Source organism: Grus americana, chromosome 3 (assembly GCF_028858705.1).
Source record: "Grus americana isolate bGruAme1 chromosome 3, bGruAme1.mat, whole genome shotgun sequence".
Classification (NCBI taxonomy): domain Eukaryota; kingdom Metazoa; phylum Chordata; class Aves; order Gruiformes; family Gruidae; genus Grus; species Grus americana.
This window is the reverse complement of record NC_072854.1, coordinates 6,591,674-6,870,106: the sequence shown is the minus strand read 5'-3', so window position 1 is coordinate 6,870,106 and position 278,433 is coordinate 6,591,674. Positions and strand designations below refer to the sequence as shown.

At 42.8% G+C, this 278,433-nt stretch overlaps 11 protein-coding genes across 22 annotated transcripts; 5 read left to right on the top strand and 6 right to left on the bottom strand.

Moving 5' to 3' along the window:
* Nucleotides 1–7,375: 7,375 nt before the first annotated feature.
* Nucleotides 7,376–22,263, bottom strand: MEP1A (meprin A subunit alpha). Of its 2 annotated transcripts, none has more exons than XM_054821556.1 (14): nucleotides 22,195–22,263; nucleotides 22,085–22,109; nucleotides 21,934–21,987; nucleotides 21,042–21,082; nucleotides 20,855–20,933; nucleotides 20,421–20,538; nucleotides 18,660–18,835; nucleotides 15,416–15,637; nucleotides 14,270–14,419; nucleotides 11,365–11,580; nucleotides 10,000–10,458; nucleotides 8,658–8,831; nucleotides 7,864–8,071; nucleotides 7,376–7,523 (listed from the first exon to the last, which is right to left on the bottom strand). In XM_054821556.1, exons 1-14 carry the CDS (start codon nucleotides 22,261–22,263, stop codon nucleotides 7,376–7,378), a joined length of 2,139 nt encoding a protein of 712 aa, XP_054677531.1. The 2 variants fall into 2 exon arrangements, with proteins under 2 accessions (XP_054677531.1, XP_054677533.1); XM_054821558.1 differs by having other exon boundaries at nucleotides 21,934–21,981.
* Nucleotides 22,264–39,427: 17,164 nt separating this feature from the next.
* LOC129204849 (taste receptor type 2 member 9-like) lies at nucleotides 39,428–40,381 on the top strand. The gene has a single exon (XM_054821554.1). The coding sequence runs from the start codon at nucleotides 39,428–39,430 to the stop codon at nucleotides 40,379–40,381; it is 954 nt and encodes a 317-aa protein (XP_054677529.1).
* Nucleotides 40,382–43,705: 3,324 nt separating this feature from the next.
* On the bottom strand, nucleotides 43,706–54,226 carry ANKRD66 (ankyrin repeat domain 66). 2 transcript variants are annotated; one of them, XM_054819767.1, is made up of 4 exons: nucleotides 54,090–54,206; nucleotides 53,740–53,985; nucleotides 52,102–52,330; nucleotides 43,706–45,375 (listed from the first exon to the last, which is right to left on the bottom strand). In XM_054819767.1, exons 2-4 carry the CDS (start codon nucleotides 53,876–53,878, stop codon nucleotides 45,195–45,197), a joined length of 549 nt encoding a protein of 182 aa, XP_054675742.1. In that variant the 5' UTR covers nucleotides 53,879–53,985; nucleotides 54,090–54,206; the 3' UTR covers nucleotides 43,706–45,194. The 2 variants fall into 2 exon arrangements, with proteins under 2 accessions (XP_054675742.1, XP_054675741.1); XM_054819766.1 differs by having other exon boundaries at nucleotides 53,740–54,226.
* A 1,994-nt stretch (nucleotides 54,227–56,220) lies between these two features.
* On the top strand, nucleotides 56,221–73,117 carry PLA2G7 (phospholipase A2 group VII). Of its 2 annotated transcripts, none has more exons than XM_054819763.1 (11): nucleotides 56,221–56,610; nucleotides 63,603–63,727; nucleotides 65,981–66,131; nucleotides 66,780–66,873; nucleotides 67,392–67,460; nucleotides 67,931–68,078; nucleotides 69,504–69,617; nucleotides 69,893–69,984; nucleotides 70,419–70,592; nucleotides 71,230–71,378; nucleotides 71,736–73,117. In XM_054819763.1, the coding sequence occupies exons 1-11, from the start codon at nucleotides 56,349–56,351 to the stop codon at nucleotides 71,837–71,839; spliced, it is 1,482 nt and encodes a 493-aa protein (XP_054675738.1). In that variant the 5' UTR covers nucleotides 56,221–56,348; the 3' UTR covers nucleotides 71,840–73,117. The 2 variants fall into 2 exon arrangements, with proteins under 2 accessions (XP_054675738.1, XP_054675739.1); XM_054819764.1 differs by lacking the exon at nucleotides 56,221–56,610 and adding an exon at nucleotides 62,795–62,965.
* Nucleotides 61,043–62,574, bottom strand: IMP3 (IMP U3 small nucleolar ribonucleoprotein 3). The gene has a single exon (XM_054819765.1). It carries the CDS (start codon nucleotides 62,555–62,557, stop codon nucleotides 62,000–62,002), a length of 558 nt encoding a protein of 185 aa, XP_054675740.1. The 5' UTR covers nucleotides 62,558–62,574; the 3' UTR covers nucleotides 61,043–61,999.
* Nucleotides 73,118–73,564: 447 nt separating the features above from the next.
* Nucleotides 73,565–85,055, bottom strand: TDRD6 (tudor domain containing 6). Its single transcript, XM_054819762.1, has 5 exons — nucleotides 78,398–85,055; nucleotides 77,843–77,961; nucleotides 76,683–76,772; nucleotides 75,819–75,876; nucleotides 73,565–74,228 (listed from the first exon to the last, which is right to left on the bottom strand). Exons 1-5 carry the CDS (start codon nucleotides 85,053–85,055, stop codon nucleotides 74,131–74,133), a joined length of 7,023 nt encoding a protein of 2,340 aa, XP_054675737.1. The 3' UTR covers nucleotides 73,565–74,130.
* A 1,354-nt stretch (nucleotides 85,056–86,409) lies between these two features.
* SLC25A27 (solute carrier family 25 member 27) lies at nucleotides 86,410–98,255 on the bottom strand. 3 transcript variants are annotated; one of them, XM_054822623.1, is made up of 9 exons: nucleotides 97,997–98,255; nucleotides 96,158–96,349; nucleotides 95,314–95,398; nucleotides 93,323–93,445; nucleotides 92,448–92,560; nucleotides 90,660–90,744; nucleotides 89,893–89,985; nucleotides 89,452–89,554; nucleotides 86,410–88,084 (listed from the first exon to the last, which is right to left on the bottom strand). In XM_054822623.1, exons 1-9 carry the CDS (start codon nucleotides 98,097–98,099, stop codon nucleotides 88,013–88,015), a joined length of 969 nt encoding a protein of 322 aa, XP_054678598.1. In that variant the 5' UTR covers nucleotides 98,100–98,255; the 3' UTR covers nucleotides 86,410–88,012. The 3 variants fall into 3 exon arrangements, with proteins under 3 accessions (XP_054678598.1, XP_054678599.1, XP_054678600.1); XM_054822624.1 differs by lacking the exon at nucleotides 86,410–88,084 and adding an exon at nucleotides 88,106–89,030 and having other exon boundaries at nucleotides 97,997–98,249; XM_054822625.1 differs by lacking the exon at nucleotides 86,410–88,084 and having other exon boundaries at nucleotides 89,456–89,554; nucleotides 90,647–90,744; nucleotides 97,997–98,249.
* Nucleotides 98,256–102,132: 3,877 nt separating this feature from the next.
* Nucleotides 102,133–128,104, top strand: LOC129205277 (24-hydroxycholesterol 7-alpha-hydroxylase). 4 transcript variants are annotated; one of them, XM_054822549.1, is made up of 13 exons: nucleotides 102,147–102,537; nucleotides 110,900–111,035; nucleotides 112,335–112,509; nucleotides 113,907–114,056; nucleotides 114,850–114,943; nucleotides 116,433–116,531; nucleotides 118,420–118,510; nucleotides 119,600–119,733; nucleotides 120,757–120,906; nucleotides 121,021–121,075; nucleotides 122,394–122,482; nucleotides 126,132–126,219; nucleotides 127,340–128,104. In XM_054822549.1, exons 1-12 carry the CDS (start codon nucleotides 102,361–102,363, stop codon nucleotides 126,186–126,188), a joined length of 1,407 nt encoding a protein of 468 aa, XP_054678524.1. In that variant the 5' UTR covers nucleotides 102,147–102,360; the 3' UTR covers nucleotides 126,189–126,219; nucleotides 127,340–128,104. The 4 variants fall into 4 exon arrangements, with proteins under 4 accessions (XP_054678525.1, XP_054678524.1, XP_054678526.1 ...); XM_054822550.1 differs by lacking the exons at nucleotides 120,757–120,906; nucleotides 121,021–121,075 and adding an exon at nucleotides 120,601–120,696 and having other exon boundaries at nucleotides 102,133–102,537; XM_054822551.1 differs by lacking the exons at nucleotides 120,757–120,906; nucleotides 121,021–121,075; nucleotides 122,394–122,482 and adding an exon at nucleotides 120,601–120,696.
* Nucleotides 128,105–143,461: 15,357 nt separating this feature from the next.
* RCAN2 (regulator of calcineurin 2) lies at nucleotides 143,462–235,192 on the top strand. 2 transcript variants are annotated; one of them, XM_054821458.1, is made up of 5 exons: nucleotides 143,462–143,601; nucleotides 154,180–154,406; nucleotides 220,448–220,621; nucleotides 222,630–222,801; nucleotides 230,709–235,192. In XM_054821458.1, exons 2-5 carry the CDS (start codon nucleotides 154,182–154,184, stop codon nucleotides 230,867–230,869), a joined length of 732 nt encoding a protein of 243 aa, XP_054677433.1. In that variant the 5' UTR covers nucleotides 143,462–143,601; nucleotides 154,180–154,181; the 3' UTR covers nucleotides 230,870–235,192. The 2 variants fall into 2 exon arrangements, with proteins under 2 accessions (XP_054677433.1, XP_054677434.1); XM_054821459.1 differs by lacking the exons at nucleotides 143,462–143,601; nucleotides 154,180–154,406 and adding an exon at nucleotides 195,003–195,315.
* Nucleotides 235,193–239,587: 4,395 nt separating this feature from the next.
* ENPP5 (ectonucleotide pyrophosphatase/phosphodiesterase family member 5) lies at nucleotides 239,588–258,105 on the top strand. Its single transcript, XM_054819223.1, is given in 7 exon segments — nucleotides 239,588–239,733; nucleotides 247,059–247,223; nucleotides 247,226–247,700; nucleotides 247,702–247,798; nucleotides 248,494–248,589; nucleotides 252,196–252,376; nucleotides 253,948–258,105. Coding segments are annotated over 6 exon segments (1,380 nt in total). The 5' UTR covers nucleotides 239,588–239,733; nucleotides 247,059–247,063; the 3' UTR covers nucleotides 254,319–258,105.
* Nucleotides 258,106–260,856: 2,751 nt separating this feature from the next.
* Nucleotides 260,857–269,582, bottom strand: ENPP4 (ectonucleotide pyrophosphatase/phosphodiesterase 4). 3 transcript variants are annotated; one of them, XM_054819216.1, is made up of 4 exons: nucleotides 269,457–269,582; nucleotides 266,619–267,483; nucleotides 265,504–265,674; nucleotides 260,857–262,465 (listed from the first exon to the last, which is right to left on the bottom strand). In XM_054819216.1, the coding sequence occupies exons 2-4, from the start codon at nucleotides 267,481–267,483 to the stop codon at nucleotides 262,101–262,103; spliced, it is 1,401 nt and encodes a 466-aa protein (XP_054675191.1). In that variant the 5' UTR covers nucleotides 269,457–269,582; the 3' UTR covers nucleotides 260,857–262,100. The 3 variants fall into 3 exon arrangements, with proteins under 3 accessions (XP_054675191.1, XP_054675193.1, XP_054675192.1); XM_054819218.1 differs by lacking the exon at nucleotides 269,457–269,582 and adding an exon at nucleotides 269,058–269,412 and having other exon boundaries at nucleotides 260,857–262,462; XM_054819217.1 differs by lacking the exon at nucleotides 269,457–269,582 and adding an exon at nucleotides 269,058–269,408.
* Nucleotides 269,583–278,433: the final 8,851 nt, after the last annotated feature.

Sequence of the window (278,433 nt, the reverse complement as noted above, 5' to 3'; positions counted from 1 at the left end):
CTGGCACTGGGACCCATCTTTGGGTGGATCTTCCAAGGCAAGGTTCTTGCTAGTGTTACAAAAGCCATGACAGTTCATGAAAGAGAAGCAGATAAGAAGTTAACTGTGCCAGTCTTAATGATGTGGGGCCAAGGCTTCACTTGTATTTATACATTGATCAAGATAAAAGGAGAAGGGAGAGCTGAACGGAGGAGGAATGGCAAACACATGGCAGCAACCACCCTATAGCCCTCCCACCCACTCTCAGCAGCAAGAACTAAGTCTTTGGCACACGCAACGTGGGCCGTGGACTCACCAACAGGTTGCTCTCCTCAGGAGTCTGGCATTTTGGGCAGCTGGCCCAATCCTTCATCCTGACTTCTCTTTGTCCTGATCAAAGCCCAAATCCCTCCACTCACCTGCCTCCCTGAAGTGAGGGCTGTCACAAGGCTTGTTTCCTGATGATTGCAGTCACTGCCTTGGCACCTTCCTCTGATTTATTCCAGCTCACGAAAAATAGTGAAGGAGGGAATTGTGACATACAGGTGTCTGAAGCACAGACTTGCTTTCTCTCACACTCCCTGCTTAGAGTTTTTGGGTCGTGACAGTTGCTGAACAACTCTTACATGTGCTCAAGCCTAGATTTCACCTTCATTCATTAAAGAGTTTGGGAACCTTCGATATGAACAATGCAAAGAGCCCAGGACCATTTTATCCACACTACAGTGGCCAGTGAAAATCAATGTGTCCCAGAACTGGGGTTTATAGCTGTGCAGTTCTGATACCTCTTCTTTGGACCATGAAGCCAATTATGCCATTTTCACAGTTCAGCAGTCTGGCCAGCATGTTTGCTTCCCACCCTGCCCCAGGAAACATGATCAGTAAACCGCTGCATTTTGGAAAAGTTAGGCAAGAATAAAAAGTTACCCCAGCTCATGTACAAAGTGCCCAGTATGTAAGGTATTGTAAGGCATATTACCTTATAGCACCTGTGACCTCAGGTGCATTTGTTAATCCCATGAGCAGCAGCAATGAGGTTCATTTCTTACAGGCTTGTGTCCTGTACCCACCAACTCTCTTCCCTTTCCAATCATCTGAGTTTTCATGGTCTTCCTCACATACCCAGTCCTCACATATCTCTGCCCCTAAGCTTAGGGCCTTCCCTAAGCCTCCCCCCATACACACAGTGCCTTCTACTGATGTATCCTCACTAGGAAACTGGATGTGCTGTGGGGAGGGCAGAGCCACAGAGGAGATGAAGGTCTGGCTGGGGGTTGCCAGGGGCTGGGATGGTTGCGTTCTGCCCATTCCTCCCTCAGTGCAGCTCTAACAAGCTCTACCAACAGTCAGTATTTCTGAACTCACAACAAGAACTTCTCTGAGGCTTTTGCTCCTCAGCAGCTAACAGGATTCAATGTCGTTGAGAATACACGGGGCTGACAGGCAGATTCACACAGGCACCGTCATTTCTTGAGTACTTTCCTGTTAGAAAACAAGGCTAAAGCATACAATACAATCTACACAAAATCTAAGATCACTTCTTCTAATTTACAATGTTTCTGCATTCTTTCTAGCTTTTTTGTTGGATTAAGTACTGCCAATCCTCCCACAGCCTCTTCTTGGATCACTCCTCCCTTTTTCCACTCTCTTTGCAGGATAACGCACAATGTAAATCAGAGCACGTCAGGTTTTTTTTTAATCGAGCAGGAAGGAGCCTTTCCCCTCCGACCCACGCCGACGTCTCGGCTGTGGCGCTGAGCCCTCCGGCCGGGCTGCATGGCCGGAGGCCCACGGCCGCGGCCCTCACACAGCCACGCCGCCGCAACAGCCGACCGCATCGCCGGGCAACGGCTACCGCCGCGCATGCGCACAAGGAGGCGCTGCCCACCGGACTGTTGGGGCGCGCTTCGGTACCGCGGCAACGGCACGACCCCCCCCCCAGGGCGGGCGGGTAACGGCGGCCTGGGGCTGGGCGTTGGGGTATCCCTGGCCCCGGCCTAGTGCTCCGCTTCGCTAATTAAACGGGGCAGTGAAAGTCTGCCCCCAGCCCTCAGGGAAGGGGATGGAGCCCCCGCACCCGGGAAAGAAGTGCTGTGCGTGAACGGCAGTGCTGGCACAGCGCATGGCAGGCCTCTGCTCGCCTGCTGCCTGCGTCAGGCAGCCTGCCCTGCCCGCAGGCGGCTGTGTCCTGCGCTTTACCCTGGCTTTCTAACAGGAAAGTGCACAAGAATCAAGTGGTCTGGGTGTATGTCTGCCTGCCTGTCAGCCCCTTGAAAAAGTGGGTGTGCACTGCACGGGGTAACACTGCTGGCTTCATGTAGGCATCATCCGCTGTGCCGCGGGCTGGCCCAGGCAGCTCCGTCCCTTCCCTGGGTGGCAGTCCCCCCTCCCACGGCTGCAGCCTTTCCCAATGGTAAATACACCTGCATGTGGGCCAAATGAGAGCCTGCAAGATTTTCTCCACTTGCTGCCTGGCAGGAGCACTCGCTCAAAGCAATGCTCTCAGGAGAGGGTCCTGTTGTTCCTGGCCCAGCGCTGCTGTGTCACCCAAACTGTTTGGCCTGTGCTGCCCCAAGGCCAGGTGAGCCAGGGTAGCAAAGAAGGAGTGTGTCTGCGGCCCTCCCTGCAGCAGTGATGGCCAGCCAGCCCTGCAGTGAGAGCCCCTGTTTAACTGCAGGTCTGCAGCAGCCAGCCATGCTGGGAAGGTGAGGTGTCTTGTTAACAACAAAGAAAATACGTGTCCATGAGAACCATCTAGTTCCAGTCCCAGCCTTGGATGAGGGAACAACCACACAGGAGCCGACCTGCTGTGGTCTCTGAAGTGTTAGAGGCTCCATTTCTTACACCAGGAGAAGGTCTGGCAGTGGGGTGGGGGAGCAAAGATACATGGGGTTGTTTGTGAGCACCCGAGTTGTTTAGGTGGAGTCTGAAATGCCCCAGCAATCACTGTGGAAGTATTTTCTACCCTATGGAGCCTGGGCTGCAGATCCTGTTTTACCCTGGCTAAGTGAATAAGGCAGGTTCACATGCTTGAATGATGCCGTTGCTGATTAGAAAACCCACAAGAGATAGGACAGACACCTTGCTTGAGAATAACTGCCATGACAGCTCTTCCCAGGGGACATCCTAAGCTTGGGGTTGGGAGCTAGAAAGCTACACTTTTTGCTTCTCTGCTCAGGCAGTCTGAGCTGTGCCGTTCACATCTCTTCCCTGCAGCCAAGAGCTACAAGCAATGCTGACAACACTTGGTGGCACCAAAGGTAGGTTACATGGATCTTTTGCAGAAGCTAAGAGGTGTGGTGTCTCCCTGTGATCCAGGTCTCTGATCTCCATTACCTTGGACCACTGTTTCTTCCAGTTCAATGTTGTGAGATAAAACGGGTGGTAAGGCAAGCAAAGTACCAGCAGCTGCAAACCCATGCCAGGGTTACAGGTCTGTAACCTGGCTCCACCACCTGTACATGCTTGGGGCACAGAAGCAAGACTGATGTTCTGCACTGAAAGCCTGTGGGTGGAGGTTAGAGAGAAAGGGATTTCTCATCTCACAATGGAATTCCCATTTCTCATGCAAGTGGTGCAAGTTAAGCACAGGACAACTGGAAACACAGTTCTTGGCTTTTGGGAAAATTAACACCCTAAATGCAAGTTTGAACACGAAACAAAGACCTACACATGCTTTGGCCACAAGCAAAAATCACCAACACTTCAGCTAATGTTTGCATTTGTACACAAAGCAATTTTTTTCCTTCATACAACACAGGTTAAAAAAAAAAAATCTGATCCGCAGATTCCCAAAAGCACTTCTCTAGAGAAATTCCAGATGGCAGGTCAGGCTTATTCTAGTCCTTTTCCTTATGGGTCAGAGTTAGGGGCCTTTCCTAGAACTGACCTGGTACAGAGGTACAGATCAAACAAGATCTCAGGCTAGAAACTACAGTTAGTCACTGCTTCTGGGCAACTTCAGTACAGGTCTATTTAAGGAGCCTAAATATAGATGTTAAGAACCTTAGAAACTCATGCTTCCAATATTCTGCTCCAATGACTCTGGCAAAGCTGCCTTTATTAGACATGATTTTTAAGAGAGCACGGAGGGGCTGTCAGCTACATCCTATAGTGACTGAACACAAAGCATATGAGTTAATACCAGTGCAGGCACACTGGAGAGAAGAACTACCTAAAACTTCTGCTTCTGACTTCTGACCTTGCCTGAGCTTGTAGCTCATGGGCTGAGTGCAGCATTTGCGCTTGGGAAACAATTTACACCGTGATGATTATTTTTATTTGAACTCCAGGAGTTCCAGAAAAGTGCATTTCACCTGTGGCCATGGCACCTTTCGTCCATTCCCACGCTGCTTTCCTGGATCAGCAGGAAAAGCCAAGGATAGGAACTGCAAGCCTACGTTAAAACTGGTTGAGTTAACCCAGCCTGGAAGCCAACACAGGCAAGACCAAGCTGCTGTCTGAGGCTGTCCTACTTTTGTGAGATGATTTTCATCAAAAGCAGTGAAACAAGTGGTTGGCCCAGCAACAACTGCTGTTGATGGTGCTGCTCTATTCAGAGCATTATCCAACATTGATCAGTATCGTGTTTTGCCCATAATAACCTTCCTCTTTTGCTAGTAACCAAGTGTCCACTTGTAAGCAACAGCAACTGCCCAACATGAATTTTGCTACTAGTACAGAGAAATCCTGTATCCTGGAGACATAGGCTTCTAGGAAATGAAGGAATGAGCAGTGATGCTGACCTGCAAAGATCCTGGAAACTGTCTGTGAAATTAAGTTGAACAATGTTGAGGGGATATTGGAAGCACTTGTTGCAGATAATAGAGCATCCTAGTGTACTCAGTACAAAGGCCAATGGGTAGTAAAATAAAGCACCTTGATTGGGAACCGAGGAAGAGCAAGGAAGTGAGCAGACTCCGAATATAGGGCTTCTCCTTTGGGGCATCTTTTGGGAAGACTGACACTATCAGTCTTCAGATCCCAAGGAAAATGAACTGCATGTACAGTTCCCAGAAAAGGGGCAGGTACTGGAATGTTTGTGGAGAGTGACACTTGAGGTGTTCTTTCTGCTCCGATGAGATGCTCTGAACTCTGTTACTCTCAGGATAAGGAGCTAGTGGAGCTGGTGTCTAGCCAAGGGGCAGCTAGGATATGTTCCTCCCCCAGTGCAAAGGCTTAAAGTAACATCATCCAAAGGGAGCAGGGCCTGTCATCTTTCCCAACCATCACATTCTGCAGCCAGCAGGCTTTGAAGATGAATGAGAGTAAGGCAAATCCAGCTTTCTGATGTGAGGAGAGGAAATCCCTGGACCCAGTCACCAGCAGTGCTGGCAAGCCCAACAGGCCCCCAGAAGGCCCCAGACCCAGCAGGACATGAAACAGCAACCAGTAGATCCCAGCCAGGCCCTGCAAGGGGGCAGGACATGTCCCGGACATGGACCAGGCACGGGTTTCCTCTTTGCTGGAGGAGAGCAGCTCCATCTCCTTCCCTTGGGGCTGGGGACAGACTTTTATTCCTGGGTTTCAACAGGGAGCCAGAGCATCAAGCAGGGCCCAAGTGTACCCAGTATCACCTGCCGGGACATCCTCTGCGACAGGACGCCCTCACAAGTTCCCCCGGCAGAGAGGAGTCACTGTGTGGTTTGACGGGGGGTAAAGACATGGGCTCTGTCTACTCAAGTAAAATGAAGAGTGTCAGAGCCTACGCATGCTTTTGGAGTGAGTGGTGACAACTTGCAGTGTTATTCTTGGTGTCTCTTTAGGGACACCAAAATTATATGCAGGATATGACTTAACTAGGACTTACCTGGATCATCTCTGTCTCTTGTTTCTCTGTCTCACACATTAACTAGCAAGCTGTACCCTCTAATTTTATTCATTTTTATAGATCTCTCATCTTTCATTCCATAACCCTGGGCAATTTATGAGCTTGTCAACTTGGGTGGGGGAGTCCCTTAACCCAAGGAAGAGTCCCCTAATCCAGCTGGCAGAAGGTAATTGGACCTGTAACTATCTCTCACCTGTGGTGAGGTCCAGCCAGATAGTCAGACATGTTGCAGGAAAAGCTGATATAAGTGGGGTTTTTTATTTTTTTCCAAATGCAGAGAATAAGAGGGACTGAGTATTTACTTGTTCAAAATGCCTTAATTAAATACACCATTATTTGGATGATTTGTCCTTACGTAGGGGACTGGTGTGAGCACCAGGATGAATCCAAGTGTAAAAACAAGCAGACAACAGCTCCGTGTGTACAACCTACTGCCATGAGAATGTGTTTTACCTTGGCTGCCATCCCTTGTGACAGGTATGTAATAAATACAAGGGTAGCCTCACCCTCTGTGACTATGTACCATTGGCATTCTGAACTCCTTCTGTTCTGATGCGCAGGCAAAAAAACCCTGATTTTGGAGGAAACCTGGGTAACAAAGTTTGACATGTGGAAACTGTTAGAGCCCTTGAAAGCAGGGATCTTGGGACATACCAGATCAGTTGTTTCCTGCCATCTGCAATAAGCTCTAGGGTGTTAACACTTTATCCAGCACCCACCAATGTCACAGACCCAGTCTTCCTTTTCCTACACTCCCACCACTCTCCTTGATTTGTGATTTCCAATGGGATATGAATTTAATGGTAACCGCTACAGATCCAATCCTATGATAACTGATGATCTGCTCCAAGTTCATCCACTGCCTGCTGAAATCAAGGACCTTTATAGCTGTTTAAACAAACTTTGGATTATGCCCAGAGAATATATTTACACTTGAATATTTGAAAACCTTTGTAGTGAAGTCTCCTAGAAAAACAACTAGCTTTAATATGAAATTATTTCCCTGCTAGAAAATTGACCCAAAATACGTAGTAATAGTAGTAGTAGTTTACTATGAATTCAATGTGATAGCTACTCAGCTTTTGTAAACCAGCACAGCTCCATGGAAAATGAGTGTAGATGTACTGATTCACATACTTATGGATATGTACCCTTTAGATTTCTTAATTTCTGTAGGAACATTTCTGGAATCTTATATGTGCTTTGATGTGACTTTTTCTAGTGTTTTGAGAGGTTCTACCTGTCATTTAATCTAAGTTTGAACTGTGGTTGAGAGTAAATGCATGGACTCCCAGCACTACCGCTTGCTATTGGATGAAGCAATGAAACATTCAAAGAATACACAAGAGAGGCAGGGCATGAACTTTCATTAAACAACAGTTCTACATGATGTTCTTCAACTGCCAAGTCCTACAGAGTAAACAGATTGCTACCAAGATGTTGATAAAGCATTTAATCCATGTGCTGACTGGTCTTCTACAAATTGTATTCATCATTTTTCACTGAAAACTGATGTCTTATGAACTTGAAAAAATACCAGGCTGAGATTTATCCCCCTGCAGCTCTTTATCTTCTAACCATCATGGAAATGAGGACGATGGTTAAGACAATGGCTCCAGCAATTCCACCAACTGTCATTCCCAGGATGTTCCCATGGACCTGCCTTGACTGACACCTCTCACCTGTAAAGAAGAAGGCTTGTCCTGATGGGCACCTGGGAAAAATAAAATGCAGATTCACATGGATCAGGAGTTTTGTCCTGCCCTATTGGCCCACCTCAAGGTCCTGACAATCACTATGCTGGATGGGCAGTTCCCATTAGAGGGGTTCATACCACAACATCCACACCTTGTTTGGAGGTTATTTACATCCCCTGGAAGCACTACAGAATGGGGTCTCTTTGCCTCCCCTTATGCTAGTGAAGTGTTTTGTTCCTACTGTTCCTTGAAGACCTAGTGGCTCAGACCTCTGAGGTCTGTAGCTCTGAATACTTATTAGCTGCATCATTTGGTTCAGAAGAAAGTCGAAGCAATCAGGGCAGAGATCCATGATACCTGCAGCTTGCTTTCCCTTTCACATTCACACATATTCCGTCATTCTGGCAGGGGTTTGGGTCACACGGGTCTTGCAGATAAGGCAGCCGGTCTTTAACAGGCTCCATATCCTGGGCTGCTCTCTTCTTCCTTTCAAGAACGAGGCCTTCCATGAAGGCAGATTGTTCAGGTTCAACAGGGACTTCAGTGTTATTGAGGTGACTTAGATCTTTTAAAAAAGGAAAGAGAGGAGAAAGACATCAAGTAACAGTGAGCGATGCTATATGTAGTATTCTTCATGCCAGGGGCTCACAGGGTGCTTTGTGGAACAGAATGTACTCCTTGTCCATTTGCCCTTTACAGAGCTCTTGCCATACCACAGCAAGTTCTGCATATTTAAAGCACAAGATAATAATGCTGAAATTATGGTAACTAGTTGGGTAAATCAGTGATATTCTGTACTTTGAAAAATTATGCGAAGTGTAGCTGTTCTGTTTGAAAATAAACAGAATGAGGAAGGCCTTTTAGTATGTTCTACACTTAGAAATGGACATAGCTACAGGTTAGGGTGCTGAAAGGTGTCTAAGAAGTTAACCTTCAGTAAATCATTGCTATTTAGATTCCTCTGAACTCTCAGTCACTTCAGCCAACATCACCCACCTGAAACTAAGATACAAAAATGTTTTTAAAAGTTGGTCCCCATTAGAAAAGAAGATGACTCAGAGACAGGTGGCAATAGTTGTTGAATGTGTGAAAAGAGATAGAAAGGATCACTTTTTTGGTTTTGTAAGGACAATCAAGAAGAGGGCCTTTACCATTAAATTCTGCAAAAATAATCAGGTCATCATTTTTCAGGAAGCTTCTCCGTTTCATCTGGCTGTGGGATATGAAGTTAGTCCACCCCCAGGATGTACTTCTATAGCAATTGCATGAGGCATCAAATTTTCCAACAATTGATGGCTTCTCCCATATTAAGGTACCGTTATTACCTACAAAGAGAGTATGAGTGACAAGTAAGAACCATGTAGTTCTGCAGCTGGAAATATGACATGACTGACTTGTGCATTACAGTGTTAAATGGGATTTATGCTGTAAAATCAAGTTCAGAGCTGAAATGCCCAAATAAATCATAGAGGACTGACAAATTATGAGTGCCAGCAGATCCTTAGATATGGTCTGCATGAGGACTCGGTCTATGTGAGGGCATTGAAATTCCACAACTACTCCTTCACTGAGCACTAACCAAACACAAGTTACCTCCTCATTGTCACTGGCTAAGAGCTCCCTCCTGTGTAAGGACACTTCCTCATCACTTTTTAAGTACCTCTGGTTTAGAGTCTAACAGATTTTGTTCATAGCTATGGTTCAGTTAAACATATTCCTACGTAAGGTTTAAAACCTCCTGCTGAAAAAGCATGTACTAAACTTCCACTGGAAAAAGTGAAGACGGATGGAGATTCATCTCTAGTATTTTATTCTGTACCAAACTCAATATTTTCCTGTTGTTCTTATTTCTTTGAATTAACACATTCATGGGGAATCCTAGGGGTGGATGTGGAACTATGGTCTTACACGATATATAAACCTCTAGTTCAAAGGTAGCCCCTGTGTGAAAGAGTTCATAATCTGCAGTTCACACCAAGCCGAGCAAGACAGGCTTCAAATGCTGCAGACTGATCTCACAGGTGTTTTCAGGTATTTTTTTTCTTAAATACAGCTACAATGTGAACCCTGTGCATTCAAACCATGAATGTTCAAGTTAACAAAGCCTCCAAAATGTAGTTTTAACTTAAATTGTTGTTGATTGAGTAACAGTATACAACACCCTGCTGGCATTGCATCATCCTGTGGTGATATGTCACCTATCATAATGGGCAAACCACAGGTAGAACGGCAATTGCCAGCTCTTAAGAGAACTCTGTATTTAGAGTCAAAGTCAGGTATCCCATGGATTGTTTATAATAACATCAACCTTCTATGTGTCACTTTTCACACTAGATGATCTTTTGCAGACAGGAATTCGGAGTCACACAGAGGAAAGTGTCCTGAATTGGGAAATGCAGCCAAAGTTGCCCAACTCTGAGTCCTACACCCAGTCCTCTCACTCAGATTCTTTGGCTTTCATTTTCATCATTCCTCCAGGCAGACACCACTTACTTGAGCTAACATGGTCTTTGCTTGTAGTGAAGCTTTTGCTTGAGGACATCCTTTTCAAGACGTCAGGGTCCTGGTCCAGCACTGTGAGTGTAGCTTGGCGGTTTAAAGCTGGCCACTCCAGAACACCATCATTCTCTCCACTGCACAAGTGAAAGGCAATGCGAGAGTAGCCACTGATTGTGGAGTGCGGAGACAAACTTATGCCAAAACCATAACCCTCAGGGCTGTAAAACCGAGGGCTTTGAATAACATCACTTGATGCTGTTTCGAGGATTTGGCTGAAACTCCGAATGACCCACACAGCTGTAGGACAGGGGGTCTCTGTCAGTGTGACGTCATCGATAGCAATCCCACCAGATGAAGAGCTGAGGTTGCCCTTTAGTCCTTGGAAGAGGTAACGGAACTTCTTCTGAGCATTGAGGGTTACGTGGGCAATTTTCCAGTTATAGTCATTATCCGCTTTGGCAAAAAGAAAGCAAAACATTGCCATCAGCATGATATTATGAAGCAGCTTCTTCCTAGCCACCCATTCCAGCTGCATTTTTAGACAACTGAACTTCTCACAGAGTCCTGAAGGCTGGAGATCTTAAGTTGATATTGTGATTATAATGTACTGACATTACCTTATCTTCTAAATGCTTTGGACACATTGTATTAGGAACTTTTCACACATTAGTGAAAGGCAGTCTCCAGTATAAAGGGCAACAGGCTAAAGGCCAAGACATAACAAGTGGATGGGAGTCAATGACCCAACATCTTAGAATTAACCATTGCTGCCACTGTTCCAGGGACTTATACATCCCTGGAAAGCGCTGCAGCTTGATATAGGCAGGTTATCATAGATCTTGGGGTCTGACAACATAAACGCATAAGGCCACCGTGGCTGAATTTGTCCTATTTAGCAAAATCACCCAAAGTGGGAACTCAGTTCACATGTCTAAAATATATATGTTTTTGTATTTCCAACTGTATAAAAATCAGGCTGGGATTCTTACAGACTGCAGGTGAGCACCAGTATTTACACCTGAACAGCTCACTGCTAGATCATATAGCAGCCAGTGGAGATCTAGTCAATGGATCTTCAGCAGATTTTGGGGTCCCTCTCAATCACCGAGTGTAACATAACATTATAGGGAACATTGTGGCTTCTGCTGTGGAGCACCTAAATTATTACATTATTACAACCCACAGATCCACTGCTAAATGCAGTTGTGTAATACCAAAATTCTTAGCTGGATTGCAAGACATTCTGGTAGCTTCAGGAAAATCTTTCGATTTCTGAGCCAATCCACTGCATTCATGGACTCAGTAAGACAACTTTTCCTCCCTCAATATTCTATATATTCCTCATATTTCCAGAATTACCTTGAAAGGTTTGAATTTTCCTCATCTTGCGAACATTTCCAGTGCCATCATCCTCTTTAAGCCAGATGATCAGTTTGTCAGAAAGGCTTCCTGTGATCTTATAGAAGAATTGGAGGCACTGCTGAGTTCTCTTTGGATAAAGGATTCGAGACTCTAGTACTGCCACATCATCTGCCTCGCCAGAGCTGGTGTTGAAATACATGAAATAGCCAGCATCTGTGAAGGAAGTGTAGAGCGTCACTGACTCTTCCTAGATTTCCTGCTACCTGCGTGGGTTACATTTATCATTTCAACTCCACTCTCTTAGTAGGCATAAGTGTAGTACTTAACATAAATAGCGCAGGAAACGGTATAGGATAACCATCCAAGATATCTAGAATAAGAACAGGACTAGTAGTTTAGCATATATATGGAACTCGTTGCTGGCAGCTTATGTCAATTTTGTATTAGTTGGTCTAGTTGGAAGTTGGATGCCTCGAGGATGTTAGAGGTATGAGACAGAGGATTCAGTGCTGACTGCAAGCAGCTAGTAAACATATTTTTTAATTGATTTATACTGAAGATAATCTGAAGAGGTGATCTTAGGGATCATATGCTACATTACCTGGCAAATAGTAAGATAATTTCTTATCAGTGATGAAGATAATAAAAAGAGTTGGACACAGAACTAGCACTCTCCTGACCTTGAACATGAAGAAGCTCTTTTTTACAGCTTGCCCAGACTTTTGAAACTCAGCTTCTCCATCTGGGGAAATTAGTTAAGAATTCCTGCCCCTCTAGCTTAATTTGCCATTAACATTTTCTGAAGTGCTCTTTCCTTTAGATTTGAAATGTCTACTTTTATCCTTATATTTACAAAGGATTTACCATTTACACACATATCTTATCTTGGTATCACATGGACTTGTCACATTTTTTCTGTATTGCATTGCTCTTTAGATATCCATTATAGCCTATGATTAAATTAACAAGTGAAATTCTTTTAGCTATTGTGTGAAAGCTTCCTCTGTTGGGGGCTCCTTCCTTGGACTCTTGTCCAAGCTAACATCTGGGGCATCATCAGTTAAACCTGTAGCTGCATAAACGCAATACAGCCTCCTGCATGATTAGTGAAGCTGTTTGAGCTGTTCATCATGTTTGCTTCATTGTAAGTCTAATTTATGTTAAATTTAAGTATGTTAAATGATCACTGTTGCTCCAAGTAGGAAACAGAGCTGTGAGACTCATTTGGGTGCCTAACTTTTTTGTTGAGCTTATTGTGGTATCAAAGCCCCAGATGATCTATACTCTACCTCCTTTTTGATAAGAAAGTCAAATAATGGCAACATTCACCATCTGTGGCAGTTAGGATATGGCCTTAGTGTGGGGATACAGGGATCAAATCCAGAGCCAGGCTGCCATCTTCCCTCTTTCAATTTAGCCAGTAATAAGTCAAAAAGCAAAGAAGACTAACCGTTTGGGCAATATACAATCCATCTATGCTAGAAACCTAAAATTAACCCCCACTTGAGACGGCTGCAGAAGCAATTCTCCAAAAAAATGTCTAAATTTCTAATGGAGTCAATGCGCCTTTGAAGTTCTCCAAAAGGAGAGGCACTCCTACTCATGCAATGCATATAGACACTCTGTTGATCCTCAGAGGCACCTACCCTTCTCCAGACGGGTACTATTCAGAGAATGTCAATTTGGATTTTGCATCAAGTCAGTAGATGCTAAACCATAAGGGCAAGTTAAGTGCTTACTTCAGACAGATTGGATTTTGCACGATAATCTCAAACAACTCAGCTGAATTCTTTTTCAGTTACAATTGTAGTATATGGAGAAAAAATAGGAGAGAAATAATGAAAAAAGTCAGGTGAGGGTTAGGAGCATGTACTTATAGAAGCTGTCAGATGGTTTTATTGAGTTATATTGCATTCTCAGACCTGATTGACAAGTACCAGCATTATAAAAGGTTGAGGATCTGTTCTTCTTTCTGGTGTGTGGCTCACATAAGGGGAAAAGTCTACTCCTGAGCGCAACAAGTCAAATTTCTCCCTTATCAAAGAGTAACAAAGCCCAACTGAATGTGCTGTAGGCCAGGATTCCTTCACTCCATACTTGGGTAAAATTTGCAACCAAAGTAACTTTTTCTTTTAAAGTCTGTAGTAGCTTTCCCTGTCTAAATAATGACAAATCAGGCCCTTGCTTTTTCAGAACCGCCTGTTGGGATTTAATCTTTATTCTCACTTGCAAGCTAGCACCTTGTGACTGTGGCTGCAGCTGACTCCACCCTTTTTGAGATTTTCTTCCTTTAAAAAATGGCAAAATTACCATGTGAAAAACAAAATTATCCCTAAATGCCTATACCATAAAATACTTTGCAACTTTCTTCTACCTTCAGAACCAGCACTCCTCAAGCTTAACTTATCATTCACTTTGCAAACACAACATTTATGAGTGGCTGTGAGTGCTGTTTCATTCTTATCGTGGGGTAACATAACTCTTACTGAGACTTTGGAAGCTGCAGTAAGTCCTTTCCCAGGTTATTTTTAAAAGGCCTCTAGTTAGGATTGTTCTTTGCCCCCTTTTATCTTGCTGGCACTATGCTGAAAAAGCTTAATGAGCGCAACCATAAACTCACACTCACAGGGCCAAGACACGTGAAAAGAAAAAGGGCTTTTTGCTTGACTAAAAACATTACAACTCAGCTGTTTGCTGGGTAATGTCTTAAACATGGTCATTTAATCCTGTGTTTTCAGAGTAGCCAGTGCTGGGTTTTCTCAAGGGTTAACTACAATAACAGGTTCAGAGAAGTTGTTAAAGACACTGTATTTAAAGCCCACAGACCGGTGCAGATGCACAATTGACTATTACTCCAGCTAACCCCTTTTCCATAGGATAGTGTTCTGTTACTTCATTTTACCTCTACAGCGCCCAGAAAGTGTGTGGTCTTCCTGCCCTGTAGCACCGCTCTTTTGATGGACCCAGTCTAGATCGTCTCTGGTGCCCTGAATCATGCCGCAGATGTTTTCAAACTCAAAAGAACACTGGTCCAAAAAAGTGTGAGTTGAAGCTGAAAAAAAATGCACAATGGTTACTTACAAAGTAGTATCTCATTAAAATTTCTGCTCTAATTTTAAGGGGGTTTGTTTACACTGGTATAGAAATAATGTAGAGAAGACTTAACCCACAGCAGATGTGAGCCCAAAGACTCAAAAGAGGAAAGGTTTGATTCCTGGAGGGATTCCCTGCATAAAGATACCAACATTTGACCACTTTGCAGAAGGTTAACAAACTCCCACACCGCAGCTGAAGCCTGGTGACTGGTGGTGGCTGTCTCTGTGCCCGCTTCTAAGCCTTGGAGAGACAAGTCACTTTGTGAACAGCAGTGGTGTTACATTTAACCATTCCTCTGCTGGAGGTTATTGTTCTCCAAGGCTCACTTGTCTGCTTGATGAGCATGAGCACTGTTTAATCCATTTCGAGCAAAGTCCACCGAGTCATCTTAGTTCAGCTGAGTTTGCCTGCAAGTTGATGCTTCTGTTGACAGATCCATGGGGACAATAACTTCTCGCTAACAATCACACATGGTGATAACATTTTCAACCAGCTTAGACAGTGCAACCAACTAGGCAGCGTCAGACTCTAGACTTAGCCAATCTCAGATGCAAAATAATCTGATTAAGACCAAATGTCAGGAAAAGAGAACAAAGTACAGTTGCATTCACCTCACAAAAGCACAATGAAGCTGCCCACATGCCAGCAGAACACAACCACATGTCTAAACCCCTAAGAGCAACATGGAAGAAAAAATGTGAATGGAATGACTTTCATTGACTAATTGTGTAAAATGTAATTACATTTTACAAAAGTAATGACAGTAGCAGAGCCAAAGAGATGGATGAGGAGGAAATAAACACTCTGGGTCTCTGCACCACAGGCCCTCTCCCATACCACCTCAAGAGCCCCTGAGAAGAGTTTTTGTGGTTTTAGAGACACAAGGGTGGTAAACCAGCCAGGCTCAAGTCTAAACAAAGAAACATTTTGCCATGGTTAAATTATGACTTACTGCAGTTATACATGCGATTCAATCTTTCCAGGTCAATGGCACTGAAGTCTAGACGTTGTCCGATTATATTATCAAATTCTGGTATCTTCGCTGTGATTGTGGGGATGCTTTCATTTTTGTTAAATGAAAATGGTGCATAGTGCATCAATGATTCGTAGTCATAGGGGGTGTTCAGATCGGTGATGAAGCTGTCATCGTACTTCAGAAAATTATGCTCTTTGTCTGGTAAAAGAACAAAAAAGTGCTTCATTTTTAGAGAAATTGGAAAGGAAATGGCTTTAGCATGGCCCCTTGGGTACAGTTTTCTGAGGCAAAATTGATATACCTGAAAGCAATTACTTTATTATAAAATATTCAAATTTAGCAAGATCTGTTTATGAAGTAATTTGGACAACAGAGCAGTGTCTTTAGATTGCAGTTCTGTGCTTTCACATGTGACTTCAATAAGTTCAAGATCAAATATCAATGAGCTGTAAATAATGGGATATATAGGAGGTCAGATTACATGGTCAAATAGTAAGCATCCTGAAGGATTAATCTTAAGGATTAATGTACTCCACTGCAGAGCTTGTGAATATTGATGCAAACATTTCCCAGGATATTAGATCACCTATGGACAAGGAGAGGCCCTGGAGCCCTCTTCTCATTAAGGGGACAGGTATGACAGTCCTGGAGTGCCTCCAGGGTCTGTTCTTTTTTGAAGCAAAGAATACATTAGGAATCTGGGGGAAAAAAATAGATGTTTTTACCCTAGATTGACAATATTGCTATGATATTTCTGTTGAAATGACTTTTGAAAACATGTTCCTCAGGGTTTCTTAGAGAAAGTTTTTCATTATGAAGGTGTCTGCTGGGGCAGAGAGAGGGAGCCATTTCACATACTTTGGTATAGAAGTAAAGAGAGATTGCCAGCATTTCCAACTGCAAATATTTTAAGAATATTTGACATTCTCTCTCCAAGAAGCAGCAGCACATGATTGTGCTCAGTGCATAATTACAGCTTCTCTGTGCAAAGGCTGCCCTTCCCTTCTGCAAGGCCATTCTGGGCACAAAGGTCTTCAGTCCAGGGCTTGAGATTGGATAAAAGCTTGGGATTGTTTTCTTACAGATACTTGAATTGCATCATTTATCAAAAAGGGTGAGAATCTTGCCAATTAAGTGCTATCACTCTTTATAGCTGGGGCCAAAATCTTGGCAGGACACAGGCATGTGTAACGATACTAGTTTTTAAGATCATTACCAGGCAAAGGGTAACTTCTATGTGTTTTTAAAAGAAATAAACCATACAGTGAGGAGGCTATTTCATTAGGCTGTCTTTTGTGTTTTCTCTGAAGTCTAATAGGCTTTTTATCTTTTCTGTCAACAGCAACGTGAATAGGGAATCTCTTCTCTCACCAGCCAGCTACCTGCATTGCAGTCTATGAAAATGCATTAGGGTAAAAACTGCTACCATGCTATTAAATCAGATCACTAATGCAGGAATGGATGTGTGCGCGCACACACACACACAAACACACAGAGCACAATCATATCAGTCTTGCTTCCCTTTAGAGGGGCAGACATCTTTCAAATGGCTTCAGTAGAAGTTTTCTACTTAATGAATTTGCCTAACTGGAAAATGACATTTTCTAGTATGGATAGAAAAATACAGAATATAGGAATAGATTGTAATGATATCAGATCAGCCCCAGCACTCCATTCAGAATAATGTCACACTAAAGTCCATCATCTGTAACAATTTTGATGTTCCAGATTTGTGCCTGTTGAATACACCATGAATAAGTTGAGAGGATTCAATGGTATTTTTTTTTCTTTTTGAGGGAAAAAGAAAAAGCACAGAGAATTGGCACTGTTTTGTCAAGCTTTTCAATACCTGTGTACAGCATGGAGCTCGCAATAGTGCATTATAAGTATACTGTAAGTCTTCCTACTTTGGAGGTGGTTAGTTACAGTGCATGGCAAAAAGGGGCCCAAAAGTCGGAGTCTAGATAATATTAACATCATCATCATCTTCATTACTGTGATTCAAGATAAGACCAAGTCAGTAATAAGGGGAATTGTTTTTAGTGCTGTTCCTAACAATTAAAATAATAGTCTGCAAAATCAATATCTGCATCCCATCTACTGCTCAGCCACCCCAAAAGACACTGTAATCACAGGGTAGAGGCAAGTGGTAGTGCCCATGGCCATTCAACTTGGAGCAATTCAAGATAGAAGATACTGCTCTTAGAGGTCAGCAGAAATTGCTTGTACCAGCAGTTCTTATCTATCCAAAAGAGAACACAACATTCCCTGAATCTTGTTCCTTTCTGATGACTATTTTGCACATGTTTTTCACTTATTTATAAACATAGTGACTACATAACCCTGGAGACTGAAGTGATCAGTTTGTCCGCACAGAGCATGAGCAATGGCAGGACAACTTTGCTGCACTGGCACCATTGCTGGCATCGCAAAGCACCGCCACTGGGAACAAGAGATTAGTCTTTGCTAGCAAGCCTTTCAGAACCTGTTATAGACTCCCATTCACTCCTTTTCAAATATATGATCATTAAGTAGTATGGAAGCAGACCTGACAGGAGACAGCAGAAACTGTCTAGGGACCAGCGGGAGTGTGGAGAGTTTGCTGAAACTCATAAAGCCACTGGATCTGGTGAAACTAAACATGAAGGCAAGAACTTGCAGAGACACACTAGAAAGGGGAGAGCAGGGCAGAGACATTTTATATGTCCTGTCTGATCTAATCACTTTAAGACTTCTTTATGTACAAAGTAAATCTTTCCAGTTCCAGGAAAACCTGATTCCCTGAAGATAAAAACCTTTCAGATCTTGAGAGAACCTTTCATTAAAGAAGAACTGCCTCAAAGCTCAGGACAAGTTGGGATCCCAACACACCATGCCAGTAAATTTGCAATTTGCATTACATGGCAAGAGAAAACAATATCTTAGAGAGGGGAAGTGATTTGTTCAAAATCAGAGAGCAGACCAGTCCTGGGGACAAGGGGAAATAAAGTTTTCTGACTTCAAAGCAGGGCCTCTCTCTTCTGGCCTTAGACAGTCTCTGGTCTTTGACTAGAGAAGTTGTATCAAAATCCCACTTCGTCTACAGATTAATGTACAGTTGTCTCAGGTGTGGCCCAGTGTTTCTAAAATCATCTCTTTGAGAAGGTCTTAAACTAGGAGGGAAAATAAGATACTGATGAGTCTGCACTTTACAAAATCTGACTTGAAGGTCAAAACCCACCTGTAATAATTTGGTCCCACCAGATGGTCACATAGTCATCCCGGTCCATCCTTGACTGCTCATGGTAAAATCCCAGAGCATGCAGGATCTCATGTTCCACAATTGCTCTGTAGTCACACCTTTCCCCAATAGAGAGGGTCTGTCCAGTCTGCAGGTCCCCCACCATGGACCAACACCTGAGAAAGAGAGACATCTTACTGTCTGTTAAGTAGAATTTTCTTCTCTGTATTTAAGTTCTCAGTCTGATCACTGGATTTAAAGTAATTTCAAAACAGGTGCAAATACAAAAGGAATAACATAAATCATTATTTAGGTGCTGACCAAGTGCCTTGATACTCTACAGATACTCAGCTCTGAAAGCAGACTAGGCCTCGAAAACATACTCGCTGTCACTTGCATGAGGCCAGCTCTTTACATATCCTCTGTGTTAGACAATCTCACCTCTGATTTTTGAGATCCACAGAAGTTTAGTCCTATAACAGCTGCCATTTTGCCAAGAAATATGCCAAGAAACATAATACATATATAGAAACAGTACACTTGTCAAGACAGACTGAGCTTTTTTGCAATCACTTGGGCTAGAGAAAGGATCTAGTAGGATTTAGAATAGCAGCATTTGGTCCTTTTTAACAGCAGCTATGCAATGCATTGGCCATGGGTGTGAAATTATATATTTCTGTGAGGGCCCAGCCCCTCATCCGTGACTCAACAGAAGCTAATCATGACTGAGGAGGAAAGGAGCTCCTCAGCCAATTCACTGGGAACTTTCTAGGGTAACCTGAGGGTGATGTGAGAGGCAACTGCTAAAGAGCATCTGCTTGGACTGTAGCTTCTTTTGCACATCACAAAGCAGTATTGGGTCAAGTTTGTTGAAGGAGCTGTGAACAAAGTAATGTGGGTACTGAAAAAATAGAGATTGATCCTATGATCTCTTGAATAGCTGCTACCAGGGAGTTTCCCGTACCAGGCTCTTCAGCACCAACTTGTCAAAAATAATGGTGCTTGCAGTCTTGTAAGAGAAGTGTCATAGGACATATTGCCCAGGGAAGAGCTGAGGGCAAAAAAATCAGTGCCTATAGGCCTTTATGAAGTTCTAGGAGAACAAGAAATATTCACAGCTGATATAGTGAGAAAATTTTTATGCTTTTCTAGATGTTCTTTCAAAACCTGTTTAGATGTAGGAAATAAAATAAATCTTTCCAGTTCCTGAAATCCTGAATCTCTGAGTAAAAAAACCCTTTCAGATTTTGAGAGAACCTTTCATTAAAAAAGACCCACATAAAAACAATAGCAATATTACAATAAACTGGCTTTCCACAGCTTTTTTTTTTTTTTTTTTTTACCTGTCTTCCAAAGATTTTGAAACCTAAATTCTGGCTATTTGCATTCTTGGTAAGATAAGAGGATCTACGTGGGGATCGTTTCACCCACCACTGAAATGGCAAACAACTCTAAGTAGGAAAGTGGAATCAGTTGATGAAAACCCAGTGATGCTGGGATTCACCTCCTCAAAGAGTAACCATCCAAATGTCAGATGCCATTCCAAGTTCATCACCTGAACATCCTCTGCCATCAGCAGAGGGAGACAGCTGCTTCCAAACTCTGTGTCTAAGAAAGTAACATGGGTTGCTTTCTCCATGGCCTCTTTTTCTCTGCTGACAACAAACTTAGACTAAACTTTTAGACTCCTGAAATCAGATTGAATGAATTCCCAGCTGATTCTACATGGCAAAACTAAACAGAAATTGCTATAACCCTTACCCGTTTTCTTTTCTAAAGGATATGTAGGTTCTCTCTCCTTCATATGGCTTGAAATCAATGCAAGACTTAAGACGGAACATTTCAAATGCCTGGAGAATGACTCCTTTGGCATTTAGATCTGGAAAACACATCAGAAAAGCACGTTTACCACACTGCAGACTATTCATCCTGGAGAGGTAAGACATGCACATGGATATATGCATGGGATCAAAAGAAAAATGATTGAAAAGAAAAATGATTGCATTTGATTAAATTGTGTTTTGCTGTGATAGCTGTAGAAGAAGAAAAAAAAGGTTTTCATATAAAGGAACAATCTAGTTATTAGTGAATTTTAATGTAAGAGAGCCAGTTCTGAAAAAGGCAAATTTTTTATCACAGTGACTCCAGTGGAAGTAAGGATTGGAACTAAAATCTGAATAAAATATCTGCATTACCTAGGTCATCACCCAGAATATAGGGAATGGGGAACTTCCATCTGTAGGTCTCATTTCTTAGGGCATTTCGCTGATTTTGCTGGAAAGGGAATTAACAGCTGCTGATGCATCTGTTGTGGGGAGATGGGCTGATTTGTACCAAATTACAATTGGACAAGTGAGAGAGACAAAGTTTAGAATTACTTACAGGGAGCAAGATATCACCCTGAAAGAGATCCAGTCCAGCAGCTGAAAAATAATTTTATGAAAGATAATGTAAATGAAATATCAAATGTATTTCACCTTGTAAACCATATTGAGCCTGCTTATAGAAGGTTAATAGCCTCAGGCATTTACAGAAAAATACGGACAGACCAGCCTCTTTACACTGAAATATGGGGACAGACCTAAAAATAACAGTAGCTTCTACTCAATATTTACTACTCAACAATGTCTGTATTTTGGTGGTGGAAGTCTGGTGGCCACCATCATCCATGTCTAGTTTGATAATCTCTTGCTTGCTATAAGGCAGCGACAACAATCACACAATGAGACAAAGCTCTAGAGAATATAGTAATATTGAGTAATGCATCAGGAATAATATTGTACAGTGCAAGATCAAAGGATATATGGAAATCTACCTTACAAGAAATAAAAAAAAGTAATAGAGGAAGACAGTACAGTGTGTGGTGTCTTTTCCATTTGATTTCCTTACCACTTATATAAAAGCTCAATAAACATCTCAGCTATTTTCCACTTTGTAAAACTTTATAAAAATCATATAGAAATGGGGACAAAATGCTGGTGGGACTCCAGAGCCTTTCCAATTGGTACAGTGTGTTACTGTCCTAACACCCTGGGTCTGTCCAGACTTCACAAGTGAAAGATGTCTGCATCCCTTGTTTGCATTGGGTTACAGTCCTAGGGTAGATTCATGTGTCATAGCCAGAGGAAGGTAATTCAGAGCTCACTTAATTATATTTCTCCTGTTACCATGAACTTCCTGACCATCAGTCACCCCTGTCTTTTTTACAATAATGAAAATTCAGCATTTTGCTCACAATTTTTCAGGTCTTATGAGAATTTAGACATGAACTCACCTAAGTTTATGTCTGGAATGTCTTTGATTATCTCACCAACTTCAGCATCTGCTGCTGCAAGACAGGCAAAACATTATGTGTTCAGATGTGGTGGCACACAGCAAGCAAAAGAAAATGCTTCAGAACTCAAAAGAGTTCACAGAACACTTACCAGCTTTATTGGAGAGATGCTCAACCTGAAAGAGAATAAAATACAACCAGTATAAGGTATGAGATTTCTCCGGACTGAGAGAAGCCTGTAGAAATCAAGTTTCTACTTACAGAGACTGGAGTACCATACACACAACATAACAGAAGTGCTAGGCAGAGTGGGAAGATGCTGGAGCCCATTTTTGCAATGGGAGAAGCAGCTGATCCCTCTTCTCTCTTGCAATATATAGGGCATGCTGCCGAGCTTTCTGTGGAACATCAGCCAATCAGCTTTGAACTTTCCACCTTCATAACATTATTATAACAGCAAGATTTACCTCCTAAATGACACATGATGGCATTGTTGTTATCAATTACCTAAGTCTACTTTGGAGAAATGTTACAGAGAGGAATGTGATAACTTCATCTGTTCAGTGCAGCTAGTGGAAGGCCCACCCAGACTTCATGTAAGAAGATCTCAATCTGGCCCAAAGTTGCTGACTCTTTCCATTGTGCTTGTTATCTGTCAGCATTACTATCTCAACTGCACCAGAGGAAAGCCACATGCTTAAGCAGAATTATTCTGGGTTTATAGCACTCCAGTGACATTAAAATTTGGCCCAGTGCTGTTCTCAATTAATAAGTAACATCACATTGTAAAGATTAGAGATAAAAAAGGTATGATTATGAATGCCCTGACAGTGTTTTCCCACAGCTGATCCCATCCTAGGACTGATGCCCCGGTGCGCAACATGCCACCCTTTGCCTCCAGAGATGGTCACATACTTCAGTAGATCCTTGGCCTCCCAGACTGAGGCTCTTTTCTTTTCTGGTGGGTTTCAGAGATGACAAACTCTTGTCTTGCACTTTGCTGTCTTGTTTCTCAGGGGAAACAGGAGGGCACATGGGCTAACTGAGCCAAGGCTCCAGAAAGCTCTAGATCTCATAGGTCCTGCATCATACCTGTTATCTCCTTGCAAATGTCCTATGTGCCCTGGAGTGCTACAGTGCCTTAAACTTCGGCAATTGAATCCTGCTCCCTCATTTCACATCTGAAATGACAAATGATGAAGGTGAGGTCATCCACCTCTATGTTCAGCAATTAGGTAGGAAAAGGCACCACCACGCACAGCACAACACAGAAGGCTTGAGTAGGAAGAGAAGAAAAAGTGCTCTGGAGGTGCTTCACACACTGCTTCCCAGTGGTATGGGGGGAGACACTGAGCACTGGAGTGTGAAGAAGCCTCAGGTGCAAGTAGGTTTTCAGTAGGAAATGTGCCTGTGACTACCCTGTCCTAGAAAGGAGTCAGTCCTCCAGCCTAAGCAACATATTTTCCTGTAAACAAATCAAAGTAGGAAGCTATTTGTATGAGATCACATTGCAGAGGAATAAATACAGAGATCTTTTCTTTTTTTGAGAAGAAGGGCCCCAGAGGACTGATCTTTCACCTAGCATACATGGGTCTTCTTCAACACTTGCTTTTATGAACTATTATTTCAAAGGACACTGATACCTAAGCAGAACAGGACACGCTACTAGTAAAAGAGAAGTATGCCTCAAGATAGATCATGTAAAGGCTGTTCTGACAGAGGAGCAGAGAAGGTCGAAACACAGAATGAAGGCCATGATTTTCAGATCTGTAGCAGTGGATGTGAGAAAGGAACAGAAATCTAAAGCAAAATCAGTCTGAGAAACACTTGGATTTTAGTCCCCTTAACTTAAAAATTACCCAAGAAACCAAAAAGGATGTCTAAAGATAAGTCATTCTGGAGGCATATGTTTGAGTTTGTAGAGGACAATGGCTATGCAGCCATCTCATGTTATACTAATGCAATTTAATATATTCATTTAGCACCTTGCACAATGTATACATCCCCAAATGCATCCTGTATTCAGTTCATGTAGCAAGGTTTTGGTAGCAGGGGGCCTACAGGGGTGGCTTCTGTGAGAAGACACCAGAAATTGCCCCCAAGAGCCTGTGATGAAAAACTGCTGTGTAACAGCAGCTGGGAGAGGGGAGCGAGAATATGCGAGAGGAACAACTCTGCAGACACCAACGGCAGTTAAGAAGGAGGGGGAGGAGGTGCTCCAGGTGCCAGAGCAGAGATTCCAGAGATTCCCCTGCAGGCCACGGTGAAGACCATGGTGATGTAGGTCATCCCCCTGTATCCCATGGAGATCCATGGTGGAGCAGATATCCACCTGCAGCCCATGAAGGACCCCACACCAGAGCAGGTGGATGTGCCCTGAAGTCATGACCCCATGCAGAGACAGTGCTGGAGCAGGCTCCTGGCAGGACCTATGGACCCATGGAGAGGAGCCCATGTCTTCTGGCAGTTTGTGAAGAACTGCAGCCTGTGGGAAGGACTCATGTTGGAGTTCATGGAGGACTGTCTCCTGTGGGAGGGACCCCACACTGGAGCAAGGGAAGAGTGTGAGGAGTCCTCCCCCTGAGGAGGAAGGAGCAGCAGAGACAACATGTGATGAACTGACCACAACCCCCATTCCCTGTCCCTCTGTGCCGCTGGAGGGGAGGAGGGAGGGAAATTGGGAGTGAAGTTGAGCCCTGGAAGAAGGGACGGGTAAGGGGAGGTGTTTTAAGATTTGTTCTTATTTCTCATTATCCTAGTCTGTTTGAATGGCAATAAATTAAAATAATTTCCCTAAGCCGAGGCTGTTTTGCCCATGACGGTAATTGGTGAGTGATCTCCCTGTCCTGATCTCAATCGATGAGCTTTTCATCGTATTTTTCTCCCTCTCCCTTCTTGATGGAGGGGGAGTGATAGACCATCTTGGTGGGCACCTGGTGGCCAGCCAAGGTCAACCCATTACCAGATCCAAACAAATTCCCATTCTGCTTTCATGAAAACTTTTACATAACGTTGAATCGGGTCCAGACACAGATGAAGGTAGGGAAACATCCTATTCTTTTAGCAGTGACGTATCGAGCTGCATACTTGGGAGTGAGCGTTATCAAAAGCTGGGCTAGAGGGAGTGCTAATGGCCATGGGGAGAAAAGGGAAATCCTGGAACAGGATTTTGGAAAGTCAAGCAGTGGTGCTTCTGGCTAAGGAGGGCTGGACAGAGAGACTTCAGACACAAGAGCTGGGAAGCACGCATTGCCATCAGTAAAGATAAACAAAAAGAATGAAACATGGGAAGAAAAAAGATGGTATAACTAAGAGAAGCACTTTGTTGCTTGGACCAAAATAATCTTTGGGGAGTCTATGGGTTTATTCTCTTAAAACTAACAGGGGAGTTTAGTTCAAATTCTTAAAATACAGAAATGACAGAACAGAGTTTCTTTAGTGAAGTAATATATTTTATCTGTCATAGATGACTGTTTGCATTTGTAGTGAAGAGGCTGAGGGCATTTCAAGGACAAACTGGGACTTCAGATGTAACCAAAGGGGTGAGATCTGCAACAGAAGAAAAAAAAAAAGTAATTAATTTAATACATGGAGAATATAGTACAGTTCTATTGTGTATTCTGGGATGATTTTTGGGCTGATTCCAGGGACAAGAAATGAAGGAACAATAATTCATCCAAATGTCTCTAGAAGCTGAAGCAGTACCTGGTGAAGGAGGTGGGAGGGGAAACTGGAATGGCAGAAATCTGCAGGCGCACATGGAGCTCCAGCTTGTGTCTTTCTCAACCCCAGCAGGAGATCCTGGGATTATTGAGCTGGAGGGAGACTGGAGAAAGAGAGAAAAGGGGTTGGGTTGGGATGGGGGGTGGGGGGGTGGGATCTGAAACAGGGCTGGGAGGTGCAGAGAAAGGGTGGAAAGGCTTGTGGAGAAGTGGGAGGCATGGGGCAGACCCTCAGTGGTTATACAGAGACAACCTCCAACTTTCATCAGCAGGCAATGTAAAACTGCCCCTGAGATTTTAGGCACCCTGGTATCAAACTGAATATTCAAATGCAGAGACTGGAACCTTATAAATGTGACTATATTAGATTTCATGTCTAGAAATGAAGCTGAACCAGTCTACAGCTGGAGACTAAATGCAGTCTCCTAACAAGTCTTTCAGTCTCTTGGCTACAACTTCACCTAGCAACTGCAAATGCTTTTGAGACCACTAGCACCCATATCACCCAGCAGGACTGAATTTCCCCCAGTACAAAAGCGCTGGTACAAAGCGCTGTCAGGGAAAGCACAAAGAGGCCTGAGCTGCTTTTCTTATTGCTAAAGGGGACTTGGAAGCGCTGCCGAATGTGCTACATGACCTACAGAAAAGCAGGGCCATTCTGTATGCCAGAAATGTAGACTGCTCTTTGCATTTTTATTAGGCAGCACCCGTTCCTGGTTAAGCAATCATGGGAAGCAGCTTTCCTGCCTTGCAAAAGTTCTTGCTCTTTCCAAAGTGCTTCCATTCTCTGCTGGAATGAAAACAAGAACTTTGGTTTGGTGGGGTGCAAGTGCATCAGCTTCACCTAATAATCTCAATACATCTCCCTCCACAGGAAGTGTCTCTCGTGACAGCAAAGACATTTTCAAGCTGCATCACACTGGGATTTTCCAAATACCCTGTGGCTGCATCTATGGGTTTGCACTTTTCTGTCTGTCTGGGAGCCGACTGATGCAAGTAGAAGAGACTCTGTAGAGAACAACTCTGAATTGCCACCTGATGCCACCCTGAGCTCCGCTGCTGCCTCCAGCTGCATGCCTGTGCTTGGATGCATTGCTGGCCTTCTGCAGTAAGTTCCCCTACACATACCCAATAAAGCTGCTTATTTGCCAATAGCTGCTGACCCGTTTACCCTCAGGAAACTTATGAAGGCTGACTGCTTAGGTTTTAAACATTTTTCTTCCCCTTCCTCGAAGAAGAGCTGTTAATTGTCTGTCACTGGCTGTGAGAGGCAGGAAGCTGCTGTCAGCTCCCTGGCCACATGCTCTGTCACACATCCAGAGCCTTTACGGTGTCAGCAAACCGCACACCCTGCGAACCGCAAGCAAACAGTCTGTCGAACAACAGCCAGACAGACTTGTTCCTCTAGAAATAAGAAATTTCTCTTTTCTTGCCAATGATGGGACCTAAACAACCCCCCTATTTGTTTTGCTCCCCGCTTGATGGGTCTTCCAAGAGCTGGCTTTTGCATCGTGCCTTTCACCAGTCGCACACCTGCCCTCTCGAACCCCATGTGTGATGAGTACAGGAGCATCCCCTCACCCTGCCCGCCACGCGCCGGCTCTCCTCCTCACTGCCTGCAAATTTGGTATAACCGCGGGATCTCCAAACTGTAACCAAATGCAGTGTTAGGCAACAAACACGATCTGCTACTGCCAAAAGCCATCTCTCGCTCTCTCCTCCCTGGGAACAAGTTCCACAGAAATGGCTTTCTTTTCTATTCAGTATTTTTCTCCTCTCCTGCACCCTGAGACACTGTTGTGACTAACCACCACTTGTGTTTTGGGAAGGAGATGTGCCTGTGACCCCTTGTACGCAGACCAGCTGCATTTCTTTTGACTTTCAAAAGAAACCTTTTTGCTCAAGGATTTTTGGACTATGTGATACTCCTCTGCAGTGTTTAATTTTCTCCCCACTGCCTTTGAAAACAACAGACCTTACTCAATTCCTGTGCCCTGGCGGCAACTGAAATACTGCACAACTCAATACAGTCATATTTGTTCACTATATATTTAAATTGTCCAGTTGGAGCCAAACCCTCGATCAAAAGGATCCCATGCAACACTCTCATCAGAAGAGGGGAAATCACTGCTGGTTTGCTTCTCAGATAGTCCTTCAGCCTCCCTATGTGATGCAGCTCAAACAAACGTTGAATTAGCAGCAGCTACGCTCTCCTGATACGGCTCTGTGTCACACAGCATCCCCTCCCTTGAAGAAGTCTTGTGAGGGTGGTTTCACCCTGCTCCATGACACATTGCTGAAGCTCAGCTTCCTATTTTGATGATCCTGGATTGGTTTCAATGTCAGAAGTTGTCTACAAACAACATATGTGTATTGTGATATTTGCTTATGTGTGTACTTCTGTAGAGATGCCTGAACTCCTGTACAAAGGGAAAGTGTCTTTCAGCTTTAAACAAAAACTAGAAAATTACTCAAAATCCTGTAACATATGCATAAAAGGCTGAGATGAGTCACTCAACTCATTTCTGTGGAGTTTCACCAAAGTTAGTTATGGCAATCTGGTGGAGATCCCTTCATTTTAATGGAGCTACCACCAATTTACAGCAGCAAAGTCTCAAACCGTCATTTCTTCATGAGATGTTACAATGTAGGGAAAAGATTTAAGGAAGGATTAAACATTTCATATGAAAATTATTAGCCTTTCCATCTGAAAATTCAAGAGTCATGTTTAGCATCAGGTATACACTGATTAACATTAATGCAAGGGTATTCCTAATGACTTATTTATTTCTGTATATCTTCATTCTCGCGTCTCATAAAAGCATGGTAAAGTCTAATGACCATCTAAAACTACATCTGTTACCTGCACAGTTTCCCACCAAAGTATGGTCTTCATCTCCTGGTTTGCCCCATGTGTGGTCCCAATGAGCACTATCTTGGTCCACTTAGCACCGTCCCATAGATACTGATGTAATCAAAAGAGCACTGGTCCAAGAAGGTGATGCTTGAAGCTGCCGGGAATAGAGTAACATATCTCACCATGTCCATTAAGAGGGCTGGAGCATGTCTCCTGTGAAGAGAGAGTTGGGGTTGCTCAGCCTGGAGAAGAGAAGGCTCCAGGGAGACTTTATAGCACCTTCCAGTACCTAAAAGGGCCTACAGGAAAGCTGGAGAGGGACTGTTTATCAGGGAGTGTAGTGACAGGACAAGGGGTAATGGCTTTAAAATAAAAAAGGGTAGATTAAATTAGAAATTAGGAAGAAATTCTTTACTGTTAGAGTGGTGAGACACTGGAACAGATTGCCCAGAGAGGTTGTGGAGGCCCCATCCTTGGAAGTGTTCAAGGCCAGGTTGGATGGGGCTTTGGGCAACCTGGTCTAGTGGAGGGTGTCCCTGCCCATGGCAGGGGGGTTGGAACTAGATGGGCTTTGAAGTCCCTTCCAACCCAAACCATTCTATGATTCTATGTTTAATATCAAATAAGACTCTCACTGTTAACCCCATACTGGAGTGTTTACATACAGCACGTAACATCAGGAAATATGTTCTTAATACAACTGAAGACTTTCACATCTATGTCTCAGTTACCACACGTGCATCATGTTTCCTCCTGAAAGAAACACATTATCTCTTTCTCCCACTCAGGCTGAATATTTCCTTGTGGGAACCATCTTGGCCCCTGCGTGCTAGTTTTCCCTTTCCATCATTTTCTCTAAGCCTGCCTGCGATAGGCTCAGCGGCCCATTTATCTCTTCAGGGTGTAAATCAGAAGTACTTCTGCTGAACCTAGTGGAAATATTCAGGTATATGTTAACACAATATGTCGGTACTGTACAGCATGTGGAGTATTTACTTTCATAGCTTTGCCAGTGGAGCTGGAAAGCACGATGATCGCCCTACTGACCCCAATCGTCTTACCAAACATCACATAGGCAGAAAAAGGAACTTGAAATACTCTGAGTCGAGAGGCCTCAATTCCAGACTAGTATTACTTGAAGATTTTATCATCATCAACAGCATGATGATCATAATCCGTGAAGGAGACTGTAACTCTTACAACTAATATTACAGGAAAGTCTGTGTGTGAAAGGTGTTAGACTCTTGATTCACTCTATAAAGCAATGGGGATCTGGCCACTATGGAGCTTGCTGCTGCATAAGAACTATAGTTTCTTTTAGCATTGCGAGAGGATCCCAAGGGTGAAGTCTTCTTGCTCCTCTCATGTGACTCCATCCATGTTATCATGAAGCTTGAGTAAGGATTTTCAAAAACATATGTCAGAAGAAGGACTTAGTGCAGTTGTACATGCGATTCAACCTCAGTAAATCAATCCTGCTGTAATCCAACCTCTGCCCATGATCTCATTAAACTCAGGAATTTTTGTTGTAATGGAAGGAACGTTGCTATTGATGTTGAAAGAATATGGTCCATACTGCAAGACTGACTCATAATCATATGGGGTATTGAGGTCATTAAGGAAACTGTCACTGTGTTTGTCAAAGGCATATGCAAAACCTAGACAAAATCATACACATCTGATTAGGCAAGACCAGAAATAAAACTTGGCACATAACATATTTTCAGAATGCTTTACCACTGACTGAATAGTGGTCCAGTTGTCAACATGTAGGCAGCCATTCTCAAGCAGACACATTTTAGCATTGTAAAAAAGGGACATGCATCTACAGATGATTCTCAAGCATTTCAGACCTGCATCATACCTTCAATAATTTCAGCTCACCATATCTTAACATAGTCATCGTGATCCATCCTGGATTGCTCATGATAAAATCCCAGGACATGCAGGAGCTCATGTTTCACTGTGACTTTATAGCCACACCCCTCTCCTATAGACACTGTCTGGCCACTCTGAAGGTCCCTCTCATAAGACCAGCACCCGTAAGTCAAAGACTCAGATATTGCACCCATTTTGCTTAATACCATCTATGATTTTTATCTACAGATTAACTCAACTGCAAGATCAAGGTAAAAGTAAAAGAAATATCAGTATTTTTTTAGAATTTCGCACCTGAGTTTTGCAGTCTTGCCAAGACTGTAGATTTACTATGCCAGAATAGAGAGCAATGTGTACCTTCAGCATCCTTCCACAGCCTAGAGATGCATCCCTGTCCCAGACGTCATTGGCCTTCTTGTTTCATTTCGCCCCCCCTAGGACAGGAGTGCACGCATGTTCTTCAGCTGGCTGCAGTTCTTGTAAAGGAGGTGGTGATGGCAAAGGTTATTGCTCTTCAACTCTGGGTAGCCCCAGCTCAACCGGTATAGGAAGGGGAGCAGCAGCAGCAGAGCAGCACAGGAAAGTACAGCAGGTGCTTTATAATCTCATACACTGCATTGGCTGCTGTTTATGCGTATGTTTACTGAAGTATTTGAATAACTGGCCTGATTTTCAAAGGTGCTGAGCGGCCCTCAGGTTTGGTTCCTAAATACAGATTGAAATCCTAGCTTTTCATGTCCATTCAGAAACAATTGTGTGTATTTAAAAAATTAAAAAAGCTTCCCAAAAATGCTGTGCAACCGTCTCCCCACACCTGAGGGCAGACCTACACTGGATTCCTAGACACAGACACTAGCTGGTGTCACCAGCTTCCTGATGGTCCTTCCCAGCCGGTGGGGAAGTCCCTGACCTAACTTTAGACAGTCACAGTGTTGGCATCTGCCGCTGACTTCGCTTCCCTGGCACCTTTACGGTCCCAGGGCAGTAACAGGCATTTGGGATGTGAGTCACCAGACTTATTTTAGACTTCTATTTTAGGTGAGATGGTTTGTGGCCTGGAAGAGTCACCTCCTCCCCACTGACTGCAAAGGCAACCTGTGGTGACCTGCACAGCAATAGGGGTTGCTGCCTTCAATATTTGGTCGGGTAAACCCAACCCTGCATCTGAAAGCGAAGAGGAAGGTACATGCTAATGCCAAAACACTAGCGACATACCCTGCCCCTAACCAACACCAGGAGGAAGTTATTTGCTTGCTTTCCCTGAAAGAGTGCCAGGAAAGGGATTCACTTCAGTAGCTAGGATGCAAATGGAAATAAAATATTGTTTTCTTATATTAAGAGAACATCAAATGCAGATAATACCAATGCAAACCTGTTTGCATTGGGTTTATCTCCAGTGTAATACAAACAAGGTCTGGGACAGAAATGTGGCTCAGGTATTTATGTCCTTTGTACAAGCAAGAATGCAAACAAATGTCTCCTGAGTTGGAAAAATTATCATATCAAACAAGGTGGTACAAAGCAGATTGCTAATACAAAATTACCCGTTCGGCTTCTCATACTTCAAGTAAGTGTGCTCCCCTTCGTAGGGCTTAAAATCAGCACAAGGTTTCAGCCTGAACATGTCAAACCCCTGCAGGATAACACCTTTAGCACTCAGATCTGAAACACATAGCAGAGCATAACAATAGCAGCCATTCTGCTTTTATAATATTATAAATATCTATAATTCTAGATAGAAAGTATGAAGAGAGTGCATTAAAAATATGAACACATATAAAAAATATCTACCTGGATGAAAGAGCAGGAGGCCGTTTGAAAAATTCCCAACTGGAGTAATTTTGGCAGAGGCCATATGGAGAGATAATATATTTTATTAGATAAACTGATAGTCCTGAGACAAACAAGCAGGCTTTTGGACATACGGGGCATTGCTCAGGTTTTTCTGGATAATTTTATTGCACGTTATTATATAATTTCAAGTATTGTAAACTTTGAGCTCGGGGCTAGTAAACACAGGACAGATCCATAGGATTTTAACAGTGATTTACTGTTAGTTTTTGCTCCTAAATTGTTCACAATTTGAAATAGTGCCTAAAATTAGATGAAAACAAGAAGGCAGAATGCTCTGAACCTTTTTACTTATAAAATATCTGCATTTCCTTTCTGCCTGTACTGAGCTGGGACTGTCAAGAAGGAGTAAGGCGTGAAGGGTGCAGTAGATGAACATGCATGTTCTTGAGATTAGGATTTCCTGCCTTCATTATCTGGAGATCTCAGCCAGATACACTGAAACTACTTAAATTGGGCTGCTCATCAGCATCCGGCTGGTCACTGGGGCTGTTACACCGAAAACAACATTTTCTGGGGCAAAGTTGCGTCGCTCTGCCTGGCCAGCAGTAACAAGGGCATTAACGCAGCATAACTCAATAGCAAATGAAACAAAAGCAGCTCAGAGAGCTGGACAAAACCAGAGTATATTTAATGCAAGTAATACAATGCTACCGCAATAAAAAGTCTTATTCCTCAGGCTGTCAGCTAGGATATAGGGGATGGGAAATTTCCATCTGTAGGAGTCGTTCCCCAGAGCATTCTTCTCCAGTTGTTAATGAGATCAACATGCTTGTGTTAAAATTTTAAGCCCAATCTACACTCTTGCTGATTCTGGATTAGATCAGCAGCACGTACTGGTAAGATAATGACATCTTTGAATAGCTTCCTTCCTGTTTCTGAAAAGAGATAAACAACTATTTGGGCCAGAGTAACGTATCAAGAACCACAATTTTTTTTTTCTTTTTTTTTTCAAAGACCACAAAAGCTATCAGGCTGTCTCATCTACCAACCCATCTCTCTTTAAACAGCAACTGCTCAGAAACAAGCAAACAAATAACCATTGCTGCACTATAACCTGCCAATCCTCTGTCTGCAGCTAACGAGGATTTGGGGTTGAATGAGGATTTCCATAAAAATTTCATAACAGCTGCCCAGAGGAGATTTTATTATTTTTCCCAGGCTTGTATTCTGAAACTGTGAACTTCTGAACACTGAAGTTGATATATATGGTGGAATGGATTTGTCCAGATGTTAGGCATCTAATAGCCTAACTAGATAGCTAACCTAGGCTAATCATCTTGGATTCCCCATATGATCAAAGGAGAAAGACAAGGATTCTGGAGAGGCGAGAGGTTCAGTCCACCTTTTCAACCACCTGAGCCTGAACCAAGCTCAGATTGAAGCAATTAAAAGTATGTGCTATGTGTCTCAGATCCCATTACAGCTGTGTGTCCATCCAGTTGCCTAAACATTTAGGTGTCTGATGCCATTTGAGATGCGCAAGGGTATCCAAAATATCCACATAAGCTGGTAGATTTGGAAGTTTGGGAGTTTTGGGGAGTTTTGGGAGGCTCCTTCCCCTTCTAGAGTGGTGCTGGAAAGGGTGGATTTGAACTGGCAACAAACACCTGTGTTTTAAGCAGCTGATCCACAGCTTCCATGCTTTAAAAATACAGCATTTGAGACTAATTTTATACCTTTTTTTTTTTTTTTTTTTTAAGGTGCCAGAATCCCCATGCAGAGCTGAGCCCAAGCCCCAGCCACTGTATGGTCTCGCTAGTGTAACATTTTCATTTAATGCCTTCATATAAGCGTAAATCCCAGCATGGACAGTTCATCTTCAGACCTTTTGTTGTAGAAATAACTTATATTCTCCTCACAGAAACAAAAACTCTCTCGAGGCAATGCTCTGAAACCCTGCGGCAGGGATGAAGGTATTTAAGTTTCATACCTTGGTCATTGATCATGTGAAACCAACCAACTCACTTAAGATGAATGCACATCAATGAAGCAGAAGTTGAATTAGAGCCACTGCCAAGGTTTCTCCGGCAGTTGTGTGGCAGAAGATGGGGAGGGATGCAGGTTTGGTCCAGGGGTTGCTAAGCCTTCCCCAGGAACAGTTAAGCCTGTTTCTAAATTTAAGATTAAGATCATGGGCTCCCTACAAAATTATCCTTGTGGAAATTTCCTGGCCTTTCCATCTTCCCTTTCCAACACCAACCTTTTATGGACCTTTCTGGCCTCTGCCCAATGCCCTGCTCCTGCCCTTCCATCTTCTCTGACTGCTACCAGACTGCAAAGCAGAGATCTTCTTCCTTCTTTCCAGAAATAGTTGGGGTTCATCCCACACATTTTTAATTGCCCTGCAATACTCACCGTATCCATGATACGTTTGGGATTTTTCTCACATAGGAAGGAGCTTTCAGTCCACTCTGGTGCCATCACATCTGCCAGACTTGTGGTCACACAATCACAAAATCCCAGAATAGTACGGGTTGAAAGGGACCTCTGGAGATCATCTAGTCCAACCCTCCTGCTAAAGCAGGATCACCTAGAGCAGGTTGCACAGGATGGCGTCCAGGGTGGTTTTGAATATCTCCAGAGAAGAAGACTCCACAACCTCTCTGGGCAGCCTCTTCCAGTGCTCGGTCACCCTCAGAGTCAAGTTTTTCCTTATATTTAAGATGGACCTTCCTGTGTTCCAGTTTGTGCCCATTGCCCCTTGTCCTGTCACTGGGCACCACTGAGAAGAGTCTGGCCCCATCCTCTTGAGACCCACCCTTTAGATATTGATAAGCATTGATGAGATCCCCTCTCAGTCTTTTCTTCTCCAGGCTCCACAGCCCCAGCTCTCTCAGTCTTTCCTCATACCAGAGATGCTCCAGTCCCCTCATCATCCTCATAGCCCTCTGCTGGACTCTCTCCAGTAGTTCCCTGTCTGTCTTGAACTGGTCCCCAAAGGCTACCTCAGATCTCTGTAATAATTCAACACTTTGCTTGCTTACTGTCCTGACTTACCTGAGTTTATTTCTGGAATGTCCTTTCTAAGCTGCCCTCTATCAACACCATCAACTATCAAAAGAAATAATACACCTAGGTTAGTGACTAAATGACATGAGTTGATATAATTCCCCACTTGATGACTGATAGGCTTCCACTAACATAAAAGTATTGCATCCTTATCTTTGCCTTCAGCAGACTTTTGGATCTGAAACATAAAAAGTACAATTGCAAAATCATAGACAAATGTAATGAAATCTCACCCTGATCCCAAACCAGAAAATGGAGGAGCAGGTGGGAATACCAGAAAGGCTTAGGAGCAGGTAACCAGTGCTGGAAACAGCATATCCTCCAGGAATCCATTTCAGAAGATCATCTGGTGCCACCTGCCAGTGTAGATACAGCGTCCTGCAGGTGAATAGCCCTCAGAAGTACTGATAAGTAAGCCATCAAAAAGGTTAAACTTTAAAAGGAAGAGCAGATTTTAATCTTATCAGATATAGCCGTAAGCCAATCTGATAAGCAATCTGCCTCCCCATTTTATAACTATTCTTAGCATATTAACCTTTGTAGTAATCAGGAGCTATTGAACTATTTAATATTTCTGTGACTTCTTCAGACACAATCTCACTTTTTTTTTTTCTGCTTTATGAACCATCCTGGCCCCATCCTGATATGAGGCCAACAAAGCTGCTGAGTATGGAAATAAAACCCTGTTCAAAAGAACAGGCTTATAGGCTGCAACCTGAATAAATCACTTTAAGAGAAGGTTTGCTTCGTGGTTTTTTGTATTCCCGGAAACATCTTGGTAGATGCGAACAAATTTTTGTTTTCATTTGATTCTATGGGCAAAGCATCATCTTTATTTAAAAAAAAAAAAAAAGTTATTTTTGTAATCCACAGAATGCCAGCCATCAACTTCCAGCAAAATGTGCTGGTTTGGGTTTCATCAGGAGATCTCGAAGACTTTGTCTCTCAGAGTAGGAGTACAGCAAGGGGTCCTGGCTTGGTCCTGCTCACGTGCCTATGCAGCCCTGTGCTCCCAGTGTTTTGCGTGGGAATCCCACCCAGGGCTTTTCCTGTGGACACGAATCAGGTGGGCCAGGGCGAAGCAGGGCAGGAGGACGGCTCCTTTGTGAGAAGGGAGGAGCAGAGCTGAGCTTTGCCTCTGACTGCTCAGAGGTTTTCTCCTCCCAGCAACCTCCTGTACGCTCCTGTAGCTCTCTCGCTCCCACACGCTTCCTGCACTTCCTCCTCCTCTCATCTTCACAGCGCTGCTGCTACCTTTGCCTGCCCTTTGCTCACTCGCCCAGCATCACGCTGCACCCCCATCTTTCAGGGGAAGGACTGTCCCGGTCTGGCTGCGGAGGGGGGAAACAGGAGATCTTCAGCAGGGAGCTCCCCAGCCATGGTTTGCAGCCTGTCAGCAGTCTTTGCTCGGGCACTGTGAGAAGTAGGAGGGTTGTTACGGGACAGGAAGGGGCAGTTGCACCAGGCTGTGATATGGGGGGGGGTCAGGACTGGCCACCTTCAGAGCCAGGGGGTGATGGGGTCTTGATGGGATGCACACTCAGTACTGCTACCTGCATGGGGCATCCACCTGGGCGATCGGAGAGGGGAGGGAGGTACCAGAGAGTGCAACGCAGGAATTAATCCACGTGCCTTATCAGCATCTGTCTCCCAGAGGCATGAGCACAAGCGTCCATCCCACAAAACCAAGGCCAGAGGAAACAGAAACTGAATTCACCAAAAAGCATCCACCAGCTGACACTTCCCAGCCCACCTGTCACAGGAGCAGCAGAGTGGGCATTACAGGGAGAGAAATTGCCAAATCAGCCTCCTGAAACACAACTTGCAGGGGAAGAAAATCCACTAATGGCACAAGCCAGCCCTGACTCCTGAGCTCAAGGGCATAATCCAAAAAGAAAGAATGGATTTGCCTCCTTGCCACCCAGTCTGTAAAACTTCCACCATCTTTAGACATGAAAATGGTGGCAAATGAGATACAGAGAAGTGGGTGATTCATTAAATGCTGCTTCCTACTGATACTGCAGGCCAGCAGTGTTGTGTCCAGTGCCCTTACGGTTGCTCTTCACACACATGGAAGAGTCTGATCACCATCACAGTTTGATGACTTCATTCCTGACTTTTTGCAGGTCTAAAGGACATGGAGATCATCTGGCTTCACATTAATCCTTGCATTTTTAGCCTCAGATAGGTGGGTTGTTTTCCTTAAGCACTCAGACAATATCCATCCATAAGTGCAGTGGCTATCTCTAACATCATCTCAGTCAAACATGACTGGTTTTAAATGATCCATAATATTGTTGAATGACTGCATCCAAACCTAGCTATGACATTGATGTTTTCTAGCCAATATGAAAAATAAAGGGTGGTGAAGATCTCACTAGGACTTTTATTAAAAGCTACTGGACTATCTGAATGGATTTCATGGGAACACATGGTAGGGTACCATGTTTTGTTGTTGAGATGAACTCCAGGCCTTCTGTAAAAACATGTCAATGCGTTAATGCTGTAGCAAGGTCCTTAGCAAAAAAAAAAATGCAAATAGGAACATGTGATAATAATAGTCAAAGAGTAGTACTGGTATTTATATCCCCCAGAAAAAAAGTGCATCATTCTGAAGACAGAAAATGCTGGTGGTTTATTTCTTGTAGCTACAAAGCTTTTTGTTGTGATTTACATTTTTCCTAATTACACCACAACATCAGCCACGATGATCTAGTTGATAACTGCATTGTGGTTTAACCCGGCAGGCAGCAAAACAACCACGCAGCCATTTGCTCACTCCCCACCTACCCATTGGGATGGAGGAGAGAACTGGAAAAAAGGAAAACTTGTGGGTTGAGATAAGAACAGTTTAATAGGACAGAAAAGGGAGATGATGATGATGATGATGATGATGATGATGATGATATACAAACCAGTGATGAACAGCACAATTGCTCACCACCCGTTGACCAATGCCCAGCTAGTTCCCGAGCTGCAGCATTCCCTGGCCAACTCCCCCCCCAGTTTATATGCTAAGCATGACATCATACAGTATGGAATATCTCTTTGGCCAGTTGAGGTCAGTTGGCCTGGCTGTGCCCCCTCCCAGCTTCTTGTGCACCTCCTGCAGAACGCTTGTGCCTCCTCACTGGTAGGGCCTAGGAAGCTGAAAAGTCGTTGACTTAATTGGAAGTGCTGCTTAGCAACGACTAAGAACATCAGTGTGTTATCAACATTATTTTCATACTAAATCCAAAACACAGCACTATACCAGCTACTAGGCAGAAAATTTACTCTATCCCAGCCGAAACCAGGATATTGTGGTTCCAACGTGCAATGTCCTGTACAAACCCAAAGTCTATAGGCAGTCCATGCCCTACAGAACTTAACACACCTTGCCTGTTAGAAACCCCAACGTTTTCAGTCATTTGGAAGCTTGAGGGTATTTCAGTGTGGAAGGAACCCAGCATGGTCCCATCCCTAAAAACTCTTCATGTTGCTAGCAGATGACTTTTGAACCCTGGCACAGGGACTCACGCTTATGTTTGCCCTTTTCCTCTATATACTTCAATTTAAACCTTTCAAAGAAAATCCTGCTTATCCTTCAATGCCTTCCCCCTACCACGTAGCTGTTCACTTATGGTTAAGGCATTACCACTGGGAAAACTAACATGGATTTCAGTGCCCTCAGAGAGTAAAAATGAACTCCAGTTGCCAGCACCTTGGCTGAATTTTGCAGCTCCTGGACTTGCGGGTGAAAAAGGACAGCGGCTCCCCTGATTATGCTTTGCGGAGCACACCCCTCTGCGTGAGCATCGTAGGTGATGAAGGGACAGGAGAGCCCAGATCACGAATCCTGACAGCGATCAGACACGGGACAGTCACTAAATCACAACGTTGTCCACTGCAGAAAAACATCTACATTATTTGTGTCACCCAACACAGCTCTTCTGAACTGAAATTCAAATACTGAAGACTGACACTGATACCAGGTCAGGCAATACCCAGCACATTTACATTCCTGCACCTGCCCCGCTCTGAACAGGAGCAGCACCAAGATCCCCCCCTCCACCAGCTCTATAAAGCTCCTGTTCCCATACATGACGCTCAGGGAACAGCAGCTGCCAACCTGCGTTAAGCATCGGTGCAATAACCTACTTTTCCAGCACAGCACCGCTACCCATCTTGGAGGATGGAAGCTTGTTACTCTCAACATAAATTTAATGCCACTTCATACGATACCATGGCTATGATCATCATCACACTTCAGGCATTTGCTGGCATGTGGATAAACGCTTTCATTGTTTGTGTGCTTTGTATTACTTGGGTCAAAAAGAAAAGCTTTAACTCTACTGAGAAGATCTTGTTGTTTCTGGGATGCTCCAGGTTTTGGTATTTATGCATCACATGGGTTTATACCATTTTTTCAATAATTTACCCCTGGTGCTTTTATGTTCGCCCCATACCCCAAATATTTGTAGCTATTCAAAGCTTTTTAAATTGTTCCAACTTGTGGGTTTCTGCCTGTCTTTGTGTTTTTTATTGTATAAAAATTGCAAATTTCAGGCACAACTTCTTCATCTACCTGAAAGTAAGAATTGACAGGATGGTGCCATGGCTGTTGTTGGCTTCAGTGCTTTTATCCCTGATCATCTGCATCCTTGTCTTCGACATCACTAATGAGCTGCACAGTAACATCCTCAATTCTACCACCCCAGGAGATTTCTGGAAACTGAGTGTGAAAATGGATGACCATTTTTTCGCTATTTTTTTTATCAGCGGCTTTGGATTTACCATGGCATTCTTGACAGTAATCTGTTCTGCCCTTCTACTCCTCTTTTCTCTCTGGAGACACAAACGCAAGATGCAGACAAACTCAGCGAAGAACCTCAGCATGGATGCCCATATGAAAGCCATGAAATCTATTCTGTCCTTTTCCTTCATTTACAGCATTAACTTTATGTGTTTGGTCTTGATACTGATTTATTCCACGAAGAAGGAAAATCCTGTGTTGTTTCTCATTTTAGTATTTCAGTATGCTTTTCCAGTTGTTCATTCCCTTGCTCTGATTTTCAGCAATCCCAAACTGGAAAAGACCCTGCTAAGGACTCTATCTTGTGTGAAGTGCAAGGTTTGCATGAGGTAAGAAATGTAATAAAAGCTGGAGCCCATGAAAAATGTTGATCTTTATTATAAAAAACCAAGTAATTTCATAATGCAACTCTCCAGCCAATCTAGATGATACAGATGTTCTATCTTCACCATCAAAGTTAAGAAAACTTCATTAAAATTCTTTGAACTAAATTATTAAGAGATAAATAAATTATTATTATATTTTGATTTAGATAATTCTTTGAGTTAAATTATCGTCAATAGCAAAGTCATTTAGACCTGGTACGTGGGCTAGTTGCAAAAGGGGAATAACAATACTGCAAACCTCGAAATGCTTTGGTATTTGCTGACTGAAACTACTTCACTAAACACGTTTGTATCTGTTTTGGCTTGCATTTATTTCTCCTGTGGCTGTGTACTTTGTAATATTATGAGTTGTCTTGCATTGCTTTATAAATTATGCATGAATATGTTGAGCACTATTATTCACCAGAGGTGTTTACTGACTTCTGAACAACAATGTAGAAATGGCCTCGGGGCAGACAGGTGGGGTGGAGAGCCCACTTCCCATGCCAGCCTTACATGTCCTCTCCCTGCCCTGCTTCATGCAAAAACATGATTCCCCTGTTCTGTGCAACTGCTCTCCTGGTCTGCTTTTAGTTTTTTGAGATCTGCTTTTATCAATGGACTCTGGCTCAGTAAAACACCGAGGAAGGTGGGTTTTGCGCTAAATACGGTGTGGAATAAAGTCACATTTCATCTCACAGTGACCCATGGGCAGATGTACGTGGTGTCCCTGCCAGGTGCTGGCAGCTGGGGGGTCCAGGGAAGTCTCTGTGAGGCAAGGTCAAGGCTGCCCCATGCCAGGGAAAGCCAGCTCCACCCGACTCCAATGTACCCACCACAGGACACAGCTCAGTCCATCAGTGATGCTGGTGGCTCCTCTGGGAAAATATATTTAAGAAAGAGCAAAACCACTGCCTGGCAGTGAGGAGTGAGGAAAATTGTGAGAAACAGTCCTGCAAAAAACAGGGTCAGAGAAGGAAGGGGAGGAGGTTTTTGCAGCCTGCAGAAAGGACCATGGTGATGTAGGTTGTCCCCTTGCAGCCCATGGAGGTCCATGGTGGAGCAGATATCCACCTGCAGTCCATGGAGAACCCCATGCCAGAGTACGTGGACATGCCCCGATGCATGCTGATGGAGAGCCAACACTGCAGCAGGCTGAAAGACTGCAGCCCATGGGAGGGAACCATGCTGGAGCAGGGGAAGAGCATGAGGAGGAAGCAGTGGGAGAGACAACACACAATGAACTGACCGCAACCCCCATTCCTCGTCCCCCTGTGCCACTCAGGAGGAGGAGGTAGAGGAGTTGGGAATGAAGGAGTGAAGTTGAGCCTGGGAAGAAGGGGCGGTGGACATAAGGTGGTTTAGTTTTGTCTTTGTTCCTCAACATCCTACTCTATTTTGGCAATAAATTAAATTGAGTTTCCTCAAGTTGAGTCTGTTTTGCCTGTTTTACTCACGGTAACTGGTGAGTGATGTCCTTGTCTTTATCTCTACCCACGAGATTTTCCATCTTATTTTCCATTTCTGTCCTGTTGAGGAGCAAGAGTGAAGGAGTGGCTGGGTGGGGGTTGGGCAGCTGGCCAAGGCCAACCCACCACAGCAGATTATCTGAACATGAAATAGTTCCAGCATGAACAGAGCAGAACCTGAATTGTTCATTTCTTTCACCAGCTCAGGCCCAGGCGAATGTCTTACCTCATGCCAAGTGTCAAGTGAGCATTTTTCATGCATCTCGGCCGGTTTTGTTTCTGCTTTTGTTTTAAAACACTCACTCAGGAGGAGTACATTTGCCAGGTGTGGAGCCTCAAACCTCAGAGGCCTCCTGAAGTTCTGCAGAGTTCGGATATACCCAAAATGCTCTCCAGGGAGTCATCTCAGGTGTAGCATCAGACCTGCTGGGCATGGATTCAGTCTATAAGAAGCCCTTGAGCTTTCTCTCTGCTGTGTTTTTGAGAACGACCTTTAATGTATTTCTACAAGCAGAAGGCTTCTCAGACCTTCTTTTCCCCGATAAAGGAGATATAGTTGTCTTCTAGGATAACAGGTGAACTAATTTCTATGTACTCTCTATGACAAATCAACACAGAGGAAGAATTTCTGCTCAGAGAACATGAGCGGTCCTGGGATGCTAATTTGAAAAGTTGAAGTGAAGGTGAAAAAGCTTAGTTTGTAACCTTTTTATTTTAAGAGCTGCCTTTTCCGTGGGCAAAAGAGCACTCCCTTCCCTCTTTCTCTCCATCCCTGCAAAAGTGAAAGGGGAAGAGGTTAATAAGAAAGAATGAGAAAGTGTTTTCAAACCATTAGCTTTTACTCTTTTCTGGCTTTTCCTGCAGTAGTAAAGCAAAAAAAAATTACATTCATGTTGCTCTGCTAAAGAAAAAGGGGTTGAGTCATCTGATTGAAGCCGGACACTCAGAACAGGTTGCCTTTAGCTGTTTGCCTTTAGCTGCAATTGAACTTCTTAAATTGCATGCCAAACTCCACTGAGTCCCACTTCCACAGGGCCCTCTGTGCCATCCCATGTCCCAACGGAGCCAGATCTTAAACATCTCAATGGACACATCTGCCCCGCTGAAAGGCCTTTAAAGGACAGGCACCACCACACCTCCCTTCTTTCCCTGCTGTTGCTCAGTGCAGTCAATCCTTCAGCATGACAGTCCCAATCCCTCTCACAAAAAGACCATAGAAAATCCTTCTTACTCCCTACATCCCATGCAACATCATCCCTCAAAACTCACATACCACAAGACTCAGCAGGAAAAACCAACATCTTACAGATGTCCTCACACAAAAGAACGCAGCCCCAGCAAACCACGTTGAAGATACTTTCTTCCATCTCCACGAAACCCCCGTGAATGTGATGCCAAACACAACATCACCCCCTGATGCACCAGCCCCATCCAGCTGGCACCGGAGGAGACAGGTTATAAACCAGCATGGCCACAGTGCACAGACCATATGCTAAAGTTGCTCGCTGGAGAGATGCAATGGTGTGCCCAGCCCTGGGGAAAATGGTCCTCAACTAGAGGACACTCCACCAGCTGGCCTCGGGGCTAGAAACAGGCCTGTTTAGTTTATCAGCATGGCAATAGGCACTCTGTCCCACATGTCTCCACTTGCACCATCAATTCCACAGCCAGGCCAACTGTGAATGGAGCTGAGATGGCTTGGGAAGTGCAAACGACCATCGAGGTTTAGCCCCAGCCAGTGGCTGAGCTGCTCGCTCACTCCTTCCCCCACCCCAGTGCGATGGGCAGGAGAATCGGAAGAAAATGGTAAAACTTGTGGGTTGGGATAAATACAGTTTACTAGGACAGCAAAGGAAGAGGAAATTAACAACAATAATACTTGTAAAAGAACACACACTGCAATTTGCTCACCGCCCAGAACCGGATGCCTAGCCCGTCCCTGAGCAGGCACTCCTCCCCGGCCAGCTTCCCCCCGTGTATACTGAGCATGATGTCATATGTATGGGACACCCTTTGGCTAGTTTGGGTCAGCTGTCCTGGCTGTGTCCCCTCCCAGCGTCTTGTGAAAATTAACTCTATCCCAGCTGAAAACCAGGACAATGACAAAAGACAAAGCGGGAGCTTGACTCGTTTGTCCCCACACAGGCATCTCAAGTCAGGGTATCTGAGGCATCTGCACGGGGTCAGGAGCTACATCTCTGATCTTCTGGAGACCTACAGGGTCAGCCTGGATACTCAAGAGCATCTCAAGAGGCATTAGACACTTCTGTGTAGACAGATGAATTAGTCCCTGGAAATCTAGAAGAGGGAGATGAATCAGAGAGTTGTGGGTTGTGATTGCGATGCCTGAGTGTTGTGGCTGGGTGCGAAGGACATCTGTAACCCAGGCACTCCAGGAGGAGCAGGTTTGGGTAGTGGAGGGAAAGCAGAGGGAAAAGGAGGCAAACACATAAGGGGAAGGGAAGCAGACATGTAAAAGATGTCGGAAGTCAATACAAATGGCTGCCCACTGCTGACATGGTGTGGAAAACTGCTTTGGGTCAAATTCAAATTTTTTATGATTGAGAGGTGAGAGTTAAAAATGTCTTTTTGCCATGGAAAGTGTTGATGAGCAGAGGGACGCTCAGGACTCGTTCCACAGCATTCCTATGAGCATAGACATGAAAATGGCTGGGGGCACTGAAGGCAGCGCTCTGTCTTTGCAGTCACGGATGTCTGAAAGTTGCAACGAGGGAGCATGTTTTCCCTTCTGCTGGGCCAGGAATGGTAGATACAGGCTGTTAGACCCATGTGTCCTGTAAAAGGACAACATTAACATCTCCCCTTCAGCCAGAAGAAGCAACTACACCCCACTCCCAAAGAGAGAGGCACCGCCAGAGGCTACGAGCCTCTATAGAGCTCCATGGTTGACTCAGAACCAAAAGCAAACAAGCAAAAGCCACAGACATCACCAGAGTGAGCAGAACCACAGTCCCAGATGCTTTCATGAATCAATTAGGAACAAAACCATTTCCCTCTCAGACAATATGGGTAACTGCTGTCATTTCTGTATATTTATACATTTCAGTGAATTAGATTATTAGTATATTTAAACAACTTCTGCAGTTTCCTGATATTTGAGATCTGACACATGCAGACAGACAGAAGCACTTCCACCTGCTCCCTATTAACGACAGTATTTTCAGTACATCACAAGATGCATTCCTGTGCCCATCTGCTTCTCCTGCTCATCCATATTTCACCCTGCAGATGCTCCTGAGGTCTGCCAGTGTCTTTGCTCTGCACTGCAAATTCTCAAATAGTCAGGGCACACTACTGCTTCCTCCTTATTCTTTTATTTTTCTTTTGAGCAGAGGATGTGTAGTTCTCCCAAGAACACGGTGGATTTCTCTTAAGCTCTTCTTTCTTGAGTTCCCAGTCTTCATCTCTCTGGTCTAAGGGGATTCCTTTTATTGCGGCTGTCCTGCGATAGTTTCTGCTCTCCTCCTCTGCTCTGGGGAAGAAAGCAAGAGTGCATCTTTAGATACTGAGCACAGCACATTCATACCACCGTTCACGAGTGGCCCATCTACAGGATTGGGGGATCGTGTCTTCGTACAGTCAAAGCACTGTTGCCAGCAAGACATGAGAAAACCCTGAGGCTCATCCCAAATCCGACAGCATTCATCACCCCAAGCGACCAGGTACTCACTGAGAGTTGGGCTGAAGTGGGAAACCTTCAATAAGGATCTACAGTGAGATCAGACTTTTGCCACTGGAATCAAAATTTTAAGCATAAAAAGCTCGCAAAGACTGACCTTGTGAATGTGTGTGCTATTCAGTAGAATTAAGCAGATATAATGCAATTGTACATCGTACATTAACTCACTGCAACATTTCCATTTTCTTTTATTTTTTGTAGTGCTCATTCATAAGTACTAGAAATTCTTAATGCCAAAACATCAGATCTGAAGACAACTGGAATTTGGGAGGGTTTGTACGTAGTTCTTCTTTATAGGTGACCTTTTAACCTCAGAAATTATCTAATCCTAATCCAATTCAGCCCTGAAATTTTGCTAAACTTTGCATTCAGATCCAGAACTGAACTTGACAATTCATCCCCATTTCTGTTTTTTAAATAATAACTTGAATTAAGCAATGTCATAGAAAGAAGGCTGTGCTGCAGAGGTTCAGATTTTGCAAGGGAAAATATTACGTAGAAGATACCATTTTCCCCAGCCTGGTATCACCATATACAAATCATTCACAACTCTCTTCTGATTTCAGGGTCTTTTAGCTGCGTTATCTTCATCATTTCAAGTTTGTGAAACCTCTGGATGTCAGACACTGAACCATCATCCATCCAGACCCTGAGATTTCCAAGTCAGCAGTGAGTTTGCTCTTGGCATCTGTTATTTACCAAATCCTAATTTTTTTTTGGTGACATATTTTCTATATTTTCTATATATTTTTGGTCATATATTTTCTATGAAACAAACACAGTCCCAAATCTTCAGTGAAGGACGCTGTACAAGCTAACCTGAAAACAAACATACTTCACTGTAGTTTTCCTTATAGCCTTGAAATATCAATGTTTTTTCATTACATTTCCCAACAACCAAAAGCAAATCAAAAAACACTTTCGTCATGACCAAACTGCTCCTTTGAGCAGTAGAATTTATTTTTTTTTATCATCTCAATTATGGTTTTGTTAATCACAGCTCTTAAATATTTTTCCTATTAAGTGTTGCTAACTTTCTCTTTACAATCTTTACACGTGCCTGGCACTGACACAGCCAATTATTTTGGAAAAAAGTGACTCCAAAATAAAAAATAGATGGCTCCTTTATGCATTTGGTAGGCACTGAGGAATTTTAAAAGAATGAATACGTCTATCATTCACACCCAAGTCACAGAACATAGAATCATGGAATGGTTTGGGTTGGAAGGGACCTTTGAAGAACATCTAGTCCAACCCCCAAGTTTCAAGTCACTGAAAGTTTCTTTCAGTTCTCTTTCAAAAAAAAGCAAAAGCAAAAACTCAGGCCTTCTTTTTCTTTCTCACGTCAGTGGTAAGCAGGAGAAAGTACTGAAAAAACAGGAGCCACTGTGGTGGGTTGACCTTGGCCATCTGCCATATGCCCACCCAGCCGCTCTCTCACTGCCCCTCCTCAACAGGATGGGGGGGCAAAGACGGAAAAGCTTTTGGGTCAAAATAAAGACATGGAGATCACTTACCAATTACTGTGATGGGCAAAACAGACTTGGGGAAACTCAATTTAATTTATTGTCAATTGAAAATAGCGTAGGATGACGAGGAAAAATGACAAAATTTAATGATCTCCCCCTCACCCCCTCTTCCTCCCAGGCTCAACTTCACTCCTTCATTCCCAACTCCTCTACCTCCTCCCCCCAAGTGGTGCAGGGGGATGGGGAATGGGGGTTGTGGTCAGTTCATAACGCTTCATCTCTGCCACTCCCTCCTCACACTCTTCCCCTGCTCCAGTGTGGGTCCTTCCCATGGGCTGCAGTCCTTCAGGATAAGCCAGCTACAGCATAGGCTCTCATTGGGCCACAGCTCCTTCAGGGCATGTCCACCTGCTCCACCATGGCCGTCCATGGTCTGCAGTGTGGATATCTGCTCCACCATGGCCCTCCATGGGCTGCAGAGGAATCCCTGCCCTGAAACCTGGAGCACCTCCTCTTCGTCCTCCTGCTCTAACCCTTGTCTGTTTCTCACACTTCTTCCCTCACTCCTCACTGCCGGGCAGCATTTTTGCCCTTTCTTAAATATGTTTTCCCAGAGGAGCCACCAGCATCGCTGATGGGCTGAGCTGTGCCCCGCAGTGTGTCCAGCGTGCTGCAGCTCCAATCTCTTTTCACAAAGACTCCCCCTGCACCCTCCCACTGCCAGCACCCAGGCACAGACACCCCAATTGTACATCTTGTCCAAGAGAAGACAAACCATTTTCTCCTACTGCAGATTTTGTAGGTACTCGGTATTTATGGAGCTCTGTCAAAAATACCACCAAATATTGGGAAAAATCTTTTCTTTTCTTCCCTGTAATACAGCAGCACTGTCACATCAGTGCAATGCTGTCCTGGCTGAGACCATGGAGCAAAGCCAGCAGCTCCACACAGATGTTCTGCATAGCATGGGCTTACTATATATGTGTGCATATATACATATATATGTATATGCCAGATTCTGCACCTGGGAAGGGGCAACCCTGGCTATACATACAGACTGGGTGATGAGACGCTGGAGACCAGCCATGCTGAAAGGGACTTGGGGGTCTTGGTCGACAGCAAGTTGAACATGAGTCAACAGTGTGCCCAGGCTGCCAGGAAGGCCAACTGTATCCTGGGGTGCATCAAGCACGGCATTGCTAGCCGGTCTAGGGAAGTGATTGTCCCACTCTACACTGCGCTGGTGCAGCCTCACCTCGAGTACTGTGTGCAGTTTTGGGTGCCACAGTACAAAAAGGACATAAAACTATTGGAGAGTGTCCAAAGGAGGGCAACAAAGATGGTGAAGGGTCTAGAGGGGAAGACATATGAGGAGAGGCTGAAGTCAGGTTTGTTCAGCCTAGAGAAGAGGAGACTGAGGGGAGACCTCACTGCAGCCTACAGCTTCCTCACGAGGGGGAGTGAGGGGGCAGGTGCTGATCTCCTCCCTCTGGTGACCAGTGATAGAACCCGAGGGAACGGAATGAAGCTGCAATGGGGGAGGTTTAGGTTGGGTATCAGGAAAAGGTTCTTCACTGAGAGGGTGGTTGGGCACTGGAACAGGCTCCCCAGGGAAGTGGTCACAGCACCGAGCTTGACTGAGTTCAGGAAGCATCTGGACAACACTCTCAGTCATACGCTCTGATTCGGCTGGTCCTGTGTGGAGCCAGGAGTTGGACTCGATGATCCTTATGGGTCCCTTCCAACTCAGGATATTCTATGATTCCACATACAGACAGACAAACATATTTATAGATGTGCGTTTGTGTGTACATATGTAGATATATATACGCCCTGGGCTTAGACAGCAGGAGCCTTTAGCGCAGTTTCAATGCTGGGCACTTTGCAGAGAGGCTGGCAGCAGCCATGAGCCGCGGGTCCCTGTGTCGCCTCGGTGCCATTCCTGGCAGCTCTCACAGCATCCAGGGTAAAGCTCTTCTCATGCAAAAAAAAATCTAATGCAAATTATATGTTTGTTAATCAGAAGCTGCTGTGTTTTGAAGGCCGTTTCCTGTTCTTTGCATGTCCATGCAAATCTCGGTGAGTGGTACAGCTATTCTGTAGCAGAATATTCCTAATATTTACATGTTAATTATATATACATGTCGACACATGTAATATTTCCGTGTCGATGCAAGCAGTGCCAGCACAGAGCAATTGCTCAGCCCAGGTTCATGCAGCCAGCAGCACCTGGGGTCAGGCACACAGCGTGCAAGGATCACGGTGGTGCTAGAGGGGGCCAAACTGGAAAGGATTTGGATGCTCATAGCCCTGTCTAGATATGCATGTCAGCCCTGCATTTGGCATAGGCTGTTATTTTTAAAATTGCCTTTTCGCTCTTTTTGCATGACAGGCAAATATCCAAAACTGACAGTGATGCTCTGTAACAAAATACCCCTCATATTTACATACCAATACCACAGACACTGCGAGCAGAGGGCAGACCTACTCTGTGCTGCGCAGCATTAGCACGCAGACACACACATTTATTGTCTGCCTGCAGCACACATCAGTACTGCCCAGCTCCCGCCGGAGCCACGGAGCACTGCCTGACCATGGACATCGCCTGTGGGACCTTCTGCACACCTGAAGGAGCAGAAAGTAATCGTGATTATACTACAAATGCCCATAATTTCCCCTAGTTACCGCCAAGTTTGCTGATGTGAGGAGGTAAAACTGTTGCATGAGGGTGAAGGCATCCACTGTGGCTGTAAATTATAGTGGCTGAGCTTAAAGAAGGGGTTCCTGAGCCCCGGTGATAAACTCTTGGCTGCCCACAGACTGCATTATGGCTGCGAGGTGATCATATAGGCTTTATGTGTCTTATAAAATGTCCTAGGCATGGCCATTCAAAGTGTCTTCCCAGTTACTAAGTTCTCTGAGCCACACTCCTGGCTGAGCCGTGCAGCCACCTGTGGCTCTGAAAGACCTTTTCCACCTTAAATTAGTCATTGACCTCAGAAAACCCTCCATCAGCTACATGAGTTGCCCTAGGCTGTTGCCTAGGTGGCTCAGACAGGGGTGTCAATCATCCTGTCAATCATCCTGTCAATCATTCTCCCAGCCACCTCCACCAGCACAGGCGCCTCCGCCTGCGGCGGGCATTGCCTGTTGGCATCATCCAGGCAATTGCCCATCTTTGCCATCACCTCACCACCACAGCTCTGGTGCACAGCCAAGAACCCAGAAAATGCTACAGCTTTGGCAGGACTCGATAAGCAGGATTTAACGGTGAGATTAGTGCAAAAATGGCAGCACTGAATAGGTAAACAATTGCTATAAATGATTAATCAAGGACAACGAGCCTGCAGACCTTTCACTCTCTAGGACAGACAATATTTACCTGTTCTGATGCAGAAACTAAGCAAGTCAAGAACTGAGGGGAGCATAAAGAGGAGAAAGTGCCCCATTGCCAAAGAACTGGCAAACCTGAGCTTATCTCAGCTAGGGTCTAGGTAGTAAAAAAACTAATTAGCAAAACTTAGGTATCATCTGCTTGTTGTTTAAATTTCTTTAAACTGAAGGTCTGAGGGCAATAAGAGCCAATTCTTCTGTGTGGAAGGAAGGTGGTGAATAGTGAGGGTTTGCAGCATGTCAACTGCATAAACAGCCAGGCTTTAGCTGTGAGGTCTCCTGGATGTGGGGTGGGCAAGGAAAAAAAGGTTCCATCAGCTGCCATGGTAGCCAGAGCTTAGAAACGGGAACGTGTGGCTCCCCTAGCACGGTTTGGGGGTGTCTTCCTATGGAAGGACTCTGATGCTGTGTCAAGATTAAAGGTGGGCATGGAGCATTTCAGCAGGAACCAACAAGCTGTAGAAGTACAGCAAAAGGACAACAGTACCTACAGCAAGGTTTGCGTGGATTAATGAAAGGTGGTATTTGGTAAGCACTGGCCACCTCAGGTGTTTGCCCAGCCACCGTGACTGATTTTGAACTTGGCAGCTCATGTGCTGAACTGGCAAGCGGGAGACTTTGAGTTGGATACGTGTCTGTGAAAAAAAAAAAAATCCATGGTTTCTATGGTGCCAAAGCAGTCTTGAGAATGTGGCAGCGGTAAAAAAGATGTCAGTTAAGGAGTATGGTGGGACTGTAAGTTCACAGAAGAACCCAGGGGAGGAAAAGCCATTGGGTGCTCTCAGCATCTCAGGGTCCGGCGCGTGCAGGTTTCACAAGCGATGTATTTAAATACCAGGTAACGTGTGGGACTACAGTTTGCACTGAACAAAGTGGTTGGCCTCTGGTGATCTGTCCCACTGCCTTAGAGAGATGAAGGTATGGGACACAGCTCAGCCCTCTGGAGGACAGTATCCTGACCCAGGGAAACATCTTTGCAAGGATGAAAATATCTGTGAGCCAAATCAGCGGCTGAAAAACAGGAATGGTAATTGGGAACCCTTTAAAAGCATATAACTTGTTGCATACGGTGCCACAGTGATAACCATAAACAATTAGGACAAGAAGGAGTTTTCCAAAATTTGGGAGAAATATGTGGCCATCCTGTTAACAGATCAAATGGTATAATTTTCAATAATTATGTAAAATAAAAAAAAAGGATGGCTCTGTTCTTTACTCCAAGAAAAGCCAAATGATATATATACACTAACACCAACTGCTAAAGGGCTGTCCTTAAACAATTCAACCGTGTATTCAGTATTGACCACTCTAAGGGGTTAATACTTGTTAGTTCTTGCTCTCATTTCCATTGCTTAATAATTACTCTGTAATATCCTTAGAGAAAACAATGATGTCATGACGTGGTAGCGATTTTGAAAACGTACCAAGGCAAACCATAGAAGGCAGGGGAATAAATGAATGGCTTCCCAATGGCTTCCCCGTGACAAAAAACCTTATTTGCTTATCTGCTACTCGTGCTTGATGGCTTTAATAGGCTTTAGGTGGCAAGATAAGTAACCCACTCGTATTCGTTCTGGTCCTCTGTACAGCAGACAATGTAATTTTCATTGCTGGAGCCCCATCAGCTGCCGCAGTGGGACCGGCCGTCGCTACTCACGTTTCTAAGAACCTGGAGCAGTCTTGGTGACCGTAGATTTCCGCAAGCCTCTTGGGAGTGTCGCCAAAGAGGTCGGCCGCGTCCATGGCAGCATGCAGGGAATGAAGGGTGCGAAGTACCCCCAGTCTCCCCGACTTGGCAGCAAAGTGAGCCGGCGTCCAGCCCACGTTGCTCCGCAGGCAATGCCGGGCGCCGTGATCCACAAGGAGCTTTACCAGCTCCGATTTCCCTTGCGTTGGGCAGCAAAACAGGGAGAGAAAATGCACCTGCATTAGACTTTATGCCTTCAGGATGCAGAAGATGGTCACACACAGTTGATCATAGCTCCCTCAATCATGTAACGATGGATTTTACCCATGACCTGGCCATTTGATTTATCAAATAAATGATACTCATTAGAAAATGATTTTTTTTTTCCAAACAAAACTGCTTCCGTAAGCATTTTACAACAAAACGAACAATAAAATCAAAAAGCTTTCTACTAATTTCTGAACAGCACATCTCAATTAGTCATTGACCAATTGGCTATTGACTGTTTCATTGTTTTATTTTGGTTTTTAGTTCAACTCAAAAGAAAATTTAAACATTAAAAACCTGGAAAACCTGTGAACAGCTTTACTAACACAAAGGTTTCTGCGATAGGAGATGGAGAAATTACTTGTTTTCATTCACCTTCATATTTTTCTAACTTGTGAAATTGCTTGAAGAAGCAAAAAAAGTTATTTCTACCCCACTTCACACTGCCTTGCCTGAGCTAGATCATTCCCAACAGCACCTAGGCCATGCCACTCTCTCATCATCATTTTCTTAAACAGCTCAGTTCCCTTTGCTGCTCCCCAAATGAGCAACAATCCATCAGGGCAAAAGCAAAACATGGTGTCACGTGTAAACCAGCAAATCACGCACTCGATTTCTGAGCAAAGACGGGTGCCATGACGTGAGATCCCAACGTGTAACAAACACCCTAGCACGGAGGAGTACAGGTCCAGTTTCCCATTTTACACTGTGGATAATTACACATTATATATTGTTGCATTCATCTCTTTTCTGGGCTGCGAAGGGATATTTGACTTTAACAGACATTTCTGATGGCGAAGGACCAAATGGAAGCTGCAAACAACTCTGGTCCTGTGTCGTTCATTCAACCAGGTGGGATAAAGGGAGGGCAGTGTAAAACACACTGTAATTATTTTGTTCTATTGGGTTTGATATCTGGTATAAATACAGCAGGTTTGGCTTTCTGCTCATTTGTGCAGGTGTACATGAGAAATAACTCCTCTGCACTGTATGAAGTCACCTCTTAGGAAAGTAATGTGGGAGACAAGCAGACATGCTATATGTACATACCATGTAAATTGTAAATTTTCATGTGATGGGAAAAAAAACCATAAAAAATCACTTTGATGGTAATCCCACAAATTATTTTGAAGGCAAAGTTCCCATTTAAATTGGTATTTTTCTCTTTTTTGCTCATTAAATATGAGCATCATGATCAGATACAAGCTGCAACTATCGCCAGCATTAATTGCCAGCATTAATTGCCAGCATTAATTGCCATCAGAGCAAGATGCAATTACAACCAGCATCACCTTTCATGATGCCGATTCGCAGAGGTAACAGAGCAGGAGGTGCCCTTACCTTTTGCAGCAGCCCAGTGCAGCGGGGTCCTGTCATGCCAGTCGACATCCTTGTGATTCGGGTCACAGCGCCCTGTCCTCAGTATCCGATCCACCAGGTCATAGTCCCCCAAAGCCGCGGCTTCGTGGAGCTCTGTCATGCTGCACGCTTCAGAAAGGTGCCTCGTAAAAGAACGATGGTCGTTTAGTGGGTGTTCACTGATGTATCAGCTCCTCTGGAGAGCAATTTTAACAGATCAAGCAGCATCTGGATTAAAAATGAGACATGCACTGTGAGAAACCAGAATTTATCCAAAAAAAGGAATGAGAGAAAAAAAAATTTAAAAATAATATTATAATTTATCTTCAAACCAGTGATCACAGACTGATGGTGACGTTTGGTTTGCAGTCATGGAAATCTGGAGCAAAGTGCAGCCCTTTATGTAAAGGACTCGTAGACAAATCCACGTTGCATTTCTCAAGGATGTTGCTAACAAACAGCCAGCTCAGGTCAAACGTTTGCCACGGGTCTGTTGGTACTCACTTACCATGGAAACTGGCTCCTCCCTTGCCAATGCTGCAGATCCATTATCGGTGGTGTTTTATTGCAATGAAAGAAATGTCTGTGCAAGTATCTTCTGATGTTCTTTGGTGCAAATAATCGAGCGATGGCATGTTGCTTAAAAATTTTGTCTCCGTAGCCGTGTTTTGCGCTTTCCAGTCGCATACAACAGACCCTCCTCAAGAAACACAAGCAGATCTTCAGCCCCTGCAAGGCTGTGGATTACAATAATTAAACCTGTGCTAGGGGACATTTCCTACCTGCTTTGCTGGCAGGGAATTTGAGCAGCTTGCGAGGATCACTACGCTGCCCCGTCATCCTGAGGATGGACACACTGCAATATTTTCTCCAGTCTGACCAAATCAATGGGGAGAAAACTTTTACATTCCCGTATCGACAGCTGGTTTTGAGCTAATCAGTCCCGTCCCCCCACATAAACCACAGCAGTTTTAGGATTTGCTCCAGCTTTTGCATTGCATTTATTTCATGGAATAATGTTCACAGATTGAAAAGAGTGTGATGTCCATGTTCAGCATGTTGGAAAGGACCAACATTGGAGCTCGCAGAGGCTGATGTGGTGAGAGAAGGTTTGCAATCCCAGGGACTACGTTCTGGGAGCCAGAGGTGGACGGAGCCATTTCCCTGCTCCCAACTCCCATAAACATCCCAACCACATCCCAAATCCAGGCTGGAAGGACACATCACCATCTCTATCCTGCTTTCCTGTAAGAAAAAGATGAGATATAAAGGCCAGAGGGAATCACTGCCTGCTTCAGTAGGTCCCCTGACTTAAGTGGTTAAACTATGCATACCAGAGCCAAGAGAAAGACCCACACATGACTTCTACTGAGTTCGACTCCTTCAGATCTGGGAATATCTGAATATATTAAAAAATATAATAAATTCTGGAGGTCCTCAGAGGGCCACAAACATATCATCGGCTTTGGCATGTCTCTGTTACTTTAACCACTCACGCACAGCCGCCTCCTCCTCATTGCCTCTCTCTAACCTTGAAGAACCTGTTCCTTTAGATTAGAGGTCTTAAGAGTTGTCCTCCAACACGTTTCATCAGCATTAAATCTGTCCTGAAAATTACATTTTAATGCATCCAGCCCATCACTGATATGAGTGCTGGACAAAAGTACAGGAAAAAAAAAAAATCTTGGACCTTTTCATAGCCTAAATGATTCTGTGATTCTATGATTCTATACAACTTTCTTATTTTTTTCAAAGGAAACGCCAACAAAATTCAAAGTTTAAAAATATAACTTAAATTTCAAGCACCTTTGTGCTCTGCTAGCTTCAGATCAAACCCACACACATACATGCTGAGGGATAGGAAGAGAATCCAATGATCCCATGCAGGACCTCACCTGCTCTCCAAGGAGACAGTCCACGGGTGCAGCTTCATAAGCAATTTTGGCCAAGCCAAATTTTACCTTCCCTCCCTCCCCTGCTGCTTCCCTTTGCCAGCCTCAAGCCTCATACAGCTGTGTCAACCTCTTGCTCTCTCTGAAAACTCATCTTTTATTATTGGGGCTGGTTTTAGGGTTAATTCCCTAAACTCAGCGTTATCGAGGGGGCAAACGCCAGGGCTGTGCAAAGCGGGGGGGGGGGTGGGGGGGGTGTGCAGAGCCCCTCCGTCAGTAGGGACCTGCGCTTGATCCACCTTAAACCTCCAGAAGCTGCACCCAAAAGTGGGATCAGCTTCTTTAGGGTGTTGTTATCCCCTTCTCACAAGGCCAGAGGAAAAAATTTGGATTTTTATGGGGGGGACCTTGACACAAAGCGCAGAGCTCCCCCGCTGCAGGTCTCCCCTCCTCGCCCAGCCGTAAGCTTTGCAGCTCCTCTGCGGGATGTTGCAACCCGGCCGGGGGAATTTTCTCACACGGATCCCGGTGCTTGAGCCATTCCCACGCCGCCACGCTCGGCAGCGCTGCGAGGAAAGCCAGAAATTCACAGCCCCGTGTAAACAAGCCCGTATCTAAACCCATCCCTGCCATACAAAGGCACAGCCCGGTATCTATAGCAGCCGCAGGGTCCTCTGGGGCGTGCGGTGGTTTTTTGGGATGGCTCCATGTCAGAAACTTGTTTTCCAGGCCCGGGGAGGATCTCTCCCAGAAAGATTGTCTCATTTGAAAACTAAGGCAAAGTTTGGTCCCTCCCCTTCGGGGAGAGCCCAGCAGTCGCTCTGCCCGCCGGAGAGACGTCCTCCTGCGAGAGCAGCTGCCTCTCGCCTGGCTCCCGAGGGCCGTGGGCGGCCAAAGGGTCCATCCCGCTCCTCTGGCCAGCGGGACGGGAGCGAAGGGCGGCCGGGACACCGCACACCAGGTACGTGGAGCGCCGGGCGCTGCTGAAGGGGAGCAAAAGGGTCTGGGGAGAGCACGGGGAAGAGCGACGGTGGCACGAGGGGGATTTTAAGGAACCGGCTAGTTTCTGCACAGCCCCTCGCATCGCTTGCTGGTGCTCCCGCTCCCTGGCTTCAGCCTGCTCTTCCCAGAGCCTGTCCCCAATCCTCAAGGGCTTGTGCTTCTCCGCTTCCTCCCTCCCAGCCCCTTATCTGGCCCTAAATCCCTGCGTGTCGCTGCGAAGGGGTGGGATTTGGTCCGGATAAGGTGGACATGCCCCTTTTCCGCTGCGTGCATGGCCAGCGTTCAGGGAAAAGGTGAATCGAGTTTTCCCATGGGGAAAAGTAACCCCCCTCCTGACACGGAGGTGCCCAGCGTGGGGTTGGGAAGTAGCAGTCCCGGGCTGCGGCAGGGGAAACTCAGAGTACATGGAAGGGGAAAAAAATATTCACGGTGAGGGTAATTAAACTCTGAGACATGCAAAACTGAGGCAGCCCGACGCGTGCCCTGCTTTGAGCAGGGCTTTGGACTGGGTGATCTCCAGCGGTCCTTCGCAATCTAAATTCTCCTGGGAGGCTGAGGGGGACACAGAGCAGGAGGTTTTGGGTGCTCTGCCAGCACGGTATTCATCTCCCCTAAAGCTGGCATCTGCCACATGGGACACCTGCGTGGGACCCTGTGCCCTGGCTGCCGTTAGAGCTGGTGGGGAAAGAGATGGTGGGTTTAGGACGTGGCTCCCTGGTTGTGTTTTAAGCCCGATGAGCTCAGATCTAAGGTGACAAGGAGGTAGGCTGTAATGTCAGTCAGATGAACCCGCCAGGAGAGCCTGCCTGTACTTTACCCCGTGACACAACCATCGGAGCCTCTCCAGGAGCAGCAGGTGGTGGCTCTTTGGGGTAGGAACCAAGGGCAGTAATGGCGTCTGCACTTGCACGTATCAACCCTGCTGACATGATTTACAGCAGCCAAGAAGCTGTTGTGACTTACTGCTGGGGACACATGGGATCCTCTAGCGGGCAGCTCTAGGAGAAAACTGGAAATGCTCAAATCTCCACCTCTGGCTGTCATTAGCGGTTGGCCTCCCATTTTTCTCTACCTGCTGGAAGTGAAACACTTTATTTCTTTGAAATTAGCTAATATTAGAGGAGGTGGGACCTTTCTGCAGTGGAGTCGTGCTTGCAGAAAAGTGAGAGGGGACGTTCCCACTGCGGGAGGTACACTTGGATTTAGCCCTTGGATCCAGAAGCTCCACGGTTTATGGGAAGACTGAACCCAAGTACCTCCTCCTGCTGACTCCAAAGCTGCTGCCTGCTGCTTCTACTCAAGGTCAGGACGCTGGTCCCCACGTCCTGACCAAACAGCAGACAGGTTTTCCAGATCCTGTTTCAGGCCCAAACCAGCAAGCAAAGGGTGAGAAAAGGGGCATTTAAAAGCAGGGACCAGAACTGGTGCTCTCAGGTAAATGCTGTCATAACACTTAGGGGTGCTTTTTCCTTTGGACTCAGTAAATGTTGAAATGTTTTGGTGTATGGGGTAGGGACTAAGAGGCCATCCCATGCCCCAGTGATGAGAAATGGCTCTTTGGTTTAACATCCAGTGCCAGATCAGGCAGGGGATGTACTTAAAACAGAGTACGCAGAGCTCAGGAAGGGGACAGTGACACCTCCATCTGCTGGGGAACGTCTCACTGGGGAGTGCTACTGAGATGAGCACATGGAAATGCCCTGAGACCTGGCTGGGAGGCTCTGGACTAACCCAGGATGCAGGAGCATCACCTGAAAGGCTAGGAGTCACCCAGCTCCACTTTTGCTTCTCTCGGTCTCCATTTCCCACCTTGAGAAGGGTGATGTACTGTCCTTCCCCAGCCTCACGTGCCGTCTGTGCTCGTGGTGATGTGCTATCACCAAATCACTGAGGTCAGCATCACCTCTGCACTAAGCCACACCAAGATGTCGGATAGAAGCAGCCTTTAAAACGTGCAGTATGCTTGTTTACTGGGAGAGAGGGGAAAAAAAAAAAAAAGTGGCTCAGATCAGCAGAAAAATACACATTTGCATTTCGGTGACAGCCTCAGCCATTTACACCCTGCAACACAAAAGGCGTCAGCGTGAAGGACTCTTTCCTTCAGCTCCCCCGCATTCCCCAAGCACAGCTCCCCCGCTTTGGCAGCCTTCAAATAGAGAACAAGCCAAGGTCAGGGGGGAAAAAAAAAAAAGAGGAAAAAAAAAAAAAAACCAAGGGGAAAAAACCCCCAAAACTAAACCCATAGGCCCTGGTAAAACTTCCCTTACCGCTGCCCACTATCCAAGCGAGAGCTCCTGCGTGGGAACTGCCTGCTGTTTGCTCCGACGGCTCCTGCACTGCCCAGACCCCTGCAGCCCCTTCCTCCCTTGCTGGAGAAGCTGGCGCCTCTCCAGCCCCCAGCTGCTGGTTTGGAGACAGAAATCAGGTTTTGTCAGGCACGGGGACAGCTCGCCCCGACACCAGCACCACCATCTTCTGTCCTCCTCCACCAGTAACTTCCCACAAGCTTCATGGAGATGCTGAGCCACCTGAGGAACAGCAAACCCACTTTGGAAAGTGCTGGGAAGAAGCACAGTGACACCCACGACCCCGTCCTGCCGCTCTCATGTGCATAAGCTGTCCTGCTGCGAGCCCCCGGAGCACCGGAGAGGGGAGTTTGAAGGATCTGGCCCAAAAAAGCACGATGCCGGATTGCCTCCTCGTGCCAGCTCACACGGACCCACGGAAGCTGGTGCCGATTTATACCGACGTTAGATCTAGCCTTGGAATTTAAAAAAAGCCTCCGTGTTTATCCAAGTGCTGGGAAAGGCTGTCGGAGCTGCTTCCTGCGCCCTTTCAATCCCCGGCTCCAGAGCCGCTGCGGGAACCACCCAGCAGCAGCCGCAGCATGTCAGCTCTGGCAAACAGACTCAAACCCATGAACCAAAGGCAAAATGACCATTAAACATGAGGGAGCCATCATCGGCATGATTGCATTCATGAGCAAGAACAGTGGGCGTGCTGCTGTTCGATGTAACTTCCATTTTCAGACGGAGACAACACTGTTTATCGCACTTGAAGTGGACCCAGCTCTCCTCCAAGGCGTGCGTGGACTCCGGCCATTAAAAATTTAGGAGCAGGACACTCATCTCAGGTCTCAGCCGCTGCAAAACCAGCAGGGCCGCAGACTTAAGACACGTAAGACATATAAACGCACAGCCTGATGCATTTCTTAAGAACATAAGAATTTGATTTCCAATACCGTAAGAGGAGAGCAGGGGTGATGGATGCTGTTATCCCACAGTACCTGTAGGGAAATCAATTCCCACTGCTTAATTTAACAGCCTACAGGGTTCTGAGTTGTTTCTCTTCTGCTACAAGATGCTGGAGGTGCACAGATGAATGATGAAAAGTTGGTTTAGGACAAAAAGAACAGGCTGATGATGTAAACTACAGAGGCTAACAGGCTGGAGGTTTGAGATTTCCTTTTCTGCTGTTCCTTCAAGGGCTGGACAAACCAGGCAGAGCAGCAGTTTAGCATCTGAGCAGCAGAATGCCCTGCACAGGGCATGTCACTGTGCTGTTATTTAAATCCCCCCAAAAGAGTAAAACAGAGCAAATGCACCATTTTTACCTGCACCTGAATTAGGCACCTTCTGAATTTCCCAAGAAATGATGACATTGTTTTAGACAAAAGCTGGAAAGGTGTTTAAGAAAAGTCGCCCTTAAGTGCAAAACGTCTTTTCAATTTGTATTTCTTACCATAAGCAAGGTGCATGCCCTGAGAAAAAAGTTGTTGAGGTGTTACAGGGGATGTTTTACCAAAATAAATTCAAGTATAAAAGAGGAGTAGTTCAGAGGATAAGCAAAGGGGTTTCCCCACCTCTTCTGTGTCTTAATATATATTATTGCTTTAGAAGTTAATGCTCTGCTTAATACATTTGGCTTATGAGATTAGAAGGAATTTTAACATTTAGCTTGTTTTCCAAAAACCAGCCATAATATTTCGATGACAGTTTCTGGTCATTTGATACCCCCAAAACACCCCTCACCTAAACACCTTTCCTGTTCAGAAAAGCCACAGTACAGTGTCGAGACCCCGAGCGGTGGCTGCAGCTGAACCCCAGCCCTTCGGACTTGGGATGGGCAGTCACAGCTCCGCTCCTAAACCTACTGCCAAATCCTTTCCTAGCCCTGGGTAAGGGGAAGAAAGCATTTCTAGTAAAAAAAAAAACAAAACACTTTAGAACTCAGTAATAGCCTTGTAGCTATCAAAAAAAAAAAGTTACATAAAAGAGTTACATAAAAGTTACATAAAAAAAAGTTTTGCACAATGATAAACAGGGCTTACTGGAATATTTAAAATCAGAATAAACTTTCAGAGAAACTACATCATAAAATACCACACACAGTTCTTCAGCAACTTAAAACAACTGGTTTATTTTTGCTTTTCTGCTCTTTACTTCGAAGGGCAATAAAGTTCGCAACAGCCCCAGAAGGCCTGAGGCTCCCCTTGGGTACCAATTTTTGTTTGGATTACGTGCTAAACGCACAAGTTCCCCCCAGATTTGCAGTTACGGTTAGGACAGCTTTTACTCCAATGCCTCCCCGGTTAGATCCCGCTCCGTAAATGATGCCCAGTTGTCAGCTGGAACCCCACACAGCAAAGATACTGAACTCAGAGTATCAAACTTCCCTTTACGACTTCACATGAAAATAAAAGTTGGCTTTTTTTTTCCTGCCCTTTTTTTTTTTTTAAATTCCGTTTTTGGCTGAAACTTTTACAGTTCCAGAAATGCAGTACTTGGCCTCCTTGTTTACCCAAACAACCCCTGCATTTCCCCCACATACATGTTCCTCAGTATCAAGAGAAAACCCTTCCAGAAGCAGCTCCTCCAGATACTGCACGCTCATCAGCTGAAGGAGGAACTGGCAGGGCAACCTCTTAGCAAAGCTGCCAAACTCAGTCCTAAACCAGCTGCTCGGCCAGGCTTAAAACCCCTCCCAGCAGCTATTACTGGCAGCCAAGCACTTACACCCGATCGCATCCTCTCCTGCGATCTGGCCTTTCAAAGCACTTTCGCTTTACGGGATGTAAGTGTGATGAGGCCACGTTATCGGATGTTTTCTTGGGGCGATGCATGTGGAAGGGACGTTTCTCCGCACAGATGAACGGAGCCGTTAGCTGTGAAGGGGAACTAGGGGCAGAGCCATACTTTACTAGAAGTGAGTACGTTTCCTCCCTGCTCCCCTTTCAGGGGTGTTTTAGGGGAGGGGGAAATATCCGATAGTGGCACGGCCGTGGTTTGTCCGTCCGAGGGGCAGAGCAGAAGAGCGCGGGCAGCAGAGGCAGGGCAGGCGGCGCATCCCTAGGCGGCCAGGTCGAAGTCATCGCGCTCCTGGTTGTAGTCGAGCACCTTCTGTCTGAGGCGAGAGGCGTCCACCCAGGTGATGAAGTCCTCCACGGCGCGGGGGACGAGCAGAGCGGGGTCGGTCACCACCTCGGGGCCCACACGGACGTGTCCCTGCTCCACGAAGGTGACGGCGTGGCGCAGGTTCTGGGCCATCCGCAGCTTCACCAGCAGGCAGGGCAGGCGCCGGCGGCAGAAGGCGGCGGCCGAGAGGCTCTCGCAGACGGCCAGTGACCGCCGGCAGTTCACCAGCCCCAGCCCGTACAGCTTCTCCAGCAGCGCGGCGGCGCAGCGGGCGCGGAAGGCGGCGCTGGCCGGTCCCAGGTCACGGAGGCGGCGGGCTAAGGCGCGGACGGTGCGGGCCAGCGCCTTGTACTGCACGTAATCCTCCCGCCGACCCAGCCGGTAACGCCGCAGCGCCTTCACCTCGGCCAAGCTCCCCTTCGCCGCCTCCCAGCTCACCAGCTCCAGCCGCCGGAGCAGCTTCTGCTCGTGGTACTTCAGCTTCCGCACCATCTTGGGGCCACACGCAGCTCCGTCACGCCGGCAGCGACGGCCCTTTCCGGGGAGGAGCGGCCGCACTCCGCCCCGCCGCTTCCCCGGCGAGGGAGTCACGGCCCGGCGCTGTGCGGCTTCCTTTCACACCCCCCCCCCCCCCGGAGGCTCCCGGGCCTGGCTGGGAGGCTGCGGGAGGAACGGACCCGCCGAGCTTCTCTTGCGGTGTTAGGATGGCCCCGGGTCTGCTCCGCGCTGTGCCGGGGCCGCTGCCGGGAGAGGAAGACGCGGGAGATAGAACCCACCCCGGGTGCCGGAGCCAGGGGCGCGGGATGCCGCTCACGCCTGCCGCCTAGTCAGGGATGCGGCTGCCGGCCCCTTCGCTCGGGTCGTCCCCAGGGCGGGCCTGGCGCGGAGGTGTCACCCCAGGTACGGGCCGGGGCGGTGGGACCTTCGCAGCAACCTCTCCTGCACGGGCAGCCCTTCCTGTGCTCCCCAGGCCTCTTCGTGCCTCTCGGGAAAATGGCTACAGCGTTGGTTTTCTCTGTGACAGCCCTCTTCCCCCAGATGCGTAGGATAGTTTTGTTTAGCGAGGAGCTGTGAAAACTTCCCTCTCTGCCGTTCGTACGAGGAGGAGCAGCTCTAGGTCGTAGCCCGGTGGGAACGGAACTGCCTTCACGTCGAAACTCGCCGCTTTTGGGCTTGCGCTTCCCTCTGTGCCCAAGGAGCGAGACTGCTGCCGCTCTGCTCTGCAGCACCTCGACCTCCCAAGTGCCACCACGGCATCGCCAGCCAAATGTTTTCTCCCTGCCTTTCTGTTTAGCTCACAGTGTTGTCTGATCCTTGGGATTCAGGACACTCTGCTCCAAGGAAATTCCCCAACAGAGCAGGTCAGGTTGGTGACTCGGGATTTCAGGTCTCTGATTCTCATAAGCAGAATCTTGTATCAACTCAGCCTTGAATTTCGACTCCTGGACCTTCAACACACTGACTTTTTTTCAGGGTAAGGTGATCTGCCCACATGGGCCATGGAAGTCTCTTGATTTGCTTTGGTTTTTTTCCCCAGGTTTGTCGGTGAAGGCACCAATGGAAATGGGGAGCAACAGCACCGAGAAGTTTTACAGGATCCCGAAAGGAAAGGGACCGCACTCAGTTGGATGTACAGACCTCATGACAGAAAATGCAGTTGAGGTAAAGCCCTCGGTTCTTCCTCCTTCGGATTTATGCCACAATGTTAGTAAAACAACTTGCTGCAGTTTTATGGATGAATCAAACAGAAGGTCTTGTCTGCGTGCAGGGATGCTCCACAGCTGATTCTCAGAGCTGACCTTTCTATCCTTTCCATCCCAATGTAGGATGTGTACTGGGCACAGTTCAGGAAATGTCAGATGTCTCCAGGAACTGGTTCAATTTACCAGATGCATGTAACCTGCAACTCTTCCCCATGGTTACTTCCTGCCTCCTCCTAATATCCTTGCCTTCCTGACTCCCCTACGCAAGATACTGCAGAGAAACTGTGTCCTGCTGGGACCCACAGAGTTCTTCCTGTCCACCCCACCACTCCCTTCTGCGTTGGGCTCCTGGGGAGACCACACGCAGTCCCCGTGACTGTAGCTTTTCTAATCACAAATATCTCAGTGGGATTTGGCAGGGTTGGGTGATGAGGCTAGGTAGCATTTCAGCTGCAGGGTAAAGCATGAGATGTCTTCTCAAAATTTTATCTGTCTGAAAAAGAAGAGGATGTCGATTCTGCAAGTGGTTAGTACAGCGAGAAGCCACGATAAGAAGATGGGGACAGTAAAAAGCCAGCTAATGAGCTCCCTTATGGGTTTCCCTTTCAAATCCTCTTGCTTTTTAATTTTTCTGTGAGAATATGCCTGCATTTGCACTGTGGTTTTACTCCTCAGACTAGCCAGGTGTAGTGGAACTTGTGATCAGTTTGTAGTGGTTATTCATGTTTTCCTTTACTGGGCTCACTTTGCATTAGCACAAAGAAGCGATTAGTTTCTCTTTGCAATCAGGCCATGTGTTTTTCTTAGATAAGCAATCTGTATAATTACAGTTCTCTCAGGCATAGATAATGAACCTCTTTCCCTTTCTGGTAAGCAGTTAGCTGGGAAAGTTCACTGGGACTATTCTGAGATCAAGTTAATATCATTACCAGTATGGATGAAGGTTTGATGATTTCTTCCTTAATGAGCTTTGTATCAAAGGTTGATTTAAGTTTGATAAGTAAATAGAAACAAGCTTCATTAAACAAGCTCTTGGTCCACACTGTGTATGAAACTGAAAAATTCGTGTTCAAGAAACCAGACTTTATTCCAAAGCTCACATTCTTTTTGGCCCTAGACTTAACTTGTTAAAACAAAAGTACAGTTGGAGCGAGCCAGTGAATTTGAATAGTGTGTTGCAAATTCCCTTGCAAAGCAGGAAGTAAGAATGCAAGTTATACACAGTTCGTCTGCCAGGAGGTCTGCTTTAAGGTGTGCCGTTGGTACACTGCTGCTGTCTGCGTAGGGAAAGTACTGGCAAGGGGGTATGGAGGGTCCGTGTGAATGTGGAAAGCTTGGGTGGTTTCCTGGAAGACCTGGAGTGCAGACAGTAAAAGAAGATTCAAACCAGTGGTAAGAAATGGAGATAGATAAAACACAGGTTAACAAAATTGTGTTTAGAAAGATAGACCACTACAGACTTGCGAACATTTTGAGGAGGAGGAAGAAGAATATATTGCACTCCTTTGCTGTGCAGCTGTCCAAGAGCTTTACTGACAGCCTCAGGTTAGCCAGGAACACTACAGCCACGTTGAGACCCTGACTCTACCTGCATCTCCTCTGCTGGACTTCCAGAAACTGGTCTCAGGGTAAAATTTGTCTAGTGGAAAAATATATTTCTAGGAGGGTCCTTTTTTCCCCCCAGTTTAGCAAGCTGAATTGGGTCAGTAACAGCTCCATGAGACTCACTGGTGCAAGGAAAGCAATGACAAGTCTCAGCTGGAAGGGTGAAGCAGACACAGTCACCCCTGTTAAACTGAGCAAACTGCATCATCGTGCCATTCCCTGAAGGGAGGCATAGTGAAGAAGATAGAATAAAAGATCCAGCAAGATGCAGAAATGGAGCAAATCGAGTGTTTGTAATGATTAAGTTAATTAAATGGAGCATTTTGAATCAGCCATAAGCTAACCTAGAGACGGTGATGTGTATCGCTACCTGGATGCAAACAGTCATGCTACTTTGAATTCATTTCAGGGATAAAAAGATAGTGACGTAGGGTTGGCATCGAAGTCTGTATAAGATAATAATTTTCTTGTGAGGATCTTTTAATTCTCTTGAGCTGTCATTCTTGCATCTGAAGCCCTTGACATAAATGTTTTTATCTTCCTCTTTCTCTGCAATATATAAATAAATATCAATCTTCCTTTTTTTTTTTTCCCTTCCTAATCCCAGGGAAGCTTCTTGCGCCTGTATTATCCATCGTGCGTTGCCACAGATAACGAAGAAGCACCATGGATTCCAGATAAAGAGTACTATCAGGGACTCTCTGACTTCCTTAATATGTACCGTGTTGTAGGAGAAAGGCTTTTCCAGTACTATGTTGGTAAGACTGGATTTGATTTTATTCTTCGACTGGTTGCAAGGGCATGAGCTCTGTATGCAGGTCATTGCCTCACTGCTCCGTGAGCAGTGTTTTATTGGTGCAGGACTAAAACAATAGTTTTTCCCGCAGAAGTATGTTTGTTTGGGATGGGTTTGTGTAGCAAGGCTTAATGCGGAACATGACCTATTTCTCGGGCAGACCCACAGTCCCTGGCTGCTATGAATAGGAGTGTCTGGGCAGTTTGCTGTAGGAAGAGCTTGGGTAAGCTGCACCTCTGTGTTGGGATTTAAATCCCACAGGGAAATGTGCAAATGTAAAAAGGTCAGAGATACTAAGGTCTGAATACCAAGGAGACATGGATGCTTGACTGTTCTTGAAAATCTGTTCTCGTAGGGTTTAAGAGATACGTAGGTCTTGTGCTAGGCTGTGGATGAGAGGACAAGAAGGAAAGTATCTTCTGCCAAGTAGAAAGTATCCTCAGAATCAGATCCACATTTGTCTTCTGTATTTCAAGGATGAGATTTGCTACCTTACCTTCAGATGACCGCTCTGGTATCAGTGGTCACCAGATTCTTGGGATCTCTCCCACAGAAACAAATGCTTTCTCTTATTTCAGTAATAATGACATAAGCTTTGATTTTTATCTAGGTTCAGTGACGTGTCCTGCGAAGTCAAATGCCGCTTTTAAGCCGGGAGAGAAATACCCACTCCTCATCTTTTCCCACGGACTTGGAGCTTTTCGGTAAGTCTGCAGTTTGTTGTCCAACTATTTTTATTGTCTTTGGAGACAGCAGTCTAAACAGATTTTCAGTAGTTGAAACAGTTTTGAAGAACAGGCTGCTGTGTATCAGTATGCCTCCACTGAAATCAACAGCAGTAAATAAAAGCAGGCTTGACATATTTATTTCTGTTTCCTCTTTGTATTTGAGGGGTGAAGGTATTTACCGATCAATAGGTATGTTGTGAAGATTAGCTAGTTGATTTTTGGACAGGTCTTTGAAGATGGAGAGTATCTATGTGCTACCTTTTTTTAAATCATTAGCATTTTTCCTTCTGAATAAGACAGTAAAACAGTAACGAGATTTTGTGAACAGGCTTTGATGACTGACACGTACATTTGCTAGCCTTCGCTACTGCTTAGCAAATTCGAACAGAAGAATGGGGGCTAGCACATATGTAGTGTGGTCAATGTTTAAAGAGCAGTATAACTGAAATAATTATGTATTCATGTGTATCACCAGAATGTGGTTTTGATTGCAGGACGATCTATTCTGCTATTTGCATAGAGATGGCTTCCCAGGGCTTTATAGTGGCTGCTGTGGAGCACAGGTGTGTATACTGCATGTTTTTGAGTTCTGATAGAAAGAAACTTGCTCACATTGAATAGAATGTTATTTATTCTAAAGAAGAACTTAGGATATTTTTTTTTTAAAGAAAAACTAACATATCTTCTTCAGTCCTGCCAACACCCCCATTTCTTTACCTCAACTCTTATCTGAATAAAGGGAATTTGCTTAGATAAGCCCTTGAATGAAAAGTCCCAGAGTAGGTATTGTTTGTCATTCTTTAGGCTTGCTGTTTTTCTCTCTCTTATTGTTAGAACCTGGGGAATATTAAAGAGATGGGAATTTTGGTGGGGTTATTGCATTATTTAGAAAGTCTGTCTACACTCAGTTGACTGCAGCAGCACTGGTTGGTAGCTGGATCTCTTGAGATAAATGAAATCTGAAATTTCTGCTCACTTCCTCTCAAACCGAACAGAACACATCCCCAGAAATAACCTTTTGTTGATATTACAGAGATGAATCTGCTTCAGCAACATATTATTGTAAAAAAAAGTCCATTTCTGAACCACAGGAAGAGTCTACATCAAACATGGAGAAGGAGTGGATCTACTACAGGAAACTAAAAACTGGAGAGGAAGAGCGTTGTTTGCGCCATAAGCAGGTACTCCTCCTAGGTCTGTGCTCTAGGAAGTGAGGCAGGAGTGGTGTGTTTAGGACTAACTAGCAGACTCTTTCCCTTTGGCCATGTCTGCAGTCCGCTGCATCAAAGATTATGTTCCTGAAGGTGGGAAAGCCAACAGCAGTTTTCTTCAGAGGAGAAATTACTTCTTCAACAAAGCTTTCTCATGAAGTTGCACTGTTGAGCTTAGTCAGCTGTTTCTCCTCTGGTTCCACTCAACTTTCTTTTCTGTGTCTTCACACTTCTGCTGCCCAGCCTGGTCTTTAAGTGACACAGAGCTGAACTCAAATGTTTGTGTGGCGTTAGGCTCGCTTTAGCTTTTGTTTACTGTTGGATAGGAAGATGAATCATGGCTGCTCTAAGGGGGATGTTTGCTTTGTCATCATCAACACACTTGAACATGGTTTATAGCAACGTGAACAATGCAGACTTCCTGATTATAAGCAGAATCTATGCTAGATGTGATATGGCCATACTGATGAGCTTCTCCAAGCATAGATTGACCTTTAAAATATGGGAGTGTTTTCATCCAGCTACTGTACTGAGCCAGGGAGGTGTTTATCTCCCTGGGCCATACAGACAGCAGTACAAGTGTCATTTCCTGTGTGCATACAACCACCTACTTATGAGCCTAAATATGTAATGCCTGAGCTTGCAAATAACTTCCAGAAGCCATTGCCTGGAAATTTCACTAGTAGAGAAGTCAGGAGATTGAGGTTTATTTAAAATTCAGTGATGAACAGATACCTTGCTGGCTGCCTACAATCTGCAGTTCCTGAGGACGCTACTGTTGTTTGGTTCTTTTTGAAGCTTTTCTCTTACTAAAATACCAAAACCACGTCATATACCGAACAGTGAAACCTTTGTTTGGAACAGCTTTACTACAGTTTTCAAGAATGTGTATGTATATAAAATGGGAAGGGCTTCTTGGCTGTATCTTATTTTGGGTTTATTCAGTGTAAAGACAGTTTCAAAGCTATTGTGCAGAGGGGCAAATGATGTAATGACATTTGCTCATCAAAGTGAGCATAGGAAGAGCCATGAGTCAGCCTTCCTTGTAGTTAACAAGCCTTTGCACATCTCAACAACCCCTTCTCCGAGTAGTGACAGTATGAAGGAGTTGAAGGTCTTTGGTGCATGTTATAGGGATAAATTCCTCTGTGTGCAGAGGATTTACACAAGAACTTCAACTCTGGACTTCCAAAAGTCAGTTTTGATGTTGGTCAGACTTTGTCAGAGTTCCATTTTGCAGTTCCATTCTGCAGTTCAGAATAGTCGTTACCGTATCAGACACTTGGGAGGGAAAAAAAAAAATCAGACTAAGTCTTGTGTCCAAAGGGCTGGCAAGCCTAGCAGTTGTCTGATAATTCCCTCCACTGCTCTGCACCAACTTCTCTTTCTCCCCAGGTGCAGCAAAGAGCACAGGAGTGTATCAAAGCTCTCAATCTCATTCTTAAAATCAATTCTGGAGAGGAAGTAATGAATGTACTAAATTCAAACTTTGACTGGAATAGCCTGAAGGTGAGTGAAAGGCGGTGACTGCATTTTGTTAAACAAAGGCTTCTGGTTTCCCTCTTCCATTTCTAAACTGGTTCCTGTAAACTATTCTGAAGATCACACCGTAGATCTATGAACATATTCTCAGGTCATCCCAAGCTGGATAGATAATAATGGAGCTGAAATGATGCTCTTCTTACTTCAGTAGGATCTATTGCCTCAAAAATTATTCCCTTTTTAAAAAAAAAAAAAAAGTTTGGGAAAGAAAGTCTCTTACAGCACCTGGATTTTTTTGACAGGATTCTGTTGATACTAGCAGAATAGCTGTGATGGGACACTCTTTTGGTGGTGCTACAGTTATTGAGAGTCTCAGCAAAGAAATAAGATTCAGGTAAGTATGCAAAACAAGGCAAGAGACATTTGGCACTTGAGAGGTCTGGAGCGGGGGACCTTACCTGAGATCCCCCAACTACTACTTAGTTCTTGAAGAAAAGTTTTGTTTGGCATGTCTTGTTTTCTCAAGTCATGCTTCTTTCAACTGTGGGGATGTGATGGAACAGAATAGCTGTATCATATTGTAGCATGATATTGTGGGACCCTGCAGAAGCTCCTGTGCCCAGTTGCACCTGGTAATGGAGACCAACAAATGCAATAGTGGATCAATTCTCTTCCCCCACAGTAGAAATAATTTTGAAACAAAATGATTCATTAACCTGTTAAGTATCATAGAGCTTCTCTTTCCCCTGTCTCCTGCAAATCAAAGCATACTGCGAACTTCCGTACAAAGCTTTCTGCTTTGTGACAATATCCAGTTGTTTTTGACAGGTGCGGCATTGCCCTCGATGCGTGGATGCTTCCAGTAGGTGATGACATTTACCAAAACAGCGTCGAGCAACCGCTGCTTTTTATCAACTCTGAAAAATTCCAGTGGGCTGATAATATCTTAAAGATGAAGAAGCTCAGCTCCAATGACACAAACAAGAAAATGATCACTATCAAGTAAGTGCCCAAGATGCATCATTTCTGTGGTTGAAGATGAATCTTGACTCTCTTGTTGGAGCTGCTCAGTTACACATAACTGCAGAAAGACAGACAGTCCCTACTTCCTCATGGCCCAGGCTTTCACTGCATGTTTACATTAGACAGCAATATGTCCCCCATAGTGGAGACGGAGACCTCTCTCAAAGCAGCCAGTAACCTGAAGTTTAAGATACTCCAAGGTATGCGTTCCTGCCTTGGGGCACAGGTTTTGCTCTGGGCCTCATGCATCACTTTAAATAGCATTCTGGGTGCAGTTATGCACTCACCTAGTGAAAGTACTGCGTTCAGGGGAGTGACAGCTGTATAATCCAGCTCAGAGCAGAGAGACAACCTGAAGTTTTGCCAAGCCTTCTCTTTATTGCTGTTGCAGTTACAGTGACTTACAGTAAGCATGTACAAAACTTCCTCCATTCTGTGGTTAGGACAGAATTTACTGCTAATCTTGCATGCTCATGAGATTAACCTGTTTTATCTTCTGCTAAAGAAGACAGCATAAGACGTGTAACTGTCTTGGAAGAAGCCTGGGCAACTCATGGCATCTTTTAATGAGACGACTGCATTCTTATAAGCCTGTTGATCATTGGTCTATTTGCAGGGGGTCAGTACATCAGAGCTTTCCTGACTTCACTTTTGTGAGCGGAGAAATCATTGGAAGATTTTTCAAATTAAAAGGAGAAATAGATCCAAATGAAGCTATTGATATAAGTAATCATGCTTCATTAGCCTTCCTGCAGAAACATTTGAGTAAGTATCTGCTTACATCAAAGTATGAAGTTAGTTAATACTTAATTCCTCTGAAGCTTTTTATATAACCATTCTGTTTAGAACAAGATCAAAAGTAAATGTGTCAGAAAAGTTTGAGGGGAAAAAACAAGTCAGACTTTTTCTAGAGGTGTGTTAGTTACTTTTGTAATCTAAACAGCTCAGAAGAATATCATTGGAGTTGGTTCTGATACATAAAAACCTAGAGTGTCATTTTTCCCTCCTTAAAACATCACACCTCCTTACTTTGCCCACTTGATTTAGTTTTTCAGCATAGCTTTACAAAAAGCCAATTTCTTAACTCATTACTTCTTGGGTTTTCTTTCCCCCATTTTCTAGGTCTTAAGAAAGATTTTGATAAGTGGGATTCTCTTGTGGATGGCATAGGACCCAATGTTATTCCTGGTACCAATATTGCCTTATCTCCAGCTGAACCTGAATAAGGAATACAAAGAAGTACTGAAAACACCATGGACATCAGGACACTAATGTTGGCCAGACATTGCTCAGACATGTGACAGCATTGGCCACCTACACAGCTTTTGGGGTGTGGAACAAAAAAAGAGGATAAGGCACTAAGTTCCATTATTGTGAAAATGTAGAGAGGTTTTAGTTCAAATGAGTTAGTGGGATGCTCTGAAATACTGGAACAGGGGTAACTGCTTCATAGGCAGCTGGGGGAAAAATCACTTGATGGTAATTTAAAGATGCTTTTAATTTTTGACTTAGAATCAAGTTTGTAGAGAGAGATTAAGCTCTAAGAGTTCAACTAAAGTTCTGCCTCCCAAGCTTTAAGTCAGTTGCACCCAGCAAGCCTCTGTTGCAGTATAAGAAAAAAATAATCTTAAATTTGTATTAAACTACATAGTATTTCAGCTGTGCTCTGACAACAGTTAAGAATTGGAGCAGGTTTTTGCTCCTTCTAGTCAGAGAGGTGCCACCGGAAGGAGGTCTTCAAAACTCTTATTTTACTAAGAGTCACAGTAAAAGCTACAGGAAATAGTTTAAGATAACAGCAAAGAATGGTGTTTGTTCAGACACAGGACTTCTCATATGAACTTAATCCACTTACATTTAAGATCTGTGTTTACTGCCATACTCAGAGGATGTTTCCATTCCAGAAGCTACTGAAATGGTCACTCTTGTTGTAGCAATTGTAATCCCCTTTAGGCAAGGCTCCAAGCAGTGCCTGTCTTGTTAATCTCTATTACCACTGTCGCTCAGTCATGCTGTTGTAGGTAAAAATACAGAAGAGATGTGTCATTTCAACTACTATCTTTAAAAAGGAGTATGTAAGCATTGCTTGATGATCTTGATGTCTCATGGTTGTAATAGCTCTCCAGACACTAGCATTGCTGTCTGTATCTGCCAGTAGAAGTAGTTGACTATGTGGTTAGCTAAAGAAGGCTTGTTTTTTTAAGAACAAAATTCTTTGAAGCGGCCCCATAGAAGGGTGACTTCTAAATGAGTATGCCTTGTAAGAGGGGGACTACTAACTGTAGCCTGTTTGTTTCAAAATCAAGTTACAGACAGAACACAACTGAAGCAAGCAGAGCAAGCAATGCAGTTAACAGTGTAATTAAATGTGTATATAATCTGTGATCTTAACATGAGATTGCAACAACATCTAAGATGACTTGTCAGAATTTAATTAAATTCTCTCCAGCCTACCACCATGTATTGTCTCTATTAAGGGAATAAACATGCAAGTGTTTCTCTTACTGAGTGAGCGCTAGCACTTGAGATCTACTGCCAGACAATTACATTGGTTCTTAAATCACTATGGCAGCACAGAAAATCCATAGCCTCAGAAGAGGAGAAAGCAGTTATAGTATACAGGAACATAAGATAGAACCCCCTTTTCAACACATGAGGAGGAGAATAAAAGGTGAGATATGCAGCAACTGCTTTAAGGAGAAGTCCTTACCTCACTACACATGCAGCAGCAAAACCATTCTAGGTCTGCTTCATGTTTAGAGGAAAAGCTTCTTTAATTAGTGCTATTAAGGCTATGTCATAAATACAAGTTCTATTTTGTACATGACTGTGTGGTGTTTCAAAGCATTCGGCATAGCTCTAGAGATCTGTTTAGGGTCAAACCAGAACCAGTAACGGCAGGATGTGCATAGCTACATCTAACTGCAGCGGTACAGTTGAAGCAAGATACCTGATATGCCCACAGCATTTAGCTTATGCACAGGGAAAGAACACAAGTCATTAACAAAACACTGATCAGCATATGCCAGCCAAAGCTTTATTCCAGCTTCTTCCATTGTTTTGTAACACCAAATGCAAAACTTCAACCCACAACAACTATGTTCCCCTACAGAGAAAAAAAATCATCCTCCCACAAAAAAAAAAGATACCCTCAACTTTCCTCAGAAAAAAAAAAAGCACTTAATAGAAATTTTCAAAATGCAAACATCAGAGCAGTGTTGTGCAACACAGTAGCCTATACAGCAATTCACAAGAAACCTTTGTTTAAGAACCACCCACCAACAGCTAGATACAAGTTATGCATACTCAGTACAGAATGCCACTCGAGGCAAATTCTTAAGTAAAGAGCACAGCTCTAATAAGCCAGGCTGACAGTAAGAGCTCTACCCATAAGCACTACTTGACAGAAAAGTATGGTAGTGAGAGGTATCTGCTCAGGTAGAAGAAACACGCAATGCTTTGCTTGTATTCTTGTTCCCATGAAAACACATTGTCATGGGAATGTGTACACAGCTACTTATTCAGCTTCATGTGGTGAACGTGTCACTTGGTTTTGGGAATGCTGGAGGACATGAGGATCTTCAGCTAAATCTGAATTGCAGCCCATTTGATTTTCTACAGGGAATAAAAACAGATTAGACTCATCAAGATGTTTCTCTAAACACATATAAATGCATTAGTATCTAAAGTCATAGCTCTACAAGGCTTCAGGCTAAGTGTCATCAACATATTGGACCCTATTAAGAAACTACACGGATACAAAGTTATTGTATAAGGACAAGACAGTTGAAAGAATGGAGCAGGCCAAGCAGATGAAGTAAGCAGTGCTCCCAGATTTCATTTACGAGTTAAGCCACTCCATCCCTCAGTGGGTTTAGCCTAAGCCACTGCAGGCTTTTTTGCATCCTGTGAACCAGGTACCTTCTACTCAAACTTCCTTTCCAGGCAGCAGCCCACGTGTGCAGCAAGATACAGTTCTGTGCCACGTGGCTGCATGAACATAGCTCATGTTTTCTGTGCTGTTGCTGACAGGGTGCAGGCACTAATACTGTGCAAAGTATCTATGAACACAGACAGCAGGTAGATTTAGATAATAATTAGCAACCAAAGAAGGGAAAAACCTAAAATGAAGTGGTATAAATTAAAAAGTATCAAAACCAGAAACAGCAAGATGAAGAATAATCCTACATTTGAGTGATGCAATTGAGGGAGGATTTGTAGATTTAACATTTTCATCAAATTATTTTAACTACTTTTTTTTTGCCCAGCAGGTAACTAGATGTCTGCTGCAGGCTTCATTCTTTGTTACCCATAAACCAGTCAGCTTTCAGTACAGTTGCGCTGAAATACAATTACCAATTCAATCACTGAAAACACAAATACAGTCTCTACCTAAGCTTAGTTCAGTCTCCATCAGGCAGCCACTGGTCGCACACCGGAACAAGCTGCCCAGATTGGTTCTGGATTTTCCATCCTTGGATAGATTCCAGAAAGGAAGGCCCTAAGCAACCTGATCTAGCTGACACTGCTTTGAGCACCTCCAAAGGTCCCTTTCAGCCAGAACTACTCCATGATTCCATTGATTATGAAACCAGTATATAATCAGAAAGAACCTGTACTATTTTCTTTGGTACACAGAATAGATGTTCACTGGTAATGCTTCAAAATTTTTCATTAACAATGCAGATTTACATGCACTATTCACAAGCTATCCTTGCAACAACTAAGATGGTATTATTATGGGTTTAGATTCATAGACCAAGATCTATTAAGGGACTGGGGCATTCAAATCCCAAACTACAGTGCTTAGTAGAGTCTACCTAGCAGTCGCTCACCTTGCATTAGAAACGTGAGCAAGAATAGCATGCTGGTGGCCAATGCTCAAAACCCTGCCAAAAATCTGTAACTTAGGTGTACCACACCAGCTTCTCCAAGAGGCTCAATCCACTAGGTTGAATAAATAAATACTAAACTGATTTCTAATCAAGACAGAGTAGCAGCTTTCATTGCATGTATTCACCGTTAAACTGACAAAAAGTAAGCTAATGCTACTAAGAAAATGACAAGAACAGTATTACAGTAAATACATAAGCTAAAAAAAAGTGTTTCAACTGTTATTTTCTAAAATAAAGCATTTTCTAGAAAACTAGAAAGCATCCAAACAGCACGTACACAACCTCTTTGAGATGTTTAAGGTAGTCTTACCTTGAAGTAAGGACTCCTCTGGTAAGGACTGCAAGTTTTCTGTTGCAGGGGTTATTGCCTAAACAAAAGGGGATTCTGTTAAGAAGCCGGCACTATTGCCAGGATAGTTTTCCATTGAGGTGCTTCCTTTAATACTAGACTAACTTTTTACATCAGCTCTGCTGGACTCTTATTTACCACAGGTTTCCCCCCTTATAACTCACTACAAATGTCTTCTGCCCACTTTTTGCTTTGATGCAAAAACTGTATGTGAAGAATGAACTGGAAATTCATTGTTATCATCCTCAGTAGCACAGCTGATGACCTGAATTTTGGGTTCCAAACCATTTGTTGGTACTTCATGAAGAACACTAGTGAAAACCTTACTACCATTTCCTAATTACTTTGTAATACAAGTATTTTTCATGATTTACCAGTTAGTTACGTGCTCTACAAGCATGATCTGTCAAAAGCCACATATCAGCATTGTTCTACAGTTCTTGATTAATCTTAGTCTTCCAGTAATGTTTCTTCCTTCAAGCTGTTTTCATTAATCTATTCCCAGACTGAATTCACAGTCCTCAGGCCAAATGGCTGACAGTTTATATAAATCTATATAAATGGTTTACATAAATTGTATCAGTTACATAATAGATTTATACAAATTTCTATAGTCTCCATAGAGATCTATTAGAGAAGGAAGGATAATATGATGTCTTAAAGAAAAATACTGTGCTTCTAGCAGTTGGCGTGAATGCCCAGATTTAGATTAATGCTACTTTGCCTTTCTAGTCTCACAGTGATACAGGAAGAATCACAACTAATCTCAGAGGACCCTTTCTAAAAACAGGTACTGTCTTCCCCAGTCCACTAACACAGCCATACCTCAGATGATCTGCAAGCCCAGTCAGGAATACCATTCCAGACATTCTCAGGATCCACAATCTCCTCATCACCACTGGAGAGATTCAAGACCTGTACAGACAGAGCCAAATCGTATCTAGCACAGTGGTGGATCCTGAGAATACACTCAGCAAATAAGACATAGTAGTAGGAAAACACGACTGAAGACTCCCTGCCTTTGAGAAGGCTTTCAGTATGGATCCTGCAAGGAAGAGCAAGTTAACCTCTAATAAAGCTGAATGTCACTACTGAATCTGCTCAAGGCTCTCCTGGGCTTCTAAACCAAGCATGGTGAGAGAGGAAGGCTGGAAAACACCTACTAGATCAGAACCAGTAAGAAATTGATGAATAAGTGTATGACTACATCACTGATGCTCATCTGAATACAGCTGAGGTCAGCTTTAGATACTTAAGGAATCTACTAGCAAAAGAACTAGCTTCCATGATCTCAGGCATTCAATCCTCCAAAAAGTTATTTTTATGAATTTTTTTTTTTTATTTGCAACCTTAAATTACAACTTACTGGCCCTTTTATGTAAGTATAATGTCTGTGCCTATGTGTGTACACACACAGTCCCCCTGAACTGGAGGAAGACTTCCCATTTATCCCATAGGTTAAACAGCAGTAGAACAAGGTAACCCATAAGATTATAATCTATTGTTAACGCCCACCAATCATTAATGCAAAACACATTTCACTGAAGTAGGAATAGCTGTGTATTGATTCTTAATTACAGTATAATTTAAGTTTCTTTCCAAGTTTCTACTGTTCTACCTCTAATTCCTCAAAACATTGATGAAATAATGATAACTTTTATGACTGTTTAATAGTAACATAGCTCCATAGCAGAACATTAACCTGCAGGCTGGCTAGAACCACACACATATGAGTATGTATCTTGAACTGGAGCCAGATCCTTCAGTCTTCCCAGTCAACAAAGGGAATATCAGGTGTTGACATACAGCATCCACTTGCTTTGAGACACTGCTGTTTCTATGTAGTCTATAAGCCCAGAATCAGCCTTTGCAATACTAAGTCTTAAATTCTGTAACAGACTTCTGTAACATATTCAAAGTTTGGAGGAAGAACAAAGAAGGACCACATCTTAACAATACAGGAAGAGTATTAAAACCATACTTACCCTGGTACCTTTTTCAGATACCTCCAAAATGCAAGCCTCGCACCATTTTAGAGAGGTCCACACCACACATTTGGAACCAACAGCAAAGCCCTTCAGATTACAAGTATACTCATTGTGTTCTACAAAAATGATGACATATCAATGAAGGAGGAAGAAAAAAACCAAAACCAAAACCCACACACGAACTACCCCTCCAAAAAACTCAAGTGTCTCAACTCCCATACTCCCCTGCCCTCTCCAAACTACTTTTACTTAATAAATATTAGAAAATTAAAAGTTTGTCATCCTGAATAGCCTTGAAAATTAATTTCATGTTCAGAAAGATATTTCCAATCATAAAATCATTAACCTCTCAAAGTAAGACTAGACCCTGTTAGATTGTCACATTATCCATGAGACAGTCTGATTTGTTAACCCATCAAAGCATACTGACGTTAACACTAGTATAGTAACTTATTAGAGAATAAAAATTAGATTTCTACGAGAAAGCTATTCTCATGTTTGAATGTGCACAACATTTTGACTGTTTAACTCCTTAAAATAAAGATACTTTACCTGCACTGCAGTCAGCCAAGTTCTCGTTTTGCTTTTTTTCTACTTCTTCATCCCCAGGCTTACAGTCTGAAGACTGCACATGTGTATTTCCACATTCCTTAAATGAGTCAGTCAAGTCTTGTTTCATCCACTCTTCCACATAACAGTCATCTTTCTTCTTCTGCCACTCCTTATGTTTCTCAACTTTGAAGTCACATGATTTTACAGTGCAAACAGGCCTCTGATTCGTTAAGTCTTTTGTAAGAAATGAAAATTGACTTCCACTATTTGCAGAACACTGCAGTGCAGCATGTTCCAACTGTAACGAGACCTCCTCCCTATCTTCCTGAGATGACTGCACAGCAGGCAGCACCAGTTCCAGAAGCTGCTCGATTTCAGCACCTAGCATCGACAGCATGTCATGGGTCTTCAGGTCCAGTTGTTTCTCAGGTCTATCACTAGATAAAGAAAGCCTTAGGGAAGGAGGCTCAACTTCTATCCAATCTTCTTGTATAGCTTCTGCTTTATGAATTTCAGACAGATTCAGTTCCAGGTTCTTTGCCTTCTCTCCCAAAGCAAGCTGAACATCAGATGGAATCAGCTCTACTGTGTTCTCTCCATTGCTAACTGAAGGCACCAAGTTCTCATCATTAAGTGATGGTAACATTTCAAGAAATTTCAGAGCTGCCCACTCCCCTGTCTCCTCACTCACAACTGGCAGCTCAAACGATTCCTGTTCCAACACTTTCTCCCTTGTTTCACTGCCTGAAGCTGTCTGCATTTCAAGTGACACTGTTTCCAGAGCTTCCTTTGTTTCTTCACCAAAGGACGACTGGACTGAAAGTGCCTCTAGCTCCAGTATGAGCTCTTTTAGATCATCATACAAAGAGTTCGTTTGTAACTGATCCAGGTCTACTAATGTCCCCGTTTCATCACTGAAAGATGACTGTACCTGGAGCACTGGCAGTATTTGCAGTTCTTCTTGTTTGTTTCCTAGGAAAAGACTGGCTGCTGAAGCACTGCCTGTCAGTTCTGCTTTCAGCTCAGCACCCTCTTGAAACGGTACTTCAGATAATTCTTGTTCTGTAGCTTTCATTTCACTCCCCAAAATACGAAGACTGCAGCTTCTCGTTGGTTCTAGTAATACAGTGTTATCGCTCTCTCTTTCAGATAGGGTTATCTCTTTATCAAAGTTGCTTTGACACTCAGCTGTTTCACATCCATCATCAGCCTTCCCAGACATATACTCAACAGCTTCCATTGACACATTCACTACTACAGTATTTAAACACTCAGAAGTTACACCCAGGAAAGGCTCAGAACAAAGTAAAGCACTTTCACTTTCTTCTTGAGCTAATCCACAAACAGCAGTAATTTCTCTTTCAAGACAAAGATCCATATCATCATTTGAACATCTGTTTTCCTTTAAGGGGTTCTCAAGATTTGAGCAAGCACTGTCACCAGTTCCTTTATTAGCCTTCCAAAAAGGCTTCATCTCTTCATTAATGTTCTTGCCAGAAGCTTCCAGCTTGACAACAGACAGAGGGACTTCAGAAGCTTTATCTTCCTGAGTTTCTGTTACTTCAGCTTCTAATAAGAGGTCTTTGGTCATATCATAAAACTTCTCTTTTGCTTCACTAAGCCATGAGCCCTCTGAGGATTTGAAACCTGACAGACAGCAAGCAAATGCTTGATTAGGTACTTTGAGCAATTCACATGGAATTTGTCTGACCATCTCCAAGCTAACAGCTTCCTCGCTTCCATAATCCACATGTCTAACAACTACGTGGTCACCTTTTACGCTGCTGACTTTAGCTCTGTAGAACTTTCCATCTTGACTATATTTGGCTAGACAAATATCACAGCTTTTAATACAAGATCTGCAATCTTTCAAAGAGTTAAGTCCAAGGTTTTCAGCTTCCTGTATTTTTTCCTCTATGTAGTTCATGTCTTCTGTATCAGCAGTGCGACTCCAAAAATATTCTGGACCATTTACCACCGTGACATAAATTTTTATAGTTTGACCTGCCTCTGGAAACTTCCAGATAAATGATTCACAAACACTTACACTAGAAATTTCATTTTGTGCCTGAGGAGGCAAAGGCTCACACACAGTTATCACGTCCCTGTTCTCTTTTCTATCATGCATTTCTGTTGAACAAGATCTTTCCCTACTTGCAAGATTTTCATCAGCTAAATCCACTGTTATTATACCTTGATGGTCACTGAGAATAACTTCCCATTTATCCTCAACCTTCTCTACAAATTCACACGTTAGTAGAACTTCGCTTGTTCTCTTGGTGAAGTAAAGCACTGCTTGCTCTGCCCAGTCTGTATTTTTCTTGCATTTAAGTCCACCTAGGAAGCAGTGAATGCTTATTGCTGGAATAGACAACAAGTCTTCAGGGAGTCTGTGTACTTGATCAACATTGATTACTGAAGTATTACCATAATCAATATATTGTATACTTATCAAATTTGCAGAAGTCTTTTCTTTTACTACAGCTCGATACCACAAGCTGTCTTCTGAATAAACAGCACTGATTAAGTCTCCTGCTTGGAAGAGTTGTCCACAAGGGTTCTTCACTTGCGTCCTATTGTTTAAGCTTTCTGAAATGCTGTTAAGCTGAGCCTCGTCACTTTCTAATTGAACATAAAAATCCGACGGATCATTTACATGAGACACATACACTGATACTTTAAGAGCTGGCACTATCTTTTGTTGCAGTAGATCAGATACATTTTTAAGCATTATACACCCACCTTCAGCATCAGATTTAATATCTGACCGTGTATCCACCTGGACAGAGAGCAGAGACTCCTCCCCCGTTTTATTTAACAAAAACCCATCCTTCTTACTGCTAAGCATTTCATCAGATTCTAGTAATCCAGCTGCCAGATCTCCCTTTGTAGCAGGCTGGAAAAGGTTTACATCATCTTTTTTGAAGTGCTTTTTGCTACTCCCCCCCCTTCCCTGGGCTTCAGATCTGCATTTTTTTCTTTCAAGAGGCCTACCTACATTTAAAGGGGACTCTGCAGTCTCATTCCTCTCATTCACATCTGTATTTCTAGAGCACAAAGTTTCATTTTCTACATGCCTACACAGTCCTGTATTGTTTATTAAACTGAACTCCTCCTTCAGTTTTGCATTAATCTGAGTATTACCATCAAACATCTCAATCAACAGTTTACCATCAGATTCCTTTGCTACTACTACCACTTTTAATTGCCTTTCTAGGACAGCTTGCTTAAACCACGTTGTAGCTTCTTCGGGAACATTAGGTATATCAGATAAGGAACACTTTATGGCCTGCATTGGCAAAAGCAAGATATCATAAGCATCACTGGGTAAAGGAAGCAGATGATCTTTCTCTATTGTCTCTGTGTTCCCAAAATCCACAAAGAAGACTTTCATATTCGGTTTTGTTTGCATAATTACTCCCCTGTACCAGTGATTGTCAGTATATTTTGCTAGACACAAGCTCCCAGACTTTTGCAAGGTTTCTAAGCTGGGCATTGTTTCACTTAGGCGACTGATGTTATCGGTAAGCTGTGCTAAGACATCTGCACATCTTTCAAGTTGGCAGTAAAATGTCCATGGATCATCAACGTGCGTAATATAAACATGTTCCTCACTCCCAATCTTAATATCATGCATAGAATAATAGTAAGAATGAAGCTGAACCGAGGATACCAGAGGCTTTTGAGGAAATAAAGGTCTGGCCACACACCTCTCCGTCAGAAACTGGCAAGCACTCTGAAAAGGTGTCATTAAGTCTACAATGTTAAATAGCTCCATATTGTTTATCGAAGCCAAGGCAAATATTGTACACTTCAGTTCAAAGTGCGATGATGAAGTATCAAGAAACTCCTGAAAAACCTGAATTGCTTCTTCATCCCAAGAAAAAGGATCCTGACCATTTGGTTGGATTAAGTTGTAAAGGCTGCACCTGAAAGCCTGAGCCTCTAACCTAAGAAAGCGTTCATTAGTTGAGCGGAGGTTTGTTAGAGAGACCAGCTCTCTGTTGCCATAGTCCACATATATGACTTCTACTTTTTCTGCAGAAGGAACTTCACTAACAATTAAAGCTCTGTACCATTTTTCATCCTCTGAGTACTGGGCTAAACATACAGAATTTGGCCAAGCATGTGGGTGGGATGAATTTTTACAATACTCCTGAATTTCAGTCATTAAAACCTTAAGGTCATGGCAATTTCTACTTAACTGACACCAAAAATAACTAGGATTTTCAACATATGACACAACAACGTTAACTGTACTTCCCACTTCTAACTGACCTCTGTAAGAGGAATATGGCTTCATTTCCACATACTTCTGTCTCCAAGAGACAGGCAGGTTTTCCTTGCCCTCACACTTCTGAGCAGGAAAAGATTCACTACTTTTAGAATTGTGAATGGCTGCAACAGGACTCGCTCTGACCATCACAGCTGTGCAAGGATTAAGTACTCTATCACTTCTCTTTAGATCAAATTCTTCTCTGAGCCTCTTCTCTGCATTTATTTGGTTGTCCTCCCCAGCTAGGGAAGAGGCCTGGCTCACACCCTTATCAGATGATTTCTGGAGAGTCTCAGTTAGTTCACACCTCTGGTATTCAGCATACCCTCCCTGGGCCATGAGTTTACTTACACTTTTCTCTCCTAATTGGGACTGGTCAAAAATTTCAACCATGTATCTGTCACCCTGCACACTCAAAAAATGAACCTTTAGTCCCTTGTTGAGTACAATCTCTCTGAAGGCAGACACAGATGATTCACTCCAACTCCCTCTCAGAGGGGAAACACCCACCAAACAACACTTCAGAGCTAACGCAGGTAGTTCCCTGAACCGAGGGAGCAGCTCCTTTACCGCACACCGATCTACAGTTTCTGTATTGCCTCTGTCCACCAGGTGTATTTCTACCCTGCTCTCCAGTACCCTGGTGATCACTGCACGATAAAAGACACCCTCTTTCCCACTGGCACAACAAAGGGATCCAGGCTGTAGGTCCCAGCCAGCACCATCCAGCTTCGTGGCATGGGAGTAGAAATTCCACATGCTCTGCCTCAGCTGCCTGAAGAGCCGGCGATGCTCATGGAGCTGCAGCCAGAACTCGAATGGGTCTCGGAGGTGGGAGACCTGCGCATCACGGAACGCACCCAACTTCAGATGCACACCAACTACAGGAGCAGAGGCCAAATCTCTGTGTGTTAAAGCAACAGGAGGTGCTCCTGGTGGCAATTCCAGTTCTTCAGCTGTGGATTCTTCTACTTCCAGCTGCCCCTGAGCCTCAGTTTGGCTGACCTGTGTACGGCTGCTCACAAGGCAGCAAGCCTGCACCCCAAAAAGATGGTTCAAGTTGATGCTGTTTTCCCCATACAGGGTCACATAATAGAGATGCTCGAAGGAGTTAAAGGCTTCGATGTGAGCACTCACTGCTTTGCCTAGCACCAACGCTTTCAGCTCATCAATCTGCGCTGGGGACCAGCCACAACCCCCATCTGAGATACCCTGAAGGGCACACGGGTAAGTCACCACAGGCATACGAAAGCACTCAACAGGCAAATGGCGCAGGTTAGCTCTGGTCACAGTTTCCTTCCTGCCATAGTCCACAAAGATCACTAGAGCCGCTTGCTGCTCCTGCTTCCCAGCAATAAGCTCCAGCAGGAGCGCACGGTACCACTGGCCATCTATGCCACGGGCAGCACAGGGTGAGCCCACTCTGAGTAACAAATCCTGCTCCCACCAGTCATAAGCATGGCGCATGGTATCAGAAAGGCAACAGATCTCGTGGGACAAGCTCTGCAACTGGCAGTAGATGTGGTGTGGGTCAGACACATGGGTCACTAAGACAGGCTCTGTCACACCCAACTGAAGCTGTGGGTAGAAGTAATCCAAGACAGGTGACACAGGCTGGTATGACAGCAAAACATGGAGAAGCTGTGGCACTGCAGACGTTACAAGGGAACACGCTGGAGGCTGCGGCTTGAGCTGGTTCCTGAAGTGGCCATAAGTTAGGCAGCGTCTGAGCACCTGGTAGAACCAACTGGGAGTGACCTGCTTGGCCAGACCCAGGTGATGCATCTGGGCCACAAGCTGGGGCAGCTCAAGCACTATGAGCTGTGGTGTCATCACCTCCTGCACCAAGCCAGACACCTCCTTGCCATGTAGGTGGCTGAGGAACTCCATAGCCTCCACTGTCCAGGTGGAGACTGGTGCATCCCCACAGCCTGCCACCCTGGGGCCTCCAGAGGGCATGACATCAGCCACAATACAGCCCAGCACCTCAGGAGGAAGGTGGAAAAGCTCTTTGCAGCCCCGTGCTAGGTAATAGGCAGACGTGACCACCGTGCAGCCCTCATCAAGCAGGAAGACACGGTAGTCCTGGCCACGGCGACTCACCACACAGCAGCGGTACCAGAGCCCAACCATCTCCACCAGGGCCAGATCTCCAGTGCACAGCTCAGCCCCACCAGCCACCAGCCCGGTGGGGCCTGGGGCAGCTGCCAGGCGCGGCCCCACCGCCACCTGGATCTCACGGCGGAGGCAGATATAGTCATCACTGCGCTCACCCAGCCGCCCCCACAGTCGCACAACAGGCACTTCGGGACGCAGGCCCACCACACAGACCCGCAGGACCACGGTGGCGCCGGGGCTGAGCGCCCCCGGCCCGGAACTCATCCCTACACCTCTGCCTTCGCCGCCCGCACGAAGCCAAATGGCCGCCTCCACCCCGGCCTCATACGGCACGCGCCGCCCACGTGACCCGCGGGGAACCGTTAGGCGGCTGCCCCAGTGGTAGAGTCCATTTTGATCCCTGCGGGGGGGGGGGGAGTGAAGGGGAAGGGAGGAGCTGGCTACTACATCGGGCCGCTCCTGCTAAACGGAGAAGGCTCGGAGGTGCCACAAAGAGGAGGGTGATCGCCGAGGCACGCTGGAACCGTAGAGCTCAGCCCAGACCCCGCTGGAGCTGCCCTCACCCGGGGAGGAGCGCTCCCCGCCGGCTGTGTGGTAGCAGAACGGCCGAGGAGGAGGTGAGAGGAGAGCCCTCCGAGCCCGCTTAACCTCCATTGGCCAGAGCGGGCACTCGGGGCGGGGCGTGCGTGCAGGAGTTGGCGACTATTGGCCAGCGCAGTGTGAGGGCGGGGTGGGGCGGTCGGGGCGGTGGCAGTCCGTGAGGTGCCGAGCGGGGTGCGAGGCCGTGTGCTGCCGGCAGCCGGGGTAGGGCGCGGATCGGGGGCAGGCCCTGCCCGATGGCTCTGCCCGGCTTCGCCGCAGCCAACCTCCCAGTGGGCCGGAGGCACCTGAGGCGCGGGCTGGGCACGCAGGACCGCCCCTCCGCCGGCAGCGAGGCCCTACCGCAAGACTGCCTCAGGCTTCTTCAGCGCCTGAGGTGGAGGCCGCCCTCCGCCTGTCCCCACCCGATTTGCGCCCGCCCCGTGGCACGGAACACCTGCCTCCGCCAGGTCGTGGCCGGCTCGGCCATCTGCAGCACGGGGAGGGTGACACCGGACTGAGGGACAGCGGCGTCTGCATCTGTGTTGCCTAGGGATGAAGGAAGCGCTTCCCCTGAGGGCCTCGGGAAGCAGCGAACGTGGGTGCTCTGCTTGGTGCCCCCCTCGACATAACCTGGACTGTCACACTGCTCAATCTCATCTATTCAGCTCTGCAGTAGTGATTTCTCCGTGGTTTTGCCATCCTTTTCCCAGGCAGACCTTTGAAGTTTTGATGAGGCTGCCTTCCAGCCTTGAGGGACAGTGGTCAGAAGTGGAGGTGTGAGGGAGAGGAAGGCCCAGAACTTCAGCAAGCCCTTCTTAGGCCACAGGAGAGTCCAGTTCCGCAGAAGGAACCTCAGTGCCATCCTTGGGCTAATTCTTGGCTTCTGAAACTGAAGCTGGTAGGTAAAATAAATATGGCCAAGTGCTTCACAGGGTAGAAACTTAAGCTTGAGAAAACTTGAATTACAAAACATTAAGAAGTAATGCAGAAAGTGGCAAGTTTTCATACTCAAATTATTTATTTTTAATACAAAATATGAGGAATCAACATTGTTACAAATCTCTTTAGTGTTTCATGCTCAAAAAAACCCAAAACAAAACACTTTATTAAAACAGTTTTTCACTACAAGACTTTTAAAATTACATTTTTAAAGTCAATAGAGCAGGTACTTCTGCATATCCATCATCAGGGTTATCTGAGTAATGGGATTGCAGGCAGGACCACTCATGATGTAACTAAAGAAGCAGCTTTGACTGCTGGTTTATAATCACTGCCAATGGCGTGTGAGAAGGAAAGAACTCAGATTAGTTTCTCAGGCTGGCAACTAGAAAAATAACAGTATTTCTCAACAAAAACTTCTGACCCCCTAATAATGGTGAGATTAATTTCTTCCAGGCTGGAATCACAGACCCAAATGTGTGCAGCCACGACAGATCTACAGTACAATAAAAAGGTACAAGTGCAAGCAAAGAAGACACCCAAACTGTATTTAATCAGATATTGGCACATTGAAGATACTAGTTGCAAAGTCTAGTCTAGAAGAGATGCTGAGTATTTACTCGGAGAACTAAGTCTTGTACAGTCATTTCATTACTAGATATTGCTAAATCAAAGCCAGCTTCGTTCTGTCTCCATTATGATTGCTTTTATACTGCTTTTTTGCCTCCTGATTGCCAAAGATAAACCCAGTAACAAACAGCAGCAGTCCCCTTTCCTATGAAATCTGGAAAGCTTTAGATTAAAAAAAAATATAAATCATTCATATTCAAACATTGTGTTTTTGAAGAGAACATTATATTTTCACTGAGATGTAAAATGGGCAGAGTGTGTATTTCCATGGAAGAGTGGTACCTTAATGACCCTGTCTACCACATCAGCACTGGGACCCTCAGAGGACCAGTGGTTCAACTCAGTGTGTGTATTATGAGTCCTTCAAGAGGAACAGAGTGAACTAGGCTTTTGATTTCCTGGGTACAGGACTTCATTTCAACTCAAGTGGTTGAGTGAAGGGGTCAGGCGGTCTCTGGGAAGTAAGAGGAACGCAACCCCTTCAACCTTTTGTGCAAAGCAGATTGGAAATCAGGTGAACTGCTTTAATCTTTTTCAGTTCCTAGCACTACAGGCTTGGTTTGCCAAGGCATCAAACTAACGAGAGGTAGTTCTTTATGTGTGTGCAAATGTAATAATAACAAAAATTCCCAAATAATTTTATAGACTGTTTAGCCACAGAAGATGTTCAGTGCTGCATTGTTCAACCCACTCTTGTCCTTAACAACAGGAACCATCTCTATTATCAAACAAGCAAACAGTATTAGATTCTACTTGCTTGGTAGATTTTTTTTTTTACCTCTGTTTACTGTTTCAGAAAGCTGATGTTGGCTGCCAGATGAAGGATTATTATGATGATTTTATCTTGTGGATAACTTAAATTTGATATAGCAGTCTGACAAGCAAATAGTATCCTTAAGTCATGGCTACGCCTAACCAGTAAGGACTGGATTTGGGGCAGCAACCCATACATGTGACCCTAATGCCAATCTCCTAAATTAGTTCCCTGTGGGGTCAGGATGCCTTGTGGAATGAGAGTTCAGCTTTCTGATCCCTTTTTGTTTTGTGAATATTGAAGTGGTTTCATGATTTTAAAAAGAACTAACTCCACAGATCCTTCTGATTTGTTCATACGTAAGCCAGAATACCAGTGACCAAGGAGCCTGTGAAAGCAAACACTGAAGTTAGAGGCTTAAAACAGAAGGGACCCAATAAATAAACCCATTAGATTAAACTGTCTCCTCTTAAAAATCATACTCTTAAGCTCAATCTCATGTTATGTCTTTAATACAAAAATCGTAGTGTTGCATGCGGTTAGGGCTACCCAGTCCTAAAGACACCTAAAACTTTTTTTTTTCAGCTTGCCAACCCATAAATGTTTGATCTGAAATGTTTCAGACTTGGGGACTACTTCAGGCTGAATGCTTTTTAAAAATTTTTAAAGGGTTTACTTGTTCTAAAACCTTAATCAGAAAATGACACAGTTCTCCTTGCATAAAATTTATATCCTGCACCCCTTTAGTTGAGATGCTTTTTTGTTTTGGTTTGGTTTTTGTTAGAACAATAGATTGGTATTTGGCAAAAGGCTGCCTTGTGCACAGGAAATACTTTTTCCTGCTCCTCTGAAACACCCATTAAACATTCCCAAAATTACCAGCCGTTGGGAAATCTAGGTTGGCACATGCACCACAGAAACTGCAAGTAGTAAACTCGCAAAGACCTCATCAACACTGAGTGTGCTCTGGCTCAGGGGACTAAGCAGAACCTTCCTGTGACTGCTGTTACCAGAGGCTGCTGGCCATTGTTGTGGTCAGTTAAATTAGACGGGAGGCTTTTGCCTTTGATTGTAGCACTCAATCTGGTACGTTAGACAGTGTCAAGACCTTGAAGCCAGCTGGCAGAGTCTACGTGTAGCCATACTGTTAAATTCTTATAGACTTAAAAAAAAAAAAAGGTAGTCACATGTAAATTTGCTATTGTGAATTGTCCCTTGCCCAGAATAACAGTATAGACTGATGAGTTCCAGTTCCCAGGGTCCAGCTGCTGCTTGGCTCAATTGTACAGATGTAGCTTTAACAGCCCAGCAGTACGCAGGAGAAAGCTGCCAGCCTGAATACAAGAGGGGCAACAGTGAGATCTGGGATGGAGGAGTAATAAAGCTCCTGGGATCGACAAAAGGAAGCATGACAGTACAAGGGATGCAAAGGGAATCCAGGGCTGAGAGTAAGAAGGGAACAACGGAGAGTTTGGGGAAGGAAGAAAGGAGGGAGCCTGAAATTCTAAAAAAACCACAAGGAAAATCACTAGTAATGAAGCAGAAGAGCATTTTTCAAATCAAAGAAGTGCAAGAGGCAACATGGGGGAAGTGACACTACATGCAGTTCTGTCATCCACTACATTCACTTATGCTAACTTCAGTTAAATAAATACACACAAATAGTTTAGAGAAAATGTTAACACAGAAAGAACCCCTTACATTTTAATGCCACATTGTTCAGCTGTCTTGTAAAGAGAGTTAAAAGGCACTTACCATTCGCATCCAGGTTGGTACAAAGCCTTTGTACAGAGACATAAACCCTTCACCCTGTACAGTTTGAACCAGACAGTCCATGGAAGACTTATACAGCAGACCTCTACCAATGTGCAAGGAGAATAAATAGTGTTAGGATTACAAATACGCAATTAAGAAAAATCACATCCCCCTTGAAAAATAATCTATATCTCATAAATTTGTACAAGAGCTCTTTTGTAAGCTCACTGGAGTTTAATCAGAACTGAAATCCACTGGAGTAACTGGGTATGCTTGGGTGGCTGTCACAACACAACTTCCCCCAGACATTTACTAAATCAGTAAAATGATTATCAAAAATATGAAAAGCAAATTTGAAACTTAGCACTTCACTCCCAGTGAAATCAGTGAGACTCAAGGTCCAATTTTCTACTGAAAAGTCGGTTTCCGAAGTGTCCATACCTTCCCTGCTTATCTCTCGGCTGGTTCATTATCCGGGTTTTGACCACGTCAGCAGGAGTTCCCAGAACAGCAGCTACCACGCCAGAACAGCAACTGTCAACAGCAACAGATACTTAAAGAAACTAATATTTATCACGACAATTTAAGCATTATGATTCCAGTTCTATTAATATATATTAAAACAGTTATCCTAAAATCATGAGTAATACCTCATAACATAAACTTGATTTGGGAGGAGGCTTGCTAGTATTGCTCTTGCTCAGGTGTCCTCCCAGTGCCAGCTGCCATCACCTCTGTATGCACTTCTGAGGCAGGGATAAAGGACCCACAATAGGCAATTTATGATATTGCTTATATAAAGCAAATTTCTTCATAATTTAAAGGAGTAAAAGAGGCTGTTCTGTAGGGGTTTTATTGCTCATTCTTACTGTTTGCTAAAATTAAAACTAAATTAGATAAAATAGCAATTCTAGTAAAGTGAAAATTCCTGCCATCTCACAGATGAGAGCTAAGGTGTTTTAAATGCATCAGTGAGGCACTTCCAGTGAGGACAGTTTTATAGCAATGGTTGCATCCTTTCTCTTGTGTCTTTTGTACAATGATGTCCTCTCGGGGAAAAAGGAAAAGTATACAGGTGCATTTTATCAGCAATATCACGACCAAAGACTAGAAGCTTCTGCTGGCACAGAGAGGTCATGCAGATCAAGACAGCAAGGCTGGAAATGCTCCACAGCAGAAAAGGGATAATCAGCACCTGAATACGGCACCTGGCAATACTGTGAGTCACGCTATTGTCCACAAGTGGCGTGTTCAGAAGCAAAAAGTGTTTCACTGAGTCGTAAGTGGTCAGATCTGTGAAGAGGATAATGAGAAAAAAACAGCATTGTCAGAAGTAAATGGTGTCTGACAAAGGATGGAGGCTTGGCAAGACAAGTGCAGCTCCTCCCATTGCACAGCTAGCACTCTGCCCCCAGTTTCCAACGGTGGTTGTGGCACCTAAGTCCTGTCATTAGACATGTGAGTACATGTTCCCATCTAATACCGTCTGATTTACCCTACAAATGATAAAATTGATCCCAAATGGAAAATTATACAAAATAACTCATTAACGAAACCCAGAAATGTCATGATGAGGATGGTTCTACCTCTCCCACTTCTGTGCAAGTGTTACAAAAATGTTAGAAATGTTAGGCAAAAATGTAGATGATGTCATGGAAGTTGTATCGTGTTCTGAAAGCAGATATGAGTAATGGCATCTGGGCATCTGAATGAAAGACAGTGATCTGAAAGTTAACAGGAGATCTGAGTTTCATTTCCAGTGTCCTGACCTTGGAACTTAAGAGCCCACCCTACTAACCAGGATGACCTTCCCAGCTCTTTGTAGTGCTTTACAACTACTCAGTGGAGATCATTTCCCACTTGTAAAAGAGTTTGCTTGTTTAAGTTTACACGCTGAGACTGGATGTTACATTGTGTATGGAGAGGCATACCTTAGTTAATAGTCATCCTATAGCCCTCATTTAACAGCTCCTGCTGCAAACACTATACATCCAGTGATTCCTTTACAGCTGCTTAGCAAGGTGTAAGCTTACACCACTTCTGATTTTCTATCTTCAAAGACATTTTTCAGTCATACTGCTAGCATATCCCTGTGCTGAATGACGTAGAAATTAGTAGCCGTCATCCCAAAGGAATTTAATCGTGCAAAATTAAAAATTGCTAAGGCCATTCTATAATATGTGCCATCAAGCACAGAGCAAGTGTTAATGGTGGGCACCCACAGATGGTGTCTTTTGGTCCCAAAGACCTCTCCCTCCGTACTTTATAAACAGAACCTCCAGAAGGAGAGCAAAGACCATCCAACATATCCTAGCAGTTCTGGAGAGCCACAGGAAAGCTCTATCTATATGTGGAAGGAGTGAGTGCTTCTTGGATCTCAGGCAGCCACTTCACCTTACAACCCTCAGTCCCTGCCTGAACTACTCTGTAAGTGTACCTGTCTGCAGATCCATCACACCATGCATGGCTGTGGACCTTGTCGATCTGGACACTGACCCATGGACCGTCTCCGTAGCTCAACCTTGGACCTTTCTTATCACCATGGACCTGCTGGTGATCACTGAGCTGTGTCTGACCCTGGTGACCCTCACCAGACCTGATGCCGGTTCCGCTTCCTGGCTTGGCCTCAGACCTGCCTCATCACCACACGCTTTCCTGAGGATCTGGATCTCGGTGGAACCTGGCTGCTTTCGCTGCTCTGCCCTGCTCACCTTGCTTGGGCATGAGGGAGCTGGGTTGTGGCTGGTGAGGTCCCTGCTCTGCTGGTCCCCTCAGCTCCCAGCTCACCATCCCTCAGGCTCAGGCACAAACTGTTATTTTTAAGCAACTTGATTTCCACAGGAACAAAACACTCAAGGCAGAAGTCACCTGCAGTGCGCTTCAAACAAGTCCCTGGTGTAGAAACCAAAAGACAAAGACCAGGGGAGTAGCTGACCTCTCCTGTCTTAAAGTGTAGATGCAACCTTAAGCTCTGCAGACCAAGTTATGAAATTTACCTCCCATGTTCACCAGGGCAGCTCTCTGGACATTGGGCACCCATCCAGCCCAAAGCCCCCGTATTCCTCCTTCGGACAGGATCTTCATAAATGCGTGGTGCACTCCTCGAAACCTGAAATCAATATGCAACTAATAAGGAGAGAACCCAGCTATGGGGAAATCTTTGCATATTCCATTGCTTTGCTGCACCAGGTCCTCAGATAGGAAGGGCAATTTATACCTACAAGGATCTGACCCTCTGGATCCTTTTTTTGATCCATTTTCTGATCCATCTTTTGATTTTCATACTGTGATATTTTACCAAACATACTGGTTGCCCTGCTAAGCAGCAATGTGGTTGCCAACAACAGACAACCCTTTGGTCCTACAGCTGGGTTGCAGTACTAAATGTACGAGACACCAAAGGTTGCCAGCCATTTTGGATGCAAAGAGCAGCATGTCCCAGTATCTGCAGGAGGGTTTCAAGCCCTGCTGTCTGCAGGCAACCCAGCCCTTCCCTGCGCCTGTGCATCCTGCACAAGCCATTTTCCCCATCCTTTCTTCCAGCTTCCCTTCCTCAGAAAGCATCCTTCCCTCCCCCCTGCAGAGCACTGGCATGGATATGCTGCATGTGTAGGATGGGCGAGGGCTTGTGGTCTCTGGGACCAATACATCAGAATAAGGAAGGCGAGTACAAATGGCATAAGGAGGAAGTCTCGGATCCCCCACCCTCTCTGCTGCCCAGAGCCATCAAGTGCCTCCCAGGCACTGCTCTTCCCCCAAAAGGGCTCAGAGCAACTGGGGAGAGGGGGTGGCAGAAAACAGAGAGAACCACACCCTTGGCCAAAGAGTAATTGTGAAGAGGAAAAAAGTGCCAGCTTCGAGAGGAACTGACCGTAACGGCTTTCCTTCCAACTTCCTTTTTCCTTCCATCTGCATCTGCACCTTCACCAGATCAGTCGGGCTGGCAAAAAACTGTCCGATGGCACCTGCGGACATGCCTCCAACTACAGCTTTCCTGCCAAACAGGGAAAGAAAATGTGCTCCAGAATACACTGAAAATCTTTACAAATCGCAGTGCTCCAGCTGGAGAGTTCAGCAGCATGACCCAAGTGAAACAAGTGTAAATGGTTATTCCTTATATTAACAGCCAAAGTTAAGGTAATAATTGTGGCGGGTGCAAGTAGTTAAGGTAGCCAGTAATATTTCTGTCAATTTTAAGAAAGAGTTAAAACTAATCTGGAAAAAAATCAAGTTATTATACATCACCAAGATGCTCTGCTTCCTCTGCAGGTTACGTTATGCTCCTTGCTTAAGGTTTAAAGGCAGGATGGCAAGGTACACAAGTAAGGGATGGTGCTCCATTTATTATAGTAGCTGAATGCCAATCTGAAACTCTAAACTGATGGCTGATATATAAAACTTTATCTCCCATTGCTACTAGATGAGTTGTGTTAATTTTCTGGTTCTATTTATTTTAGTAGAAACAGACATTTCAGTATTATCCCTAGTTCCCCCTTCCCGTAGCATCAGGCATAACAAGTATATTATCTGTATTAGATTTTATAAATCCCATCTTAAAAACGGTTACATTTTGGTCTCAAGATTTGATTTTGGAGTACAGTACTTGATTGGATATGATATTGTATGTGATTATAAAAGTACATGGCAGACATTTTAACCATAAGGATTTGACGATTAGAAATTACCAAATTTTGCAAAACTTACAGAAAAATCTGCTTCATTCCCCACAGGCAGAGTTAGTTCTGTGGCTATATACTGCTTGCATTGTCAAAAAAGGGACTGAGAGATTCAACTGTTGCTGAGTTGAACTTGCAAAACAAAGACTTTGGGTTTGCTGTTTATAGGGATCACTTGTCTCCTCAGGAAGGATGCACATGTCAACTTAGGTTGACATCTGCCATACACACAGGAACAAAATAGTCTTTTCCTTCACAATATGCCTCTTCAGTAGCCAGGAAATTTCCATCTCTTGGGCTAAAATACTCCACCAGAATCAGCAAACCTGCCTATTCTTATGCTCCCCGTTAATAACCCAATGGCATAATAATTTCTTACCAAGGCAGTACAGCAAGCAGCAAAGCGTTGCCGTACTGCTGCTGTACAACACATAGCAGGACCCGTCCCTCCAGCAGCTGGAAATCTGAGATGTACCACCCCACACTTCTTTTCTGCAAAGCTCCAGAGGGTATTTGACACATCCATCATACCTTTGGAAATGTGTCCTCACCCTGCGTGGAGCTCATCGAGCTCTTGGGTGACCTCAGAGCTGAGTAGAGGACAGTGCAGCATGGCTCAGCTGAACCTCTGGTTTGCATTACGCAGGCAGCTGTAGTTAGTCATGGTTACTCATGCTGGTGTTGGGTTTGTGCAATTGCTCACGGCTTCTCCAGCAGCTGTCTGACACAGCTGTACGGTCAGCCACAACTTGCCTATACTTCCCAACATCCCCCGGCCCATGCAGAAATGAAAGTACTGCCGCTACATCACAGACCTTGAGTCATGATAAAGCTGCCCTGCCTCCACTCTCACCCAGGCTCATTCCTGCCAGCCAAGGACAGCTGCTCCTATCGATGTGGTTTATTGTGTTTCTCCACCTCTTTAGCAGAGTATCTCGATTAGAGTAATCATGGTCCTAGTTAAACCTCTGAGAAACTTACTTCAATATTCCTTAGTCCTGTTCCCAGCTTAATGAAAAGCTACTGCCCTGAAACTAAAATCAGAAGGTCCATATCAGTGCTTAAACCCCTACTTTACCTTCTTTAGGGTAGGCGAGCCATGAGGAAAAAACAGCTTTTAGGGCTGCAGGACTCCTACAGTAAGGACAATCCCCAAACAGGCAAAAGCATAAATATGCAACATTACCAGAAAGGAAAGCTTTCATCCTCAGCCCTGCCAAGGACGGAGTCACGGAGATGTTCATACGCAACCATCCGAACGCCAGAGTACACTGTGGAAGACAAAAGCAGGAGATGATTTTTGGGTCTGCAATTTCTGGAGGTCACGTTGTGATAGAGAGGTCAAGAGATTGGTTGTAAACCACTCCAGAGCTCACCTGAGTGAGCTGGTCACTGCTCTCACATTTGTGATCAAACTGGGGAGAGCGAGGGGGCTGCCTGGTAGCCATACTAGATACAGAACTTTTTAGCATCAGAGAATCTCTCCGGCTGAGCCAGAGAGGCAGCATGGCTTATGCCCACGTGCTAAGGAGATGCGACCACATTGCTTCCCTCTCAGCTGGTGCCCAGCACAAAACCTCCCACAAGTGCTTTTGAGGTTTGTTGCTGTCACAGCATTTCCAAGTAAAACACAGAAAGTTGTTACCTGTGGCCAAACAGCCAATGCATTTCTTCATCCTAGCGCTTGCAACCTTATCTTTTTTTCCCAGCCCATCCCCACTTCCCTCAAATAAAAGATTTTTATTGCTGTAAGGACTCTGAGTGCCTGCTTGCACTGAAGACCTTCCTGCAAAGATGACAGGGAAATTATATTTTATTTTCCCAGAAGCCAGAATAAGGCTGTGAATGAATGGGCAGAGAGGGAAAGACAATATTGAGCCAGAATCCTGTATATTTGGAAGTGGGATTGCAGGGTAGACTGAAGAAGTCCTCTCAGATATATTTAAAGTACAAGAAGACATAGCATGTCCGAAAGGCGGCTGGCCACAGAAGGCCATACCAAATTTGTCCCATCCCATGCAGCTAATCACCTATGTGGCGGTAGACGGCCGGTGTGGCTCCTTGCCAGAGCTTTCGTAAGCCCTCCTCTCGCACGATGCCAGCCGCCGTGCGCAGCATGCCACGGTAAGGGACTGCCTGGCCGGCAGCAGCTCCATTGCGATGAATGGCAGCTTCACCTTGGACCTGCAGTCGAGTTTTTGTGAGATCCAGGGGAAATGTCACTAAAGAGAAAGAGCAGGGAACAAATGTGACTCGGAGTGCAGCTGCGGGGAGACCTACCATGCCGGTAACATCTGTGCCACAAAGCCCCCGGCCAGGTGGCCAAGGGGACTGTGCAAGCACCAGCAGGCAGCAGGGACCGTACCCAACAGGGGTGCAGGTGATTTGTGGAGAACAAGAGATTAATGTCCAGATCTTTTAAAAGTGGCTCTGGGCATGAGTAACCAAAATACATTTCCATCAAACACCAAGTCTTTCTCCCTTTTTTTTTTTTTGCAGATTTGTTGTGCATTACATGTACTTTCCAAGAGACTCTGGATTGAAAATCCTGTTCCAGTTACTCCCCTAAATAAAGATCAGTCAAATCTCTTACTGAGCGTGTGGTCTCTCCAGTTCTGCCCAGCATAGTGGCAGCACACGTTACAGTCAGGAACAACCCCACAGTGGCCATCATAATGCAGACATACATGCATGTGAGCATCTATAGAATCATAGAATCATTAATGTTGGAAAAGGCCTCTAAGATCATCGAGTCCAACCGTCAACCCAACACCACCATGCCTACTAAACCAAGTCCCAAAGTGCCACATCTACACGTTTTTTGAACACCTCCGGGGATGGTGACTCCACCACCTCTCTGAGCAGCCTGTTCCAATGCTTGAATCCATCCTACAAACCACCCTAAAACACGCTGCTTTTCTGATGCAGATGCACAAATCATGTTCAGCCTGTTATTTCTCTCACTGAAATAACTGGTGGCCGGGGAAGGTGGTCCACCTCCATCTCAGCTTTCCAGGACTGCTCCTGAAACAGTATGGGTACATATTTGCTGCCCCTAATTTCAGTTCCGGGCCAGGAGTGTCTCACTGGGCGAGGGACCTTCCCAGCCTGACCCAGGCGGCGAGTGCCCAGGAGCTGGGGTTGTCTTTGGTTTGATACCTCAGCGACACACCACGCGACAGGGTCCTTCCAGAGCAGGACTCAGAGGTACTAAGGGAATGCTCAAAGCCTCAGCAGATTATCTGTGCATTAAGTTTCATATTCATGTTTAAGGATTAGCAAAGATTGAGAAGTTACAAATCATTAGAGCAATGCAACAGATTACCCTGTAAGAGCTTGTAGAAATTATATATAATATGACGAGAAATATTCCAAATAAGTTACTGATCACAAAGAAGCGCTACGCAGATGCCTGGGTGCTGCTTTGCCGCATTTCAGCAAGCAGCTTACTCCATTTTTACAGACATCTCCACAGTAACCAGAAATGTAAGATTCAATTTCTTTGATTAACCTTCATTACCTATGAAAAGCAAATTCTTGAAGAAGGCAGCCCCTTGCTACTAACTTAGGCAACAGATCGTCCTGCCTCTTTAGTCTTCTTCCAGCAAGCGCAAAGCTTAAATTGGTCTGGGAGGCAAAGATTTTGACCTGAAAAACCCCTCCCTCCAGCCACAGTCAGGTGGCATAAAACACTTGCAAGGCTTAAATTATTGAAAAGTCACAACGAGCAGAGTGAAACAAACAGATTTGCTGGAGCAAAAAAGCCAGAGCAAACACCGAGCAATGAGGTGTCCAGGGACTGAAGTTTCCCCTGCCCCCTGTAAGTAAATTTTGACCCCCTTCCCTCGGAAAATCACGGTGAGTTGTACCTAGTTCTGCCACAGCCGCTGCACAGGCTGACAGAGCGAATTTGCTGGCTCGGGGCCATCTCTCTGGCAGAGGCAAGCTCTTCTCGTCTTCTGCAGGTGACATCTAGTGTCTAACATGAAACAAGGCTAACCAGCCACCCTGCGAGGGTCTGGAGCAAAAGCAGACCCTAGCTCAGCTCCGTTCTGGGTTGTTTTGGAGATAAATTGCTGAAGGTCATGTTTCTCCAGCGCCAGCACCAGGAACCGCAGCAGCTCAAGTGCCTCCTGCAGAGCTGCAAGGTCCTTGTGCGGTGACACAAGAGACTCCGGTGCAACAGGCTCCTGGGAAATGTAGTCTGTCACCAACGCTACCCTCTGCCAGGAAACCGGCAGTGCAGGTGCAGTCACACGCACGATTTTGCCCATTATCTACATTAAAAAATATATATTAACGACACCTCAAGATTATGAGAACACGTGTGGGGTCTGTTTGCTTTATGTCATTGACAGCAGCGCCTCGGGAGCCCCAAACCGCGTCCCCGTGTCAAACAGCTGCACAGGCGTCCGAAACAGATGAATTGATCCAGATCTGGTTTAACGAAAGCTGCAGCAGCAACAGCTCCGTGCCGAGCTGGAGCGCTTGTAGCAATCCACGTCTCCTGGGGATTAGGCACAGAGCAGTGCAGTTTGAGCAAGGGGCATGCAAACCTGGGCAGACACAAAGCGATCTCTGCCCAAAGCCCCGTATGTGAAAAGTTTAAAGCTTTTCCTGGCTGTGTGCTGAAGCCCTGTTAATTGTGTGCCAGTCCTAATTTCTCTTAAATTAATGCAGGCGTATTTAGGTTCTCATCATGAAAAAAAGGGTAAGGCATGTGCTGTTAAAGAGAAGCTTTTCATTTATCATTAAGGCTCAGCTGAATCACTAAGTTAATCATTAGCCATTAATCACTAATCCTCATGCTGAGGATCTGAGGATTTTTTAGGTCACAGAAACTTATCCCAGAATACCTCCCCACACCCCTGTCTGACTGCCTCACATTTTGGTGTGCGGTCCTGGTCACAACAATTCAGACAAATGAAGGGAGCATTGCACGTGAAATATTCAGTTAAAGTCAGATGAATTTATCTTGTCGGTCACCAGTAATTGATGGTAAACTGGATCCTTCTTTGGATTAGAATTCATGCAGCGATAAACTACTGACACACCCCTGATTAAAATGGGGAGGAGGCATATTGCAATTTAACGCAAACACGCCTGGCTGCACTAAGGGTACGAGTGGCTCAGAGCCTTATTGTAGATAATTTATGCAATCTGCGGTTGGCATTTTTGTGCCTCCCTCCATAGCTTTTCTCCAGGCTTGGGTGAATTTGTGCCACTGGATATCAGCCTGTATATCATGGATTCATAATATAGGTTGGAGAGCACCTCTAGAGGTCATCTAGTACCATCCTCTGCTCAGAGCAGGGATAGCTTCAGAGCTGCATCTGGTTGTCCAGGATCTTGTTTGGTCATTTTCTGAAAACCTCCAAGGATGGGGATTTCACAACCACAGCCTGCTCCGGTGCTTAACCACTTCGTGAACATTTTTTCCTTGTATTCAGTCAGAATTTCCCACGTTGCACCTCTTGTCCATTGCCTCTCATCCCTTAGATGTACATCTCTGGGGACAGTCTCTGGCTTCTCTATAACCATGCTTTAGGGGGTGGAAAACAACAAGCAGATCCCTCCTTAAAATAAACCCTGTAACATTGCAGCATCCTATGGTCATTTTTAGTCTGGGGAAATAAGTTCTTTTTTAAACCAGACTGACTTGGGGATGGCAGTGAAGAAGAATTTTCTCTTCCCACAGGATATTTGAAATAAGCCTGACCTGGAGATGGACACTTGCGTGGGTATCTCTGTGATTCATGGAGCGGCGAAAGGCCACTGCTCATGGAAGTCCCGCAGACAGCTGGAGTTTATTTATCCCCTAATCCTGAGGGAAACGGTTCCAGCAGAGAGGACCCTTCCTATTTATTTATTTCAGTTTTCAGTGAGACAGCATTTTCTGGTTTCTGTCCAAAGCCAGTTTGATCAAAGGCTGCATATGCAGGGAGGGAGCGTGGACTTCAGATGTGATGGAAACACAGCAGCAGGGGCTGGGAGGGCTGCGTGCTGCCCCGGTCCCCTCACCTGCTTCCATCAGTGATGACTGCATCAGTTTACACTGGAAAGACCATTAACTATTACCTGCCCAGGACTAGGACCTAGGCTGAGGAAAAGCTTGTTAGTGACCATCGTACTGGTTGTGTCCTCCTCACAGTAGGGTCTCTCAGTAGTCTCATGTCCTTCACCAAATCGTGCCCCAGAAGCAGAAGCTAAAAAAAAAAATAAAAATCTAAAACAATCACAAAAGCCTTTAACGAATGCCTTCACAGGGTTGAGGGCTCGTCTTACCTGTACACCTAGATTACTTTAAACTCACTACTCAGGCTGTGCGTATAATGAAAATATACTCCAATATTAAAAGGCCTTTAGCTCTTTTATCACTTTACCTCTTTGTAGGAAAAGAAAGAATTTAATGGATAAAATAAAACCAGGAAATAAACATACAAAGAGCTGTGATAGTTAAACACAGAAGTGTAGTAATATCACAGTTAAAAGTGATTTATCTGTTTCTTCCAGACAGTTTGCAAAATGGAGATCCACATCCTACTTGTCACAGTTGACATATCTGGGCTTGTTCTTCTGCACCTATGACCAACATAGTAACATCTCAATATATTTCAGCATGAATGCTTAATGAAGGCCATGGATCTGTTTTTCACAGCTCTTAACTTCCTACTATCAAGTGTATTTCTGCTGTGCTACTCTTACTGTACTGCCTGTCTGCACAGGTACAAAGGTTCCTGTCTGTGCACCTATTTCTGTACAGGAAGGGAATTAAACTTTTATTGAAATATTATAAAAATACACATGAGGACAAGTTCAAGCACAGTCCACGTCCCCTCTTACACAGACACCAGTGTGGTTTTGTTCTGCTAAGATTTTTGAGCGCAGATATGAAGAGAATGGGACAGAACTAGGTAGGATCTGGGGTTCAGAAGGAAGGACATGGGTAAACACGAGCCTGAACCTTCTCTTTTCCAGGCTGAACGGTCCTAGTTCTCTCAGCATCTCCTCAAACGACATGCTCCAGCGCCTTTATGAACTTCGTGGCACTTCACTGTGCTCACTCCAGTCTGTCCATGTCTCTCTTGCCCTGGGGAGCCTAAAGCTGGACCCAGCTCTCCGGATGGATCTCTCCAGCACTGAGCGGAGGGGGAGGATCGTCTCCCTTGTCCTGCAGGCAATACTTTTCCTAATGCAGCCCAGGGTGCTCTTGAATGCAAAGGCACATTTCTGACTCATCTTCAACTTGGTGTCCACCAGGACCGCCAGATCTGCAAAGCTGCTTTCCACCCAGGTGGTCCCCAGCCTGGACTGGTGCATGGGGCTGTTCCTCCCGAGGGGCAGGACTTGCCATTTCCCTTTGCTGAACTTCGTAAGTGGCCCATTTCTCCAGCCTGTTGAGGTTCCTCTGAATGGCAGCACACTCATCTGGTCTACCTACTCCTTCTAGCTTTGTATTGTCTTCAAACTTGCTGAGGGCATGTGGGTTTAGGCTGTGAGAGCACTTACTAGGGGTTTTTTTATACTTAACAAATTCCGTAGATAATTTTGGTGTGCCACTTCCGCACACACAAAGAAACCAGTCTGAGCTCTCTGAAATCTTGTCTTCTGACATTGCAGTGATATCATGGTGGCCACCAGCAGGTTTTGAATTGTCAGTTCAACCTCCAAACCCTTTCTCTGCTCCTCAGACACTGGAGACACTTCTAGCCTTTAATGAGGTGATCTGAGACAGGTGAGAGATACCTTTCATAAGGCTTACTGCTTCAGGTGATGCCTGTAAGAGCCTTGCTGAAAGCTAAATGTCTGCAAATCACAGCCTCTCTGCTTTGTAATCCTGATATTGCCAAAAAAAAATTTTTTTTTTTTTTTAACTGAAGAAAGTCACGCACTGCTTTGCCACAGCACCCCTGGCTGTGTCCCTGGCCGCTTTGGTAGCCTTCCAGCAACAGGTACAGAGTTCAAGGATTTATCACAGCAACATCTCAGTTTTGCAAGCAGTGGAGTTGGTCTGTTGTCCCAGAGCAGAGGAGAATTGGCTCTGCCTTGTCTAAAACAAGGGCTTGTCCTCTGGGCTGCTTGGTGCTTTGACATCTTGTCTCCATAGCAGTGGTCAGCTGGAAAGAGTGATTAAAGAGGCCCTGTTCATTGACTCGGGTAATCCCGGCCAGCGCGGCCGCGCCGGGTGCTGCGGCAGGCAGAGCAGCTGCTGCAGCAGCAGCGAAGAGGCAAAATGGCTCTTGCTCTCCTCTTGGCAGCAATCCTGGGACTTCTTATTGTCAAGGCTGTTTTGTTTCAGCTGAGGAACCCGAGCTCCCCTCCTTGCATCAGGAGCTGGATCCCTTGGTTTGGAGCTGCGTTTCAGTTTGGGAAAGCTCCTCTGGAGTTTATAGAGGAAGCTAGAAGCAAGGTAATGGCTGTGGCAGCGTGCCTGCCCGTGGGTGCGTGCTCAGGGTGGCTGCCTGTGAGGGGAAAGGCAAGGAGAAACTTCTGCATTAACTTTGCTCCTTTCCGGTCCCGTTTTGTAACATCAGGAGTGTTTAGCTGGTGAAGGACTAGCTTTGTAATGTTACAAAGTTGTGGATCCGATCCAGGCGTGATCTCTGTGCTGTGATTATCCTGCTGGGACCCCGCGCCTCTGCTGTTTTGCTTGTGCAGTCTGGCTACGTGTTAATCTTGGTTTCAGATAATGTGGAAAGCCCTGTGCCAGGCACTGGGACTAGGAGACTAATTATTTGTGTGCCTAAAGTTAGGCGAGATTTCTGAGTACCAGCTGGTGTCCCTCAACATTCAAGAGAGACACAGGCATGCTTGGCAGGCAACTTCATCCTAAAAAACTTATCAAAGATGGGTGTGAAAATTTACCCTCTGGACATGCCTTTCCTTCTCTATGTCTGTCTGCTAGAGCCTAAGTGATTAATTTAGATTCGATGCTTAATACTAACTGGCAGCTAATACTAACTGATATAAACCCCCATCTTCCCATTTTCATTCAGTGATGATTTCGCCTGCTACCAATGCAATATAGTCAGCTTCGAGTGTTCAATACTGCCCAGTACTTGCAAAATCAGCTAAAAACAAAAGCACTGTAACATCCTGAAATTTGAAACAAAATATGTTTAAAATTTTTTTTCTCATTTTGAACTATTAGATTTTAAAATTTTCTTTCTCATTTTGAACTATTAGATTTCATATTTGTAAGTACGTCTTTGCAGCCATGGTTGTTAAACTCGTGGTGTTAAGTGAAAATGTGTTCAGGTATAATCAGCTAGAGGTATGAGGTGTAAGAACATCAAGAGCTGTTGGTCTTGTATTAAAGCCCATTGGGTGCACTGTAGAGTAAGCTCATGTGTATGATCTGGAGTTCCTGGGCTTCTTTGAGCTTAACAGGCCGGTTTCAACCTTACCTTGCTATGTCTTTCCTGTGTCTTTCATCCGTGCATCCCACGGTCAGTTATTTGTTCATTCATCTTAAGGCACAAATGTAGGACTGGAAGAAAACTCATCCCAGTCCGTTCTCCTCCTATTTCAGAAACCATGCCATATAGTCCTTGAAATAAACTGATCAAGCTTCACTTAAAAACAATCATAATATTTCTTTGTCTCTTCTGATACGAGGCTGTGAGACAACCTCCTCGTTCTGTTGAAAAGATATCCTGGTGGCAACCAGGTTAAAGCAGCCTGCCAAACTGTCCTCTCCCGGCAGTCCCTTTTGGGGACAGATGTTCCACAGTGACTTAAGCTTACTTTAGTTGCCTTTTTTCCCAGGAAGCTTTTAGCAAAACCTCTTCGACAAAATTTTAAACTAAACCTGACAGATGAGTCCTTTTTGTGGGTTCATTCATAGATTGAATGAGAAAAACTTTAACATACTGCAGAATGTATTGAAGTATAAACACAAACTTAGTAGCTCTGGGTCTGTTCATTTTGATAGTCCTTTGCCTGGAGACCCTTCAGGCTGCTTGCGGTGCTATGGCAGCTGCTGCCACATTGGAACATACCAGAAACACCTGAAGGACTTTATAAACCCCAGGTTTTGTTGGGACAGAAACTAGAACAAGAAACACTTTCAACAGGAGAAAACTTGAAATAAAGCAAACCGGTCAGCGAAGGCTTTCTTATGTATCTCCTCTCTACCATGTGTTTGCAGATAGGATCCTTCCTTTGACTTTTTTCTTAGTCCAGCAACTCAGCAACGTTATGAGTTGCGTCCTCTCCCCGCAATGCCCCCAGGCCAAGAGGGACCTTTCCATCCATCACCCCAGGCTGGCTGGCTGCCTGCAACGCAATCGTCCCGGCAGCCTCCATCTCCCTGGGGAGGGCTCCTCTCTTGCTCTCCCCTTCCTCTCCTTAAACACCCCAGACACATCCTTTTTTTTTTTTTTTTCCCCCCACCTCCCCCAGGACAGATAAACCTTTTCCTGCCTGCTCCCTTTTAAAGCAGCAGGCAGTGCAGCGTCGCGCAGCCAAACAGATGCTGCTGCCAAAGGGGTCATTAATAGGCGCAACAAGGGTTGCAAAAGGCCCCTGCTGTAATTCCAAGCTCCTTAACAGTGCCACAACAGGGTTAAGTGGTGTTAGTACCAGCAAGCTGCCCTCGTAAAAGTCAGTGCAGAAAGAGCCTCTGGGCAGTGTGAAACTTTGCCAGCTAGGAAGGGTCGTTACCTTCGGGGAGACGATTCACGATTAGAAAATTCCTCCCCTGGACTAATCCTTCAGTCTGTCAAAGTGACACTCGTTTCTTTTTCTCTCTTATAGAGTTAGATTATTATTGTCCCTTTTGTGTATATCCCTCACTGCTTTTTCTCTCAAGCCCCTGGAGTAACACACCAGACTTCCACTGCTTCCAACCTGCACTTGGCTTGAAGTTCGCTGGTTCTGTTTTCCTCCTACAGAAGATGACGTGGGCTGGAAGAATTGTCTGTTTTTCCCCTTGTGTCATCAGTGGGTCTAAGAAAAGAAAGATCCTCTGTTCTAATAAAATATTTAATCTCTGGTCCAGTAGCAGATACCGCCTCTCCCTCCTAAAGCTGCCTGGCTAGTTAAAGCAGTTCTGCAGGCGGTCTGGGATGAGCAGGGTGGGTAACTGGAGCCACCATGCAACATAAAATACAGATAGAGCTGCCTGACGAGGAGTTCAAAGGATAGGATGTGGTTCCCCACCTTGTCTGGCAAACCCGATAAGAGTTAATAAGGAATTTCAAGTGCTTCTTATCGGTTTGCTAATTACGCTAACAAGAAAAGTTCAGTTAAGCCCATGAGATTGTTCTGCACTGTTGTATGGACTTGTGGATCCATATATTGCTCTCAGTGTGTTGATTGCACTTGGGACATGGTGCCATGTCTCAGGACTCAGCTAGATGCCTCTCAACCTTATTCTCTGTGTGTGGTTGCGTGAGAGGTGGCTCGCTGGGTTCCGTGGCGAGGGACACGCATCCTGCACGAGGTTTAGTGGAGGGGAAACGGGCTGCAGAGAAGGACAAGGCTTCTGGTGGGGCATTTCTGAAGACAGTGTCCACAGCTGAATGGTCTGTGACCCTGGTCCTGTAGCCAAAAAGAAAGGCCTGTCACGAAGGCCTACTTGTATTAGATGTGATAAGAAACTATTAATTATTACTTTAGGTAGAAGGCTAACGATTCTTAGAATGAGCACCTGCTACACATCATGAGAAAAAGGAGCTACAAGACACTTCAAGGTCCTTACGTACATACGTTGCAGAAAGGGAGGACATTAATTGCCTCCAGCAACATCCTTATCTTCCTGAGGTGTATAGCAAACAATTACCAACACCAAAATATTGAGAAACTAGGGGAAAGGTAATTTGGGCCAGGGTCCCCACGACCACTGACCCGTAAGCCCCCTACCCAAATTATCCCACCTCCTCAAAAGGTAGAGGCGGAGAAAGGAACTGAGCATGCGTTCTAGTTTGCATACTAGGCGAAGAAATATGAACCAATTATTGTAACGGGGAGTGTACCATTTTGTAATCTTTGTAACATTTGTGTATAAATATGACAAGAGAACCAGCATGAGGTGTGCCTGATTAGAGGAACTATCCTCCTGACACCCAGCGCTGCAATAAAGGAAATGCCTGCTTCTTAATGCTAAATTGGTGTTAAGGAGTTTTCTTTCATTCCCGAATTTCGGTGACAGTCCCATGCACAGAAGACCAAAATGCTAACGTCCCTGAGACAGAGAGGGAACATGGCATTGAACCCATGTGTGCATGGATGCCAAGGGAGAGAAAGCCAGCCCGGTGCGCCTAGCTCCCAGCACGCGTCTTGGCACAACTGCAGCTCTCAACCGATAGTGGTTGCTCCCTGCCTGGCAGTGCCCCTGGGAAAAAATGGCTCTTTCCCTGATTTCCTTCCTTTGGGATTTTGGAGAATGTCCTTCTGAAGGTTTAATTCCCTGGAGTGTTACTTTCACGTAGGCTAAGATGTGCCTCGTCATGGCACTGCTGTTTTGGGTGGAGTTTCGCAGTCTTCAGAAAAAACAGAGCTTTCATGAGTGAAAGCAACATCAGAGGCCCTAAATCCTAACAGGATTTTTATTTTGCTTTCTGTATCTCTCTATATTATCAGGTCTCCTTCATCACTGTTTCAGAGAGCAGTGAACTGGGACGCAGTGTTGGCAGGCAATGCCCACGCTTCGTTGGTACCTGCCCATAACACGACGACGGTAAATGCAGAACTGCGCGACAGCTTGTGCTCATGACATTAGAACATCAGCATAATTATACCAGGACAGATGAAAACTCTCTTTATTCAGGTGTTTGTCTGGAATAGCAGCTATTAGTGGATGCTCAGTCGCAGGGTGTAAGGAGCACGCCCAGATGAGAATATGCTGCCTTTTGCTTTTCCTTCCAAGCTCCCGGCCATCAACAGTTTAGGAACTTCCTAGGCTGGAATTTGCATCCAGATGATCTGACTAGGATAACCTAATCGCTTTTGTTACCCTGTGTATAATTCTGGCTTCACAGCATCCCACAGCAATCAATCCGTAATTTAACCGTGAACCATATGAAGAAAGCATTCTGTCTGGTTTTAAACCAGCTTCTAATAGGTGCCCGTTAGCTTTTACATTATGGGAAACTGGGAATAATTGTCCTCTTTTCACCTCTCCAGGATCGGGGATCTAAGTCCACTCAGTCTCCTTTTATTGAAACTTTCGTTCATGCTTGCTGTCCACCCCTTTGCCTTTCCTAGCTCCTGCGGAGATGGAATGGGCAGAGACGCGCATCACATTGAAGGTGTGAGCACAGGATGGGTTTAGATATTTGCTGTCCTTTCTCTGCTCCTTTCCTAGCAAGATGAGAGCTCTAAATTAGGTATTAGCACTTGTATAATAGATCTTGGGGTCATTTCAGAATGTTATTCTTCTAGGCCTTCTTCATCTGTGGTGTTTCTAGGTGTCCTCATAGTTTAGACTCCCAAACGACTCCAGATTATGAGCAAACTTTTAATTCTTTGTTCTAAGGAATGAATTAGGAATACGTTTAACGCCACACATCCTTATGTCTTCCTAAAAGCTGTACAGGGCTCTTCTCCAGTGCGTCCTGTTTAATAACTACTAGCGCTGGTCTTTACTAACACTTGTAAAAATTTGCTGAGTACTAGGATGACTCTTTGAGGCTTCCCAAGTCCTCCTTCAGGAGGCTTTTAGAAAGGCATCGTGACTGCCTGTCAGTCCTCCTGTCCCTGAGGGTGATTTAACAGATCACAGTAGGCAGTTCTGTGACTTCATATTTTAATTCCTGTAGAATTTTGAAGTGAAATATTTATTGCTGATTTACCTGGCACTTGTTTAAGTCTATTCTACTTAATACTTCCTTTGAAACAAGGTCTCAGTCCATCACTTGCAGCCTGAAAGGCTCCAGGGTGGGACTTGTCTATACCTGATGGAATCGATAACTCACATTCCTTCCCCACTTGGTTTCTTTACACCTTGAGCATTTATAGAATTATAGAATCACAGACTGGTTTGGGTTGGAAGGGACCTTAAAGATCATGCAGTTCCAACTCCCCTGCCATGGCCAGGCCCCAACCCTCCGCTAGACCAGGTTGCCCAAAGCCCCATCCAACCTGGCCTTGAACACTTCCAGGGAGGGGGCCTCCACAGCTTCTCTGGGCAACCTGTGCCAGTGTCTCACCACCCAAACAGGGAAGAATTTCTTCCTAATTTCTAATCTAAATTTACCCTCTTTTAGTTTAAATCCATTACCCCTCATCCTGTCACTCCCTGCCCTTGTAAACAGTCCCTCTCCAGTCCCCTGGAGGCCCCTTTAGGTACTGGAAGGTGCTATGAGGTCTCCCTGGAGCCTTCTCTTTTCCAGGCTGAACAATCCCAACTCTCTCAGCTGTCTTCATAGGAGAGGTGCTCCAGCCCTCTCATCATCTTCGTGGCCTCCTCTGGACTCTCTCCAACAGCTCCATGTCTCTCCTGTACTGGGGCCCCCAGAGCTGGACGCAGTACTGCAGGGGGGTCTCACAAGAGCGGAGTAGAGGGGTAGAATCACATCCCTCGACCTGCTGGCCACACTGTTGGCTTTCTGGGCTGCAAGCACACATTGCTGGCTCATGTTGAGCTTTTTGTCAACCAATACCCCCAAGTCCTTCTCCTCAGGGCTGTTCTCAATCCATTCTCCACCCAGACTGTAGTTGTGCTTGGGACTGTGCCAACCCATGTGCAGGACCTCGCACTTGGCCTTGTTGAACTATCAGGCTCAGCAACACACTGGAGACTTCTGTTATGTTTGGAAAAGTCTTTATTATCGGAGCTGGGGATTACCATTAGCAGTTTGATCCTCAAACCTTTTTTTGTATTGTAATTTTACATTTAATTTATCAGATATAATGTTTACTTGTAATTTTCTGTTTGGACACAAAATTCTGCTTTCTGAATCTCCACCGTCACTGTGCTGTTCAACTAACCTGACTTGTTTCGGAGGTCCTCTATGGAGCTTTTTTACTTTAATACTGGTTTAATTTTAATTATTTTAAATAGATGGCGGTAAATTGGATGATATTCAAAACCAGGTTGTTTGCATAGGTGTTTACAGGGAAGTAAGACATCCAAGCTTTACAGATTGACGGTCAGTGGACACAGTGTCAGTCCTGTCCGTGGCGTCTGAGGACAGTTCAGCCCACCTTCACAAACAGAGGTGTGCGGTAGCTGGTCAGATTAATTGGTTTTTTTGCTCCCCAGATCACATAGACTCAATCTCAATTGTCTATAACGGGAGCTTAGGCATCTTGCTCCCATGTAATCATTGAAAAGAAAGTGTTCCAATCTTTAATTGAGTGCGACCTTAATTGAATAATTGTTATTGCAGGTTACTATTAGTTCATATTTAATTTTATTTTAAAATTAGTTTAAGTACATTTTAATGTTAATTTAAAATTTTAAAAATCTGATTTAAAAACAAACACAGTACAAATTCATTGATTTTTATCCAGCCTGATGATGAGGACATGCTGTTATCCATAAAAAAGCAACCGTAGCAATTTAGCTATCATTAAAACAATATTTTATTTATTATCACCCAGGGAGTTTAAACAGTCACTCTTTCTTTAATAATTTACGGTTGAAGGACACAATCAAACTGCAACTGATGTCAAAAGGAGTCTTTTCCTTGGCTTCAAAGGGATTTTGATGAAGCAGGCTTTACAATACAGACAACAAAAGAAATGGTTAAAGTCAGTGGCATAAACCATGTGAGCAAGGTGGATTCAAGGCTGTTTAGTACTCCAAGCAGATCCACAGAAAACTTTTTCTCACCCTTGGCAGCAATGTAACCTGGAAAAGAAAATCAAGTTCCTTAATGTGTCTAGAGACTTTATGAAAGCCCCAAACCTTTCCATATGTACAATAACTTTGCCAAAAAACGGTGGTGTGCATGTAACTAGCTGCTGGGCTTCTGATTTCCGAGGCTTTTGCCTGTAAGCAGAAATCGCCTTCACTAAGAAAAAGATGCTAAAGATGCTTCGTTTCCTGATTTTGATTTTTATGCTTAAATCTGACAGCCAGTAGATACTACATGTTCATTTGCTAGTTTACAGTATCTACAAATATCAGTGATCTTTTTCATAAGGTAGGAATTCAGAAGTGAATACTTACTACTGAAAGTTTTGAGAGGGCTCTAGGATATTGGATTAAGAGAAAACAAAAGAATGATTTATGGCTTCAAAACCCTTCCCTGAATGTGTCTCAACAAACTCCATCCATTCTGCTAAAAGTTTGTTAGCTATTTCGATATTCATCTTTCAAAACCTGTACAAGAAAGAAATTGTTGGTATTAGCACAACCTTTAAACTAGAAAATTAAAAAAAAATATTAAAAAGGTGGAGTGGAGAGTTTTTGTTTAAAAATGTAGATTGAAATAGGTAGGATTATGGATTTTTCCAATGTGGGTACTTTGCTATGGCAGCCAAGGGACGCAGTAGATAATCCATCACTTGGGTTCTTGAAATCCAGGTGGGTTGTATTGTTTGAACTGTATTGTAATCCAAATATAAAATATTAATCTCAGAGAAGGAATCTTTTCTACTCTGCAAGAGGTCAGGCAGGCCCCTGTGATGTTCCCTTCTGGTCTGTACATCTACAAATTTTGGTCTGATTCATGTTCATCTTTGTGGACTTCTGAGCCAGGGTGTACAGAGCGCAGGAAGGACCAGGTGTCCCCCCAACCTCTGGGCAGCACTGGAGTGCTGGGGGGGCCCCCGTCAAACGTGTTGACACTACAGTAACGTGAAATCTTTATTTGTTCCAGCATGGGCCCGTATTCACAATATTCGCTCTGGGAAAACGGTTTACTTTTGTGACTGAGGAAGAAGGAGCTGAAGCATTTTTTAATTCTAAAGACTTAAATTTTGAACAGGCAGTACAACAAGCTGTTGAGAATGCAGGTAAGTAAGAGCTAGCTCTTTTTTAATGTAAATCAAATCTAGTTACCCCAAAACATTAAAGCCCAATCCAAAGCCCATTGGCTTTTTCATCATGTCTTAAATGCTTATCTTACCCCATGACCGTGCTACAAAATTAAGGGGAAATGAAATTCCTTCCTGTGGATCCAGCACTGTAAGCCTGCTGAGTGATTTGGATTCAGTCTCAAGGGATCAAAGGTTTCTCAACCAGGGACTGTTATTGCTTTTATCATCGAGCAACCCCAGTTTGGGATCAGGTCCTTTTCTGCGGCTTGACACTCCGACTATGTTCAACAGGTTTGGAGCAATAGTATGTTGTCCTATCACTTAATTTGAAAATTAGCTTGTAGCAATAATCAGTTGTTACCCTGTAGTACAACAGTCATTAGAAAGGGAAGAGGTATCTCTCCCATCGCCAGTGGCGTGCTCCATCAGCTCATATGCTGATACGCACGTGGAATTGCACCGACAAGAATTACTTTGAGCAGTTTGGCAATTTTGGACTGTGAAATGAGAGATGCAAGTTGGCAGAGAGATTAAATCACAGACTCACCAAATCCCCATGGCTGGAAGGCGCCACTCGTCCAAGCCCCTGCTCAGAGCTCTGTCAGTGACAGCGGGTTGCCCAGAGCTGTGTCCAGTTGGGTTTTGAGTATCTCCAAGGATGGAGACTCCACAACCTCTCTGGGCAACCTGCTCCTGTGTTTGACCACCCTCACAATACTAACTTTCCTGTGTCTCAGTGGAATCTCCCGTACTCCCATTTGTGGCCATGGCCTCCTGACCTGAGAGGAGCCTCACCCTATCTTCTTTACTCCCACCACCAGATATTTACCCACACTGCTAAGATCCCCCTGAGCCTTCTCTTCTCCAGGCTGAACAGTTCCAGCTCTCCCAGCCTCTCCTGGTATGGCTGAGAGGATGTACTGTAGCATGAAGAACCAAACTGTTTTTTCTTGGATTATTTATTTTTCATTTCAGTCAGTTTTGTGCACATCTCTGTACACCTGCACTGAAGTTGGGGGGAAATCTGTGGATTGTTGATTCTGGCGCTGAAGTTTCATGAGGCAGGAAGATGTTACACAGACTGGTAGAAGCAAAGGGCTCACCAAATTCTTTACAGGATGAGAAGGAAGCTTTCTGGGAATTTCATTCTAGGAAAATGAGGGTTAAGGCATTTAAATCAGAGTCACGAGTTAGGTATAAAAGTTTTCACTCTGTCTTTCACTGAAAATCTACTTCATCTACTTTCCATATGTTTCTGTTTCTTTTTGTACTTAGTTTCCGTCCCTGCAGAAGCATTTTATCAGAACCATGGTAACCTTTACAGCATGATGAAGGGAAAAATGGGTCCTTCTAACCTGCACATGTTCACAGGCCCTTTGTGCAAGGAACTACATGAGCACATGGCACACCTGGGCACAGAGGGCACAGGGGACCTCAATGACCTGGTAAGGTAAGGGAGTTTTGCAGCACATCTCTAACGCGTGGGTATCCTATATGGGAGCAGAGATGGAGCTCAGGCTCACAAGTCATAGAAAAGCTGTGTCAGGATCCTCATCACTGCTTCACAGCTTCAGGTGGCTCACAGGGTTTCGTCTAAAGGTGTTTCTCCCAGCTAGGAGAAACATCTGAATTACCTATTATGGAAGAAAAAAGAAAACACCGCATTTTCCAACAACCCTGTTTCCCAAAAGATGGGATAAAAGCTTCACGTGTTTATAAAGAACTTACAAACAGTCAAAATGTTTGTTCTTCAGTAGGATGAAAACTTTCCCTGGATGTTTTGGACCAAGCCTGGCCTAAAACTTAAATAAGACTTCTGCAACTCATTTTGCTGCCAGAAATTTATCTTTCATGTAAAAATAATCCCTTAACTGACAGTCTCATGTGACAACAACAGAGCTTTTAATTCCTCCTCCTCCTTCCTGATCACCCCTCGATCTTGCCTGCCCATCAGGACTACAGTTGCCTTTGCCTTGCACCTATTTCTACGATCTCACATCCAGGTTGTCTTTTGCTGACATTTCCTGCATAATACATCTAAAATACAACTTTTTACTGCAGCTAAACCACTGAGCACCTGCCATTGCTGTAATTTGGATTAGCTGGGGAATTTTGCCAAACAAGGCAGGGTAAAAAGATTGGAACGCAGTGCCCTGCATAATTATTTAGCTGCCAAAAAATTAAATCTGTAAAGCCAGCAGGTGGCTCCATCTTCCTTATGATCTTTTGAAAAGCAAGAAAGTGAAAGAGCCATTGCTTGAAATGTATATTTAGCAGTAGCTGGAACCCAGCAAAGACTGCCTAAGGGTTTCTCGGAGCTGAAGAGCTCAGGAGATTTGGCCTGGAAAAGGAGCTCAGAGTTTGCAGGATAATGGAGGAGCAAACAAGGAAGGAGTGAGACAAAAAGAAAACAAAAAAAAGCATTGTTCAGTCCAGCAAAGCTGCAGGCAGAGGAAGGATTTCTCAGGGTGTCTGGTTTCAGAAGGGTTTGTGCCATGCCCGGAAGGTCCACGTGGGCTAACCTGAAATAAGAGGGATGGTTAACGGGGAGAAGGGGACCTCAGCGCCCAGAGCCTTTCTGCCACTGCTCAAGTGACCAAACACTAACTGATGAAGTTCAGCCATAGGCAGAGGACTAGCCTGAGGTCCATGTATCTCCCAGCCTCTGCTTAAAATCTGGGATAAGGGTGTGAGTGAGGTAGGAGCCTTGTGCCAGCCCTTCCAGACTGGTGTGGGGCTTGAGTCCTGCACTTCTAGTGTTGGCAATTCAACGCGCCACATCCTGACCTAAAACTGCTGCAACAGCTTCACTATGGCCTGTAAGTTGTGGGGATCTTGTCCTTGCAGGCACATCATGTATCCAGCAGTGGTGAACACTTTGTTTGGAAAAGGCATCTGCCCGACAAGTCAGAGTGAAATCAAGGAGTTTGAAGAACATTTTCAGAAGTACGATGAGGACTTCGAATATGCTTCTCAGATACCCGAGTGCTTCCTGAGGTAATGGAGTGGAGATGATGCACATGGTGGTGTACCCATTACAGGCATTTTGCTTGCTGAGATATCAACCGCGAGAGACATTTGCCCTGGAGGATGATACGCTTTGTCTATTGATGGTGGGCCCTTGGGTCAGGCAGGCTTTCAGCTAGGTGCTTCAGAACAGTTCTGACCTCATCTCATGCATATTCCTGGCATAAAGCAGAAACAACCTTGCTTAGGTAGACAGGGTCCAGCTTGGACCTGTCAGGAGCAGCAGAACTGGGCAAAGGCCTGAGCCTAAATATGATCCCCAAGCCGAGGGGGTCCCCAGCGAGGCATCTCCACTCTTCCCCACACCTTAGCTGTTTTCCCAGCAGACCAATCCCAGGTTACACAGCTGCACTGTCACAGAGTTGGCCTTGGGTAGAGGCAACCAAACCCTGAAGAGAACTGACGATGCTCTAAAAATGTGGCCTTTATTTTCTTAGCAAGGGATAATTCTTGAAAAGATTGACTTAAGCAATCTGTCAAAATCCACACTGAAATCCTGTAGTGGAAAGACATGAAAATTTAGGAGTCTTGCAGTCATGGGTCCTGGCTGCAAGATGAGGTCTGGCCAAGGTGAAGGTCTGAGATGTGCTGCTCTTCACGCCAGTCAACACTACTGTCAGTCAGACTGACGCTTGACTATTCATCAACTGACTGCTGCCCAGGGGCTTTTGGAAAGAAACCAGTGAGTCCTTCTCATGGAAAAGGAAATGTTGGTTTGTGCTGCCTCAGTTAAGTGCTTCATGTTTGCTGCTTTTCTTTACAGGAACTGGTCTAAATCCAAAAAATGGCTTCTAAAATTATTTGAGAAAGTAGTGTCAGACGCCGAAAGGACCAACCCTTCAGAGACCGCATCCAAGGTAAACATCCGAGGCTATGAAATAAGATGACTTTGTTGTATATTCTGACAAATGATGGAGCGCAGGAATTATTTCAATGCTGGAAGAAATAAGCCAGATATGTCAGCTTTGATAGCTGTACCTTCATTGTCCAGTATTGCTGTCACCTACGTTAGAACAGACCCATAATTTTGGGTCTTACACCTCAATGTAGTTTATTTCCTACAATTCTGAGAATTGATGTCTTCCTCTGTGGAATTTTAAGCCAAGGGTTCAGAGCTATGACCCATCGCCAGCCTCCGGTATCGCGGTTGCAGTAAGCAGTTGGAAGAGGTGAGAGAAAGACCTCTTCAGTTTTTTCTCTGAGGGCACTGCACTGTGAAATTTCAAAACCTTACATGTACTATTTTTAAACCCTGGTGTAGAGTGAGTAAATCCTCGAGCAGCCAGACTAGTAGAAAATAGCAGATTACTGGATTAGAAGCCAAGTACCCTAAATATTGATTGTGTCAAAGCTGTGATAAGTTGTCCCCCTGGTTATTCTCCTTAGCTATGGCAGGAATTCTGTCTATACGGCTGACAAACGAGAGGGCAGACTGGCCTGGGAATTTTGATCTACTGAATGATTATAGAACAGATCATTAAACAAACCAGGTTTTATTTAGACCCTAAAAGCTTTACATACCACAATTTCTTTCATAAAATAAACCAGAATAATGGAAAGAAAGAGAGGGCTGGAGAGGGGATAGTGGGAGCTAAGAAGGCGGAGGAACTCGGTGTCTTAGATTGGGTGGGAATTTGGAAAAAAGAGCCGTCATTTTTATTCAAGGTCAGCCGTTTCCCCTCTGAAAAGTGGACAGGAAGCTTTGCCTTGAATGAGTGGTTGTCCTGTATTTAAGGAAATACTATAAACAAAAGCTGATCCTAAAACATGACACAGTTGCTATAGTTTCAAAGAATATCAAGCCACTGAAGTCACTGGTTAGGTCACTAACAAAGCACCTGAAACAAGGGAGTTCGCTGATATAGCAGACCACCTCTTCATAACAAGCATCTTTTTGGCAAGAACAGGGAGAACATTTTTTTCATATCCATTCATTCAACTTGTTCAGTCCCATTTTCAGGTTCTTTAAAGTAGAGAAGTAGAGCAGGAATTAAAAAAGAATAGAGATTTCTTTTTTTCTTTTTTCCACATCTGAGCAAAAATGGGGAGTGAGGGAACCAAATCCCCTAAAAACTTTAAGAAAATGGAGGGCAGTGCAAGTATTAAGTAGGGATTCACGTGGTGCATTGACTTCTGGCCCTCTGCCTGTGAGTGAGTCTCACTTTCTCTGAACAGCTGTCACCTCTACTTTGCGACTGCAAAAAACCATAACTAACATTACTTCATTACAAGCAAACTTTGAGAAACTAGTCTTACGTTGTATCCTTGAATTCTAGTAAGCCCTACCCTAAACTAGATTTTAATATATTTTTGGAAATACACATTATTATCTTTTATTTATAACAGACACTACTGCAACATCTCCTGGATAACTTGCAAGGAAAACATCTAGCTCCTAATTATGGTCTCCTAATGCTCTGGGCTTCCCAAGCAAATGCTGTCCCTGTAAGTACATCAGAAACACCTTCTCTCTACCCTGTTCAGAAGCCTGTATTTGGGAAGCAAGGACTTTGAACCAGAGGTCACACACACTGCGTGGATTCCAAAGAAGGGATTATCACGCCCACACGCATCACTACAAATATACCGAGGCTGCAATGTCACAGAAGCAATGACAAGAAAAGCTCTTCTTGTATTTTTCCTAAATTATGATGTCCCCTATCATAACATTTTGGGAACGTATGTCTCATAGCTATTAAGATCCCAGCCTTAAGCTGTGAAGAGCATTTAACTCTATTTTGAAGCACTGTGGCTGTATTAGAGTAGAGACTATTTTAAATAGCCTGGTGTTAGCAATTGTAAAGAATATAAAAAACATAATGTAGAGTAACTTCATCTGTGTGTAAATCCTTGAGTGAATTTGGCTTTTTCACTTTGGGCAATCTGCTGTACAAATGCCAGTGTTGCTTCAGGAGAAGAAAAACAATAGTTTGATTCTAGTGCCGCTCAAGTTTTGTCTATGTTAGAAATGGATTTGACAGATTAATGATATAGATATATGTATGCTAATAAGCCCAATATATGTAACACGGCTTAGGCTGACCAAAGACATTTATAGGAATTTCTCAGATGAAAAATCCATAGCAGCAAAAACATCCTTTATTTACCATGACTACTAAGCTCTTTCCAGCACAGCTATGTCCGTTACAGATGTGATTTAGAAAAAAATGATAGTGAGTTATTTTTATATGTACTCCTAATGGATATATCTATGGGTTTTGTAGATTGGATATTACTACAATTTACCCTAAAGGATTTTCATCCATTTCAGTGAGGTTTCTGTGGATTCACATGTTGGTATAAGTGAGAGGCACAGCTTGCTGTCTGTTATCAGGATAACTGACATTCCTTCCACAACACTATCATTACTTACTTCTGTAATATTCAGCTGTAAATAGACATACAGATATTTCATGGTTTCTCAGAATAGTCACAACCACTGTTCTGGTGACTGGAATGATGAAAAAAGGCCTTTCACCTTCCAAGGGGATTTTTTACAAGCGCATTAAACCCTTTTATCTGAAACAATTCAGTTATCCCTCCACAGCCCATGGAGCAAAGCCACAGTGTCCAAGTGCCATACGAGAAAACTAAGCTACCAGATTTGTTTTGCAGAAGGAGGGCTGCATCCACGTGGGGCTATTTGGGAAAGAACAGTAAGAGTTCTCATCCCTCACCAGCACAGATGGCCCACGACCAGATCCGCATGCAGACTGCATCTCCTGCTAGCTCAGCAAGAGGAGAGAGACTCCTGGCAGTGCTGCGAGTCCTTCTGGCTTCATCCTACTTAAGAGGATTTTCTCCTTTCCTAAATTTCTTGATTTTCAACTTCATTGCATAATCAGTTAGCAAATTATTTCTAAAGGGGATATACTACTGCTTGTTTTGCTGTTAATTAAAACTTTTCCTGCCCATTTTAGTGTGATTCATTGTGACAATGCCCTGCAAATTATTTAACCTCATTTCTGCTAATATTAGTAGGAATTTACTATTTAATTTTTCTTCCATTCATGCAGCTAAATCTAATCACGCACAATGATTTAGTAATTCATTTTAACACCTAGTTATTTGAAATTAAAGAAAGGACTCTGTGTTTCAAACTCAAAGCCAAAGCCATATAATGTTCACTGAAGATAAGTACACAGCCCTAATCTCCCCGGATCTGAGCCCTTAGATCTGGATTTAGCCTGGAAGCACAGCTCCCCGTGCATCCCAACTACAACTGGCACATCCAAAAAAGTACAAATGTCTTCACCTGCCTCTGTGATTTGCTACAAAGATACTGTAATTCTGTTCCATATTCCTGAGTTAAAGTACTTTCATCTCTGTTTAGGTTGCATTTTGGACCCTTGTTTTCATACTCTCTTATCCTTCCATTTACAAGAAAATCATGGAAGACCTGGCTTCTGTGTTTGGCAAAGCAGGTAATAAATCCGATCGCGTCCTTCTGGAACCTGGAAATGATTTATTCTGTGTTGGCCCAGCACATGGCACACTTGGTCAATGGCTGGGAACAATGGATGTTGCTGCTAAGGGTACAACTGATAACACGGAGTCCAGCTTTGAGTTCTTTACTCAGCATGTGCTCAAGACGTATTTTCAAGCAAACACACCTTTGATGTTAGCAAAAGGAGCTAGAAAAAGAACTGTATGTATCTGTCTCTTCCTTCCACACCTATCATTTAGACCTAGATTTGTATTAAGCAGTCTTGTGCCTTTTTCATGCTTCTGTGATAGGGTCAGATGAGCACTTTCAATTCAGCTGCTATTCATGGTGAGATGTTCACCAGAGTTACAGCTATTCTGTGGAAAACTAGGCCAGGAACTGTTCTCTTTTCTCTCATCTGAGGCCAGTTTGTCCGGCATGATTCACCCCCACATGACTAATCTCTTTCCCTCAAAAAACAATCACCTACTGGGAGCACTCACATCTGCAGTCCCCTGAACAATGCTTAGACTTTCATGGAAGACTCTTAGTTGACATGGGTCAAAACCACATCAAGGAACATGTCAATAATTAACCAGTAAGGATAATCACGAACCAGTGCTTAAGCCTTTCTCCTGGCCCTGTTTTATTTGGTAGTCTTAACACAGCCCAAGAGCTCAACCTTGACTCCCCATCTTGGTGCCTTCAGTCCCTGAGATTCCCATGCAGTGTCCTACCAAAGTCCTGAAAAAGTACAGGGACTCCTAACTTCCAAGATGGCCTTTGTTTGGCCTCTTCTGAAGAATGCCATATCCACAGCTGCCTTAGAGTTATTAAATTATCTTCAGTGGCTTTTCTTAAATTGTACTGATTTTGGTCTGTTTATTTACTTTGAAATATAAAAATTTCTGGGTGTAAACAAGGTCTTAAAATCTTGAGGTAGACCTCAAAGTCTTGAGATAGGTAGACCTTAAAGTCTTGAGATAGACCTTCTATCAGAAGGTCTAAAGCAAGACATGTCAGCATGTATCAAAACAAGTGTGAAATCTATTTTTTACATGGCATCTTCTTTCTCATGCCACAACAGGTAGAGATAAAATAGAAGTCTCTGAAGAGGACCTTAAGAAGCTCCCTTTTATTAAATGGTGCATTTTGGAAGCCATACGGCTGAGGTCACCAGGTGCAATCACCAAGAAAGTAGTAAACCCAATAAGAATTCAGGTGAGGGGGGTTTTTTTTCCCCAAAAGGATGGTGTATGATTTGTCTGGAAAATGGCCTCCCAATAGATCTAGATAAAATTAAAATAGTAGAGGTATTTTGCAATCTCACATATAACTTTTGTTTAATTTAACAGATTTATTCATCATCATTATATTAATCTTCATTAATTCAAGTGTGGTTTTGCTTCTGTTGCCCATAGTCTTACCTTCATTTTTGAACTGAATTTAAATTAAATTGCATTGAGCTGGAGATACTGTGTTGGTGGTATATGAAATAGCAATCAGACACAACAAATAAGAGTAAAAGGCACCACGATTTAGTAACTGATAAAATTCCACTGTTTCTGTTTGTTCTCTTCAGTGCCATTTAGAGGGGAAGTGCCAGTGTTCAGAAGTCTAACAAATAAATGTTTGGGAGAAAACCACTCTGTCCCAAGGAATCAGCACTCACGCCCATTTAAGAAATTACTAAAGTCCCATAAAGGTCTATTGTCATATAAATCTTTCTTATGAATTTCTTTGGGTTTTGAAGGAAGTTCTTAACAAAAGATTTAGAAAAAAGTATCATTCACGTGGTACATGAAGAAGTGGGAAAGACGGAAATAATGTTTCTATTATTTCTATACCTGAAAAACAAAATGAGAACAAAAATAGTCTTTCCACATTCTCCACTGTTTAGGTCTTTCTTACGGGAAAAAAGGCAACAGTAAGAAGCTTCAAACATGTAATAAGCCCACTGTGGCCTCACCACCCTCACTTGTCCTCTGTTAGGACCTTCTGCTGATGGAAGAGAAGTACTAAGGAGGGGCTGTTTTGTGAGTTGAACCCACAATATTCTCTTTTCTTAGAGTTTTTTCTCCTTTGCAGAATTTCACCGTCCCTGCAGGTGACATGCTGATGTTGTCGCCGTATTGGTTGCACAGGAATCCAAAATATTTTCCTGACCCAGAAATGTTCAAACCTGTAAGTTGTCACTTTTAGCATGGGTATTTTGCTGTCTTTTCTCCTCTTCGCTTATTTCAGAACAAAAGCACATGGACAAATTGGCTTAAAGTTGGGTATTCCCCATTGTCCGGAGGATGGCCTTGTATACAGAGAAGATGTACACAAAAAGGAGGAGCCCGTAGGAATAAGCAAGACTTTAAAGTTCAGCTATATATTCCAAATAATATGGTACTACTTTATATCACTTTGATCTTGATTCAAAGCCCACCGTGGAAAGACCCCACTGATTTCGCTGTTGAACCTAATTCCAAGTACTCTCCTCTCCCTGGCATCTGTCTGTAGCTCGTCTCCACATATTTACACAGGCTCATCGGTCTTTCCAGTCAGATGATTTCTGGTAGGTATTAGCTCTGCTAATTCAGTAGCTCATCTAGAGTTTCTTCATTATTATTTCACTCCAGGTGGCTGTGTGGGCAGGCTTGTAACTTGCTCTTTTTAGCACCACCCTCTATGGAATGGTTTGCCTTTTTTATAGAAATTAATTTATATTACAAGGAGTAATTTAAACAAAACTCCCCTTTTAGCAAACTCTTCACCAATTTGAAATCTCTCATAACAATTCCTGCCTGTTTGAAACCCTAAGCAGAAACGTTGACGCAGCAGCTTATTTCTTTAGTAAGTTTTTTCCTAAAAAGCAAGCTAGCTTGCTTCCTTTTTCCATGAGGAATAGGTGACTACCTCTTGGACATTGCCATTCCAAATGGTATTGCCTTGCTTCATCACTGCTGAGATTTTTTCTCCTTGCTTTTATTAGATTTTGATGCTAACAGGTTTCTTCTTCAGAAAGCTCTAAACAGCCCGAGCTGGAAAAAATCCAAAATAAACAAACACAAGATTACATCTTCTCTAAGACAGCTTCATCAGAGGAGTTAGGCACTGTAAACTTGACAGAGTGTCACTTGAAGGCCTTGGTAGAGTTGCACTGAGTTTCTGGAGGCTGGTATAGTTTGTCACCCAAATTCAAGAGACTTACTTCTGTCAGTGTCACCCACCCAAACTTTAGCCCAAATTGCCTTGTTCCTTGTGTTGTTCCTTTTCTCTGAAAGCTCAGGATGGAGCAAGGAGTCCTCTGGGTACAGACAGGCTGGTTTTGTTGAGAAGAGTTCATTTTCTCACACTCCGGCTTGTGCCTGAGAATGGGGCTGTGCAGTCCTTGCCTTTCTCTCATATGACAGCTGATATACCTTGCATTTGTCTGTGCGCAGCATCTTAGAAATAGTTTGTGTGCAAGGTGTGCATGAGCCGTCTGTGTGCTGTGATATGATTTTGTGTCTGAGGGAAGGTACTGGTTGAACATTTGCTTTGAACATGTGTATATTTAAACGGAGAAGGTCGTATTTTTATAGGGATTTTGACAGGTCAAGACGCCGGATTTAGAAAAATGGGGAGGTAAAGGAAGATTGCTTTAGGGGTGATTTTGAAAACCCCTCCAGCATTTTGAGGCACCTAAGTACATTTCAAATGGGACCCTCATTTCTTTCCCTGAGTCAGTGCTGACTTTTGAATCCAGACTCTAACAGGTTGAATGCAAAAAAATGGCATTAGTGCAACTTTGTATTGAGGATTAGCTGTCCAAGGTCATTTTTAGCTCGGAGAAATAAAGTTAAGCTTTATTTATATAAGGCTGATTTGGAAAAAAAAATTTCTTCCCACAGGATCGTTGGAAAGAGGCAAATTTAGAGAAGAATGCTTTCTTGGACAGCTTTGTGGCATTCGGAGGAGGGAAGCATCAGTGTCCAGGAAGGTCAGTGAAACAGCTGGGGTTTATTTATTCCCAAACCCTGCAGAGAACAACTCTCTTGAACTGGGCTCCTCTTACACTTGGAGATAAAGCATTTTCACTGCTTTGCTCTTTGTCAGTCCCCTAATGTTCAGTATTATCTGGACCTTGTTTAAACTGATTTGAAAGTGGTTTCATTCCTGGAAAAGACAGGTTAAGTCATGATGTAAAAGCAGAATCTGAGACTACTGTATCAAGGGATATCCCCCAGGGAGGAAAGTCAGCCCAGCTCTGCTGCTGCTGAGGCATCTTCTCATCAAGGGAGAGTTGTTCCACTTACAAACATGCCAGTTTACAGACATAGGCATTTAGGTTGCCATAAACCAGTTCTAAACTAACCTAAAGAACATTTCTCTGGTCTGAGACTCTCTTCCCATACTCTGTGATGCCACTGACATCTTTGCTAACCTTCAGATGTCTTAACTGGCTCCTCTCTGTTTGAATCTTGTCTTTGCATTAAGGCCCCCGCAATTGTATGGTGGCTTAAATTGCAAATCCTGTCTTTCTTCACTCCTCCAGCAATGCCAGCCTCAATGCTTCCTGCATTCCTTCTGCTGTTTTCTCTGCTGTCCCTCTTCCTGGAACAAGTCCCAGGGAGCCAGCTGCTCCTTGTTTCTGTGTTCAAACATCTCTATGCTCAGTTCCCTGCCTTCAATCCTGGTCTCCTCTAGGAAGCAAAGAACCGAAAATCCTTAAAACTGGTCAGTTTAACTCGAGAGTCCCATGTGGACTAAGGCATCTAAAGGTGTTGCAGAGGATCTGCATTCTTGGATCTGCACCCTATAGCAGGCTGGATATGAGTGTCAGATAAACTTTGTGAAAGCATTACAGACATAAACAAAATGAACAAAACTGCATTCACCATTTAGGCCTGCCAGAGAAAAGTGCTCACTCACTGCTGTACCTCCATGGCTTGTACCAATTTCCTGAGCTAAATATGAGCACAGCCTCATTCCCAGCAAGGGTGACAGCAGAATTCACAAGAGGCATCCACAGGTATGGGACAAGCTGCAAAACGATGTTTCCAAAAGCTGCTTGTTTATATGTACTGACCTATTTCTTTGTTTGGGCTGTTCTCTGGGCTCTGATAATACATTTAAAATAAGTTTGTGGTTAGAAAGGAAATGGTAACATTTCTACATAGACAATGGATGGAGAATCTTTTTCTTGCTGACTGACATAAAGTCCTTTCAAACCCTTTGGCAGTCCACATGGTAACACATACCTTCATGCTTTTCAGCAATAGTTCTAAGAGAATAATGTGGTGGTCTTGGAAGAAAGGACATTAAATCAAGGGATGTATCTAGATCCTAGGTTGCAGATTTCCTTGGTACCACTGAATGAAACAATGATATTTCAAGTTTAAGATGTGTTTTCATTTAATTCAGTACTGGGATTTATAAATGAAATGTATTAAACATGTAATTTCTCCATTAAAAAAGTTCATCATGCAATTAAAACTAATTTAATCAAACTGAAAGCTAGAAAATAACTTACTTGTCAAATATTTTAGCAAACTGACATGGGAAGAGCTCCCACACAGCCACTTCTGTGCCATCTTTTTTACCTAGAGGAAAAATTTGATGGCGGTGAAGTCTAACCAGGTGACCATTGCCTGTGCGACTGTGCTTATCTTGCATGGCTCCATCTGTTGTCTCCTGCCTTATGCTGACATTGTAAACCCTTCAGCACAATGGCCGTGATTTCATTCTCAGACTCCATTTACTGCAGGACCTCAACCCACAGCTGGGCTCCTAGGTTACAGCACAACACCAGTACACAGCAGTGCACTGAGGGCAAGATTTCAGAAGGCACATCTTTGTCAAACCCACTTGTCACTAAATAAAACAGGAAGGCATCAGTGACTCAGAGTTTTTACAGGAAAACCGCTCTAGGACTCAGTCGTGAATATGAAAGACAGGTGGGAACTCAGGGGCATTTAGCTACAAGAAAGTGCATGATTTCTGCACAGTACAATGTGCTGTGGGAGAGAGGGACGCACTGCAACTCTGCAGTCCTGCCTTTCACTTCCGAACTGTCCCTCTGCCCACCCTCAGATGTGTGCATTGCTTATCATCCATGTGCCTCAGCATCTCTGTTTGCAGAGCAGAATAACAACAGCAGCCTGTTTGGAAAAGCACTCTGAGATTTTACGGTGGGCAGTGCTGCAATCAGTTATTGGTTATATCCGTTGCCGCTCGGACAGATTGCAGATGAACCCCACTGTGGGTACGGAGGTGTCACAGCTGGTCAGCCCGCATCCGGCTGTGCTTGTGTTTAACGGACAGCCCTCTTGTAAAGGCAGCGCTTCCACTTTCAGGGCCATCTAGAGGCATTTTGGCATTTGTCCCCATTGTGGTACATCCGTGCCAAACCAGCGAGGATGGCTCAGAGGCAGGACCTCGAGCACCAGGGGTACAGGGCCACACTGTGCAAATAGCACAGTGACTGTACGGAGCCCACCTTTGTACGGTGCTGCCAGCACGGAGTTTGGGCTAGCAAGTTCTGCATGACCTGAGATAACTTCCATTGAAATATCTCTGTACTGCATTCCCCCCTGAGCTCAAGGTCACCAAAAGCTCCCTATCTCAAGGTAATTCCAATGTGAAATCACAGAGATAATTTGGATCTGAAGCTACGCCAGAACAAACAAGTGTCCTCCCATTCCGGAGCACAGGGTGGCTCAGATCTGGATGGCTCTGCAGGAGTTTTAGCTTGGGTCTCGTGGGGCTTATTAGCTTCCTCTTCACACATGCCAGGCCAAATCCAGGCTGACGCCATGGCAGTCATGTGGCCTTCTCCCCAGTGAATTCCCCAATAGCTGATTTAGCCAAGTTTTCCAGCATCTCTCAGATAATGGAAAATAAACTGTGTAGGAGAGCAAGGTAGTATTACTATTTTAACTAGGTATTTAAGACTTACGTCTAAATTCTGCAAGTGAGTAATCCCATGACCTAGCATAGGTGCACGCTAGTGCCCAAACGCAAAAAGCTCTTGTGCATATCAACATTAAACAATAACAGTCTAGAAGAGTTCATCTGCAGTTATCTGAAATCTTCTCTGGACTGACTAAGACAGACCTTTCTGAGAGTGTTACAGAAAAAAAAAATCATGCCCTTGGGTCTCATACTGCATTCTAATGCTGACGCATTAAATAATAACTCCCGCTGTCACAGCTACTCTGATGTCATCAGGCTCCCAGCTGTATTATATAACTTTATATAGCACAATTAGTCATATAGCCTTTTCTATATTTGACTGTCTTCTCACTCCTATGAAGTTATTTCAAGTCAGCAAGCGTTAGAAGAACATAAATGTTTACACAGTGGAAAAAAACGTAATGATAAGGGGCTGTTTTAAAATAGGGTGTCAGAGGCATACTGTCGGTCTAAAGTTTCACCGGAAAGAAGGAGCAGCCACTACATTCGTGTTCTTCGCTGGGTAATGAAGCTGAACAAAGCCACAGCAGATTTTCCTACTGAAGATAAACTTTGAGGCAGAACAAAAGCATTGGAATGTGAAATGTGTCAAAGACACCCTGTTTTTTATCTGATGATAACAGATGTGTGATGGTCAGGCTGGACAGCCAACATTTTCCTCCTTTTTCTTGCAGGTGGTTTGCCATCATGGAAATCCAGTTGTTTGTTGTGCTATTCCTATACAAATATGAATTTGTGCTTTTGGATGCAGTACCAAAGGAGGTAAAAGATCCATGCATTTATATAGCATTCCACGTCTTTATCTTCTTCATTCATCACACTCAGCTGAACAGCCATGCTCAACTGTGGTTATGTATAATGAAGGAAAATTTTGAGAGGAGTGTTAATAAAACATGTAATGAAGAACTCGATTTTCGTTTTAGCTCAGAAAACCCAGAGTAACTCCAGCAATGTTAGTGGGGCTGCACTGTCTATACAAGAAAATGCCTACAGGAGTATTTTGTCTCCTCATTGCTTAAGCATTACAAGAGATTTTATAATTGCTTTCTGCCACTCACAAAAACAATGAATACAGAACTGGATTATTAATACTTTAAGGATATGAAGTCAGATGCAGCACTGGCAGTGCCCTTCCACTACATATTCAGTGGTGGAACAGAAATGATTAGGGTAAGACTGAAGGAGCAATGGTGACACAGAAAGGTTTTACCATTAAGGGAGAGTGGCACAGTTTCCACTCTCGGCAATAATTTCCTTCTTCATTTGCACTGTGTCCTTTCCACTTTTCAAAAATCATTGTTCCTTACAAACACGGACTGCTGCAAAATCAGCATGTTGGTCTGTCACAACCTAAACGTGACACACATGCCCTATAGCTAAACTCCCAAGGAGAAGAGGGAGAAGTTTAGAGTGGCAAGGACTTTGTATGATGGCTGGAATTTGGCAGCTGGGAGAACTTAATTCCTCTGCTCTCCTTGAAGAATGTGAGATGTTGATCTCAAGTAGTGGTAGGCAGCCCACCCAGAACAGGGGGGAAGGTTGCCTCTTCCTGACTGATGGTGTATTGCCATGCCAGCTCTCACTGGAGTTGATTGTAACTTGGGTCTGCACCCACCAGAAATTATGCTGGTGAAAATATTCAAAGCCATTAGTTTCTTAAGATCTCATGTGTCATCCTGTGTCAGAGTGAGTGGAATAAAAAGTAATCATGAAGGCCCTACTCAATGGCTTCAGCAAAGCCAAGAAACACTCTCAGTATTTGGTCTTGGCTCTCTAAGACTAAAGCTCCAAGAATATGTTTATATCTTAATATTAAAGCACAATGATGATTCTATTAACTGAACTAACTTAAATGTTTCTACTGATTTTCTTCTTTTTGCAGAGCCCTTTACATTTGGTGGGGACACAGCAGCCCATGGCACCATTCCGGGTCCACTATAAATGCCGGGAATGAAAGATGCCCAGCACTAACTCACCTTCCTTTGCCAGCCACCCCTGGATGGACGGACCACTGAGCTGCTTCTCTATCCTACACCTTCAGATAGGTTCTCTGCCTTAACAGGTCTTAATTTCAACTTTAAATGCTGTACATACTCTGAGTTGTGGTATGTCATACCAGTATAGTCGTATCTGTGTTCCTCACCTGATTGCCTACCTCCTAGTATTTAAAAATCAGCTCTCCAGGTGTGTTACTGAAAAACTGGTAAAAGAATTTCTCAACAGCTGCATTGATAATTTGTGGGCCAAATTACTCACTGATTTTGCAAATAACTGATATACTAAACTCACCAACCAGACATTCAGGACAAAAAAGCTGCTACATTTGGAAATCCTGCATGGAAGTTGTGCTAGAATCAGCGGAAAAGCAGGTCCCTCGGGCCAGGTCACGGCTTCCTGCAGGTCTCTTCGAACCAAGGCCAAAGTGGTGCTTCGTGCTAAGGAATCAGATTGGTAATGCCATACAGCTCTCTGGTGCTGGTGTGCACAAAATACAGTGCTGAGCAGAGACCTCCAGATCAGATCCACAGCCACGACAAACTAGCAGGACTTATGTATCACTGCCCGCGTAGGTAGGTGAAGATCTGGCCTGCTCTGCCTACAGTCGGTGCCAACTTTTTGCAAATAAAATGCATTTGTAATGGAAAAATTGCAAGTGTGGGAAACACTGGGGTCTTGTTCCACTGCAGCACCTAAAATTTCTACTGAGCTTTATTTGCTCCACAGAATTCAGAATTGGTCCTTGCATGAATATGTAAGTAAAGTTTTGATCATGGGGTTTGGCTTCTAATGAAAAGTGATTGCAAGAAAAGCTGTTGTCATTCATTCTAGAACATTTTTGCTTTCCCTTTAACATGACTTACTTATTGAACAAATTGCACAAATCTAAAAATATGAAATCCTATAAAGAATACCTAGCAAAAGTTGTTCAAAGAAGCTGTCAAATGAGTTCAGATACCAACACTTCAACTGCTGTCAGATTTCATATACGATAATAGCTGGCATGTATTTTTAGTCTCTTAAGTGAAGATTATTCATCATTTTAGAAGTATTTGCAAAAAAATACAAGTGGACTTTCAACAACAGTAAAAACTATGGGAATAACATCCATAGGAAAATAACACATTATATAATTCATTAAATGGTTGGCTTACCTCAGTTATTGATAGAACAATTTAACAAACTTTAGTGATTTATATGGCTGGAAAATGATTCGTCCTACTTCTAATTTAGCTCATAATAGTTAACTCCACAAGAGTTGCACTCTTAACTGCTGTGTCAGAATCTCTTCCATAACTGAAACCTACTACCTTGGTTTTCATGTATGGTCATTACCCAAAAGTGTATATTTTAATTTTAAAATTTGGGAATGTCCACAATATCCATTCAGGTATCTTGTCATTTTACAAAGGTAATTTTTGTTTCCCAATGTGCATTTCTTTTTATTTTTCTGTTTAATTGATTTTGGATTTGGGTTTTGTTGCGTGTGGTTTTGTTTTGGTTGGGGTTTTTTTTTGTTTGTTTGTTTTTTTCCCAAGAGGTAACTCAAAAAAGCAAAATTCTGTAATGGCAAACGACTTTAAACTAAAAAGGTCCCTAAAGGAAAGTATAAGCTGAAGGTCAGCATCAATTTGGTTAGAATGAATAAAAAGTGATGCCAGCTAAAACTGTGAATATTTATTAATGCACCATGCACATGGCTTCCGATCTGTCCTAAACACAAGCACAATTCTGGTGTAGTTTCTGCATATTGCTGAGTTTTTCAGACTTGGTGTGTTCTTGTGCCTGATGAGAACTATGTTCTGCCTCCTCCCACATCCTGCAAGAAGGGCCTGTGGACTATGTTAGGGTACGTGACATAAACCACGTTCCCCAACACGCAGAGGAGAAGAGGAACAGAAGCAGGCAGGGACTGTGAGCAGCACCTTGCCTGACACCTCCCAGGGCTGGCCATGTCCAGGGGTGACACCTGGCAGTGGGAGCAGCTCCCGCCTTTTGGGCTGAGGGGGCAACACTGCCTGCAGGTATGGGACATGCTGTGGGATGCAAGGGAGGAGCTGCTTGCTGTTGCACAAGACTTCTTATGGGATGTTTAGGGGAGGAACTGAAAGTAGGGAAAGGGAGGGATCAAGGTGGGTTGGGGAGGAACAAATGTGGAAAAATACAGGGATAAAGGGAAAAAAGAGGTCAGTTGCATGTAAACAGGCCCTGTGCCTGATCTGTGCAGTCTGTCCTGTCTTCTTACTCTCCATTTTCAAATCTTTTCCTGGGTGATGGTCTCTCTTGTGTGTGCACGTGTGGCTATGGGGGTTTGAGTGCAGCAGCTGGGGTGGGACCACAGGTTAGAGGACCCATGGGTCCATGCTGCCAGCAGCTGGAGGGAGTGTGGGTGTGCATACTGTGTGGGTGCATTATGTCAGTGTGTGATCGCTAGTGAAAACCACGCCAGCTGGTGAGTAGGTGAAGTGTGTGTGTGTCTCACGGAGAAGCTGGCTGCCGGAGGGACCAGGGAGTTCAGGCCAGCTGCCGGAGAGCCCCTGGGGTCTGGGGGTTGACTGAGACCCATTTGTGAGTGTGTGTGAGTGCGTGCGTGTTTCTCTGGGCAGGAGGCAGTTGGGAAGAGCAAGGATTCAGGACCAGCTACTGAAGGGATCCACATTGTACACGTGTATTTTTATATGTATTTCGCACTCTCAGACCTTCACCCTGATTTGCACAGAGGGGGGTGGGATGAGGCTGTTGGTGCTGCTTGTGTGAGCGCTGAGTGTTTCTGTCTGTTGTGATCAGTGAGGCCATCAGTGCATACACATGCCATATGTGTGTGTGTGTGTGCATGAGCCTGCTGGGAATCCACGCTCAGCCTCGCTGCGGGCTGGACCCAGGGGCGTGGAGCTGCAGCAGCCTCACCTCTGTCAGGCTACCAGATTTAGCAACTCCCTAGCAGGCTATAATCAATCATGAAAATATTTGTCCTGAAAGGCAGGACATAGTTTTATGAAAGTGTAGGCTTTTGGCAAGAAAGAAGTACCTGTTCGTGACGGAGAGATGCCAAACAAGCAGGTGAAGAAAAGTGGGCTTGGCTCTGGGATTCCATGGCTGTGTGACTGCCCTGTGGTGGATGACAGCTCTGTGCGCTTGCCATACTTTCCTAGGTAGGAAAAAACAAGGGAGGTGGATTAGTAAAGCAATGTGGTGGTCAAGTGATAGAGCTAAATGGGGTCTTCTACCTGGAAATAATTCAGAAGCTTCTGGGGGAGGGAAAGACAGCACTTTCCCACTGGGACAGGGTTAAATGGGTATTAAAAGGTCATCAAGCTACCCTACTCAGGACTGGATTAACACTATCTAAATTATTCTTCTTCAAGTGTTTGTCCAGTCTGCTTTTAAGTACAGCAATGCTGAATTTCCATGGGGCATTTGTCCTCTTACCCAACTCTCCCTACTGTTAGAAAGCTTTTCTGCATCTCAGGAGGAGTCAGAGTGAGGTTTTTATTCACACTACCACTGCAAAGGTAGTATCTCCTCTCCACAAGTAGGAGATTTTTAACTCAAAAAGAAAAAAAATTAATGTATTGTGACCTATCTTTGTATTTCTACCTTCTGGATGAAGTATGGATGTTAAAGAGAATGCAGCAGGGCAGGCCTCAAAAAATGTCTACGAAAATGCAGTTGTTCCTTCTCCACACATGCCATAAGCCAGATGTATCTAAGCAAAACTGGGCTGGCCAGGACTATATGTTGGTACTCATTTATATTGGGATAAGTAACTCCCATGTCTAAGCCAGTGAAACAAATGGTAGGAGTCTTCTTAATGAGAGAGAGGAAATCTAGAGTTAGGAGAAATGAGCAATAAACTCTTTTAAATCAAATTTCCTTTAATAATTCGTGAACTTAGTTGTATATTAAGAGTTTCAGGAAAAGAAAACAAAACACAGAAACTATCACATTGCAGCCAAACCTTTTCTGATACTTTTGAGGAAAGTATAAATGTTTTCCCTGAAATCATAAATTTCCAGTGGAAATATAATATTTGTCAGAAAAGTCATGAAAACATTTTGAGTTAAAATTGTTGACCTACTGCAAGTGAATCTTCTCCAGTCAGCACAGTGAAAAGATAACCTGTCGTATCAACAGCCACCTCCCAGAATAACTGCAACTTCTTTTATGTCTTCCCTCTAATAAGCCTCAGTGAAGGCCCCTCTCATCTGTACTTAGCAGTCAAGTATTTCAAGTGGTCTCTTTCTTTACGCTAGTAATGGTATTCGATATCTTTTCTGTGCCACTGATTGTCACAGAAACCAGAAGTTTAGGCTTAGCACGTATACCTCCTGAAAATAGATATCTGGGGACTAAAAGATACGGCTGTAGCCATTCAGAGGTAAGCTAAAAATAATTACTTCCTTTTGAAAAGAAATTAATTCTAAGGCCCTAGCTCTGTGCTGTCCCTAAGCACTGTGCCAAGCAAAACTTGACTTAAGCTTGTGTTTTGCTTTAAGCAAACACTTAAAATGGATTTGCAGACTAAGAATGGATTTCAATTTAAGCACACGCTTAAGTGCTTTGCTGAACCAGGGACTGAATACCTCAGTTGCTAACCCGCTGTGTATAGTGAGTCTTGGCATCTGTGTTGTAATTTTAAAGATATACAAGGGTTAGTGGAAATACTGAGGTAGCTTTGCTCATTTTAGGTGAAACTGGCAAATGTTAAGGGCTTTTAGGAAAAATATTTTTTTAAATGGTCACATTTATAGCATAAACCAGTAGGCTTTATTGGCAGCAAGCATCTTTCCCAGTTATTTGGTACATTCTAAATGTGTGGCTCATCACATGGCAAAAAATATTTCCTCTCCACTGGTATGCAGTGGAAGGGGAATTAGACACAAGAAAGGCATTCAAAAGATAGCAAACGTTTAGTTGAAACAACCAAGGAGAAGCTTTCATCATGTAGCCATTCTGAATGACATTGGACATGCGACTGATTGGCACAGCATTATTTATTTTTTTCACTTTGATCATAAAATTACTAGGAAAGGCTTAATGGAGTTATAAATATCTTGTTTCCATGAGAGTCCTGGGAAGATAATTATAGCACTGAAGTCTTTACAAAGATAGAGCATTTATAAAATGATATTATCTGAGGACTCCAATGGATAACGCAGGGAATTCTGTGATCTATTCCCAGCTCTCCTATTGACTCACTGTGCTCTTTGGGCGAATCACTTCATCCCTCAGTGACTCAGTTTTCTCATCTATACGTTGGGGTAATAATGATAATTACCCACTGCTGCAAAGTCTATATGGATTAACAGTTGTAAGTATTTAATACTCACCAGAGCACTCAAGCCTGCTTATTGATAGTAATGGAAGTCTGTAAGACTTTGGATAAGCTACGTGCTTTCCTGAATTGGAGCTGTCATATTTGTGTTACTGGTAAATTACAGTATTTGTAGAGTTACAGTCAAAATATTCAGAAGAATATTTTAAATCTCTTAGTTCACAATTTTTAAGATGTTGATGAAACATCTGTACCCCAGACTCTTCAGAAATACTTTGGTTTTAATGCAAAGCTTGATATTTAAAGACTGTGGACAAGTTTCTTGTTGAGTAAAAATACAATGTCCTTCCATAAAACCAACCACGACAGAGGACCATTACCTAGAAAGTTGTCCAGCAGTTACCTGTGAGATAGAAACTACATCTATACCCTAACTTTCATAAGTTGTATCAGGCTTTTTGACTCGTGTACTGCTTTTACTGCATTAGAAATTTGATATATCATCTTTCCCAAGTACCAAGCAGAGTATTGGAGTAACAGTCATCGAAAGAGCTTAATGTACAAGTACAGTGCAACTATTACTGTTAAATCTTTGTGGCTTTGAAGAAGACAAGTGGAAGGATGGAGTCATGGCAAATGAGCAAACAACTGGGCCCATGCTCTAGTGGGATACGATGCCTGAAGGGGATAACATGGATTTTGGATATGAAACCAAGAACTTCTGTGCTGGAAAGCAGATACTACAATGGAGAGGAGATACTACATCTCCCATTGATAGCACTGTTACCGCCCTGACTGTGATTCCAAAAGACTGCTGATAAATTTGAGAGAGATCAGAGCTGAATCAGAAAGTTGATGAAAACGTTGCTAAGCCTGCCAAGCCTTGGAGTCAATCTGGTTAGCTTCAGAAAGGGAATGCTCAGAAGGGAATGCTGCACCTTTCTGCAGCAGACTGAAGTGAAAACGAGCAGATTTCCCCCATGAAATGAGGTAAAAATGCAGATTGCAAAATGGAATTGTTTTACCAAGGACTGAAATTACATTTCTCTATTAATAGTCCTGAAAACAAAATTGCACATTTTTCTGAAATAGAAGCTTTTGATCAGATGTATGTGCACATGCTCTCCTGGGGTGGAGAGAGGAGGAAAAGAACACCTGATTACTTTTCAGGAATCTGCAAAACATAAATCAGAAAAGGCTGAAGACCTAAATTCCCTATACAGGCATTCCACTTCCATAAAACAACTTTTAGGTAGTCTACAAAGGCAGAAAACATCTTTTCTGAGGCTATATAAGCCCACACAAGGCAGACATCAGATTAGGTAATCACAGCTGGGCAGAGAAGCCTAAAGCTAAGGAGGATCATGTCCTTTACAAAGTGTAATTAGGGAATGGCAAGATTTGGCATTCCCTTTTTCCTGGGTCCTTGCTCAGAGACAATTACCAGTGATATCTGTGAACATCTGACCCAAACAAGCACAGCATTTCCAGATTCCTCTAGCTGTGGGGTCTTGCACTGGTCAAGTGTGCTCACAGAATCACAGAATCCCAGAATGGTAGGGGTTGGAAGGGACCTCTGGAGATCATCTAGTCCAACCCTCCTGCTAAAGCAGGATCACCTAGAGCAGGTTGCACAGGATGGCATCCAGGGTGGTTTTGAATATCTCCAGAGGAGAAGAAAACTCCACAACCTCTCTGGGCAGCCTCTTCCAGTGCTCGGTCACCCTCAGAGTCAAGAAGTTTTTCCTCATATTGAGATGGACCTTCCCGTGTTCCAGTTTGTGCCCGTTGCCCCTTTTCCTGTCGCTGGGCACCACTGAGAAGAGTCTGACCCCTCCTCTAGACACCCACCCTTTAGATATTGATAAGCATTGATGAGATCCCCTCTCAGTCTTAACTTCTCCAGGCTAACCAGCCCCAGCTCTCTCAGCCTTTCCTCATACCAGAGATGCTCCAGTCCCCTCATCACCCTCGTAGCCCTCTGCTGGACTCTCTCCAGTAGTTCCCTGTCTTTCTTGAACTGGGGTGCCCAAAACTGGACACTATATTCCAGATGTGGCCTCACCAGGGCAGAGTAGAGGGGGAAGATAACCTCCCTCGACCCGCTGGCCACGCTGTTCTTAAGGCACCTCAGGACACCATTGGCGTTCTTGGCCATGAGTGCACACTGCTGGCTCGTGGTTAACTTGTCCACCAGGACTCCCGGGTCTTTCTCCACAGAAAGGAGAAGTGCTCCAAGGTGAAGACAGGGCTCTGTCACTCTCATGAGAAAGGGCTTAATTGTAGCTAGACTTGACTCTTTTGAATTAAACACAAAATTTTCAGTGAGTTCAGAGTGTTGGTCTTTGTTACTGCTGACACAAATCCAGAGGCAATTTCAAGGCATTGGCCTTTTATCTGGCCTTTATTCTGAAAACCATCTTTGCTCAGAAAAAATTGTGTGTCCTTCTGCTTGCTTGATATCAAAAGAAAATCAAGTGCTTTCCAGTATCGTGACATGGCTGCCTGAGTGTGATTCCCTGATTAAAATGAATAGATGAGCAGTAGAGATACACAAAGAGTTCTACTCTTAAGTAATTCATTACAGCTCAAGATACTGCCTTTGACTCTCTTCTTCTGTCCAAATCTTGGCATTATCATTTTCTATTTCAAGCTTGTTTATAAAACTAGAATAATACACAGATAAAACAGGATTACAAGGGTGTTTTCAGGCATTAAACTTGAGGTTTGAAGTTCCTTTTTCTGAAAAAATAAACCAAAGAATGTTTTACTATCTGAAAACCTGGCAACTGGTCTTTGCTTACCATGAACTAAAATCAAGCACCGCTTTGTTAAAAGCCAGCGTCATCACAATGATCTGGTTGTTCCTTAAAATAATGAAAAGACTCGAATCGGCAGGAGATGGTTATATTCTGTCCTTTGGGTATTAATCGACATATTCAGCCTTGCTAAATTTTTCTTGCAGAGTCTGGCCTTACAGTCTGGTTCAGAGGTTTTGTGGACATGCACGGTTTGCACGGGTCTGTAGGAACAAATTGGGTAATGAGTTCTCTACGTACCCACAAGCCAGGCCAAATCCAAGTGACAGAACATAGCAAAAGTTGCAATCACTAAAGCATCTGCCCTGAGCTACCACACCTGCCAGCACTGATCTGCACATGACAAGACACATTTATCCCTCCTCCACACAGAGACATGCCAGTGTTGGCATCTTTGTGCAGGGGTTGAAGATGGAAGCTGGACAAAGGGTGGGAGCTGGGGCTGTCCTACCTTCTGGACTCTGAGCATCTAACAACCTGGGAGCATGCCATGCCACTGGATGTCTTGATGGGCTGGCTGTCTGGATGGGACATCTCTAGCACAGGCTCTTTCTGCAAATGGATTTACATAATGAATTCACAGCACAGCTGGCTTCTGGAAGAAGTGGCATTGGAGCAGCCCAAGGACAGAATCTAGACCAGAGGCCCTGTTTCTTCTCTCCTTTCCCTTTTAACTTCCCTTTACTGTTCCCATCCTCCCTGGGAACTTCACTAGCGGCCTTTTTCCCCTTCCCAGCTCAACTGTAAACCCAGCTTACTCTTTCCTTCAGGATTTTCAGATATCCAGGTTGCCAATATCTGAAAAGCTTAAAGTTGGAGTACAACACTGCAAGGGTAAGACTCGCAGATCAGTGCCTTGGTAGGACATAATGCCTGGATGGACTGGCTATCTCTTTTGGAGCTCTGCCACACTGCTGGGAGACCAGGAGGAAGGGGTAGAGACTTCCCTCTGGCTGATGTGGAAGAAGGACACTCTTCAGAGGTTGCTCTGCCGCAGTGACTTAGTGTTGTGGAATATATATAAGCATACACCAACATAATGTGTCTAAACAAAACATGTCTTAGTAGAAGTGTTGAAAAAGACCATGTGTGTAAGTTTTTACTTCTAGGCACAATTCAGGCACAAAAATACAGTCTCAGTTGTTACTTACCTGCTTGAGCTGCTTATTTTCTATTCTAATGTGTACATGGTGTCATGTGCCGACTAATAACTCATCATTCCCACTCTTCTGCTTCCAATGATATTCCAATTATGCCTTCAACAGTCGCCTAAAAGTGTCAGAATAATGAATGAAGATTTCAGAAAGAAAAGAAAAACACAAAAGCCTTAAGACTATGATCACACTTTAAGACAATGAAACATAAATAATTTTTTATGATCTCTCAATCTAAACAAAACTCCTTAATCTGACATTTTTGAAAGCCTGTGTCAATCTCTATAATTGCGGATAAAGATTAATAAAAGGCAAAGAAATCTAGTAAAATGGACTTCTGTCTAGCACTGCTTCAGAACTAGGGCTCCTAAATTCTACTTCTCAATAATTAATAAATAATAATTACCATACTATTCGCTTCATAGGAGTAAATTGTGTCTTGCAGTTCATTACACTCTGTGGCCTTCTAATTAGCACATGTGAAAATAGTATTTGTCGTACCTTTGTTTTCTTAGTTGTTTACATTCTGAAGCAGATTAAATAATATATTCAGAAGCTGAGTCTGTATTTAGATATCTAAATAAGCATCATGATTTTTCAGAGCACCTACAAGTCTCAGAGTTGCACAGTGCTTCTGAAAATCAGGCCATTTATTTAGGTATCTATATTTAGGTACATGAGTTTGAAGCGTTTGGCTTGAGGTCACATAGCTATGGCTCATTGCATTTTTTTTATTTCCATTTGGGTCACAATGGGCAAGTCACTTCTAATAATTCTCATCACAAATCTAAGAAATAGCAGGAGAGGTGGTAAGAATTACTTACTAAATACCATCATGATGCTTAGCACGTCCTCAAATACAAGAAGTTTCCTTCCTGGAGAATTTCAGTCTAAAAAAAGATAGAAATCAGTGCATCAGAAAGGTAAGTCAGTATGTTTAGAGCCTGAACTTATGTCCTGGTTAAACTGTGCTCGTTTCCTGGATTTTATTTGTCTGGCATCTTTGTCATTCCTTCTATAAGCTTATGATCATTTTGACAAGCCAGATGTTTTAGCTTCCCATGTTTTGATTGGGTAAACCCTAGAAATAAAGTGCTTCTACTTGTTAACACATGGCAGCAAACCACAGTTTATTCTTGAGGAATTTGAGCTGACATTATCAGTCATGCTGTTGAATTGAGGCTTTACCTCCAAGACTGCTTTTGGATTTGCATGGTAGCTTGCACAGGCCTTAACCTTAGTGAACCAGTTATGAAATAAACAGTGTAAGACTCTGCAGAGAGATGATCACTGGGAAAAGGACAACAAGGGGAAAAGACAATCTTTTAAAGAAACAAGGAAATCAGTTTCCTTAACATCCTACCTCTGCAGTTTGACATGCCTCTACTTCACAACGTGAGCTGCTTGTAGCTTTGGTAGCATGTACACACACGACTGGCGATTCACACACCGCTGCCTTCATTTTGCATAAGGATGACACTGAGAAGAAACGGGCAGCCCATAGGTGAAAACAGTCATCTTAAATACCTCATGTATTTTGGCAAAATGAAATCTTCCTCTTTCAAATGGGAGAATTTAAATCTGGCCATAATATTTCAGATTTGAGACTACTGTACTTGTACTTTAAGGATGGTATTTGTTAAAGAACAAAAGGGTTTTTTTTTTCTGTCTTGAAATTGAGATTGTTTTAAAAGTCAGTGAAACCCACTTTTCCCCTTGATCTATCATGCATCTAGGCTAAAAAAACATCTCTTGGTTAAAAATATTCCTTAACCAGAAATTGGGACATGGCATTTTTGTTTTCTTGAAAACTGAGGGTTAGCTGTAAGATAATAAAGCTCTGTTTTGTGGGACTTTGTGTTAGATACAGAATTTTTAGAATGTCAAATCAAAAAGACCTTTTTTCAGGCAACTCTCACTCTCAGAAGTGGATGGAAAATGTGAAGACTCTCTGTTCTTCTTCTCATTGCCTTAAAAGACACGAGTCTCCTGCCTGACCTCTGTCTGTCCCTGAAGATGCTCAGAAACACCCTGGATATACTACAGAGAGGGGTTAGGGAGCAACAGAGCCAAATGCAGCGGCTGTCCCTCTGCAAGGCTGGGAGCTCAGGGGCTCCCAGAGCAGTGCCACAGGTTGTCCCCACTTGCCTGAACCCCCGCATACCAGATTTGGAGAGAACTGGCATCCCTGTGCCCAGCTGAAGCACGCGCTTCTCTGCATTTCCAAATCCCCAAGGAAGGAAACAGCCCTGCTCCATGATCAACCTGGAGTATCATGTGCAAGGGCACTACAGGCATTGAAATTTTACAGCAAGCGAAGGATACTCCCCTTTCCTGCAGCAGTTTTTCATTGGTGCACTTACTAATCTTGCACTCAGAATTGTACAAAATGCTTTGTAGATAAATGGGAAAAAAAAAAAAAAAGAGATGGTCTTTCCTTTGCACATTTTTATTTAAACATCTGCAACACGTATCTAAGCTGCTTTGCAGTTGCTATACACATACAGGATGGAACTGAAGAGGTGTCGAGGCTATGTTGTCTCACTGTACTGAGTGACTAGGTGATAAAATAGCAGATGAAATTCAGCAGTGATAAGTGCAAAGTAATGTACATGGGAAAAAATAACCCTAACTATACATACATAGACACTGGTTCGAGCTATCACTTTTGCTGCAGGAGATCTGGAGGTTGAAGTGGAAAACTCTCTGAAAATGTTAGTGTGGGGCTAGGAAGCGGTTCCCCCAAAGTCAAGGGACTCTATCATTCATATCCTCAGAGTTCTTCTGAGTCCCTTGGCCATACAGCTCTTGCGTATTCCAGATCATAGAATCATAGAGGTTGGAAAAGTCCTTTAAGATCATCAAGTCCAACCATTAACCTAGCACTGCCAAGTCCAACCACTAAACCATGTCCCTAAGCACCACATCTACATGTCTTTTCAATACCTCCAGGGATGATGACTCAACCACTGCCTTGGGCAGCCTGTTCCAATGACTGACAACCCTTTCGGTGAAGAAATTTTTCCTAATATCCAATCTAAACCTCCCCTGGCACAACTTGAGGCCATTTCCTCTTGTTCTATCACTTGTTACTTGGGAGAAGAGACCAATCCCCACCTGGCTACAACCTCTTTCAGGTAGTTGTAGAGAGTGATAAGGTCTCCCCTCAGCCTCCTCTTCTCCAGGCTAAACAACCCCAGTTCCCTCAGCTGCTCCTCATCGACTTGCAAAATTCTTCCAGCAAAATTCAATAGTCATTTTAGTAGAATCAAAGTTTTAAAGAAAGTAGTGTTTTCTAGTAAAATTAGAAAGGATATAGAGAATGGTGATAAGGTTTCACAATGGAAACAGAAAAAAACCCCACATCAGGTTGAAAGAGGGATAGCTGAAGGGAAATCCAATTAAAGTCTGGAAAATAATGATGGTGAGAAGGTCAAAAAAGAAATTTCATTTACTGCCTCTCATAACAAAGGAACACTTAATAAAATAATCAGAAGAAGACTTGAAATTGTTTTTATACAGCAAAGAATTATCATGGCATGGCATATTGTGGAAAGCAACACCACAAATAGGCTCAAAAAGAGTTAAGACGTGCTCACAGAGAACTTGACCACAGGTAGCTACTAAGCATAGTAGCTTGGATGCAACCCTGAGTTCCAGAAGTCCCTACCTCACTAGTTGCTGGAAAATTATAACGTAAATAAGAGAAGAATAAATGGTCTATTTTTACACTGTTTTACTAAGCATCCAGTCTTGGCTGCTGGAGACAAGATACAGAGCTAGATGGATCCAACTGTGTTTTTATATTCTAAAAAAGTAACAGAAATAATCAAGGGTATGCTAATGCTGATAGAGTCAACATTAATTTCACTTTCTTTATCCACTCTAATCTCCAGACTCAGCCATTTGCAAGAAATCATAATCCACATGTGGCCAAAGAGTTTGGGATTATCCCAGCGAGCAGAAATGCAAAAGAAGCAGCATTCATTTCTTGAGAATCTACAGATTTTGAGGCATTACTTACTCATTTCTTCTGAAAAGAGAAAACTTTGTCAAAGCTCCTGTGAAGGCTACAGAAGTGAGTCTCTGTGTGTATTTAGATGATCATAAATCAGCATAACATAAGGGAGCAAAGTCTTTTGGTTACAGCGCTTTATTTGTGTTGAAATTCGGTACATTTGAGAGGCCACTTTTGCTCACAGATTAAATCTGTAGATAAGAAGCAGGTGCAGACTGAAGATAATGAGCAGATCAGGATTTGGATGAAATGGGCTAAGCCTGTGCTCTGAGATATCAGTAACAAAACTCCCACTCAGTTCTGTGGGAGCAGGACTACAGCACTGCTTGCAAATCTTGCAAGTAGCAGCTGTTTTATCACCTCCTTTGGTATACTTTCCAGAATTTTGGCTTCCTCCAGATTTTGGCACTCTACAGCTCCTTGGGTTGTGGGAAGATGCCCACAGCATTTAAGAAGCACAGGGTGTCTACTCAGGCTGCACGGCCTGAATAGCACTGGGGCCTAAGTGGGTAAGTGGTGCGACTCCAAGAAGGACATTCTATCAATTGCTCTTACTCCCTTATTTTTGCAGCACCACTTTTCCATGCCTAAATAATATATTATTTTATGACCTTTCCTAATAGAAATCTTTAATGCTTACAACAGGGGATATTAAAATCCCTGCAATTGTTGCCATTCTTATTGTTATCTAATTTGAAGGACATTTTTACTGCAAACAGTGGAATTTGAGTCCCCCCCACCCCTTTCATCTTAGCAATAATATCTGGATGCATATAAAAGCCAAAGTACTGACTTAGGCATTCCTGATTTTTCCTGAACATGGATTAGCTTGCTTTCACAACTGTAGAGAGTCTTATTTTACTACAAGGAAAACATACACTCGGGCAACTTAATCACAATGAAAATATTCTTCCCAATATGAAAAAGAATAAAACTTCAGACTGGTTACTATGAACAAGACACAGTTAAGAGGTATGGACATAAGAAGACACAAGGAAATTGTATAACAAAATGTGGGACAGAAAGAGCATGGTGGATGTTCTTCCTACTCAGGATATTAAAATAAGAAATCATGCAAAGGGAACAGGTGTAAATGGAGACAAAGGAAGATATCCTACCAGGTTTGATTCTTAAAACAAACCCCCAAAACAACAAGTATATAATTTGATTTAAAACCTGATTAGTTTATATTGTGACATCTTTGGTTCCATAGCTTGCTTTCTCTTCTGCATAGTGCGTAAAGCAGTAAGATCATGATTAAGGATTCATATTTTAGGCACAAGGATAAAAGAACAAGAAATAATAATTACTACTATCAGTTACCTGTTATATATTAAAAAATAAAAGTAGAACCAAAGAAGAAAGACTGGAAGGTGTCTAAACCAGATATGCATCAAGGCATAAGTCAGTCCTTAGTTAATGGGACCAGGAAGAAACTCTTCTGTTGCAAGTACAACAATCTACAATGCATTGCTCGTAGGTATTTGCAGAGATGAGGTGGGAGACACTATTGATCTTATTCATTACAACTGTTTTTTTCTGCTATTATTGGAAAGTGCTGCTATAAATGGCATACATCTTTTTATATATTTGTAACTAATGGAGAATTATTCCTTTCATGGATTTTTTATAGGGTATTTAATAATTATATGGGAGTCTTCTAGTTCTCCATTATATTCTATAGATTTTCAAAGCCATCTTTACAGAAACCTATTTACATTTCTTTATCACCCTATTGATTAAATCCCTCTGTATTACATTCAAAAGCAAAGACACTGCAGAAAATCAGCATTAGCCTCTGACACGCAGCTGGAAGAGAGAAAATGGCCCTTTCTTTAATAATGTGTGCCTTGGGGGCACCTGAACACTTGCTCTTTTTAAAATCATGACCATGATCAGCCTTTTTCCTCTGTAACCCTGACGTTCCTTTAGAGTCCTACAAATGCACCTTCTGGCCTCGTCTGTAATGAGGAGATACACCTTATTCACCTGCTAGACTGAAGAAGAGACAAATGACAACTGGATCTGTTCCAGATGGAGCTTACTTCAAGGGCCAGTTTGCTTATCGGTGATGAGAGGTGGGAATGGTGGTTGGGAGCTCCATTTAGGCACGGGGAAGGGGGATATCAGGAGGTTTGTCACTGAACCCATGGAGAGGTGTGTTGGCACTGTGTGGGTGTCCATTCCACCCCTTCTCTCTGCATGCTGCCCCAGCTCTCTCCATCCCATCCCATCTGTCTCCTAACCCATCCCACCTGACTTCACCTCATCCCATCCCTCCTCACCCCCATCCCATCTCGCATCTCCTTACCCCATCCCACTTCACCTCACCTCTCTTCGTCTCCTCTCACCTCAGGGCAGGAGGGCCAACACCCTGAGGGAGGGAAGCTTTGCCACGCACTAGTAACGCGGACACAAACCGCTGCCTGGTTCCTACCGCTCCCTAGGTGCCGGGAGCGAAGTAAGACACATACCCCCCCCGGTTCACCTGTCCCCACACAGAGCACGGAACCAGGGAACGCTGCTGCCTCTGTCCCACCCGCCCGCCACCGCCGCCCACGCTGCCCACGCTGGTAACGGAGACCGGGCGCGAAGCGGTGGGAGGTGAGGGGCGTGGCCAGGGGATGGAGGAGGCGGGGCCAGTTTGCTCCTCGCATTTTTATTGGTGGCTCCCGCCTGTTTGTTTGGATGGAGGGGTTTGCTGATTGGGTTGCGGCGTCCCTTTACCCCTCCCGCCTTATCCTCCACCTTCGCCTCAGCGGCGCGGGCAGGCGAGAGGTGCGCGGTGCTCGCTGAGGAGACGGCGGCGCGGTCCTCGGGGCTCGGCGGCGACGACAGGGGAGGAGGGCGGGAAGGCGAAGGACAAGCGAGCTGCAGCAGGTAGAGGCAGGGCCGCTGCCGCGAGGGGCTCCTTCCCCGGCGGGGCTGCCCGGTTGCAGCTCTGCCCCGCCGACCTGGCGCCGTGCTCCCGTCGTGACGGGGTTATGTAACCGCCCCGCCGGCTCTCCCGGCGGTTCCCGCCGTCCTGCCCCCTCCCTGGGCTCCTCTCTGACTTCGGGGCTCCTTTCACCGGTGGCTTTTCGGGCGCGGGGCGGTGCGGGACAGGCTGCCGGGCGAGCCCGGCGCTTCCCCGCGGGCGCCCGCCCTCCGGCGGGGCTCGGTTCTCGCCGTGCAGCCCCGCGCGGGCGGCTGGAAATGGCCGGTGGGCGGAGGTGGAGGCGTGCGGCGTGGGAGAACGTCGTGGCGGTTCGTCCTCCGGGGCAGGTGGGGATGGAGAGGTGGGTGAGGTGAGGGAGCATCCCTGCGTGTGGGGCAGGCAGAGGGGAGGTGGGTGCAGGAGGTGGGGTGGATTGGGGTCTTCGCAGCCGTGCGGGAAGTGCTGGGTGTCGGCTCAAAGCAGGTGGAGGTTTGCAGTGGTGCAGTCCTGTCCCAGCTACTTGTACAACTTCAGGCTAAGGCTGGTGTGCAGGGCTGCGGTGAAGCCCGTATCCCTGAGGGAGAGTCTTCTTGGGCTGCTTTAAAGTTAGCTGCAGCATCATGCACTGATGTTATTTGATGTTTGTATAGTGGGTACCTCTCCAACGTTGTTGGTTTGGTTTTTCCCCACTTCTCCTAGATTCTTTTGTATCTCTTGAAAATATTTTGGTCTCTTTGCTGCTTGAGTTTGGATTTTAATTCAGTTTCCTGAAAGGAAAATGTGTGATAGGTTTATACAGCTGAAAAAAATCATACAAATGAGAATTGTAGTTTAATCAAGGGTTATGCCTTACATGAGCTTCTGTGTTAGGCTTTCAAGTTCTGCACTTAGAAATAGGTTTGCTCTTTGTTTACCTAGTTAGAATGGTTGTCCTGTAGAAAAGGAAAACTCCTTTTCTATGAAAATACATAATTACTGCAAAGAAACTCTGCTGCATTTATTCTTACAGTAAAGCTAAATTATAGGGTTACACATAATTCCTGAGCAGATAGAATTCTCAATACTGTGAGAATATAAAACAATCAGAAAAACTAAAAATGTATCACAGTAAACCTGGACAGAAGATGATTTTCTGTAGATTGTCAGCTTTGTTAACTAGTACCTTTTTTTAACAGCAGAAACTGTCCCATTCTTCTTAAACTTCTGAGAAGTTGTCAGCTATGTGATCTAGTTTGTCTGTCCTTTTCCAAATATTGTAGTGTGTATTCAGATCAAGTGGCTTGGTTTGTCACTGTTTGTATTGAAAATGTTTGTCATTGCATTGGTGTCCTTAATGTTTTTAAGTTATAAATTACTTGTGTTTACCAGCAGAAAATACTTTTCAAGGTAACTTTGAAATTTTATTCCAGGTCATCGTGGTGTCTTGAGTATCTTCTAGGAGTTAAACACTGAACAGCTCCTCTTGCATGTAGTTCTGACATACGTGGCTTCTTCCTTTTTTTCCTCCCAACAGGGAATGGGAAAGTAGGTCTTGGAAAGAATTGGGGTACAGTTATAAATTTTATGTGACAAGTTAGAAGGCTATTAAATGAGTGTTCCACTGACCCCTGTGTGAGGTGACAGATCTGGCTGAAGGCCAGGGATGTAATACTGTGTGGCCCTTATAAAACTGGCTAGCTCTAAATAGAGTAGTGTTGAGGCCAAGTGAAGGTAATCAGAAAGCTTGTTCTGGTTTCTTTGGGTTTGGGGAGGGTTGTCTTTTCTTTGAATACCTTCATGTTACCATGGTAACTTTAGTGGTTGATTCATTGTAGCCTAGCTTCTTGACCTTAAGAATAGCACATAAAATCTTCACGCCTGGCATTGGTCAAAGTGTCGTCTTTCTATTGTAGAATGGGACTGGAGTCTTGACTTGATAGGGTTGAGCACCAGTGTCTGCTGGCTTGTTTTCTCCAGGGCTGGAGATACAGATTGCTTAGCAAGCCAATGCCACCTGAGTTTCTTTACTGGTCACAGGATGCATCCCTGGCATGGGAGGCACAGCTGCCCTTCTGAGCAATATGCAGGTCTTGAACTGCTTGAGCTGGCCAGCCCTGCTTTCGATGAATAAAAGTGAATAGTCCCTTTAGATGTTAAAAGCTTCCAAAAATAGTTACCAAGTCTCAGCTAAATTTAATATGGCTAGAATGTCAATGGAAAGGATTAGAATGTTTGGGATTTGCACCAGTTAGCATTTAAAAAAAATAAAATCCTCTTCCTCATATCTGCCAGTTCTGTAAGAGATTGATGCTATTTTTGTGTGGTGCTAACCAAATTGGAGTTAAAATATGAGTGAACTTCACTGTACCAGTAATTTTTATTAGTGTAAGGGCAATGGTCATTGCCCAGGTGGGAGATGCAGAGGTGAAGGTTGAGGGAAGGGGTGACTATAGTCTATATTGCTTTTGAGACTGCAACAGTTCACTAATCCTGTCACATGAGGTCCTGTTCTGCTCTTTCTAATTAAGTAAAATGTCTCCATTTAAGTCCATGGGAGCTTTCCATACTGAAGAATTAGCACCATATAAAAATAATACTAATCTCCAGTGTTCATTTTGCAGAATGGAATGAAATTTCAGTAGGTTACTATTATCTGAATCTTCCCTGTTATACTTGTGCCTTCTGCCAAAGTCTTTGCTGTAGGTCCAGTTGACTTCAGCAGGAGTTGCATCCTTGGGTTAAGACTGGTGACTCTGCTCTCATTAGGTCAGTGAATGTTTTAAGTAAAATCTTACTTGGTGGGCTTGATTTTCCCCCCCACCCCCTTGAATTATGATAAAACTTGCTATTTGGGTTTTTTTTTTTAGTAGGAGCAGAGGTGGAATCCCTACACTTATTCTGGACCCTTCTAGAAAAACAACTGCAACTTCTTGCTTTGTTTTCCCAAATTTTCTTAATTCCTGTAGATTATGGTTTCCAGGTTTACACTCAGGACTCAATAATGCTTTAAATATAATCACTATAAACTAAAAGTTTCTATTTGTAACATTTTGTTTGCTTTATTCTATTTTTAGTTGTGTTGTTTGTTATGGCAAGCACTGTTTAAAAAAAAAAAGTAAAGTTTCCTAGCAATTTCAAGAGATATGTGCCTGTTTCTTGATGTCCCTCAGGGACTCTTCTTAAAAACTCTTAAGACAGGAAAATGGTCACCAAGGAAATGCCTTATTAGTTTTCAGAAAAACAGTGGATCAATCTATATGTGCTTGGTGATAGATAAGGCATTGGTCCATTCAAATGCTTCATGTGCTCAAGTTGTTTTCATTCAGCAAAATTTCAGCTGAAGTTATTTGCTCTGTAGGGGTTTAACTTCATAAGAAAATGTACATCTTTACCCCTTCAGTTTTACACTAAAAAAACCATTACTTTTTGATAGGAATTTTTCAAATAGAAACTTCAGGAAGCTATTGCTGTTTGCCAGTCAATATAATTTTCTGCTGGTCTCTGTCAATTTTAAGTAGAGGTGTACCATGTCTAAAAATAGTGAGGTAACAGAATGAATACTTAGCTCCCACTTGGAATCTCAACAGAGCTTTTGGTTACGTATCTATTGGGTTAACACTGACACGATCTGATCTGTTCCAGTAGTAAGGGTATTTGCTTTGTGTTTTGAAGAACTATCACAAATTACAAGCTCTTGCACCCCTTAATTACAGGAGAAGTTTGAAATAACTTGTGTCAGTGTAAAGTGATGCAAATTGTGCATATGATTTGCACAAAAGAAGTGACAAGGAGATTCCATATAGGGTCTGGAAGCATAGGGGCTGCTATGGTTTTCCAAGGGTTAATAGTACTGCACTCTTGGGGTTCTCTGTTCTGCGTAATGTAATTTCTGACTTGAAAGTTTGGGGTCAAATTCAGAAATAACATAGGAACACAGATTACACGTGGGTGAACATTATGTAAAGAGGATAAATGAACGTGGCAAGGAATTGGTGTTAGCTGGAGGTTGCATGGACTTGGGCTCAGGTTTGTTTGTCTCGGTATCTCAGCCTTCTAAAGAGAACAATCCTGCTCTAGAGTTTATTAGTGTGGTCCCTTTTTAAGATCTTGGTGAATGAATTTAGCATCAATATTGGTGCTGGATGATGCCTTAGTGATACTGCATTATTTTTATTGTGTTGCAACTTCTTTAGAAATTATGCATGACAACTTCTGGTATCTTAAGTATTTGAAAAATTTCCTGATTTTTGGGGAGTGAGAAGCAAAGGCACAACTCGATTTGAACTCTTTACCTTTTAAAAGTAAGATGAGTATGGTTTACCCTTATGTGGATGTATTTCTGTTTGTTTTTTTTTTTTCTAATATAAAAGGGACCATAACAGGGGGGAAGCTAACTTATTTTGTCAGAAGCTGTGGTAAGGAGCTTTAATATAAAAGGGAATGTGATCCAGTGATTGTAATATAGTTACATAAAGGATAACTTCTAATTGTGTTTATTTTATATGGCAATCCAGTTCATGGATTATACGTGATTTAGAATTAATTGTTTTAAGGGATTTGAAGTGTAAATTATTTTGTTCTAATTTAGTAGAAGAGTTGGAAAGAGAACATTTTTTGAGAGGACTGCCTGAAGTGGCTAAGTAAATTCAAAGAAGCCACAAGACGCCACTACCACAGCCTTAAGGTGTTTAATGGACATAATAAAGGATATGTAATTATGATTTTTTTATATAAGTAATGCAGAAAACAGTAAGAATTCCAGCTTGTGACTGGCTGAAAATGTCTGATATGGTGACTTACAAAGTTCATCCAGAACTGTGAAAACTCAGACTATGGTTTCATGAATGCTTTAAGTAGATCAGTTGCTGAAACGTAAAATCCTAATGTTTGCTGTTGCCTGTCCATTCCCAAAAAGCTTTGCCCACTCTTTTTTTTTTCCTTGTGGTTGCTACAAACATTTATCTACCTAATGGAGTTAAACCCAAACGTTTTTCCTTAGGCCTGGTCTTTTCCTTTAACTGAATCAGTTTGTGCACTTGTGCCATGAATTGGAGCAGGAGATGTTTTCTCCACTACAAAAGGTAGCATGGGACCTGTCTCTGTGTAGGGAGGTGACTGGTGTTGGAAGTGAGAAGCCTGAGGTGATTATGTTGCATCTTTTGGCAGAAGTGCTAGTCTGTCCAGTCAGAGTATGAACTTAGAGCCCAAGGGTTTGAAGTGTGCTAACAAATGTTCTTGATTCAAGTATGTTTGTCCCCTCTGATTATCACTGAGCTCAGGCTCACAGGCAGTTTGTCTCTTGGGCAGCATGTATATCTTCTATGGCTGACACTTCTATTTAATTGTGCTGTGCATTGTGCAGTACATGGCCCTTGTTTCACAGATCTTACTTTGCTATACAGTAGTTATTCCATACAGAGGTTCTTAACTGTGCATGTCCCATCTTAAATTGGGCAGAGGATTTAATAATGAGGGTATTGCAAGTTGACTTACTAGTGGTGGGAACACTGACCAGAATTCCTACAGTCACAGAATGGTTTGGGTTAGAAGGGACCTTTTAAAGATCATCCAGTTCAACCCCCCTGCCATGGCCAGGCCTCAACCCTCCACTAGACCAGGGTGCCCAAAGCCCCATCCAACCTGGCCTTGAACACTTCCAGGGAGGGGGCATCCACAGCTTCTCTGGGCAACCTGTGCTAATGCCTCACTACCCTCACAGTGAAGAATTTCTTCCCAATATCTAATCTAAATCTACCCTCTTTTCGTTTAAACCCATTACACCTTGTTCTATCCCTTCATGCCCTTGTAAACAGTCCCTCTCCAGCTTTCCCGTAGGCCCCTTCAGTTACTGGAAGGTGCTGTAAGGTCTCCCCAGAGCCTTCTCTCCTCCAGGCTGAACAACCCCAACTCTCTCATCCTGTCCTCGTAGTAGAGGTGCTCCAGCCCTCTGATCATCTCCCTGGCCCTCCTCTGGACTCACTCCAACAGCTCCATGTCTGCAACCCCAGAGCTGGATGCAGTACTGCAGGTGGGGTTTCATGAGAGCAGAGGGGCAGAATCCCCTCCTTCGACCTGCTGATCATACTGTTTTTGATGCAGCCCAGGATACGGTTGGCTTTCTGGGCTGCAAGTGCACATTGCAAGGTCATGTCGAGCTACTCATCCACCAACACCCCCAAGTCCTTTTCAGGGCTGCTTTCAATCCATTCTCTGCCCAGCCTGTATTTGTGCTTGGGATTGCCCCAATCCATGTGCAGGACCTTGCACTTGGCCTTGTTGAACTTCATGTGGTTCACACGGGCCCACCTCTCAAGCCTGTCCAGGTCCCTCTGGATGGCATCCCTTCCCTCCAGCGTGTTGACCACACCACACAGCTTGGTGTCGTCAGCAAACTTGCTGAGGGTGCACTCGATCCCACTGTCCATGTCACTGACAAAGATGTTGAACAGTGCTGGTCCCAATACTGAACCCTGAGGAATGCCACTTGTCACTGGTCTCCACTTGGACATTGAGCTGTTGACTGCAATTCTTTGAGTGCGGCCATCCAGCCAATTCCTTATCCACCAAATAGTCCATCCGTCAAATCCCTGTGTCTCCAATTTAGAAACATGGATGTTGCATGGGACAGTATCAAATGCTTTGCACAAGTCCAGGAAGATGATGTCTGTCACTCTTCCTTATCCACCAATGCTGTAACCATGTCGTGGAAGGCCACCAAGTTTGTCAGGCACAATTTGCCCTTAGTGAAGCCATGTTGGCTGTCAGCAATCATGTCCTTATTTTCCATGTGCCTGAGCATAGTTTCCAGGAGGATCTGCTCCATGATCTTGCTGGGTACAGAAGTGAGACTGACTGGTCTGTAGTTCCCTGGGTCTTCCTTTTTTCCCTTTTTAAAAATGGAGGTTATGTTTCCCCTTTTCCAGTCAGTGGGAACTTCACTGGACTGCCAGACTTCTCAAATATGACGGAGAGTGGCCTGGCCACTTCATCTGCCAGTTCCCTCCAGACCTGCACATGCATCTTATCAGGTTCCATGGACTTGTGTGCCATCAGGTTCCTGCCACAACTTCTCAAGTGGGATGTGGTATATTCTGAGTATATCTTAAGTGTAGAAGAGGTGTGCGTGTATGCGCACCCACCTACCACTTAAAAGTTTTGAAAAAGAGATGGTCAGAAGGTGTGCAAGACCAATACCCAAATCCCACTGAACAAATTTGTCTCAAATTGACTGAAAAAAGGAGCAAGCTTTCCTCTTTAAGAGCTCTAGGAGAGCAAAACTATTGCCACATAATCTAACAGTATTTATTAATTTCTAATCTCACATGGAACTTTGAAGCCTATATATTTTAGAATTGCCTGCTATAGCACATGCTAATTTCCTTATTGCCAACTAATACGGTTAAATAACCTGAACTTCATGGTTGTAACTTAATCCTGTTCTGTTTTGTTGCTTGTCATAGTGGTTTTGCTTGATTCTTAACTTAAAAGTTTCCTTTCCTATTTAGCACCTTATAATATGGCTCTCCCTGGAGGAAAAAAAAAACAAAACACAAAACCCAACAGTTTAGCAAAGAAACCTGTAGATTTTTCTGACTTCTATTGATAATATTGAGATTCTTGACTTCTCCGCATAGTCTAGTAGTTCTGTTATGCGTTGGGGAACAGGATGTATGAAACTTGTTGCTGCCATGAAGTTATCTTTAACATTACTGTCATACTTTACAGTGAAAGTGAAGCTTATCTATTAGACTAAAAAGTAAAGCTTAAGAAATCAGCTCCTATAATTGGAAATATGTATGGAAAGCAAATAAATGTACTGTATTGCCTCTCTTGCTCTACTTTGGCTGTAAGTACCATTCAGCCAGCAGATTCCTGTTTCGTTATATCCTTAGGACATTCTTGTACATCTTTAAACTTCATTACTCTTAGTTCTGTCCAATCTCCCCTTTTCTCACTAGAATGCCTACTGAGTTTTAATTCATAATCCAAATTCCTATGAGTTTTGAATATCAGTTTGTCATCTTTATCCTCTCATGTAAAGTTGGCTTTGAAACATCCCTCTCTGCTGACTGGACTCTTCCAGCTTAATGCCTGTGGGGGAAGAAGGATTTTACCCACTGTGACTATAAAATACTCAGTGTCTTCACTGGCTGCAAGTAGTTTGTTATGAATGAAATAATTTATACTCACAAAAGTCTGCTCTGCTGGGTAAGTTATATTTTGTTACATACCAGGCTTGAGGTTTATTTTCATAAACCTAAAAGCAATGAATCTAATCTTGATACAGGCTAGACATAATGGCAAACACATTTAGAGATGTTCGCACTTGGAGCAGATAATCTGTTCATGTTTTTTGCTAGAGTGGTGATGCATTCTGAACTTAAGTTTCTTCCTCAGTAGTCGCTGCTGTGAAGATTTCTTTATAGTACTTACCTGGGTATGTTTACACAGAAACATATGGTAATACTAGGCTTGAGTGAGTTGGTTAAAATACCAGAGGCAATATTACTGTCAAACTGAGTTCATATACAATAATGTATACTGTTCTAGCCACCTCCTCTGTCATTTGTTCAGGCTTTTTTTTCCTGCACTTAGAATTAAATTACTAAACTGAAATTAGCTGGAGATAGTTGTGCTAATGAGTCAGACTGAGTTGGTGAAAATACTAGTGTGTATTTGATAGTCTAGAAACCTGTCCTCGGGTTGACATAGTAAAAAGAGGTAATTGGCCTGAGGCTTTCACATTACACCCGCTTCCTTACAGTGCTGCATCTTTGTTTGTTTTAAACCCCTCCCTGACAAATTACAAGCATAGAATAAAGGACTAGGGAAGTATTCTGTTTTTAGCTGTGTAATGTATTTTCGTACCTGGAAAAGGAGGACAGCTAAGATCCTGTGACCTACCAGCTCTCTGGAGATCATTATATGCACTGTGAGTGGTATTGCTGTACAACACTTACCTCTGGACAAGGTCCTGAATAACCTGATCTGACCTTGGGGTTTGGACTAGATGACCTTTGCAGGCCCCTTCCAAACTCAGTTGTTCTGATTAATACTGCCTAATAGAGATCTGTCTCTATCAAGTGATTTGAGAGTGTGGTAAGTGTGGACTCAAGTGTCCTGAACTGATATTTTTGAGCATGACTTCAGTTTATTTTCTTGAGGACTTCTGTTGTTAGCACTGAGACTTCAGCAATAACAATTACTGACATTTCCTAACATAAGGTTACAGAATGATGTGCTCTGTCATTGGCCAAATGTCATTTCAGAGCTGCAGCAGAAATGAGGTTATATGAAAGGCACAGGCATGGCAAATTAGCTCCATAGTTTAGCTTTGCTTTACTGAGATTAAGTCTAAATAAGCCCATAGGGTTTAATTTTGGACACTAGTTCTAAATAGTGTATTTGAACTAATATTTACAACTATTTATAGAGAATAACAAGTACACATAGAGCAAGGACAAATCTGAAACAGATGAGCATACTGTGTTTATGTAACTCTCTTAACTCCCTATGTTATGAGGAGAAAAAGCAGCCAATGATTGCATCTTCTCATTGAAAGAAACAAAAATATAAGAGAATTATTCTTCTGCATAGCTTCTAGTCAGCTTACTGGAGCTCTATAGAGGTTATAGGTTGATGTCTAATACACCTGTACTAAGGACTGTTTATACTAGCCATGATAAATACATGAATTTATACCAATGAACACACTGGACCTTTATTTACTCTGCTTGGTATAAAGTTTACTCTTGTATCAGCAATAAGGATACTGTTTGTATGGGCTTGTTACTTCTGTGTCCTTCAGTGTGTCTCAAAATTATCTTACTCTGATGGATTTGGGGTAAAGACTCCAAAGTCAGGAGGATTTTCCTAAAAGGTGCTAAGAATCATCTCTTGAGTCCATTCTTCCTTTCACTTTTTTATTTGCTTCCTAATGCGATTAAGATGCAAACAAAGAAATTGCTTATGGACATGAAGAACAGGGTGAGTTCTGTCCTTAAACTATAGAAAAAAATTGGCTTTATTCTTTGTAATAGTGAGATGTCTTAGTTACACTGTTTTTTGATGTTTCTGTGTTCATGCTACTTTCCAACACGGTCTATTTTTTTCATTTTTTTCCTCTTGAGTTAATGCCTGGTATAATTTTCAAAGTCATTTTCATTTTCTTACCTAGTGCATCACACTTTCTCTCCAAGCCCACTGCAAGCTCAGAAATACCAGCCTGCCTTCCCAGTAACACACATGACTCTCTTAAATCCAAATACAACACAGTATTTTCTTTTAGAACAAGGGGCACTTAATAATGCCTTGCTTCTGGTTGTGTTCAACAGCTTGTCCTGATGTGGTTAGGTCTTTTCTGTGCTAATAAACTAAACTAAAGCAAAGTCCCTGTTTGAGCCTTGATGAAACCAGCCTTAGTGCCCTGTTTCAGAGGTCAATTGTTGCCTTAAAATAGCATGACACGTACTTCCTACAAGCTAAGAATTTCTGGGTTAACTTGTGTATGCAATATTTATAAAAGTGTAGTGTAACTGTGTGTCTCTTGTCCATGCTGCCAGGGATGAGGGGAGATTCATACTTCTTTGGAATGCGAGGCCTTGGTCACTATGGCTGCACCCCGGAGGATGGAGGACAGTTCTTACTCTACTCTGTAAATGGAGACAACGATTTAAAGAGGTGTTTTGCAGAGGAAGATTTTAATGAAATAATTGACTTCAACGATCTCCCGCATTCTCTCTTTGCTTGTAATGTTCACCAGTCTGTGTTTGAAGATGAGGACAGTAAGGTACAGTGTCAGTTTCCATATTTTCAATGTAAGTGAAACATACGCATTATGTTTGTGTTTAAACTGTTTCATTGAAACTGCAATAATCTGTCTTGTACAAAGAAACTGGATCACACATATGAGTTTTCTAAGGTGGCAACAACACTCTGCCATAATGTTTATTTCAAAAAAGCCATTTTGTCAACTATGGTGAACACAAATGTTTTTCTTTTTGTTCAGATCTGTGGAATACTGAAATGTGGTTATGTGTCTTTGTAGCAACCATAGTTGTGGTCATGATGGAGGTGGTGAAGTTAACATGTCGAAGTTTTTCCGCCTTGATGATCACATACTACTGTGATGGGAGGCTGCCTTATTTTCTTAAATGTTTTAAGTTATCTGAAATACTATTTTATCTGGATAAGCTAAAATGAATGATAGTGAGAACAAAGACAAGAGGAACTGTGTGAGAATATTTTTAACTCTATAACTAGTTTAAAACAGAATGGCTGAAAACAATACCCTCTTAAAATTAAAAAAAAAAAATCAACTTTTGCAGGAAGTGTTCAGTTCCTGTTTCTTAGCCTAGTATATTTCTCCTGATGGAGATGTCAGGAATATAAAACTGATAGCTTGGGGCTTTATTGTCTGATGAAATTAGGCTAAGTTAATTGTTACAGGCACATTGGAGGCTACTTGAGTATCTTGACCAGAATTTTCAATTCAGAAACAAGCTGGTTGTGGTAAAGTGGGTTTTGGCTGGAACTGACTGATGAGGTATCCAGATAAAACTGCAGATCAGATTGTCCATCCTGGCCTGTTTTGGTCCTAGTCAAAGGGTCTTTAGTGGGGAAATTACCAGATGAAAGGGAAATAAAACAAGACTTCTAAGGATACAGGCTTCCTGTTAAAGGTACTGAAAGGGGTATCTGAGGCTGTACAAGTGGAGTTGTTTGTGTTTAATCTTTTAGACATCTTTGTCTTCCATAATGATGTCTTATGTATGTTTGAGTAATACAGATTAAAATAAAAATTCATCCCACAGCACTAAACAAAACGAATATATTTATGTATAAATAAAAAATCCTAAATTGCAATCTTGGAAAACAGTGCAGTATTTTATTGTATTTAAGTCCTTTTGCTAATAAGCATCTTGCATTTATGTTGTGCCACTTTGTGGAATTCTATAACCATCTGGTAAAGAACTTCACTAAAGTTGAGTGGGTCTGAAAGTCCAGTTTTAAAGGAAGAAAACAGAAGCCTGCCTGGAACTAGAGAATTTTTCTTCATTCTGCAGAGATTCTATCCCCACTTGCTCCTGAGCTTTCCCTTTTGAGAGCTGGATTCTAGTATTTAGCTGATGGCTTAGTTAGCAAATGGAATGGGTGATTACATAAGTATGTGGGATAGCAATCCCCAAAGACTTTCAGGACTTAAGGATGTCTCTTAAGAATAGCAGCGGGGTTGTGGAGGTGGATAGTCTGTTCCATGTGCATGTCTGTAAACTGTGAGTGACATGGTTTGAACAGCTCTGTTTGCAGGTAAGTAGTTACTCCCATAAGTCTATATTTAAGTAGATGGGATTACCTTCAGATTTCTCATTAAATCCAAGGACCTGGGGAGCTGATTATGATTTTTATTATTCCTGTAGAACATGTACTTGTGTTCCCAGTTGATTAATACCCGTAATCCTTTCTATTATTAACTGGTGCTGCAGGATGAGAGCACACATGAATTCAATATAAAATATTGTCAGGTTACAAAACTAAAGTTTAAAATCTCACACAATCACAACTAATAAATGCTGCTAACAATCATGTCTTCAATAATGTGTTGATCCAATGTATATGTAGTGGTACGCTAAACTTTTTTCAAAGAATGTACTTCAGTAATGGTTATACCTACAGCAGTTTCATTGTGTTATCCATTCTGCAGAAAGTAAAGGTTTTGCAATGTATCTTTGACTTTTACTCCTGACCTACACTTTTAGGAGGAAAATGGAAGTATAATTGATTTGGAACTTAAAGTTAGCTGGTAAAGAAAGCCAGAGAAACCTGTCGTTGTAAATGATTGTTTTGATTTGGTGTGTGGACTTGCTGCATAAATAATATTTAAATAAACAAACTTGAGTGGCTTTGGCATGCACCAATATTAATGTAAAGAAGTTCACGCTGACATTGTTAAAGTTATATTACCTGGAATGTCTTAAGAGGCTGAACTGTCAAGTTCAAACTTTTAACAGACAAATATCTAAGCAATATACTCACTAAAGATAGATTTTAAAATGCCTTCAAATTAAAACAAAAATATTTAAGGCATTTGCTTTTAACTACTTTGTATCAGATATAGGGTAAGTTCCAGTTTGTGCTTGAGTACAGGCCTGCAGCAGCCTTGAGGGAACACTTAGCTGCGCGTATACCTGTACCGTGGAGAAGCTGATTCACTTTATTCTTACTGCATCCTGTATCAGATATACCCTTTTGCAATATCATGTGGCTGTACGGTGCTTCCCAGAAAGAATTCTGTGTAGTCTACCAAGAGCGATGATGGCATCTGTAGGGAGCCTGAGTTTGGACCCTCATTTTCGGAAGATGAAGAATTCTTGCAGCTGAAGTCTGTCCTTTACAGATGAAGAAACTATATCAGGCCAGGCTTGAGTTTTTTCCTGGCTGGCACCCTAAGGTCATAGACACAGTGAGTCTGAAGAGTTGTGGGCCCTGGGGTCTGAAGATAAGAGGTGCCATCTGGCTTAAAAGAAGCTGCTCAGGAGTGACTGCCCAATCTTAAACACCGGCAGAAGTTAAACACCAGCAGAAGAAGGGGAGAATATAGATTAGTACTAGCTACACATACCCGATTTTACCACAGTAACAGAGCACCTAGTTAAAAAAAATTTCCCTACCTTTCAGACCTGTGTTCTTGGAAAGAAATGTCTACTTAGATCAGAGAATGCCCTGGATAGCTGGGTCGATAAGATGGGTGTTTAAGGATTTGCACAGGATGGCTTAGCAGCCTCAATGCAATAACAGCTTGCTACAACTGAAGGGAGGTGCTTTTGCTTATCTCCACTCCCATCATGGACAGCCTGCTCCTTGGTACTGAAAACAAAATTGTACCTTCTTTACAATGTGACTAGAAAATATTGACCTCTTTAGTTTTTAAGGAAGAACAAGGGTGTGGAAGAGTATATTATCCAACAGGCCTGTTGCAAAGCTGGGATCACGTTCAGCTGTGCCCCCACCACTGTCCTATGTTCTGATCATTTGTTTTGGCATATAACTTGTTAATGGTAGGGACAGATTTCTTTGAGGGTTTTTTGGAGTGTACAGCACTGACTGGGTTGGGTCATGGAAGTCTTACTGTGAAGAAGCTAAAAATAAAATTACTCCTAAACCCTGGGTTTTGCCACATCTCTTGGAAAAACTGATGGGACTACTTATGTGAGCAAGATACAGCAAAATTGAGACTGTTATTTTTGGCTGATAGTGTGACTGAATGGGAGGTGCTGCTCCTTTTATCTTTCCCGATAAAGTAATTGTGGTGGAGAGCCAAAGGGCATGACTCTCATTACTCCCAAGGGTGGGTATGTGTGTGTCTTAACAGTTAGTTGCTACACATAGCCCTCGGGCTTTCTGGATAGTAACCCTTTTGTTGTGCTTTTGTTATGCATATATCACTGTTTTGTAAAACCATCTTTTCTGTAATGCGACTGTGTAGTTTCCTTCAGTCTGAAACTGGTAAGCACACTGTCAAAGTGAAGCATCTTTGTCTCTTAATGTGGTTTCTTCAGATGCTGTAATGCCTCGGGAGATGCTTACACAAAACTGTCACTATTAGAATATGCTTATGTGAGGGAAGGATGTGTTTCCTCAAGCTGTTTAGGGGCTGTATGCTCTTCTTTTTCCACTATTTTGACTCAAATTGGAAGGAGCACCTATGAAATTTGATAGTTATATTTCAGATGAAGAACTATCAGTTTTTGAGCTTTTTAGTTATGGTGGAGCTCCCTAGGAAATGATAGCCCAAGTCCAGTAAGTAATGTAATTCAAACCAATAGGGGATAGTATTATTATTTTTGCATGAGAAAATACAGTGACCAAACACGTGTCCAGTTCTGGACTTCCCAGTACAGGGAACACATGAACATACTGGAGAGAGTCCAGTGAAGGGCCACTAAGACATTGAAGGGACTGGAACATCTTGCCTATGAAGAAAGGCTGAGAGAGCTGGGACTGTTGAGCCTGGAGAAGAGAAGGCTCGGGGGATCTTATCAGTGTCTGTTAACACCTGAAGGGAGGGTGCAAAGAAGATAGAGCCAGACTCCTTTCAGCGGTGCCCAGTGACAGGACCAGAGGCAACGGGCACAAACTGAAACACAGAAGGCTTCCTCTGAACTTCAGGAAACACTTTTTTTTTTACTGTGAGAGGTGACTGAGCACTGGCACAGGTTGCCCAGGGAGGTGGTGCAGTCTCCCTCCACGGAGGTATTCAAAAGCTGTCTGGACATGGTCCTGGGCAGCTGGCTCTAAGTGGCCTTGCTTGAGTGGGGAAGTTGGACAAGATGACCTCCAGAGGTCCCTTCCAACCTCAACTAGTCTGTGATCCTGTGAACATGTGTTAAAGTGTATCCTAATTCTTCTGATGAGGGTCAGCATGTGAATGCAAGATTGGGGAATGAAGATGATTAAAAAATGCATTTCTTGAATGGAGAGCTTAACAGAGGTGAGGTGGGGAAGGGAGGAGAAAAGTCAAACTAACAAGTCAATGGAAAAGATAATCCTACTTTAATGGAAGGACTTTATTATAAAAACAATTACTATTTTCATGTGGGATTCCTTCACATTACATATATTGGATGACTACTTGCTTTTACTGCAGAAGTCTGCATTAGATTTCCTTTGACTTTTTTTTCTAAAGATGTATTATTGAGTTTGGGCCTTGAAAAGGATTTAAAGCTACCTCAAGTAAGTGCTAGAATACTTGTTCAAGGATGATGCTTTAAGAGAACTCTGTAGCCTTACTTGGAAAGGCTTTTTTTCTTTGTACTTGTGTTCAGCTTTCACAACAAAGCACATCTTCATGCTGCTATTTTTATTTTTAAGGTGCAGTAAAAGACACTGGACTGTTCAGTGGTCTGCTGTGTTGTCTTTAACTTTTATATGTTAATTCTGGAACTGAAACTTTATACTGATGCTTTGACTCTGAAGCATATAATTGAAATGTGTCTGTTCAGTGCTCCTTTTAAACAAAGTGGAGCCGGTGTGTCTGCTGCCATGTGTGAAATGTTTCTTTGGTTCCCATTTCCTACAGGCTAATTCAAGAAGATGCTCTAGGAGGCAGGCTTTGTTTCTGCAGGGGAAGATCTGTTTCTTTTGCCTTCATTTTAAAAAAAAATCTAGATTGTGAAGTCAGAATCTCTTTGGTCGTATTACATCACTGAAGCCTCTAGGTGTTGAGTCATCATTATATTTAGAGGGTGGCACACTTCTTTTTAGTCTAATATTAGTATTCAAGCCTGGATTCAGTGGAAGGTCACCCTAGCAAAGATGAAGTCACCGCTCCAAGGCTGGAAAGGAATGCAGGCTTCATTCTGCCTTCCTGGTACACTTGCTGTTGCTTTGTTTTACTTTCAGTTTTTCTACCTTTTAAGGTTGTTGTCCGTTGGTACGATAACATTATCAGAAACTGCCACTTGAAGCAGACTGTGCCGTGTGCTATGGAATCTCTACCTACTTTGTTTTGTTCTCCTTTATAAACGGGATGAATGTTAGTCCCTGTCACTCTGTAAAAATTGAAGTGTTTCTTTACTATACACTGTACATGCATCCAATAAAATAAAAATACAGAGGGTTTGCAAAGAAAGGCTGTAGGAGCTGTGTCCTTCAGCACTTCATGAATCATGGCTGCCCTCTGGGAATTCTATCTTGGGCTCTTCCCTGGGTGGTGGTTTACAGGCATCTAAGAACTACTTTGTATGATTATGAAAGCACTAAAATAAAGCTATAGGAAGCTGTTCTTGCTCTGAGAAGTATGCAATCTAAAAAATTCATTTTCTATAGCATTTATGTATTGTTTTGTAACTAATTTCAATTACTTTCCCTAGGAACTGTATCTGTGCAATACAGTATTTCAGCTGAAAACACCTATGAACTTTCATGCTCTGTGTCTGAGATCCATCTGACTGCTGGAGTGATAATCCCAACTTTTTCAGCTCCTTTATATAAGTCCTCTCTATGACCTGACTGAGCTGTTGATATTTGTCATTCATAAACCTACCTGGATTTACTTTCTGTGGTACAGCTGCTGGACCTTGATAGTCATAGAATGTTTTGGGTTGGAAGGGACCTCAATGACCATCTAGTTCTGCCCCCATGCCATGGGCAGGGACACCCTCCACTAGACCAGGTTGCCCAAAGCCCCATCCAACCTGGTCTTGAACACTTCCAGGGAGGGAACTGTCAACCATGTATTGACACATGGTATAGGATGCTGGTGTAACAGCTCCTCTGTATAGCTGTTGTTTCTGTGCTTTACTCACAGGTTAGTTGTGAGTTATGTTGAGGAGCTCAGATAACAAAAGCAGTCGCTTCATGAAGTCGGGCATACTGTATCATGAACTACCTAAACATGACTGGCACCAAGAGCCCCAAAGCATATGAATGTCTGGAACTCCCTAGGACTAGAACCATGTAACAGTAATGTGCTGCAGTTTAGGTGGAGAAGGGGCAGTAGTGAAGTTAATCTTCATTGATATTTGGGATCTATTGAGTGTTCATTCTGGTTCAGGGGAAGAAAAGGAATTAATTTTCATGTGGTTTGTGTTTTCAGATTTTCAATATATATTTATACAGAGATTATTTAAGGTTGCTCTTGTTGCTGCTCACAAGACAACTTGTTGAGGGTACTAAAGGCAGCTCATGTATTTATGTATGCATATAGGGCCTGACACTAATTTCCTCTGAGGTGATCTGCATAATTTCTAATGGAACTGCAAGGAGTTATTAGTCTAGCCTGGTTTAGGCATTCCTTCTGTCTTTCATCTGAGGTGGGTCTGGCTGTTACTGAAAGGCTTCAGCATTTCTACAGTTTCTCTGGAAAAATGCATAAGTTTTATGACTTGATAGCCTTTGAAGAAACACAAAGGGCCTACTGAGATTGCGCAGTTGTAACAGTATGACCAAGTTGAATCTGTGCGTGTGTCCACTTCATCCCATGCAAGCAGAAGTTATACTTGGCCATGATTATCCTGTTGGCATCCAGGAATTACCAAGCTCCAAATATTTCTCAATTCAGTCAATGTTCGATTCCTGCTCTGAAAATGTAGTGTTGTGTTGTGTGTTGGTCTTGTTTTTGTTTTTTACTTTTTTTAAACAATAAAAATCCACAACCAACCAAAAAAAAGTAACAAGTATTTCTGGGCCTGAAATGCCACTGTTTGTAATGCAGATGCTGTCCAATAATTTATGTGGTACTTGGGGGTTATTTTCCCATCCATGCACGGGGTGCTTAGTAGCACAAACGCCCTTGTTTTCATGGGAGAACGTGCTTGGCAAAAGACCAACTGGGTTAAAAGTACGCCTGCAATTGTTGCAGCTGAAATTTGGAGTAGTGCTTCAAAGCATTAACTATACTAGTTGTTTGTAAATCACAAAAATAAACTGATTAATGTTCTTTCCAGAACACACAAGACAGCAGTTACTTGTCTGCTTTTTAAATTTGGAAACATAGTTTTTTTCCTTGCAACTATGGAAAAATTCTTCTAGTATTGGCTTTCTGTGGTCATGCTCTACTCTGCAGTCTAGAGGGAACACATTATCTCAAGAAACTAGGGTGGGTGGGAAATATTTCCTGGAAAAGGATAATTCAGAGTAAGTACTTCAATTTTTTTTTTTTTTTTGTACAGGAATATAATTTCGTATCAGTTCTACTAAAATATACAGAGCTTTGAATAATGAGACGTTTTAACAAAGGTGTTGGTAAGTCCATGCCAAGGCTTATGAGGACTTTCTGTTGCGGCGTGAGAAAACATAGGCTCTGGGAGCCAGAGAGAGTTGCAAGGTCTTATCTGTAAGTCAGTAAAGAATCATTCTGTTAATTACTCCTTTCTCTAGCACAATGGACATTGTAGGATAAGCTGTGGGTAGGTCTGTTTCAGATATCCCTAAACACTGTACAAATTTAGATTCCACTTTGCAGTTGTCTGTCTCCTGTAATAGGTTGAACTAAATTCCTGGACTCAGATGCCTTTTGATCTTTGAGGAAGTCGAGATCGGGCCTGGAACACTGAAGCTAGTATGCCTTTCCTCTGAACTCCCTACCAGTGTTAGCTGGGGCATGGAGTTCAACCAAGGACTTCTGCTGACAGAGAAGTTTTGTTGGTGGTTTTTTCCTTCTGATTATTCTGCTTGAAAATATTTGAGAGCTTGACTGCGTGTACACGGAATACTGAACCTTTTTTCCAGGATGGTAGCAGGATATGTTGCTTCCTAGGATAAAAGAACCTAGTAGCAATCTCTCCATGCAATTTTATTCTATTTCCTACTTCCCAAGTTGGAGAGGGTTTCATTTATTGTAACTGGTGATATTTACTATTCTTCACCAGTGTTACCCTGAGGTGGGTGGTTTTGCTTTTTTTTTTCTCCTGTCTGGTAATATAAGGTGTAGCATGGTTTTGTAAGGCAATATAAAGCCAATGAGATAGATACCAGGTCACACTTGGAATAAACCACAGCAATGATTTCTGCAGGAACTTTTTTGCATCCAATTAACATGTGCTGTGCCAACATAAAAGTTTCACAGCAAGAAGTCAACCCTTCTGGTATCTGCTGACACAAGGGAGAGCTACATCTTTCAAAGAAAAAAGTTGCCTTTATGTAGTCTATAGAAAAGTCTCTGGTTTGTTCCACTAAGTAGTTCTTACCAGATAATATCTGCTAATAATCAAACACAGTTCTGCCCTTCTCCCTCCAGCAAACTGTCATTCGGAAGTCAACAAAACCACTGTTTTTCTAGCTGATAGTAATCAAAAAGTGCAGTAAAGCCATTCTAATGTGGTTAGGGCAGCAGCTGTTCCTTATTTTAATATCATCAGAGGTCCTATTCCAGCCACAAGTTCTGATATCAGTTTTCTGGCCCAAGGAAAAGGCTTCTAAATGAAGGTCAGCCTTCGTTACCAATGCATAAAGACATTGCATTTACGGAGGCTGCATTCTGGCTTAATCACATTCAAACCAGTAAATTTACAACTCTAATTACCAGTTATTTAAGGGAATTTCTCAAATGTGTCATACAAAATATACGTTAAGAACTCTGCACCAGAATTTAATATAATTAATAAATAAAATAATGCTTGATAGAGATAGGAAAAAAAAGTAGCACTTGAAAAAGAATGTAGTCTTAAAAAAATTAGGGGTACTAGAAGGTGTTTTGAAGTAGTACAGAGTGGAGAAGGGAGAGACAGCAGCTTTAAGATTGTGTCATTGGTTAAGACAAATTCCACAACAGATTTGAGCGCAAAGTTGAGAGATCATATTCAGAGTTGAATCAAGGTGAAATGAATTATCAATTACTTCTGCACATTTGAAAACATGTTTTCTTCTGTGCCACATAAATTTATGTTTCTTTGTGGTTGATGGAAGTTTTAGCATTGGATTCCTCTACGGCTGTGTTCTCAGATCCAATCCTCAGGCAACGGATCTGCTGATAAACTATATCAGTTTGTTCAAATTCTTAGTTTCCTGTGTAGTATGAGTACATGAATGGTTTTAAAAAATAATGTATCTCATACTTTTTTTATTGTCTGCTTTAATGTCATTACTTTTAAATATAGGTTCTTTTGCTCTAATTTGCTTGCATTTTATGGAACCTTTGCCCTGCTTAAATTACATGACTTTCGTACTGGGCTTTGAAACTTAATACAGAAGCAGAGGCATTGCAAATATGGTAGATATAATGTGTATGTCGCAGAGGGATAAGAGAAACTTTTTCTGTGTGATAGAGACTAATGAGCTGGAAGTTAAGATGACGGTAGGATGGGAAAAAAATTACAGTATCTCTGGCAAGAGAGTAATGAAGGGATCTATTACACTGCAGCCGGGTGATTTCAGGTCAGTGTGTGTTGCCTTAAATTGGTTTTGCAGTTAGTCTAAAAAGCATAAAGACATTGTAAGACTGCTGCATGCAATCATTTAGAAATTTTGCATTTAGTGCTACTGGACCTCTAGTACTGGCGAGAAATCTGATAGTTTCATCCCCGTATTTCTGGTGTGTGGGTGGCTTACAAGGGAAGAACAAAAGTGAAACTTCAGAAGATGCTGAGGAAATGAGGTACCAGTCCCTGACTAAGTGGGAGTGGGCCACTGTCTTAAGGCCTCAGTCGCACACTGCCGTGCTCCGTGAGGCTGCCAGCTAAAAGCCCTGATAAGTCTGTTTTCATTCTTTGAGTTGTCTGAATGGTGATTGTTTATCTGTTTCTCAAGATGTTTCTTGTTGTTCAAAGCTTTGACTTTTTTTGTTGGGTTTTCTTCTTCTTGTTCGTTAACAGCTGGAGTCTATGGTATCCCTGACAGAAAATAGTCAGTTCACTCAGGCTGAAATACCACCAGTGTTCAGGTGAAGGGAATGGGTGTTTCATATAGCTGAGATTGTGTTGCATCAAGCCACAGGGCTATCTAGATCAGCCTTCTGCAGGTTTGGGAAGTGGTGTTATTTTTATTTGGGTTTCCTTCTGTTCCTGGGACAGGGCCATGTACAGACTGAGAGCACTAACAGTGCAGGCCCTGATCCAGGGGCTGGCTCCTGTGCCGTATCAAACATATTTAATATACATTAGCAAGGTTTACTGTCTTTTGACACTGGTTGCTTTTGCTTTCTTGCCTTTGCCAAGCCTTTGGGGGGATTCTCCCAAGAATCTGTATTTAACCAGCAAAGAAAAACTTCAGCTTATATAATGGTTTATGCTTACTTTAATAGCTTCTTAGACCCATTCTGTTCTTATCTGCTAGTGATCCTATTCCTCTGAATAACTGTGCATGGCTGCTTCTCACCATCTGACTTAAAGGTTTTGGTCATGGACAGTACCAGATCCCTTTAAAGTCTGCTGCTGTCAGCAGAAACTGCAGAAATATATCACAGAATGGTGTAATGCTGTCCTTCCTTCATATGTCTTTCTGTAAATCCCCTTGTCTCTGGTATCTATAACTACAAATCATCTTTGTTACTACCACTAGTTTATTTCAGGTGTTTCTTTAAACATAGTGTCCATTATATCTGCTGTGTGGTCTGTAATACAGCTGCTTCTGATATGAGCATTCTAATTGCTCCTGTTTGTCTTGCAGTTAGAGGGAGAAACATAGCACAAATAGTACAGGGGTGTTTCTTAGGAAAATCTACCCTAATCTATCTTCCTCTTTTATATTCCAGTTTCAAATGACTGAAATAATAAAGCTTATAACTTTTAATAAGGATTTCCCTAATAAGTAGTTTTATTCATTTCTGATTGTCTTAATCTATCACTCTTACAGTTTTGAAACTGAAGTTTTTCTGACTCCCTGCAGTTTGACCTACATATTGCAGATGCAGCATGTCCTGTGTATGTATTTAAATTTTGAGAATTTTTTGTGGAGGTACCTGTCACTTACTGAAGCATAGTTCAGTTTATCTCTGTGGTTGGATTTTTTTATTTTTTTCCTGAGGTCAAATATTAGGTGTGTGTAGGGTGGGGTGAAGGAAGTTATTTGAATCCAGGATTCTCACACAGATTCATCACTTCTGAAAACTGTGGGAAAAACCTCAATATTGTGGAATTTAAGATTAAAATTATGAAAGTGAAAAGCACTGTTTCAATTCTTTCTGATCTCTCCTTGCAACTAATAATCATGCAGCAAGTCACCTTGACAGTGAAGGTAAACTTAATTTATACCCACTTAGACTATTTACACTGTCTAAAGGAAAATCCTGGCTGGTACAGAAAAAACCCCACACTTTCTGTGGATACTCCACTGCGTGCGAACTAAAGGGCATCAGAATGTTTGTGCTCTGGTTTTATCAAGTGCCGTGGGTGCCATCTGCTGACTCCTTCATGTACCACATAGCTCTTCAGCTGTGGGAAGAAGGAAAGATAACATATGTTGAAGAAAGTAGTTTTAAATACCTTGCCCCTCAAATATATAATACAAAATATAATTTTTAATCCTTTCTGGCTTTGTGCAATATGAACAACAGTGTTTACCCTAAATGATTTGAGTTTTATTTCAGCCCTGGAAAATAATTTTACAGAGTAATTATTATTACCACCAGTGTTCTTTTGCAGTGTGTTTGCTTACAGTGAACCTAGATCTTAACTTTTGCAGTGTACTGCCACTCATTGTCTGAACTCGGCTTCTATCCATGCACTTGTTAATCTTTTCTTTTTTTACATTTCTGAACTCTTTGCTTATTTTACTGACTACATTCCATCTATCGTATCCTATATATAGCTAGGAAGTGAGACTGAAATAAGTTCTTTATTGTGTTTGCCTGCAAACCTGGTAAAATAGATTCTGTTGTCCTCAGAACGTACCAGCAGCGCTACCAGGTAAGGTGGTATAAATAGTTGGCTATACCTGATTTAGTAACAAAGCTGAGAAAAGGGGCAAACTGGAGTAGTACAGTTTAGCTAGACCTTAGAGTAGTTTATAGCCTATTTATTAAATCAGTTTGAAAAGGAAACTTCTGTCTTATCTTTCTTGTTATAGTTTTCTTTAAAACCTAAATTGATGTATTGCTTTGGGTCACTCAGCTGTATGTCACTAAATATCTACTGAGAAGTAGTTCAATCCTAATAACCATGAAAGTGTATTATCTAATGCTATAGTCCTAGGCTGTGTTGCTGCTGTAAATCAAATCATGTTCTGGCAAGGGTTCCAGCGCTATAGTGTGAGATAATGTTTTCAACTGAATTTGTTAAAATGGTCCATGACGTGCTGTTGGCTGAGGACAAATAGTACTTTCCCTAACAACTTCCAGGCATAGTTTGGGAGTCTGTGTGGTCCCAGCGATCATTCCCAATAGTCATTTCAGACGCTAAGAACAGTTTTTCCTTAAAATAATTTAATTATCACTTAATAGCATAGATGTGGCCAGAACATGGTGTATTGTGTCAGGGTCCCAAGTGTACCAACAATTACTGTGACCAGTCTTACCTTCTGCTTATTGGTCCAGGAGCTCCATTTAAGCTCAGGATGGGGCCTTCATTCCTGGCCTGAACAATTACATAGGTCTACCTGTCTCAAGTCCTGTCCTTGGACACACATGGTAGCCTTGGACCTATGTTGCAGCCTTTCTAGTTTTCGCTCTGGTCCCATCTCTTTCTCCTGACTCCCTGGTTAGACCTGGACCTGTTTCCTCATTCATGGGGCAGTTTTGCTACTCCCTGACAGTTGGCCTCAAGACTTGCGAATGGGCCTTGACACCACTTAACTTTTGTCATGTAGAAGTAGCTCTAGTGTCCTGATACCAGCCTAAGCCTGCTGGATTAACTGGAGATTTTTCATGTGATATCTTACGATCACATGATTGAACATATGGTCAGGGTTTAGGCTAGTTACTCATGGAAGTATTGCTTATGAAACAGGGACAATAATTCTAGAAACATCTAGTGGGGGACCAAGAACACATTTTAGAGTTGTGCAAAATCAAAAGTTGGGGTGCACCTTCTTTGAGACCCTAGTGTAAATCAGGCAGTGCTCCAGAGACTCTCAACATGGCTGAAAGCAGCATGAAGGCAGATCCTGATGGAAAGTGCGTGACTTCAGTCTTGACGAACATCAATGTGATGTGTTTGAGGGCGCTTTGCTAGTGTCTGAACCCACATGTGGCTAGCAGTAATGCATTGAACTTGAAAGTTAGGTTAGTTAGAAATGAGTGTTCAGAGAAGTTTTTAAATATTTTTTCTTCCTCTTGCCTGATCTTCCAAACCACAGTAGAAAATACAGCATCTAGAGGAAAATAATAGTTGAAAACCTTAGAATGATACCATCAAGACTTCCTACCCAGCTTTATTTGCATCTAGCAAAACACTTAATATTCTGGTGGCTTTTGTCCTTCCTTGTAAGGACAAAAGCAAAACATTTGGAAGCCTTTAATCAAAAATGGGGTCACTGAAACCCTAATATGAAAGTGCTGTGAAGGTATGTGCTTGGGGTGCAAGAACAAAAGTTCATTTTCCAGCTTTTTTGGTTCTTTTGCAGAACTTGAGGCTGTTTTTCCGGCTTTGAGTTCAATTCAAAGCAGCATGTAGTCTGTCTTTAAAATTTCATTTGAGTCTTCTATGGTTGAATGATAATGAAACTAGTATTTTTTTCCCCCAGCGAATTTGGTTCTTGATTACCTGAGGTTTTCTACTGAAACCCGTTTTGACTAAACAAAAAAAAAATCCTGTAGAGTTCTCATCATGGCCTCCTGAATACTTGAGATAGATGCCTGCCTACTTTGTCAGAAAGATTAGAGAAAACATCTGAAATGGGAATTCATACAGTTCCTTTACCTTTGTTTTTTTTCCTCTTGCTTCTTGCTTTCCTCTAGATCACGCTCTTGCTTCTTACAGCTTACAAAATCAGAGGGTGCTGCTGCGTGCATATTCTCACTGTCATTTCATGATGTATGTTCTAATTTTCAAATTACTTTCTCTTTAACTAGAAGATACTTCTAGAAAAGAATCTGTTTTTTAAAATCTTGTGTGTAGTATTGATGTGTGTTACCATGATGTGTTGGATGGATATATGAAACATGAGTTCACATAAAATTTCAGACAATTTATACAGTAACTCAAACTCTGAATTAAAACACTGCCAACTTGTACGTTGCAGTTGAACTGAAGCTGGGTGAGAATTATGTGCAAGGTTTGAGCAGTACACTTTATGCAACTGAAATGTAAGTGCTCTGCAGTGCTGAAGGCAGCTTTCCAAAAGCAAGTATTGATATAAGCACCACAGGAGCGGATTGCTTCTCACTGCTTTACATTAATAAATTGCTTTAAATACTTCTTAATTGTCTGCTGGGCTCAGAATCCTAATGTGTTTTTTAAATATCCAGTGTTTCATCTCTGTGTGTATATGCATATATACACATACCTTGCACTTTTGTATTTGTTCAAGATTTTATGGGTCTCCTACTGTGCTAGCTACCTTTTGATGAAATAGCTTCACTGCTGTGCCGATAACAGTAAACTGAATCTAGAAGTGTGAGAGTTTAGACAAGTACTTTGTACTGGGTTACCTAGTTGGACTTTATGAAGTTAACATTTTTTCAGTGCTTAGAAAAAGATCTTGTTCTTCTAACTCAAGATGAATGGGGGGGTATTTTGTAGCTGATTCCTTTTAAACACGTGGGACAATGCCTGGAAAAAGATGTCTAGAATATGTTGGAACGGTTCAGAATTTGGCCCATGGGGAGTGATGGTGGAAATCAGTGCATGAAACCTTGAATTATAAAAAAGAGGCCTGAGGCACAAAAAAGCACTTGGAACAAATGCAAATCCTGTTCCTGGAGATTTAGTTTTGCAGTCTTCCTGTACTCCTAAAAGTGTCATAACAGGCATGTTATTTACAACAAGAAAGGTCAACCCTCCACCCCTCTTGAAACTGGAAGCTTAAATTTCTTTTGCTTTCGTGCCCCATGAACGTGGCTGCACTGTTGTGTTTACAGTAGTTTCAGTTTACTGCTTACCTTAGGTACTTAGGCTGTGCAGAACCTACCACTTAACTAAGAAAAAGATAGTAGCTTATTTTTTTGTGAGGGAAGCTATCTGCTTCTTGCTGTTGATACTGTAAGTGTGAGCTATCTAACTTCTAGGATGTTTTCATGGTTGGAATCTCTCGTCTGTCTAAATAGACTTACCAGAAGGTGGGGATAAGGACCTTTTTAAAAGCTTGGAAAGGAAATAGGGGAGCCTATTCTTTACACTTCTGCTTCTTACTGGTACTTTAAGTTCTCCACTTGATATATGCCAGTAATTCAAATCGTAATATTGTATTTGGATATGATTCTGCTTATGCTTGTTATCTGTGTTCTTACTTTCAACTACCCTCACCATTATTTGAAAAAAACCCAAGACTACATAGGTAAAATAGCTTTCAAATATCTCTTCCTGTTCTTGGTTGTTTTTTTTCTAACCCCATCTATTCCCTGTCAGTGTTTGCCTCCATCAACCCATTTAGCTGCGGGTTGTACAAGTTCTGTCCTTCATACCAGCTGCCACAAGGATATTGTGTCCTCCACCTACAAAGGAAATGATCCAAGATACGTATTAGGTGGAAAAGCCTTAGTGGTTAGTTTGGTGTCCATGCTGTGGAGAGGAAGCATAACTGACTGATTAGACCTGTTTGGGACTTGGGACCCAAATTGTGTTCACAGATTTATCTTTCTGTCCTGACCGGGCTGCTTTCCATGTGTATTGGAGCACTCCATTACAATCACACCTACTGTAGCAGGGATGCTGTTAGGATAAATGTTTCATGAGAATTATTTAAGGCACTTAACATACCTTGCTGTTACAGGTAGCCCCTGACCATTTTATTTTAAAGAAAAGGAGGGGAGGGGAAGTACTGTTGCATTAAGGTGCTTGAAGTCTGACCATGTTTATGCATGTCTGTTGTCTTATTTGGCAAAGCCCTACTGAATATATAGGATTACTTGGGAAGCAAGGTAACGCATGAGATGGATAAAGTTTCAGCCTGGCTTAGATGAATGGGATCAGCTAAAATATGCGGTAGTAAATTATTTAAATAAATTTTCAATATGTTTTGAACAAAATGGGAAGATTGAGTACGTGTGCTGTTTATAGCCCAGCCTTGGTAAGGAGACTGTTTTTGTTAAAAATAACTTGATAAAATACTCTAGTTATATCTTTGTATCTTCTAATTTAAGAATATATTGCTTGTGTCCTCCACTTGACTGCTTAGTGGGGTGGGGAGAAATCTTTGGTATTCTGATCTTTTTAGAGGTGGGGGGATGTCCTCCAGATATACAAGAAATACTTAGCAGAGCTAACTGGTAACTAATGGATACAGTTGCTATCTAATGCCTAAAGATAGTTAAGTAAATGAATGGACTGAAGAGAACGCGTCCTGAAATGTTTGAATACATCAGTAGTCTTAAATGTGTTGAACACAAAAAAGTATATTTTTTCAAGCCTAGCAAACAGAAGGATTGATCTCTTTGACCAATGGTGTGATTATTGAATTTTACTTATCTGTATGAGAAGATGGTAAGTTCTGCCATTTTTAATTCTTTCCATTGCATGCTCATTTAACTCTAGTGCTGAGTGACATAAAAGATCTCTAGATGAGCATGCAGTTTGAGATATATTTACTTTACAAATGCTGTAGAGAAATTGTTTTCATAAACTTACTCCCTTTTGTACATGGGCCTTGGAAGAAAAAAAAATTAATTTGGGGTTATCACTAATCCCTTGACACTGCACTATTTCCTACGTGAGAGCGTTTGCTTAAAGAAGGATGTAAGTTCTTGATATCAAATTCTGTCTTTTGCAGTTCATTTGATATGAATTGTAGTTACTTGGGGAAAAAAATTTTTGCTTTTGTAACTCTCTACTGGGAACTAAATTTGATTCCCATATTCGTACTGAATGACAGTTTTCCTCCAGTAGCAGTAGACTGCTGCATGAAGCTTTTAGAAGTTTATGCCCTCTTAGCATATTAAATAAAAGCTTTACCAACAGAAAAAACTTTCTCATAATTTATCAGCTAGAAAGTTACAAATGCCAAGCTCATGTCTTATTTTTATTTTTGGATTATTTAATTGTTTCTCATAATGATTCACACTGCAGGTTACAGATAAGGAATCTTAAGTGCTTTCGGACTGTGATGCCTGTTAGTACAGCATCTAATACAGTGCACTAGACCCTAGAGGAATAAATACAACCAAAACGAATAATAAAGCCCAAGCAATGCGAGGAACGCTTTCTTGAGTAGATATGAGTCATATCCCTCTGTAATATCTTAAGTGATCTTGGTGATGATATTTCGTATTTATACAACTTTGACTTTTCAATGAATGCGAAGCCAGACAATTTAATTACAAACTTCCTGCTCTAAGGTAGTATTTAAAAATGGTTTTACTGTGTGTAGGAGGAATTAGTTTAAAATATTTACGTAAACTGTGTGGTGATTTTTTTTCTGTATTCTGAGTATGTAAGGGCAGATAATAAATCTTCATACCAGTTTCATTTTTTATTCTGCTTTTTTCTGTGACATGTACATATGCATGTAGTGTGTGTGTGCATACTTCAGAAAAATAATTCTGATATGGAAGTTAACTGTGCTTTTCTTGGGCTAGAAGAAAAGTCAGGTAATTTTAAGCATGTCAGTAGAAAGTTTGCTTGCCAGACCTCAAACAAATGAGTTACTGGAACAGTCTAGGCAACTAAAATTAAGTACAAGAAACTTGGACAAGTATAGAGGAGATGTCACTGAATATTTTTTAGGTAGAGAGACAACTTGTTACTGCAAAAGTTACTGTTTTATTTGCAAAACAATTTGCTCTAACTGGAATTCAATCCTGTATACATCTTATTTCTGTTGGCAATAGTGGAATAGGCTATAAGGCCAACTATGTAAAAAGATGGCTTTGTATACTCAAAAGCCACTGTAATTAATTACATTATAATTCAAAGTTTGGGTAAATGTAGTGAGGTATTTAAATATACTTACAATGATATTTAAGTGGCAGTCAGTGAGTCAGCTTGACAGAGAATTGTCAGACAAAAGCAAGGGAGTCTTTTGTAAGCTCTTGGCAATGGAAAAAGTATATTGTATTTTTACCATATTGAGAATTTGACTTCTCTCTAATTGAGGGTTTTTTGAGACTATAAGCAAGCAGACCTCCCTGCTTTTCCTCATGCAAATAATAATTAAGAACCTGTAATAAGGTGGTCTGAAACTAACAAATTCCTTTTTGAGGTCGAGAGTGGTAACAAGTGTCTGTTCACCTGAGCAGAATGGCAAGGGCTTTATTTCGTACATCCACTTTGTTTAATATATACTTTGTTCTCTCTAAGAGTGTTCCCCAAATTATCATTGCTGTCCTGAGCATTAAGTTCCTGTATTGTACCTTCACAGAAATGTTGGTTGGAAGGGATCTCTGGAGACTATCTGGTCAAACTCTTGCTGAAAGTGGGGCTGCTGCCAACACTAGACAAGGTCAGCTGTGACTTTTTCATCTGCTCTTGAAAACCTCCCTGAAACTCCACAACCTCCTTGGGTATATGGCATCTGTGCCGCATTACCCTTCAAGTGAAGAAATTTTTCTCTGATGTCCAATCAGGACCTCCCAAGCTGCATCTTAAAGCTTTACCCCTTATTTTACAATCTATTTTATTATCATTTGCACTTTCAGCAAACTCACAATTTGTCTTGTCCAGAGTGCTTAGGAAGATACTGAACAGTTTCTGCCCTGATACTGACCCTTATGATATCCTGCTTGTAACTGGTTGCCAAGTAGATGTTGAGCGCTTGATTATTAGTGTTTCTGCCTGTCAGTTCAGCAAGTTTTCAACCAATTTTAAGTCTGTTCATGCAGGCCACACATCCTCAGCTTAAAAATAAGATCATTGGGTAAGGATTTTGATAAGTCAGTCTTTCTCAAAGCTCTTTAAAGTACTTTTGAATCAGGTGATATTTGCATTATATTTGAATGCTTAGTATTAGCATGCTATTTGTATGTGTGGTGGGCTTTTTTTTTATTTTAATGGCTGGGACTGGCCTACAGGGAAAGCTCAGTTTGCCTTCTGTGAGCTACTGGACCCTGAAACCTGAGCTGCTGGACAGTCAAAGAGGTGTTATTTCTTCCTTGGAGGCAACTGAGCACTAGGAAAGACAGGCTTCCAGAATGCAAAGTAGGAGAAAGGTTGAGAGGAAGAAACCTGCATTGCAATGAAGTTTTGGGAGGCACTGGGAGCAGAAACAGACTACAGGGATATTGGAAAGAGACTTCCCAGGGAACCAGGGGGCAATGTGTTGAGTTTCCTGCACTGCAGGATGGCTGCACTGAAAAGCCACCATGGATGGATGGAAAACCACTCAAATGGTAACCTATCTGTGAAGATGCAGTAGACACTGGTAAATTTGCTTCCAGCTGTGGTTCACTTCTATTTTCTCACTGTGAGACTTCTGTATCTTAAAATGTTCAAATTCTAGTCTTCAGTCTCAGCTAACTGCATAATGTGCTACATCAGCAAGAGCAGACCCAGCAGGCCGAAGGACGTGATTTATTTTATTTACTTGTGAAGCAACATGTGGAATAGTGTGTCCTGTTTTGGGCTCCCTGATATAAAAAAAAAAAATCATAGAATCATAGAATGCTTTGGGTTGGAAGGGACCTCAAAGATCATCTAGTTCTAACCCCCCTGCCATGGGCAGGGACACCCTCCACTAGACCAGATTGCCCAAAGCCGCATCCAGCCTGGCCTTGAACACTTCCAGGGATCCAGGGGCATCCACAGCTTCTCTGGGCAACCTGTTCCAGTGCCTCACCACCCTCACAGGGAAGAATTTCTTCCTAATCTCTAATCTACCCTCTTATAGTTTAAAGCCATTCCCGTTGTCTTAGCATTCCATGCCCTTGTAAACAGCCCCTCTCCAGCTTTCCTGTAGGCCCCTTTAGGTACTGGAAGGCTGCTAGGAGGTCTCTTCAGAGCCTTCTCTTCTCCAGGCTGAACAACGCCAACTTTCTCAGCCTGTCTTCATAGGAGAGGTGCTCCAGCCCTCTCATCATCTTCATGGCCTCCTCTTGAGTTGGAGGAGCTGCTCCACAGCTTGGTGTCATCGGCAAACTTGCTGAGGGTGCACTCAATCCCACTGTCCCTGTCACTGACAAAGGTGTTGAACAGTGCTGGTCCCAATACCGACCCCTGAGGAATGCCACTTGTCACTGGTCTCCACTTGGATATTGAGCTGTTGACTGCAATTCTTTGAGTGCGGCCATGCAGCGAATTCCTTATCCACTGAGTGGCCCATCCATCAAATCCATGTTTCTCCAATTTAGAAACACAGATGTTGCATGGGACAGTATCAAATGCTTTGCACAAGTGCAGGAAGAAGACATCAGCTGGTCTTATCTACCAACACTGTAACGTTGTCGTGGAAGGCCACCAAATTTGTCAGGCATGATTTGCTGTTAGTGAAGCCATGTTGGCTGTCAGCAATCATGTCCTTATTTTCCATGTGCCTGAGCATAGTTTCCAGGAGGATCTGCTCCGTGATCTTGCTGGGCACAGAGGTGAAACTGACTGGTCTGTAGTTCCCTGGGTCTTCCTTTTTTCCCTTTTTAAAAATGGAGGTTATGTTTCCCCTTTTCCAGTCAGTGGGAACTTCACTGGACTGCCAGACTTCTCAAATATGTTGGAGAGTGTCTCCATCTGCCAGTTCCCTCAGGACCAGCAGATGAATCTCATCAGGTCCCATGGACTTGTGCACCTTCAGGTTTCTTAAATATTCTGAACCTGATCTTCTCCTACAGTGGGTGATTCTTCATTCTCCCAGTCCCTGCCTTTGCCTTCTGCAACTTGGGTGGTGTTGCTAGAGCACTAGCTGGTGAAGACTGAGGCAAAAAAATTGTTGAGTACCTCAGCCTTCTCCTATCCTGGGTAACCAGGTCTCCTGTTTCCTTCTGGAGTGGGCCCACATTTTCCCTAGTCTTCCTTTTATCACTGATGTACTTGTAGAAGCTTTTATTGTTGCTCCTGATGTCCCTGGCTAGACTTAAATCTATCAGGGCCTTAGCTTTCCTAACCTGATCCCTGGCTGCTCAGACAATTTCTCTGTATTCCTCCCAGGCAACCTGCCCTTGCTCCTAAAAGATGTAGACTAGCTGGAGAGGCTGTCAACGGGGGCAATGAAGGAGCATGTAACATGTGGAGAGGCTGTCTGTGGGGATGGTATCAGTCTTTTTGTTGTCTAATTGGCAAATGCAGAGCTTCCTCACATGTAAACTGCCATAGATGGAGCATGCTTGGTTACAAGCCTCTTAAAATCATGCTTGTATTTGGACTGCTTCCTGGCCCTTCTGTGCATTGTTGTTGTTACAGATCAGAAGATCTCATTCTTCACATTCCTTCCTGCATGACTGTGAAGAGATGGAAAATGGTTAGCATCGTTCAGACACCAACCTAATCTTTTTGCATTGTTGATAAAATTTTATTATTTTCCATGGCTAAGTACTGTGTGCTTAAGTTCTTGCTTTCTGACACCCTTTGCTAATTGAAGCTGTCTCTGGACTGAGATCTTGCAGGTATTCATTGGCTCCGTCTGCATTAGAGAGCTGGACAGCAAAGCTGAGGAAAATAGTTGTATGTATGTTATGTGTGGGTGGATGTGGTATTTCAGACTACTTTTTAATCCAGTGGCCTGATCACTGGTGTAAACCAAAGTGTGATAGGTGGGGGTCGTCAGGAGCACAACCCTGATCTGAACTAAATGCAAATATGGATGCACCCCTAAAATACCGTTGTGTATGTGAAATGTATTGAATTTGAGATTTTTCTTACCTGCTTGGGGAGACTTAAAACAGAATAATAAAGAATGTCTGAAGCTATATTAGCATGAGTCTTAGTCACGTAAACTTTCTCAAACATTTTAAAAGAAAAATAAATTTTTGGCACACAAGTGAATATCCCATTACTATGGATTTTATTCTGATCTGTGCATATGTATTTGGAGTGACCGAACAGCCATCGGCAAAGAAGTTATTGTGCTAGGGTATCCTTAGTTGAATTTCCGACATGGAGAGACAGAATAAAAAGCAGAGGGGACAGAAAGGCAACTAATGGGGAAGAAAAAAGGGTTAAAAATGTGTTTTGGTTCACTCCTTAAATTATAGTGTAAAATGTTAAACACGGGGCAAGTCACGCTTGACCAACCTGATGGTGGTCTGCAATGAAGTGACTAGCTCAGTGGATGAGTGGAGAGCAGTAGATATTGTTTATCTAGACTTTAATGAGGCTTTTGACACTGTCCCCTGTAATATCCTCATACACAAACTAATGAAGTAGGTGCTAGATGAGTAGACAGTGAATTGAAAAGTGGCTCAACTGCTGGGCTAAAAGGGCTCAGCACAAAGCCCAGCTGGAGGCCAGTCATTGGTGGTGCACCCCAGGGGTTGCTACAAGAGCAGTGTAGCAGAAGTGTAGCGTCTTCATTAATGACTTGGATGATGGGAGCAAGTGCACCCTCAGCAAGTTTTGAAGACAATACAAAATCAGGAGGAGTGGCTGACAGACCAAATGAGTGTGCTGCCATTCAGAGGGACCACAACAGGCTGGAGAAATGGGCCAATGGGACCCTCATGAAGTTCAGCAAAGGGAAGTATCAAGTCCTGTCCCTGGGGAGAAACAGCCTCGTGCACCAGGCTATGTTGGGGACTGACTAGCTGGAAAGCAGCTTGGCAGAAATGGTCCTGATGTCCTGGTGGCCATGGAGTTGAACATGGGCCAGCAGTGCATGCTGGTGGTGAGGAAGGTCAAAGACATTCCGGGAGGTGTTCAGAAGAGTGGTGGCAGCAGGTAAAGGGAGGTGATTCTTTCCCTCTGCTCAGCCCTGGTGAGACCCATCTGAGTTCTGTGTTCTAGAACTAGAGTTCTGGGCTCCCCAGAATCAGAGACACATACTGGACAGAGTCCAGCAAAGGACCATGATGGTGATTCAGAGACTTGAGCATCATATAAGGAGAGGCTGGGACAGTTCAGCCTGGAGAAGAAAAGGCTCAGGGGGATTTTATCAGTGTGTATAAAATCTGATGGGGGAGGGAGAAGAAGATGAAGCCAGACTCTTCTCAGTGGTGTTCAGTGAAAAGAAGTGGTGGGCACAAATTGGAGAGGGGAAAAAAAAAAGAAGAAAATTTCATTTAAATATTAATAAAAGTTTATATTAATAGAAAAAAGTTTTTTATTGTAAGATGGTCAAGTGCTAGCACAGCTTGCCTAGAGAGACTGTGGACTCTCAATCTTCGGAAATATTCAAAACCTGACTGGGCATGATTCTGAGCAACCTGCTGTAGTTTGACCCTGCCCAGGGGGTTGGACTAAATGATCTCCAGATTTGCCTTCCACTGCAACTATTCCCTGATCCTTACTTGTCTTTTTCCCCTTATTAAAAAAAGTCACAACTTAAGACTGTTCTTATAACGCATTCTATAAAAGCTCTGTATGAAGTAGAATTTTCTCGGTAGATTCAGGAGTGTTGGTATGCTAGTACTGGACTTGTGGTTCCTGTTTGCCCACACTTAAATCAATCATTGTAGACCAGTTAATTTTAAATGATCAATTGCTTGTACTGATTTAACACTCATTAAAATAATTTTATTGCACAAATTTGAGCACTTCTTCAAATAGCACTTCTTGAAGTTTTTACCCAAATTAAAATCAAGCTCTGTGGAAGTAGAAGATCTTCCTGTATGTTCTTAGTTTAGGTTATTAATGAGCTCCTGTTAGGCTTGGATTTGATACTGTATTCCCAATTTACTGATGAGACACGACCTATTGTTGCTCTGCACTTCATTGTCTCTTTTGGTAGGAACCCTCTTTGAGTTGCTTGGATAATTCCTTTTTTTTCACTCTGACTTCAGTCATCAGCACAAAGCTTGAGTTGGTTCAGCTTCCCAATTTTCACCTGGCTCCTTAAATCCAGCTGGCCTGTTCTAATGGAACACTTAGATGTGCTTTGCTGACAATGTAAAAACTGGAATAACTGAAACCAAACTCTTGTTCCTTTTCTGTACATCTTTTTTTGTTCTTTTATGCCGAATATGTCACTATCTTTGCCCTGATTCCAGGTGACAGACCCAGACAATCAATCTAATTTTATCTATGGTCAGCAAACTTTACCTTCAAGAAATATTCTTTCCCTCTGCTTCTATGGCTGAAGGAATGTATTGGCCATAATAATGTCTTAGCTAAGCTGTGTGCTTGGGTTTCACGGCTCCTGCACTTTCTCGCATGCTATTTCACTACTCAACATTGCTATTAAGTGTCTTCCTTGTGAATCATTGTGACCATGATTCTGATGCAAAATAGTATGAAATAGGAGTGTGCTCAGACTTCTTTTTTTCCCTCTCCAGCACTGACACTCTTACATATTCATACCACAATTTTACAGTTCCATTTCAAGTTTATTGCCACCTTTGCTCTGCATTTCTTCCCTCCCATGCCTAACTTATAAATCTTTCAAATTACTCTTGTCCTTATCTTTCCAACAGCAATGCCAATCATGCCATCCTGTTATAATTGTCACAGACATCTTGGAGCTTGTTATTTAATAAGTGTGTATTTGTTTGCTATGCTGCCATCATCTTTTATCTCTCTCTTCTTTAAACTGTACCAAGTATTGAGCTGAGGTGTTGTGAAGCAACATAATTTGTCTTTCTTTACCAGGAAGTATTCTGCTGCTGAAACCTGGGATTATCATAGAATCACAGAATGATTTGGGTTGGAAGGGACCTCAAAGCCCTTCTAGCTCCAACCACCTGCCATGGGCAGGGACACCCTCCACTAGACCAGGGTGCCCAAAGCCCCATCCAACCTGGCCTTGAACACTTCCAGGGAGGGGGCATCCACAGCTTCTCTGGGCAACCTGTGCCAGTGCCTCACCACCCTCACAGGGAAGAATTTCTTCCTTACATCTCATCTAAATCTACCTTCTTTTAGCCATTCCCCCTTGTCTTGTCACTACTTGCCCTTGTAAACAGGATTGTGTTCCCTTTTTCCAAATGCTAGTTATGTTACCTTACCCGCGCTGCTGTTCTGTGATAAACTTGTTGATCTTCCTGTGCTTTGAGGACTTCAGGCCGTTGGCAATTTTGTGACTGCCTGTCTGTCTGCATAGATTGTCATGGGTCGAGCGTGGGTTGTTATTAATATGCCAGATTCTAATAATCCATTTTGACAGAAGCGGTATTAGTAGCCTTCCGCTGGTCTTCCAACTTCCTCTGTCAGTAATTGAAGGCAGTGCTTTCCTCTTCTACACTTAGCAGTTCTTATACCAATCCTGTCTTCTCTGCATTAACAAATAATTTGCTGTCCGGTACTGTATCACATTATTTATTATATGTGATCCCCCATTTATTTATCTGAAATAAGTTGTGCTAGACAAAATCTATTAAAAATTCTCTTCAGAAAGAGAGTAACTTTAAGCTTTTGCTGCCTTTTTTAGCATTTGCGTGTATGGATTACAATGATCTCTTTCAAAACCTTTTCCAAAAATCTTGTGAGGTTGTGTAGGCTTGTGCTTGCCTACTGCACTTCTACTTAAATATGAGAAAGCTGTGTTTATTCTTGTCCAGTCATATGGGTTTATGACTTGATGACACAACACCAAATTGATCAAATTTGAGTTTGACCTAAGCCCTAAGCATCTTTGATTTGAGGTGAAAGTTACAGATGGTTTTTATTACAATTTGTAAATAACATGCTAAAACAAGAAAGCACTCAAATAATGAGGCATCGAAAGCAATCTAAGAGACAAGATGAAGTGGTTAGAAAACTTTACTCTGCAAAAACAGGATGTAGAGAGGACACAGGAACCTCTGTTTCCAGTTCAGCCATTTTCAGTGGCTTCTTCGATTGCAGCAGATTCTGTACAGTAATAAATGGAGAAGTTCTGAGATTGTGGAAACAAAGAAGCTTGGGTTTGGTTCTCTGTTATCTGCCACTTTGAAAACTGAAATCTCTGTCAGAGATCTGTTTCTGTTCTTTTGTTTGAATTCAAAACTCCATGGACTTAAGAGCACTTACATAAATAAGCTCTTCTGCAGTGTTCTGTTAACAAATTCATGTTGAAAGCAACAGCACCTCTAGCTTCCCATTCACCAAAGGAATTAATACTTCAATTCCAGACAAAGCAAATTCTGCACAACTGCATTCTTCATCAGTATTACATATAAAAAACTACAGTCAGTAATATAAACTAAAAAAAAAAAGTATTATTCTGTGTTAGGTGCAGCGTGCAACTATCCTGTGGATTATAAAATCACTGTTTGAGTATACTGATTTTTAAATGGTGGAAAAGATATCTCCTTATTCTTTTTCTGCCTTCTTTAATTTTGCTTTAAAAACGTATTATTTCTTTTGTCAGCTTTTGCTCTAGACATAGTGCTAAAATAGTTCTTAACTTGTAATCCCTTCTACATTTTTGGGGCAGAGGAACTACTTTTTATTTTGTACATTAACCTTGCATAAATGTTTTACTTCCAGAAATATTTATAGTAATAAATCAGTAAAAATAATTATTTGTGTTTATCTTAATAAACTGAATAATGTATTTAGCAAATTGAAATACAGTGGTTCAAAGGCATTAGAGCAAAAGTCAAAGATGCGGGCCATTAATTTAAATAATTTTTTCCAGATCTTGAAATGACATTTTAAAAAACCCCCACACAACTCCAAATCTGTCAATGCCTTGAAGATTCTTTGTGGCATGATTTTGTACTTGGTAACTACTCTGCCTTTCAGAAAAGCTTTTATTATCTATCTGTTTTCAAAATACTGTGAAATATTTGCCCCGTCCTTGGAAACATTCAGGGTCAGGTTGGATGGGGCTCAGACACCTGATCCAGTTGAAGATGTCCCTGCTTGCTGCAGGAGGATTGGACTAGATGACCTTTAGAGGTCCCCTCCAACCCTTCTATGATATTTAGTAGCTTCTGAACATTTATTTTACAGTTTTGTAGCTAGCCCCACATATAAGTGGATCTTAATATAGAAACATATCTGTCTATCATCCACCTTCTCTTTTGTATCTTTACAGAAGCAAGTTGGGACTATCTTTATGGATGTCGAATACGTATCTTTACGAATGAATGTGTTTTAGTCCCTGTTGGTTTATGTTGCTGCTAAGGTGGGATCAGTGTAAGACTGTGTGACTGCACCTTGTCTCTATTTCATGACCACTCTGATGGGAGTGTCTTTGGTGGTTAGCAAGATGCTCTTTTAACCTTTTATGTGCAAATTTTTTATACTATGGCCACCACACCAGTGAATGTGATGCCTTGAAGACCTCAATGTCCTTCTCTTAGGAGAGTCTAACACCAGGCAGACTGCCCTGCAACAATCTGCAACTTGATGTAGAAATTGTTTCGCTGGGGAATTTGTTCTTTTTAAAACCTACTTACTGTATATGGTCTGGTACATGTCCCTTCTGAAATTTGGCTGCATTCTTTGGTGTATGCAAAATATTTTGTAAATAGCAACCAGACGTTATGATAATATTTTAAGATGCTGAAAGAATATTGACAGAACAGGAAATATATAACTATTTTGGTTGCTCTGTCCAAAAGATAAGAAATTATTTTTGTTCAAGTTGTAATTCAGTTATCTTCAAGGAATGTTTCTTGGCTTGTGACTGTCTTCAATTACTTCCTCGTGTCATAGAAACATAAACACGCTTGAGGTACACACTTAGTAATTTAGAGTGGGAATAAATCTGTATTAGCTGCAGAGCGTATCCTTTCCACGAGAAGTGGTTGCTATTGTTTTATACCATCCGCTGTTGTAATACTTTTAGCAGTCTTTTAAGAGCTAATTTAAAGAGCTGTGACCTTCCTCTGTTATGCACGTTTTGGAGCATGAATTTCTTCTTGTTCCAGTTGAAACCAGTGCCATGAAGTAAAACCAAGTAGTTCCAAGTGATCCTTTGAGAGCAGGTGGTACACCCAAGATGCCTCTTGCTATGTGTTGTAATATTTGAGCCTAATTTTATCTCTGCGGCCTGAGGAAATTGTAATATAATTGGTGATATCGCAAGTGAACCAAGGTGGAATTTTGCTTGTTTATTTTAAGTTGGAAGGGTAAGTATGAAGTTCTGACTGTAAAAGCTCAGCTTATGACTAAACCTTATAGATACTGTTTTAAAATTGCATATTAAATTACAGATTACTACTCGTACTTTTTGTCTTTTCAACAATGAGGAAACAACCGCCTTTCTACAGTAAGCCCGACTTGCTTTATGCTGCAAGGAAAAAGATTCCTTTACAGAGGAAAGCTGTGAAACAAATACTGACCTCCAAACTAATATCATCTCAATTTCATATTTTATGGTAAACATTGGTACAAAGCACCTTACATCAAAAGGTACAAGGTGGGGAGGAGTAGAGTTTTTTAGTGAGACTTTTTTTTCCCCTAAACTGGGATCCTATGCATTATATGAAAATTGAGGCTGTTGGATTAACTCTTAATGGTTTGAATTTGTTTATTTTTGAGTGCTTCAATGCTGGCATTTTCTTTCTTCATGGTTTATTTGCATTGTTCTAATTTAACTGACTAAAAAGAAAATTAAGTGATCTATAGCTATGTGATAAACTTTATTCCTTGTATATGGGAAAGCTGTAGATTCTGTATCAGAGCTTTGTCTGTAACTGTTCTATGAATTGATTCATACAACTAGAACAGAATAATACCTTGAATTCTTGGTAACAGATTACAAAAATAATGAGCAGATTAAAGTTAAATCATCAATAGATCTTCTCAGATAATTTGAAGAGCTTACTTGTGAAGAAATACAAAAATGACTAAATATACATTGCTTGATGATGAGGTGAACTAAGCTGTGATAAGGTTGTGAGCAAAATTAAGAGTGGAAAGTAACTGGGACACAAGTGGTCATGATCAGAAATGCAGAATTGAGCAGCAGGTAAATTCTGCCGATTCGTAAATATCTATCCTGACAGATAATTTTAACTACAGTCTTTGTTAGAGAGACTCCTCACTTGGATGTTTAAACCTAGCTTGGACAAAATTACAGACGGACTGCACTACAGAGAATAACTCCACGTCAGAGTAATAGGCCTGCATCTCTGTGTCTTGACATGCAGAAGTCAAAGGTAGTCGCTTTGGGACTGAAGTTATGACTTTGTGAAATTTTTTTACTTAGCATTTTCTGAGATCTAGCTGTTTTGTGTTTTTTTTTCACCTCTGCAATTTGAATGTTTTAACATAATAATAATAAAAAAGAGGTAAGTCTTATGAGGAGTGGCTGAGGGAACTGGGGTTGTTTAGTCTGGAGAAAAGGAGGCTGAGGGGAGACCTGATCGCTCTCTACAACTACCTGAAAGGAGGTTGTACCCAGGTGGGTGTTGGTCTCTTCTCCCAAGTAACAAGTGATAGAACAAGAGGAAATGGCCTCAAGTTGTGCCAGGGGAGGTTTAGATTGGATATTAGGAAAAATTTCTTCACCTAAAGGGTTGTCAGTCATTGGAACAGGCTGCCCAGGGAAGTGGTTGAGTCATCATCCCTGGAGGTATTGAAAAGATGTGTAGATGTGGTGCTTAGGGACATGGTTTAGTGGTTGGACTTGGTAGTGTTTGGTTAATGGGTGGACTCAATGATCTTAAAGGTCTTTTCCAACCTAAATCTTTCTATGATTTTATGAACAGGTCTGTTAGGCTCTACAAACTGTCTTTGACTGTTAAAGTCTGGCTGGCAGTGGGGGAAACTAAGACGTCTTAAAAACGGCACCTACAGCAGTAAGTTCAAGCATGCTTGTCTACGTGAGCATGGCTAATAAATTGTTAGACTGGCCTGAATCTAGCTGTGCTAAGTAATGTTTTCTCTCAGCAGTTCCTGGGCATGGGTAGAGCTCCACAGCAGCCGAGATATTCCCCGTAGGCAGGCTGAAGACAGATTTCTCGTTTTGTAGGCCAACAGTACCAGCACAGATGTGGACTGTTGTGTGCTAGTTGGTCTCAAAACTAAGCTTAGATTATTTCTGGCAGACTTAGTTTACTGATGTAACTGCAGGTACAGTTTAGGAATCAGTTCGAGGTCCAAACATATGTAGCCACTTAATGTGAAATATTAAAAAAAAAACCCACCATATTCCCAAAATCAAACAAGTTCATAAGCTGGGTTTGCCTAGATGTAAAGCAACCAGAAAGACCATAAAATAAATAAAAATCTGAAGCTGAGAAAGGGTCTTGTTTCCAAGAAAACAAGAAACTTCATAGTAGTTCATAGAAACAGTTGTTTCTGTGTTTTTCAAGTTTGTGCAGGGACTCCTGATTAAAACTAAGTTGCTTAAAGTTAAATGAAAAAAAGGCAAACCAAACAAAACCCAAAAGCTAAAGTAACAATTGAATTGCTCCAGGTTAGTTGGAGCCAATGTTTGAGTTTTCCCCCTCCTGCCTTTGAAAAAAAAAGCTCTTAAAAAGTCACTGTTGTCTGGACTTTTCTTTAGGGTTAAGAGGCTTTACGAAGTAAGGTGGTGAGGAGTAACACGTCTGAGGTCATGTCCTAACTGACAGTTTGCACCTACCATAGATTTCTATGGCACATGCAGAACTGCTGCCTCAGCTGGAAGTATGGCTGATAGCGTTGTTCAAAAGTGGGGAAAACCTGCGCTGTTAGTCATATAGAGAAAGCCTCTGCTGAGCATTTTAGTGGTAGCTCTAATTTGGCAAGAATATCCAGTACAGACAAGACTTCCCAGGGGTTTGGATGACTTGAATCAGAAATACTTCTTTTTTTTTTTTTTTCTTCTTGAAGACTATCAAAACTAGAATGAGTTAGAATTTTTGTATGGAAGTGTTCTTCTACTAAAGAATATTTTGTGTAATAACATACATTTGGGTTCATTGTTCACCACTCCATGTTTCAGAAGGATTGTTTAAATATAGTTAAGCTCAAGATCAGATAAGATCAATAAGATCAATTTTCTGTCACTCACTTGTATTTTTTAATGTGTCTGCTATTTAATTACTGTCAACTTAATATTGATAATGCATTATAATGCCCTTTTAGGGAGTGAACCACCATATAGAATGACTAAATGATTTAGAACTGTATTAAATACACATCTTCTGAAACCACTGAAACCATTGATACTTCATGTGTAAGATGACTATATGGGACCTAGCTGTTTTAATTTTTTTAAATTTTATTTTTGTTGATATCTGTTTAGAGCTGTATCACATTTTATAAAAACTACTGAAATATTGAGTAAACTCAGAGTGCAGATACAGGCTTTTAAATGGGCTGTCGTGGTCTCTTTCTTCTGTCTGTGAAATCATAAAATCAGCCTTACAGGGAGGGACTCGGATAAAGCTATTTTATAAATGCAACTTCACTAATATTTTAGAATTACTTGGATTTCTTTTTTTTTTCTTTTTCTCATCATCAGTTATATGCTCTAGGGGGAAAAACCCCACAACTTCCATAAGAGAGATCACATTTCACTTTGGAGCCACTGGAGAAGCTTTATATCTGTCTTTTGGGTCCCATATTATCTAATCTCCATCTGTCTTTTGAACATAAATAAAAAAAAAATAGCAGACAATTTATCAAAATGGAAGACAGTGTCTTTTGTCTGTAAGGAGGACAAGAATAGATATTTGTATATGGTAAATTTTAAGTATTGACACTTATTTTTTGTCTGCAGTTGGATCAGGGATTTAACAGGAGATGACACAATCCGGTTTAAAGTGTTGCAGCAAAATAAATGCCCACCCTATAATATCAGGATAAAATAGCAATTACGTAAGAAATCTATTATTCATTGCTTCATTATTTGCTGTCTGACTGCATGCTCTTTGACAGTTTACTTTTTTTTTAGTGCTTCCTTTGAGCTGGACTGCTTTTGCTGGCTTGGCAGTAAGCACTGTTTTCTCTCAGCACGGCCATTAAATCTCTCACCTGCGTGTCCTGTGCAGAGCTGCAGTCGAGAGATAAGGTTGGTCTCTCTCTCAGCAGTGAGCATTGGTATTCCAGGCTCTCCTTTCAAGGGCATTTTGCTGTGATGAAGCGTCTCAAATGACAAGGAAAACATACAGACATGTTAAATATCCTTGCTAGGCTGAGACAAGTAAGGGTAAATGGAAATGATTTAAAAATACATTTTGAAACTGTTAACAGAGTTCATGGATAACTGTAAATCACATTTTTAGGCAGGAGTCTTACAGGCCTATTCCAACCGGCATCATCCATTAAATAATATCTAGTAATGGAGAGTGCCTGTCCTCCGCAGCTTACACTTAAAATCCAAATAAAACACAAGGGCTCTGAGCCTGTCTGAATGTGTGTTCCTGCATGTTCCTCATCCAAGGTCACAAAGGTCGTTCTGTGAAGAATTGAATCCATCTCTCCAGTGTCTTGCTCCTGTACCAGCCGATGAGCACCTCCGTCTTCCCAATGTGAACTGGGAAGGTCCCTGAGATTTCAGTTTCTTGCAGCTCTCAGAGCATTGGCCTGGCATCCTCTGTGTGTGGCAGTCTCTTACAGAATCCACGTATGACCGACCTAGTTTTAATTCTGTTTTCAAGTACTGCAAGAGCAAATATACATAAGCACGTCACCTGTTTTGCTGTCCTTTATAAAATGAAAGATAACATAAAAATCTATTGATTAGAAATTTGCCTGGGAAATCTGTTTTACGCATTCTCATTAACATTGCCATACATGTACACGGTAGGTAAGTGTTACCATTCCTATGTTGCTGTTGAAGAATTTGAAGCATGGTAGTAACATTATGTGTAGGATTCAGTTCAAGATCAACATGTAAATGTCACCTTATACGTATATACATATGCACTGTATGTTTAAGTTTCTGTTGTAGTTGCTGGAAATCTATTTGTCAATCAGTGGAGGTTGGAGAGCAATTCAGCCCGTCCTACACTACTAAACTACATATCAAAAGACTGGTCAGCAAAATCCCTCTCCAGAGTCTATTGAGTGTATTGAACAAGAAGCATTCAGTTGCCCAAATACAGGTGCTTAGTGCTAATTAAAATATGTTAAAGAATCCCTCTGGCTGATGGTTCAGAAGAGAAGGGTCTTCCAGAGGCCCTTTGTTGTGTTTGTTGACCCCCATGCACGTGTCGTGGATACCCAAAGGCACCTCACATTGCTTCAGCAGGAATAGCTAGTGCAATGAAATTAAGTTGCAAATCTGTTGCCTATAATGGCAATGTATATACCAGGATGTGGAGATCTATGTTTAGTTCTCTTAATTTAAAACTGAAACCTATACAATTTATCTATGATACTATGTAGATAGACTGCAAATAAATTTAGCTTACGCTGCAGGGTTATGATCCTCTTCTGTTATCAGGGATTCATGTGTGTTATGTATTCTGTGGGTGGTCATCTGTGCACCAGATGAATCAAGGACATCTTGACTTCTGAACTGCAGCAGCTCATTTTATGAGAGAGGGTTCTGTAGTCTGGAACCATAACAGTTCTTATCCTGTGAGGATCTGGCACAGAGAAGGATCTGTAACAATTTCCAGTAGACAGAAGACACATGCACTGATTTCCACCCCCTCACGCCTCCCTGCATATACTTGGAAGCTAAGGACTATAAATGATATTGCCACGTTTAAAGTAATTGAACAATTCTGACTCAGAGTTGAAACATGTATGTAGCTAAATGAGACAGCAAAATGACGTTGGCTAAATGACTTAGTCGTTTATTCAGTCACTGAAGTATTCTCACATTATCATATGTGGGTGTCTGAGTTGCTTGATATTATCTTTATTAAAGGAGGGAGAAATCCTTCATAATGTTTATGATTTGTTTTATTTTCTGACTCTTGGACCTTCAGATTCTGAGACCTATAAGTATGACTAACAAAGTTATTACCTACAGAAAAGCAAAATATCACTTATAATACAGAAAAGTTACCTTTCTGAAAATAAAGGCCAGCCAAGGCATGGTTCAGCTATGGATTTTCCAAACTCTAGAGTTTTTGCACGTATGAGGAACTTACTGATTTAGGGTTATTCTAAGTTTAATTAAACTTCTGTTTTCTTTTTTCCTCTGGCCAAAATTCTGTGTCTTTAAAAAAATCTTAAAATTATTTGTTGTGTGAAGGGGTAAATCAGAGTCATCTTTTTACCACAATGGTTGCCAATTTAGAATTTGTAGAAACTTTAGCTTGGGAGCCAAACTCATCTTGGAAAAATGTGGGTTTGTAGCTGTTGGACAGTTTGTTGTTCTTTATTTATTGTAAATGCTAGTTAAATTTTTCTATCTAAAAGATATTTTATTTGATGTATAGTTGATGCATTTATCATCTTTCAGGGGGTCAAAATGCTCTAAAATAATCTACTTTAGCATGAGTCAATGCTCACTCTCATAAGAAAAAAAATAATTATGCATGTTCTTTTTCCTTCTGTGGCTGAGCTGAACCCTACTCAGCCTTCAGAATTCCACCTTCTTTTCATTTCTTTCATAAAGACCTCTTTGAAGGAGCTAACTTTGGTCCTGAAGAATGTATCTAGTTGGCTTTTCTTATCTGCTGCAGACAGAGAAACTGGAAGAACTATCTTTTTTCAGGTGGGTTTTTTTCAGGGCTGTCTCTTATGTTACTAAATTTTTATGGGTTTTTAAAAGTATTTCTATTTTATAATTCCATTAAAAAATAGGATTACATTTGTAAAAGTATGTTCCTGACAACAGGTACATAAGGGAGCTTGGTTTAAATACTTTTGACTTGTGTAGTAGGTTGAACAAGATCGATAAAGATGCGCATCATTAAAAACATTTGAGTCACACATAATGTGAATCTATTTATGGTGTTCCATTCAAGTGCCAAAGGGTCATTGATGTAGGGTTTCTTTTCATTGTTCTGGATTTGTACAGTGCCTTAAACACTGTGGTTTGCACCTGCAAGCAGAGCTGCTACAGAAATAATCCCTCTATTACTAGTAATAATGAGCACGAGCTTCATCCAGTGAGCAAAAAATGTCACACTTGCTTCTGAATTTAGCTGGTATTTTTGGGTTACAATGTGGCCGATATTATTGTGAGGTTCAGATACAGTGACATTTCCCTAAGGCTAAATCAGTAGTAGTTTGGTTGCAAAAGTGTGTGTGGGGGGATCAAGATTTTGCACAAGTTGTTTTAGTGACTTGACAGTTGAGCTTGAAAAGTCTTAAATCTGTGGTACTACTTATATGTATCAAGCTGAAACATAGCTATTACTATGGTAACGCTGCAGAAAAACAAAAACTCCGTGTGCACAGGAGTAAAGGTTGTAGGCTAGGACTGTGTTAGCCCAGGCACCGTACAAATCCAGAATGCAAGATTGCCCCTGGCTGGAGCAAGATGACTTATTTCCCTTCTGATTTTGGAAACTTTTTGTCTTTTTGAAGTGGACTGCTGATTCAAGTATAAGACATGATCATCAAGTTGCTAATCAGAAAGTCTAGTGATGCTACGGGATTACTTTGGTTCGTGTGAAGGAACAGTACCACTGGAGTTACATTTAATCAGTATTATTCTGAGTTCTAGAACCTGTTTGATGGCTATACACATAACTGTAAAAACTTGGTCTTTCCTTATTCAGCCTAGATTCACAGAACGACAGGGATTGGAAGGGACCTCTGGAGATCATCTAGTCCAACCCTCCTGCTAAAGCAGGATCACCTAGAGCAGGTTGCACAGCATCAAATCCCGGCAGGTTTTGAATCTCTCCAGAGAAGGAGACTCCACAACCTCTCTGGGCAGCCTCTTCCAGTGCTCGGTCACCCTCAGAGTCAAGAAGTTTTTCCTCATATTCAGGTGGAACTTCCTGTGTTCCAGTTTGTGCCCATTGCCCCTTGTCCTGTCACTGGGCACCACTGAGAAGAGTCTGGCCCCCTCCTCTAGACATCCACCCTTTAGATATTGATAAGCATTGATGAGATCCCCTCTCAGTCTTTTCTTCTCCAGGCTCAACAGCCCCAGCTCTCTCAGCCTTTCCTCATACCAGAGATGCTCCAGTCCCCTCATCACCCTCGTAGCCCTCTGCTGGACTCTCTCCAGTAGTTCCCTGTGTTTCTTGAACTGAATAGATATACAAGTGGATCTCAACTGCTCTTAAATTCATTCCCCTTAAATATTTGCAGACAGTGAACAGTGCCCATTTAATTCCATGCACAATTGTTACTGTGGACAAAACCTGAAACAAATTGAGAAACTTCTGAATGACTGTTCCACACTCTCTGCTTTCTCTCCATTCTCAAAATTAGTGGTCGTGGTCTTAAGCCCAATGTAAAATTGGTAGGGGACGGCAATAGTGATATACTTTTGGACGCACTTAGATTAATACTTTAGTTCAGGTCATTTTCTTCTGAAATGGTCTTCTACCTTCTGCACTTTGGCTGACATTGCAGAGCACTCTGCCTGTGGGTTCCCTTCAGATGAACCTACACCAGAAGATGCCTCCAGGACTGTTTCTACTGTGCTGCTGCAGGGTACCGGTCCACAGGGTATACTAGAGCTAGCCGAAAAGAATCCCTCTTGAAGTAGGTATATTGATATCAGGTCCTCAGCACCAACTAGTCTACTTGGAAAAAAAAAAAAAAAATCTGCTTGTATTGATGAGTGTCCTGGTTTCAGCTGAGAGAAACCATGACAGTCAGTATTAAGATTCTCTATATTGTCTAGCCTTTAACTTTCAGGTGAAGCTTTAAGGTATATATGTGATTTACAAATCCTCTGCCTTAGCACCCGCCAACAAGAGAGCGGCTTTCCTGCTCACATGTTAGTATAAAAGCTGTGATGGGTAGAAGTTGGTGATCTGGAGAACCTACTGAAAGAGTAGATTCTTTAAGTACGCTGAAGGGCATTATGTGTCTATATCAATTTGCCTTTGTTAAATATGATACTTCAAAATATGCATGAAATATGACTTTATTTTTTCTTAGGAGTTTGCTGAATTGAATTTAGCAAGACCATCTAGAGCCAAAGTTAACAATCATTTTCAAAGAAATTGAAAGCATCTTTCTTTAAATTTGATTCAAAACCAAGTCTGATCTGGAGAAAGCAGTCAATATTAATCAATTTTAAATTATACAATAATAAATTTTTTGATTAACATTAGATAAGACTATAAGGAATTGTGGAGTGCCCTGAAAAAAATCTACAATAAATTGTCAATGTCTTGATTTCAAATGAGAAGTGAGTAGTAACAAATAGAATATGATGTATATCGAAAGATGTAAGTTGAAGCACTCAAATGCTCTGTAGAGTTCTTCTGTCAGGTAATCTTTGTTTTCAAGAAGCATAAACAACTAGGTTGTCTCTGTAAAGAGCTCACTAAAATACCCTAGTGAGCTAGAGTGGTTTTGAAGGGAAAAATAGGTTATGCTTAGGAATAGGCGAGAAGAAACAAGAAATGAAAGTAATTGTGATCTCAGTAAGGTTTTCTTACTTAGATGGAGTGGAAAAATTGCAGTGATTCTGTTTTGAAAGGAGATGAATAATAGTAGAAGTGCAAGAATAATCCCAAAGTGGAACAGGTCAGTTCGCACACCATGTACCAGTCTTCATAAGAAGATTAAGGAGATGGGCTATTGAAATTGATAGGTGACAGTTTTAAAAATGAAAAAAGGAAATAAATTATTATGGAACTATCCAGTTTAGCTCTGTATTGTAAGATCTTTTTTCCATCACTGCTATGAAACCACACTCAAGCCAGGCATCGCTTTCACTTCAGATGCTTTTCTAGACTTTAGTGATCAGCATCATCTAATTCTTGATTTTTTTCCTTTTTCAAATGTTTGTTTTGGTTTTTTTGTCCTGTTGGTCCATACTGCTGAAACTCATTAGGCTCAGTTATACGTGACTCGCCTTTGCTTTCATTGTTTCCTTCCAGCTCTTTGATAATCACTTACTAATTTGTCGGTTTTCTGATGACATGGCTTTTCCATTGCTGCCTGCTTAGAACTTCAATCAGGCATCTTTATGGCTTTTTTCTATGATATCACATATATATGACATTCAAATATATGAATAAAAGTTCCTCTAAACATGCACAAAAATGTTAACTTCAAATTCTTTCTAAAAAGTGTTTTCCTGTGGTTTATGAAAAAACTTGACAGTGATTGACTGGTGTACAAAACAACTGATAATCATGATAAACCATATTGATTCATTTGCTGCCTTGTACTACTACCCTATCCATTTCTGTTGATGGGTATAATCCTGGTTTGTAAAATCTTTAGTGCTGTCCTGGTTCTGGATCTTAGTTTGTGATTATTGCTGAGGGGACTACTATAAATGCAATTTAAAAAGTGGGCAAATATAAATCATTAAAATATAAATATATTTATTATCTAATTATTTTAAATGCGAGTTGAAAAGTGGGCAAATATAAATAAATACAATTATGATATAATTTATACAATTTAATAGAACTTGGAAGAGAATGTTCTGATAAGAGAGCTCAGCTTTTCTGTTTCAGCATCTAACCTTACTGCCAGCTCGCAGGGGTAAAGAGTGGATTTCACAGCAGAGGTTGTTCTGTCACCGGCTAATCTGGAATTCCCTGTGCTTACCAAATTTATGGCGCTGGCGGAGACGTAAGATGGGAAGCTGGGTGGCTTGAGTCTAATCTGGAGCTGCTCCTGCTTTTAGGTGTCTGAATGCCCAGCTTTGGTGCAAAGAACTTGATGTATGTTCCCTAGGTGTTTTCATTTTGAATTTCAGTAAGCGTATGGTAGTCTGCAGCCCAAACTCACCGTGGTTCAGCGTACGTGTCTCAGGGAGTTTTAGACAACCTAAATACCAGTAGTAAACTATGTGCAGCATCACAGAATATGGTGCAAGCTGCAATATCTGTCACTGAAACAGAGCTAAGCAGAGCAGTCTCTTACATTGAGCTATGTGCTGCTGCTAGGTTTATATCAATAGTTCAATATTTTAATTCTGCCTGTTAATCTGATTTACCCATAAATGTCATCTCTAGGCCTGCAACAGTTACAAGTAATTTATGGATCACAAGAATGAAACATTAGAGGAAAAATAATGGTGCAAGTCTGGGATAAAGATCAACTTTAGAAGTCCCAAATTTGTAGATACTTTATTTCTATCATAAAAAAAAACAAACTTGCAAAGCATAAACAGACCACTGAGTCAGCAGGTGTAAAACTTCTTCACTTTACTTAGATCTATTTCTTTCAGTTGAATACTGTTACATTTGCGAAGGAGTAAACCTAAGGACAGATGGTATAATGGTTGCCTAGTGTGAAGTCCTGATTTCAAGGGAAATTTTTGTGTTCTGGTCTTTGAAGGGGTATTGACTTCCAAATCACACGCAGACATGCCTCTGATCTTCCTGAAGATGAGTCATAGTGCAACTTGTATGTCTAAGCACTGGGATCAAATTTGCAGTACGTTGATCACTCCTGGTAATAGGGCTAGATAGTCTCTAATCTCATGTGTGGGGTTATGTAGTATGCTTTATTAAAAAAAAAAAAAAAAAAGACTTAGAGCTATTGAAAGCAGAATGCTGAGGTGGTTTGTTTTGGTTTTTTTTGTTAGTGTTCTGTAGATTTTAAAGCATAATAAAGTAACGAACGTTATCTTGAGCTTAGTAGCTTTAAATGCTGGGTTAATTTACACTCAGAGTGGAGCTTTCGGTGTCAGGCGATCTTTTTTTGCCAGCATAAGCACTCAGCTGAAACAACAGCTATGACTCAGTTGCCAGTGAACGCTGCTTGAATTGATTTAGTCCGAGTTCAGATTTAGCACATAATCATGTTCAATTTGATCCACTGTGCTGCCTAGAGATAAAAGGGTTGAAAAAATAGATTTAGCTTATGTCAGTCTTTGTGGTGATGTCATTGCCATGAGAGATGGAATAGCGCTGTTACTATGCTGTGCCTGCTCAGTTGGTGGGTGTACGGGGGAAAGGCAAGGAGCAACTCAGTTAAGTGCAAAGAGCTCGTGTCGGAAGCTTGCAGTTATTGTCAGCATTGAACCAGAATTTTGGACTGTTCAATTACAATACTGAATTGAAGATTTATTTTTTTTGTTTGTTTCTTTTTCTTCCAATCATTTGTTACTCTGAGGTTGCCTAACTCTGTGTACAAAAGGGGGGGATGCCAGCCCGTAGCATGGACTGTGATGTCTCCACTCTGGTTGCCTGTGGGGTTGATGTGGAGATTTTTGCCAACCAAGAGGTTAAGGTATGCACCTACAATTCTTTTGTTACGGATGCTTCTAAGAAAAGCCTTTGGGAGCAATAGGCATTTGTATGTAGCAATTCAGAATAAGGAGGCAGATGAGATTCTGCTGCAGTAGTAAAAGACATGCAGTTAAAAAAAATCTGTTAATTAGGAGAGAAATATGGGAGAGAAATGTGCCTGCTTTTTACTGTGTTTTGATAAGCTGAAAGAATAGGCTGGTGTTTACTCTTTAATGATATAAGAAATGGGTTATATAACTGACATCTGTGCATATGCATGTTTCATACTCATAACAAATCATTCATTGTTAATTTTGTCGAGATATTTTTAGTCCCGTGTCACTTTTTAAATCAGCCTTGCCATAAATGTTATTTATCAGTGTTGATAATCTTCAGATATTTTTACTCAGTTGAACAGTAGCAGTTTCTTTTCTTCAGATCCAAATCATATATACAAGTATAATTGTTTTGTAAAGGGTTAAAAGTTTGTAGCAAGTATTTTGGTGCATCTGCAATATAACAGTATACAAAAAGTTGTACATCTTGCATATCATATGAATACTTCAAAAACAATGCTTAAATCAAAGGCTTCATATGCTGGACTCATAGTCTCTTAATTAGACAATTGCTGTAGAAAAATCATTGTGTGAAATTGCTTACTGTTGAAATCAATTATCTTTTTCATTTATTCTCATATTACTGCAAGAAAATCACTGCAAATTAAGTTTGAAAGAGGAATTTTAAGTATGCTTTTCACAGATCGTCTGAAAGAGCTCATAGGCATAATAATGATATTCAGCAGTTTATTTAAAGGACAAAGATACAGACAACATTAGTTACTAATCTGATTGCTCTGTTCTTAGTATTAAAAGAATGGAACAGAGAAAAAAGGATTTACAAATTGGAGGTCAAATTTTGAACCCCTGTTCTGTTTAATTCCAAGTCAAACATTGAAGGCAATGGAAATATCTGGAAATAAACTCACTTTAATTTGCAAGAGGTTATTGTGATTTTTAATTCCCTGTTAGTTTGTTACCAGGTGATATCATGTATACTTTGTACAGATGCTTTTGTGTTGCCAGCAAAAGATTCTTCTTAATTTAAGAAGCTTTTTCTTCACAGTTTAATACTGGATTTAGAGATTAAATAGGGAGTAATTCAAAGGAATGGTTCAGGTGAGCAGCCTTGCCTGCATTGGGACATGTTTCCTGTAGTGTTTTGAAGTAGTAAAATGTTCATCTGTTTATTCCTTTTTATTTTCTTTTTTTACTTAAAAACATATTTTAAAAAAAATTTAGGAATGACACCTGCAGTGATACAGACTTGGACCTGGAGCAACTGTCTTTTAGTGTCTGGTCCATGTTCAGCATCAGACTATGCAAGAAATTAAAGTTGTAGTCATCTTCTTATATCCTTATTCGTATGACAGTAGCAATGAAAAAGTGAAATTTTGGCTGTCATAAATTCATCAGGAAGCTTTCTATTGACTTTCGTAAGACTTAAATTAGCCTGATTTAAGCTGCAGCATCTGGAAAGTGTGGCCCAGGAACATGGGATAAAAGAGAACAAAAGGGTTACAGAGACATTACAGGAATTGTAACCCCTTTCATATTACTTGGACTTCCTGTACTTTGTTTGCTGTGGTTAAAACTACCTCTTTCTTTTTTTCTTTTTTTTCTGATATCTGAATTAAATTTTGGAGTGCAAAGACTTGGGGTATATTTACAATGGAGACTGCACTGCAGACTGCAGTGCAGCTTAGAAATGGTAAGTCTACTTTGAAGTTGTCTGGCTCAGATGCTAGAAGCAGTCTGTCCTCAGTGACCCACAGCTCACTGCAGACTAATTTTCACTTAGTTGTCAACAAACTCGTTTTTTGGAGGCTGTGTGCAATGCTGCCGCAGCTAGGCTGTTTCCAGAGCTCAAGCCTAGCTAGCTCTGCGCTGATCCCCGGTCTTTCTCTACACGGCAGGCTGCAGCGTAGGCATCCGCTTTGTGAAATTTTCAGTGCTACTGATATTTGAAAGGTGGAGAGACCTACTGCTCTTTGCTCATGTCCGGGAGAATTGCAGCAGGAAAAAAAAAAAAAAAAAAAGAATTTTTTTTTGTCTGCAAAAGGGATTCACTTCTAGGTGGTTTTTTTTTTTGTTGACAGTATGGTCACTGTCTTTGATAGGATAGTGGAACATAAAGCTTTAAGGTTAAAAAGGAAGGAGGCTGTTTCTGAGAAGAGGGGTGTGGAAGTTGAAGTAAAATAGCAAAAGCAAGCACAGAGATCCTGCCTTCTCCCCCTCGCCTGTTCTTCTGTGTGCACGTCTCCACCCAGCCCTTCTGCAGGTCAACTGGAAGTGCAAACAGTATTGAAAACTGAAGTCTAGGCTATTGTCCTTCCAGTTTTCTTCTGCTGTAGAGCTTTTCACATAACGGAAAGTTTTTTGTAGGGTACCTTCTGGCTGTGTGAAGGGAATATCCCTTCAGTGGTAAAACACACATATTAAGGATTTCATGATACGTGTGGTGCTTGATGAGATTTGTTAAAATGAGCTATTAGTCCTGTAGAAGTAGTTCTCTAATGTCAGCAAGGGTTGTGTTCTAGGTTTTAGGATATGCTTGCAGCATAGCTTACTTTATCCTATTTCAGAGTTAGAACTGAAGTGAGGCTTTGGAGAAGGATGCTGGCGGTACTGAGCCATCGCTGTCCCACTTGCGGCATGTGGGTTGGATGCAGCAGCATGCTGAAGAGAGGGGTGGCCAGGAGCTGCCCTGTTTGCCAGGCCTGCAGGGGAAGAGCTTGGTGTGTGTTTGGGCTGTAGAGCAGTAGCAGTGATGCCTCCTGAAGTTGTCACTTCTCCAGAGTGATGGCTCTTTAGTGCTGGGGCGTTCTTACAGAGAGGCAAAGGCTGCTACCGGGCACAGGCCTTGGAGTGGAGTGAGCTGCTTAGCTTATTGCTGCTTTTCCACCTATGGAAGCGACCTTATTCTGTAAGCATTATGCTCTTGGCATCTGGCAGACAGGCATGGAAATACTCTTTTTTCCATTTGGCCTCTGGAACAGGAGAGCGATTACTTAGTACTGAAGGCAAAGCTTTTTAGTTTCAGCATTTGGAGTGGCTCAGCCTTTCAACAAACAGAGGCTTGTATGGATGCCCTGAAACTGGCAGCTGGCCCACAGCACTGACACCGTTGGTTTACCATCCATGAACCCATCCAACAGGCCTTTTGGTTTCGATCAGCTGCTGCTTTGAATTGTCTTTTATAATCCAAAAACTGGGTCAGGCTAATCAAGATGCTACCAACTGTACAGTGCTTGTCTATCAGGAATTGGGAAACTTGAAGAGAACTACAGAAATCAGAAAGTGCAGTTCTGCTTTGAAGTTCACCTGGATAATTAAAATTCTTCTTCCGGTGCCTCTAGATTATAATTTTATGTAATGATGTTTATTACATAAGCAATTAATTAATATCTTGTTTATTTCTAATAGAGAAATTCCAGACATCACTGAAACAGTGAAAGAGAATTTAAACTCATACTTCGTACTCTAAGCAAGATATTCTTATATTATTAATTCTTCATGTTCTTTCTTCAGTTATGTTCAGATGCACCATTCCACTAAGCAACAAGGTATGTTTGGGACCACGAGGCACTACTGTAGCAGAGAAGAAATACTAATGAGCCAGACTGATTGAATTTGTATCTGAAGACAGTAATGTGGATAGGAACATTATCTTAATGCAGGGAAAAAACAATGTGGACATGAGCCAGGCAGCAAAGGGAAATAGTAGAAATAGTGTCACTGTTTTAACTGTATTGCTTTGGGGGATTAATCCCCACTGGAGCAGGATCTCTGTCAATCTGTAAACTCATTATTCAGTTCAAACGCTCCAGTGAGCACACGCTAATACTAGTTGTTTGGGATGGATGCTTTAGATATCAGTCATTGCCCTGCAGTTGCCTTGGAGAGGTTTAACAGTGCAACATCTTATCTAAACTTCTGGGGTCTGGAGGGCAAAAGCACACTAGGTTCTTGTGGTTTTTGCTCTCCCCTTCAATTCTCGATTTGTAAAAGCGGCTCATTCACAGAGATGTTCTGAGGTTTAAAGTTTAAGTGCTCTAAGATGAGAGTCAAGTGAAGAAAGCTGTAGAAAAAGGGAGGCGTGTTGCTGCTCCTCTGGATACTGCCAGCTGCCCGATGTCTGAAATCATGACTTGTTGGGAGAGTTTCAGGGTTTCTTTTCAGAAGATTCTTCTCCTTAGCCATGTGAGCTTGATTTGTGGGAAGAGACTGTTACACAGCCGTAAGACTTGACAGACTGGGGCTATAAGGAAGAAACCAAACAACATCATGACTTCCAAAAATACCATATTGTACTATATTGTAAATATGAAAAAAATTCAAAAGCAACAGAAATATTTAGTACCTAAATAAGCAGGTACATGTCCAGAGAGATACGTTCCACTTTTAATTTAATGGTAGCCTGTTCTCCCTGTTCTTCAAAAGGTCCCAGAAGCTGTACTGCTGTTTCCAGCACATTGACCCAGCCGCACGGCTTCAGTGTCGATGCCAAGACTCTGAGCCAGCAAACCTGGGCTCACGCACCCAGTGCCAGAAACCTGTGTTACAGAAACAGTTTCGGCTTTGCCTTTGTCCTCCTTTTGATACCAACAGAGTGAACAGCAGAACAAGTCAGAGGTTTTTGTATTCTTTTTGATCCTCCTTTCTGTTGGAAGTCCTATGAAGATATTTCCTTCTCATAAGGATAACTAGACCATGACCAATTTGTGGTGAAAAGAAAATAACAGCTAGAAGGTGTAGCATTAATCCAAGGCAGGTAATAAGATAAGATGGACCTTGCAGTTATACTGATAAATGACCCAGCCTATGTGAGGAACAATGAAGTGATGATGATTTTCTTTAGCAGATTTGAAGAATTAATCAGTACAGCTATAGATTGAGGTACTTTTAATACAGACGCAAGAGAGATACTGATTTTTCATTAAATAATGACTTTGCTTAGAATTCCCAGAAGAACCTAGAGAGGTGAAATATCCAAATTCTGGTTTTCTCAAAAAAGTTTTTCAAGGGCATGTTGTTTTCAGGTCTACAGTGATCTAGTCTCATTCTTCTCTGAAGGTACTGTATATGTGCACTGTTTTGTCTCGATCTTTACTGATACCATTCGCTGCTTCTTAGCACGATCTAAGCTTTGATATTGAGAGAAGTTGCAAGTTTTGAGGCAGAGGTCTGCACCGAACTTGTTGCGTGTATCTCTAATAAATTTGTTTGCGCATAGACAAATGGATATGCTTTATGGCTGGACAATTCTTCCTTTAATATTTTCTAGGGGTGATTCTACCAAAGGCTCTAAATAATCTACTTAGTTTTGATCGTTCATGTACTGAACAGCATATTTGCTTTGGAAGACATTATCTAATTGTATGCTAGAATGCAAACAACCATGACAATGTGATCTCAAGCAGTGAATTCTTCCCTGGCAAGGAGATGCTGAACAAGGAGTACCACAGTTTATCAAGCACTTGGCTAACACACAAAGCTGCCAAGGTCCAGAAACTGGCCAAGCGAAGCCTCTAGTCAGTGCTCAGTTGCTGCAGTATTTTGTGTTTTCCATCCACATAGTTAACAGTTGGACTTGATGATCTTAAAGGACTCTTCCAACCAAAATGATTCTATCATTTATAGTGGTGCCAGAACTGCATGCATGGACTTTTCCTGAAAATTTCCCCCATTAATATGGCTAAATGACAATAAGCACCTTCTCCTTCTAAATGCCAACAGAATAAAAATTTTCCCTATGGGAGACATCTGAGACTGTACTGTCTAACCCTCCTTGAAGTAACTGCATTTATTGACTTCCTAGTGTTGAGTCTTGACTCTTGGGTTTGGTGTAGATCATACAGATGAGCCTCAGTTGATGCTAGCTTGAGGCAGGACAGCTTAGCTGCTCTCTGTGCTAACTGCAGTGTAGGGTATTATACATTTTACTTTTTCTGGCTAAATAGTAAACTTCTCCCCTCTTTCTCATTGATCATGCTTCTCAATGCACATGCAACCCTCAAGTTTGGCTCCAACCTATGCTTTCCATCTAGAATTCAGGTTGATTTCTGCTTTGTTCATGTTAATTCCTGAAAGCACAGATCACCTTCTCACAACATCAGTGTTCTTGTGATGCATTTAACTGCCCCCATTTGGAATTTCTGTAATTTCTGTTGGTGCTGAATCAAGGAGAAGCATTTAGTTGCAGCAGATCTGGTGGAGTCAAAAGCCCCACTGTCCTTGCTGGATGTCCACACAGCAAACCGCGCAATAGGAACCCAGATAGATGGGTCTGTGCAGAGCTGGGTGCTGCAGGAGCTGTGGGCTGCTGCTTACATCTCTATGGCAGTGTGTGTGTCTCTTCTGCACTCCTGCAGTTGCTGAAAAACTTCAAAGCAGCAGTATGGATAAAAAGCTCCAAGTATTTTCATTTGCAGGTCGAGAACTAAGGAACCAGGAAATAAGTTTTGTGATTAGGAATCTGGCTTGGAATGTGTCAGATCTGGTGTAATTAATAATCCTTGTTTTTAATAATCGCGTTCTGTAGATGTGCAATCTCAAATGCAGTTTGAGCTCTAGATGCTTTCCAGAGAGCAAGGGGCTTTGCTTAGTTGCTAGCTGTTTTTTTGGGGGGTTTACTGAATTAGCCCGAACTTGCTACCTTTCAGAATCTGCCTCAGATTCTGGCAGCATCTGGGTGGAGAGATGGACTTTATCTTGCAGGATGGCTTCATATTTAGCAGGAGAAACGTACTGCAGCATGGAAGAGCCTCCAGTTTTGCAGCACCAGATAGTCCTATCTGTTGAAATAATAGTCACTGAGCTGAGAAACACAATGAACCTATTGTGCTCAGAGCAGTATCGGCCGGCAGCTCTACACTGTAATTTCTTCAGCTCAATTTGTCACTTCCAGAAGTATCTGCCTGCTTCGTATACCGCGGTGAGTAATCTTGATACAGTGGCCATAAAAGGTGGAGGCATTCAGACAGCTGAATCATGCAACATGAGTTCTGCTGTGTTATACCCATGTCATGGCCAGAAAGGGGAAACCTTGCAGAAATCTCATTTGTCCTTTTATTCATGTAGGTCAGATGTGCTGGTGTGGAGGCAGATGAACAAATTACGGTAAAAGAACTGCTAATCCTCTCAAGAAATGAAATTCCATTTATGGAGGACATAAGGTTGTTTCGTTTGCTGTATAAGTCTTACTTCAAGTTTACCAACCTCAAGTTTCATCGTCCTTTGCGTATTTTCTTGCCTGATGACAAGGTTCATTCAGTTTTAGTTACTTTTCCATATTTCTCAGGGAAAAGCAATAGCTAAACCAATAAGAATACAAACTTTTTCATTGTCTAAATGATTAGAACTATACTGGGAAATTTGTTTTAACCATCACTTCTCTGTAGCTGTTGGTTTAGTGTGGGTCCTTTTGGTTTTTTTAGGGGGTTATGTTTTGGGGTTCTTGGGGGGATTATTATTTCATTTGCTAGTGCTGATAAAAAAAAAAACAAACCAAAAACCCCCCAACAACAAAATAACCCACCATCAGAAATGGCCTTTCTCCCTCAAAGATGAACATTAAGAGAAGCAAGTATCTTTAAGGAGCAGGTCATAGGTGGAAATCTTCTGAGCTGTGGTTTTAATCTGAGGGAGGAGGAAAGCAGTTGGTTATTCAAAAAGGTGGCTGAAATGAGGAAGAGGGGAGCAGGGGGTTTCAGAGGAAGGAAGTCAGTATGATGGTAGGGCTTTTGTTTGGGGTTTTTTCCATCAGAAGGGCTTCTGTGGTGCAAGACCAAGAATGGAGAAAACTCTTGTGGAGGTTGTGGCAGGCCACCTTATTGAGTGGGTGACAGAGGCAGAGAAGTTTAGGATGGAGAGTTGAAGGGAAGAAGAATCGTCAATGGAAGACCAAGGTGAGAACTGATGATTTTGACTTCTCATGGCGTAGTGGAATGATTTAGGGACACTGAGAGCAGAAGCTGACACAAGATGTCAGATGAAACCAGGTGATGGTCAAAAAAAGGAAGACTTTGTGACAAAGCTTTTACCAAGCAGGTGTTAGCATCATTGAAGCTGTAGGTAAATTAATCTTGAAAGTTCCTCTGCTTCACTGAAAGCACCTTCCATAGGCTTCCATTCTGCCTCCAGGTAACAAAATCCCTTGTGAACTGTTATTGTGGGCTGCTGTCCCCCCTCCATTCAACTCTTGCCTCAAAACTTTTTGGTTTAAAATGTCTTACAAGAAATTAAATGATTGAATGTGGCTAAACTAAGCTACATGTGCATGCGTGGGACAGAATATATTTTTGTAAACCCTAAAAAAAAAAATCTATTCTCTTTTCATAGAGAAAAAGTAGAGACATATCTTTCTTTCTTCTTCATCCTTCTGGAATGTAAGAAAGAATTGTGTGTTTTCCCTTGTTGTTGTTGTCCAGTGTAGTAAATGATACTAGAAATAAATAACAATACTTTCTAAATTGTTGAAAGTATCCAAACAGTGATATAGTAAGACATGATATATCAAATTATGAGAATGTTCTGGGCATGCTTCTTTCAGCAAATGGAGATAGGTAATTTGTATTTGATTTTAGGTTTTGATCCTGGCAATTAAGGAAGAAATTAATAATGGCAAGTACTTTTGGTGAAAATTTATTTTGAAGAAAGCTTTTAAAATAAAGAAAGTCTGAGATCAGATGAACAAGGAAAAATATTTTTTTGAAAAGTCATTTTCAGCAACCTTATGGAGCTGGCAAATAGTGTCTCGTAAGAAGATTATCTGAGAGACCAAGAAGTGCAGGAGAATTAGCAGTTAAGGAGGCACTTGTGAATGTATAATGGCGATTATCTGTCCTGATACAAAGGACAGATGGGACGTACATTAAGAGACTGTTATGCCTAGATCAGATACTCCTTTTGCTTTATAGCAGTTTAAGGTTTTATATATAAAGAACAAGCAAAGTGTGCAAAATCACAAAATTAATTTCAATTAGCAGAGGATTTAAAAAAGAACAAGGAAATTCCTGTGATGCATAAAAAGTGAGAGGAAAACAATGTGCAAATCTATTAACAGCACAAAGACAGCACATAATGAACAATGCAGGGAGGGTTAAGGTATGACCGATTTTGTGTATGTTAGCCTGTATAAAGAGCTTGACAGATAATTGGCTAAATTAATAGAAAGAAACAACAACAAAACCAAAGCCTAATGGTTTAGCAGAGAAAAAATGCTAAAAATACAGAGGGAAAGTTACACAAGTGTACAAGACCTGATAAAATCTACTAAAGAATGCTTTAGGATATAGCTGGAATAATATTTCCACTATTTGAAATTATCTTTGAGAGTTCATAGGTTACAGAGAGATGGCTGAGGATGGGAGATGGGAAGAAACAGCATTTGTGTTTAAAAGGAGGAGGGGGAGAAAAGTGTGGGTCATTACAGATAATTTTATCTAACTTGAATTCTGGGAAATAAGTTTGTAAGTACCTCAGAATTAATTAGGCTTGGGTTGTCTAAAGCAAATCATATCAAATCAATATGCGTTCCTTGTTTGACAGGCAACTGGATAAGTGGGATAAAGGAGGTGTGGAAGGTGGATATTTTGACTAAAGCTTTCACACTGTTCAACAAGTCATTTTCATAAGTAATCTACAGTCTAAATATAATTTCCATAAGGTGGGTGCACAGTTGTTTTAAAAATGTCTAAACCAGAAGTAGTTCATTTTCAGAGTGATGGCATTTAAGTAGGCCAGCTCACATGCTTCTTCCTGGAACCAAGTTGACATTAATGACACTAGTCAACAGAGGAAAAACCTTAAAAAAATGTGTGGATGACACTGTGCTGGTGGGACAGGGTCAAAATTCTGAACAACTTTAAGCGACAGGATGATCTTCAGTGAAGACCACTGCAAAGGAGTACACCTGAAAAGAAATCAAAATTATAGCTGAATAAAGAAATTCATGTGTCTAAACAGTTGTGTGATGCAAATCTCTTGAGTTCTAGTGAATTGCAACAAGTAATGGTCAGCAGTATCATATTTTTGTAATTAAAACAAATACAGAATCACAGAATGGTTTGGGTTGGAAGAGACCTCACAGCCCATCTCGTTCCAACCCCCTGCCATGGGCAGGGACACTCTCCACTAGCCCAGGGTGCCCAAAGCCCCATCCAACCTGGCCTTGAACACTTCCAGGGAGGGGGCATCCACAGCTTCTCTGGGCAACCTGTGCCAGTGCCTCACCACCCTCACAGGGAAGAATTTCTTCCTAATTTCTAATCTAAATTTACCCTCTTTTAGTTTAAATCCATTACCCCTCATCCTGTCACTCCCTGCCCTTGTAAACAGTCCCTCTCCAGTCCCCTGGAGGCCCCTTCAGGTACTGGAAGGTGCTATGAGGTCTCCCTGGAGCCTTCTCTTCTCCAGGCTGAACAACCCCAACTCTCTCAGCCTGTCTTCATAGGAGAGGTGCTCCAGCCCTCTGATCATCTTCATGGCCTCCTCTGGACTCTCTCCAGCAGCTCCATGTCTCTCCTGTAATGGGGCCCCCAGAGCTGGATGCAGTACTGCAGGTGGGGTCTCACCAGAGCAGAGTAGAGGGGCAGGATCACCTCCCTCAACGTGCTGGTCACGCTGCTTTGATGCAGCCCAGCATACAATTCCTTGCATGTAATTTCTGGATGTACAGATACCAGTGCATATCACTTATTCTCCCTCATCGGTACGCTCATGCTGGGTACCATGGGCAGTTTTTATTGTGCTCCAAAGCAAATGCAGACACCTGGAGAGAACGTGGCAAAGCTGCAAGAACATTAGAAGCTTAGCAAAGCGGTTGGGATGGCAGCTGTTACAGCATTTACACTCTTCTGTTATAGCTAGTTATTGGTCGCACGGGGTTAATCCGCTTCTTGAAGTCCTTACAGAGCCTCAGTTTGTGGAATAAAAGTCTGGTGCCACTTGGTGCTTGGACAGTGGCTTGCAGGAGGCAGGTACTTTCTGCCTCTGTCGTCAAGCTGACCGAAAGCTCTCGAGTTGTGGGTATTGGTGTGGTGCTCTTGAGCGCGTTAATTCTGTCGAGTGGCAGTTTATTAGTTTGGGTTCTGTGCTAATGTGGCCGCTGGTCAGTGTCAGTAAGCTTGCTGTTGCAGGTATGCTGTTTGTCTCTTCAGGCTGGTTAGACCTTCCAGATGCACTTTTTTTTTTTTGTCTAAAAATGGGATTTCATGTTGTTATCTGCTTTACAGATCCTAAGAAGAAAATTACTGAAGTGTGAAAGGTAGTACCTTTATTTCTAGAAAGGGCTGATTATGTTAGAGGAATTCCAGGACTCTGTGACCAGCCAGCTTTCTGCAGGCTCCTGCTAGTCCTTGAACCATAATCTGAGAATCGTTGAACTAAAAAAAATTCTTATTAATTACGACAGCTGGGAGCGAAGCCAAATGCTGGGCCATAACAGTAATAAGTATGCTGCTTATGTTAGAGAGAAGTAAATTATTGGCATACTTAAAGTTTTAGAGGTTTGGGAAGTTGATGCATTTTTGTCTGGGTTTTTTATTTAATAAATGAATAAAGAGGAAAGATGTTTAGATATCTATTTCTTGCTTTTGTAGCAGATAACTAGACTGAAACTGCTGAAAAACTGTAGTGATTTAAGCTACCTGCCCACAATTTTAACTCCCAAAGTAGTGGTATTTCTTGAGGTAGGGGAAAGAGCTTGGTGTCACTAAATATTCCTGAATAAAAACATTTGCTTGGCTTACAGTACCAGTCGTGAAACAGGAGATTACTCAATGCACACTGCATCCTAGAAAACAATACAGAGTATTTTGGAATGTCATTGGCTTTGTGTTTGCTAAAATTTCTGCTTAAGCTGTAACTATTTTACATAGTTTTATAGTGAAACAGAAGCAGAGCACATGGACTTTAAGAAAAGGTTTAAAATGTGTTAGATAAGGAGAATTTACTTTGGGAATAAGTGATTGGTATAGGTATGGTAAAATGATAATTAATAGGAGTGTATATGTCTGTGTAAAATAAAGTATGTGGTTGATAATAGCTGCAGATCGCTATATATTGAACTGCTCTATTTTGGGACCACTTATCTATAGGAAAGTACCCTTGCTTTTAGCCTCTTTTGATTTATTCTCCCCTGAATGTTTTCCATCAAATTTGAGGGTTTTATGTAGCAAGTCCAGATTTATTGTGTTTCTGTTTTAAATACCCCTTAGAAAGAATCCATGGACTGCACTAAGGGATTTGTAGGACGAACTTGTTCACTTTCAGTTGATATTTTATCCTTCTTAATTAAATATTAGTATCTCACACTGATTAATTAAACAGTTCGATTGGAATTGAAAAGTGTAAATTCCATTCTTGAGGCTGCAAGCGGCGCTGCTTCTGCAGCGTGGTGATGTGCAGCTGGATGCAGGTGTAGGCTGTGCATCAGGCTCAGCGGTCTGGGAGACCCTCTGACACTTAAAGATGTAACCTCAGCAGCAAAGAGCTTGCTTCCCTTTATTTTGCCTGACTAGTTCCCCTGAAATTGGTAGTTCCACGTGTTCTCACGTCACTCAGGATCTATTTGCACCAAACTTTAGTGCTTTGAAAAATCTCATTGACCTCAAAGCCAGACTCCTCGAGTCTACGCATTTGTCTCCCACTGTGCAGATACACGCGTTATGGATTCACATCACGGCATTGGCAAGGCACGTACCTTTCTTTGACACAGGGACAGCGTGAAACAGTGCCACAGGGCAAGAAACTGGACTCTACGGGATACTAATTATTTTTATATGTCCTACTTATTTTAAAAAAACTTGTAAAAATGAATAAAATACCTTTGGCTACCACTCTGCTTGCCAGTCGCTGGGCTCGTTGCCTTCGTACTGATTGCTCTGGATACAAGCTTCTATGAAGAGCGGCTTCAGTTTCATAATGCCAGTCCAGTATCATTTTAATATCATGCTGTTACTGATATATTTTTCACATCAGGAAATGAAAATGATTTTGATGAAGAGCGGTGCTGGTTTTAGCTGTAAGATAGGATTAGTCTACTTTCCAATTCTTGTTTCTAAACAAAAGCTGTGCCAACTGGAAATTATCCAGTTAGTTGAAAAATGACATGGGAGCAGTTTGGTCAGGAATATTTGCTTTTTCACCCTGGGGTTTCTTCCATCTGCCTAATAAAACAATTCTGTCACTGTAAGACCAAAATTCCCTCGTCCATATCCTGACTGGTAGTGGACAGTACCAGCGGCTGTTGAGGCAGATAGAAACCATCGCTTCTTTTTCTGCCCTTGTGTACCTACTAGAGAGTCCGGGACTGTCATCTCCGTAACTCCTGGAAGCTGCTTACCAAGCCCACTCAAAACCTCTCTTCTGGCCTACGCAAGCCCAATTTTCTGAAATGTGCTAAATTCTTGATTTCATTAGGTACTATAACACTATAAAGTACTAGAAGCTAAGCATTACGGTATAGACTGGAAATGAAAATATGCTTTGCATTTTTTTTTAATTAGGCAGGTAGACCACTGTATGGCATTTCAGCATCTATGCAGCTTGGGATTCTGGAGTTCTCTAAACACTGTGACCTCTGGGAGAGAAAACAGCCTCTCAAAGTGCAAAAATATTTTAAGCACTTTTTTTTTTTTCCCACTGAAGTTTTTTTCAAACTGGAAAGCATCTTCATTTTTTCTGTAGGACAATGCTGAATCAGGTGTTACAGTGACAATATAGAAAAAGCATGGAGGGAAGAGTGTATCATCTCTGCTTATGCAGAAGCTTTCCATCCATTTTCTGCCATGATCTGCAAAATCAAATTCACAGGTAAACTTTTTGGAGCGATAACAGCACTAAGAGCGATTATAGCCAGCAGATGATAGCTCATCTGAGGCTCCTCTGTGGGCACCAAATCGGGACTGTGGAAGAATGATAAACTTGCAGTCTTCTATGGTTGCCTCTTTCAGTGCAATGTATAAATATAACCATTTTAGTCTATGGAAGTTCTGCCATTTGAAGTTAGGAGGAATAAACTGTTACCTGTAGTTATTTTTTTCAAATATATCTATCTATGTGTGTGTATATATATACACGCTACTGTCTTTCCAGTTTTGATAATATGATTTCTCTGGTGAGGAAAGTCTACTTCCTATGTAACAAAAAAAAAGATTTTTTCTCTTCAAATAAAAGCATCAAGCTCCAATGTTTTTTTATAAACCATTAGTGAAGGAAGGACTACAAAGAGCAAAATAGTAAACAAAATATACATAAAGAATTGGTGATGAAGATGGATTTTCACTGGCAAGCTACAGAAAGAGACTGTCATGAATCATAAAAGCCTTTTCTGGGAATAATTTTGCAGAAATTGCAGCAACTCAACATATTTTTTACAGATCTTTCAATTTAAAAGAGATGTCATAGTTGCTGAACTGTGCTTTAAGGCTGTTTATTTCACTTTATTTTCCTCTTCCATTATCCATTTTTTCCCACTTAGACCACTTCTCTGTTTTGAAGTGAAATTAGGAACTAGAACCAGTTAACGTATTTTAAGAAAACCGTATTGATCTCTGTTGTTCAGTGAGATGCGAAGGGGTTTGCTGTATTAACCAAGCACAAAACGGACAGCCGTGCTGTGGTGTAAGCTTCTCTCCTGGGTCCCTGGACCCTCAAATCCCTGTGAAGCCTATCCAGTAAAACGTGGTTGGGTTGTACGTGTCACCCATTCCGTTACGGTGTGTTGCTGTTATCAGTGTGCTCCTATTCCATCACCGCCACTGAGCTGGATGTACGAGAGACAGAACAGGTCAGAATATGTCTGAAATGGATCCTGGAGAGGGTTTCCGTATCTCTCTGTCACGTGTGGAAGCAGGTTTCCTCTGTGTACACCTTTGCTCCTTTCCAGCCCAAGGATGATTTTTTTTCTTAGTTTTCTGTTTACCTCTCGCTTAAATGTTTATTTCTGATACTTTTTTTGTTTGCCGTTAAGCTTCAAACACTGTTCACACCTAATTTATGTAGGTTTGCTGCAGACTCCATTCAGTTGCTCAACTGGAGATAGCGCAGTATGGTCCTTTCGGTATTTTTAACATACAAAGAGACTCCAGTCTTAGAGGCTGTAGCTTGTAGGAGCTGTTGAAACGCATACAGAGAACAGACCTGCTTGAGTAATTTGCAAATGAAGTGTAAGACGGCGAATGACAGATGGTCGAGACAGACTGGCAAGAATAAGAAACAGTCAAATAGTACAACCGGAGCGTTAGACGGTGGTCACGGTACTGCAGATTCCGCCCACTAACGTGGGCTGCGATGGCATGGAGAAGGGCAAGAGTTTTATCTTTTACTTCTGAGGATGTGTATTGGTGGGTCAGTACTCTTCCCTTGCACTTTTTTTTTCAACAGTAAAATAACATTTATGGATGAGCATAAGATTACATTCTCTTCCATTCTCTTGCTTGGGTGGGTTTTTTTTAATAGTCACTTTCAAAATTGTCAGTGTCCTTTCTAAATCCAGACAAGTTGAACTGTATTTTTAGTCACGTTAGTGCAGTTTGCAGTTGTTGGGGGAGAGGGAAGGGAAAAGCATTCCCCACGACTGTGGTGAGAAACAGCTGAACTGCTATAAATGTTGATTACTGTAGGTGAAATAGTAAATCAGGAATGGGCAAGGCAAGCATTTTATTTGTTTAAACTGTCCCATGGCTTTTTCTTCTTTATTTTTCTAGTTTAACTGGATTAACAGAGACAGGCAACGAATAGTATCTATTTTATGGTTGGTTTACAACATTACAGCTCCAAGAGTATAAATAAAGTTTCTCGGCTCTTAGTGTTCTCTTTATTATATTTCAATCTTGCATTTAGCATTCTGTCCAGTGAGGACCGGATTCTGCGTCGCTGACAGCAGCAGAGGTGTCCCCTGATGCTTCAACAGGCTCGGGAACAGATTTTTAAGAGGCTGAGCTGTCTAGATGCTCTGACTGGGTTTTTGTATGCTTGTAAAAGAAAGATGCTCCTGAATGAGTTATGGAAACACTGGCTCTACTCCCATAGTTGCCCAAAAGCAGGCACTGTGACTGTCAGTGAGTCTGTCCTCGCCTCAGTGCCACCCCACAGAAGAGCAGAGTGGTAAGCCTCAGGAGGGCTGAGGAGATGAAACTTAGGTTGTCGAAGATTGATGAAAAATGGTGTAATAAGAAGATGGATATTTCTGTAGCTTTTCTTACAGTCCCTAACTTTATACAGTCAGTATGAATATTTTTCACGCAGCTTCTCATAACTCATAACTTTAATCCTAGTTTCCTGCACAAGTTTGACTACCAGTCCCTTATTTATTATTGTCCCTAGCACTTCAGTTTGGGTTTGTTTGGGGTTTTTTTTCTTGGCTTTTGCAGGAGTGCCAGCTAACTATTCTTATGGGAGATACTGGCTTGCGTCTACATTAGCATTTTTAGTCTGAGCGGGGGATTCTCATGAGGCAACTTTCCTCTTGATCTTCATTAACTGCGCTTTTCGTTCACATCACAGAGCAGTTCGTGAACTGGATACCTTTCAGATTAAATTAATATAGAAGATGCACTCCAATAGTGTGCCCAATATGCTCCAACTGCTAATGGGCATTCAGTCCATGGCACCTGATCAGAAAGTCCTCAGCACCAACTGTTTTGCTGTAGAGATCTGCTCCTGTTGGAACACCCTTATTGATGTAAACATAGCAGATATTGGTAAAAACTAATTAAGGTTGTTCTTCTACCTTAGTTTTGCTTGCTAAATTAAGATAATAGGGACTTTAGGAATTATTGAAACCGGCTAAACGTATACACAGTAATTTGTTCCTTGTGCTACCAATTAATTGTTGTGCTTAAATGTTTGGAGCAACAAGACAAAATCAATAGCCAGTATTGTACTACGTACATTCTTAAATCCAATGCAGACGGGCTCCTTGGAGTTCACCACATACGTTATCTACTCAGTTATTGTTTGAATTCTTAAAATAAAACAAACAAAAGGGGTTTTTTTTTTCAGGTCAGTCTGAGTCTTTTCTTCATGTCTTTGTTCTTAACATTATTTTTATCATTCTCAAGCCAAAATGTAAGGCTGCTATTAGGAAAACAGAAATTGCATTAAATCCTCCACAAACCTTTCTTGCTTTTTTTTTCACTGCCAAATATGATGCAAAAGAGAAAAAAAAAAATAAAGTATCGAGTGATGTTGCACAAAATGGTAGCCAGAGCAGGAATCAAAAGTAGCTTCTCAGAGAACAAAGAATGATGTCTCTACAGAACTCTTCCTAGCCCTTGGGGCAAAACTAATAGACCTTGGCCAGCCGGTTTGGAAGAGCACTTCTAGCCTTTCAGGGAGCTAATACGGATCTGGAACTGGAGTACTTCAAATTTGGAGTGCTCAGAAAAGCTGTTGCTGGTGATACAGTAAAATAGCAGTTCTCGTTTAAAGAAGAAATGTAAAGTGTGGATTTTTCTTTTAGCTCAATCGTTGGGTGTGAAATTGAATTGAGAAGTCTCCAAACTATATTAAATCACCCCCTTGGCATTGCCACAGGAACAATTTATTTCGTCTTGAAGGAGCCTTTGCTTTCCAGATCAGTGGAGCTAAGCGGGAGGAATGTGCGTCACATTGAGGTAAACAGGGACATGAGCTGGTTAAAAACAGAAAAGGCAACGCAGCAAAATTCTGTGCCCCTGACATTTGTCAGCCTCTTCTGAAATGCGAATGCCATTTCCATTAAGCTTTGGGGCAGATATTATCTCTGTACCTTTTGTTGTGCTGATGAGTTGGAAGCTGAACATAAATTTATTTAGTTCAGCTGATTTTTCAAGAGGCAAGTCTGTCTTGTTTTGTTCACCGGGAGGTTTGCAGTACTATTGCAGTGCTGTCGTGCCTTTGAGGACTGTCCTCGTGCAGCAGGACTGGTGGTGAGGAATGGCCCTTCCTGCCTCAGTCCTGGTGTGAGGTGGAACTATCAGGCTTCTTCCAGTTTCCAACCTATTTTTGTCATCACCAGTTTTTGTGAGATGATGAGTTACGAATATCTACGTCACATTGTGTTATGTTTTGTCCGTTACACTTTTTTCAAAGTCTCTCTCCGGAACAAGACACTGAATCTGTAAGCGGTAAGCATTATATCAAATATTTCTGCTGTCAGAATGATTTTGGCACAAAATGAAGGCAAAACCCTGGACGCAGGATCTAAAAGTTCTATGCAGGCGCCTCCAAAACAGCCCTGGTGTGTCAGGGTAACGCGGCAGCATGTGAGAGCCACGGACCAGGGCTGCGTGCCGACGGCTTTGTTCACGGCAAAGAGCACAGCCAGAAGGTCACTCAGCATCACATCTGGAATCAAAACGTGCATCGTTTACATAGTAAAACTTAAAGGTACTAGGACCCTCCTGGAATTTTAACTGGGAATCAATAGTGCTTTTTCATATGCGCTTCCTAAGTTTCCTGGTAAGTTTTATCTTTTTAGAAGCAGAGAACTGATCACTGATGAGGCTGTTGTTTACACTGGCTACTTGCAGGAGTTCTTCCGTGGAAGAAATTTTCACATGTGAGTTATATCAAGCTGCTTGCTTGTTTTCTGTGGCTCATAAAATAATTGTTAAAAACGCTTGAGGTGAACTCAATTTTTTAAAGTTCTGATTAGACAGATCAGAGCCTTTTTCTCTTTCTCTTTCTCTTTTCCTCTTTCTCTTTCTCTTTTTCTCTTTCTCTTTTTCTCTTCCCTCTCAGAACTAAAGAAATGCATACTGCTGTACTGTAATCTTTTCTTCTTGTCCTTTTCATGAGAGTAATTAGCCTTTTTGCTACTTCTGGGCCAATGGCATTTTGAAATTTTATGGATCTAGTGCTAAATAACCTCCTCAATTTAATGGGCAGTCTTTCTTTCATACCAAAGCTGTTGGTTATTTTAATTCAGATAATCCCTTCCCCTTCACATCATTTACTGATTTCCTTATACTTAGATGTAGTAGGAAACACTTCATACCTTAATTTCTGTTTCTTGCTTGCGATTGCCCTGACCCATGTGCACTTGGCCTTGTTGAACTTCACGTGGTTCACATGGGCCCACCTCTCCAGCCTGTCCAGATCCCTCTGGATGGCATCCCTTCCCTCCAGCATGTCGACCACACCACACAGCTTGGTGTTGTCGGCAAACTTGCTGATGGTGCACTCAATTCCACTGTCCATGTCACTGACAAAGATGTTGAATGGTGCCAGTCCCAATACCGAACCCTGAGGAATGCCACTCATCACTGGTCTCCACTTGGACATCGAGCTGCTGGCCACAACTCTTTGAGGGCGACCATCCAGCCAGTTAATCTGTTGGTAGAATGTTTTTATTACAAGACTCTTTGGTGCACAGCCTCCTTATGTTCTATCAAATTCCATCTTTCTTCTTGTGCTGCACGAGATCTGCAGTGTTGAAACCAGCATGGCTGTGTGGAAACAGAAAGCATTTCACCCTGGGATATTAATTTATTTCTCACAGAAAAACTTATATCCGGTACAGAACTAATTTCAGGAAAAACATATTTCATAATTGTAAATTATGTCTGAGTTGCCCTATTGTGTACAGTTAGTTCATTGGATTATCTTTTATATAAATGAACAGGAAAAATTAAAATGGGAAAAATGCTTGCTTTATTTGCTTGCAAAACTCTAGGAAAAAGGATTAGACTAAAGTTTTAAATCACAGCCATCTCCTAAATCAAAAGTCTAACAAGGGTGATAATGAGCGTAAACACACTGAATAATAAAATGTAATTTGTGTTGTGAGTTCTAGGGCTCTAATCCAAAGCTCGCTGATGTCTGTGGAAAGACTTCCATTGATTTGAATTAGGCCTTGGCTTTTGTCCTGAATGAACACAATACCAGTGGAGCTATTCATGAAAGAAATGTTTGGAAATAAATCACAGGAACTTGCTGTGTCGGAACCCAATTCACTTGCTAATTCAGGCAGTCGTGTTTTACAATGCTTGTTGTGTCGATACTTTGTCATAGTCCCGTGCATGAACTAACTAAATTCAATCTTAAAAAAAATCATTTGCCGCTGCTGCTGTAATTGGAAGGTTGTTTCTGGATCATTACTCTGATGTTTGAAACCTTCTTTAACTTCTAGCCTAAACCTGTTTATGCCAATCGTTTCCACTTGTTTTATGCCAACAGAGTCGTCTAGTATTTTACTCTATATGGTATACTTCGTCTTTACTCCACACCGTTCTGGTAAACTACTGATGATTGTCCCATCTCCTCTCAGACTTCGCTTTCTTTTGCTAAATAAGCCAAGCATTTTCATTTCTTATTCAGGAAGTTGTTCATTCCCTGTAGCCTTTATCTGAATCTATTCCCATTTGGCTTAATCTATCTGGGATACAGGCAACGAAACCTGCATTTTTAATGAGGTGTATTAGTGCCGTATATCATGTTGTTAATACTTTCCTTGCTTCACTGGAAATACTTTTCCAGATACACCCAGTATTTTCTTTGCCTCCTTATGGCTGCATTTCCCGGATCACTTTTATCGTGTGACTGGCAGGATCTTGGTTCCCGGGTGAGCTCCCGTTTAGTAGTAGAAATAGTTTTTAGTCCAGGAGTGTATAGCTTTGCCCTTGTACTCTGAGGCTTTTAGCTCGTGTCTGTTACTCCGGTGCTCATTTCTTCTTTGGATGGTGCTGTTTGTCCTCTGCATTGGCTGTGGTAAGTGATAACAATCAAGCTTGAGTAATCAGCAGCCTTAATTAGTATGTTCCTACTAATTTTGTTAATTAAAAAAAAAAAACCAAAACCCTCACAAACTTTAGAAACTGCTAGAGGTGGTGAAGGATGGGTGATGGGAGCAGACGTAAGGTGACAGGAAAGAACCGGGGAAAGGTGCCCAGCGTTGGGCAAAGGAATAGGGAGGGGAAGAAGGCACGGAGCCCACAAGGGAGAAGTGAGAAGAACTTCTGCAGTGTTGGTCAAATGAAGGATACTCACGTTTGCCAGAGCATTAATTGGGTCTCACAGAGACATAATTGGGATGGATGAAAACATGCCAAAATCCCAGAAATATAAACGCATAACTCATGACTTTCTGCATTTAGACTTTTTAAGAGTGGCAACGCTGCTGCTTAACTTTGGATGTTCCTTTGCTTTTTTTCAGGGGTTTTCAAAGTATTGTGAAAGTTTAAAGACTTATTTTCCAAAAGCATTTTAAAAATACTGAATCCTAAAAGCACTTTAAAAGTCCTGAATTGAGAGGATTATGAGTCTTGAATAATTTATCCACAAAACTTGAAAGGGAGATAATTTGCTTGGGTCTTTAAAACATATATGATACATTTTCTTATAGATTGGAATGACTCTGAAAGACCTTTATCCAGATAAGTACATTCAGCAGATATTAGAAGTCACAGGCAATAGCAATTAAGCCATAAGGCGTTTCATGGGAATTAATATCAGGCTGGGAGGAGTTGGGATGGCTCAAGATGCAGCTGAGGGCCATTAACTGCAGTTGCTGATTAATGACCTTTGCTGAGGTCATTATTATTATCAGCTGAAAATGTATAAAAATTCAGATGTATGAATCTTTTTAATGGGAGATGCAGTTTCAGTCGGTGCAGTGGATATGTCCCCACTGTGGAGAGACTGCCCTGTACTAATATCAAATAGAGGGCTTGGTTTCCCTCCTCCCTTTGGCATTTTTGGGAGTGTTAATCAAAGCTTGATCTCTAAAGCTGTGCCAGTATCAAATTGAAAAGTAAGCAGAATAAAGTCCATAGCACTTTAATGTTCTCCCAGTATTACATTTGGCATCCAGTACTTAATCAGCTTTATTTAGAGATACTCCCATCTGTCCCTTTTGGTGCCTAATGAGAGTGCATCTCAGTTTTGTCCAGAAATGTGCCCAGAACATTCCTTGTGCTCACTGTTCTTGGACCCATGTTTGAAATCATAGAATCACAGAATGGTTTGGGTTGGAAGGGACCTCAAAGCCCATCTAGTTCCAACCCCCTGCCATGGGCAGGGACACCCTCCACTAGCCCAGGTTGCCCAAAGCCCCATCCAACCTGGCCTTGAACACTTCCAGGGAGGGGGCCTCCACAACCTCTCTGGGCAACCTGTGCAAGGGCCTCACCGCCCTCACAGGGAAGAATTTCTTCCTTATGTCCAATCTGTATCTCCCTTCCTTCAGCTTAAGGCCACTACCCCTTGTCCTATCACTCCATGCCCTTGTAAACAGTCCCTCTCCAGCTTTCCTGTAGGCCCCTTCAGGTACTGGAAGGCTGCTATAAGGTCTCCCCAGAGCCTTCTCTTCTCCAGGCTGAACAACTCCAACTGTCTCAGCCTGTCTTCATAGGAGAGGTGCTCCAGCCCTTTCATCATCTTCATGGCCTCCTCTGGACTCGCTCCAACAGCTCCATGTCCTTCTTATACTGGTGACCCCAGAGCTGGATGCAGTACTGCAGGTGGGGTCTCATGTCCTCCCTTCTTAACCAAGATCTAGGTTCTGGGTTGTCATATATGCTGTGCACAAAGAGGGCAGGCACACAGGACTGGCTGATGCAAAAAAAATGCTGTAATGTCGATACAGGCAGAGTCTGTTTCCTAGTAAATAGTCAGTCATAATACTTACTTCCCAGTGTCCAGACAAGTCCATGCATGGTTTCTTTCATGGTTGGTGAAATATGTATTTTTTTATATGATGTATGATTTCATTGTTGACTTGTGAAGAAACTGAGAGCTGCTACAGAGGACTAGGAAATATTCACCTTGCTGCTTATTTTTAGCTTCTGGGACTTCTGTTGTAAAAACTTGATCATCTCATATATATATATATAAAAAAGTAAATACCTTGATACGTCATATATATATGTATTTAAGTGTGTTTACTTCAAGGCGCTTTTTAAAAAAATACTGAAGAAGTCTGAAATAGGCAATATAGGTAACATAAGACATGAGCTTTAATTAGTCACTATTATCTTTTATTTAGATTATACACAGTACTGCATGTTTCTGAATGCTGCGTAAGTCCTACTTTACGTATACGATGGTCTCCTGTCCCTTTCTCTCCCTTCCCCCAGCCTGCTTCCCCTGGTCATCATGAAGCTCATAGCATCAAAATTCCAAGCAGGACAGGACTGAGATGACTGCTGCTTTTGGCTGACCTTTATACAAATGCCACTGGCTGTAGACTTCTGCTCAGGAAAATGGAATTTTGCAAAACTGTAAGCAAAGCAGTTAAAAAACATAACTCAGGTGTGAAATGTTGACAATTTGAACATTAGGTGGTATGACTAGACCCGCTTGTACAAACCTATCAACTTCACACTGTTTGTGGGATTTCTGCACGCCTCTATTCACCCTGAACCAAACCACTCAGCGCTCTCCTCTCTCTTTTTATTTTTTTTTTTCTTAATTCCTCCAAAGTATCTGCTGTGGTGAGAGGAGGAGGTGAGTGAGGTCAGGCGAAATGAAATGAAAATCATGAAAGCTTAATAGACCACAGGGAAGTTCCTTTGAAAGGGTGCCAGAGATGGAATATCAGTTATGGGGAAGAAGACCACAGAGTTGGCAGTGAATGAAAGGAGATCTGGTACATGCGCATTAGTGTTTCGTACTTCTTGCGATGACACTGGTCTCTTTTCCTAGTTAACTCTTTAACACATGTATCTGTGTGCTCCCTGGTGCAGCTTCACGATACATTTTTCTAAGAAGTTCTGGATTCTTTGTCTTGCTTGGTTGATCAGCTGATGAGAACTGAGGTATTCATGAGATTACATAAATTGCATTTTCTCTTTCATCTTCTGCAGCCTCTACCAGTTATCCAGTCTAAGGGATAAGAAATTCTTTTCCTGGATGAGAAGAAAAGAAGTTATATTTTAAAACATGTAAAAATGTCCTTACTTGCAGACGTATCAAAGAAAACATCAGGTTATTGTAATTATACAAACCTCTCCACCTGACATAGCCCTCAGTGTATGAAATGGTGTGGCCAATCATCTCAAACACTGGTTTTTTTCAGGAAAAAGAACTCTTAAAAGAAGGGGCTTTGATCTGGTTGATTCTCCATCTTCTAAGACATCAAGTCTTGGTTGCAGTAGTTGCAATGCTAAGGCTTTGAGAGACTCGCTGGATGGCAGTCTATAATCTGAGCGAACACAAAGGCTAGACTAAATGATAACTGCTCCCTTTCAGTCTTAACACTTTATAAATCTGTGCTTGTGTGAATGAAAAGACCTGTGCAAGTGTTTCAGAACTGATTTAAGGACTTTGGGTTTATTTGATGATGTGAAACTAGTCCTCTGTGCGAGCATAGCTTACATAGAAATTGCAGGGAGAGTCTGACCCTCCAGGGCTGCCAACGTATCTTGAATTTCTGTTGATCTCTAGGTCCATAGATGCGGTACATTTCAGACCCTTCTTTTGCAATATTAAAATATCCATATTTGTGTCATGTGCTCTTGAACGTAGACTTCTGCAGCTAAACATTTTTAAGCCTGACATTTATCTTTGGGACAGGTCACTGTTTGCAGTTATCTAATTTTTTTCTCTGCTGCTACAGGAACTCTCAAGGAATGAGTGTGTATCTGTGCTAAGTATGTAAATGACAACATCGAGAAAAAGATAACGTGCGATACAAAATGACCCTGCAGTGCTGATGTGAATGCAACCCTCAGTTACAGTGGCCCTGACTTTGTCTGCTGACTCCATTGTAACTCAGCCCAATGTTTGCTTTTGTACAGATGAGACCACAGCTGTCTGGTATTTTCAGTCACATGCCCTGTTCAGCTTCGTTTCAGAAGTCACTATCGCAATTTTGCTCAACTTTTACTAGAAGTTCAATAGCTGCTGGGTTCTCAACTTGAAGACTCCTTCCCCCAAACATTTCGCAGAGTTCAGCACTTCCAGACCAGTGCTTTCCTTAGTTTCTTTTCACAGACCCTTTCTCAGTCTATGGACGCCCACCCCAAAAGGCCACAGGCTGAAACCTCCCGGTTAGACAGTTGTCCTCAAGTTTCAGATTATCCTCTGACACAGGCCGATGTGAAAGCACAAAATTAATCTTCAGCATTATTTCTTTTTCATTTGCAGGAAAAATTTGAAGGCTTGTTCCGTGCCTATGATGACTGCGTGACATTCCAGCTGTTTAAAAGCTTCAGGCGTGTGCGGATAAATTTTAGCAGTCCCAAATCAGCTGCTCGTGCCAGAATAGAGCTGCATGAAACACAGTTCAGAGGGAAGAAGTTAAAGTTGTATTTTGCACAGGTAATGAAATCTGGTATCTGCTGCTATGTTAGTGCGTAGCTTTTATAGAAATACTGTGCAGCAGCACTGAATAAAAGTAATAAAGGTTTCTTGCATGCCCAATCTCTCTGCTAAAAGATCACTCAAACGTCCTTATGTTGCCTGAGCTGCACCTGCCCAGTGGGTCTGCAGTAAATTTAAAGGACTGCTTAGGACCCAAGTTGCTTATTGAACACACAGAAGTTACATAGCTTAGAAGTGATTTACAACATCGGGTATTTTCTCTGGGTAGCTCTCTAAACTAACCATAAAAAAGCAGTAATGTAAAGTATTATAAGTTCATAAAAAAACATAGGGCTGAATTACTTCTTTGACTGCAACCCTGAGCCACAGTCAGGCTTCCTCCTGCTTTTTTTTTTTTTTTGTCTTACTGAATACATGTGTGGATTTTCTAAAAGGAATTTAATAAGATTAAGTAAGAGGAAGAAGGTAGGGGGAGAACAACACCGCCAGCCTGGGGCCATAGGTGATTATATCCATCTGTTGGAAGTGTCAGATGGGGGTTCAGCTCTTCTTGGCCGAGGGATAGAGAACCCAGATGTCCCACAGCCTGGGTGAGTACTGGGCCCCAGCCAGGACACAGAAAGCTGAGGGAGGTTGAGAACCTGACCACCACCTCTTCTGAATGTATGTTAATAAATTGCTGTGGCCACTTAGGCTTTGGGATTGGTCCTTCGGAGGCCTTAGGTTAAGGGCAGGCTCATCTGAAGGTGTCAGTCAGACTTAAGAGGCAGTTAACATTTTGAGTCTCTGCAGCCTGGGCAGAATAGCTCAATAGTTTTAAGCCTAGGCAGAAGCAGAACCTCAGGAGGACGAATGTGAAAAAAACAATATGCTTAATGGGTTAGAGGAGTTCCGAAGATCTTACAGTTGGATTTAGGTGTTGAAAATCTGCCTCAATCCCATTTTATATGCCTTAATCTCCTAGATCTGGCTCTGAATTTTTTCTGGAAGGTTTCAAAACCTGCTGTTAAGCAGATCTGAGAATCATTTCACTCCTAACTGCACAATCAGGAGGTTAATTGAAAGCTTAGGATAACGCAAGAAAAAGAAAAACGTGCATAATAGTGATTAGTCTCCACATCTAAGCTGATTTCCTGCAAAGCCATTTAGGTATCTGCACTATGCTTTCCAGTACGTGCAGTCTTAAAGGAGCTTATTAGTTGTGTCCAGGGGATGAATATGTGCAAGCAGCACGGTGTCTGGAGCAGTGTATGTTTATATGGGCCTGAGCCAGACTCAACAAGCACTTCCAGCACTAGAAGTTCTGGAGAACATGGAGTCGAGAGACCCAAACCGGCTCTTTGCAAACCCGTTCTGGTATAGCAGGATGCTGTCTCAGGCTTGCTGTCATGCAAACACACTTTATTGCTTCTGGGCTCGAGCTGGTTGTCAACTTGCTCAGGTACGGCTGTAGCATAATTAATTTATGTCGAGGCTTCTTTAATATACCAGAAAAGAGCGGGAATTAAACTAGATAATTTAAGAGGGAAATAAAATGAGAACAATTAGTTGCAAATGACTAAGGAACACAATAGATTCCTTTATCACTTCAACGAAAGAAACCTTTCTGAAGTTACTTATAAGGCCTTGGTGCAGGAGTCACTGGTTTCTTGTCTAATGTCTGTTTTTATGTAGGAGTTTAGACTGGTAGATCACAACAATATCTTTTCAGCCTCAAAAATCACTGAACTAGCAGCTGTGGATACCAAAGCTTTGCATTTATCCTCAGAGAACATACACGATAGGCACAAACATTGTAGCTTTGCTCATATAACAGCCCCCCACAGTGTATTTACTGTAGAGGAACCATCTGTAAGGTTGAGATGAAATTCATCTCCAGGCCTTCTCTGCTGAGACCGACGCTGAAACCCTGCCTGGGTGGCATTTGGTATGAGAAGTGTATGATTCGAGTAATCATTCCATTTACCCATCCTATACTAAACAATGTGTTTGTTATGCTTTAAAGATTCAGACCTCTGAGACAGATGGAGACAAGCTTCATTTGGCACCACCACAGCCTGCAAAACAGTTTCTCATCTCGCCTCCAGCCTCCCCACCTGTAGGGTGGCAACCAATAGATGATGCAACACCTGTCATCAACTATGACCTCCTTTATGCAGTTTCTAAGCTCGGACCAGGTAAGCTTGTGGTCCTTGTGTGAAAATGTGTCAGAAAATGCAGACGAGAAACAGCAGCAAGATGTGACTGTAGAGGAAGTTGGCATAAAGGCTCTAAGTTGCGTTAAAGCTTTGCATTTAGGTTGATCCATGTCACCTGATTCTTTGCTTAAGAATGAGTTTTGCCATATGCACATACAGATTTATCTCTTATCTGCAGCTCGTGAGTGCTGTTTGATTGAATAGCAGATCAAAGCTTGCTTACACATTTTTCGTGCTGGGGTTTGTGCTTAGGTGAGGCAACTGATGGTTTAGGTGGGGACTGGACAAATGCTTGTCCGTGAACTTGAGGAGTTCTTGCTTGAAATCACATCTGCTCGGTACTGCATTCCAAGATGCAGAATACTTCATCATTTAGGCATCACTGCATCTCCACCAGAGTGGAGAATCTCTCACATTAACAAGATTGTTGAGAGAGAACTACCATTCCTCAATCCCGGCCGGATTGCTCTGTTAGGGCTGCTCATTTTCTGTTGAAAACTGTATGCAGAAGAAATGGGATAAGTTGTAGCCGTGTCATCGTAGGATAGATGTCAATGAGTCGTGTGGATAGGCCTTCTTCTGACTTCCCGTCTTCAGCTAATGCCAGGAATTGAAGCTACCTGAGATTTTCAAAACAATGCTTTCCCTTAGAAAATGCTTATCTGATGAAACCAGAACTTTTCATAGGAGAGGATTACCTTGGATTTAATTAAGTCATCTTTACAAATAGTTTTCTTTCAAAGCTGTTAAAACATCCTCTTTTAAAATTTTCAAAATGGAAAAGGTTCCAGTTTCAGGTCTAAACAGTATCATTTAGAAATCAGTCTAATTCACATTCATAAACCACAAGGAAAAAATAGCTTATTAAATTATTCTCGTACCGAAATAAAACACTTCAGATCCAATCTAATAACAATTGTGGGGGGTGAACTCATGAAAATTTATCAGGTTATTTTTGAAATTCTTGTAGGATGAGAGAATTGTTTTCTCCCCAGCTGTACCGAAGATGCTGCTTGCTTGTTCTGAGAGTAGCTTCCAATTGCAGACATCTTATCACTGGGGCTTTTGTGTAATTGCACCAGAGTAACCCACAGCTGAAACACGTGGGGTGCAGGATGATGTTCCGTGATTCACAAGGTTTGCAGGATTAGCGTGTATCTCTTTCACATGGGATCTCCACAGCGGGGAAATATGTATCAGGACAACCTCAGAGATGCCCATGTTTATTGCCCTTCAGCAGGAAAGCCCATAGAAAAAGGCTGTCAGGTGTAACACTTCGTACTGTATTGCATAGTATTATTTCCAGAATTGATACTTTGCTTCTAAACTGCTGAATAAAAGAAAAACAAAAACCTCCTTTTTTTTTTTCCTTTGATGCAGCAGTGTTATAAATAGAAACATGTAAACGAATTCCCTAGCTAGCTGGGTAATAAATCAATTCCTGTTCTAGAGCAGTGGAATGTGAAATATCACTCATTGTCCCACACTCTGGGACAGCTTTGCGTGAAGGTCATATTCACTCATATTTAAGGAGCCTGCAGGGAGCAATATGAAAAGTCATTGTGTGCTCTCTTCTTTCTATTTTTAGCACTTGTTACAGAGATCAATTTTAGTTAACTGCAGCGGCGGTTTTAAAATAGTGTTGCAGTTCTCAGTTGTGCATTTACTATGTTTAGGATTTCATTGAAAAACAAATCCCACCAAAACTCATTTCGCGGTATCACATCAGTAAAACATGCTGCTGTACATCAAGTAACACTGTTAGCCTCAGCTAAGTTAGATTTATTTTTTTCTTCATTCAAACAATAAAAAATGTAACTGGCTTATCAGCTATCAAAAAATACTCACTGACACAGTTGTTCACAGAACTCTGAATGTTAGAGCTTGACTTCTGTGTCTTTAACTAGTGAGGAATCTTTGCTATATTAAATACACTAATTTGGTAAAATTAATATCTGAGGACCAGGAAACCTCATTTGAGCGTGTAAATAGTGAACAGTTTCTTTGTATGTCCTCAGTATATGATGAGTTTTACTGACCTACTTCGCTGGGGATTTAAGATACACTGCTTGGACGCAGACCCACGCTGCTTTCCCATTCCATGGATACAGGTCATCTCCTTTCACAGCACGTTGCCGTAATCATCATAGCCAAAAAACTGGAGACTCAAACTGTCCCTAGGGGCACAGGTTGAGAGATTTGCTCCAGAGTAAAATGAATAGGCTGGAAGCTAGTTAACAGATTTGCTGTGTGTTGTGCTTTTCCAAGCTCAGGTATGGTTTGTTGAGGGTTTTTTTGTAGCCTTGTGGCTGCAGCAATGACTGTCTGGCATCTCAGAGGTCTAATGGAAAAGATTTCTTTTTGCTGTGCACAAAAGGAGGTTGGCTTTTGGTCCTTCAACATTACATTGAGATTGGTGAGGGTGCATTTACTTCTTAGAGAAGACCATGGCATGTTTAATTAAGTTTCTGGCTGATTGATGTATATTCTCGCTCGCTGCAGATGCAGAAATGGAGCTTTAAACGAGGCATGAACAGATTGCCATAGACCACTCGGAGCCAGGAACCGTGCCTGTGCCTGGTTCTGACCACTGCCCTACAATTTTTTCAATATACTGCAAATAAAGAAGCGTGATCGTTAATCTCTTTGATGAAAAACACTTCCACTGTCCAGAGAACTTCCAGTAGTTTAAAATACTGATGAAGATAGAAAGGCATTGCACTGAACTAGGGTGGTAGTTTGGCTGTTTGCCTGTCGAGCCCGGGTCGTGTCTCTGCCTGGCCTGACTTGGACCTAACTCTTTCCTGCAGCAACGCTTGCAACCTGCCGAGCTGTTGGCTAAGTCTAGGCCCTCATGTCTTTTCCATAACATTTTGTAAGGTCTTAGTTTCACCCCACTGAGGAATACAGGCAATAATTTTATATGAGAAATGCTTGTAAGGGGGAGGGAAGTCTCCAGGTGTAGGCTGTGTACATACAGCAGAGCTACTCCTCTCAGAGAAGGCAGCTATGTTTGCTCTGCCATTTATTACTGCAGCGGTTTACAAACCATCCCCTTGGCATGAGAGTAAGTCCCTTCTTGTCTGGAAAGCAGTCCTACCCTCTCCCTGTCCACTCCCCAACCTGCATATTTCTTCCCTCCTTCCCCCGATGCCTCTTTCAAACCTGTTACCCCAATTTCTTCCCAACAGACTGCCCTGCACCCCCTCGCTTTCTAACTCCGCACTCCGGAGTGCCTCTCCCCAGGATCCCAGGTGCCACCCTGGCCCTCCCCTGCCACCTCCAACCCCTGCCTGCTGCCCACAGGGCGGTCACCCGGACAAGTTGCCTTTCTCCGAAGGCTTTGATTGATTCACAGGTCGTGGCTCTGCTGATGAGATCTGCACTAAACAACAACGTGCAATATGGGTCAGGGTCCTGACCTGCTCCGTGGGCTCCCCGGTGCAGTTTTGCCCTGTCAGTTAGCACTCACCTCCACAATTTCAGGCGCTGTTTGAAAACCAGTACAGGCTAGGCACCATCTCCAGTGGCCCATATAGACAAGTTTGTACCGGTTTTCACTTCTCTCCACGTTTCCCGGTCCCTCATAAGCATTCCAGCAGGCTTTGCACCTCCTAAATGCCCTCAGGCTACACTCCAGGTCGTGTAAAATACATTTTTCACATTAGGAAAGCACTGTTCTGAAGTGTTATGCGTGATGGGTCTTAGGTCGACGGTGACACCCCTTAGGACAGAAAGGAGACCCTGCAGCAGTCGGTGCCACTCGGCTGGTGGGTCTGCCAATGACTGGCGGTCAGAGGAGGGGTTGGGTCAGCGTTTCATTTTTGTCTCTGAGCGATTAAGATGTCCCTGCCATGCTCTAGCTGGGCTTCTTGAGGAGGATGCGTAGCTCTTGCCCCTGCTCGGCCCTGCGTTTGGCTCACCCTTGCACAGGGAAGGGCAGGACCCTGCCCAGTAAATGCCGCACACGGGGATTTCAAACCATGTCTCGCGCTGCAAGTTTTCTGTGCCCGGGGGTTTTCAAAGTCTCGTGTTTGTTCTCACTGATTCAAAGGAAATACTGAATACTTCATATAACTTCCAGGGAGGATTGAAAAGGGGATGGATGGGCAGGCAGATGGGTGATAGCTAAAATTTTCCATCTCTGTCGTTCTCCTCCCTTCTGTTCTGTGGCTGCTTCTGCCCTTCCCTCCCATTGCTGGGGCAGGGTGCGCAGAGCTGTGGGTGTCGAAAGCTTTCCCTCTGCCTTGTTCTGCTGGCCAGGAGAGGAGGGGACCCTTGTCCTGCAGCGTCAGTAACTTCAGGGCTTCCAGAGATCAACTCTTCCACCTTGCCTAAGGTAGATCCATGCAGAGGAGGTATCATACGGGATGGGTCGTTGTATCTCTTCTGGTGTAAATGTGCACCCGTACAAAGGACCACCCGTTGTTTGCACCATATTATTTGTAAAGTGCTTGGATGAAGGGACTATAAAAGGATGGTGTTTCTGTGATGTTAATGACACATTTAACATGGAATGGACAGCTCTGAACCCGTTAACCTTTGATCATGAGTCAGAATCAGGGATGAGGTAGCTGCATAGAATTGTTTCCGTTTCTTCATTATTAAGTAAGTATATGAACATACCCTTTGCTGGACAAAAGAGCCTCATTAGACAAGAGACGCACCATCAATGAAAGGTCATAGTACTGATTCACAAAGGGACAGAAAATCACATGCTGTTATTTTTAATTCTGAAATATCGTAAGTTGCTTTTGTGCTGTTCTTGTGGTCATCTTTCTTGCGTCACCTGAGGCTTGTGGTTAATGTGGCCACAAAAGATGCCAAGTGAGATAAAAGTGGCTAGGGCCATTGTTGAATAGTGAAACTTCCAATTCCTATTTTTTTTCTTATGCGAAGCAAAGGAATAGAGGAACATCACTGCTCTTTTCAGGGGTTTGTTAGGAACATTTACTGACAAATCTATATGGTGGAGGTGCCACAGGTTGATTCTTCCCTACGTTATATCCTGAAGGCTGGGTTTAGATGTTTGAGCATATATGATAAATTTTGTGATATTTTTCTCAGTAAATTTATGCAAGTTTCCACTGTTATCTCAGCTTACGTGAATATTTAAACAACTTATTATTAAGGGTTAGAGGTAGCCCAAAGACTGCTGCAGGAGAAAGACCCCTGTCCCCAGGTGTCCTTTGGCTCAACCTGTAGGAGTTCTCCAGGCAAGTGGGAGAAGGGGCAGTGGTGGGGCAGTGTAGGGCCTGAGAACGCAAAGGAGGCAGCGTCAGACAGCTCAAGGAGATGACTGGACAAGTGCTTGAGTGATATTAACTACACAAGTTGTGAGTCAACTACGCTAACTCCACTTCCTACCCTTAGCTTGGGACAGCCTGTATCTTGTAAGCATAACTTGATTGCAGTGATTCAACCATTACTCCGCTAGCCTAACTGCTAAGAATTTAGTTTTGGTGGTTTTTTTTTTTTAATATGCTGGAGGTATTGTTTAAGAGGAAAGAAAAAACACTGAAAAAAGCAGAAGGGAAGGAGTAACCAGGCTGTATCTACTGGGTTTTTACTTTGTACTTATTACCTTAGTATTTTTCCACAAACAACGGTTACATTCAGGACCGAGATACAGCTGCATAAAAGTCCCGTAGTTACTGTTGTCGTGTTCCTAGCTCAGCCATAAAAAGGTTTTCTGCAGTTTGAGCCACAGTTCTGCAGGCATGAATAATTGTGAGTACAGAACTGAGTCTGCAGCTCATTTATGCTCAGAAATAACTGTATGCCTTAAAAACCTAATTTATGAGTGCATCACATTTTGATTTGCAAAGTGACATTAATTGCTGTTGCAGTTACTTGTGCCAGAGGCATCTGAGTATTTTTCCTTGTGTCTGTACTTATTTCCACTGTTCTTTTTCAGTGGAAAGAGTCCTTCTGGGAAGGATTTGAACAGTAAAAGAATGTGGCATTTGAACTGGGATTATTACCTTTTAAGAAGGCAGTGAATCTGATTTACTTCACGGTGCTGGTGTACGAGGAAAGGGCCCAGGGTTGTGTGTGCACAGCACTGCAGAGCTGCTGGTAGCTGACAGTGACCAATGTAGCCTTCAGTGCTGGATGGCAGCATTGACGTCAGCCCATAGCTGAGAAATTAGCTGAAGCCCGCAGGGAAAATAGGCAAAGAAAAACCATATAATTTCTCAATGCAGCACAACCAAGCTATTTCTCTTTTTATATTTTAGCCTATCAGCAAGACCTGTAATGCTTTGCTCAATTTGGATTCAGAGGAAAGGTTGCCAAAAATAGAGCAGTTAAATGTCAACATTAATGGTATCACAGCAGTAAAATATTTCTCACAGCAAGATGCCTGACTTATAGCTATTATTCACTAGTTGCCTCCTATTTTTTAGGCAAAAGTGCAGCATGTCCTCTAGTCCCAAGCCACCCGGTCTTACCTGGACCAAGAATTTGTCAGCACAAATAGCGTGTGAGCACAGTCCCAGAACTGCATGTGCTAACGCAGGGCCAAACTTGCAGCTCCTTCCTCACGTGAATTACTCTGCCACAAAGTTGCTAATAAATAAAAATCTGAATTAGTAACATGAGCAAACTACAAGTGGTTTGAGGTAGGGACTGCCATTTCACCACTGCCAGGTTCTGCCTGTGTGCAGGTGTTTTCGGAGCTTCTGCACCACAAACGCAGGTCAGCTTAGGTGTATTGGGACCTCCTCTTCCTCAGAGTATTTTCCAGGCAATATGCAGTGATTCTGGAGCAATCTTATGAAAAAAAAATCCAAGCTATCAGGTGTGCGTGTGGTCACTGTAAGCCTATTTTAATTTAACTGCAGTTTGTGGGTCTTGGAGATGAGAGTGATGACAAATAGTGCAAAGGGGGCCAGCACATTATCTGGAATGGTTTCTAGTTTCTAGAGCTGCTAATGGGTGTTTGTCACTTCTGAAAGACCAAGTCATCGTGTCAGAACTGTCAGCATTAGGATTTTTTCTCTTTACAGTCTTAAATTAAATCCTTGTAATTTAATATCCAATAGCTACTTACATCCTGTGAACAATCCAAAACACATGTAGTGCCAACGGACTGGATGCAGGACTGAAAGTCCTATGTCTGATCCTGATCTTCCTTCATTTGTTGTGGACTCTTGCAGGTAACCACCTAAGTCATATTCATCTTCCTCGCAGGAGTACTTAAATAAGGAATGCACATAGTTAGAAAATCTGATGTACTCTTTAAGCATTTAGCCTGATAGTGAGCATTTCTAGACTGTACTATCTCATCTGTAGAGACAGAATTTGTTACAGCCCCAGCTAAAGAGCTTTGAATCTCAAAATCCGTCTGGAGGAGATACATGTATTTTTTTATTTCTGGAGCTATCAGACCAAGTATTGATGTCTGTCTGGAGGTGACAAGTTGCAGCAAAATCTAGTGGACTTTATATGGGACTGGAGCCATGCTAGACTGAAAGAAAACAACAAAAACAAAAGAATAGCGCCAGCCCAAGAGGTGTGACATGACCTCAGATCAAATGTTTGATAGATGACTTCCAGTCCCTCTTCTTAACCATAAACTTCTGTCTCCTTTATTTTTTTATCAGTGTTGTTGGCCACTAATACTGGTGCAAAGCACCATTATAGACACCAGGGTATTTTATTGTGCCTTACAGAGCAGTGATCAGTGCCCCTCGGGGGTAGGATCCCCAGAACCTGTTGTGACAGCTGATACAGTCTAGCCATGCTTGCCCTCACCTGTATTTCGGAGCAGCACACACTTATCTGCCCTATCCAGGTGCAGGAGTGTTCTGCAGACCAAGAGTGTGGCCTGCGCTGCCTCTCAGCCAGTTGTCCTTTGATCTAACCATATTTTCTGCTTCCAGGAGAGAAATATGAGCTGCACGCAGGAACGGAGTCCACTCCCAGTGTGGTAGTGCATGTCTGCGACAGCGACATGGAAGAAGACGAGGACCCAAAGAATTCTCCAAAGCCAAAAATCATTCAAACTCGGCGCCCTGGTCTGCCACCTCCTGTATCTAACTGAGCCTCTCGGCAGAAGCAGCACTTCTCTCCTCCAGCACAGCTCTTGGTTTTTGTTTGCTTTCTTTTGTTGAAAGGCAGCCATTGCCTTTTGAGTACGAGGACATTAAACTCATTGAAATCCCTTCACAGTAATCAAGCCTATGTAATAAAAGGGCTAGGAAAAAGATCTTTGTATGTGTAACCATATCACACACCAACTAATAGATTTTTCTGGAAAGGACAAATCAAGGCTGAAGAAACAAGGGGAGGGTTTCAGTCTGAGGATTTTTTCACAGCTATAATTTGCATGCTGAAACACCACTACCAGAGAGATCGTTCAGGGTGGGCGATTAGGCTGATATCAGGCTCCCAGAATACATGCTAGTGCTCTTCATCAAGCAGCCTGCTCCTCTGCCCTTAGTTCCCCAGCAGACCTTAGTCTTCCCCCCCCTTTTTGTTTTAAGGGGGTGCATGTGTGTTGGTTTTAATCTACTAGCAGCTTGGTGGCCTTTTCATCTCCCTGAAATCTTCTGTAAGGAATACTATCTTTGCAACATTTTTAGAAACAGCAGAAAAACACCCTCTTGCACCGACAGCTGTAGAGTACGCTGGTCCTTAATGGTGGCAGGGATGTGAGACGGAGCTCTCTGGGCTGAGGGCAGAGGCAGCAGCTGGCTGGAGGGTCCGGTGTCTTTTGGTCCTCCTCTCTGAGGAGCAGGGAGCCAGAATATCAACAGGGATTGTCATTTTATCTTCCATAAAGGTGTGAGTGGTACTTCTCTCTGAGTCTGAGGAAGGAAGAGAAGCTAAGTGACTGCTCGTTTAAGATGGGATTCATTGCTTTCTGTCATAGCTGTAAATTCTAGTATTGAATGGCTGAATGCTTTCCTAGTGGTGTGTTGAATAGCCCTGAAACTGTTAGTAATTACTTGTACATCCCTAATATTCAGACCTTTTCCCTCCCCACTTCCTGTGCTTTAAAGCCCTTTTTGAGCTGTATGCAGTTTGGGTTTGCGGAGGTGAGGAGACGTTAGTTGGTGTTCTTTTGTTGTTTTGGTTTTTTTTTCTTTTCTTTCTCTTTTTTTAGGCCAAAGAAAACAGGACCATAATTACACACTTGAAATTAGACTGCATGCAATTGAATCCCCTTTTTTCACTCTGTCCTGCATGTTTCTTTCACTTGCAATGTATACTGGGTTCCAAAAACTGTTCTGTGTTTTCATCATGGCTGACAGCAGGCAGATACTGGATTCCCTGTCTGACAGACCTTCCATGATGATTTTTTTTTATGCGTACTTGTCATTTTGAGAACATATTTTGTAGACATTTGAGCTCAGATTTTGCATATATTTAAGCATGCGCTTAATTTATGCACATGAGTAGTTCCACTGAAATCAATACTGCAGAAAACTGAGCATATGTGTAAGATACGGTGGGATTTTTAAGCTAATTAGCTGCAGCTGTACTCCCAAAAGTGACTATAAAATGGCACAGTGAGATTCCACAGTTTAAAATCCTTTGCAAGTTAAAATAAGTAAATACATCTTGGAAGCTCATTCTAGGATCTGAAGTCAGCTTAGGTTCTGTAATCAAGATTTTTATCATAAGACCTAATGAGCTGGTTTCTGAGGGAGGGTTCCATTCCACCCTTCATTAGCAGTGAAGCTACAAGCTTCAGCAGAGTCGAGTCCCACTTGCCAGGGTGTTGGCGCTGCGGTACTTCCAGGAAGAAATGTGGGTTGCTTTGTTGGTGGAGACAGGAGATGCCACGCTCAACATGCATGGTGAGGATGTTCTGAGAACGAGGACTTCTCACGTAGCTCATTCTCTGACCACCACAGCTCCCTAATACTCCTGTTGAGATGTAGTGCGTTACTTAGCGTTTATCTATAATGTGATTCTTGTTACTGCATTATGGACATTATTGTGCGTGTGTTACACTAATAGAAGCACATTAAATACAGCAGAGACTGAACAAGAAATGGGGCTTTAATATCCTCATGATATCTGTGTAAAGTTGTCTTAAAGTAATTCCGTAGATGTTGCACTTGAATTATTTTTTTCAATGATGCATTTAGAATTGATTTAAATAAATTGTGACTCACTGCCCTAGGACTATAACCTGATGTTCCTGGTAAAAACACCGTCATAGGCCACCTACAGTATTTCAGGAGTAACACCACTGTCTTTTTTGAGAAGATACAGACTGCTAAGGTCCACGGGGTTTAGACCAATACAAACAGGGAGAGTAAGAATTAAACACGTTAAGATTTTTTGGTTGATAAATGCTGTATGGGAGAAATTACTGGCCACATCCTAAACTGATGTAAGCAATCAGAGATCATCTCAATCAAAGTTGATACTCTGGATTTTTTTACATGCAAAAGTGTTGGAGGCTGAGTCTAGTCCTTGTATCCATGTACTTTGGAGAGACTTAGTTCTAACTACAGACTTTGGCCTCAAATGATGTAAAACTATCCTGCAAATTAAAGCATTGGATCTTAAGTGTTATTTCCTCAAAGTGCATTTTCAGACAGGTTTAAAACCAGGCCTCATTCAATGACTACTCTTTGTCTTTACAAATCTATGTAGTACTGCCCAGGAGGGAGTGCAACATGGCTCGTTGGTTAAAGCGCAGAAATAGAAACACAACTACAAACCTGAAAACTCAAGGAAGCCTGTTGTAACTATGGTCAAAGCTTATGTATCGCCTTTATATGATAAAATAATGGTCATCATAGAAAAATGTTTCAGGTATTATGGAATAATGTCCCTGTCATAAAAGTAACAGCATTTAAGAGAACCTGGTGTTTTGCTAAAGGCTGGTTCTTGCCTGGCATAGAAGAAGAGCTTCTTTCAAAAACTGCTGACCATCTGGAAGAGTAACTGCCCTATTTAATTCAGTAATTCACAGGCAGAGCCCCTACTTCAGTGGGAATTTTCTTTTGTGCAGCAGCTATGAGCTCAGTCCCTCTGACTTGCACTTTTCACAGGGTGTCCGCAGTGCGAAAGTAGATTCTCTCATGCCGTGATACTATAAAAAAGAACAAAACCTCTGTGTTACATTACAGCTTCTGATGCACAGTGACATAGACGACGTCCTTTTAATTCCCTTTCCAAAGCAGGAGCCTGTGGGAGCGGCTGGCAGCGATGGCCTGGGGCCCTCTGCTGAGCAGCCCTTGCTGCTGCTTGGAAATGAAAGGAGGAAATCAGGGGAGTACAGTTGCCATTTCTGCTGCCTGCTTGTCCTTTCTGACCTCTGCAGATGCAAAATCGAAATTTTAATGACTTCCTAAGTACAGTTAAAAGCATGAAAATATTTATAATGCACGGAGAAAGGGTATTTTTGAAATCTGCTCTTTTGGAACAAAAGAACAAAGAATTTCTGTGGCCTTGATTTTTGTAATTAAGGCAAGGACTGAGTCCCCCCTTCCTAGCATGTATATATACACACTGGAGTACACTTTGTTTTCATGCAAGAAAACATGGCAAGAGCATCCCTTCCTCAACCATAACAAGGCTACATAGTTATCATAAAGTGCTTTATACTATAAAAATGTGCCCCATGGATAAATTATTTAACATTTATCTGATCCTAAATTGGGTGGGAGGGGTGGGTTGTTTTTATTTTGGTCTTCCCCCCCTTCAGCAACAGCGAAAAAGCTTTCTGCAAAAAGAAAGACTGTTCTTTGTACAGAGTAACGGACTGAACTATCTTGCAAGACTTGATTACAGTGGTATGTCTGAGCACTGTGACAGATTATGTTAGCATTTCCATTATATTGTACATACTTTTGAAATACTCTATTTAGTCATATTTTATAGGAGTATTAAAAAGCTATGGGCTAATTAATCACTTTTACACTTGTATAATTCAGAGCTTAGTTTAAAAAATAAACATGGCAACCAATATTTTTGTGTTCTGCTTGCGTTGGCATTTTGAAAAGCAACATTTAAAGAGTTCAACTATATTAATAACCTGACTAGTGTGGTATATACCACTGCTCTCTTAACTGGTAGAACTGAAAACGCTTAAATGTGTGACATAGGCCAAACTCCGTTTCAATAGAAATTAGGGGGGAAAAAATAGCCCTCTTACTGGCAGGATATGCCATGTTCCATTTTAAACTGCTACCATTTCACAAAGTCGTGAACTTGCGCTGGTTTGCTGTGGATTTGGGTAGGTGTATGCAAAAAAAGCATACAGCGCAATCCCTGGTGAGCAAAAGCGCATCCCTGACAGCTGATGCAGTTCTTACTGTGCTTTTATGATAATGGTAAAATACAGTGGGCACAAGCGTTTGAATAAGGAAACATCCAGGCTGGGGAAAAAGTTCTATTAGCATTAATTATTATAAAAATCAAAAGAAATTGTTTGTAGTCTCTTGCATCAATTTGTACCGGATCTTCCAAAAGATCGGAAACCAGGTGATGAGTTTGCTGAGTAACTGTCTTGTGAAACTCTCATATTTGATCACTCAGATCTGCATTTGGAAAAATGATTTTTTTTTTTCTGGGTGCCTGGCATAAAAGACAGTTTCTCAAAGGGTGATTGTTCATGGTTCTGAAAATCAGATCCGCTTAAGAAGTCTCACTGGAAATGTAAGCTCTGAGCTCACCCATTCCTTTTGAATAGACAGGCCTTAACACCTGTGTTTTGATTAGGAAAAGTAGTAACAGGCATCTTCTTATGGGGTACTTTAGAGGTAAAATGCACTATAGGAGGCCTGATCTACTCTTCACTGCTGCGCAACAAATGAGCTTTCCCAACTACAGTAAGGTTCTTCATCTGATGCGATGGAAATGTCGCATTACCTACGTGCTGATTGCGGCTCTTCCCTCTTGCTTGGCACTGGACAATAAGCTTCGAGGCTTCAGGTGTAAATGGTAGAGAGCTGCACATCCCAGAGGATCTCAAACTGGTTCTTGGTTGAGGACATGACTGTTTGTAGGCATGCAACTTCAGTACACGCTGCGCTGTAGTTGTACGCACAAATAGGCAGTATTTATTTACGCTGGGCATTTGTGCAACCTAAGCCGAATAATGGGAGTTAGGAATATTTCTCCCAGCTGCAGTAGGGGCCTGAGGCTTCCGCAGCTCACGCCTGGGTTACTTAGAGCCAAAGCCCTCCATACGTCATCACTGACACTCTGGCTATTGCTGCTCCTTGTGCAACCTCGGCTTTTTGTCCAAAAGAGTTACAATCAAAGCAAGCGAGATGGTGATTTAAGAAGGATGTGTTGGAAGTGCAGAGCAGATTCCATCTCTGCAATTAGGTCTGTAGTTACCAACTCACTCCCTGATGATTGGCCCGGCTTCTTAAAATGGATTCAGCAGCTCACAGGGGTTGGGTCCTTCAGTGTTTTACTACTCAGTGATGAAATCTGTAGTCAGGTTGGTGATATTACACATAGACTTACGGGAACACCTTGCTTGAAGTGAAGGCAGTATCCGTCACGGATCTGGGGAGCTGTAACAAGCTTTCTATGGAAGAGGGGATGTAAGTAGGTTATTGTGGATATCCTGATTAAAGTTACAGTGCTTTCAGATCACATCCTCTAAAGAATCTTTACTAAATTTATTTTTGTTCCTTCTTTAGCGGTAAACATTTAGCCTCTTACTGCTTTCCCTCACATACTAGTATGAATTTAAGACCTTTGCACTTCTTTGATTCCTCTCTGCTCAAGAAATCGTATTTAGTTCTGTTTTACAAAAAAGCAAAACTAGGCATGGATTAAAGTCCCAGACAGACCCTCGCTTACACTCATCCTCCTGCAACGCTGTTGAATAACTAGTTATGCTAGCAAAAAGCCCCTAAACCACCAAACATTGCTTTTCCTGTTTTAGCACATCTTTGGGGGGAGTACAGCAGCTTAAAAGGAGATTTTTTTTTTTTCTGTGAGCTGTGCTCTTTTTTTAAATACACGTAGACTGCGGCATTCAGAGGTAAAATGACAAGGGACGAAGCATTGTAAAAGCTCTTTCCCATGTGCCTATTTGAAGTGTCAGGTACGTTTGCTTTGGCTTGGAGGGGAGGGGAGCCTGTGCTGTTAGAGGTAGAACAGCAGCAGCATTCCCGAGGGAAGGGCAAGAACTCCAAATGCCTCTGCTGCAGAGATGCTCAGAAAACATTTAAAAAAAGCTGTAATTCATCTCTCCCCTTTTGTCAATTTGTTCAGTCGCTACACAGAGCTTTTGGGGCTACAGTAAGGGTCATCCATGGATTCTTTTAACGCAGAATTGTGTACCGATGCAATAGCTACAAAGCCTAGAATCGGGGACTTTGTTAGTGAGATTCTTGCTGGAGTAAGGCTGGGAGAGCTGGAAGTGCTGAGGAGCCTCAAAGTTAATGAAAAATGAAGATATTCAGAACCTTAAGGCAGGCTTTAGGATTTAAATCCTTGTAATTGAGAGCTGTATTAAGAAGGGCCCATTTGCTGTCCCCGAGTCAGGGGCTTACTCACCTGAGTAAGAGTATCCAGCAAGCAGCATTAAACTTCTCTACAGCAGAAAATCAGCCTTGTTTTAACAAATTATTGTAATTGATCATTTATCTAGTACAAGAAAGTTGTGTCTACATTAGTGTCACAGAGATGTGTTACCTTCACTATTCGGTTAATGAAAGTAAATGTTTTGAATCCATTTTAGAGCAGAGTTCTTGTTCAGAAACTTCTGAAAGAAATGCTGTCTATAACAACTGACGGATCCTTAAGTGTCGATTTGGCAAGTTGTCCTGCTGTGGGTAGCTGCAGAAATATTTCATGTATGTTGTTGTAGATTTAAAAACATTACTCATGTTTTCATTCAAGTGTCTGCATTTCTGACACAGATGTGACATATCTGTATATATTATAAATCAATACTATTTTTAACCGCATATTTTGTACAAATATTCACATTAGCTCTGTACTTCAGTGAAAATCTATTATGGTATTAAACATTTTGGTGGAATTAGCAAACTCCTTGTCCATGCTTTGTTTTCATTTTCTAACAGTTTTAAGCAGCTGAGCCATGTCTTACGTCCAAGACAAGTAGTATCATTTCCAGCTAATCAGAACAGTACCTGAGATCCGTGTACACCTCTACCCTCTAGTGACTAATTCCAGCCACTGCAGAAGGACGCAGCTCACTACTGTAGTTCCCTAGACCTCTGGATCAAAGTGACTTGAGGCCAGAATTAAAGTTGACCCAACATTAAATGCGAGTGCTATTTTTCAGCAAGAATAACTACTAGTGCAAGACCGCACATTGCTGTTGAAGGGCACCCAACTAGAGATTTCAACACGCACAGATGCAAATTTATGCTGGCTTTTTCTTGTTACTTCTTTCTCCAAAGCTTCTGCTGTCAGTCACTGTCAGGAATCAGATGATGAATTTCATGCTGCTGGTGTGGTCTCTTTGAGTTTGCTGTGTACAAAAAGCCACATCCACGCAGCTTCTACCAATCACAACAGCACTATATATTTCCAGTTTTGTACTAGTCTCAGTCTCTTATCTCTAACAGAACAATGTTAATTAAGGAAAGAAAAAGAAGAAAAGACATTAAGAAAGCAATTTAAAGAGCCTTGTCCCCTACTACAATTCTTAGAGCAGGGGTGAGGGGGAAGAAGGTATCACCCTTGCTTAGAAAGTTTAGATATGATGACCAGACTTTGCCACTGTCCTTCAGAGCACAAGCCTGGCCAGCTCAGGGATCTCGAGTTCACGAAGCCAAGCTGTAACTTTACACAAAAGGGAGGCGAGGGACCCAGAATCTTACCTGGATTACAGCCTGTACGCAGGCTGTATGTAATCCTTTTCTATCTACTTACTAATAATGTACTATGTCAGAGATGTGAAGCCACCAGCAGGGTGCCATCAAGAAGAAAGCAGGTTCATCCTGTATGGCTTAGGAAAAAACCCCAAACCAAACTCAAACCTCCCAAGTTTTGTTTTCTTTGCATTGCAATTCTTGTTTGCACCAGAATAAGTTAGGCAGTGCCAGCTATAAAGCTGTAGCATGTTCCTACACAGCAGGGGATTTATAACGGTTTTGTACGCTGCCACGAAGTGGGGTAAGGTTTGTGTACATACACGAGGCACGGGCTTTGGACCCACACGTAGCACAGATCCTCAAGTAGTGACGGCGGGAAATGCAGCTCGGACTTCTGGCCCCTTCAGCAGTTCATTTTCTAGTGAGATGAGGAGGGATAAACTGATTTTCCTCGTCATTCCAGGGCATGGCTATGGGTCTTGAACATCACAACATGGGAAAAAGTATCTGCCAGGAAAAAAGTGGAACATTTAAGAGCCTCAGAACACAAGAGGAGAAAAAAAAGCAGATAGACACCTGAATCAAAATAGTTTTGGTGTTTTTGGGGGGGGTTTGGGGGTTTTGTTTGTTTCATTTTTCAAACTGAAGAAGCACTTGCAGATGTCCAGAAAGTGAATTTTGCTCCTTGTGTTCACAGTCAGGTCAGAGCACAGCTAGCCCAGCCTGGGCCCTACTTCTCGTCTGTTTAAAGCAACTCCACGACACGCAGCGATACCCTCCCAACCCGTCCTATTGCCAACCCCTGCTCTCGCCAAGCCGCTCTGCTCCTTGAAGCGACAGAAAACCGCCCCCGAGGCGGCTCCCTCCCCCTGTGCCGCCCCTCAGGAGCTGCCTGAGGGCACCTGGGCAGCGTTAACCGCCGCTCAGGGCGCTCCAACTGCCGACCGCAGCGACCGCGGCCTGAGGAGACTCCTCAACGGCCGCTCCTCACTGCGCCCTGACCGTTACCCGGCACTGACTGACAGCGCAACTGGCCACTCACAGAGCAGGACGGGGCGGGGTGGGCGTTCCGTGCGGGCGCGGCCGCAGACCAGCCTGGCGGTGTCGCTCCGCTTCCTCCCTGGGGCGGTCGGTAGGTAACGGCTGGGCCGGCTCCCTGTGGCCTCGCTCCTGGCTTACCCGCCCTCGGGCGGTGGGAGCTGGGGTAGCCCGGACAGAGGGCTCCGGGGGCGGGAGGACGGTTCGTTAGGCCAGAGTGGGCCTCGGTGAGGGCTGCCCTGGGTGTCGAGGTGGTTTCTCGCCTGTGGGAGCGTGTTGTCCGGCCGCGGTTAGAGGGTGCTGTGTAGGGGAATGCCGGCCTGGCCTTGTCATTCGGCTGTGTGCTGCGCTCCTCTGGCTGCTGGGCAGGTCGCTGGGCATTTCCGTGGCTGGCTGGCTGGCTGGGTGTGTGGCAGCTCCCTGCCCTGATCAGTCAGATGCCTTCATCCCCCCAGAGCCCCTTCAGGGCCCCAGAGCCGTGCTTTGTGGTGCTGGGTTTCTGCAGGGATCCACACTGGTAGATGTGCTCAGGTTGTATCCAGTGAAAACCAATATAGGAAGGCCCTGGGAGGAGAAAATAAATAAATAAAAATTATTATTTATTAAAAATATGCAATTACAGTTTTAGGTGGCATTGACATCATTAGCTGTGAAAATACAGAAGTGAGGACCTGATTTCACCTGAGAGGACTTAAATTCATCCTTGTTACTTCCCAGAAGGGGGAATTTATGACTTGGCCATGGGCTACGCTTAATTTAGTGGGTGGGATTCAGATGGACACAACTGCACGTTCTCCCGTTCTTCCTTCAGATTCAGCTGAAAGAAATCTCACCCGGGGTAGAACTGAGTGATTCTGCAGCCTTGGGGTCTGTGGTGTTCGCTGAAAGGGGATTTACGCCTCTGAAGTGTCAGTTAATTCGCAGCATGACTCTAGGCCTGGATTTTAATTTTGGAAGACACGTGAGTTGAGTGTAACATTTGACTGCCTGCAAGTCAGCAGTGCCAGCACTGTTTTCCAGTGTAAATATGAGAGATTCAGTTGGGGAATCAGAGTAGGAAAACTTCCCATGGAAAATAGCTTGTGTTTACCAAAATGACAAATGCTGTTCCATCATTGCAGTGATACTCAGATGCTTGTTATGCCATAACTTTTTATATTAACTAGGATATTTATGTACTCCAGATATTAATATGGATTTACTGGTTTTACAGTCACTGTTTTCCAGCCAAATTTCTGTATTAACTGGTTCTGGAGGATTGCTGAAAAATGGGAACCTAAAGGGAGCTGTGTGGTGTATCAGTGCAATCCACATGCAGGATTGGATTGAACAGTATATGGTCTTGTGATTAAATGATGCTGTTGAGCAAAAAGTGGGGAATATTAGCATGAAATTTTAGGTCAGTTACAGATAGAGAAATCCTATGTACAGGTTCTTACAGGGACCTTACTTTGAGTTAGATAACTGAGTTTTGAACAAGAAAGTGTTTGGGAAGGCAGAGGGAAACTGGTGCAGGGGAATACGACCCAATACAGCATGAAGTTGTGTCATATTATCTCATGCTGTTAGATAAGGAATGCCAGTCATAGCTTAGAACAGTCGCTCTCCTTGAGTCATATGATCGGAATTAGTGCTGAATGTTTATCTAGGGAGAAAAAAAATACTTTAAGGCACATGGTCTAGTGGTCACCATCTCATGCACTTCATGAGCAGGATTTGCATCCTATTTCTTGTTTCTTCCATACTTTTTGCTCCTTGCACTCAGGTAGCAGTAGTAGTTGACTGGAAAGGACAGATGATGGGGTTTATGCTTGCTTGAAAGATGTAGTACAGTTGTGAGCCACCAGAAATACTACTGATTTTTTCAGTCATAGAATGGTTTGGGTTGGAAAGGACCTCAAAGCCCATCTAGTTCCACCCCCCTGCCATGGGCAGGGACACCCTCCACTAGACCAGGGTGCCCAAAGCCCCATCCAACCTGGCCTTGAACACTTCCAGGGAGGGGGCACTGTGTTGGGTTTTGTGTGGCAAGGTTTTGGTAGCGGGAGGGGCTACAGGGGTGGCTTCTGTGAGAAGCTGCTAGAAGCTTCCCCTGTGTCTGATGGAGCCAATGCCAGCCGGCTCCAAGATGGATCCGCCCCTGGCCAAGGCCAAGCCAATCAGCGCCTCTGTGATAACATATTTAAGAAGGAAAACAAAGGAGTTAAAGGAAGTTTTTGCAACCAGAGAGAGGAGCGAGAAGATGTAAGAAACTCTGCAGACACTAAGGTCAGTGAGGAAGGAGGGGGAGGAGGTGCTCCAGACACCAGAGCAAAGATCCCCCTGCAGCCCGTGGTGAAAACCATGGTGAGGCAGGCTGTCCCCTGCAGCCCATGGAGGAAGGATGAGGGGGTGTAGAGATTCCACCTGCAGCCCGTGGAGGACCCCACGCTGGAGCAGGTGGAGGCACCTGAAGGAGGCTGTGGCCCGTGGGAAGCCCACGCTGGAGCAAGTCCGGGCCGGACCGGTAGACCCGCGAAGAGGGGAGCCCACGCCAGGGCAGGTTTGCTGGCAGGACTTGTGACCCTGTGGGAGGGACCCCACGCTGGAGCAGTCTGCTCCTGAAGGTCTGCACCCTGTGGGAGAGACCCAACGCTGGAGCAGTCTGCTCCTGAAGGTCTGCACCCTGTGGGAGAGACCCCACGCTGGAGCAGTCTGCTCCTGAAGGTCTGCACCCTGTGGGAGAGACTACGCTGGAGCAGTTCGTGAAGGACTGTAGCCCGTGGGAGAGACTCCATGTTGGAGCAGGGGAATGTTGAGAGGAGTCCTCCCTCTGAGGACAAAGAAGTGGCAGAGACAATGTGTGCTGAACTGGCCGCAACCCCCATTCCCTGCCCCCTTGTGCCGCTGAGGGGGGAGGAGGTTGAAGCCGGGAGTCAAGTTGAGCCCGAGAAGATGGGAGGGGTGGGGGGGAGGTGTTTTAAGACTTGATTGTATTTTCTCATTGCTCTACTCTGTTTTGCCTAGTAATAAATTAGATGAATCTCCTCTCTACATTCAGTCTGTTTTGCTCCTGACGGTAATTAGCGAGTGATCTCCCCCTGTCCTTATCTCGACCCAAGCCTTTTGTTAGACTTCTCCTCTTCCATCCCGCTGGGGGAGGGGTGAGTGAGCGGCCGCGTGGCACCCAGCTACCGGCTGGGCCTAAACCACGACAGTCCTTTTTTTGGCGCCCAATGTGGGGCTCGAGATAAGGATAGTAATTGGAAGAGGTAAGGAGCAAAACATGAACTGAATGTAGTTTGAGAATGAAATAGTGGTGAAGGGACGAGAGGTGGATTCCATGTTTTGATTTTGGTGTGGGGAATTTTTTTTTTCTTTGTAATGTGATTACTGTTTGTGAATTTTTTGTGTTGAATGTATATTTTAATGATAATTCTTAAATATGTGATTCACAGAGGCGAGGGGTGGAATGTGTTGGGTTTTGTGTGGCAAGGTTTTGGTAGCGGGAGGGGCTACAGGGGTGGCTTCTGTGAGAAGCTGCTAGAAGCTTCCCCTGTGTCTGATGGAGCCAATGCCAGCCGGCTCCAAGATGGATCCGCCCCTGGCCAAGGCCAAGCCAATCAGCGCCTCTGTGATAACATATTTAAGAAGGAAAACAAAGGAGTTAAAGGAAGTTTTTGCAACCAGAGAGAGGAGCGAGAAGATGTAAGAAACTCTGCAGACACTAAGGTCAGTGAGGAAGGAGGGGGAGGAGGTGCTCCAGACACCAGAGCAAAGATCCCCCTGCAGCCCGTGGTGAAAACCATGGTGAGGCAGGCTGTCCCCTGCAGCCCATGGAGGAAGGATGAGGGGGTGTAGAGATTCCACCTGCAGCCCGTGGAGGACCCCACGCTGGAGCAGGTGGAGGCACCTGAAGGAGGCTGTGGCCCGTGGGAAGCCCACGCTGGAGCAAGTCCGGGCCGGACCGGTAGACCCGCGAAGAGGGGAGCCCACGCCAGGGCAGGTTTGCTGGCAGGACTTGTGACCCTGTGGGAGGGACCCCACGCTGGAGCAGTCTGCTCCTGAAGGTCTGCACCCTGTGGGAGAGACCCAACGCTGGAGCAGTCTGCTCCTGAAGGTCTGCACCCTGTGGGAGAGACTACGCTGGAGCAGTTCGTGAAGGACTGTAGCCCGTGGGAGAGACTCCATGTTGGAGCAGGGGAATGTTGAGAGGAGTCCTCCCTCTGAGGACAAAGAAGTGGCAGAGACAATGTGTGCTGAACTGGCCGCAACCCCCATTCCCTGCCCCCTTGTGCCGCTGAGGGGGGAGGAGGTTGAAGCCGGGAGTCAAGTTGAGCCCGAGAAGATGGGAGGGGTGGGGGGGAGGTGTTTTAAGACTTGATTGTATTTTCTCATTGCTCTACTCTGTTTTGCCTAGTAATAAATTAGATGAATCTCCTCTCTACATTCAGTCTGTTTTGCTCCTGACGGTAATTAGCGAGTGATCTCCCCCTGTCCTTATCTCGACCCAAGCCTTTTGTTAGACTTCTCCTCTTCCATCCCGCTGGGGGAGGGGTGAGTGAGCGGCCGCGTGGCACCCAGCTACCGGCTGGGCCTAAACCACGACAGTCCTTTTTTTGGCGCCCAATGTGGGGCTCGAGATAAGGATAGTAATTGGAAGAGGTAAGGAGCAAAACATGAACTGAATGTAGTTTGAGAATGAAATAGTGGTGAAGGGACGAGAGGTGGATTCCATGTTTTGATTTTGGTGTGGGGAATTTTTTTTTTCTTTGTAATGTGATTACTGTTTGTGAATTTTTTGTGTTGAATGTATATTTTAATGATAATTCTTAAATATGTGATTCACAGAGGCGAGGGGTGGAATGTGTTGGGTTTTGTGTGGCAAGGTTTTGGTAGCGGGAGGGGCTACAGGGGTGGCTTCTGTGAGAAGCTGCTAGAAGCTTCCCCTGTGTCTGATGGAGCCAATGCCAGCCGGCTCCAAGATGGATCCGCCCCTGGCCAAGGCCAAGCCAATCAGCGCCTCTGTGATAACATATTTAAGAAGGAAAACAAAGGAGTTAAAGGAAGTTTTTGCAACCAGAGAGAGGAGCGAGAAGATGTAAGAAACTCTGCAGACACTAAGGTCAGTGAGGAAGGAGGGGGAGGAGGTGCTCCAGACACCAGAGCAAAGATCCCCCTGCAGCCCGTGGTGAAAACCATGGTGAGGCAGGCTGTCCCCTGCAGCCCATGGAGGAAGGATGAGGGGGTGTAGAGATTCCACCTGCAGCCCGTGGAGGACCCCACGCTGGAGCAGGTGGAGGCACCTGAAGGAGGCTGTGGCCCGTGGGAAGCCCACGCTGGAGCAAGTCCGGGCCGGACCGGTAGACCCGCGAAGAGGGGAGCCCACGCCAGGGCAGGTTTGCTGGCAGGACTTGTGACCCTGTGGGAGGGACCCCACGCTGGAGCAGTCTGCTCCTGAAGGTCTGCACCCTGTGGGAGAGACCCAACGCTGGAGCAGTCTGCTCCTGAAGGTCTGCACCCTGTGGGAGAGACTACGCTGGAGCAGTTCGTGAAGGACTGTAGCCCGTGGGAGAGACTCCATGTTGGAGCAGGGGAATGTTGAGAGGAGTCCTCCCTCTGAGGACAAAGAAGTGGCAGAGACAATGTGTGCTGAACTGGCCGCAACCCCCATTCCCTGCCCCCTTGTGCCGCTGAGGGGGGAGGAGGTTGAAGCCGGGAGTGAAGTTGAGCCCGAGAAGATGGGAGGGGTGGGGGGAGGTGTTTTAAGACTTGATTGTATTTTCTCATTGCTCTACTCTGTTTTGCCTAGTAATAAATTAGATGAATCTCCTCTCTACATTCAGTCTGTTTTGCTCCTGACGGTAATTAGCGAGTGATCTCCCCCTGTCCTTATCTCGACCCAAGCCTTTTGTTAGACTTCTCCTCTTCCATCCCGCTGGGGGAGGGGTGAGTGAGCGGCCGCGTGGCACCCAGCTACCGGCTGGGCCTAAACCACGACAGGCACCCACAGCTTCTCTGGGCAACCTGTGCCAGTGCCTCACCACCCTCACAGGGAAGAATTTCTTCCTTATGTCCAATCTGTATCTCCCTTCCTTCAGCTTAAGGCCATTCCCCCTTGTCCTATCACTCCATGCCCTTGTAAACAGCCCCTCTCCAGCTTTCCTGTAGCCCCTTCAGTTACTGGAAGGCTGCAATTAGATCTCCCCGGAGCCTTCTCTTCTCCAGGCTGAACAACCCCAACTCTCTCAGCTGTCTTCATAGGAGAAGTGCTCCAGCCCTTTCATCATCTTCGTGGCCTCCTCTGGACTCTCTCCAACAGCTCCATGTCCTTCTTGTACTGGGGCCCCCAGAGCTGGATGCAGTACTGCAGGTGGGGTCGGATGAGAGCAGAGTAGAGGCGGGGAATCCCCTCCCTCGACCTTCTGGTCACTCAATCACCTCTTTCCAATCCATTCAGAGACCTGAGCAGTTAGTTAGAAGAACTTAAACTGCACACTCATTACTTGCTTGTAAAAGCTGTCTGTACACTAGGAGTGACCCTTGGTAGTAAGCATCAGCATCAGTTGATCAACAAGAGCTTGGTTATGTAAGGGAGCTACGATCAGGTTAGAGACTAGACAAAATGTTGGGAAACATGTTCCTGCTCTTTGTTTGTCTCTTGATCTGACACCTTTTAAGCAGCAAAACCTTTTAATGGATATACTGCTGTATCTGAAATTCAAAGCTTATTTGCTAGTTTCTCTATCAGAAATTGTCCTCAGCACATTTAGTAATCCCATACTGAGTGTCAGGACTGAGAAGCTGTGATGATTTCTAGCTGGTACCCCCTTCCTGATGGGAGCTGTGCAGGCACTGAGTCCTCCAGTTCCAGTGTGTACTTCCTGCTCTCATCTGCTGCGCTGCTGTGTGATGCTAGTGTATCTGCTGCCATGCTTGCGCAGAAGAGGAGTAATGCTCCAGAGGTTTTAATGAGGGTTATAAAATTCTGGTGGAGATGGACCTTGTTATTCTCAAGGTGAGAACTGCCCCTGTTTATATCTTAACTCTTAACAAGCAGAAGCTTTTTCATAGGAAAGTTTCTTACAACTTTGAGTACACAAAATACTTGAAAACTTGTCAGATTGCAAGAGCAGGAGTTCCTGTATATTGGGAGCAGAGAAAAAAAAGGAAGAGTTTGGGCAGTGGTGTTGGATAAAGAAGTTGCTTTGCGAACTGTGTTTCATTCAACAACTTGTAGTTTCTCACTTCCCGTCTCTGAAATTGGGATATCAATATAACTGATAAGTAAAAGGTCTTGTTCCTGTTTGGAGTGCTCACTGTTAGTAAGGCAAGCCTGTATAAATACATAAGGAGTATTTTAGCTACTCATTCTTAAAACTAAATTATGACTTTGACAAATGGGTTAACACAAACAAATGTTCCGTCTCTGCTCAACAGATGCCATGTTGTCTCAGAAGAGGGGAAGAATACCTTCCAGAATGGCCATGAACTGTTATTGGAGAGTCCTGGCAATTTTCTCACTATTTTTTCCAAGCGCATTGTCTCTCCAGCCAGCCCAGCCTGCAGTGTTGCTAATATCTTTTGATGGATTTTGATGGGATTACATTATAAAGTCTCAACTCCAAATTTTCACTATGCCATGGAGAATGGTGTTGATGTCAAAGAGATCACTAATGTGTTTATAACAAAAACGTATCCTAATCATTGCACAATGATGACTGGTCTTTATGCAGAAAGCTGTGGTGTAGTTGCTAATGAGATGTATGATTCTATTCTGAATGAAACTTCCTCTCTGAACAAAATGAATATCCATAACTCCAAGTTCTGGGAAGAAGCCAGGCCAATATGGGTAACGAACCAGGGGGAAGGACATAAAACTGGAGCAGCTATGTGGCCTGGAACAGATGTGAAAATACATGGAGTCTTTCCTACATATGATATGCCTTACAATGAATCCGTTTCCTTTGAAGATAGAGTTGCTAGGCTTATTGACTGGTTTACATCAGAAGAACCCATAAACCTTGGTCTCCTATATTGGGAACAGCCTGATGAAATGGGCCATATTCTGGACCCACTTATGGGACAAAAAGCTGGGATATCTTATGTCTGAACTGAAGAAAGCGAAGCTGTGGTATGTGATAAATGTCATAATCAGAAGCGATCATGGATTGAAAGCAGTCCTGAGGAGAAGGACTTGGGGGTATTGATTGATGAAAAGGTGAACATGAGCTGGCAGCGTGTGCTTACAGCCCAGAAAGCCAACTGTGTCCTGGGCTGCATCAAAAGCAGTGTGACCAGCAGGTCGAGGGAGGGGATCATGCCCCTCTACTCTGCTCTTGTGAGACCCCACCTGCAGTACTGCGTCCAGCTCTGGGGGCCCCAGTACAAGAGAGACATGGAGCTGCTGGAGAGAGTCCAGAGGAGGCCATGAAGATGATGAGACGGCTGGAGCACTTCTCCTGTGAAGACAGGCTGAGACCGTTGGGATTGTTCAGCCTGGAGAAAAGAAGGCTCCGGGGAGATCTAGTTGTGGCCTTCCAGTACCTGAAGGGGCCTACAGGGAAGCTGGAGAGGGACTGTTTACAAGGGCATGGAGTGATAAGACAAGGGTTAATGGGTTTAAGCTAAAAGAGGGTAGATTTAGATTAGATATTGGGAAGAAATTCTTCCCTGTGAGGGTGGTGAGGCCCTGGCACAGGTTGCCCAGAGAAGCTGTGGAGGCCCCATCCCTGGCAGTGTTCAAGGCCAGGTTGGATGGGGCTTTGGGCACCCTGGTCTAGTGGAGGGTGTCCCTGCCCATGGCAGGGGGGTTGGAACTGGATGATCTTTGAGGTCCCTTCCAGCCCAAACCATTCTGTGATTCTAATGTCAGTCCTTCTTGGAAAGGCTCATTGAGCTTGATCAGTATGTGCATACAGAGTTCTCTACAGTCATTGACTGTTCTCGTGCAGTAGGTATTTTGCCAAAAAAAAAAGGGTAGGAACTATAGCCCTAAAATTCTCTGAAGAAAATACCTGAGTATCAAAACTTTATAGACTTTGTTCCTTAACTGAAGTGGTGGTAGCAGTACTGATGCCAGTAGGACATCAGCCTTGAACAAGGAATACTTGCAGGATCACTTCTTTGTTCTCTTTGCTAGCTCTGTCAAAAGCCTGGATTAACTTTCTGAAATGAAAAGTGAGCAAATCTGTCTGTTGTTGACTAATATTGCCAAGTATCCTTTAGTCCTTATGAGAAGTAAGGTAATCTAACAGCATTATCAAGGATGAATGGTGTTCTAGATAGAAATCTAATTCTTCCACTGTGGCTTTAGCATCTTGATGAAAGGCAAGATATGTAACATTCAATTATTATCTAACTCAAACAGTAAACTGAAACCAGATGGGGACCTTTGATAAAAAGAAAGCCTGTGTTGGCTATTTGATTAGCTGCCAGCTATTGTAGTTCACTTTAGCCTTTTTCCCCCATTGCGCTGAACAGCCAGCAGGTTATGTTCATACCATTTTTATTGTGGTAATGATGGGCAAGAATACTGTTGGAACTGAAATCTGAAGTCTGGTTGCAGTCACTGAAGAGTTGCTTAAGTGTCAGGTGTATGTTCAGTGTCACTGATGTAGAGGTGTTGATCTTTATATTGATGAGCAAAAGCTATAACTATTTGGTGGGAATGTGTTAACCTGGAAAATAGCATTTTTTTGTGTGGCAGGGGTGCTAATTTGGAAGTTGAGTTTTAAGATGGCCTTCTGAAAAGGTGTTTTTTTAGGATTTCAGTGTAACATTTGCATTGCTAATGGGTAGCACTCTGTATTTAATGCCCCAGCAGGGAGGGTATTTTGCAGACTTAAGTGCCCTTTAAATGTGTAAACAAATGTCTCTTGTCATTTCTGAGTTTGAAGAATACTCCTTTATTAACTAAACTAAAATGTTAGTATGTCCAAACTGAGATCCATTTGCTGCCTGAGCACCACTGGTTCTCATTACCAAATAAAGGAGCTGTAAAAGTGAACTTTAGTGCTGAAACATCCCTAATGCAGTAAATGAGAACCTGAAGATGCGTAACCTGATTCTTCTGGCTGCTAAATGCTGAAAAGAAATAGTATCTGCAGCAATTAGATGACAGAATAGTAAAAAAGCCATTTCAATAGATTTCAGAAATATCTTGGATAGCTGTAATTTTTATTATAAAACAATGGGCTTCATTCTCAGTTTAGCTATGAAATAACATACATTTCAGTACATAAGACTGATTCTTCAATAGTTGTTCCATTTCTCTTGCTTAAACCAAAGGAATGGTAAAACCTACTGAGACATTGAAAAACATTTTTAAAGCTTAAAAATGCAGCAATTCCTGCTACTTTAACTATTTGGCTGCATATTTATTCCCTGAGAGTCGGATTAAAGCCATGCTCGTGTATTAGTCTGGGTGGAAATAATTGTGTGTTCATGAAGATGGCATATGTAGCACAGCTGGTGATGCCGGTCTTTTTATTTCATTTAATATAAATATATTAATTTAATAATTAATTTGCTGTAAAATTGTATTTTGTTGTATTTGGGGCTTCTCCTCCCTGTTATCCCATGTAGAAAACTAGCATAACAAAATTAATTTTGTTAGCAATATAGCCCTAGATTGGAGTCCCTTTTCTTGTTGCTGTTACTATCTCTATCGTTTCTGGACTTTTGCTGTCTCATCTTGACCTTTCTTGTGTTTTTTAAGTTTAGTGATTCTTTTTTTTAATGGCAGTTTGAGATAAAGAACATTATACATTAAACTACTTCCAGTTTCCCTGCAGAATTTCTACACAGGATCCTAGGAACTGAGAGGGAAAGCAAAGAATATTTGGGCCCTTTCCCTCAAAATTTTGTTTTCCTGAGATACGTTCAAAACTCCATGCATGTTGTAAATGGAAGATGAGACTTTTTTCCTTGGTTTATTTCAGGAGGTGTGTCGGGTCATACTAAGCACTTGTTCTTGTGGTCATGAAGGTGGTCATTTCCTGGGACAGACAGTCGGAGAAGGGCTGAATCACAGCAACACCCACTCCAGGATGTACAGCTAGCTGTGAAGGCAGACCTAGCAAGAAATGGTAAGTCAAAATGACAGGATGTGCTTAAATCCCACTCGTCTGCTAAAAACAGCAGTGTTGGCCACAAAGAAAATGTAGACATCTTCTAACTGCGCTTAAGACCTTGTAGCGCTGAAACTGGCCTGCAGCCACTAGCTGTGAACTCAGCTGTCTGACTGAATTGTGCATGTGTGTAGCACAAAGTACTTGGAAAACTTCAGCTCCATGGTTATTTATTTGGCTGCAGTAGGGAGTCTGTTACGTAGCCCTCAATAGGAATCTGTGCTTAAATGGAGGGCAGGGGGAGGATTGAAGAAACTTGCTCAGATGTGGATTCCTGAACTTGCTTTTATGTTTATGTGTCCTGTTTCCTCCTTTCCATGCACTGGTGTTTCAGCTTGTCCAACTGCTTTCTGGCTGTTCAGTGACTTTTGCTGGAAATAAGCAAATAAAGAATTGGGAGTGGAAAATGCCTATTTATTTGATAGTGTTAGTACAGCTCTTGAGGGTTTATGCTTGCTATGCAGTAGAACACTAGGGAAGGGAAAGGACTAGACACAACACAAAGGAGTAGCTAGAGCTGTTAGTTGTCATTGAATATACAGAGTTGCTAACAGTTCTAGACCAAAAGTGCCATCTTCATCTGCCAGTCCAACCTGTCCCTGCTTAGGCCCCTGCAATCTTTGTACAACTCCTAGCAGGTTAGTGGCATCTGGACCGTGACCTGAGGGCTTCAGTTGAAAGATTAATGCAAGCTAGTTTTGCTTATCCCTAGGAAATGAATTACCAGTACTATGATGTTACATGGTGCACAGCCGCAAACTATCTACTCTTTTGAAATTGGGTAAACTTGTCATCAAAATGGTAGAAGATCAAAGCTAGGAATCAAATGAAGTTAAATATGTAGCTGTTTATTGAAGCATCTTGTAGAGGGAGGAGTAAATAGTTGGGTTCACTCAAAGTATTCAGAGATGCCAAGAAACAAAGTGGCTTCTCTCTTCAGCCTTTTAAAGGAAAACAATTAACAAGCTGCCTCAAAATAAATCAAAAGTGTCACTTATCATAGCTCACTGAGGAGAAGACAGAATACAGCCTTAATGCATACACTACTTCATAAGCAAGTTTAGGAGCTATCTTCTGGCTTGAGGGCTTTACATGGAGCTAGGAGGAGCTGATTTCTTTTCCAGGAGACCTAACTGAATGTCTTCTAACTCATTCTTGAGAGAAGTTTACATTCTGATAACTATGAAATGAGGGATTTTTCTAAAATTAGCAAGGCTCTTGCAGCTTGGGAATAGGCTGTGAAGTCTGATGCCAGGTGCGATCTGTGAATGACGCTCTGGATTTCTCACAGTAATTTCTCTACGCATTGTAATACGCTGTTGTCCCTTGCAGTTATAATTAGGGGGAGGTGCATTTTACCCTCTTCTTTCAATTGTATTTAAACTACTGATGAGTTTAGTAAACATATTGGTATGTTTAAGTTTTGTCTTTTTGTTTGTTTGTTTGAAGGCAAACTGGGTGAAGTATACGAAGCCCTGACCAATGCTGATCCCAACATGACTGTATATAAAAAGGAGCAGATTCCAGATAGATTACAGTGCAAACACAACAGGAAAATTCAACCAGTCTTAGCAGTGGAAGATAAAGGATAGGAAATTGTATATACTAAGTCTGACGGTTTTCAATGTAAGTATTCTGTCTTTACAGTGTTTTGCTGTATCCTTCTAGTCAGAGACCTTATGTGATACTTTCTCTCCCATCTCAATCAATATTAATTCTTATTTTATTTTGTTTTAAGACTGGGAGGGAAAACTCTGAAGCTAAGTGTGTAGAATTTACAGTATTTTTTTTCCCAATGGGATGGGAAGCACCCTGCTATTAGGGTTGTGGATTAGTTGTGGATGCCCCATCCCTGGAAGTGTTCAAGGCCAGGTTGGATGGGACTTTGGGCAGCCTCATCTAGTGCAGGGTGTCCCGGCCCATGGCAGGGGGGTTGCAACTAGATGATCTTTAAGGTCCCTTCCAACCCGAACCATTCTATGATTCTGTTAGGGGAGGGGGAACTGGACTTAACTGTTTCTAAAAATTAAACACTGAGATAAGATCACTCACATGTTTTAGTGGCTGCATACTTGAGGTCTTCTTGCGAGATCTACCAAACTGACAAGCACTTCCTGAAACATTTAAAAAACACCCAAACTTGTAACTGAACTTGTTGAGTAGAGGATGAATACTGTTGTTTTACCAAGTACTATTTATTTACTGGAGAAGGCATGGGTTGAAAATAAAAGAATGTTTTCTGAAAGTTCTCAACTTCTGTGGATGCCTACACTTACAGTAACCTTGTTCTATTGCTAGAAAGAGTCTTTGAATGTTGTGTTACTGTACACCAGTGCTTTTCGTTTGCCTTATAGAATAAGATGCATTCGAGGTGATTTGAAGGAAAAAACCCACTTTTAAGTTCCTCACCTTGGGGTTTTGAGATTTATTATAGGCAGAATGGAGACAGTAACTACCTTTTGGTTAGCTAGGAGGAAAAATACAGTGTCATATGGTAAGTTCTTAATTGAAAACCTTTTAAATTTTACTGCTGGTTATGAAGCTGAAGAGCGTTACCTGCAAGACTTAACAAGTTTTTCAGTTGTTGATAGCTGATGACAGCACCTTTTTGTGCCTGCAGGTTTATTCACTTGTTCAGAGTTTATAGTGCCCCAGTAAGGAAGGGGCACTGGAGAGCCAGTAGTAAGTTCTGTAAACTTTTTCCTTGTTGATAAGTAAATAGTGCACGAAATTGGACAAAGTGTCAAAGCAGTCAGAGCTGAAGTTCTGTCTGCTACTAGGAGTCAGACAGGCTGTCTCTACTTGGATTTCCTGCTCCCCCCCCCCCCACCGCCAGTCATCTGCTCCAGTTGCAAAGCTGGAGCTTTTCCTTGAGGAAAATCAAGGAAACTTGGGTGTAGCGTAGCATCCATTGACAGTGCTGCTACTTCTTTTTTCTTTTTCTTTTTTTTTTTTTTTTTTAAATAGTGCTCTGCATTCTTGTTTTAAGGCATCTTCTCTTTGTAGTTCTCAGACTCAAACTCAAACTAGTGTTTGCTAGGAGGCATTTGTACTGTTGATCAAAATGATTCTTGTAATCCTCTGCAAGAATAGATGATGGCTGTTCCTTTTCTACATGATGCTAATTCTAGGAAAAGGTTCAAAATGCTTGTTTTGCAACTTCAGAATATTGACCTTTATCTAACTTTTATTTCTAGTCAGTAATCATGGATATGACAACATCTTACCAGAAATGCATCCAATTTTTTTGGCAGTTGGGCCTGTTTTCAGAAAGAATGTCACCAAAGAAGTCATGAATGTTACAGACCTGTACTCCTTATTGTGCCATCTACTTGGTATTAATGCACTGCCAAACAATGGTTCATTCAAGTCTGTGAAAGATACACTTGCGGAAGAAGTTCCCATAGCCTTTGGAGCAGACACCTGTGCTACTGTTGTAGGAGGCTTTCTGAGTGACTTTCTTGTTATGGTTTTTATTGCAGTTTTTGTTAAGCGTTTTATCCTCCCCCAAGCAAATACCCTGCAAATGCAACATACTGAAGCTGCCCAGCCACTGTTACAAGATTAATAACACTTGGTACTATTTTCTGATTGATGCTTAAAAGAAGCTTATTCAAAAAATAATAGAAGTGCATCAGCTTAAGTACAGGGAGTAAAAGGAAATGAATGCTGATACGTTGTTACAGCGGAGTACATACATACCAGGTATGCAGAGAAAGAACATGTTCTGGTTCTACAACCACTTAATCTTTCACGGATTGAAAATACTCTAGGTAAACCTGGATGCAATGTTGTGCAACCTGCTCTAGGTGATCCTGCTTTAGCAGGAGGGTTGGACTAGATGATCTCCAGAGGTCCCTTCCAGCCTCTACCAATCTGTGAATCTGTGTATGTAGACATGTAGTGACAAGAGATGTAGAATACCTCATTCTGAGCTACTTTTAGGGAAATAACATCAACTGAGGTGCACTTCACAGACTATTACATGGTGATTTAATTCTTCCCCCCGCTCTTTTTTTTTTTAGAGGTTTTTTTAAGTCTCTTAGGTTCTGACAAGTCACTGAATGAGACTAGACTTCTTTGTTTTGTTTTGTTTTGGTTTTTTTTTTTCCCCCGTACCCAAGGAAGCTTTTGCATGCATCAGTATTATAGATAGCAGTGGATTAAATCCTGCAGGAAAAAACATTATTATTAAGGTAGGTCATGCAGTGCTAAGTGTCTAAGTTTAGGCATATTTCTTTAAACTACTGTATAAATTGTAGCCCCAAAATATTCATCTAGGCTAATTGCCTTTAGCAATCAGCATTAAACTAATTGATTTTTTTAATATTTTTTTTTTTAGGTAAATATAAGTCTTTGCAATTTTAGGTATGATTTTAGGCAGATATAGGTCTTTTCCTATACTTTCCTGTATGCTGGATGAAATTTTGTAGGAATTCCACGTGGCTGGCAGTTTAAAGACACATACAAGCACAACAGCTGTCTATCCAAATGGAGTGTTCTGTATTTCTGTTATAAGAGGGTTCTTTCTGAATAAGGCAGACAAATCAGTTAAGAAACATACATGTACAAGCTGGTTTCAGAGTGCTGCTGTCAAGCTTGTCACTGGGTGTAACATCTGATCCGTTACTGGAGACTCTTCTGTAGCACGAGTTTGAGTTTGGCTTGCTGTCTTGTGTTTTATCTGATATATCTGGGTGGACCTTAGAATTTGATGAGTAGGATTAGATACACAATTTAGGGAACAGCCATATAAATCTAAAGCTATGTATACTCTTAAATCTGTAAAAGCACACTGTAATATAAAAAAAGGTGTAAGACTGGAGTTTGTTCTTCCAGAGGAATGTCTCTGTCAGGGAAAATCATTAATTCTGAGTTAACAAAACTATATATTACTCAGATTCTTTTGTATGGGGCAATAAATCTTCTTGCTGTTGTAGCTGTGGGGTTTTTTTTGATGAGCTCACTTAAATGGTAGGTGAGAAACTGCTGACTAAAGTTTGTATGAAAAACGCAGTATGAAGTGAAAAAAGTTGTCTAGTTGTCAGACTTGTTTAAAAGCAGATTTTTCTTTTTCCCCTGCCTGTGTGAGTTAGTATTTCTCTCTTTGCTTCTGAGTACAATGCCTGAAGGAAAAAGAAACTCTTTCAAAATTTGCACAAATGCTCAGTCTGGTATTTCTGGAAGTGCAATCTATTGCTTTATCCACAGCACCCAGCAGAGGGCAAAGATGGGAATATCTTGGCCTTGGATGTGCTCTGGCAAACTAATGGTGTGACTAACAGGCTACTGTTGCAGTTGGGAGGGTGCTAGCAGACCGAGCAAGGAGCTGCAGCAAACTGAAGTACAAAATTTATTTTGCTAATCTTGATTCCAGACTTAATGAATGACATCTAGGCGAGTTCGGAAGTGAGCTTACTCCTTGCTGCCTCACTGATGACTCTACAGTGCCCTGTTACGAACTCTCTGGCACTCAGTGCATCAGAAGTAATCTGTCGGGTTCCTCCACGATGGCAGGGATGCTTCCTTAGCATTAAGCTGTCTTGCAAACAGATGTGGAAAGTTTCCTGAGACCGCAGCTAAGGGCAGTGAATGCTTAAGAGGGAAGGCTATGAAATATTCTGATTTAAGGTATACCCTGAAAGTCTAGCTGTAATAGTAGCTTTAGGAAGGCAGGAAACCAGCAGATCTGTTGGAGGACAGCCCCTTAATTTGGGGGATATGTATGAACTGTTGCGTAACTTAATCTGACTCATTGCTGCAATCTTGCTGTTACTGTTCTGTGAACTGCCTTGTTTTCCTACATTGCCATTTTCTTAAGGAAACACTGAAGGAAAATGCCTGGGTTAGGTCTGCCTGACACTGTAAAGCTGAATCTTAGTGGAGCTGACCATTAGGTATGTCTTAAGTTTAATTTGCTGATGCCAGCTAAAGCTGAATGCTGCAGGTGCTTTTCAAGCTGAAAGATGAAAGCAGTAAAGATGTGCACAGTAGTTTCTAGAGAGGCTGGGGAAGTCCAAGTAGAAAACCTAAACTCTAAATTACTAATCACTTCCCTAGCTACTTGCAAAAAGTGGGTGGCAGATAGCAGATTGATGCATTGAGTCCACCTTTTTATTCGCAAGTTAAAAATGAATTGTAGCACAAACTTACTGTGTGCTTAAAGATCTACAGGTTTGCTTAAGGGAATGGCAGTGAAAATTGGATATGCTGTAATCCTCACCTGTAGCTACTTGAGTTACACACTTTCTCACTTTGGAATATGCTGCTTTAATAGAAATTCTTGTTATTGCAGTAATTTCATAGCAATGTTTGTGGCAGATGTAAAAATAACAGGATCGTAATCTCAGATGTGTCCATTAAACTCCCACTTGTTTAATTGTGACAGGTGTAGTTTTGTCATCAGCCAAAGTGACCCTTGGCTTTAAGGAGGGGGCAAACTTGCTCAGTGTTGTTCAGTCACCTGGGACTTAGGCTTACCTGCCCAAACACGCAGCAAGGGAGGAGCAATAGGTTTCCCCTAACAAAGGGGTTCGGAACAATAATAGTCAAAATAGATTGGGAACATGAACATGAGAATTCTTCTCGCTGTCATTGCTCTGTATCACACTGTAAGGCTCTTTGAGAGGAGTAAAATGAAACTGTAGAAAACTGAAGGGAATCTTGCAGCATTCAGGTATTTCAGTTTAGGTTTCAACAGGTTTCCTTTATTGCTTAGCTGTATTTGCAGGTACCTCTCAGGTAGTTACCTTGTTAGGGTATTTGTCTAGCAAGCGTTAAACACCGTTTTAAGTTGTTGGGTGTATGCTTAATGAAACTGAAAGCACTTATGATGCCACTGGAGAAAAATACCTGCTTTTTCTCTGATGCGATACGAGATTTTTTTTTTTCAGTCTGCCTTTTTGGTTGGGGAGGATGTGGGATTTGGTTTCTGTGTATGTGATGCTTCTTATGATGTATGAACAAGTTTATTGGGAAATGGATTTGAGTACTGTATGCTACTTGTAACTTAAGCTTGGAAACTGAGAAGCGTGCATGATTTTGTCTGTCATTATTGACCTGTGGAGCTTGCTGTGAGATGTCAAACGTTTTCTTTGTTTCTTCCTGTTTGGAAATGTCAATGTTGAAATACATCTTTTCTAGAGTGCTTTCAGGTGTTGAGCGCTTGCTTCATTTAAAAACACTTCTGGAAAAAAAACTTGAATTGTGGGGGACGGCTGGGGGAGAATGGCTGTAACTCATATGCATCCCGAGTATTTCTTGTACTCTGCACAGTGTATGCCTTCATTAAAAATAACTGAAAAAGTGATAGAAATTAAGAATTTTAGGTCAAAGTTCTTTAATAAAAGACCTCCCGTTTCCCACCTTGCTACTGTATATGGAAATAACAGCTATCTGTTATCAACAATGGTAATACACTTTCTTTTATCAAAAAAATCTTCCAAGCTTTCTTGGTAAAGAGCTGCAGTTTACAGCTGTTTACAGCTGCAGTTAATGCTGTTTACAATAAATGTGGCCTCAAAAAAAAAAAAAAACCACCCAAGCACAAAAATTCCTATTATAAGGTGCAGGGTTGTGCAGCGTGACTTTCCAGAAGTGTGGAACAACACAATTGTGAACTGTGTGTGGGAAGAATGACAAACGTGCAGCTGTTGAGTCCTGCTGATTTGTAAAACACAATAGAGCAGGCTTACTTCCGAATTTTCCCTGCTTAAATAATGGCCATGGATGTAGTCTTTACTGTCTATGCTGCTGTACACAGCTTTCAAGAAATGTCATGTTTGTACTACAGTAATGTTAACGTAAGCATTTATTAGATGTTAGACAACAAAAATTGTTGCAAGCACTTGAAAAGGCTGAGTTCAATAGCAGTATCTGCAGCATTGCAAATAGACGGCCTTTCCTTAAGGAAATACTTATCTCAATCTTACTAAGTTAACAAATCTCTATTTACTGGGGGTTTTGTGATAAAAGGTGGTACCGTGCGTATTAAAGCAAACATCTGCCCCTGTGGTCTGATCCTTGGAGGTACATGATCTTGTTGGTTTATTTTCATAGGCAGTACACTCTTTTCAATTTATAGCAAGTGTTTTGGACCGATAGTTAGTTGAAATCAGCTCAATTCTGGAAGTGTTCCCTTGGTGCTGATGGACAAAAAGCATATAAAGCCAGAGGGGTAGATGTTTTAAGGCTTCTGTACCCAGTGTTGAGAGTTCCTTTATGGAGGCAGTCAGCATAATGAAACAGCAGTTTCTGTAGCACTGCTTCCCCTATTCCCTTCTAAACTTCAGTGCTAGTTTAGTTGTTAAGAACTTCCCCTAAATTAATATGCCCTGTCTGAACATTGCAGAGTTGCGTATATTTAGCAAGTCATTAAATATTGCCACAAACTATTGTAGGATGTCTCCTTTATCACAGCTTTGAGGAAGGGGGAAGCCACAGCTTCTCATGTTTTTGTTGAAGTTAGCTATTCAAAAGGAGATCAGCTGCTGACTTTCACAAGCAGTAATTCATACAAACTGTAATTAGGTAGTTGAAATATTTCATCATGTTTAAGGCACTAATGCTTTTAAAAATAATCATCTTTCTTTAGATATATTGACTTTGTCTGTAAAGAGAAAGAGGTGTTTTTCTAGGTTCTCTTCATTTATACATGATCTATATGAGATCTTGGATGTAGAAGAGCTACTTTAAAACCCTCCCTGCCCACAGCAAAGAATTGTGCCAGGAAGAATACTCAGCTCTCTTATAGACTGCACCACATGTTTGAAAGTAATCAGCAATGCAACTGGAATATAGTTTATCTTATTTCTTGATTAATACTTAAAACTTTCTCTTTAAACTCTTCCCACACTAGCACTGTTTAGTCTCAATGTTAAAGGGAGGAGGAGTAGAGGGCAATAAGGATTTTTGCTAGATACTACCGCTCGCCTTCTGGCTCCATAGGAGCTCAGTTGCCTGTAGCAATTGTTGGAGCTACCTGGAGCTAGGAGAAATGTGTTTAGACCTAGATTTCCCCATCTGTAACAGTATTTGTATTTCAGATTAGAGTGCTGCCATTGCACTTGAGTCAACATTTATATTTTTGGTAATTAAAATCTTGGTAGTAACCTTCACACCTGGCCTACGATGGTGAAGCACAGAGGAACTGAAAGCACATCACTCACGCTGTATGACAAGTCTGTGGGGGAAGGAGGAGGAAGGGAAGAACAGGGTGGAGCATATACTGCGCTAATCTGGTTTAGCATCTAGGAAAAAACCCCTCAAGGTAGAGGTCAGTACAGTTCAGCCTTACTAAGCGTGCCAGCAAGATAAAGATAACTCAGCTGAGTCAAGCCTCTCCACATAGAAATGATACAAAGCATTTCCCAGCAAGTCTCCCACCCTCTGAGGATGGCAGCGTTTATTAGCAAAATTACAAAAACCTAACAACTCCTTCCAATGTAGGAATTCAAGCATCTTCTCTTTTACAACATCTCTAAGCCTGGGTTCTACCCTGCAAAACATTCACATCACAGTTACTCATTAACCTGAGCTCTTACTGTATGTAATTATTTTAAGTCTTCCAGCAGGATGAAAAAGTGACTTCTGTGTTCAATCCTGTTATCGCTATATTATGTCAACAGTCTAAAATCCAGTATGCTGTCAGTAACAGTACAGATTTTTCAAGGGGCCTGAGCCTCCTTCAAATTCAAATTAATCCAGACAAACATTAGCCAGAAAGTAGAAACTAGTAGTTTAAGAAGGGGGGGGGAGGGAAATCAAACCAGAACAGGCTAGTTTTTTGTATTGTGTTTTTAATTAGTACAACAGAATCCTCAGAGAGGAAGATACAAATTCATAAAACTTCCACACATCATTTTAAAAACTCATTTCTAAATGTATTTTTTTCAGTGGGCAGTTAAAAGTAACCCTTCTCTCCAAAGTCCGTACTTCCTCCCACTTGGATCACTAAAAGGCAGTCTGTGGCTAATTGCATTGAATTTAAGCTTGTGAACAAGAAATCACATTGCATGCTACCAGGTACCTCGGCTCTCTTCACTTCAAATTACCAGTTCTTAAAACTATCAAACTTGTAGGAAAATGACTTTGTAACTGTAGTTCTCTTTTTGGGTTAGCATTAACAATTTAACCTCACATTCTTTCCTCACTAACAGATAAGGTACCACTAAGGCCTTCTAAATCAAATTAATTTTTTTTTTTATGGCAAGTTACTAGACTTGACCATTAACAGGGAATCAAGAGTTTCAATTAAGCGAAGCAGTAGCACTGGTCTTCAGAACTTTGCGTCTATACAACTTAGACACTACAGAGAACAGATCCTATCTCAAAAAGAAAATCAACTTTTCCCTTTAAATTTCCAGGGTTTAAAATAAAAGTTTGGAATCCTTGCTTGATGATTGCATGTCAGATTTTCAGTTGTTCCTTTTTAACACATGACAGGCTTCAAAAGATAATTACCAGCTAGCACACAGGGCAGAACCACTTTTATTACATAAACACCTTCAGCAGAGTTTACACCTGAAAACTTCTCACAGGGTTTAGAAGCAGTAGTTTTACTACTACAGCCCAAGAAACTGGGTAATCCAAGGATTCTCAGATTAAATCAACATTCTCAAGATAAGCAAATAGTACCACCCCAACTCTCCAAGTGCAGGAACTGTGGAACAAAGTCAGACACATATCTAGAAACGTCAGAGCCATCTGCCCAGTGTTATAACTGCTGAACTGCATGCTTTATTGCTCAGAATAGAGGTGAGATGCACCAATTCCTTCCTCATTGACTTCTGTTTTCCTTCTCACCAGTTTCTTGTCATATTGCTGGCTTCTGTGGTGGAAATAGAAGTACTGGATGTTCTCTACACCCTCTATCCCCAAATTTAAGAACAAATCAGAATATACTGTCCAAATAGAACTAACTTCAAACTCTCATGAAAAAGATCTTCTTTCCAATACAGGTACCAGAAAACTAAAAGAAGTCAACATTAATTTAAATTTAATACAAAAAAAAAATACCATTTACAAATGTTAAAATTCACTTAGTCTGTCCTGGCTAGTTCATACTCTGGAATTTCATTTTGAAAGTGTTCAAAGGCTTGAATGAAAAACTAAGCTTCCTTATTATGTTAAGCATCTCTTCCAGCAGAAAGCCACCCGTTCACCATTTTGTTCTGAAAATATTTTTACAGGACTACTAGTCAGGTAGCACACACAAACAAGTTAGCAAGATGTGGCTGTACAGTATTTTACACAAATACTGTTAAAGTGCATCAAAGAATGCCATCCAGTGCAAGTTCAATCTCTTTTCCTGAAATCACTATTTAGCAAGCGAGGCAAGGCTCCCTACATGCTATCCGATTAAAGGATCGTCATCATCAGATTGTAACTGAAGTCGGGAAAATGGCCGTTGGGGAACTACTTTATTCTTTGAGATTATTATAATGCAGGTGAAAGTAGTCAGTATCATAAAAGCCCCAATTACAATCCCAATAGCTTCTGGAAGATTTATGCACCACTGGTCAGCGAGCAAGCACTTGGTGTTACTGAAAGTGCCATTGTGCGGCTGTGGTGTCAGTCCCAGGATGTGGCACATCATTGGGTAAATATCAACGTTGTTCATTGTGCTCTGCTTGTAACCCCGATGAAAAGCAGGCCCGTGAGCAGCCAGGAATGGATGCATGCTTGGGAGAGCGTTGTCATAGCCATGGTCACCTACTGGAGAAACGCAAAGTTAAGAGTTAACATCACAGTTTCTGTTTGTGTATTGAGTATTATGGCGGGGGACTGTTTACAAGGGCATGGAGTGATAGGATGAGGGGTAATGGATTTAAACTAAAAGAGGGCAGATTTAGATTAGATATTAGGAAGAAATTCTTCCCTGTGAGGGTGGTGAGGCCCTGGCACAGGTTGCCCAGAGAAACTGTGGATGCCCCCTCCCTGGAAGTGTTCAAGGCCAGGTTGGATGGGGCTTTGGGCAACCTGGTCTAGCGGAGGGTGTCCCTGCCCAGGGCCGGGGGGTGGAACTAGATGGGCTTTGAGGTCCCTTCCAACCCAAACCATTCTATGATCTTAATTTGTCCTTAATTAAATACTAGTATCCCATACTGATTCTATGATTCTATTCCCCTCCCTATCTCTCCCCCACCCCAAGAAGGCATATATTTTAACCAAAGACTAATGCAGAACATAAAGCAGCTGTTGGATCAAACACTGAAGGGACCCAGAGTTCCTTCCCTCTTCCCCAGTCCCCAGAAGTCTTTTCCCTTACTGGTCTTCAGCCATGGATCCCACCCCCATTATCTCTTTCCCTTTTGGTCATCAACATTTCCAGTTTTCCCCTTCCCACACCTCATGCTTGAGTTGAAAAGGATGTTGCCACTCCACGAGTCGGTAGCTGGAATGCAAATTTGTACTTCTCAGATTTTGGAAAGACCTCTCCCACTTTCAAAGCAGACACTTTAATTACTTCGTAAAAGCCAAGCACTTTTCCCTTGATAGTGTTCAGTTCAAGCATATTAATTACCCTCAAATCATGCTTATCAGATTAGGTGCTTCAGGTGAAGGGATATCCAAATAGTCAAAACAAAAAAAAAAACCACCAAAACCCACAAAACAAACCCAAACAAAAAAAAAACCCCAAACAGTCAAAGGATCATGATGCCTGTGACAGGAATACAAGACAACATTTGTGGCTACAAGGTCACCAGTATTGGGACATTTGGTAGGTTTTTAAGAAATACTCACTCTCTTTTTTGGTGGAATATGTACAGCTAAAACCTAGCCATAGTCCTAATAACATGCCTCAAAAATCTGTCTAAGATGCCAAAAATTTCTCATAGCACACATAGTACAGTATTTGAGTAACTGCATTTAAGTTTTGAGTTCATTTTTTAATAACAGTTTAACGAATCTGTCGCCAGAACTGTTTCCTTGGCAGCTTCATTGATGTTTCTGATGTGAAATTAAAGACGTCTGTTGATGAGGTGACAGTCACCACTTCAATAAACTTCCTTTTTAAGCTTCAATAAGCTTCCTTTTTAATGTTTTTCACCGTTATTGTTGTTACCACAAAGATACTACTGCTCCACATCTTGCTTGTTTGTTTTAATGCAGTCCTACATTTCTTGATTGCATTTTTTTCCTTCTACTACTTGCTTGTTTTGAACAGAGCTGTTCCAAATCCCTTCGCCAATGAAGTTCCCTATCTTTCCCCTCTGAAGTAGGAGGGCTGGTGTGTACTAACACTGCTAGACACGGTGTAGGTACTGGCACTCTTGCCAATCATGATGCTACCACTTGTCCACAAAGTGCAAGAAACACTGAAATAGCCTTTTAGCCTATAACCTCCCCTGCCTACTTTTGGGAACTCTCGGCTAGCAACATTGTTTTGAAAAGTGATTCGCTTCAACCAGTAAAATGCTGTTACTTCTAAATATATACTTATTAACTATTTCTAGGTGCGTGCAATTCAACTTAACCATAAACAAGAGACCTCTATTAGAGAGCGTGTGCTACGTGTTGTAAATTTGAAGATGACTGTAACAAATCGGTGGGAAAACTAAAACAAAAGCGTTATCTTACATTATAAGCAGTACTTTTGTAGAAATGAGAAAATTTGAACTTAAATATGCAAAGGGCAGACAGCAAGAACAGCCAAACTGGAGGAAACCAGAAGTTTACACCACCCAGTATCCTGTGTCTGACAGCAGTTGTAACAGCTCCTCTGCGAAGTATCCAGCAGCGTTAGCCCTGACATACCAACCAGCCTCAAGCTGTTAGCTGCCCACAGACTTCCTGGAAGTTGGTACCTTTGTATTTAATTTCTGTCGATGGATTTTTCAATGGATTTTTCTTTCAAGAATTTGTCCAGTCACTTTCTGACCACACACAGATACATATTTTTATAGATATATATAAAAATGCGCAGCCTTCATCTGCAATCAGAATTATGGGTTGAATTCTCTTACTATGACAATAATGAAATCTATCTGGAATTTCTTCTTTTAAGATATACTTTCATGAGATTGTTGCATTTTTTCAGTAATTTATACACACCTCTTTTGTCTGCCAAAAAAACCTAAACAACCTGCATGTGAAACACCCAGAAAGATGTATATATACACACATATATGTGTGTGTGTGTATATGTATGTATATATGTAATTTGACATTCATAGCATCTAGCAGGAAGAAAGTGCATAGCTTAGCGATGCACTGTGTGAAGTAGCATCTGTTTTGGTTTTTTTGTCTTTAAAACATGCTATGTGATGCCCCTAACAGGAAGAACTCTGGCTTCTTTCACCATTACTGTTGTGTTCCTATTATTTTTTCTTCCCCTTTATTTTTGTTTCCTAGTACATGTACTGCAACATTAAATGTTGTGTCTTGCATTCCTCAATTTATGCTCTCCTCTATATATACTATATACAAAAAGTTAAAAACCACACTCTGGTGGAACCTTGAGACAGACTGCTATCTTGCCTAAAGTAACTCTTACAAGCGTACCTCAGGCTATTAAGTTGAACATGACAAAGTGTTTTAGCCAACGGAATAACCCCCATCTCTTCCTCATCCTTTCAAACACTCCAAGCTCAGCCTGAGAATGTTCTAAAAAATGCTGAGCTGTTCCTAAAGATGCACAGTGCCAGGACTCCACTCGTTAAACTAGAACCGTTCTACAGACAGCTGGAATAAAGCCAAGACAGTTTACCAATATAAGCCACCAAGAGCACAAATGAGGAAAACACACTTACATTTTGAAAGAGACTCGTTTTGTACAATTGTCCAACCTTCATCTGCAACCAGAATTATGGGTTGAATTCTCTTATTATGACGATAATGAAATCTGTCTGGAATTTCTTCTTTGAGATACACTTTCATATGACTGTGGCATTTTTTCAGTAAGTTATACACGTCTCTCTTGTCTGCCAAGAAAAAAAACTGCATGTGAAACAGCTGGAAGTTATGTCCTGTTTACTGCAATTACTGTCATTAAACCCCAGATCCATTTTTTGAAAAACAATTATTTTTTAAGAGTCACATAGAAAAGGATTTTTTCACAACCCTAATGAAACACTATATCAAAGTGAATTTCACAATTTGGTCTCATTTTAAGTCAGGCATCTCACGGCTGATAGTTTTGGACCTACAATTCAACTTACCCTCTGGGCTTGCAAGGGAGGACAGCAAAATTCAAGCAGAGGAATCAAGAGAAAGCAATCACATACCAAAGTAGTCAGTATTTTATCCAAAGCAGTAACTATTAAATTTTGTGACTGTATAAATCACTTTGTTCATTAGAATGGCTTCAGTCTGGCCACAGTTGTGGAAACTGAGACCAGCAGCGTCATGATTTAAGACATGACTGTTAGTAACTACTCCAAGATATGAAAATTGAATTCACAGTATGAAAACTGAAGTTTCATTCACAGAAACAGCAGCGGTAAAGTGATCAAAGCTGGGTTTAGATTTTTACTTGGAAATTTAAACAATGACATTTTTATTCTGAATAAACGTGAGGGTTTATTTTATGCTCACTGTGAATTGCAACTGTATAGACTAAGTGAGCAACAAGAGAGCAGGCATACCAAGTGAGTATCTACTTTCTCAACAAGCAGTACCAGGACCATCTTTACCACCCACAGCAACTTGACAAGAAACTCTCCTTGGCTTATTGATCACCAAAACAAAGTAATTCTTAAGCAAACAAACATTCTTTAGCTTATTCATTAAATTATGTCAAAGTCCTGTAATATGAACTACACTGCTTTTGCAAAAGATGTGAATAGTCTACCATAGTGTGTACTTTTTAGTAGTAAGATAAACAAGATTTAATTCTCAGTGTATGACTTAAACAAACCAAACATACTCTGCCTTGGCAGCACTGCAGCAACTGGACTCTTGTCTATCAGAGTGTAGTTATTGCGACCAATACAGTCATCAAGGATAATCAGCTTCTTTGCAGAACAGGAGGCCATTCCATGATCGCTTGTTACAATGATATTAATAGTGTCCCACAAACCTAATGCTTTCAATTTATTAGTAAGGAAACCAATATGATTATCCACTTCTTCTAATACTTTGCGCATGTTCTTGGTGTCATCTGGTCCATACTTGTGCCCACTTGCATCTGGTTCTTCCCAATATAACGTAGCAAAACTGACTAGTGGATCAGAGCTGTTCAGCCATGCAACAATTTTCTCCACTCTCTCCTCAAACGTCACCGAAAAGTTATACTTCATAAAGAACTGAGGGGTCGTATCGTTAATTTTTACATCAGTACCAGGCCACATTGCAGCAGCACTTGCTCCTTTTCCCTGCTGTTGATTTGTTACCCAAATTGGAACTGCCTCATTCCACCAGAAGGGATCTGAATCATTGAATTGTGAAAACTTTTTCTTGGCGTCTGCATCGTACATGTCATTAGCCACGATGCCATGGCTTTCTTCATATAAACCTGTCACTATGGTATAATGGTTTGGGAATGTCTTGGTGATAAAAGCATTCTTAACTTGTTTTACAAGCACACCATCTTCAATGAACTCCCGAAGGTGAGGAAGTTTATAGGTTTCCAAGTAATCAGCCCTGAAGCCATCAAAAGACACGAGGAGTAACCTGGATACCGAATCACCGGTAGAGTGAGCACAACAGGCAACTATTCCAGAAAAAAATAATGTTAACATCGAGTTCATTGTTGATACTTCAAAGTGTTTCCAGCAGGTAATCAGATGCATCTGAAAAAATTTAAAAGATAAGACGGGTAACTCAAAATAATTGTACTGGAACCAGTTTAACTAGCTATACATTACGTGCATCTTCCTTATAGAGGTTAGCTGCAAAACAACTGGTGTAAACAACCACTGAAGTCCACAGTATATTTCCATACTGACTAAAGAAGTTTCTCATGTATTGTCATAGTTTCTCATATTAAAACAAATGTGCAATGAGGTGGGTTTTTTTCATTCCAGACTAAATGAAAGGAAGAATTGTTTTCTCTCTTTCAAGCAATTATTCCATTGTTCCTGTGTGTCTTACTACAATTCTGCATTCCAAGACAGATGACCAGTATTCTTTCTTATGTTCAAGCACAGGCACCTGAACAATTCTGCCCCCACATTTAAGAGTCCTGTGCAGGTCTAAATCCTACTTACACATTACTGTTCAGACCAGAAGTTTGTTTCCTACTGTAATTATGATTTTTCTTCTTCATCCACCTTTCCTTTTCCACAGTTTCCACCCTCTGGAGTTGCTGGAAGACTTTTGAGCCTTTCAACATTGCTTACTCTATACATGGAACTGCCAGGAGTAACTTCCACTTCTGTTTTCCTTCTAAGCTGTTGAATGTCTACCATAACAGCATTTAAATCTGTTATTTACGTATCATATTTCCTTCTATCTAAAAAAAAATTAAATCATTAGTAACCTCAGCTATAAGGCAAGTATTTCTTATCAAGGAATTCATTATTATTATGAATGCAAGCTATGATTTGTAAGCTTCCCCCCCCCAACTTATTATGTATGACAGGAGCACTTTGATCAGGAAGGTCCAGAATTATTCTAGAAGCCTTTTAAGAAAGAGGAAGTGAAGCTTCACGTTTCACAAAACCTTCTGCAATATTGTTAGATAATGTATTTACTTCTCAAGAAGAACCCCACTCCAGCAAACTTCTCCTTTATCACGCTTGCACAAAGTAGGGTGATTCTAGGAGGAAGAGCAGCTATCTTCCTAACTGTAGTACTATCTTCTGGCCTATCTCAACCCTTTTCCCCAAACTTTTTAAAACTGTGAGTGTATTACTTTAAAAGTATAAGTAGCTTTAATGTTAGCCAAAGCTTTAGCAGTGAGAGGAATTCAAAGCATGGGAAATCATCCCCCTCAGAACCAACAGTTAAAATTTCTTTAGAAGATACAAATGTTAGAAGAAAGCGTTGCCAAAACCAGCATTAGAGTATCTCCTAATACAGAAGACTTGTAACATGCAGCCTCTTTAAAAAGGAGAAAAAAAAGAAATGAGATGACATGAGCAATGGAGCAGAGAATCACTCGTTTCATGTTGTCAGGTGTTTTAAAAGGCAGAACCAGAGTTTTTCATAAGACCACAATATTAGCTTCAAAATACTCCAAAAATGCTAAGCATTTGTGTTTTTACACACTGTATCACAGCCAACTACAGAATGCCATCAGCACTACACCTTTCTGCTCTTGAACCTCTCCCACCTCTTAGCCAGTTGCTCCGTTCAGTACAAAACGAGTTATCCTGGCCTTGAAAGCTTACAGCAAGATGCCGCGCTGTCAGTACAAACTAACCCCGTGTCCGGGTCCGGCTGCCGCAGCGCTGTCGGGGAAACCAGCGCCGTCACCCGGCCCTCGGAGCAGCGCACCTGCACCGCCGGCCCCCGGCACCGCTGCGGGTCCCGGGTCCGGCTACCCAGCAAACGGACCGGCCTCGTCCGGGGCGGGGGGGGACTCCGGGGCAGACGGCCCGGCACCCCACCAGCCCCACGTAGCCTACCGATACTTTCTTCCCCTCACGTCAAAACCGAGGGGGGCGGTGGCGCAGCCACCCGCTTGTACGAAGGCCGAGCACAGTGGGGGTCCCGCGGCCCTGCCCCGGGCAGCACCAGTCACCACAGCCTCCCCAGGCGGGAGACGCCTCCCCACCCGCCACCGCCCCCCCCGCCCGCCGCGGTTCCGCCCCGACCCCACCGTGAGGGCCCGCTCCTGCGCGGCGCTGGAGGTGACCGGCTGCGGCAGGAGGTGGGACGAGAACGGTAGAGAGGGGAGAACAGCGCCTGCGCACCCGCCGCCCGCGCGGCCCCAACTGCTATTAGCGGCGCTGCCGTAGAGGGAGGAGGGGGGCCGCGGTAGCGGGGGGAGCTCGTCAGCGGGCCCGGCCTCCGCCGGATACGATTGGCTGGGGACCCGCTGGCGGAAGCTCCGATTGGCTCCAGCGGAGTGGGCGTCGCGCTGTGAGACGGGGGGGGGGAAGCTGGGGTGTCTGTGGGGAGTCATGGCGGGATGAGGGGCGATGAGGTGAGGGGGGTTGTGGGGAATCATGGGAGATTGAGGGGGGATGAGGTGAGGTGGGTTGCATGGAGCCATGGTGGATTAAGGGGAGCTGAAGGGAACTGGGCTGAGGGGAGCTGAGGTGAGGGGGAGCTGAAGGGAACTGAGCTGAGGGGGGCTGAGGTGAGGGGAGCTTTAGGGAGCCATGGGAGGCTGAGGGGGACTGAGGGCTGTGGGGAGGTGAGGTGGGCGCTGAAGGAGCCATGGGGGGGCTGAGGGGGGCTGAGGTGAGGGTTGCAGGGAGCCATAGGGGACTGAGAGGAGCAAGGCTGAGGGGAGTGGGGCTGAGGAGAGCTGTGGGAGGCAGCTATCAGAAGCAGGGAGATGTGGTGGGTTGCAGGGGAGCACAGGTTTTATGAGAGGCATAGTAGCCCCCCAGGTTGGGATGCGAGTGGGTTGCCCCTGAGGTGGGACAGTGAGGCCTGCTGGTAAGGGGTCAGAGCCTGCTTGGGGGATGGGCTGTTTGCTGGGTCCTGTGGCTGCAGAAGGATGCTGTGGGGTGAGGTGAGGCTGTGACGGGGTGTGTTACTGGGAGTTGTCCTGTTTCCCTGGGATGCCTATAACCTTCCTCCTTTGCAGGTGTTGCAGCAGCCCCAGGCTGTGGCCTTGGCAAGGCAGCGGTGGTTGTCAGCGTGACTACAAATCCCCTCTTCTCTGTGACTCCTGCTCCCTTTTGGCCACGCAACTCTGAAAGTTGATTGTTCATGTTCTTTCCTGTATGACCTTTTCATGCTCTCTTGTGACACTGGTTTACCCTAAAACTTAAGAGTGCAAGCAGGAAATTGTGTGTGGTGTTGAATGTAACTACTCCGAACACCAGTGCTGCTTTTAGGAAGGCAGTGTGTGGTATGATGGGTTGAGATCTGTTTTGGGTGCTGGTGTAGATTTGCTTCATAAGGCAAATAGTTTACACGCTCTTGCTTTTGCTTTTTATTATGCAAAAGCATTAGTAATTCTGCAAAACCTGTTAAGTTACTGGTGCTGAATAACAATGAAATCAGCTCTGTGTAAATAGAGAAAATAAGTGTCCTTTAACAGCACAGAGCGGAAATTGTCACTCCATTTTAAATTTAATCATGAAACCTGAGAAAAAGACATGTCTATAGCTTCATGATTGACTTAAGTAGAGGATCTGAATGTCATTCTGTGTATCTTGCTAGCGTGTTTGTTCTGAATGTCGCATAGATTTGAGCTTGTTTCTTTCTAATGGCTTTCACTTACGTATGAGTTTGGTGGGTTGTGCTACCTGTGCATGCCAGCTGTGGAGTGGCTCTAAAGATGTGGTACAATAGGCTGGGTAAAGTGTCATGTCTCCGATTCACCTTGATTTATGGAATGTAGCAGGTGTGGCAACGCACAGGATTGTAAAAGAGGCAAAAAAAAAAATCCAGGTGAGCTAGATAAGACTTCTTGCAGCTATTCACATGTTACATGTCAAGTTCAAGTGAAGGTCTTTTTGTCTTGTCTTTTTAATTTTTTTTTTGGTTACACTAATTTAGCTTTGTAAATATGCACATGGCAGTTGATCATGTGGAGGAGGGAAGTGTCCTTTATGAATTACTTCCTTGTATTTCCTTCACAATGTTTATTACACAGAGTGAATTAGAGGTCAAGAGAACACATAACAGGTGCAATCTTTTAGCCAATTTAATGAAATTACGATTGAGCTCTTCTACAAGCATCGAGGTGCTTTTGCTGACCTAGTTTGGCAACATACTTACTCAGCTATTCAGTCCTAAAAGGTGTGAGTAATTTCTTGTTTACCTTTACCCATGTGCTTTGACACCTATTTGCAGTATTCACCTATTCATGAGCCCAGCCTAATATAATGTTTCTAATTTGACACATCATAAAGGCAGCATACCATACCAACTCTGGACTTTGAACTGGGCTAGCCAACACGTATCATGTATTTAATACAGCTCTTGGTGCCATTTACAGTTTATGCCTACGTGAAATAGTTGAGTTGTGTATGCTTACATTAAGAGAAGTAAAACTGTGAACCACCAAGATGTTTGCCTTTCCTCATCTTAATCTCTCTGTGTTGTATTTCACCCTACAGTTGTCTGCATGGACTTCAGTTCTTCTGAGCAGTAGACTGCCCTAAATCCTGCCAGAAGCTGTACAGATTTATTGCCGTAGTAGGATTGAGCATTTGCAGCTCGAAAACCATTACGCACATTTGTTTGTGTGGAATCTAGTGATTACAGGAAATAAAGGGTAGGCATCCTCAAAATGTTTTCAGTGTTTGGCTAGGTTTAGTAAAACATTTAATTTCTAGATGGGAAACTATACCCTCCTGTTATCAGTGTTGTGGAGGGGGAGCAACTCCTTACAAGGAAGAAAACTAGATTTTGCCAATGAATAGTTCAGATAGTTGTCTTAAGCACCTTCTTAAGAAAAAACAGCACATTTTAATTACTTAGAGTTAAAATAACTGAATATTGAAAGAGAAATATTTTCCTGTATTTTTCCTTTTTTTTTCTCTCCATTTTATCCATGTGACAGTGATCTCTGTGATCATTTTTGCTGAGTCATGTGGTGGGTTGACCCTGGCTGGAGGCCAGGTGCCCACCCAAACTGCTCTATCACTGCCCTCCTCAGCTGGACAGGGGAGAGAAAATATAATGAAAGGCTCATGGGTCAAGATAAGGACAGGGAGAGATCATTCACTAATTACTTTCATGGACAAAACAGACTCAACTTAGGAAAATTAATTTAATTTATTACCAATCAACTCAGTGTAGGATAACGAGAAGTAAAGCCAAATCTTAAAACACCTCCCACCACCCCTCCCTTCTTCCAGGGCTCAACTTCACTCTGGATTTCTCTCCCTCCTCCCTGCCAGCAGCACAGGGGGACAGGGAATGGGGGTTGTGGTCAGTTCATCACACGGTGTCTCTGCCTCTCCTTCCTCCTCAGGGGAAGACTCCTCACACTCCTCCCCTGCGCCAGCGTGGGGTCCCTCCCACAGGAGACAGTCCTCCATGAACTCCAACATGAGTCCTTCCCACAGGCTGCAGTTCTTCATGAACTGCTCCAGTGTGGGTCTCTCCCACGGGGTGCAGACCTTCAGGACCAGACTGCTCCAGTGTGGGTCCACCACAGGGTCACAAGTCCTGCCAGCAAACCTGCTCTGGCATGGGTTCCTCCCTCCACGGGGCCCCAGGTCCTGCCAGCAAACCTGCTCCAGTGTGGGCTTCCCACGGAGCCACAGCCTCTTTCAGGTGCCTCCACCTGCTCTGATATGGAGTCTTCCATGGGCTGCAGGTGGATATCTGCTCTATCATCATCCTCCATGGACTGCAGGGGGACAGCCTGCCTCACCATGGTCTTCTCCATGGGCTGCAGGGCAATCTCTGCTCTGGAGCACCTCCTCCCCCTCCTTCTGCACTGACCTTGGTGTCTGCAGAGTTGTTCTCACATCTTCTCACTCCTCTGGCTGCATGTTGCTCATGGGGTTTTTTTTGTGGTTTCCCCCCCCACTCCCCTTCTTAACTCTGTTATCCCAGAGGTGCTACCACTGTTGCTGATGGGCTCGGCCTTGGCCAGTGGCGGGTCTGTCTTGGAGCTGGCTGGCATTGGCTCTGTCGGACATGGGGGAAGCTTCTAGCAGCTTCTCACAGAAGCCACCCCTGTAGCCCCCCCCCCGCTACCAAAACCTTGCCACATGAACCCAATACAAGTAGTTTTTTAATATGTCATTTACTGTGTTTTGATGCATTTTTATCTTGCTGAGATGAAGAAAAATAGGAAGACGTTTCATAAAACTGTAAAAGGGCTAGGTGAGTAACAGTGGTTAAACTGTATTAGACATTAAGCTTTTAGTGCCCATTTAATCTGAAGAATAGGTTGTATATGGAGGCTATAAACAAAACAGGGCTCTTAACCATGCTGTTTCTCAAACTCTATGGAATGACATCCCTCAGGCTGCATGACAGGGTGATAGAGTGTGATGTCTCTGCTTTCTCTGTTTCAGTTACCAGACCCTCCACTGTACATAAGCTTGAAGGTGGGACGCTGGGCTTTATAAGGGCTCTTAGTTTGAGGTAAACGAGGATGTTGAAATGATGCCAGATTTTAAAGGCCAACAAAAATGTTTTCCTTGGAGCAGCTGGGCAAATAAAAAGTCAGTATTTCTTAGGCTCTCAGGTATTCTACTGGAGTTTCCAACCATGGAGTTGGAGAGCAAAACAAACAAAGTTTTATAAAAGGAACTGGAAGACCACAAATAAAGGGCTTTGAAACATCTAAATCAGGAATAATTGTTTAGGCCCTGCAGCAGGTAAAGCAGGTTTTCAAAGATGTGTTGGCAATGACTGCTCTTGGTATTTTTAACAGCTAAAAGCTGTTGATAGTATGAGAGTTGAGTGTCCTGTGCAAAATAATTTCCTATTCTTTGTCTAGCTCCCAGTGGAGAAGTGTCTGTCTTATGCAGAGTCAAATTTACTGATGTGTTGGCTTTAAATATACCTTTTATGCAGTCGGTAGCAAAGCACAATCTGGGTGAAGGTGAATCACCATTCTAACAGTGGGGTCCTGAATCCATGGGCCAGCTTCTTGAGACTGTGGAATCCAGGTCAGTGATAGCTGAGCAGCAGATGGGTTTCTGGAGGCCTGCTTCAAGGGTGTGCTGACTCTTGTGAAACGGTGTGATGATCAAAATCTTCTACTAAACTGGGTTCTGAAATGTTTTTTCTCTGTGTTTTGTTTTCCTTACTACATCTTAAATAGAATACAGAAATTACTATAGCTGCACATGTCAACAGTTAATATGAAACAGCTGAAGCAAGTGTTTCAGAAGATGAACTCACTCCATATGCACACATACAATACAGATAAAACTGTCAGCATACCTATGCAACTTCTTGTCCTTCATAAGGTAGCACTTCATAGCAGCGTGGTTCCAGTGATCTTCTTGGGTGTCCAAAGGTGACCATCCAAAGGCTGGAGCAGAGCAGGGCCGTACTGAACAGTCTCGTTCCTCCTTCTCACCTCCCATTTTGAGAAATTGTGGGGAGCTGCAGATGCTCAGACCTCTAAAGAATGCTGGTTTTCACAGTCTGTTCCTATTATGCAGGTCTTTGAGTGTTAATATCTGTAGGAATAACTGGGTAGAGGAACTTAAGTCTCTCATTCTTGCAGAGAGCACAGAGCCAAAGTAAAAAAGTACCCTACACAGAGACTTCCTAAAAATCTGAGTGCGGGATAAAGGTCTTTTCCTCACATTGTTTAGCGTGAAATTGGTAGTGGATAAAGCATTACTGTTTGTGAACTGTGAAGTGATAAGGCACTGCTAATCATATAAGTAAAAGATCAGGCTGGAAATGATGCAAGAAAGTTTGTTTGCTGTTGATTTCATCCAGGTATTTAGTATAGCCAGGAGTGAGAACAAAATGGTATGATTTTATTGCAACTCCCTTGTAATGTGTCTGTAAACCATCAACAGTCTTTCGCCCAGAGCCCACAGTGTAGTCTTGATGAAGTACTTGAACTGCATGTTGCAAAGCAGTGGAAATGTTTGAGCTTTACAAAGAAAAAAAAAAGTTATTTTTGTAAAACCAGCATCCTGAATTGCCAGGAATATTCATGATTTTTGCAGTGAGTGCTCTCAAGTGCAAACAAAGAGCCTGACCCTATGGGATGCCAAGATCCCTCACATCAAACCCCGTTGTTTACCATGATTCAGTTTCAGGTTCAGCTGTTTCCAAGAACTCTTAGTGTTTTGTTTTAATTATTCAATTTTCTTGCTTCTGTTATGACTGGAAAAAGATACTTCAGAGCAAGCAACTGAAGGACCTCAAAAGGTGAGGTATGCTTTTTAGGGGTCTGACCTTTTTGTTACTCTTCCTTCTTTCTGCCCTTCTCTTCCGCTCCGGAGGTAGGGGATAACTGACTCTAGCAATGCAGGAATTTCTTTACAAGCCGGTCTTCTGCTCAACATTTTAAAAGAAGTCAAAGCTGGAAGTGCTGATTTCTGTTAGGGTGACAGGGTGAACAGATAAAGTTTCAGTAGCAGCTTCAGCGGTCTGATTTTAACATACTATTCTAAGTCTGTCAGGGCCCTTACTATGGTTGCTGTTCTTCAGATAAAATGAAGGTGGTCTAAGCAAACATCTTATATACCGATAAATATCCATGTGTGTTTGGGCTACTGAACTGAGCTCTGTGTATCTCTGTAGTGGACCAGGCAATTATCTAAGTTCCTAATGTGAGTTTTGATGTCCATTTGTAGGCTTCTAAATGTAGGTGAATTCCGACCTTGCTCTCTAAAAGACATCTATTTTAGGGAGTTCAGATGACTGAGTTTTGCAGTAATAAAGACCATCTCCAGAATATACTTCATCTCCTTCTGACGTAATTCTTTCAACCTCTTTTATCACATACTCTGAGATGCCTATCGCTGTCCATTGGACTGTGGAAAGAATCAGTGATTATCTTAATCTAGGTGCTCAATGATAGACAGCTAAAATTACTGTAAACAAAGTGTCTAAAAATGAGACCTAAGAGATCTTACTGGTTGATTGTCACTTGTGTCTTATGTATACTAACAGGAGTTACGGTCATGTTAATTCTGGTATTTCTTGCTTGAAAAAGAATAAGGTTAATGTAAAAAAGGAAATGCAGTCATGAAGTGAAAAATAAACCTTGAAAATAAGGACTTCTGTTACTCATATTCTGTCGTTATATGAATGTGGTGGGTTGACCCTGGCTGGGGGCCAGGTGCCCACCAGAGCTGCTCTATCACTGCCCTTCTTAACTAGACAGGGGAGAAAAGGTATAATGAGATGCTTGTGGGTTGAGATAAGGACAGGGAGAGATCACCCACTAATTATCGTCACGAGCAAAACAGACTGAACTTAGAGAGGGAATTCATCTAATTTATTACTAGGCAAAACAGAGTAGAGGAATGAGAAATAAAATCAACTCTTAAAACACCTCCCCCCACCCCTCCCATCTTCCCAGGCTCAACTTCACTCCCGGCTTCAACCTCCTCCCCCCTCAGCGGCACAGGGGGACGGGGAATGGGGGTTATGGTCAGTTCATCTCACGTTGTTTCTGCCGCTTCTTCATCCCCAGGGGGAGGACTCCTCTCATCGTTCCCCTGCTCCAGCATGGAGTCCCTCTCACGGGCTACAGTCCTTCACGAACTGCTCCAGCGTGGGTCTCTCCCACGGGGTGCAGACCTTCAGGAGCAAACTGCTCCAGCGTGGGTCCCCCACAGGGTCACAAGTCCTGCCAGCAAACCTGCTCCAGCCTGGGCTCCTCTCTCCATGGGTCCCCAGGTCCTGCCAGGAGCTTGCTCCAGTGTGGGCTTCCCACGGGCCACAGCCTCCTTCAGGTGCTTCCACCTGCTCCAGCATGGGGTCTTCCACAGGCTACAGGTGGAATCTCTACACCCCCTCATCCTTCCTCCATGGGCTGCAGGGGGACAGCCTGCTTCACCATGGCCTTCTCCACGGGCTGCAGGGGGATCTCTGCTCCGGCGCCTGGAGCACCTCCTCCCCCTCCTTCTGCACTGACCTTGGTGTCTGCAGAGTTGTTCTCACATCTTCTCACTCCTCTCTCCGGCTGCAAAAGCTCTCTCTAACTGTTGTTGTTTTTTTTTTTCCCCTTCTTAAATATGTTATCACAGAGGCGCTGATTGGCTCAGCCTTGGCCAGTGGCGGGTCCGTCTTGGAGCCGGCTGGCATTGGCTCTGTCAGACACAGGGGAAGCTTCTAGCAGCTTCTTGCAGAAGCCACCTCTTTAGCACCCCCCCCCCCCCCAACCTTGCCACGCAAACCCAACACAATGAGTTTTGCTGTTTATGGTTTATTTGTATTTCTGCAAAGCAAGTAACCAATGTTGTCAGGTGGCTCACATGGGTACAGATGGTACATGCAATGGTAAGTGACACAACTTGAGTTACAGAACAGTGGAAAGTATTGCTATAAATAAATACCACATCAATTCAACACCTTCTAGATATGGGAGCAGAGGAATTTAGAGAATGGATGAATTTGGTTATCTCTTTTTTTTTGGTAATGTTCCATTCTTGTGGCTGTGGGCTGGGACTGTTACTTGGAGGACTTCGTTCTCCAATGGAAATTGGAGCACAAAGTGATGCTGAGACCTTTTCCTGACCTTCTGCCTCATACAACCTCTTTCCTCTCACTTCCCTGCAGGAGAGAAGTCCCATTTCACTGGACGCACATGCACAGAGCTTCTCTGCCCTGTTCCTTTGCTGGAGCAGAGCATTTTTGGCTGGGGAATGAGAAAGGAGCAGCACAGGACACAGGAGAGCGGGCCGGGACACTAGTGTCCCAGGTCACAATGTGGGCATCTCAGTTTTGATCTTATTTGTTATCACAGAACTTTTGAACTGTGGCACGAAAATTATTTCTGTTTTCCCTGAAGATGAAATGTAAGGGTTGTAAACCAGTGGTGGGTTCATATAATGTGATTTGAAATACACCTGATATTCATCTGGATAAATTCTTAAGTGCGGTCAAGTTTACTCTGGAGCCTTATCACTCTGTCACGAGAGTGAAGGCTGGATCTTGGACCTGAATGGTCCTTTTCTTTGCTCTTGGAGAGGGGCAGAGGAAAGGAGAACTTAGGTAACTCACATTTC

Bases quoted from the DNA above. Each gene is read 5' to 3' on its own strand.
- MEP1A (XM_054821556.1), bottom strand. From the start codon at position 22,263: ATGGGCTCCAGCATCTTCCCACTCTGCCTAGCACTTCTGTTATGTTGT. The intron at 14,420-15,415 runs GTAAGTCATAAT...ATTTTTTTTCAG, and splicing joins GAATCGCATGTATAACTGCA to CTTCAACTCACACTTTTTTG. The intron at 11,581-14,269 runs GTAAAATGAAGT...CTTCCTTCACAG, and splicing joins ACTTTCTGGGCGCTGTAGAG to ATGCTGGCTATTTCATGTAT.
- LOC129204849 (XM_054821554.1), top strand. From the start codon at position 39,428: ATGGAAGCTTGTTACTCTCAACATAAATTTAATGCCACTTCATACGAT.
- ANKRD66 (XM_054819766.1), bottom strand. From the start codon at position 53,878: ATGACAGAGCTCCACGAAGCCGCGGCTTTGGGGGACTATGACCTGGTG. The intron at 52,331-53,739 runs GTAAGGGCACCT...GCCCAACGCAAG, and splicing joins GCACTGGGCTGCTGCAAAAG to GGAAATCGGAGCTGGTAAAG. The intron at 45,376-52,101 runs GTGAGTAGCGAC...TTTCTTCCCCAG, and splicing joins TGCTCCAGGTTCTTAGAAAC to AGCAGAGGAGGAGAGCAGAA.
- PLA2G7 (XM_054819763.1), top strand. From the start codon at position 56,349: ATGGCTCCATGTCAGAAACTTGTTTTCCAGGCCCGGGGAGGATCTCTC. The intron at 68,079-69,503 runs GTACTCCTCCTA...CTTTCTCCCCAG, and splicing joins GTTGTTTGCGCCATAAGCAG to GTGCAGCAAAGAGCACAGGA. The intron at 69,985-70,418 runs GTAAGTATGCAA...TGTTTTTGACAG, and splicing joins AGCAAAGAAATAAGATTCAG to GTGCGGCATTGCCCTCGATG.
- IMP3 (XM_054819765.1), bottom strand. From the start codon at position 62,557: ATGGTGCGGAAGCTGAAGTACCACGAGCAGAAGCTGCTCCGGCGGCTG.
- TDRD6 (XM_054819762.1), bottom strand. From the start codon at position 85,055: ATGAGTTCCGGGCCGGGGGCGCTCAGCCCCGGCGCCACCGTGGTCCTG. The intron at 77,962-78,397 runs GTAAAGTATCTT...TCATTTTTGTAG, and splicing joins CTTGGCTGACTGCAGTGCAG to AACACAATGAGTATACTTGT. The intron at 74,229-75,818 runs GTAAGACTACCT...TATTCCCTGTAG, and splicing joins AGAGGAGTCCTTACTTCAAG to AAAATCAAATGGGCTGCAAT.
- SLC25A27 (XM_054822623.1), bottom strand. From the start codon at position 98,099: ATGTCACCTGCAGAAGACGAGAAGAGCTTGCCTCTGCCAGAGAGATGG. The intron at 93,446-95,313 runs GTAATGTTGCAT...CCTGTTTGGCAG, and splicing joins GATGAAAGCTTTCCTTTCTG to GAAAGCTGTAGTTGGAGGCA. The intron at 92,561-93,322 runs GTCAGTTCCTCT...TATTGATTTCAG, and splicing joins TTGGAAGGAAAGCCGTTACG to GTTTCGAGGAGTGCACCACG.
- LOC129205277 (XM_054822549.1), top strand. From the start codon at position 102,361: ATGGCTCTTGCTCTCCTCTTGGCAGCAATCCTGGGACTTCTTATTGTC. The intron at 114,057-114,849 runs GTAATGGAGTGG...TTTTCTTTACAG, and splicing joins ATACCCGAGTGCTTCCTGAG to GAACTGGTCTAAATCCAAAA. The intron at 114,944-116,432 runs GTAAACATCCGA...TATTTATAACAG, and splicing joins CTTCAGAGACCGCATCCAAG to ACACTACTGCAACATCTCCT.
- RCAN2 (XM_054821458.1), top strand. From the start codon at position 154,182: ATGAGGGGAGATTCATACTTCTTTGGAATGCGAGGCCTTGGTCACTAT. The intron at 220,622-222,629 runs GTAATGAAATCT...TATGCTTTAAAG, and splicing joins TAAAGTTGTATTTTGCACAG to ATTCAGACCTCTGAGACAGA. The intron at 222,802-230,708 runs GTAAGCTTGTGG...TTCTGCTTCCAG, and splicing joins AGTTTCTAAGCTCGGACCAG to GAGAGAAATATGAGCTGCAC.
- ENPP4 (XM_054819216.1), bottom strand. From the start codon at position 267,483: ATGCATCTGATTACCTGCTGGAAACACTTTGAAGTATCAACAATGAAC. The intron at 265,675-266,618 runs GTATGTTTGGTT...TTTTCTTGGCAG, and splicing joins TGCAGTGCTGCCAAGGCAGA to ACAAGAGAGACGTGTATAAC. The intron at 262,466-265,503 runs GTAAGTGTGTTT...GCGTTTCTCCAG, and splicing joins AAACGAGTCTCTTTCAAAAT to TAGGTGACCATGGCTATGAC.